This window comes from Talpa europaea (genome assembly GCF_964194135.1).
Source record: "Talpa europaea genome assembly, chromosome: 6".
In the NCBI taxonomy this organism is placed as follows: Eukaryota; Metazoa; Chordata; class Mammalia; order Eulipotyphla; family Talpidae; genus Talpa; species Talpa europaea.
Genome location: NC_140072.1, coordinates 3,523,084 through 3,785,587, shown reverse-complemented (window position 1 = coordinate 3,785,587; position 262,504 = coordinate 3,523,084). Strand labels below are relative to the sequence as shown.

Genomic DNA, 262,504 nt, shown 5'->3' with positions numbered 1-262,504 from the left:
CCTGGACTTCCTGCTCCAGGACTTCAAACCAAGAACTCAGGCCATAGAAAGATGCATTTTATTTTATTATTTTTTTTTTAATAGAGGCATGTTTTATTTATTTATTTGTTTGTTTGTTCTGTTCACACATGCACTGGGTACAGTCAGAAGCGCGGGAGGGTGAGAGAATTCACCACAGCCAGAGCGGGGAGCAGAACAGGCAGAAGGACCGAAGGACACTGCTGAGGGGAGCAGCGGGCGGCAGGAAGAGGTCTGCGCGCCATGCGGGACCCTCCTCCGGTGGCCGGGGAGCAGCCAGGGATCGAACCGGCGCCGCAGAGGCCGCGAGCAGCTTCGCAACCCAGCGCTCAACCGCTGCGCCACCGGGGAGGCCCAGAAAGATGCATTTTAAAAGATGGTTCATCCCTCAGCCCCATGGCACAAATATGTCACTGGCTATGATACATCCTCAGATCCCTGCCAGCTGAGCTGCGGCCACGCTAAGCACATGTATATGGTCACGGCCGCACCCCCACCTGTCCAAATACAGAGCCCGGCTCCTTCCCTTGACAACCCTCTTCAAGGTCCCCGCTCGCCCAACATTTTCTTCCGTAGTAACAGCTCCAACAGGATGCCTCTTCAATGAACATCAAAAATGAGACCACCTCTCTCGGAGTATGCAGGTCCAGGCTGTTACCTGTTACTGGTGTTCTGATGAGCCTGGCCCCCAGGTGAGTCCTCCCCAGGTGACTCCTCCCACAACTCCAGCTCAGCACTCTCTCATCCGTCAGTCCTGCCCTTGACTTCTTTGCTCTGAGGCCATCCCATGTTGCTGAGTCTTACTTTAAATGTGACTTCTAACTCAAATCCAAGTTGTCTTCATCATGTGACAGCAGCATTGAGACAAAAAGTTACTGACAGGCCAAGGAATGCCTCTCACATGCCCATGCCATAAAATGCAATCAAAATCACCCAATCTCTAGACTACATCCTGGAGATTGATCTAGTTAACCGTGGTTAACATAGTCAATTCTTGATCAAGAAGTAACTTTTTCTGGGCCTCCCCTGGTGACGCAGCGGTTGAGTGCTGCGCTGCGAAGCTGCCGCAGGCTCTGCAGCACCAGTTCGATCCCTGGCCACCGGCGAGGGTCCCACATGGCGCCAGACCTCTCCTGCCGCCTGCTGCTCCCCTCAGCAGTGTGTTTCCTCAGTCTGCCTGTTCTGTTCCCCGCTCTGGCTCTGGTGAATTCTCACCCTCCCGCGCTTCTGACCAGTGCTTGCATAAATAAATAAATAAATCTAAAAATAAAAAAAAAAAGAACTAACTTTTTCTTGGGCTCCAAGACAACCATTTATCAAGAGCTCTTGACTGATTTCCAGGAAAATTAGTTTAAGTCCAGTAATGGGTAATTCAGTTGGGAGGGGGCGGGAAGGAAATGCAGATGTAGTCTCCCAACTGCTGTGGCCTGTGAGTGCTCATGAGCCCAAGCTTACAAATTCAGGTCAGGAAGGTCACCTGCCAGGTGGGCGCTTTGCCTCCCTGCCAAGGGCAGGAGGCCATGAGTGGGTACGAATCTTCAGCGTTGGGATATGCTTAAATAAACTCTTTAACTATACACCAAAAATGAAGAGACACGCAATCAACCATAGATGCGTGTGTGCTACTGTCTGTTCATTTTTCCTAAACTGAGAACATTAGCATAGAGCAGTTCTTTTGTCCCCAGGAAGTTGCTATTAAGTCAACACCATGTTTTATAACCTCCAGCATCTTAGGGATGTTGGAAACTCCATGGTAGCTTGCCCTGGCCCCATGACCCAGGCCTCCGCCTGAGGCTCTCTCACTGTCCCTCACAGGTGAGAGGGAGCTCAGGCGCTGATGCGAAGGACACCAGCCCCCACGCTGCTCATCCCTGTGACGGGGGCTCTCTGGCCGCCCCCTGCTGTCTCCACCACCTGGTGCCCGTCCCATACCCATAGCACCCAATGGGCGCCAACCTTAACTAGGGGGCACCTCTCAAGAACTGATTTGGAGAAAGGGATCCACAGCTAAGTTGTTTTTTTAAGCACTGGACTAATTTATTTGTAATTTCACTTTGGTTCAAATGTTTTCTGATTCACTCTCTCCATGGTGATTTTCATCCAAATGGAAATAGTTGTTCTTTCCTTCACATGAAGGCTCTGGACTGGAGAGCAGGCAAAGGACTCAGGTGAGGTTAGAAGGAAACGAACTCTTGTCCAGCGGTTCTCAACTGAGGTTAAAGCCAGACATACAGACAGAGAAAGAGATTTTTGCTCCATCCCAGGTCAAGGCAGAATCTTTGCAGGAAATCTAAGAAAAAGGTATTGGGAAAAAAAAAAAAAAACATTTCCGGGTGATTCAAATGTGCAGCCTGGTCGAGGACCATCAATTTAGAGGGACAAACACTTTGGGACTTGGGACCCCTAGATTCTAGGCTCTGCCCTGACACTCAGGCAATTTACCTTGGACACAATTTCCATGTATGCAAAATAAGAGCTGTGGTGTGGAGGGTGACTTTATCCTTTCAGATCTGACACGCCGACGCCAGGGCCTGTGCCGGTGTGCACGTGGGCATCTCCATGTAACGCTGATTAGAACCGCACTTTGGGCTGAAACCACCAAAATAGACCACAATCCCCAACATGGTCTTTTAGTGCCCGGCGTACCAGCCTTCCCTGTCCTTGTTTTTTCCCCCGGCTTTGCACCTGCAATCTCATCTCGCGGGCCCTCCTCTCTAGGGCACCTGCGGCTTTGCATTCACTGGACGCCTGGACCATAGTCCTGGGAGAGGGCTGAAGAAACCCGGGCGGAGCTGAGGAACAGACGTGAAAGGGCAGACGAGCTATGGTAGGGGATCCTCTCTAGGGAACAACAGGAGTGGGAGGCCGGAGCAGGGTGGATCCCCAACGTATCCCCAACTTTCAGCAGTGTTGCTGGGTGTATGGTGAGCGTATGAAACGGACGTGGAAGGGGAGAAGCCATCTTGGCTGTGAATGTGATTTCTTTAGGATTTTTGATCCACAGGCTGGAGGCACTAAGGTTACATAACTATCCAAAGAGTATGACCTTGGTTCCTATCAGAGCTTCTTCCAGATCTTTCACTCACGCTAAAGGTATAGTTGTATGCAGATATTTGATGACCATGGGAAATTAGGTGTGCCCTTTGGGAGGGCCCATCTGGCGGACTGTCTTGTCGGTTCCTTCATTCACATCACACTCACTCATTCATTCTTCATTTATTTGCTCCCCTCTACTCTCAGTTCTCAAAGTGCTATCTGGGACATTTTCTTGGCACTTACTTTCTACGATGTATTTTGTCACCAAGGGATAGGAAATCAATGAACGGACTGACACGTGAAGAAGGCGGTGTGGGATAAGCACCCCAGCAGGAAGAGACCCAGCAGCAAGGAAGTCGCCAAATCCTCCTCCCTCAAAAAGAAAATATAAAAGCCTCAAAACAGACAGAGAACCCAAAGAATTCAGTGCCCTTACAATGAAGCAACTGTCTCGCGGTAGCTTGTGGGGAGCAATGATGACAACTGACTTTGGCTACATCTTTGATAATAGTAATGACCCAAACACATTCTCTCTGTCAGAGGCTACGAAAAGCTTCCTATATATTATGTTCATAAAAATTTCATTTAATGCACCCCACAACCCCAGGAGGTAGGGCTTACCAGCTCTATTTTCTGTATGAGGAAACTGAGTCTGGGAATTTAGGTCACTTCTGCAGAATAGCACAGCTGGCAGGTGGCACAGCTGGAACTATGAGCTGGGTCAGCTGGGCTTAAAAGCTCACACTGTCCACTCTGCTGTCTCAGCCCCACAGCATCACTGTGGTAGGGCTGCCCCCCACCCCCACCCCAGTGACCTGATCATCAGCTCATCTCCAGGTCTCAGAAGGTGCAAAGGTGGGCAACACCTTCAGGAAAGGATCCTCCCCGAGTGGCCCAAATTCAAATGGTTGCATTCTCATTTGGTTAATCTTCAGTTATCTGGAAAATTCATTTATATGAAGCTCTTATCCCCCGTCAGTGAAACAGACAAAGAATTACAGCCATTTTCTTGAGATCAAAGCACCAGAAAGATGCACAGGACGCCAGACACAGTCCTGATTGTGCACAAGACAAGGATAATACATTCTGGGTTGTTTCCAAAGCTCTAAAAACTCATCCCAATTGGTTTAGCCCTCCAAGTCATAAAGCCACAGTGCCCTGCTGGAGTCAGAGAGTAATCTATTATAATGACTCAATCCCAAATCCTTCTCCTGGGTCCCTATCAAAAAGTTGAGTCACTGAATTTTTTATACTTAGACATTGTATGATGTCTCCCTAAAAGGCTTTTCTTTCACTTGCCCGCCCTCCCACCCCCCAGAACACCTCTCAGACTGGAAACACACTGTCCTGAAGGCATCAGATTGATGTCCTGTTGCCTTATTCCTTCAAAACACTTTGCCATTAAATGTACTTGAAAACACACATTGTTAGTTCAGGGCTGGAGTTCAGGGTTTCCAATGCACGGCTCAGAGAAACGGTCTTTTTCTCTTAGCCGTCAGGATGACTCTTACCAAGAGTCAAGGTAATTCATTTGTCTTCCATTCGCTTTCATTTGTCCTTCTGCGTCAAGAAAGCGGCAAGAGAAAGGTTGAAAACAGAAGTGTGGAGCGGGCGTGTTCCTGCATCCAGGCCCTGTTCGGCGCCTGAACAAGCCCCTTTGCTGTTTTTGAGCCAAATCTGCTCCTTGGGGTTCAACAGTGTCCCTCCCAGACCCTCCTTCTTTCTTGTTATCCTCTTCACAGCTGCTCAAGGAGCGCAGGGCACCTTGTCCGAAGCCAAGGGGAGGAGCCTGGGCTTCCTGCGAGAGGAGCTGCTGGCGCAGCATTTGATGTGGTTAAGTCCTCAATACATTTGTGATCCTCATTATTCAGGGAGCACAGCTGGGGGCTCACGGGAGGACTGAGTCCAACAAGGCCCGCCCAGGCCCCAAAGGGTCATCAGGAGGCCGACTTGTGGTGTAAGTGGCATAAATGATAGCGCAAGACTTGACTTTGGGTTTTGGTCAGTGTCATGGATTAAAATGTCCCCCCCAAATTTCATGTCACTGGGACCCTGAGTATGTGACCTTTGCAGATGTAATTAAATTATAATTTAATTATCATTAAATTATTAATGCAGTTAAATTATCCTGGATTGGGGTGGGCTCCGAGCCTAATGACTGGGCACCTTGCAAAAGGAGCAGACACAGACAGGAGAGCAGATGGCGTGTGAAGATGGGGTCAAGCAGGCGCCCTGAGTCTGCTCTTTTTAACGGGTGCCTGTTTCCTTGGAAGGTAAAATCTTAAGTTGAGATATTGCAACGGGGAGCCTTGATGTTCTGCCACCACCAAGGTACACCTGGGGCTCCCAGAAGTTAAAAGAGGCAAGAAAGGTCCTTCCCCTGGAGACTTCTGAGGGAGGATAATAACGCCTGGATTTCAGGCTTCCAGCTGCCAGACTGTGAGAGAATTCAATTTGTGTTGTTTTAAGCCACCCAGTTTGTGGTAGTTTGTTATGACAGCCTGGGGAAATGAATACCGTTAATCTGCTTTTTCACTAGAACGTTCTGACTTTATCTTACATTTGCTATAAAGTTTGACCTACTTTCCTCCAACAGCAAATACTAATGCATTGAATGAACTGGTCCCTGCAAAGGATTTGAGGAAGCAGGGAATAGCCTCCCAGGAAACACAAACATCGCCTACAGAACGAAGACCAAATTCCTTAGCGTGTCCCCTGTGACAAGCCATGATTTGACCCAGCCCAATCTTTCCAGAGTAAGTGTAGTTGGAAGCAAAGTCAACCCACATCCGGAGTCATCAACTGTGCAGCCACCAGGAACATCCTCGTTCACTCCCGTCTCACTGATCTGCATTCTACTCATTCTTAAGTTTTAAGTTAGACGCCACCTCCTCCAGGAAGTATGCCCTAATTCATCCTCTATAAGTAAGGATTTTTTTGTTAGAAGCTAAAAAAAAAAAATGCCAACTCAAACTGACATTAACAGTAAGAGAAATTTATTATTTCTTGTGACTAAAAAAAAAATCAAGACTAAAAATGGTGTTAGGTAAGGAATGTTCTGGTGATTCAGGGACATTTATTTCTGTCTCTTAGTTTAGCTTCTGCAGTCAACTCATCTGATGGCTGACTCAACACATGGTAAGAAAATAGCTCTAGCAGCTCCCTGAGCATCTTCCTTCACCATCTAACATGCAGAGTCTTTGTTTCAGTCATGCCAGTAGGAGACTGGATCTTCACTCTGACTGGTCCAAGCTTTGGTCTTCACCCTGATTGGCCCAGATTAAAGAGCCTGGTCACTCCTGAGCCAGTCCCTGTGGGCAGGCAGAGGAAGTGCACGGATTGCTGAGAGTCCACTCTCCTGGAGCCACGAGTCCACCCAAGTAGAAACGTGGGTCATTGGGAGACAGGCAGGAGGAAAGGAAGCCGGAAGACAGTCACGTGCCCAGCACATCCTCTCCCTCTTCCACGTGCTGATGCACTTGTCAGCAGTTCCATTAAGTCATGGGTCACTCCGTGCATGTGTCCACTCCAGTGTCTGCACCTCTCCCGGCAACCACCGGGGGATCAGAGACTCGGATGTCCAAGTTAGGGTCCGCGTTAGCCAGTGGCAGGCTTGGTGCCCAATAAGGTTTGGTGGAAGTGAATCACATTTTTAAAAAGGAAATAAAGAAAAAGTTGTTTTCATACTTTTGAATTCCCAAAGGATCCCATTACGTTGTTTTCTGCACATTGATTAATCCCTTGTCCAGGAAGTTAGGCTAATCGTGGGCTGCATGAACGGTCTCAAGTGCTGTAACCCGATACATCGCCCACATTTTAGTCCTTTACAAACTAAGTCAAATGTCCACTGCATTTTTTGTGTGTGAATGTGTGGAGAGTTATAAATAGACGTGGAAAAACACTAGGACTGTGTGAACTCAGTTGGCAGGGGCTTGGGCTTGGACCCCCAAATATAGCCTGCTGACAGTTTGCCACAGCAGTTTTTTTTCCACACAGTTCATCATTTCGAACATTCTGAGCAACTATCCCGAATATTTGTTCAACAGTACATTTTTTCCACTTTGTCTTTTGGCCAAATGGGGGGCTTTTCTTCTTAAAAAAGATGAGAATTCAGGCACAGATAAATATATGCCCCGGCACTTGGCTGTGCTACAATTCTCTATAGGCAATTTTGTCTCATGTCCGTGGGAGTGGTTTAAGTCTGGAAGCCTCTGGAAGGCCTCAGTCTCAGACTGCTGCTCCCACAACTTGAGCCAAAGGCAGGAACGCAGAGAAGTCCCAGGGAGTGGGCCACAGACATTGTTTTGGTTAAACGGAACCAGACAGAAGGGCAGCTCCGGGAGCGGTGTCTCCACAGAGTGGGAGCTCTGAGAAGCCTCCTGTGGGGCTGCCTGGTGACCACCACAGAGTCTGGCCATCCTCTCCTCTCCCTCTCTCCAAACCCCACTGGCTTCAGGGTCCGGCCTGGCAGCCAGACCTGTCATCTCCAATTAGAAGTGAGTGGGCCTCTCCCAGCCGAGGCTTGGGCCGTGTCTGATTAGTCCATGGAGCTCAGAGTCTGAGATCAGAGCAGACGTCCCAAGGGCCCCATGGCAGGGATGGGCGTTTAGAGTCCCCAGCTCCATCACAGGAGTTCATGCAGCCTGGGTGTCCTGGTGACATCCTGGGGAGACCTCACGGTCAGCTTTTGAGAAGGAACGGAGCTGCCAGCATCTGCACGTGCCCCTTCAGCCCTGGCTCTTGTCTCTGCGTCCTGTCTCAGGTGCAGATGGGGTGCGTGCTGCGGGGGTGGGGGTGGGGGTGCCGCCTTCAGAACACCGAGAGCAGAAAGCCCGTCACCTTGAGTTGCTGCAGCAGTCCAGGCTGCCCAGCTCTGCATTTCTTCACAAGCAGAAAAAGAAGAAAGAAACCTCCCAATGCAGGTAGTTCCTGCTAAGGGCAGGAGGACACAGCCCTCAGCCGATTCAAGCATCAGTCCTGACTTCTGAGGTTACACAGCTTGGAGAGATCTCCTGAGCCCTCAGAGGCCACGGATGAGCCCTTGTGATCCTGGGTGCCCCTCTGTCAGCCCTGGTGGATGGGATGGGCCGGGACGAAGACTATGGGGTAAGAGGCTGGCAGGAAAGGCAGGAGAAGCCCCAGAAACATGAGCGGGGCACAGAAAACAAGTCTCCCCCAGTTCTGGGGTGATCGCAACCCCCCCCCCCCCCCCCGGCCATGCATACTCTGCTGACAACTCTTGTCCTGACAGGAGCTTGGGGCAACCTGTGCCACACCAGCTCTCACCAAGGCAGACCCCACCGCCCTCTGCTCCCCTGGGAGGGTCCCTGGTGCTCACGCGGCTCCAGCCAGGGCCGGCGGCCCCTCTCCTTGGGCCCACTGTGGTCATTTGCGAAGCTGCGGGTCAGCAGCTCTGGGAACTGTGTGCTGTGTCTGGTCCCAAAGCTTCCTGTCCCCGCAGCCCAGGCCGCGGCCCTGCACAATGCCCTCCGAGGATCACAGGCTGAGTCACGTCTGCGAGCTGGGGGCAGGAGCGGGGCCGGCGGAGGCCTGCGGGCAGGACGAACTACGGGCATTCTTACTGTAACAATTCTAGTGATGCAGGCTTTTGTTTCCCAGAGTGTTTCCACCTGTATTGACTCACTGACTTCACGTCCTCTCCCTCTGAAGTGGCAAAGGCAGGACGTTATATTCTCATGTCAGAGATGAAGCAACTAAGACTCACAAAGGGTTGCTGCCTCCATAGGATCACACAGGATATCAGCCATGAGCCTCAAACCACCAGTAATGCTAATAACAGCTGTGTCATCCAGCCCCCCCCCCCCGCCCCCGCAGGAAACAGATGGTACTCTGCAGAGAGGTGATTCATGGGGGTGCAAGGAAGCACTGTTTACAGAGGTGTGCTGGGGCTGGGGAGCCGCGCTGGGCTAGCGGGGCATCCCGGAGGCCGCAAGCGCAGGGAAGCGTCTGTCACCCATAGGCTGGGGACAAAGAGAGGGGTTCCAGTTCCAGCTTCTGGAACTGTGGTGAGAGCTGTGTGCTCAGGACAGAGCCACCGAGCAGGGGCTGCAAGAAATTACGGCCATTGCCAAACCCAAGCAAGCGTGAGGACCCAGAGCTCTTTCCTCCTACCCCTCCCATTTCCTGCCGGTGCCTCCCATTGGCCAAACTCAACTGGAAGCCAGAGGACAAACACACACCCATTGCACGCGCCCCCACCCCCCCCCCAGGGCCGCTTCCCTCAGCTAGCACCAGCGGCCAGAGCGGGGCGGATCTGGGCGATGGGAAACATTCAGCTGTATCTGGTGTGTGCTTATTTGGGGAACAGAAAATAGCCTTGGGGACTTCGATAATGGCCTCATGGAATCCTTGCTATTGTCCTGTGTGGGGATCACCGAGCCTCAGATTGCCCATTCAAGTGTGTAAAACTTGAAACTCTGTTTTTCTACAATTTAATGTTTAATAATAAGATGGAGACTTCGTCCCAATTTCCTCAGTCAATTCATGGTTTCTTTGGCCAGGTTTGGATCCTAGTCAACACTGTAACTCCTAAAACACTTGCTCCAGGGGTACAAGGGGCTTTGAGAATCACAGTCAACAGCTGCTTCTGTCAGCACTTCCACCTTGACATCACCCAAGGCATCCTTGTTCCCACCTGGATCAAAAATTCTTTTTTTAAAGATTTATTTATTTGTGCAAACAAGAACGGGGTACAGGCCAGAGTTGTGTGTGTGGGGGGGGGGGTGAGAGGATTCACCAGAGACAGAGTGGGGAACAGGCAGATCGACTGAAATACACTGCTGAGGGGAGCAGCGGGCAAACAGGAGAGGTCTGCTGCGCCGTGTGGGTATCTCCCTGGCTGGGGATCGAACTCACGCTGCAGTGGCTTCAGCCAGCTTCATAGCTTGCGTCTTAACCCCTGGCACCACCAGGGAGGCCCAGATTCAAATTTATTTTTTAAAAATTTCTTTAAACTAACAGACCAGGGCCTCCCTGGTGGCACCAGGGGTTAGGTCTCCGCACCATGAAGCTATCGGCAGCCATTGCAACATTTGTTCGATCCCTGGCCAAGGAGCTGACCCACATGGCTCAGCAGACCTCTCCTGTCTCCCCGCTGCTCCTCTCAGTAGTATATTTCAATACCTCTGCCTGTTCTGCTCCCCGCTCTGTCTCTGGTGAATCATCTCACCTCCCCGTACCTCTGGCCTACACGCCAATTCTTTTTTTTTAAAGATTGATTTATTTATGCATGCAAGAGCTGGGGTACAGGCCAGAGATACAGTGGGTGAGAGGATTCACCAGAGACAGAGTGGGGAGAACAGTCAGACTGACTGAAACACACTGCTGAGGGGAGCAGCGGGCGAGTCAGGAGAGGTCTGCTGCGCCATGTGGGTTCTCCTTGGCTGGCTGGGGATCAAACGTGTGCTGCAGAGACTTTGGATTGCTTCATAGTGTGGTGCTTAACCCCTTGCACCACCAGGGAGGCCCTACACCCCAATTCGTGTATGCATAAATAAATAAATCTTTTTTTAAAATTAACAGACCGAAGACACTCACCACCACCCATTACACACTCCCCCCACCCTGACTTACACCTGCCTTCCACCTCTTCACTTCCGGTAATCTCCGTTCTGTTGTTGATGTTCTCTGACTTGTATTTGTTTTGTTTTGTCCAATCATCTGTTCTGTTGCCTTATATTGCACATGTAGATCAAACCTTCCAATATTTGTTTTTCTCCTGTTGACTGATTTCGCTTTTCATACTCCCCTTGAGTTCCTTCCATTTGGCTGCCAATAGTACATTTTTATCTTTTTTTATGGCTGAATAGTATTTCATCATGTCTTTATACCACATCCTCCTTAACCAAACATCTGCCAGTGGACACTTAGGGTGTTTCCATGTCTTAGCTATTGCAAATAATGTTGTAATAAACATACATCACAGTTATACTGTAGTCACATGACTCTTTGAGGTAATGATTTTATATTCTTTGCATAGATACTCAGAAATGGAATCACTGGATCAGATGGTACTTCTGTTTTGTTTTGTTTTTTTTTTTAAAGCTTTATTTATTTATACAAGAACCAGAGTACAGGCCAGATGCCCGGGAAGGTGAGAGGATTCACCAGAGCCAGAGCGGGAAACAGAACAGGCAGACTGACAAAACACACTGCTGAGGGGCGCAGGGGGTGAGACAGGAGAGGTCTGCCTCGCTATGTGGGATTCTCACTGGCCAGCCGGGATCGAACCCATGCTGCAGAGGCTTGCAGAAGCCTCACAGCACTGCGCTCAACCGCCTGCACCACCAGGGAGGCCCCGTATGTCTGTTTTTTTGAGGAACTTTTTGAGGAAACATCAAAAGCTTCCTGTTTTCCAAAATGGCTGCACCAATTTATACTCCCACCAACAGTGTAAAGGGTTCCTTTTTCTCCACACCCTCACCAACACATGGTGTTTCCTCCTTATTACGTAAGCCATTCTCACAAGTGTGGGATTGTTTATCTTTAGAGACAAGATGAGTTTCCTGCAGGCAAAAAGTTGAATTTTTGTTTTTGATCCATCCAATTACTCTATACATTTTATTTTTTTAAAGATTTATTTATTTATGCATATAAGAACTGGGGTACAGGCTAGAGGTGTGGGGGGGTGAGAGGATCCACCATAGACAGAGTGGGGAATAGAACAGGCAGACTGACTGAAATCCACCACTGAGGGGAGCAGTGGGGAGACAGGAGAGGTCTGCTGCGCCATGTGGGTAGCTCCCTGGCCAGGGATCGAACTGCTACAGTGCTGCCATGTGCCCCACAGGTTGTGTCTTAACCCCTTGAGCCACCAGGGAGGCCCTACTCTATACCTTTGATTTGGTAAGCTCAAATAATTGATATTTAGGGTAATTACTGAAATACAGGTGTTCATTGCAATTTTATTATTTGGTTTCTGGGTGTTTTATAATTTGTCTTTGTTCTTTTTTTTTTCTTATTCGTCTGTGCTTTGACATGTTCCTTTTGTGTTATGTTCAATTCCCTTTCAAATTTCATATGTGTTTCTTCTGTGGATTTTTGTTTTGATGTTGTGGGGTTTATGCATAAGCTTCTGTGCTTACAACCATTTGGACAGATTACTCTCTCGAGCTCATTTTGATAACCCACATTTTTACTCTCCCACCATGCTGCTCTATTCTTTTTATTTTATGGTGGAGGTGATGGTGGTGATTGTGATGGTGATGGTGGTGGTGCTGGTGGTGGTGCTAGGGGTAGGGTGGTCCTCGTGGTGGTGGCAGTGATGGTGGCAGTGGTGGTGTTATTAGGGGCTGCCTCAATCCCGTCAGCATGTGGTTTCTCTATTCCAACCCTCTCATTTGCCCCTGTGGGAAGATTTACTAAGACTTACTTCTTCAGGGTTGTGCCCTGGAAGCAAGGCTAACGTTAATTTGAAGCCAAAACCCAGGATTTAGTTTCTGTTAGGCCCTACCCCCTAGTGACTTAAACCCAAGATCTTTTTGGGGGTGACATGGCAATAGCTATCCAACTCTTGTTTCTTCTTCTCTTCTCCTTTCTGCCTCCCCCACAATTCCCTGACTCCAGCCTGTGGAATACTTATAAAGTAGTTTAGGGCATTGGCTAAATGGCTCTGAGTAATCAGGTATGTTTCTGTTTCTAATCTACTGTTCTGGCATACGCTTTATCCCCTAAATCTTCCAAGGATTAGGATTTTGAAGCTCAAAAGTCTAAGTCTTTGCAATCCAAAGACTTTGCTCTTTAGAAAACATTTAAAAATTTCTGCCACGGTGATAATTAAAAACTCAGAACCAGGAACTGCCACGTTGGCTGCCTGTGGCACCTCCTCCCTGCAGTAGGAGGCCGCAGCTGCTACCTGAAAGAGAAGGGCCTCAGTTAGGAGACGTCCCCAGAGTGAACACGACAGTGTTCGTGGAGAGATCAAGTTTATTGAGCAAGTGAAGTTTAAATTTCAGGGTCCTTCATTCCCAAGTCCTCGGGGTGGGGGGCTCAAGCAATAGGTCATGACTTTAAAAAAAAGCAAAACAAAGATTTTTTAACCACAGTCAGTTAAGACCACGGTCTCCTTTCACTCCAGTGTCTTTTCCCCACACTGCTGCAGGCTCTGGGTGGTGCTGCAGTGGTCGTGGGGCTTGGGGACTTCTCTCAAAGGAAAGCTGAGCTGAGTCAATAAAGCTACATCTTTTATCTGGGCAAGAGCAGCATGCACCGTCCTCACACCTCAGAGCGTCAGGCTTAGGGTTGCGCTGGGTGACTGTACACAACAGACACTTATTTCTCACAGTCCTGGAAACAGGACGTCTGTGATCAGGGCACCAGTGTGGCCACATAAAGGCTGTCTTCCAGGCTGGATAAGGGAAAGATTGTCAACTTGGGAACACTCTCTTGGGACCCAGCTAAAAACTGAACATTTGGGCAAGAAACCCGAGGGGGGTGATGTCATTCCCTGCTAGGGTAACTTCTAGAAGCCTGCGGAAAGCATGGTCCGAGCTGAGCCGAACTGGAGTGACTGGACAGCCATAGGGGTTAGCAGAGAAAGTGATTCAAAGACTCAGGGACAGGGACCTGCTGGCGTGGCTGTGCTGTGTGAGGCCAGACGCGCGGCAGAGGACTATGTTCTACGGGAAGGCCCAGCTGACATCATTCCCCAAGGCCATCTGGTCTGTGATAGTGAGAGTGGGGCTGCCAGACCGAGCAAGTAAGAATAGAGAACGGCCAGTTACGTTTGGATCTCAGTTAAACAATGAGCACTTCCATGGTGTGAGCACACCCGAGGACTGATAGGCCAGTGCAGCCACCCAGCGCCTCTCATCTTTCCTGGCAGTGACTTGGGAAGACGCACCGGTCGTGGGAAAATCCCAGCAGGGGACAACTCGGGCTTTTGAAAAGCATTAGGGGATGCGGTGGTGGGTGCGGAGCGATGGATGGTGCGTACGATATAGACAAGGAAAAGTTATTAAGTATATGATGTATCTCTCACGCGCTGTTTGAGATATGCTTGAAAATTATTCACTGTTATCTGAAATTTGAACTTAACTGGGCATCCAGTTTTTACCTGGCAACCCCACGTGAAGCTGTAGTGTCAGAAAGAGGCTCAGTAACTGTCCTTCTCTGCAGGTCAGGCATGTTGGTGGAGTTGTCCAGGCGCGAGGCTGTCCCCACCCTGGGAGTGGCAGGGGTTTGACCTGTGAAGAGCACAGGAGAGGGGTGATAGCACACAGATCCTGGACACGGCTGTCCACTGGTGTACTTCTGCACACATGTGTGGACTTGTTAACATGGAAATAAAGATTCAATGGAGCAGGAAGCCCAGGGTTGTCATCGCAATAAACCATTTCGATCCTTTCTCTACTTCCTGAACGAGAGTCCCTGAATAAGCTTCGGGCCTGTAAAACCCAGGTCTGTTCCCGAATGATGTTACTTCCATCAGCCCGTGTTTTCTTTCCCCCAGCCGGAAGGGGCCAGGGCCCGGCCGGCAAGGGAGATACCCACATGGCGAGGCAGACCTCTCCTCACCCGCTGCTCCCCTCAGCAGTGTATTTCGGTTGATCTGCCTGTTTTATTCCCTGCTCTGTCTCTGACGAATCCTCTCACCCTCCTGTGCCTCTGACCTATACCCCAGCTCTTGTATAAATAAAATAAATCTTTTTAAAAAAATTAGGACCTGGAAGTCCAGTGGCCCATACCCTGAGTTTTGTCCTGGGGGCCCGAGCGCGGCTGAGCCAGTGGCACTGCGCATGCGTACGCACCACCCCTCCAGCCTCTGGAGAGTAGACGTGGTTTTCAAATTTTCTGTCCTTATCTTACAGAGGAAAAGTCTGGCTACCTAGATTAAAGCCTTGTGGTTTTGTTTTGTTTTGTTTTTTTCTTTTTTCTAATTTTTTTTTTTACTTTATGCTGTTTTTATATGTATTTTAAAATTAAGGTACAATTGACCTGAAACGTAACGATGCATTATTTGTGTAGGAGTGTCAAGGTCTCCTTGAGCTTGCACTGGTCTGCGAATCTGGAAGCCGAGGGCAGGGAGGTTGTTCTGGCCGTCCACTGCACAGCTGCGCCGTGACACCAGCAGGCTGGAAGCAAGATTAGACAAAGGGAAGACCTGGCCGGACAGATTTTCAGCCCCTTATAAGACTTGAAAATTGGGGGATTTCCTTTGAATGGACAAAGGCTGAGTAAAGGAAAGGCAGCCTCTAGAAGTACATTCAGAAAACAATTCTAACCTATGTCTCCCCAGGGACGTCCTGGCCTTGACTTTTGATTTCTGGGGGCTGCAGGAATGCCTCTGCAGTCCTCAAGGAAGTGGGGATCTCCAGCTCCATTCCCACTGAATGCTGCTCTTCAGGCAACAAAGGAGTGGACCGCCTCCCACTCAGGAGCTGCTTTCCAGTGAGCTGTCTCCATGGTGAAGGTGGGAGAAAGAGAGAAGATGGTTTCCATGGCAACACTCAGAGAGAGAGGTCGTTTCCTTGGTAATGAGAGGAAGGTAGAGGTGATGGGCCTCGAGCATCCGTCTCCCAGCCCCTGCATGCGTCTCACCTGGCCTTCTGGAATCAGGACTTTGCCTGGTGGTAACAACAGTCCCACAGGTGACGGACTGAGCCAGGCCCCTGATCTAGAAAGGGCTCTGTTTGGGCCCTGGGTTCAGGCAGACTTGGCCGGGGGCACGTTGTGGCCCTGTGGGCTCGCTATTGTTTTATCTGTAAAATGGGACTAATCATAGGTTCGACCTCTTAGGCTGGTGAGGGAAGTAAGTTAAGTGTCAGTAAATTTTAACCATGAGCATCACGAAACTATTATTATCACACAAAAATAACACTGTGGAGAGGCAGCCCAGTCAGATTTCATAACACTGCCCTGGGGAGGAGGAAGCCAGGCCGCGGGACTAGGCTCCGAGGCCCACACTCTTGGGTTGCAGGGTTTAGTGAGGGCCGGGAGACTCGGACTCACCGTCCGGTTCAGTTTCCCGGATCCCAGTCCTTTTGCTTAGGAGAGTCTCCCGCCGCAGGCCCACCCTCATTTCGACCCCATGCCCTCGGGGCCCCACTGTAAGCCTGTGCCAATCAGCACAAACAACTGGGTGATTATCAGTGCAATTAATAATCACGAGAAGGAAATAGTGAATTAATTTGGCGAAATCTTCCCACCCCATATGTCACGGGACTCAGTCTAGACGAGAGTCTGGCTGCCGATGATGGGCAGAGGGCTTGACTGTCTCAGACAACGGTGTTAGCATCACGCAGCCTCTGATGGCATTCCTGGATGACTCACTGGCTGAGTTATTATGCTTCTGCTTTCAGGACATTAGTTATTCCACAGGTGATAGGTAGTTCTGGGCAGACTGCTGCCTTTAAAATTAACCAGCAGTGGAATCAAACCCTAAAATCCACAACATGCTAGCAATGTGATTTTGGGTAAGTTAATATCCTCTTGACCATCTGTTTTCTGATCCGTAAAATGGGTGTGCATATAACATCTCCTGACAGATTTGTTGTGAAGTTTAGAGACAATGTATATTTAAAACACTTGGTACATGGAAAGCATTGAGCAATGGATATCTTTTCTTATTAAATACTGATGGTTTCATCACCTTTTACTTTGTTAGAGTCTCACTTCTCTTGTTAATCCTCTGCTGGGCTGTTTGCCTGTGACGACAGGGTTTTGCACCAAACTGATGCCAGCTAATACTCCCGGTTGCCTCCTGAGCAATGCAGGGGCCAGTAGGTCTCGGTGATTTCAGCTTGCAGCCGAAATGTCACTCTGTGGGTTGCATGGCAAAATGGGATGCTCGCCAAGCCCTGGCACTGTGTGACACCCCAGGCTGCTGCGATGCCTTATGGGCTGCCAATCACCTGTACAAGATTGGGTGGTGCCAGAAAGTTTGGATTACTCGCTCTCCCCCAGTATCCATGCTTGATTGCACTGGAAGTTAATATCTGACCCAAATCCACCAGTAAAATTCTATCCCCAATCTAGAAAACTTAAATAAGGGACCAGGAAAATGAATAACTATAAGAAAGTGAAAATCAAAATCAACAAAAAACTATGAACCAGAGACACTTTTTGGGGGTTGGGGGGCGGGAGGGGAGGGATTGGGGTCAGAATGGGGGGGTTGCAATTGTATGGGGAATATAAAAATAAAATTTATTATTTAAAAAAAAGATAAGGAAATAAAAACATAGCAGTTCATATAACATTCTAATCTTGTTAAGTTTCTGGTTATAATTCTATGTCTCATATAATAAAATTGACATTTTTTCATGTTTCTTTTAAAAAAAAAAATTCTATCCCCAAGGAATTTAGGATTAGGTCCAAGAAAGTGTTGTTAGTGTCTTGATGTGGTTCAAACACATATATATTAAAGCCTGAAATGGATCTGAGGAAAGACATACACACATGCACACACGAGCATGCACACAAATGCACATGCATGTACACACACACACACAAGTATGCAATACGCACACACACACTGACACAGAATTTAGGGACAGAAGCTCCAGGGCTTATATCTGACCCTCCCAGGTTTTGGTGGCATTTTTGACTGTAGATTTGGTGAAACATTAAAATAAATTTCCCTTTCTGGCCTCTGTTGTTGTTAAACTAGGTCAAGTTTATTTCTGTTACTTGCAACCAAAAAATCCTAAACGATATACTTCCTTTTCGTGGGAAGGTACAGGGCAGGGCAGGGTTAATGCTGTGATACCTTGAAGAAATTCAGTTCACCGAGGCTCTCTTCCTCAGACTTTCATTTCCATAATAAAGTCATTCCCACCCTTCAGCAAGAGTCTTGAGCTTTTGTCTTCCCAGATCCTCCTAGACATAAAGACCTTGCAAAGGTTGCCAGACACCAGTCTTTGTCTCCCCTGCTGCATTTTCTTATTGTCTTTCACAGATGCCTGATAAATTCCTTCTCTGGGTACAGAGAAGACTTGGAAAGCGAAGAACGAAATGCGGTGCTGGACTGCCCAGTGTGGTTAGGTTTCTGAATAAATCAGCTCTGTGGGGGAGTGAGCTGTGCTCCCTCTGTGCTGGAAGTCACCCAGTGACAGCCTCGCGGGCGGACTCTCCGGACCCTTGGGATTGCTCTGGGGAGCCAGCATCTCCGTCAACCCCCAGCTCGGAGTTTAGAATAGCCAAGATGGCAGTACGTCCAGAAGCCATGATTTGCCAAAGGTTGTGTGGTCTTGTAGCTCGGAGAAGGGCCACCATGCCTAGCGCTGAATGCCTGTCCTGTTCAGTGTCTGAATGCCTGTCCTGTGGTGCAGGCTGGGTTCCCCGGCAAGCCAGTTCTGAGAAGAGTTTTGGGGTGGGCTGACACTGGGACCATCCCCTGGGGAGCGGGGAGAAAGCGGGGTTAGATGGGAGAGAAAAGCTCCTTGGGCCCCACAGGGGGCACAAGCGCTAGGATGACCTTCACACGCATGCCCCGTGGAACAGACAGGCCTCTACGCCATCCCCACTGGATGCAGTCACCTTGGGAAGGGCACCACCTTGGACCAGCTCTGCAGCAGGCAAATGCCCAGGGCCGACGGCTCAGGTTGTCAGAGGACAGTGTTTCCAGAGCTGGGAAGCGAGTGTGCCAGTAAGGGGGCACTAGGGGGCACATCGCCGTGTCCACCAAAGGTAACCACCTCTCTGCAAAAGGCAAAGTAGAAACCCAGCACAGGAAGACCGAGGAAGGCGGACTTGAGCACAGGATACCATGTGTATACCAGTATACCACGCCCCGCCCCGCACGTCCTGAGACAACCCTTGCCCAGCACATAAAAATGCCATCCTATCCTCACACAGTGCGAAGTCTGGCAATCAAGGTGGAAATAACACCTTACTCACATCTACGTGAGAGGAGCTGGGCTGCAGAGACCCAGCAGCTCAGGGGGTCTGAAGTAAGCTTAGTTAATTGGACTGAGCAATAAAATTTTAACAAGTAGAAACATCACCAAAATTGGCTAAGCATTATTGAAAAAAGAAGGGAAAAGAATGCTGGTCTAGGAGTCAGAAAATCTGAATTGGAATCCAGGCTGTGTTGGCTGTGTGAGCTTGGTAAGGACTTAAAACCTCTCTGAACTGAATCTGACAATGGCAATCTTGACTCTTACTTTACAGGGCTGATGTGGAATGAAAAAGCTAGCACCACAGCTGGCACCACCTATGAAAAATAGCAAGAATGTAGAGGTCAGTCAGCTGGCTTCCTTCTCCAAGCAGCCACTATGGATATTGTAAAAGTTATGGCTCCAACCACAGGGCCATAAACCCTGCTTTTATGGCCTTATGAAGGCCAGATGTCAGGCAGGGAACCACGGAGCTGATGTGCAGTGCCGAAACCTTTGGAGCACACCAGTTATGTGGTGTCCGGTGACTTCCGTGCCCCTAAGTCTTGGGGTAGGGAAGATTTAAAATATTTGGGAATCCGGTTCAAATCAGGCCAAGATCTGTTGGGTGACACCAGCAGACAGCATCCCCAGGAGGTCTGTAAGCAGCCATCCTAAACACAGCCCTAACACTCAGGTGCACATGCACACGTACTCACACGTGCACACACGCACGCACACAGAGTCTTACAATAGATGGGTTTTCGCAGATTACCATCTGCAAAACCAGCAAAGGTTCAGCTAAAAAAAAAAGCTGGTGGTGAGGAGACACAGCCACTCCTGCACGGCTCGGGTAATTAGGAGAATTGAAATCATCTTTACCACCCAAGTGTGCAGAGAGTGGGAGGCAGCAGAATATTTTTATTCCTGGTGACCTAAAATGCTGTGTCATAAACAAAACAGTTAGCAGAGCCCAAGACTCACAGTCATTTCCCCCCATTTTTTATTGTGCTATTTTATGCATAACTTGAATGTTACCATCTTAACCATCTTGAAGGGTAGACAGAATTCAGTCACGTCGTGGCGCTCCCCTCGCATCCATCCACCTCCTGACGTCTTCATGTGGTAAAGCAAACTCCAGATCTATCAAGCAATCATTCTCCAGTCTCCCCTCCCCCAGGCCCTAGCAACCGCCCTTTCACAGCCTTGCTTTTCAGCCCAGCAAGGTCAAGTCCAGAGAGGGCCAGCAACCGGAAACACACATAGGCCATCTGTTGCTGGCTGAGGGCGGGACCCAGCTCCTGAGGTCCTGGTCCAGCGCCTTGCACTCGGCTCCTCCTTGGTCATGGGGCTTGGCGGGCACAGGGCGCTGGCGGTGCTGTTGGGGGACCAGTCCCGACCACACGCTTATCCCTGACCATCCCGTGTCAGCTCTGGCTTTGCAAGCAGTAAAGGGAGCTGCAGAAGGGGGCTCAGAGTCTCGCAGCTCAGAGGCAGAGGACACTGGCTCAGTGTCCTGGGGCTGCCATGAGGAAGCGCCACAGGCCCCTTAGCTGCGATGACAGAAACATTGTTTCCCCCTCCCTGGATGAGAAGTCCAAACACCAGGCATTAAGGGGCTGCTCCTTCTCAGAGCTGTGAGGGGGACTCGCTGCCGGCGGTTCCCCCCCACCTTCAGCTTCGCATACCATCCCCGCTGCGTGCATGTCTGTGTGCGAATGTACCCCGTCAGTGAATGTGTCAGCAGATTAGATTCAGGCCCACGCTCCCCAATGTGACCTCATCTTAAATTCTATCAGCACCAAGCCTATTCCAATAAGCTCCGTCCTCAGGCACAGGGTTGGCGGTAGCAGGGTGGCAGGGGGTGGGGGGCACGGCTGTTAGGACGTCAGCAAACAATTCAACTTGCACCAGTGACACTTTACGGGCTAGTCCAAAGAGACAAAAAGGCTCCCCAACTGGAGAACCAGACTTCGTTGAGTGTATATTGGCAGCTTGACACCTGGCATGGGGCTCCACAGACGAGGGTGGTCTAGCTGACACATCAGGCAGCCGTGCCACCTCCAGGCTGCGCTCTCCATGCCAGCTTGCGATCGTGGCACAGCTTTGTGTGAGAATATTCATTGCCGCGTTGTTTGTGACACCAGACACATCCCTCTGCCAGGGAGAGTATGTAGGTGGCAGGCTGGGGTCCACTTGTGTCCCCCAGAGAGTCTGTGTCCCCGAACTAACCTCCAGCACCCCCGAATGTGGCTGTATCTGGAGATGGACCTTCAGAGAGGTAACTGAGTCAAAATGAGGTCATGCGCATGGGCCCCGACCCATATAACTGGGGTCCTTATATGAGGACAGCAGGACACAGACAGGCCCAGAAGGAAGGCGATGACCCAGCGGATGTCCACGTGAGACGGGGCATGTCAGGAAACACCCAGATGCACAGAAAAGGAGGACTCAGGGCAAGGATGGCATCTCCAAGCCTGGAGAGTGGCCTCAGGAGAAAGCCACCCCGCAGACATCTACACCCCGAGTTCCAGCCTCCAGGACCTGGAGCCGATGAGTGTCTACCGCTGCAGCTGCTGGGCCTGGGGGCTGTTCCAGTGGCCGGAGTACCCATAGTAGAAACACACGCATGGGCTTGATGGACACCCGATTCTAGCTGGGCTTACCTCGGGGAGGGGCAGTGGAATGCCAGAAGACTTGGACTACAGCTGCGACCCATGTTTTCCAAGCTGTGCGGTGGGTACCTGCAAGTTTGTTGTGTTCTTCTCTCTGTTTTTTATTTAAAAACCCAGGAACGGGGGCCTCCCTGCTGGCGCAAGGGGTTAAGCACAGCACTGTGAAGCTGTCCGCAGCCACTGCAGCACGAGTTTGATCTCCAGCCAGCCAGGGAGCTGCACCCCTCATGGTATATTTCAGTGGATCTACCTGTTCTGCTCCCCACTCTGTCTCTGGTGACTCCTCTCACCCCCTGCACCTCTGGCCTGCACCCCAGTTCTTGCATGCATAAATAAAATAAATCTAAAAAAAAACAAAAACAAAAACAAAAAACCCACCCAGGAACAGTGAGTGTGTCTGCCAGCACAGACAGCCTTCATTTCCGGGCAACCTAGCCTGGAAGGGCTGTCCCAAGAGCTTGCTTTGACACCCAGCTGGTCACTTCTCTTTGGCCTAAGTATCTCTGACTGGTGACATCTGAAGAATGAACTCATTCAATTTTTTCCAACGTGTGTCCCATAGGACACTTGAGCCCAAAGCCGTTTTTGATACATAAGAATTGGCCCAGAATTAGCTGGTTAAATATTTTTAGGAAGTGCTGGATGGACATGATCAATCAGTTGCATTGTCTTACTGCAGAGATCCCCAAAGCTTTTAATCCCAAATGGGAACTGGGGTATGCAAACAACAGGAAACTGTTTTCAAAGAATAGCCACCAACTTCTTTTTCTGCTCACACAAGTAAGAGCAGATGTCTCTGATGAAGAAACATCAAGAATTTTCTGCATGGTCTACTTTGTGTAAATAATCACATTTTTAAAAGTTTAAATGACAGAAAGACAATCCCAATCGCTGCCTTGTAGGCCACAGACCTCCCAGACTGTGACAGGGGCCTCCTAACATGCACAAGGAAAGACTTTACTAAAAATATGTTTGTTGCAATAATTAGAAAATTCTATTATTTCATTTTTAAAACAAAGCCAAAAAATGAATCGAACAAAAATGAGACCATCATGAATTGACTGAATTAAAATAAACTGTACTTAAAAAAAATCCATTCTTGGTTTTCTTTTTAATTTTTTTTTGTTGTAAAATACAGTATTCATACAGACAAGGGCACAAAATAAATACATAATTTAGTCAATATCCATCATCCAGGTCAAGAATTAAATCATTGCCAGAAACAAAGATGTCCTCTATGCCTCTTCCCAATCACGACTTCCTTCTTCTCATGAGAAACTTATGAGTCTATCATTTATTTCTTCTTAGGTGTGCCTGTATTAAAAAACCCTTTAATAAATAGAATCTAAAGTATATATTCTTTTGTGTTTGCTTTCTTTTGCTGCACATTATCTTGTGATAATTCCTATGTTGCCGCATTAGCTGTAGTTGTTTTCATTTTCCTTGCTGCATAGTATTTCTTCCACTGAAGAAATGCACCAACATTTATATCTATTCTACTCTTGTTAGAATTTGGGGTTTCTTCCAGTTTGGAGGTATTTAGGAATTTCACTGCTATTAATATTCTGCATGAAGTACATTTCTGGTGGGTATAAACTTAGGAGTAAAATTGCTGGGTGTAGGTTATACCTATCTTTAGTTGATAAAGTTTAACTTTACTTGATAAAATCAAACTTTTCCAAAGCAATTGTAAGCTGTTCTTATTCCCATCAAGAGTGGATGAAATTCCTGTTGCTCTATACATTGTCAGAATTTAGTATTATCAGATTTTTAATTTTTTGTCATTGTGGTGAGTGTGACTTTCCTTTGCATGTTCCTAATAATACTGAGGTCTTTACCTTTTCATATGCAAATAACTAATTACATATCCTATTTTGAAGGGTCTGTTCTGGTTCCTCACCGATATTTCTGACGCCTTGTCTTTTTCACATTGATTTGTAGGAGTTCTATATATAATTTGGATACTCTAGTGTATCCATTTCCTATTGCTGTTGTTAACAAGTTACCACAAATTATGTGACTTTAAACAATGCAAATGTATTGTTTTATTGCCTGCAGGTGAGAAATCTAAAATCAGTCTCATTGGGCTAAAATCAAGGTGCTGGCAAGGATGTGTCCTTCTGAAGGTTTTCAGGGGGAGATTCTATTTTCTTGTCTTTTCCAACTTCTACAACTCACTTGCATTCCTTGGCTTGTGGCTCCTTCCTCAGATCACTCTACCCTATTGCTTCCATAATCTCATCTTCTGCTACTATCTCAGGCAGCCACCTTCCTACCTTCTTTCTGTAAGGACCCTTATGATTTCACGTAGAGTTCTCCCAAATAATTCAGTGTAGTCTTCCCATCTCAAGATCCTAAACTTAATCCCATTTGCAAAGCACCCTTTTCCATGCAATGTGATGGAATGCAACCCCGGGGGTTGGGGCAGCGACATCTGTTGAGAAGGATGGTCTTTATTCTGTCTCCCACATCTGGTGTTGTTCTTAAATAAAATGTCATCCAACCACAGGCCATCAATGGAGATGCTGGGTCTTGCAGTAAGACTTCCAGTAAGGCTTCTGGGATGTGGTGAAGCAAGGTTTGCTGGGTTCTCCGGGCTCATGTTCGGAGTGGCAGGGCCACCAGAGACCCGCTGTCTCCCTGAGTCACTTGTTCCTGGTGGCTCTGCCACTTAGGACGTGCCTGCAAGCATCATCTGCTTGAGCAGCTCCTGTGTGCCCTTGATAACATCTGGAGGGCCAGTCCTTCCGCAGCCTCGACTCGCTCACTGGGCCTCTTGGGAAGTTTTGGCAGGAGCCTCATTCTAGGCAGACAGGGCCCCCACAGATCAATTTGTATGATTCTTTTGTCAGGAAAGGACAACGATGTGACCCATTTTGTTCCCCTCTTTGTTTTAGCTGCCAGGACAAGCTCAAACTTGGGACCTCTTTGTAGTCCTGGTTTGTGGGATGGCTGGCCTCAGAGGCAGCAGAATGCACAGTCCCATCCCTGCACACGGCCACATTGGAAGTCCCCAGTGGGCCCCTGAAGCTTCCTCTCAGGGGACCCTGCATCCCAGACGCAGCTTATTCCTAAGTGTGTCTCTTGTGTCATGATACTGGAATGTTCATTTCAGCCCCACCGGAGGTCCGGGTTCTTGATCAGTAAGGGGTGTCTGCACAGGAAGGGGGTGCCCATCTTGCTCTGGCCTTCTTGAGTCACCATGTATTTAGCCCAGGGAGACAGCTGGACCAAGAAACAAGTTACCTGGGTCAACGAACTTGTGTCCCCCCCGAAAACTTGCAAGCCATTATCTGGACCTGTATCCTCGGTCCCCAAATGCAGCACCTGAGCTGGGGTCCGTGTAGAAATGGTTTTTTGGTCTGAAGTACAAAAAGAAAAAGATTGTCATAATAAAGAAAAAACCCTGAACTCATTGGCTTTTGGGTTTGTTTTTTTTTTTTAAATACTCTTTATTAGAAACAAAGCAAAGGAACAGCCGAAACCAATCCTAAACAAACTCTACTTGGCAGAAGCGATGTCCCCAAAGGGGGCGGGGCTGGAAGGAAGAGGGCGGGGCCTGTGGTGGGGAACTGTAGGTGCCTGGGGTGGATGTGGTGTGATAACTTGCATCTGAAGGGAACCCGTACCCCTCAAATGCATACAGTGCTGGAAAGGCTACCTCAGTAAAAAAGCACAAGTTGAAAAAATTACTGCATTGTAATGATGGCACCGGAAATGATTTTATCACTCTTTCAAGGCAAAATAAAATGTCAAACCCCTCCCCGTTTATTTTCTTAAAACGCTTTTTGGTGAGGTGTAAAATCCACACAGCTGTGAGCCTTTATGGTAAAGGCTCCTGACCGGTTCCACTGCCAGGCCCCACGTAGGAAGGAGCCGGTTGCCCACGGCCAGAGCTTGGCGCAAGGCCCTTCACCAGCTGTCCTTTCTCACCACACACCCTCTGCTACTCTTGTGACGGTGGCTTGCTGGCCGCTCCTCAGACGCTCATCGCTTTGGAGCCCACCTGTCTCGGAGGTGGATCTCTTGTGACCCAGGGTGTCTTCTCCTCCTCTGTCTCCCAGGTCCAGCCTCCTAAGAGCCCCTGGCAGGTTAAATGAGCTATAAATGTTGGCAACCTGGCTGTGAGTGAGGTAACACTCTGGTAATCAGCCTCTGGGCAGCTTGACAGCAAGGCTTTCTTCACATGAAGCCTTTCTAGAAGCTTCTCATGAATGACCGAGCTCTCTCGCTCCAGCCAATGGCATTTTGTGCTCACAGTGTGCCCAGATGTGCTGGGTCACCATGTCCTGTAGAGATTGCAAACTTGAGGGCGGGGCCACGTCTTATTTGTCTTCATAGTCCCTGAAGCCTCTTGGGCAAAGAGTGTGCCCATTCATGTTTCTGGGACAGGGGAGGGAGTGAGGGAGTGAGAGGCTCAGTGAGCCGCTCGGGAAGCGGGCTGTAGGGTAAGTGATTTTCAGGCTTTTCTGCCCTCCCGCCATTAGGATTAATAATGGATCCTTGCGGTCCTGAATGCAGGCCTGATGGCGGACACCTGGAGTCGGGTGTGGGCGTGCGGAAGTAGATACACCTGGACTGAGACTGGGCTTTTCAGGGCGGCGTCACGGGGATGCCAGAAGAAGCAGAGAGAACAAGAGCGAAAGAGAGAACACGAGAGAAGGCCGGAGAGGCCAGAAAGAGTGAAGACTTGCTGGGGGCTGGGAGGCCTGCCAGCCCCCCAGCACCCCTAAATGCCATGTACCTGGCAAATCCCAAGAAAAGCCTGAAAAGCCAGCAAGGGCTCCAGGACTCCTCCTTCACCCCGTCTGCTCGGGTCATAGAGAACCTGCCCTCTGGCCATTCCTGCCCATTACACAGGCACAGGTTGGACATGGGACGAGTGACCCACCTCTCCGGATTTTCCCGCAGAGCTCGGGCGTGAGGGAGGTGGGGGGTGAGGCGGGCTGGGTGAACTGGAGCGGTGGTGAGCGCAGGCACGACCCCAGCTTTCCCTGCCTGGGCCCAGAGGCAAATAGCAATGAATTATCGTTTATTAAATGTCTGTCCTGAACCAAGCACTTTTCATATCTCATTTATTCTCATCTCTACCAAATAAGGAAGGAACCTAGGATGCAGAGGGGTGAAATAACTTGCTAGAGTTGCATGGTTAGCAGAGGTAATGAGGCGCCCTGGCCTGGATATTCTCATTACCCCCAAACCCATCTGTTGAAAACCTAATTACCAAAGTGATGGCATTGGGGTGAGGCTTTGGGAGGAGACTAGGCGGTGAAGGTGGAGCCCTCCTGAGTGGAATTAGCACCATTTCAGAGGAGGCACCAGAGAGGCCCCTTCTGTCCCTCGAGGTCAGCGCAAGGGACGCTATGAGACCCAGGGAGCAGGTCCCCCCAGCGCCATGGCCCTGGACTGCAGCCTCCAGACCATAAGAATGGCTGTGTGAAAAGGGGGTGCTGCTTTAGCCCCAAGTCCCCGGTGTTCTGCCAGAGCAGGTGCTCTCTGGCCCTAAAACCTTCTTCTTCCCACTGGTGAGAAGCGCAGGTTGGGGCCAGGCCGTTGCTGTCCACAGACTCTCCCTCGTCCGAGCACTGACAGCGGAGTCCCCAGAGTGACCGTCGGGGTCGGGGCCACTGGACACAGACAGTAAACCATGTGCTGCCGCAGCACGGCTGTTTCAGACACCACGAAACTTGAAAAGAGGAGCTGAGTTTCCGCTGGGTTTATTTTTGTGACCAGGAGAGTGACAGCCGTAGGAATGTAACAGAGAGCGCAGAGCGTCTTTGAAAGGAAAATGCTTGTGCTTTATCACCCGACCCAGAAACTCCAGCTGAGCGTTAATCTTGGATGGATTTTGTCTGCTGATTTGGCAAACAAATAATAAAAACGGTGAGGTGGGGAGCATCTCAACGCGAGCCTCGGCAAAGGCCCCAGCCCCGAGATGACGCCCAGGGCCTGGCCCCTTCTGGGTGGTGCCGCCCCTGGAGCCTGGTTAAATGGCTCCTCTGTGTTCTGACCTGGCGAGAGGGGAGGGGACCCCAACCCCCTCTACCTCAGAAAGTGAGTTTGGCTTCCAACTGGCCAAGGTCTCATACTTCACCATGTTTTCTCATTTCCTTAACTCTTCTTTTTCTAATGATTCTAAATTTGGGCAACAATCTTGCAGTCAATAAATATTGCCAAGCAGGGGAGCCCGGGGCCAGAAGTCAACCTGGGGATTGAGAGGAGGTCCTGGCAGGGGTGACCCGGGATCTCAGAGGCCAGGAATTCCCCGGCAGACACGCCAGCTCTCTGGATTAGGGGCTCAGGAATAAGTCTTTCAATTTTACAAAGAGATTTTTTTTTTTTAAATATCCTTTAAAAACAAATGTCCTGGAACATCCAGCCAGCTGCAGTCGGCTCTGCAAGATTTATGTACTTCTTGCAAGTCACCCGGTGGTTCTGAGCGGGTTGTGGGAGGTCAGGGATAGGACAGGCCGGAGGGTGGGGAAGCAGGAGCCATTTGGGATGGCTGCGGCGCCCACTTTCCCTGCTTTATCTCACGTATTCCTTTGCACGTTGTTTCCAAACCCCTGTACGTCCCATCTGAGCTCTGGCACAGTTCGGTAGAGAGAAACTGAGCTACAGAATAAAGACAAACCTTCCTGGAGAGGGGTCAGAGGTTTCAAAGAAAAGTGGACATGATTTACCTGAGGTTTATTCTTTTTCTTTCTCAACTTCTGTACCATATGAAAAATAGCTTTATTGAGACATGATTCATCTACTATAAAATGTACCTTTCGATGTGGGCAATCCAATGGTTTTTTAATATAGTCAGAGTTGTAGAACCGTCACCACTGTCTAGTCCAGGATGTAGAATGTCCTCTGGAATGAATATTCATTCTATAGAATGAATCCAGAATACTCATGATCCCCTCACCCTGAGAAATCCCATACCTACTAGCAGCCACTATTTATCCCCCATCCCTGGACCATCTTTTTTTTTTTTTTAGATTTATTTATGCATACAAGAACTGGGGTACAGACCAGAGGTGTGGAGGGCAAGTGGACTCGCCAGAGACAGAGTGGGGAACAGAACAGGTGGATTGACTGAAGTGCACTGCTGAGGGGAGCAGCAGGGAGACAGGAGAGGTCTGCTGCACCATGTGGGTAGCTCCCTGCCCGGGGATTGAACTCGTGCTGCAGTGGCTGTGGATAGCTTCAGAGTGCTGTGTCTTAACCCCTTGTGCCACGAGAGAGGCTCCCCTGGACCATCTTTTTGAAGGAAACGGATCAGAATTATGACAACCCTTTGTTTTATAAAGGGAGTGAGTACTTGGTTGTGTGCTGTAGGAGCAGGTGGCAGAGGGGAGAGTATCCCTTGAGCTCCTGGCTCTGCACACAGGGAGCTGTGGGCTGTGAATCTGAAATGGGGCTTGTTGGAGGAACTAGGGAACTTGTAGAAATGAGATTCTGATTCAGCTGGTCTCGGGGGATGGATTCTCCATTTCTAGAAAGCTCCCAGGAGATGCCAATGCTGCCCACCCCAGCCAGTGAGTAACCAGGCGTGGGAGCCGCCTGGCCGCCCTGATGGGCTGTCTTACCGAAGGCAGCCGAGAGGTGGAGGCGTGCAGTGGGAAGGCCGCCAGGCTTCAAGCCACCCTGACGGGCCTGCGTCTTGGGCCAACCTCCACCTGGCCTCCTCCTTTTGCAACGTGTACAAAGTTCTTTGAGCACAGGGGCAAAGTCTTGCACGGACTATTTGAAGCCACAAAGGTGACATTATTGAAAGCATTTCATATCAGAGGTTGAAGGTAGGTCTCCATTGGCCATGTGGACTTGACAAAGGTCTATTGCTTCCTCTTCTGTAGACAGCCCTGTGTGCTGACCAGTGCGGGGAGGGAGGGCTGGCAGGCCTGGAGAACCCGGCTGGTGGCCTTGACAGAGAAGCTGACTGCCCTCTGGGTGTTCTTGGAAGTCAGCAGAGAACACCAGAAGTAGCTGGATCCTGTCTTTCTCACAGATGCCACAGCTCATAGCTACTTCACAGCCTTGCTGCTCTTTTCTGAGGCTGCTTTTGGCCCCAGGCTAGGTTACTTCAAAAGCCTTCCCTACCTCTGTTTAGTGGGAAGGAGGCTGAAGCAGGGGCACTTTCCCTTGCTAAAGTTCCTTGGGTCACTCTGCTAGGTGACCCTGCCCTTGCCAGCATCCTGCTGGGCACCTGGTGGGGCTGGCTTGGCCAAATCCACGCTTGACTGTTGTATACTGTGAGGCCACTCTGGACCTATCCCTCGGTGACCTTTTGTCTTTTCTCTCCAGATAGCAGCTGTTAGGTTTTTTCACTACAAATTTTTTTTTTTGATTCCAGTACCAGTAGGTCACTGTGTTACATAAATTTAAGTCTTAATAGAACATTCTGTTACAAACAGATCGAGGGATGTTTCAGGGAAACAAAGAACCTCAATAGTGACTGGACGCTGTCAGGGCTGTCTCTCTGGGGTGCTGGGGTTGCTGCCTAGCAATCTGTCCACTTCTCTATAGACAACGGCCACTGCGCCTGTTTGCAGGGGCAAGCGCGGCCTCCCAGGCCAGGGGTTACTGGGTCACTGATGCCTGCAGTGCTGAGAACATCAGTCATTGAAGACTCAAACCCTGCAGAGCGGATACCTGACCGGCCTGCAGCCAGCGGATTCAAACTTGTGCGAGTCAAGGTGGTGCCACCAGACCATGGCAGGAGGGCAGCGGTTAGCTGAAAGTAGAAGGCACACAGCGGAGAGGCAGACACCCCAAAGGCGGTGCAGGTCCTTTATCCTAACAAAATGGAGCTGTTGGAGCTACCGCTCCAGCTCTCTGTAGAAGGTAACACTGAGCTCTGAGTTTCTGCGAGGAGAAAGTAAACCGTTGCACACACTCCCGCCTGTGGCCAACTCCTGGGGGCCGTCTGGAGGCTGCCGGCTGTTCTCGGGAGAGCTCTGCAGCTCTGCAAAGGGGGAGGCACCCTGCCGGGGCTGTTCCTCATGCTCCTGCTGAACAGCAGTGCCCAGCTCCACGTCAAGTGCATGGCGGTGCCCGCCCTATGTCCACTCTTGGAGAGACGCCAGGCCCCTCACAGGTTGTCTCTGAAACAACCAAGTCTTCAGTACTCGGCTCTGAGCTGGGCCCCCAGTAGCCCAGACCAGCATAAATAGACCTCTTTATTTGCCTGCCTTCACGCTAAGGATAAAGAACAGCAGAGCTGAGGAAGAAGGACATTCCAGAAATGCCAAGAGAGACCTCAAAAGAGCGCTGCGCTGGGGCTGCCCAAGGACGCATTCAGGGGAGAGGGGAGAGCTGCCCACCAGGCCTGGCCCCAGACGACAGCGACTTGCCCCTGCCCACAGAGAGAGCTTCGAGCAGGGGTGCCTCTGACCCCCACATTTTGCTAATTTAACAGGGTGGACTTTGGCCATCGTGTGTCATGCTGCCTGGACACCCAAGAGATCAGGTTGCCCGAAGATCTGCAGGGGGTGCGGCCAGCAGGAGTGTTCAACAGAGTCAGCTCCAAACAAACAGCATTTCCATCCACGTCTAGCAAGGCGTGGACAAGGAGTCGAAGGAGGACTCTGTTACTCATTGGGAGAAAACCAGACCGTCCTCTGTGCTGCAGCTCCGGAGGTGTGAGCTGGGGACACCCGGTTACCCAAGAGAACAGAGAAGTCCTGCTTCTGGGGACGTGCCCTCTGGGGGGTGATGCTCAAGAACTCCCAGCGGCGGTCAGTCTGGGTGCTCTCTTGTGGTTCGAGACGAAACCACATGCATTTCCTCCCAATATGTGCAGACTAAAATTATACACACCCTCCTCTTACAGAGTCTTAGAGACTTGGGTATTTTCAACTTGTTTCTCACTTAATAATTGTCATGTTGATTTGTGCCCGCTGACATGATTTGGGTACGAGGTTTAGTCTGGGAACAGCTGTTCCTAATGCCACGGCTTTGCTTCTTTTCAGTCGCAGAAAGCGGATCGGAAGTTTGGGTTGTTGTGAGGTCGACGAAGGGGCCACGGCTTGTGTGGGCCTGCATCGCCTATTTCGGGAATGGGACTTCTGAGTCACCACCTAAATTAGACACAGGTGTTCTTAGCAGCGAGACAGCTGAGCGACGGCTCGGGGGCCCCTGTCCTGCTGGCTTTACTGGCTGAGGGTCCCAGGGAGGAAGTGACTCAAAAGGGTTGGGACGGGGAGAAAAAGCAGGATCTTAAGAGCAGATCCTCCCAGAGGCACCTAGGTGAGGATAAGTTGTGGTCCTTCCTTGGCAAGTCTGGTTTCATATCCCTATTCTAGAAACTTCTACTTTCTGATATTTGGGGCAGCTTACTCACCCCAGCTTCATAGCCGACAGAATGATTCCTACTTGCAGTTGCAAAGTCATCATAGGAACAGAGGCTGAGTTTAAATGTCTCAACATTGTAGGAGCTTCACCAACAGGACACGCTGTTACTGGTCCTATTTCTTTTTTCTTTTTTTTTAAAGATTTACTTTATTTATTTAAGCATACAAGAGCTGGGGTGTAGGCCAGAGGTGTGGGACTCACCAGAGACAGAGTGGGGAGCAGAGCAGGCAGATTTACTGAAACACACTGCTGAGGGGAGCAGCGGGGAGACAGGAGAGGTCTGCCGTGCCATGTGGGTCAGCTCCCTGGCGGGGAATTGAACTCGTGCCGCAGTGGCTGGTGATAGCTTTACAACGCTGAGAATTTAACCCCTGCACCACCAGGGAGGCCCTGGTCCTCATTCTTAGTGGCCCTTGCTGTCAGTTCTGTCTTCCTCTGTCAGCTGCCCAGGCTAAACCCTTGGAGGGCAAGGATTGTTTCATTCACCTTTGAGGTCCTCAAAGGACAGGGAGGTGTGGAGGAGACTATCAGCAAATTCCTGCAGGTTCACCCTCTGGCACTGGGGACCCTGGAGGCCCCTTACCCTGTCTTGACTTCCACACCTACAGCTTGTACTTCTGGTGCCACCTGCCTGGGATGACCAGCGCAGGAGGCAGGACACAAGCAGCACAGCACAGCACTTGCAACCTAGAGTGAGCATCGTCCATGGAGAGGGCTGTGTGGGGCCGTAGGATTTCCAGGGAGGGTCAGAGGCAAGATCCCCAGAGGCTTCATCCCCATCCAGCAGACCCTGAGGCAAGGCCAGCAGGGGTTGTGGGGTCTGGGTGCAGGTGTGGCTGCAGGTGTAGAAAGGCGGATCACTCTCTTTCACTTATTGAGCTCTATGAGGACCTACTGTGTGCCAGACAGTCGGTGAGGTGCTGCGATGGAGAATGAGACCTGGTACAATGGGAGTTTTTACAGAACTCTGTGAGGCACTGGGAGGCGGTGCCAGATACCCTTAGGGCACCACCCAGGAAGTTAGGGAACTCTGTGGGGAAACCAGGGCCCAGAGGGATCTGAAGGTCAAGTTGGAGGAAGCCTCATCCAAGGAGGAAGAACATTCCAAAGCAAGAGAACAGCACTGGAAAGGTCCAGAGACCCTTGACTTGACCCTGGACTGGAAACTTCCAGAAGACTGGATACAGGGCCTAGCGGGGGGAGGCGGGAGGGGGGATGGGCACCTGCCGGATCCAGCAGGGGAGACCCTGAAGGAGCCTCCGGGGGAGCGGGGCTTTGTAGAGAACATCTTTGCTGAGAGCTACAGACACAAGGCCCCGCCAGCAATGGCAGCGGTGAGGCAGTGGTGGCACCAGGGGAGAGCAGGGAGGCTAAGGGAGGCTTTACACAGGACAGGTCACCATCTGGAGACGGCCCAGAGTCTCCTCTTTGTTCTGGAAGTTCGGGTTAGTGAAGGAGGAAGTTGAGCTTTTCCTTTGACTGTCTCCTTGGCAGATGGAGGCCCAGCCACCACCAGACAGCAGCAGGTCAAATTACCTTCCAGGGGCATGACCACAGGCTGGCACTCGTGCAGATGCAGGCTCGGATTCAGGGTCAGCCTCCTGCAGCAGTTGGAAATCCCCAAATTCCTGCGGGACATCTCAGCCACCGCGGGCCTTAGACAGCCACCATCAAAGAAGGGGCCGCGCAGTGCCTGGCAGAGGACAGCACACCGGAGGGGGTTTGCGCTTGAAAGTGGAGCCCACCCCGCTTTCCGCCCCTCATGCTCTTCCCACCCTGTGCAGCTGTGGGCGGAGAACTGGGCTTGCGTCTGCAGACCCAGGCCTGGGCCCCCGTTATCTCTGTGTCCTTGGCACTTCCCACCCAGAGTCTCAGTTTCCTCTGTGAGGCTTGGGTCTGCTCTCCTGGCCCCCAGAGACCATGGGAGCTGACTCCCGGGACAGAGAGCATCACAAGGAAGTCCGGACCAGGGTTCCGGAAGACCTTGCTCCCAGCCCTTCCCCACCGGTGCAGGTAGTTGGAGACAGCGAGGGTGGGGCTCCCTGGGGTCAAAGTCAGAGAAAAACTGGGAACCAGAGGGCGGGGGGTTGGGAGGGACTTTGGCTCAGATTCAGCAAACATTTGTTCAGTGACTGCAGAATGCCCCAGGCATGCGGCCAGGTGACTACAGACATTAAATAATCTCCACGGCAACCGGGGGCTGAGGCATCCTTGTTATCTCTGTTTGGTGAGCTCAGATGAATGGCACGACCAGCCCGAGAACACATGTCTGGATCCCCTTGTTGCTGAGGTCTCATCTTCCATGTCACCTCCTCAGAGAAGCCCTCATGTCCTTTCTCTGGCGCAACACCTGGATATTTCACTTACCAAACGACTTTGCAACCACATACTGGTCCATGCCTTTTTTTGCTGAAGTCTAGTTCTTTAAATTAGAGGCAAGAACCAGGATCCCTCTTCTTCACACCACCTTCCTAGTCGCTGGGGAGAGGGGGCACTCCAGAACCCCCAAACCAGCCTGTCCTGCCATCCACCGCATCAAGACAAAACATATAAGAACTTTAATGGAAAGAAACTTTAATGCAATTAGTAAACAATACAGAAAAGACGAAGAATAGAGTTTCTAAATCAAGCACTCAAAGTTACCCATGCCCTTGTGGCTAAAAGTCCAGCCAAATAGGGTTGGCCCAGAGCAAGGCCCGGAAGCGGGGGCCCATAGACAAGGATCAGAAACAGCCAGACAAATCTAGGAGGAAAAGAAAGTGGCATTAAGTGTGATTCAGCTCTTCCTCCTCTCCATTCTGAATTAGGTTCTTGGCCCCATCTAGAACGCCCCTTCCCTCTTTCCAGGAGACAACCTGAGGCTGAGGGGCCCCAGTTTTAGGACTGGAGTTGGATCACAGGGGAACAGCTACAGCATAGAAGCAGAAGCTGGATGGGGGTGATGAGGGTCAGATCCAGAGAGCAGAATTCTGTCTAGGGGATCATGGTGGCGTGAGAAGCCAGCCAGGGTCTGGGGTCCAGCCCCCCACTGAGAGACAAGCAGAGAATGAGAGACAGGAGGCGCAGAGACCAAGGAGGAGACTGGGGGGCCTGATGCACCCTTTCACTGGTGTAGACCGGAGGTGGGGGACCCAGAACCTGGGGGTACCCACACTGGTCGCTGGTGTCCTTGGCTCGCTGGTGTCCAGACAAAATGGGAACAAACCATAGACAGAGCTTCCTGCTTCCCCTTTCATCCAAACTGTGTGTGTGCGTGTGTGTCTTTTCACTTCCAGAGTTGCTCTGACATTATGAGTCCAGGGCCTAGCCTCTGGCCCTCGGCCAAACGGCCAGATTCCTTTCCAGTCTGGAGCTTGAAATCTGTCGTGAATTGACATTTTTGGTCAAATGGTTTAGGAGCACCCACATCCAGAAACCCCTGGGCTCTGCATTGTGCACGCCTGTGCTCTCCTCACGAGGTGCAGCCTCTGTCTCCCTGGACAGCAGCTGCATAGAACAAGAAGAAGCTTCAAACTAGCAATGGCCCATTACCTTCCTGAGAGTTTCTGCCCTGGGAGGGCAGCGATGAGGCCACCAGACCAGGAATTCATCCATTAATCTTTTTCAAAAACTACCAGTTTCCCAACAGAAAAAATGTTTTAATGAGTCCTCATTTTGTTTTTCAAATCAGATATACAAATAAGCTGATAACGATTTAAAAATAATTCAAAACAAGAATCTCCAGTCATGGGAGCCAAAGCTTGGGCTTCTGAGTTCCTGCCTTACGGAGGAAATTAATTTGAAATGGCAGGAAGAAAGAGGAGGTAAACGTTCATGTCTATTTTCGTTTTCCAGTGAAGTCCTGTTTCCTTTTGACTTTGTGTAAACAAAGAAAGGACAGTTGTTCGTTTGCTTATTACAGATAACCCATATCTTTAAAGTAAATGTCATTTATCTAAATAGGGATCCAATAAATGACTAAACTTTTCCCAACTGGAACTCCTTAGCTAACAATGAATAATCACAGATATCATTTTGTGGGGGAATTACTATGCAAAAGTCAGAAGGGTAAGTTAGAATCTCATTAACAGGCATTATCTGTTTTGGCCGGAAATGCCATTCCTAAAAATCTAGCACAATGAAATAAAATTGTCTGCGGAACAAAGGTGTATGCGTGTGTGTATGCGTGCGCGCGCGTGCACGCTTCAATATTATTCATAGTGGCCAAAACCCGGAAAGAAGAAGTAAATATGGAAGCACATGAAGCCAGTATGTTATTTCCAAAGCATGAAATGTTATGCAGCCTTTAAAACCAGAGCTCTACCAGATGACGAGGTTGCATTCCCAAAATGCATTGTTGATGAGAAAAGCAGGTTCCATATAATAGGATCTCTTTTTACACATGATAAAAACCCCTCCTGTGATTCAGTCTATTCTAGTGTTTATATCTAAATGCTTTTATTTTTGTATTGTCATGGAGAAAATAAGGGAAGGTACATTCTAGGTGGTCAGTTAGGTTATGTGGGATGTGCTCTGGGCCTGGGTTTTGCAATGAGCTGGGATGGATTTCAATAGAACGGACTAGAAGGGTACTGAGAAGTCAAAGGAAAAAGGCAAAGTGAACCCCACTTAAGAAAATCCACTGGGAGATAGTGAAGGCAAAGATCAACAGCTGGGACTACATCAAATTAAAGAGCTTCTGCACAGCAAAAGAGACAATAACAAAAACAAAGAGAAACCCCACCAACTGGGAGAACATTTTTGCACACAATACTAATGATAAAGGACTGATCACAAAAATCTGCAAAGAGCTGATGAGACTCAACAACAGCAAAGAAAATAATCCAGTCAAAAAATGGGCAGAAGAGCTAAAAAGAAACTTCTCTGAAGAGGAAATGCAAATGGCCAACAGGCATATGAAAAAATGTTCAACATCACTTGCAATCAGGGAAATGCAAATCAAAACTACCATGAGATACCATCTCACACCAGTGAGAATGGCACATTTTAAAAAAACTAGCAACAACAAATGTTGGCGAGGGTGTGGAGAAAAAGGAACTCTCCTGCACTGCTGGTGGGAGTGCAAACTGGTCCAACCACTATGGAGAGCTGTGTGGAGATTTCTGGACCTCCTAAACATAGAGCTTCCATAGGATCCAGCAATTCCACTCCTAGGTATTTACCCAAAGGACACAGAAACATCCATTCCAAAGGCCACCTGCACCCCTATGTTTCTAGCAGCACTGTTTACAATAGCTAAGCTTTGGAAACAGCCCAAATGCCCAAAAATAGATGACTGGATCAAGAAGATGTGGTACATATATACCATGGAATATTACTCAGCATTCAAAAAAGATAAACACATGCAATTTGCAGCAACATGGATGGCGCTGGAAGGGATCATGCTCAGCGAAATAAGCCAGAAAGAAAAAGAAAATTACCGGATGGTCTCACTCATAGCAGGAATCTAGAAAACTTAAATAAGGGACCAGGAAAAAGAATAACTATAAGAAAGAAAATATCAAAATCAACAAACAACTGTGAGCCAGAGACACTCTATGGGGGGTAGGGGGTGGGGAGGGGAGGGATTGGGGTCAAAATAAGGGGATTGCAATTGTATGGGGAATATAAAAATAAAATTTATTTAAAAAAAAAAGAAAGAAAAAAAAGAAAATCCACTGGGAGATATAATATAGTCATATTTATATACTTGGTAAAATCATCTCTGTAGTTGTAAGTAATGAAAATATTAGAAAACTTAACTATAATATAAAAATAGTATTGAATTTTTCTCAAACAACGTTGTGAAATATTAATTTTCCCATTTTTATAGATGAGGAAATGGAGGGTGTGACTTGCCAAAGGCTCTCTGGCCCCCAAGCCTACCTTCTTTACCTGAAGCCATGATGCCCGTCACTGTGAGCATTCAAGCATCCCACGAAAGTACAACGGGGATGGTAGAAGCCAGAGGCCCAGAGAGACGGCTGTCAGAAGGTGGCACAGCAGCCCCAGGAAGCCTCGTGTCTTTCCACTCCAGGCCCCTGCAAACCTGCCAAGTGTGTCTGCCAAGACGACACAGGCAGCACCAAAATCACTGTGGGACAAGACCACGGCCGCTGTCACTCGTTCTGAAAAGTGGACAATCCTGGGCAGGAATAAAGCTGGCCCGGGGGTAGAATCGGGGACGACAGGCCGGGGATCAACCTTGAGACACTCAGCAAGCTTCCTGGGGGCGAGTGAGGACACGTGCCCCTCCTGTCTCTCATTCTCAAAGGGGCTGTTCCCTCTGGACATCAGTGAAAGGAACTGGGGATGACTGTTTGGACAGGAGGTGGCTGTCTCCACCCTGAGGTCAGAGAGGGGCCCGCTTCTGGGCAGAGCAGGAAGCTGACCCCGAGGATGCTCCCTCTCAACCCAGACCCCGCACACTGGCCGTGCCTCTTGCTAGAAGGCCATCTGCTTCTGGGCCTCTAAGAGGCCAACCCAGAGGGGCTGTTACAGTTAGGCCTCCTTGCTGTGGGGGTCTCTTCTGACTTGGCCTCGAGGCCCCCCTTTTCTCTGGAAGAAGTAATGAGCAGGCCTGCATCAGTCTTCAGGGAGGCCGCAAGCAGAGCACACAGAAGGGCAGGTATTGCCCCTTGCTGCCCACATGGTAACCCTCTGGGAAGACACCAGCCCTGCTTTCAGGGGTGCCCTGAGGCCACCCTGGAGCAGTGGCCTCAAAGGACACAATCAAGTTCTCTTTCTTTGGGTGGTGGCAACAGGACAGGCCTGTGGGGACTGGTTCACAGGCAGGTACAGAGACATTTGGGGAAGGGAATCTCATGGTCTTACTTCTAATCTGGTGGGTGGGGCCTCCAAGTACTAAGATTTGAAGGATGACTTTATCTTACACACCGATCCAGAGTGGGGAAGGTCAGTTATGTGGCCACAGGCATATCCCCCCAAAATGCAAGTCTGATCATGTATTGCTGATCTCCTGCTGAAAATGCCCCAGTGGCTTCCCCAGGGATGAAGCCCAAGATCTCCGCCAGGGACCTGGTGCCAGCCTCGCCCCTCCGGCTACCTTACCATGGCCACCTGGAGTCCTCCAGCTCCTTCCTCCAGTCCCCAGGCCTCTTGCACACTTCTGCTTCTGCTCGGAACACTTCCTGTTGCGGTCAACCAGAAAGCTTCTCTTCACCCTTAGAGATTCAGCTTAAAATGTCACATCCCTGGGAATCCTCCTTGGCCCAGCCCTCCTCCCAGCTTAGATTAAGTCCTCCCAGAGCTCCAGTAATCGTTGTGGTCACGACACCTTCGGGACACGTTTTGTTCAAATAGGGCTCCAGTCCTACTGGTTACTGCATCCCCGGGGTTTAGTTACGGGCTAGCCATTCTTCATATCTGCTGAGTCTGAATGGGGAAGGAACATGATTTCACACTAAGGGATAGTGTCCTGTCGTCTTCCTGTTTGTTGTCAACAATGCCACACATGTGTCCTGAGCATGGCCTTCGAGCCCTTTACAATCTATCCCTCATCTTCTTTCTCCTACTGCTTTCTAGACCTTGAGGATGCTTTCCTAACCTTGACAGTGCCGGACACACAGTAGGCCCACAGTCTGTGCTTACTAACAGGCCCAAGTGAAATGCTCCAGGGCCCTTCCACATTGTTTCCCTGCTTTATGCCATGCCTTTGTCCTGTCCCTGCCAGCTCACTCACTCTGTGCTCTAAGATGTCACTGAATGTGTCTCTCTGTCCCAGAATGAGTCAGGCTTCCCTTGGGAGATCTGCTCCCTGCTCCCAGCTCCTCATGACTCCTACTGTGCTCCCAGGGCAGTGTTTATAAAGCTGGCTCTCCCGCTCAGTTTGGGTCATTGATGGCACGGAGTCTTCTTCCATTTGTTGTCACCAGCCTCTAGCGCAGCCTCTGCTACATCATCCATGTTCAGTAAGTGTTTGTTGAAGGAGCGAATGAGTACAGGGATGAATGAATGATAATTGAATGAAGAAAGTGACCAGGTAAGGGTGCGAGTTGCCTGGAACCCATCCTGATCTAGGGCTACGGGGCCTGTCAGCGACCAGAGCCAGAGAGTCCTTCCTAGTAGGCAGAACTGGGTGGAATCCTTTTTTTAGTGCATGATAAACAGAGGCCCCAAATGTGAAGGTCACACTGCAGGTTATAGAAGAATGAAGTTGGCAAGATATCAAGGGTCATGAGTCATCAGGCTCTGGTGTCACCTATTTCTGATGACACAACACACTTTTTCCTTCTTAACAAAATAATGATGATTCCTTAATATCGTGCAGCACTTTTTAGTTGAAGTCCTGTTTGAAAACAATCCCTGAGCTGGGTTTTTGTGGTTGAGTAACTTGTAGAGATCACACAGCATTTAGATGAAGGCCGCAGGGCTGGTACCCAAGGTTCCTGGCCCCACGTCCAGTGCACTTTCCAGGATGTAACACCTCCGACATCACAATAAATCGTAGTTAAATATTGATTCTAGTCTCGCTCCTGGGAAATGCCAGCATTTCTAATCAATACCATCACTTCCTACTTCTAAGAATTAGCGGGACAGCTAGCCCAGACTTGTCAAACTTTACATAAGAGAGCTGGTAAAATCTATGGTAGGCTACAAGGAGGAACCAGAACATCACCTGTGTATGTCAGTGTAAGAGTGTGTGTGTGTGTGTGTGTGTGTGTGTATGTGTGTGTCCTGTCAATGGCTCCATATGGGAAATACTCGGTGTTTCAGGGCACTCAAAAGTGAAAAGGTGAACAAAACAAGCTGATCCCAATGCACAGTGCCTGCATAGAATAGGACCTTAATAAATATTTGCCAATGAATGAATGTGCCTTAAGTTTAAATATTCTTCTATAGTCTGCCTTTAGCTAGTATTGCCATTGAACAGCTTTTTGAAACTTAGATGTATATTCTAAATAACTACATCAATCTGTTTATGCTTTCATCCAATAAAATGACCACCTACTAAGTGCCAGATGCAGTTTTCCCACCACATAGCAGTGAACAAAATAGACACATGACCCCCTACCCTCCTGGTGTTGAATTCCTTTGCAGTGGGAAGGAAGGAAAATAACCAGTATTCACTCTATCTAGCAATTGGTAATAGGTATGAAGAAAAATGCAGTAAGGAGAAGGACCAAGGTGTGCTGGGGCAGGTGGAGCTACAGTATAAACGAGGGTGCTCAGGAGGATGACGTTTGAGCAAAGGCTGGAGGACAAGAGACAACTTGTGAGGGTGTCACAATTCTTATATGTACAAACACTTCCACTTTTAAAAAGAAATGCCTCCCAACTAGCTAGTGTGTGCTTTTCTGCCCTCTAAGAGAGGATTGGGCAGGAGGGTGCAGGTTTTCTTTGTGGCTGGGGTATCTCTGGTCTCTCACGTGGGACCAGTGTTGTGAGGATCACAGAGGCTGAGGCCACGAGGGTGGAGGCCCACTGTCTCTGCACACCGTGGCCCTGAGTCTGATTTTCTCTTGCCAATTCTAAGTTGCTCAACTCTTCTGTTTCATAGGAGGATCTAGAAGCCCAAAGTGAGAAAATGATTTGTCAGAGATCACACAATTAACAATGGAAAAATTGGAATTTTTAAAAGTTACAGGGCCTCTAGAGCTCAGGGGGAGTCGGCCTTTCTTGAGTGTGATGCCACTAGACTTTGGGGTGACAAGGGAGGCCTGCCGGTGCCCCCATGACCATCACAGAGGCCCAGCTGGACTGAGGCTGGCATTGCTCCTTTTCATCTCTGGCCAACATGAGACAAAGCCCCAGAGCCCGGCAGCTGCCCCAGTTCTCTGGCTCCTGCCCAAGAAGCCACACCGGGGACCAAGGTCAGGTCCAGGGGACAGGTCCTACATGCCCTCCCAGGAATGCCCTTGTCCACAGGAGGCGGAGAGCAGCAAATCAGGAGCTGAGGCCCTACCGGGGCGGGAGAGATGCTTCTGGCGTCCCTCTGGGGTCTGACTCCTCTCATTGACATAAGGGGAAACTGAGGTCAGAGAATGCCGAGACACCCAAAATTCACACAGAGTCCCATTCAACAAATAATTCCATGTAGCTTACATTAGTTTTAATTATCATCTTTACTGTTAATTTTGGTAATTTTTCAAAGTGCTTTCGACTGCTATGCTTGCTCAAGGCCCATGAATTTTATTTTTTTAAATGTCTATTTTTGCATTAGTCAAAAAAAAAATCACCTTCTTTTGATTATCTTGCCTTTGACTTTGTTACAAACTGATTTCAAAAGGCAAGGAAGCTGGTAATAGGAGCAAGTCCTTTGCCAAGAGTTGAGCTGTGTCCAAAGTAGCCCCTTGCAAGTGGCTTCCTCACCCAATATATTTTCCCTCTTTCCTTTGACAAGTGCCCTTCAGAGAATGGAATCATGAAGGGAGAAGGCAGCAGCCAGCAGTAGGTAAAGGCGGAGACTCTGCTGGCAATTCAGAGGGTTGAGAAGAGGAAACTAGAATCCCAGCTCTCCCCTGACTTCTGGGTCTTGAGAGTGTCAAAGATCTTCCTTTAACAGGGTTAGTTCCTCAGCCTGATGCTCAAGGGCCCCTAGATCCCCACAGCCAGTATCTGATCCAGCCAAAGCTTACTCTTGGCCACAGAACTGATGGATCATCCCTTCCCCGCTTCCCCTCAGGGTCTGCTGCTGGAAGGTGCTTCTGCAGCGGTCCTAGTTCTTGCCATTGTCCGAGTCCCTGTCTCTGCCCTGAGCTCCCCTAACTTCCCCAGAGCACACTGTATATTTCTCTTGAATGTTTCCTACTTGATAGGATGTCCCAGCTGGCTGGTCCTTTAGAGTTCACCAACGTCACCTCTTTCCGCTTATAGGCGAGGATCTAGAGGCCCAGAGGGAAAATAACTTGCCTGAGATCACACAATTAGCAAATGGAAAAACTGGGACTCAGCTTTCCGGTTTCTCGACCCATTGCATTCAGCATCTGAGTGGAGCCAGAACATATTTCCTTTTTGTTTTTTTCTGGAAAAGGGCGATTCTACCACAAAGGGCTCTTCAACTGCTTACTTCTGTCTTAGTTTTTAACTTGTCCATATTTACCTACCTGAAAATAAATATACAACATTTAGATGCAGTCATCGACCTGTGTCACCCAGCGAAACGTGGAGGTCATTTTTTAAATTTATTTTTTAAAGATTTTATTTATTTATACAAGAACTGGGGTACAGGTCAGAGGCGCAGTAGGGTGAGAGAATTCACCAGAGAAAGAGTGGGGAGCAGAACAGGCAGACGGACCGAAGACCCTGCTGAGGGGAGCAGCGGGTGAGACAGGAGAGGTCTGCTGTACCATGTGGGTATCTCCCTGGCTGGCTGGGAATCGAACCCGCACCGCAGAGGCTGCGGACAGCTTCACAGCGCTGCGCTCAACCCACTGTGCCACCAGGGAGGCCCCTGGAGGTCATTCTTGAGCCCTCTCTTCTCTTTTATGTCCAGAACACAAGCCAGGTCCACTGCAGCAGATGAGAGAACAGACTTCTGATGTCTTTTTTTCTCCCCAGTCTTACATTTGTATACCCCTTCGTGTAAGTTTTCTCATTTTAACCCTTGAATCGACTCTGCGGCCTGGCTTTTATAGAAGAGGCAGTGGAGCTCCACAGGTGAAGTGACTTTCCCACGGTCACCTCGCTCATCAGTAGTGCGACCAAAGCCTGAACCTAGGTCGCAACTTCTTTTTCCCCTGCTGGGCTCTAAGATAAAAATGGGCCCCCCCCCCTCTCCAGTGGGGATCAGAACAAGGATCTTTGACCAGGTGCTTCTAGATTAACCTGCTTCCAAGATTTACTGCGTAAGTACTTAGAAAAAATGGCCACAAAGAGCCCTGCAAATATTAAGTGTTGTGACCGGTAGGGTAAAACTCTTGAAACCTAATTAGGTCAAATTGCAGCGCTCTAGAGAACACGTGTGCCTCTCCACCAGCTGTGGGGACTCATTCTTGACCACCAGCCAGGTAAGCGTGAGGGAGCCTGAATGTTAGGAAATACCCCTTCTTCTCCTGGGCCCCCAGTTTTTCCTAGTTCTTTTTCATCCTTTCAGATTTCACCAGAATAATGACTCTCACAAGCTTTCCCTGATTCCCACCTGGACTCTTGTGGTCTTTCAATTCTCTTAGCCCGTGTAGTTCTCTTTTGTAGCACTTGCCATGTTGGGAATTATTTGTGTGACTATTTGAGTCATCTCTGTCCCCTCCAGCAGATGATAAGCCTAATTAATAAGTGCCCACAGGGATTATTTTTCTGCTGCTGGCTACTGCGTCACTAGCACATACACAGCTTTGCTGCATGAATGAATGAATGAATGAATGAGAGTACTTGGAATCTTGGCAGCTTTTGACAGGCGAGGTGAGCTGGAGCACCCCTTCAATATACCAGATGCCATATGAGCCTTCTCTTATTTAATTCTCACCGAAACCCAAGGGGAGAAATTTAAGTTCAGAGAGGCAAGTTTGTTTGCCCGAGGCCACACAGCTAGAAAGGGACAGAGCCAGGCCTGGAAGGAGATTTCTGTGCCTTGACTCCATGGACTCTAGTGGGCTGGCCTCTCTGTCCTCACACCATGACTTCATAAGAGTCATGGCAGCAAGTGGAATATCACAAGGGCCAGCTGAGCCATCAAAGTGCCACACAAAAGGCCAGGAGGTTCAAGTGCTTCCTTGTTTCACAACCAGGCAGGCATCAATGGAGGCCAAGTGTTACCCTGTGCTCTAGCGCCACTTTAATGACAGTTTTCTTTGTAGGCTTTGTAAGTTGTTAATTACTCATGATCTGAACCACCTAATTATAAATGGTGGCTTGTGAGTTGTGAAAACGTCCCGCAAACTGGTCTCCTCCTACTTTGCTGTGTCACACTCTGCTGAGTCCCAAGACTCCCTCACCCCGCATGCCCATGATTGCTGAGAGGTCCCCAAGTGCCTGTCTCACAGGCCGGAGGACCAGAAGCTGGTGCCCTGGGCCGGGATCTTCAGTGACTGGGGCCTGGGGGGCTTGTGTGACATCACACAGCATGACAGGGCAGACTCTAGGCCTCCCTGATCTGGCTTCCACTTATTCCCACTCCCTAAGCACTCATGCCCCTGTTCTTTAGTCATTACTTATTTTCCCTTTAATTTACCTATTATGTTCCCATGCTGTCCTGGAAGCCAGAGGACTGTTCTCTCTTTCCCTTTCCAAACCCAGCTGAGTCTAAATCTCCAGGTCCCTTGCTTCCTCCTTTTCCCAAACCCTTCACTAGAAGACACCTCTCATGCCAGGATCCTTAGCGGTCTCTTGGCATATTATCTGTCAATCTCTTCCAGCACTTACCTCTCTTGAATTATAATTATTAATGCTTTCTCTTGTATCCATTCATCAAACAAACGCTGAGTACCTCCCTGTTCGATGGACAATGTGTGACGCGAACTCTGTGTAGGCAGAACCCATGATCACTTCCTTCACGTATCTACCAAAGAACTAGCCACGGCTCCAGCTGAATTTAAAAGGAAAAGAGAACACAGGGAATGGCCTGGAAGGAGATTGCCTTCCAGAGTGGTCCATGCTGGGAGGGCAGGGAGAAAGGGGACAGGAAGAAAAGTGGCACCCACAAAGCCCAGAGTGGGGACAGGTGAGGACATGAACCTGTTCTTTTCCATGAGCAGGACATCCTATACCGTGTGCAGTTGTGCTGGAGCAAAGTATGGAGAGGGACTAGCGACTAACACTCCTCGTTCGGTAATGATGGTAAGCGATGGGGAAGCACTGATTTGCTCTGGACACACAGCAGATCCAATAAGGGGGATGTTAAAAACACTGATAGGGAAACAAACACAGTGCCTTGTTGTATATATTGTTAAAAGTTACAGGGCCTCCAGTGCTCGGGAGGAGTTAGCCTTTCATTAAAGGACATCAGATCTTGAGTGAAGGAAGCGTTCAAGTGTGAGCGGAGAAGGGAAGCATAGCACAGGGTGAAATTGGCTTAACCAGAGAGGGAGGAAGAGAAGAGCTGAGTTTGTCCAGCTTGAGAAGAAGTGGAGAAGCAGAAAGAGAAGTGTCTGGAAAGGGAAATCGTGGACACCGCACAGAAGGTCCCAGATTCCACTCTAAGGACTTCAAGTATAATCACGGAGCGTCCAAAAAAGATTTGTGGACCAATTTTATCGATGTTTCGCTTATGGGGAAAATGAAATGGTCAGATGCGACATCAGGTCTCCTGCCAAGCTGGCAGAACCAGAATCAAAGCTGAGCTTTCCAGGAGCCCAGGCATAACTGGGACCACTTTTCTCAAACATATCTAGATAAATCCCTGTGGTGCGACTTACATTTACTTCCAAGTATCCTTTAAACCTTGCCCAACCCTTTCTCTGAGAATCTTTCATAGTATATTGGTGAATAACTTGTCTTGGACACATACAGTATCTTTCATCTGGAGATCTTAAGGAGCCTTAATGACAACCAAGCTTCATTATTTCTGTTTTGTGTATGAGGAAATTGACTCACAGTGGGGTTCAGCAATTTTCTTATTCATGCTGGGAGTTATTACCAGAGGCACGAATGAAACTTAGGGTGAGTTTCTATTTCATAAACCATTAAACTCTGGACCCTTTATAGTCGCGGAGTTTACAAAAATAATGACACCTTAGTGTTGAGAGTTCAGTCTTTATTCTGTTATTAAACCTTGGCTTTTGTGGGACAGAAGCATCTCATTACGACACCTGCTTGAGTTATTCTGCAGTACACAAGATGGGAAGAGAGGTCGTGTGTTTTATTGGTGATGCCCAGGCCACTGTGGCTTCATTGTTTCCCTCTGTCCAGCCATTATCATGTATCTGAGTCCCCATTACATCATCTGTAAAATGGACAGAACAACATAACCATTAACAAAAGGCGTTTGGAGAAGGTATTTTCTATAAAGCACGTTGCCTCGTACATAGACGTCCTTATACCAAATCATAATCCTTTTCATTAAAATCAGTAAGTGCCACATGGGAAGACAGAAAAAAATGGCCTTTTGACAGCCCGATCTGGGGCTGGAGTTAGATTGCATCTGAAGTGAGCATCACTACCAATGTGTAATACGTTGATAGAACAAGAACTGTGTTGGTCAAAAAAAAAAAAAAAGATTTAGGTCATATAAACAAAGGAGTCTTCTTTTCTTCTTGTTGACAAAGGAGGACCTCATAAATTTTTTTTTATTCTGTGGCTTTTTACATGTGTATTACACAAATGCATGCATTCTTGTAAAGGTTCAAACAAACCAGACATAGAACGTAACTTGAAAAGTTACTATCCCAACCTTCCTACACACATTCTCTTATCATTCAAGGTCTTCAACCATTCTCATATACATACACAATCTATATAAATGACGGTCTTCAGGGGGTGCCCAGTAAATGTCTCTCAATTGCCACTTTTTCCTTTTTATGTAAGGTTTCAACGTCCAGCATTTGGGAAGAAGCATGGTTGGCCTACCAAGATCCATAAGAACACAGAACCAGTCATTGTGAAACTATCTGGACTCTTGTTCTTTTTGCTTTGCATTTTATACTGTCTTGCAAACCAGAATCCATAAGCATTGATTATTCTATTATTTTGCTCCAGTGCACATACAAAAGGGCCTGGCTCACTTGGTGAGGTCTGCGGTGGTGTGACTGAGTCGTTCAACATCTAGATGAAAGGACTTACCTTTGGCCCAGAAGCTACTGTTATTATTTGAGAGAAAAAGCTGTATTGGCTTCACCAGGGTTTATTCCTGGCTAAACCCAAGTGAAAGTGGCTCTAATACAAAAGATGGGGGTCTGAAAACACTGATTAAAATGCTACTTTGGCAAAGTCAAGGCTTTAGAGCTACGTTCCCTAACTGTGGCCTTATCTCTGACATGCCCGAGAAAGGTTAAGATACTACAGGGCCTCCCCCTCCCCCATGGCGCACCGGCTGAGCACAGGGTTGCGAAGCTGCCCAAGGCCTCCGCGGCGCCGGTTCGATCCCCGGCTGCTCCCCGGCCACCGGAGGAGGGTCCCCCATGGCGCGCAGACCTCTCCTGCCGCCCGCTGCTCCCCTCAGCAGTGTCCTTCGGTCCTTCTGCCTGCTCTGCTCCCCGCTCTGGCTCTGGTGAATTCTCTCACCCTCCCGTGCTTCTGACTGTCCCCGGTGCTTGCATAAATAATAAAATAAATCTTAAAAAAAAAAAAAAAGATTCCTACTACTCAGTGACTAACAGATTTTAGGAGCGGGTCATCCCCTCCTATTGCTAAAATATGTTCATCCGCTCCGGATTATTTTGGGGGCAAAAAGTAGGTTTCAAGTTTAAAAATTTTCCTGTTCTTCAGCCTCTTTACAGAGGGAAAAACTCCCGTCCACGCACGGTTGTGGGCTGTTCTCTCCTGCCCTCGCCGCTGGCTCGCAGAGCCCACCCGGCGTGCTCGAGCCACTCGCTGTTTCGATTAACTTTTCCCGGCACAACTTTCAACTTCGCCAAGATTTCAGGGGCTCGGCGCTGGGGGTACCTGCCGGCACCCCCCCCGCCACCGTGCCGGGCGAGTCTGGACGACCCCGGGCGCCCGACGACCGTCCCCGCCGGGTCGTGGCCCTGAGGCCCCTCGGGACGGCCCGGCCGCCAGCGTCCGCGAGGCCGCCCCGCTGCCCGGCCGTGCCCTGGGAGACGCGCTTCCCCGCGTGGGGTCACCGCGCCGAGCGCGGGCTCCCGGGCGCCGTCCCTGCCCCCGCACCCCCCCCGGCCCCCAGAGGCGCGGCCCCCGTCCCTGCCCCCCCAGTCCCTCCGAGGCGCGGGCCCCATCCCTGCCCCCCCGAACCCCCCGGCCCCCGGAGGCGCGGCCCCCCCGGCCCCCCCGGCCCCCCCGGCCCCCCCCGGCCCCCAGAGGCGCGGCCCCCATCCCTGCCCGCCCCGCCCCCCCCGGCCCCCAGAGGCGCGGCCCCCATCCCTGCCCGCCCCGCCCCCCCCCCCCCCCCCCCCCGGCCCCCGGAGGCGCGGCCCGTCAGCTCCGCGGACGGAAGCGTTTTCTGTCGCGCCTTGTTCCCCGGCCCCGCTGGGGCGCGCCCGGGACGTCCCGCCGGGCCTGGGGTCCGAGCGCGGGGCCCCCGCAGCCCCCCCGCGCGCCCCCCCGGAGAGTCGGGGGCTTCGAGGCCCCCAGGCCCCGGGCCCGGGCGGAGCCCCGCAGGCGCGGGCAGCGGCCGCCGGTCGCCGGGAGGCCCGAGGCCGCATAGCTGCGCCCTGAGTCAGGGCCCGCGGGGGGGCGGCCCCTCCCCCCCCTCCCCACTCCCCCCTCCCCCCACTCCCCTCTCCCCTCCCCTCACTCCCCCTCCCGGCGGGGGGCTTGGGGCGGGGGGCCCGGGGGCGGGGGGCGCGGGCGGGCCGCCTCCGAGTCCGCGGGTCGCCGCCCGGCCGGGTCTGGGGGGGCGCGGGGGCGCCCCCTTCCCTCCCCCCGCGGGGGCCGCGCACCCGAGGACTCCCGGGGCGGGGGCGGGCGCGAAGGAGGCTCAGAAAGGAGAAGGGCGCCGCGGAGCAGACAAGAGGAAACGCGAAAAATGTATAAATAAATACATAAATAAATTTAAAAAAAGGTGGAGAGGGGGAGGGGCCGGCCGGGGGCGCGGGGGCGGGGCGGGGCGTGGGGGCGGGGCGTGCGGCGGGGCGCGGGGCGGGGCTGGCGGCGGGGGCGGGGCCGGCGGCGGCGCGCTCGCGGCGGCGCGCGGAGGGGCTTGTGGGTAGCGGCGGCGCGCGGCCGGGCACGGGCGCCGCGCGGAGTGTGAGGGCGCGGGCGGCGGCGGGGCGCGGGCGGCGGCGGGCGAGCATGGGAGCCGGCCGGCGGCGGCCGTAGCGGCCCGGCCTGGGCTGCGGCCTCCCGGGGCCCCAGAGGGCGGGGCGGCCCTGCCCCGCGCCGGGGTGGCGGCGCCCCGTCCCGCTCCCGCCCGAGTCCTGAGGGAGCTCGCGGCGGTCGGCGCCCCCGGCGGCGCGGACCGGCCTGAGGGGCGGGGACCGGCGGCGCCTCGCCGCTCGCGGCCGGCCGGCGGCCCCGGACCGCCCCAGGCCCGGGGCCCGCGTGGAGCCCCGCGGCCGCCGCGGGAGGCGGGCGGTGGGCCCGGGCCGAGCCCCGCCCGGGCCGCGGCTCTGGGGCGGCGCTAGGCCTCGCGGCGGCCGGGCCGGAGCGCGCAGCGGAGCGCGGCCCGGGCGGCGGCATGAGCCGGCCCGCGCCGGCGGGGAAGATGCCCGGCGCCCCCGAGGCCGCGCCGGGGGACGGGGCGGGCGCGAGCCGCCAGAGGAAGCTGGAGGCGCTGATCCGCGACCCGCGCTCGCCCATCAACGTGGAGAGCCTGCTGGTAGGTGCCGCGCCCGCGCCCCCGGGACCTGCCCCGCCGGCCCGCCCGGCCGCGGCGCCCGCTCGCGGCTTCCGGCAGCCCCGCGCGCGGGGTCCGCGCGACCCGCCCTCCGCCGCCGGGCCCCGGGCCGGAGCCGATCCGGGCGCCCCTTCCCGGAGCGCCGGGAGGAGGCCCCCTCCCCGGCCCGCCTCCCCCGGCCCGGGAGGCGGGGGCCGCGCTCCGAGCCCCGGACGCGCCCCGCGCGTGTCCTGCCGGGGGACGCGGGGCCCGGGGAGGACCCCGAGCGGCCCCTCCCGGAGCCCCACCTGGGGCGCGTGACCAGGAGCCGCCCGCGCCCCGGGTCTGCGGTCCGGACGCGCGCGGAGTTTCCCGCTCGGGGTTGGGAGGGTCGGGGGCGCTCTCGTCTCTGCACGGGCGCCTCGGGGGGCTGCGGCGGGGGCGCCGGGGCCGTGGGCGGGGAGGGGGCGCCGCGCCCGTCGCGGCTCGGGCCTCCGCGACCTTTGCAACCCGCGCTAACCGCCGCGGAAGGGCTGCTCGTCGGCGGCCTTTTGGAAACGAGACCGTTTTGGAAACGAGACGGGTTCCCGAGCGCCGCGCGGGCTTGTTTTGTCGGGGCGGGCGCGTGCGCTGCGCGGACAGCGGCTGGATGAGGGTCGGGACGCCCCGTGGGAGCGGAGGGCGCGGGGCTCCGGCTGGGGGCGCGGAGGCGGCCCCGGGGGTGCCCCCCGCGGGCTGCGCCGGAGCGGGCGTCGCGGGCCCCGGACGGCCCCGCCGCGGTCGGCCCTGCTGCGCCCGCTGGAGGCGCCCGGCGGGTGCGCTGCGGGCGCGGCGTCTCCTCCCTCTCCGGGCCGCCCGGCTCTGCCGTGGGGCTGCTCTGAGGCTCGGGATCGCGGCGCGGTGACTCGGTTCGGCCAAAGGGCAGGAACTGACTGCGAGGCCGAGGCGCGGGCGCGTCCCGGAGGCGCGGGGGGCGGCGGCGGGGGCTGCTCGGGGCGGCGGGGGGGTGTCGGAGGCGGGACGCCCCGAGTCCCGGAGCCTGCCGCTGGGGTGGGGCGGCCGCGCGCGGGGCTGAGCTGCTGGGCTGGCGCGGAGACTGGCTTCCCTCCCGGCATTTTCACTTTGGTATTTTGCTAGCGAGACTCTGACCTACGGCCAGAGAGTTCAGTTAAAAATAGAGCAGCAGCTCTCGGGGCTTCGTCGGGTCCTGGTCGGGGTACGGGGACATGGTTCACACTTTCGTCTCGTGGGTCTCCAGTAAGGTCGGTCATGGCTATTGAGGGGCTTCTGAACTTGACCCTCAATGTGTATATACGTGCAGCGTGGCCACACCTTCTGTTTGATTAAAGTATTCCCGAAATTAAGAGGAAGGCTGGGTTTAAAAATGAAACTTGGCAGGTGCTCAGTAAACAATTTGATCCTTTCATTTATTGAGTGGCTAATACAGTGAAGACACTTTGTACTTTTCTTAGAGTGATGTGTTCCTGGTATGAGAGTTGATATCAGATGTTGCCAAGTGGACCGACTTTTGTGAAGATTTTAGTTGATTAAATAAAGCGGTTCTGAGTTGCAGTAAATATTACTAATTGCACCTTAAGTCTTTTCTTTAGAGCGAGATTGCAGGTGCTTCTACTGCAAATTGACGAGGTGAAACAAAGCCTTAACTAGTTTTAAAGTACATGTACTTATAATTTACTACATATATTAGAATGAACTATTTTTTGTTGTGGTACTATCCCTATAATATGAAATTCACTTTTGAAACCATTTTTAAGTGTCCAGTTCAATGGCATTAATTTTTGCGTTCTTGTGCAGCCATCACCAGAACTTTCCCATCTTTCCATGGATGGAAAATGGAAACGCTGTGAGTTAATCTTTCAGAGTGTTAGAAAAACATATTTCCTGAAATACTGATGAAATAATGACTGGCATCACTTTAAAGATTTGAAACCTTATCATTTAGCCTGCATGTCACAGTCGGTCATTGTCTTACTGCCGATGGCATTTTAATTTTAGCTTTACTGTAGAAAATATTCCTTTACAGAGAAAACTTAGTCTTATAAAAACAGTCTTGCATCTTACTGCTTCGTTGAGGCGCTCAGAAAGACCCATTTAAAGTTGGTCTACTGCCTAAGATGACAGAAGTAAGAAGATGGAATACACCAGGAATTACTGTTTAGTTATTTTCTAGAAGATTAGGTCTAGATGGCAAAAAATACATTTGTATAAAAAAATGTTTTATGAGACAACATGTACAGTGCTTCCTTAGCTCAGTGCTTGGTGCAGTGTAGTGCTCATTAAATTTAGCTTATTTCTATGGGCTAAGCATATTTTTAGTTAATTACTTTAAACTTTCTTTGAAAAGGAAAGTGGTTTTACTGGCCACTGTTTCTTGCCATATAATTTGAATGTGCAGCATTATCTTTTGAATTTGCTGTCAGAAAAATGGTAGAAATCTGGCACCGACAGCTGGATTCCAAGACTGTAACAGTATAGACTTTATTGTCTTTTTTCTCTGCAGAGGCTTCTTGCTTTAAGTAGATCCTTAAATTAGTCTGAAGATAATATATTTCTTTTGTGGTTGCAGATTGTGAGTGCTTTGGTATTATTTAAAAATAGAGTTTTGAGAGAGGTTTGCTTCTGTAATCCTTTGTTGGGGGTAGGGAGGGCCTTCCATGGTAAGTCTTTGCAGCGATTGAAGCTTTGGGTCAGCCCGAAGGCTTTGTCAAGATTCAACTTCTCCTGCTGAATATTATGGTCAAAAGAATTGTATTTTCGTATCTTTCTGAAGGTTTGTGCTTTAGGGTTTTTAGTCTTTGCTTTTTAAAGAGTAAATGCTTACAATAACCTGTGGGATTCAGGTTGATGGAGAAAGGTGATTAAAAATTTATGATGTAAAATGACTTAGAATGCGAAAGTGTTTTATTGATTGATTTTCTATACCTGTGAACTTTATGACAATAGTTTTTTTTTTTTAAACTGTGGTTTCTAGAATTTTTTTTTTTTTAAGATTTATTTATTTATTTATACAAGCACCGGGTACAGTCAGAAGCGCCGCAGGGTGAGGGAATTCACCAGAGCGGGGAGCAGAGCAGGCAGAAGGACCGAAATACACTGCTGAGGGGAGCAGCGGGTCTGCACGCCACATGGGACCCTCCTCTGGTGGCCGGGGAGCTGCTGGGGATCAAACGGGCGCTGCAGAGGCCGCGCGCAGCTTTGCAGCCCAGTGCGCAACCGCTGTGCCACCGGGGAGGCCCTTTATGACAATACTTAACCAGTGCTTTAGCCTCTTTCAGTTTGGTGCTGGTTACTTGCCTGATTAAAACAAAATAGTATATATGTTTTTCCCACTGTGTAATAAGTGTGAATATTATAAAGACATAAAAATGAAATAGAATAAATATTGAAAAAATAACATCACACATGCTTTTTCGGCGTGCTTGAATATTTATGGCATAAATAGGATTACTTTAAATAAAACCTGCATTTTTTTTTTTTAAAGATTATTTATGCATACAAGAACTGGGTACAGGCCAGAGGTGTGGGGGGTGAGAGGATTCACCAGAGACAGAGTGGGGAGCAGAACAGGCAGGCTGACTGAAATCCACTGCTGAGGGGAGCAGTGGGCGAGGCAGGAGAGGTCTGCTGTGCCATGTGGGTAGCTCCCTGGCCAGTGATCAAACTCTGTGCTGCACTGGCTGCGGATAGTGTCATAGGTTGTGTCTTAACCCCTTGTGCCACCTGGGAAGCCCTAAAACCTGCATTTTGGTCTGGAAATATTTAAAGAAAATGAGTTAGAGAGGGTTACACAATGTCAGGAACCTACTATTTAGATGAACTTGAACCTCATTGAAAATACAAATCCAGGGGCCTCCCCGGTGGTGCAGCGGTTGAGCGCTGGGTTGCGAAGCTGCCCGAAGCCTCTGCGGCACCGGTTCGATCCCCGGCTGCTCCCCGGCCACCAGAGAAGGGTCCCGCATGGCGCGCAGACCTCTCCTGCCGCCCGCTGCTCCCCTCAGCAGTGTCCTTCAGTCCTTCTGCCTGCTCTGCTCCCCGCTCTGGCTCTGGTGAATTCTCTCACCCTCCCTCGCTTCTGACTGTGCCCAGTGCATGTATAAACAACAACAACAAAAAAAAACGAACAAACAAACAAATAAATAAGTAAAAACATGCCTCCATAAAAAAAAAAAAAAAAAGAAAAAGAAAATACAAATCCACCACCCTTTAGCTACAATTCTGATACAGAAAGAACTCTGAAAACCAAGGTTTTGGTACAACTTTATTGATAAAGTTCAACATGATCTGATGTTAGAATCTAGTCAGTTTGACCCCTTTTGGTGTAGATAGTAATATTTTTCTGTGGAGAAATGTATTACTTTATTTGCTTTCAGGATGCTGCCTCAGATACCCAAGAGGGTTTTTATGACTTTACTATATATGGTATATGTACTTTATTACCCTTCTAAAATCCAAAACATTCTGCATTTGGAAACATTCTGTCTCAAGGTAAGACCAGTGTAGATTTAAGTAAGGAACTGTAGACTTACATATATCTCAAATAGTTGTAAATATTGTGTATAATTATCTTAGAGCCTAAGTTTTTTGAGTGTCCTGAGGAGACAGCCCTCTTCTCTCATTTTGAATTCCAGAATATACTAAACATTAAGAGATTATAGTATGCAAAAGTGAATTATAAGCATAGAAACATTCATGAAATCACTGCTTGAATTAATAACTAGAATACCAGTCTGTTGAAGTCACCTCTCTGCCACTGCTTAATTCAGTTTTCCCGCATTGTCCCTCTGTTATCCTGAAAACTTTTATTATTACTCCTTGTTTTATTTCGTAGTCTACCCATTTGTATTATCCCTAGTGTTTAGTTTTACTTGTTCTTTTAACTATATAAAGTGTTAACATTTATATATTTTGTGACTTACCTTTTTTAATTAATATTTAAACCACAATCTCTTGCTTCAGTCTACTTGATGGATTTTTCAATTGTTTTACTTTTTTTTTTTTTTTTTTTTCTCTATTATGGGAAGTGTTGCTGTGAACATTTCCGGAGCACAAGGAAAGTTTATCTAGGCTACAAGTAGAATTGTTGGGTTTTAAGATATACTTAAAATTATCCCAACAAGGAAATGGGTAACATTTAAATACCACCCCCCCAACATTTTTTTAATAGAGAATTTCAAAATATAGTGAGGTTAAAGAATTAACAGTTTTTGATTTATATAAAGTTGCAGATAATAGTATGCTTCTTTAAACACTACAGCATGCATTTAATTAACTGGAGTTCAGTATTTGCTTAGTTTTTTAAGACATAAATCTTGAGTATCTCGAATTTACTGAGCTTCGACAAATGCACACACCTATATAATGCAAATTCTTATCAAAATATAAAATACTGCTGTTAACCCAGAAATCTCCCTTGATTGCTTTTTCGGCTAATTCCACACATCATTCCTTTAGAGTCAATCACATGCCTGATTTTTTATTTTGGTGCTGAAAACTACTTTTGCCTCTCCTAGAAGATTTCATGTAAGTGGAATCTTACTATAGCAGGTACTCTTGTATCCAACTTCTTTGGCTCAGCATAGTTTTTTTTAAGGACTAATACTGCGTTGTATGTTTCAGTGTCAGCATAGTTTTTGAGGTTGATCCTTGCAATTGTGTGTATCAGTAGTTTTTTCCCTTTTTTTAATGCTGAGTAATATATTCTAGGCATGTATAAGCCACAGTTTGTTAGTCGTCTGTTGATGGATACCTGGGTTGTTTGCAGTTTTGGCTGCTATGTATTATATACTTTGGCTCTTAATAACGCTTGCTATGAACAATCTTGTATTGTATTCGTGAGGACATGTTTTCATTTCTCTTAGGTAAATATTTTGTAGTGGAAATTGCTAGGTCATAGGATGGATATGTATGTTTAGTTCTTAAGAAACTGCCAGATCTTTTCCCAAAGAGGTCATAGCATTTTTTTACTGCCACCAACAGTGTAAGTTTTAATTGCTTCCCAATATTTAGTTTTCAGATTTTAGCCATTCTGTGGGAGGGTAGTGGTATCTCACTGGGATTTTATTTGCACTTCCCTATGACAAATGATGTACTCTTTCTTGCACTTACTGGCCATTTGTGTACTTCTTTGTGAAGTATCTTCACATTTTTTGCTCATTTAAAAAAATTTGGTTTATTTTTTATTTGTTTATTTCTAATGTTGAATTGTACAGGTTCTTTATATTGTCTAGATAATCATTTCTTTGTCAAATATATTTGAAAATATTTTCTGCTAATCTGTTACTGTTTAAAAAAATTACTTGTTTATTTTTTAATCAATTTTTTTTATTTTTTGAGATTCTTTTTTTTTTTTAAAGATTGATTTATTTATTTATACAAGCACTGGGTACAGTCAGAAGCGCGGTAGGGTGAGAGAATTCACCAGAGTCAGAGCGGAGAACAGAACAGGCAGACTGATGAAATACACTGCTGAGGGGAGCAGCGGGCGGCAGGAGAGGTCTGTCGCGCCATGTGAGACCCTCGCTGGTGGCCGGGGATCGAACTGGCGCTGCAGAGGCTGCGGGCAGCTTCGCAGTCCAGCACTCAACTGCTGTGCCACCAGGGAAGGCCCTTTAATCAGTTTTTAGTTGCTTTTTCTGCCTAAGACACCTATTCCCATGTCAAAAAGCATATTCTCTCTCTCTCTCTCTCTCTCTCTCTCTCTCTCTCTCTTTTTTCCTAGAAGCTTTATAGTTTAACTTTTACATTTAGGTCAAGGGTACATGTTAAGCCAATTTTAGTGTGTGATGTGAATTAAGGGTCAAGGTTTTATTTTTGCCTACATTCCCCATATCCTGTAGCTGGCCTGGATGTGCAACATCAAATCATGCTCCCCTCCTCCCAGCTTTATTGAGGCTGATTGACATGGAACATACTCATTTAAGGAATATAATTGATAAATTGATACATGTATATATCGCCGAGTGTTTGCCACAATAAGGTTCACCTCACATTTAACTTTCAGTTATTATGGTAAGAACATTTGAGAATTTGCTTTTCTTAGCAACTCTCAGTGTCTCAGTCAGCATTGCTAACTGTAGTCACAAGCAGCAATTAAAAAAAGTTCTGTCCTTTCCTAATTGGATGATTGCTTGGTGCCTTTGTTGAAAATCAGTTTAGTGATAGATGGACTTTTATTGTATTTCTACCACCTTGGTGACTATATTAAATCTTTAGTTGTTTGAATGAATAAAGATTTGCCATTTTTTAATTTATAAAATTAATATGTTCTTAATGTGGAAAATTTAGGAAACAGAATAGTTTAAATGCAAGTGATTCTTAATCTATAATCTCTCTCCATAGAGATAACCACTTTAACATTTTGGTATAAAAATCAGAAAAAAAAAGACTAAAAAAGAAAATTATACTCTCCTCATGCTTTGTCATTTTTTTATGTTACATGAATAATAGAAGTTTTTATGCAGGTAGATTTATCACTCTTCTCACTGTAGAGTGATTTCTGGCTTGGATGTCGTAGGACATTCTTTATTACTGAGATTATAATGTTGTATGCCTGACTTTTAGTACTTTATTTTTTTTTTAAAGATTATTTATGCATAGAGGAACTGGGGTGTAGCCAGAGGTGCAGGGGGGTGGTGAGAGGATTCACCTGAGTGGGGAGCAGAACAGGCAGATCTACTGAAATCCATTGCTGCGGGGGAGCAGCGGGGAGACATGAGAGGTCTGCTGGTCCGTGTGGGTCACCTCCCTGGCTGGGGATGGATCTCAGGCATAGGGGTGATATTGTTGAAACTTAACTCCTAGGCCAGCAAGGAGGTTCTCTTTTAATACTCTCTGTAATGGTTTTACTTTTAGTGTTAACTTTTATTCCATTTAGAAATCTGATGGAAAGAATAGCATGGTGGGGGGGGGGCTCCCTGGTGGCACAGTGGTTGAGCGTTGGGCTGTGAAGCTGCCCACAGCCTCTGCAGCGCCGGTTCGATCTCTGGCCACCAGCAAGGGTCCCCCACATGGTGCGCAGACCTCTCCTGCCACGCCCACTGCTCCCCTCAGCAGTGTATTTCGTCAGTCTGCCTGTTCTGCTCTCCGCTCTGGCTCTGGTGAATTCTCTCACCCTCCCGTGCTTCTGACTGTACCCAGCGCTTGTATAAATAAATAAATCTTTCAAAAAAAAAAAAAAGAATAGCATGGGGGTTCAAAGATTTTCTTAAGATTTGTTTATATATTAAGAGTTTCCAAATTGTTTAATTGGGAACCTCTGTTTATATCTCTGTTCTTACCATTGCTTTCTATTTGGAGAGTGGCATTTGGGGGTGGGGGAGAGAGAGACTATTGATGATAGATTTGGTCTCCATTTGGGCCTCTTGAGTTTGTCTAAAAAAATATACTCTATTACTATATTTAAATCTTATTTTGTGCTGACATTCAAAAATTATATATGCTCAGTTAGTGATAAAGGGATACTGGTGGGGCCTCCCCTGGTGGCGCAGCAGTTGAGCGCTAGGTTGCGAAGCTGCCTGCAGCCTCTGCAGCACCATTTGTTCCCCGGCCACCAGCAAGGGTCCCACATGGCGCGACAGACCTCTCCTGCTGCCCCCTGCTCCCCTCAGCAGTGTATTTCGTCGTTCTGCCTGTTCTGTTCCCCGCTCTGGCTCTGGTTGATTCTCTCACCCACGCCTGTGCTTCTGACTGTACCCAGTGCTTGTATCAATCAATAAATAAATGTTTAAAAAAAAAAAAGGGATACTGGTGAAAAACATGTGGATGATTAAGAGCAACTTACAGCTTTTGGTAAAAAACACAAAATCTGCCATTTTTCATTGTCATACGGAGCTTAATACCTAAATTGATATGAAATCATGATGGCATTTGGGGTTCTACTAAAACAGCTTTTTCTCACTTTATTCTTGATTGGAATCATTCTCTTTTCCTCTCAGCTGTACTCACCCCAGCCACCTTTAATTATGATTAAATTATAGACATTCTCTTTGGGCAAATTCTACAGTTGAGTGTCCCAAACAACTCTTTCTCTCTTTGTCAAAAAGGAGATGCTGAGGTTTGGTTTTGGTTCATTGTTGATAATCTTTCTGGAAGTATTTCTAAGTCCAAGAATGACTTTATGATTTGTTGCTTCATTTTGGATTTTGATAGGGAAGGTGTTTTTTCAGATACCTAAAGTCTATACTTTTTTGTTATGGTGTTAAATGTTTAATGTCTTTTATTCTCTAAAAAATACTCTCTAAAAGAGTTTTAGGCTTTTTAGTTATAAAGCAGGTGATAGAAATTTTCTTTATTTTTAAGGGATTATATATAGACCTGGAACTAATTTCTAACTTCATTATTGCAGTGGTTTTTTATGCCATGGAAATGAATAGCAGAGTCTTGTCCAGCAGTACTGTACTGCATTAAGATGGAACAGACCAGAATAGTGTTGGTATTGTCTTTATTACCTGAATGATTGTGATAAGGAATTCATAATATACTAAGCATTGTTTTTTTTTTATATATACTTCTTGCTTTTAGAGTTTGTTTAACAGAATGTAAGCTCTTTTAGGACATGGTGTTTTTAGGGGTCTTATTGTTGTGCCTTGTAAATTGTACTTCTTTTCCTAATAAACCCAAATGCTAAAGAAATAAATCCAAATGCTTATATTTTTTGTTCCCTTTGTATTACTTAAAACAGAGAAAGAAGGTGATTTAGAGTTATGGGAGTTTTTCTTCTGTATCTGCTAGTGATGTTCATTTAACAAAGGAGAGCAATATGTAGTATCTTGCTTCTAGTAAGTCTTTGATAATTGTTGGTTGAATGAAGTGTTGCCTGTAGATGTAATGCAAGATAAGGTACGTTTCAGTCTCTTATTTGCTCTTAGAATTACTCCTGAAATAAAAGCCTGGCAGTTGATAGTTGTCAGAAGGTATTGAAAATAGTCAGTTATCATTGTTTAGTAGCTTTCTAAGTTCTTTTTAATTGATATATACATACTGTAAAGTTCACACATTGTAAATGTACCATATACTGATATTCAGTGAATTTATAGTACTGTGAAACCATCATCCGAAACCATTTTCATTTAAATCCTAAATTCCCTTGAGCATGCTTGAAGTCAGTCTTACTCCTGAGCCTGATCTCGTTTCTGTTTTTATAAATTTTTCTTCTTTGGAAATTCCATATAAGTAGCATCATATAATATGTAATTATTTGTTCTGGCTTCTTTCACCTGGCATGATGTTTTTAATGTTTTTCTATGTTGTAGCATATATATTTTGTCTTTTTTTCATTGTAACATTCCATTTTATAGCTTTACACATTTTTTATCATTCATTATATGTGTGGATATATTTTTGTTTTTTCTTGGCAGATTTCAATGACTGGGATTGTAAGGTCATATGGTTAATTGAGGCTTAGCTTTTAAGAAAACTGATAAACTATTTTCCAAAATGACTGCAGCATTTAGCATTCCCACCAGGAAGTTATGAGGGTTCCATTTTTTCCCTCATCTGTCTTTGTGACTGTAGCCATTGTAGTTCATTTTGCTCATAAGTGATGCTGAGTATTGTCTCATGCACTTGTTAATTTTGCTTGTTCTTTTTATTTTTATGATTCATGAGTGTGGTCTACCTTGAATCAATATGTTTAAATTGTTTTTTGTTTTTGTGTCAGGAGTTAGTGATTAAATGGTGAAGGGAGTTTGAGTTTGTACACCGCAAATCAATTCTAATGTTTAGAAATGGAATACAAATATAGACCAGAGCCTTTTGTAGATAGAATTACCCTACCAAGTAGTCTCCCCACTAAGCATATTTTTCCAACCTTGCTCTGGTGTACCTTTTGCTTCCAAGTACTGAATGTGCTTTGCCCTGTAACGGTAGTGACACTTCTCGTGGTTGTGTAGGCTATAGCTCAAGTGAGGTACTGCTTACTTACTAATTTATTGACTTACTGAATTTCAAGTTTCTCCAATTCTTCTCTGTGTTTATCTTTCCTTTTTTTTATTACGTTGAGCACGCTAAAAGTAAGCTTATAAACTTTTCTCATCTTGACCCAACATTTATCATCATACTTTCCTGTTCTAGTTATAAAGCAATTCTTAGTATTAATTTAGTAACTTGGTTTCTGTGAGGGTGTTTTAAGCACTGTATATTATATTTTGTGTATACTTTGAACACCCAGTTGAATTTAACAAATATAAATATTGTCTGTTGTTCACAGATGACATATGACATTGGATATTGACTTGTGGGATTACATTCTGCACAAAATTTTGGAATTTATCCAAAATACAAAGTTTTTTTTCCCCAGATGTAAAAGTAGCTGCCTTATTTAAGCACATCCTACTGTTTTGCCTTATATTTCAGGATGATTCCTCTAGAAGTCATACTGGAAATATGTTTATTGAGGCTGAAGTTTACGCTTTAGTTTAGATGATTGTATTTTTTTGATTTTATCAAAGATAACCACTTTCATCTTTTTTTTTCAAGAAAGTTGATTTTATTTTATTGTTTTGAAAGAAAGATTTATTTATTTTTGCATACAAGAGCTGGGGTACAGGCCAGAGATGCGGGGGGTGAGAGGATTCACCAGAGACAGAGTGGGGAACAGAACAGGCAGACTGACTGAAATACACTGCTGAGGGGAGCAGCGGGTGAGGCAGGAGAGGTCCGCTGCACCCTGTGGGTTGCTCCTTGGCCGGCTGTGGATCGAACTTGTGCTGCAGAGGTTGCGGATTGCCTCATTGTGTGGTGCTTAACCCCTTGCGCCACCAGGGAGGCCCTCACTTTCGTCTTTAATAAAAGATTAAAGACATTTTTTGAACACTCAAAAATCAAAGAAATTATTTCAAAAAACACTTAAGATGAATAAAACTTTTTGGTTATAGTGATATTAATTTTTATAAAAAGTGCACTGGCAGTTTTCATGTGGCTTGCAAGTTTTAGTGAAATGTGTTTTTGTATGTTGAAAGTTCTGCAAAAGTATTTAAAATATTAAGCTTCCAAGTACTTAATATAATTTTGAAAGGTGTTTCACCTTTTTGGGATAACATTATTATACAGTTTGTGGCACTTTTGGCTTTTATGTTACACATTGAAATACATGGCCATATTTTGCATTACTTAGTTCAGGTTGAAATCGAATGGTTCATAATGGTGTGTTGTGGTTGACTAGCTTATCTTAGTTGAAAGAATAAAGATTTAAAAATTTTTTCATTGTCAGCCTTTAGCTTTTATCAAGTGCTGCTAATAGACCGTACAATCAACGCCAATGGAATAAGTAAAGGTCAGTGATTTCATTTCAGGGAAATGAGATAGAAAATCAAATTAGGGAAAGAATGGCAAATGTAAGCGTAATGTTAAAAACTAACTTTAGAAAAAAATTGCTTGGAGTTAACAGAATATTTAAAATTGCTTTTAAATATGTAAAATTGACTTTTGTATTGCTGTTCCAATGTTTATATTTCTCAAGATGTAATCATCGAAATTAATATGCAAATGAAATAATGAACTTTTCTCTAAACTTATGACTATGATATGATTCAATATTTGTTGTATTCACTGTGAAACAATTTTTACAAGTCTTACATCCTTTCTAAAAAATAATTTTAAAAGAAGTGATAATTTAATCTGTTGAAAAAATTTCCGTAATGGGTTAAAATAAAAAGGAAATCATCTATCTGTCTGGGGGTTTAAAAGCTTAATTTAACATCAGTATAGTTACGGCCTCACTCCTACAGATCATTTTTAAGTTAAGATTTTTCTAATCTGTAGCTGCTAAAGACAAAAGCTAAGACAGTGGCTTCCAAACTCACCTGAAGAACTTAGAGATACAGATGCCTGATTTCCACCCCAGACTTTCTAATATAATTGGATGTGGTGTGACCTAGGAATTTGAAGTCTTAAAAATCCCAAAGTTTTGGACATTGTCTTTTTTTTTTTTTTTTTTATAGAGGCATGCTTTATTTATTTGTTTGCTGGTTTGTTTGTTTGTTTTTGTTTATACATGCACTGGGTACAGTCAGAAGCACGGGAGGGTGAGAGAATTCACCAGAGCCAGAGCGGGGAGCAGAGCAGGCAGAAGGACCTAAGTACACTGCTGAGGGGAGCAGCGGGCAGCAGGAGAGGTCTGCGTGCCATGTGGGACCCTCCTCCGGTGGCCGGGGAGCAGCCGGGGATCGAACCGGCGCCGCACAGGCCGCAGGCAGCTTCGCAACCCAGCGCTCAACCGCTGCGCCACCGGGGAAGCCCTGGACATTGTCTTTTTTGCACAACTTTTACTGAGTCTTTTGAGAGCGTTCCCTCTCCAGTGTATAATGGCAGCTCTTGAGGAAAACTGTGCAAGTTGTAGAAGAGGAGGCAGTGGTTCCAAACAACAAGATCACTATAGTGGGTGTTGGACAAGTTGGTATGACAGGTGCCATCAGCATTCTGGGAAAGTCTCTGGCAGATGAACTTGTCTTTGTGGATGTGTTGGAAGATAAATTGAAAGGAGAAATGACAGATCTGCAGCACAGGAGCTTATTTCTTTAGGTGCCTAAAATTGTGTCAGTGAGAGACTGATCACTCTGTGCCATGGATTCTAAGATAATGGTGGTAACTACAGGAGTCCTAAATAGAAGGAGAAAGTTCTCTGAATATGGTACAAAGGAAAGTCATTGCCTTCAAATTCATTATTCCTTAGGTTGTCAAGCACAGTCCTGATTACCTCATTGTGATCTCCAACCTGGAGACTTAATGCACTTCAACCAAGTACCACGCTGTTGAAAGTGGGTATAATCTGGATTCTGCTAGATTTTGCGCTCTTGTGGCTGAAAAATTTGGCATTCACCTCAGCAGCTGCACTCAGTGGATTTGGGAAGACTGTGGTGACTGTGTGGAGCCTAGGAACTGAAGCCAGAAATGGGAACAGACAATGATAGTGAAAATTGGAAGGAACTGCGTAAAATGGTGGTTCAGAGTGCCTCTGAAGTCATCAAGCTGAAAGGATACACCAACTGAGCTACTGGATTGAGTGTGATGACCTCACTTAATCCATGTTCAAAAATCTAACCAGGCAGGATTCATCCAGTGTCAACTATGGTGAAGGATGTATCTCATTGGGAGTGAAGTCTTCCTGAGCCTTCCATGTGTCATGAATGCTCCTGGGTTAATCAGTGTTTTCAACCAGAAGCTGGTTGCCCTGGTTGCTCCACTCAAGAAAAGTGCAGATGCCCTGTGGGACATCCAGAAGGACCTCAAAGCCCTGTGACTTTGGGTTCTAGACTGTGGAGACATTTTAAAACTATACTATGATGAGCCATGAGCGTTTAGGTTTCATCCATGCACATGGATCACAGCCTGCTTTTATCTTCTTACCAATAACTGTGAATTTGGACTCACAGAATCAAAACTCACACTTGGTTTAATGTTTGTATAGGAGACTTTGAACACGTAAAATTAACTATTGTTATGTGAAAAAAATTCTACAGGTAATCCTTAAATCAGGGAAGTATGGGAACCACTGTGCTCAGGGTGCAGCACAATTCAGAGGTTAGCAAAGTGGCCCGGGCTTCAGAGTTATCCAAAAAGGGGAGAAAACTTTTTTCTCACGAAGAGAGGCTCACGAAGGCTAAGGTGAATCCAGAAAGTCAGAATTAGCTCATGGGGGCCAGAATCACCCCTAGGGTGTCAGATCTTTTGATTCAGACATGGGTCCAGCAATTTGTATTTAAACAAGAGTTTGAGGTCTTTTTTAATTCTTTCTAAGGATTTATTTATTTATTTATTGTATCTAAGAATTGGGGTGTAGGTCAGAGGCGCGGGAGGCGAGAGGATTCACCAGAGACAGAATGGGGGAGCAGAACAGTGGATCCATTGAAATCCACTGCTGAGAAGGAGCAGTGGGGTGACAGGAGAGGCCTGCTGCGCCGTGTGGGTCAACTCCCTTGGTCTGGGATCAAACTGAGGCCATAGCGGTGATAGTGCTGACACTTAATCCTTCCACCACCAGGGAGTTCCCTCAGGTCATTTTGATGCAGGTAGTCTGCAGGTCAATATCTGAAAAACAGGACTGGAAAAATAAAAAAAAAAATCTTTTTGGCATGCAGAATTGGTTATGTGGAAAAGACTGACATGGAGAGATGCAAGATATTTCTAAAATATCAAGGGTCATCATATTTTAGAACTTTCAGAACTCAATAGGAGTCAGACTGAGATTTCTCTTTTTCTTACTTTAGAAGAAAATTTAATTTGCCAAGTAATTCTGAAGAGAGAATCAGAAGATACACCAAATAGAAATGAAAAAAAATTTATTATGGTAAAATATAAATATTTTAAATTTCAATATGAAAGTTATTACTTCTTAGCTTTCTGCGAGAAATATAGTCTACAGAAACTCAGTGGCCTAGAAATATATAATTTTGATGATTCACATTTAATAAATGGTAATGGGAGAACTAGTGATGGTCTTTTGAGTCACTGAGAGTTGACTTCATTTGGGGAGAAAATTTTCACTAGAAATGTATCCTTCAGAGCATGGCCCCAAAGCAGGATTGTGAATGTACATCTGTGATTGTGACTGTCTAAAAAATAAGTCATTCAAAAATTATTTTGTGGTTTCTTTTTCAAAGGTAAGCAAAAAAGGGAAAAAAACTCAAAATCCTTAAATGAATATTTTGAAATTTACAAAACAGCTTTTATGTTATTGATTGTGTTAGAGTCATTAACATATCACTGTTGCACACTTTGCGATTGTTTGTCTTTATATCATTAAAAATTTAAAAACCCAGCAATTCTTAGGCAGTGGATAAGAATGCTCATAGTCACTCTTTAAAGTACTTGCATATCAGATTTCTTACTGTTGTGCCATTTTAATTTTGGTGGTTGAGAGATATGTACATATTTCAGAAATCTGAAAATTAACATTTGCATTTCTTAGTTCTTGTGATAATAGTTCTAGCTCTTATAGGAATAGCAGTTGTGATTTTTGTCTTTCTTCAGTATCTAAAATATACAGCAACTTGCTGTTTTCGGATTTTATTTCATCTTGTGGTTAATGAAACTGCATACATCTGTGGCCAAGGCTCAATCAATCAGTTAGTCAAATTTGATTATAAGACTCTAGGGTGACTCACAGTGAGAAAATCTTTAATAGCCTAAAAATCTGTGACAGTTTATTTTTAAAGTATCCGTACTTTCCAAATTATGGCTGAATAGAAAGAAAATGACAAATGTGAAACAGTTTGACACTGGGCGGCCATTCTTCCATTGACTTAATTTACTTGTGCATTTATCTTGGAAGCTTGTTACTTGTGATTTATTAACACTTTCTGATTCAGAGACATTTACAATCTGTTGACTAGACTTCCTATTCAGTCAGACCTTAGTGTTGTGCAGGGTGCGCCAGCATTTCTAAATACTTTACAAAATGAAATTTGTTATGACATGTCCACATGAAACAATGCTGGGACATTTTTCTGATTATAGCGTAAGTGGGATATATAATTCATGATGGCAACATTTAAAGTTAGGGTATGTGTATATTTTAATTGTTATATTTAGGCTAAAGAAAAATTTAGTCACAAAAGCAAGATGTTACATTATGAAAGAATGAGAAAACTCATTGAAAGGATTTTGCTGGTAGTTCTAAAAAACAGTTTCTGCTACAAACATATATTTCTGTTAAAAAGGAGCAGCTGTAAAATTATAAATTTTGCAGGCATTACTGAAAACATTTGTTTTCCATTTTTAAGATATTTTCATAATAGAACAATGGATGATGTAAATAAAACTAAATTTGGAACTGATAAAAGGAAACTAGTACCAAATTGGCTTATGACATTTCCGTCAGAGGGAAATCATAAAGTAAAATGCCCAATAAACTGTTAAGAAGTTAATTACTAATATTTTGGGGGAAGTTGGGGAGAGGGGGTTGTTATAAATTTTAATAGAGGAAACTTTGTCTTTGAAGATATGGAGAATGTAAGTCTCTGACATGGGATTTGAGAGAGAGAGAGAGAGAGTGAGTGTGTGTGTGTATTTTAAATAAACAGAATTGTTCAGTTTGGTTCAAGTTCTAACAAACCTCTGAAATAAGTTTAAGATATGATCAATGACTTATTTCAAATTACTTTCTCTAAGTAAAATTCCTTTAAGTCTGTAAAATGCACCCATGTTTAGCCTATATTGATATATAAAAATACAACTGAGTTTCCTTAAGAATTTTTTAAGGAAGTAAAGAATGAAGGAAATGACTTGATTATTTTCAAGTATATTTTTAAATAAAGGGAAGCCGACTAGTATAATGGAAAGAATACTGGGTTTGGACTCAGAGGAGCTATTGCATATTATCTTTTTGACTGTGAGTGATAATTTAGGAGACTATATTTGTCAATCTCGAGGAGATAATGAAGATTAAATTCTGTGAGAAACTAGCCATATGTACTAGTGTTCTGTAAACTTTTTTTATTTTTTTTTTTTTAAAGATTTATTTATTTATTTATACAAGCACTGGGTACAGTCAGAAGCGCAGGAGGGTGAGAGAGAATTCACCAGAGCCAGAGCAGGGAGCAGAGCAGGCAGAGGGACCGAAGTACTGCTGAGGGGAGCAGCGGGCGGCAGGAGAGGTCTGCGCGCCATGTGGGACCCTCCTCCGGTGGCCGGGAATCGAACCGGCTCTGCAGAGGCTGCTTCACAACCCAGCGCTCAACCGCTGCGCCACCGGGGAGGCCCTCTGTAAACTTTTTTAATGACATTTGAACTGTCTGTAAATCAATCCATGTTGTGTCTGTGTCTTCAGAAGATAGGTGCATGCAGAATCAAGCTACTGATATTAGTTTGTTTTTCCCCAAAAGGTATATTACTTGGCTCATATTAAGTTCTCTAAAATATAAATCAATAAATGAAAATTAGTTACATTTTGATTTGTTCATTCTCTGAGAATAATTGCTTGTAGTGAGTGAATTTGTGCTTATATTTATTTTTTTAGAGTATCTTATTGCACACCAGTTATCACTTTTCCCCAGCTAAGATTTATTCATTTTGAGTAGGTATGATATTGAACCATCAAAACGGAATATGGTGTTCTTATGTAATATCAAATTTCAGAAATCCTTTTAGGTAAATATAAGAAAAAGTCGTGACAATTTTTACATCTTTATCCATTTGCAAAAATGTTAATCATATCTTATGTAAGATTTAAAAGAGCATTTAGGTTGCACCAGCAGTTCTTATCTGTGGCTTGAATTTAGCAGCTTTTGATCTGCTTTTAGTAACAAAGGCAAATTTAGCAACAACGATGAATAGCTTGGAAGAAGCAAAATACAGATGCTATGCTGTTTTCTCTTACACAGATTCTGGCATACAGGCATATCAGGGAAAATTAAATTTTGTCATGTAGAATATATACAAGTAACACACTAGTAATGTGGTGCGCTCATTTTCCATGGATGGCCTTTGTGATCAATAACTTTAATTTTCTTCAGCCATGTAATTTGAGAACTAATTTTGGGATTTAGGATCTGGTAACAGAACTGGGCTTATTGCTGAAGTCTGTTATTAACCATTTAACAACCTCATGGAATTAGAATTTGTATTTCTGTGGGCTAGGAAAAACTGGATTAGTATCTAGGTGTAATTAAAATGTGTATGAGGAGAAGCCTAATTGTTAGCCACTGTTATGGTGACACATTCTATACTTTCCCTATTCCTATGAATTAGGAAATGAAGTTTATGTACTGCTGTTTTATATTTCAGTGTTTTTTCTTAGAAAAACACTATTTTTTGACTTCTGATTGGTCTCTGCTTAGGTGCCTATCTCTGTCTTCTGAATTAGAAGTATAGGGAGGGGTTTTTTGGAAGAGTGTTCAAGAGAGAATAGCGGGACAGTCTTGATGGGCTTTCTAGCTCACAGATGATGAGCTTTGGGGCATAGAGACTTCAAGAGAGTGAACAGGGCCAGTGATGGAGGCGGTGATCCTTTCACTGATAACCAGGAGCTCCTCCAGTGATCATGTAAAATTTTTTTTTGCTTGTTTTTTTACTTTCATATTTCAGTATATTGGCATTATGGGGACTAAAACCACCATTTTTTAGGGTAGTGAGGCGTAAATGCTTTAAAAATAGTTTTCCTTTCAGTTTTATTGAGCTATAATTGACATACAGCAGTGTATATGTTTAAGGTGTACAGCATGATGACTTACGTATACACTGATACTGCTGGAGTGTTGGTGATATAGTGGTTAGCATAGCTGCTCTGCATAATATTGTGATGGCATTACCACACTAGGTTTAGTTAGTATCTGTCACCTCCCGTAGTTATGCGGCAGTCATTGTGTCTCTTCCCCGGGTCTAGCACAGAGCCTATGGCAAGTTTGGGAAGCTTAATCAAATGGTTAGTCTGATTCCCAACAGGCATCTACATGTAGGGTTTACTGCTGCTTCCTTTTGGGGTGTAGGGATGGGTTGCCTGTTTTAATAAATAATAATGGTTCTAATCCATTCCCTTCATTTTATGAACAGGTGACTAATTCTAAAGAAGGAATGTCTTATTTGGCTAAGTAGGTATTCTTATTTCTTTATCACACCGTACTAGGTGTTGTGAAACATAAGGAAGCTCCAGATGGCTGGTTACTTACAGATAAAGGACAACTGTTGATTTCTATAATGTGAGATAGATGTTGAGCTTTTCTCTGTTCCTACAAATCAGGTATAACCAATGGAACTTTTGCCTGCTGATTTTGGTGTGTGTCCATAACCCAGTACAATTCATCCAGATTTCACTTGGCTCCTTCCAGAGGTCTGAATCTTCTCACACTCTAGGAGCAGACTCTTCTAATTATAATTATTTCAAGAACTGGCTGACTTCTGAGAGACCTGTATATCTTTTCTTCCAGAGAGCCCTTGAAATCTGTCCTCTTAGCCAGCTTTCTGTGATGTGACTCCACTGAATCTTCTTTCATTGTTGTCTTTTTGCCCTTTATACATACCTCTTCTCACTCTCCCCTGCTTTTCCTTCCTGTTCTTTTCAAGCATTTTCATCCCTTGTTCTAAGGCTAATATCATTTGCATCTTCAAATTCTTTACCGAATGTTACTCTAATCTTTGTGTTAATAACACTGATATTTTTCCTGAGGAAAAGCCCTCTCTTGTACCTTCTTTTACTCTCTGCATATCTCAGCATAGGAAAGGCTAGGAAGGGGTTTCTGTTTCACAGCTGAGCCTCCAGTAATTGGAATGTACATCTCTTTTTTCATTGAAGACACAGGCTTCTGGTTCTTAACCTTCACTCTACTCAAGCCTGTATCACCATTCCAGATGAATTCAGTGTTTACATGAACAGAGTACCTGGCCTCACAGTTTCCTCATCTCTGGAGGTCTTTATCTTCACCTTATTCCCACGAATCTACTCTGAACCCCACCGTTACCTGAAATCAGTTTCACCTTTGAGATCATTAATTTAAATTTCCTTTTTCTAACACTAAGCTCTAACCCTTTTTTTAAAAAGATTCATTTATTTATGCATACAAGAGTTGGGTACAGGCCAGAGATGCGGGGGTGGGGGGTGAGGGGATCCATCAGAGACAGAGTGGGGAGCAGAACAGGCAGACTGACTGAAATACACTGCTGAGGGGAGCAGCGGGGAGACAGGAGAGGTCTGCTGTGCCCTATGGGTTGCTCCCTGGCCTGCCGGGGATCGAACTCATGCTGCAGAGGCTGCGGATTGCTCCATAGTGCGGTGCTTAACCCCTTGCGCCACCAGGGAGGCCAATCTCTTATTCTTTTACTGAACTTATTCATTGGCACTTTTGAGTTCTTCATTTCATTGATACCTTTCTCCAGCAGTTGCTTCCTTTGTAAGCAGACAAGACTGCATTATCTACTCACTTCAAACCCAAATCCACTGTCCATTACTTCAAATCTCTTTGAGAATTCTTTCTCATCTTACTTGCCCTGTTGAATTTCTATCATGTGCACCTCGCAAAACTTTGATTTTTGAATCAGGTTCTCTCTCACTTGTACAAAGGTGCTTATTGGGCACTGATGGAGAAAAACATAACAACTACTCAGATCACTGGTACAGTGAATCTATGGTCTCTACTGCAGGAACTGTCAGGTTTGTAGAGAGATTCTTTCATTCTCCAGAGGTGCTGTTGTAGCCTTTCCTTCCTTTAAACTTCAGAAACAAAGTAGTCTCCACAGATGGTCTTCTTCATGAGGAAATAGAAGCCATCAAAAGGAGATCCCTTAATTTGCTGTTACTTGACTCACCAGTTTTTCTCCTCTGTACCATTTGTTCTTCCTCTCCTTCTGTTTCAGGGGATGAGATGGCCATCATTCTGTCTCGGACTAATTCTCCAACTGTGCTGTAGATTTCATTCTTGCCTTATTGATTAGCTTTTGTTGTCCTTAATCTTTCTTAATTCTGAGTCTGGACTTGCTGCATATGTTCATATGTCTCACCTGAAAACAACCAAAATACCTCTAGAAAGAAATCTTACATTTTTCCACCTTCTGCCTCCTCCTCTCACCATCAAGACAAGATCTCACACTTCTGTTCACTCTTTTTTTTTTTTTTTTTTTAAGATTTATTTATTTATACAAGCACTGGGGTACAGTCAGAAGCGCGGGAGGGTGAGAGAATTCACCAGAGTCAGAGTGGGGAACAGAACAGGCAGACTGATAAAATACACTGCTGAGGGGAGCAGCGGGCGTGGCAGGAGAGGTCTGTGCCCCATATGGGACCCTCGCCTGTGGCCAGGGATCGAACCGGTGCTGCAGAGGCTGTGGGCAGCTTCTCAGCCCAGGGTTCAACCTCTGTGCCACCAGGGAGGCCCTTTTTTCTGTTCACTCTTCAGTAAACTATAATCTGTCCTCTCTTAGCTCTATTTGCTTCAGAGATCATGCTGACTTTCTTGCTCCTAAAACCATTGTCTTATTGAATATTTCAGAAGTACTTGACACCTCTGAAAATGTTTCTTCTTTTGACATCTGTCTCCGTACTAAACACATCTCCATTTCTCCTTAGCTGCCTGTTAAACAGGAAATCTTCCTAATTCTTCTTCCTTTTAAAAAACATATTCTTTACCTTCTTCCATTTTCCATCTGAAAACTTGCCATGATCTCATAATGTTATTTTCTGACTTAAAGCATTTGAATCATTAATTTCCCATCCATTGAGAGAAAAGTTCAAATGCTAATTATTTCTCCCCCCCCCATATTGATTTATTTATACAAGAACTGGGGTACAGGTCAGAGGCACAGGATGGCGAGAGAGCGAGTGGGGAGCAGAACAGGCAGACGGACCAAAGACACTGCTGAGGGGAGCAGCGGGCAAGGCAGGAGAGGTCTCCCACGTCATGTGGGTTTTTCCCTGGCTGGCCAGAATCAAACCCAAGCTGCAGAGGCTGCGGACAGCTTCACAGCATGGTGCTCAACCCGCTGTGCCACCGGGGATTATTTCTTACAAAATTGTTGATGATCCTGACTTATGCTGATTTTGCCAACCCCATCTCTTGTCTCTTACCCCACTACTTTCTCTGAGTTCTGTCCATATTAAATATCATTTGAAGCTGCCTCCTTTCCATTTCCATGTATTTTATTTTATTTATTTTTTTACATGCACATGTCTCTGTTTAGACTAAAACCACTAGGTCCCCATATATTTCCATATACTGATATTCATTGTATGGAAATACTTCTCATTGTATTTAGTTTGGTTTGAGGACAGATTCTGGGTGGAGAAGACAAAAATGTACTTGCAATGGTGTTTTCAGAAACTAATCTAGTTATGTATTTTACTATAATGGACAGCTGGTTTATAGAACTCAAAGAGAATTTCATTGGAGGAGTGTTCCCAGTCAAGGATGTTGGTGGGAACTCTTGTGAGCATTTCTGTTGTGAGAAGTGTGTATAAATGTGGCCAATGGAAAACAATAATGTAAATGATAAATGCTGGGCACAAAACCTCTTTGTAGAAAATAGATAATTGAAATGAGTTCTTAATGAGTTTTCAATGCTATTAGTAAAACATATAGTTCTTATTCTGTACCAGGTACTGTTCTGAAGTACTTCATTAATTTGTAAGATTTCTGTTTCGTTTCCCCAGTGGTATCAAAATGACATATTCTTTAAAATATTTTGCCTGAAAAAGTACTCATAAATTCAAATATGGTTTCAAACATTTCTAATAAAAAATTATGACACTTTTTAGGTAGTACATAGTTGCCCACTTTTTACAGACATAAAGGAAATCTGTTCCCTGTTTGTAGTAAAGTTGTGTAGTCAGAGTAGTGTATTTTTAATGGTATAATTTAGATTTAGTATCTTACTGAGTGTTTTATGTGGGGTCTCTTTTGATATTACAGTCTGAAATATGAAGGCCAGATGTCATGTTTTATATTTCCCTGAATGATAAGGAAACTGAAGTTCGGAGAGGCTAAGTAATTTGCTCAAAAGAAGTGTTGCTAATAAATGGCAGAACTGGATGGGAATCTGTCTTTAGAGTTTTTTTTTTTTTAAAGATTTATTTATTTATGCATATAAGAACTGGGGAACAGGCCAGAGGCGTGGGGGGTGGGATGATCCACCAGAGACAGAGTGGGGAACAGAACAGGCAGACTGACTGAAATACACCGCTGAGGGGAGCAGCAGGCGAGTAAGGAGAGGTCTGCTGCGCCATGTGGGTAGCTCCCTGGCCAGCTGGGGATCGAACTTGTGCTGCAGAGGCTGCAGACAGCTTCATGGGTTGCGTCTTAACTCCTTGCACCACCAGGGAGGACCTAGAGTTTTATTCTTATGGCAGTTTTCGAAAATAAAACATCAAATTCTATATAAAAACTTGGTTGCTTTTATTTTTGAACAAGCTGGACTTCTGTCTGCTTAGTTTGTCCTCGGCTCTGACCTTTTTTCACTGCTGGTGATGGGCAGCGTTATATGGTAAAGGAGAATTGCTGTTAATCTTTCTCTCAGGCTGGTTTGCTCTCAGATTACAGGGTAGCTAAGTGGTGTATTTAAATTGAGATAGCCTCAAATCTCCTTATAGGTCTGGCTGGGAAACAAATGAACATGAAAGTACTTTTTAAATTAAAAGTATCTTTTAGTTATGTTTTGACAGCAAGTTAGAGGCTGAGGTGATGATGGTTGAAAAATCATATTATCTTTAAAACCACCAGTGCTAGTAGAGATCCTGTTCACTGACCATTTGGCTAACCTAGGGAGGAAATGGAATGCCTGCAACAGGAACAGGACAGTTCTTCAAACTCTGGGATTCCAGAATGATACAATTGGCATTAAAAGAAAACTTTCCACCACGTAGAAGATAATGTTGAAACATGTCCAGGTGCCACTGAGAAACTATTTGGGAAGATAAAGCTTGCAGTCAAATTGAAGGTTAACGGATGACTTGAAGAGCAGTAAACACAGAAATATGAAACAGTGTCTTTCTATTGCAGCAGCAGTCAGTGAACACCAGGAATCTTTGAAGAAAGGGTGGCAGTCACTGGACTTTGGAAATAATAGGAAAGTATTCTGAAGGAAGAGGGACTTGATTTGCATGTTGAGATGATGATGATAATGATGACAGTGACAATAAAAATAATAGTGACATTTATTTAACTTCAATCTGAAGTTTTATGTTGGAAAGCACTTGGTCCTTCCCACAACCCTGTGAAAAACACACCATTGTTTTCTTGATCTTACTGAAGAGGGGGTTTTGTTTTGATAGGAGGGGTTTTGTCCAAGGTCACAGCAGTTGTAAGTGGTACAGTTCGAATTCTGTCATGAGAGTCTGGATTCTTTGGTCGGCTACACTTCGTTTCACGTAGTAGCATCGTAATAAACTGAGGAATGGGGAGGACAGTCTTCCTTTGCCTTAATTGGCAGTGTGGAACTTTGGAAGGGCCATATTTGTTATCTCTGAATGAAAAATAATCTGTTAGTAAGCCACCAACTTTGATTCTTTGACGTTTTGCTTACAATCTTTTATTCTTTTAAGATAAATTCTACTCTTAATGAGGAAGATTTAAAAAAGAACAAACACCCATATGAAGTGTGGTGTAGTAATAGCACCTGCAGGGGGATATCCTCTAAAATACAATGTTGTAAACCTGTGTTACCTCAGTAAACAATCAGGGGCCTCCCTGGTGGCGCAGGGGTTTAAGTTTCAGTGGCATGAAGCTATCACCAGCCACTGCTGCCTGAGTTCTATCCTGGCCAGGGAGCTGACCCACATGGCGCGGCAGAGCTCTCCTGTCTCCAGGCTGCTTCCCTCAGCAGTGTGTTTCAGTCGATCCACCTATTCTGCTCCCCACTCTGTCTCTGGTGAGTCCTCTCACATCCACACCTCTGGTCTACTCCCCAGTTCTTGTATGCATAAATTAAAAAATAAATCTTTGAAAACAAACAAAATCCATGTAGAAGTTAGAAGGCTGTTTTTTAAAGTAAAAAACATATTTTAGCTTTTCATATGGAAGTTTTTTTTAACCTGTGTCATTCTCATTGTGTTGTATTAGGACATTTAAGTAAATTGTTTGATTAAAAATGTGTTAACTGAAATTCCTGCATTTCAAAATAGTTGTTACTGTGTAATTATATAGAAAATTTGAAGGAAGGATTGTTAAAAATTGTTTAAAGCAATGACAGTGGATTGCAACAAATCAAAAGACCTGGTCACACCCTTGTGTGTGAATTAAATATGTTTAAAATTTTATAGACCACCAAAAGGAGTGCTCTTTATATAGATGGTTTTAAAATTGCGGTGGTATGTATTATAGAGGTGTTGGTGCATAATAGTCGACATACAATGAAATACTTAGAGTTGTTCTATTGTATCTAGACTCCTAAGATGAAAAGCATTATGCTGCATGGTCAGAACACACTGCTCAGACAGCATCCTTCCCCTCATTTATTATGAACATTGCTTTTGCTAACACTTCCCCCGTGAAAGTAACCGCCACTGAACAAATAAAACATAACAGTGTTTCAGGATTCAGGGTTTAGGGATTATTGTTTTTTGCCTTGTCATTTTGTGAGTTAAATGCTGAACCAATCAGTTTCTTTTAATAATATGAGGGTAAATGATACTTTATAAAGTTGCTAAGTTTAGGGGCCTCCCCTGGTGGCACAGCAGATGAGCACTGGGCTGCGAAGCTGCCCGCAGCCTCTGCAGCTCCAGTTTGATCCCCGGCCACCCACCGGCAAGGGTCCCACATGGCGACCTCTCCTGCCGCCCGCTGCTCCCCTCAGCAGTGTGCTTTGGTCCTTCTGCCTGTTCTGCTCCCCGCGCTGGCTCTGGTGAATCCTCTCACCCTCCCACGTTTCTGACTGTGCCCAGTGCTTGTATAAATAAATAAATTAAATAAATAAATAAGTCTTTAAAAAAAAAAAAGTTGTCAAGTTTAAATGAAGTACTCTAAAAGCACAGTGATAGACTTTAAACCCTCAATAAATATAGGTTTATTATTATGATAAAAAGGCATAATTTAAGAATTTTATCATCATAACCATTTCTAAGTGTATAGTCATGTTCGGTGCATTCACACTGCTTTGCAACCACGCTCCAGGACACTTATGCTTTATGTTGTCCCATGGCCTGCTAATGTCTCGTCCCTTCATTGAAAAAGTCTCTTTTGGTCTTTCCATTTCGCATTTCACTTTGGATCATTTGCTTTCATTGCTGTGTCTTCACGTTCCACTGTCTTCTGCAGTTTCTGGTCTTGTGGTAGTCCTGTCCAGTGGACTTTGCCTCTCACACATGGTATTTGCGCCTCAGATTTTTTATTTGTGTCCTTACATTATTGCAGTGTTTACAGAACGTTTGTATTGTGATAAGCTGTATCTGTAACATGAAGTTTACCATTCAAACCAATTTCCAGCAGCACTAAGTACATTCATAGTATTGTGCACCCAGCCCCACTGTTTGTTTCCAAACTCCCGGTGCTCCCTGAAAGAGAAGCTCTGTAACCATTAGGCAGCAGCTCCTCATCATCCTTTCTTCCAACCCCTGGTTCTCTCTATCACATCTTCTGTCCCAGGGATTTTACCCGTTATAGACACCTCGTGTAAGTGGAATCACGATATTTGTCTTTTTGTGTCTGGCTGATTTTACCTATAATATTTTTAAAGTTCATTCATGTTGTAGCATCTGTCAGTATTTTATTCCTTGTTAACCTAGTTTTTTTCCCTAACACAGCGAGTATAGTTGTCACAGCTGCTTCAGTGCTCTTGGTTGTCGACGTCAGCTCTGTCATTTCCTGATCAGTTGTAATTGGTTTTTCCTACTTATGTGTTGAATATTACTACTCTTTGGTTTATTTTATAGTTTTTTCATTGTCAGAGACTGCTAAATTTACTTGTGGGGTGCTAGATAATTATTACTATAAATGGTCTTAAACTTTGTTCTGAGAGATGACTGTATGTCTTGAAAATGTTTCCTTAGCTGTGTGTGATCGCCTGCATTGAGTTACGCGGTGGGCACAGAATGTGAGCCTAACAGATTTGTGACTAGTGTTGAGGAAGAGTCCTTGGAGGGAGCTTATATATTCTTCCTGTATCATTTCTTTGGTTGGTTGGTATTTGCTATCATGTATCATGGAAGCAGATGCTTGATATTCAAGGTAACAGTAACAAAGCCGAGGAACCTGGGCTGGGCCCCTGAAGATCGCTGGAGTGACTCTGTCTGCCCTTGACTGCTTTGAGGCCAACACATGGCACAGGACCATGCTTTCTGTCACATGCAGCTGGACTTAATTCACACTGATAAAATAAGTTAAAATTACTGTCATTTCTGTGTTTTACAGATACCTATTTCTTTCATGTCTTTTAATAGCAGTTCTGCAGTGTTGTATTATTATTATTATCTCTGTTTACTGATGTTTTGGAGGTTTAGAGAAGTTAGATAACTTGGTAGTAATGGTAGATTCATACTCCATGTCAAGTCTGTCTCACTTTTTTTTCCCTAAGCCATGCCTTTGTTTTAAATCTCTATTTCTGAGAAACCTTCTGGTTAGTAAATTAATCTGTTTACTTAGGGGGTATCCTGTATAAGTGACACATTAATTGTTTCAGGCCTCTTATTTTTTGTTGTTGATCAGTGAAGAATGTGAAGTTAAACTTTCCTAAACCTGCAAAGTAGAAAAGCTCTGCCAGCTTTAGATTAGTGGTGACTCAGCCTTACGGTTTCTTCTGTAGGTGATGGCTGTTCTGAAGGCCTGAACCTACTGGCTTTTGCTGAATTAAAGTGTTTTTAAACGATGTTGATAACCTTTATCAATTAAAGGTTTAGTATTAGGTGTGGTTAGTTTTAAATTACTGGGGAAAACAGCTTGACTCTTCTAGTCTAAGTCTCTTAATTCATTAGAAGTTTTGATGGATTTAGTTCTCATTTTAACCTACTCTTAACTATTGTTATGACATAATAGCAGTCACAGGACGAACACTTCCTATCCTAGAAACCTAACAGTGCAAGAATTACTTAAAATATATGATCCTATAAAACATTTACTTCTGAAAGGAATTTAATTTTTCAAATCTATTGCAAAATAGCTTTAAAAGCTGGATATTCCAGAACCTGTTTTACCTGTTGTCTCCTAAGTGAGATGAAGACTGATTGCATACCTGAAAGAGAAATTCACTGGTGGAAGAGACAGATGCCAGAACTGTTGAGAATAAGCCCTTGTTTGTGTGACCTTTTAGTTTGTTGACTCTTTACTATTTGGGGGTATAGGAAATTAAGTACTATGGAAGAATTTGCCATTTCTAGCTGCTTTCCTGTTCTTTATGCTATAGAATTTCTTAGTGCTATTTTTATTGTTTTATAAATCTGATATGGTTTTTTTTTTAGTAACTGACAAAGAGTGGATGTAAATTTAACAAGAAAAATTGTTAAGATTTTTAATATTGTATATGCAAATATTTAAATTCTAAATTTTCTTGGGCTCCAAGACATTTTGTTGCCAGCCCTTGCACCAACCTCTGACACTATATGTATATTACACATATGACTATATACACTATACTACTATATATATGTATACACTATACTACTATATATATGTAGCTATATATATAATATTTCCCCCCCCCCTTTTTTTCAAGTTTCAGTGCTACCAGTTGGGGGTAGTTGTATTGGGTAGTTTAAGAGAAAATCTTAGGATGTATCCAGTTACATGTCTGCTTAATAAATATTGTAGCCACTAACCATATATTAAACTAATTAAAATAAATTCAGTTCCTCATTTGCACAAACCTTATTTCAAGTGCTTGTTGGTCACATGTGGCTAGTGCTAGCCTTTTGGGCAGCATAGTTAGAATATCTACTGAGTATCTGAAATGCCTCTACTCAAGAGATGTGACCTGACTCTTCCTCAGGTTCCTGTTAACCTCAGTCATTAGAGGAACTCAAGAAACCTGTTGACTCACTAGATTGATGTATTACAAAGGATTTAACTCAGGAAAAGACAGATGGAAGAGATGTCTAAGTCTGGGAGCGCCCATGTCCTTCCAATATATACAGATATACACACGTTCACTGTCCTAGAAGCTCTCTGAAACGCCCTTTCTTGAGCTTTTATGGGGTAACTTCCACATGATTGATTAAATCATTGGCCACTGGCAGTTGAGCTTATGCAACCCCTCTTCGCCCTGGAGGTCTGGGGGTGGGACTGGAAGTTCCCACCCTTCATCACTGGGCTGGGTCTCCAGGCAACCAGCTTAATATTACGGTGCATTTCAAGTTTATGTCATTGTTTGCTTAACCGTTTCTCTGTTGTTGGACAGTGTTTTGTGTAATGGTGTTCATTTTGTTATGCTGCTTATAAGGGTACAAGAATATGTAATTTGAATAAAATCCTTTTAAGAAGACCTTCACCACTTATTGTAATTACGTGTTTTAAGTTTACTAGAATGTAAGTAAGCCACTTCAGTGTAAAGGATCATGCCTTGATTACATACATCTTTTGTGCAGTGAGACAGATTATGAATAGTCATTTTAGTTACACTTATATTCCCGATTCATAGCGCTGTGTTTGGTATGTAGTCAATCATTAATGCCCAACAAATGGAATTTAGATAATTGAATTATCCATTTTCATAGGTTTTGTCTGTGGGTGAAAATATGCATGAAATTTTAATAAAAGAATAATTTGATTTTGGGGATATAGTCCTTGCCTTGAAGAACTGTAGTCTCATTTGTAATATAGAAATGCTGAAATCAGAGGTAAATGACTCCCCCCCTTTTTTCCAGTCCTTTCAATGAGAGAAAGTTTTTGGATATACCATTTAAGGAGATGAATATTTTTTCAGGGACATCCATATTTTAAGCATCTTATTTGCCAGGCTTTATCACATGCCACAGTATGGGTTAGCTATTTGAGGAATGTCTTTAGTGGCAAACACATAATATGAATCATGGATGCTGGGATACTGGCCAAATTTAATTATGATAGTGCTTTGTGACTTTTGTAAGCTGATTTCAATAATGTTTTAGTACAAGCAACCTTGAAAAGCAAAATTAATGGTGTGCAGTTTCTCTTTTGTTTTCTACAGTAACTGGATTCGATGACATGTGAATTTTGGAGACTATAAGGCAGCATGTTATTCATGACATATAGCATGATATGTGTTGAAAATTATATTGGCACCAGCTAAGATACTGGTAAATGAAGTCCTAAGCCATTCACACAATATTTTAAATGTACTTAATGGTATAGTGCTTCAGTAAATAATAGCAAAAAAGCCAGTACATGCAAAGACTGAATCAGTTATTTTTTAGAACAAATATAGTCAAAGCGTAAAGAGAACAGCAAATGGAAAAGCTTTTGTTGTGATGTTTTAATTGTTACCTTGGACTGTGAGAACATTATTGTTACTGTGAAATGTAAATTACTGACTGAATAGTTTTTCCTCTCCATTTTTATATCATGTTTTATTCATTCAGTATCTCTCATTTCTATATTAATAAATTTAAATGTGCTTCATTCTTTTTTTAAGACTTTTTTTTTAAAGATTTATTTATTTATTTATACAAGCACTGGGTACAGTCAGAAGTGCAGGAGGGTGAGAGAATTCACCAGAGCGGGGAGCAGAACAGGCAGACTGACAAAGCACACTGCTGAGGGGAGCAGCAGGCGGCAGGGGAGGTCTGCCGTGCCACGTGGAAACCCCGCCTGGCGGCTGGGGATGGAACCGGTGCTGCGGAGGCTGTGGCCAGCTTTGCAACCCAGTGCTCAACTGCTGCACCACCGGGGAGGCCCTGCTTAATTCTTCTTAATAATTCTGTAGAATATTCCATTGACTGTATTATAAATTTTTTATTCATTGTCCCCACTCAAGAACTTTTGAGTCTTTTTAATTACTTACATCTAGGTATCCTAGGATATTCTTAAATACATACATATATATGTATACATATATGCGCAGGCTCAAGGCTCTAGAATTTATTTTCTGTTATTCCCACATTTGATTAGTGTTACATATTTTTTAAAGTAAGAACAAAGCACAAGTTTATGGGCCTCCCCGGTGGCACAGCAGTTGAGCGCTAGGTTGCGAGGCTGCCCGCAGCCTCTGCAGCTCCAGTTCGATCCCCGGCCACCGGGTGAGGGTGTGAGGGTCCCACGTGCAGACCTCTCCTGCCACCTGCTGCTCCCCTCAGCAGTGTGTTTCATCAGTCTGCCTGTTCTGTTCTCCACTCTGACTCTGGTAAATTCTCTCACCCTCCGGTGCTTCTGACTGTACCCAGTGCTTGTATGTATAAATAAATAAATAAATAAATAAATAAATAAATAAATCTTTTTTTTAAAAAAGCACAAGTTTATGATTATAATAAAAATTTGTCTTAAAAAGTCGGCTTAGTATTTGAAGGAAAAATGAAATTTTCTCACTTTATAACATGCTGCAAAATAAACTCAAAAGTCAGAGTGGTAAAGGCAAAATGAGAAACCATAAACAAAATGAAACTATGCAAATACCCATCTAATCTAAATATAATTTATATGAAAGCAATCAAAAAGTCATAGCTTTTATTTGCTGAAAGTAAACAAAACTAAGAGTTAAAAGAGCTATAATAAAATGAGAAAAACCATATGCCCCAAATGGCAGATAATGCACTAATATTCTTAATATAAAGTCCTTGTACACTAATAGCAACAGGAAAGTGTTTTATTTTTTTTTAAGAATTTAGACAGTTGACTAAAAGACATAGTCATTTCTAATCTATAAATTGCTAATTTGTTTTTTTAAGAATTTTCTTTTTATTGTTAAAATTTTTAATTCTTTGCCAAAATTCTCCATCTTGTTATCTTGAGCATATTAATCGTGGTGGTTTTGAAGTTGGTTAAATTTCTGGATATCCTATAGGTTTGATTTTTTAAAAAAAAATTTCTTTTGGTTTTATGATATTTTAGTTTTATCTCATGACTGCCAATGTTTGGTTTTTGTCATTGTGTATAAAAAACTGCTTAGAAAACTGGGTCATGTTATCTTAGGTTAGCCTAAATGTCACCTCCTGCCCCCCTTTGTCCCTCACCATTTTAGTTTCAGTGATAGGATTGGCTTGCGACAAGCTGGTTTATTATTGGTGGAGACAGAAATCTTGTTATGTTGTCCACAAATTATTTGTTTCTTTTTTTAAGATTCCCATTTCTGTATTTGAATATTTGAATACCAAGTATTTGAATATTAGGGGTTTGATTCATAAGTTATTCTTACGCTGAGTTCAGAGCCATGTGAGGGTTGGAAGAGTAAGTTAGATGGAGATCTAAATGAGTCTAGGATATAGGCTCAGATATGGGACAGAATGGGCCTGCTTGAGTAGATGTGGAGTGTTCTCACTGGTAGGTTTCCCTCACAGACTGCAGTCTTTCTTGCTGTGTTCAGGGATGATAGGTGAGAGGTAGTATTGTTAGGGGGAAAAGGCTGTCCTAAAGCTAATCCCATACAGGCTTTGTGGACACCACCCCCACGACAGGCCAAAGCCAAAGACACTGGGAACTCCAAATCCCATCACCACCCAAGGGAAGGTGGCTGGGACCTGAGGGTGGGGTTAAGCAGCCAGGTTGGTATAAAGCCAGACACGTGGACTTTGGAGGGGTTCCCCCATTTTGGCTCTCTGCCAGCTCTGAGAGTGCTTTTTGGGTTTCCAGATCGGCGGATCGGGTAGGACGCATTAAAGACTTGATTTCCCTATTTTCTCCCTGAGTTGTACATTTTCCTTATTTCCTTTTCCCTTGTCAATAAACCTTTTATGAACCTTTTGTGTGTGCCTGTAGTGGAGTATTATTAAGTCCCTTGTAAGCGTGCGGGTGAGGACCCACAGCCAGGCAACCTGTTCATTATCGGGGCTGCCCTATAACAGTATGTATCATTATATGGGTCATATTCTAGAAAATTAAATATTTAGTGTATAAGTTAAAATTTGTAAATATCAGTTACAACATTCTTTAACAGAACTTAGAAGGAATGTGCTCCACACCTCGCTTAATTATTTAAATAGTCATTTTTATAAGAGAGAACAGCTCACCAGAATGGTTTTATAGACCATTATATCTGGTTTACAAATGAGGGCACTAGAAATCAGAAGCCTCTCTAAATACATAGGGGCTTTAGAAAGGCTTAAGATCAGTGGGGACAGTTCAAGGCTGCCCTTCACCCACAAGTCAGAGTTCAGGTTTTAAACATGTTTTTGCTGTAATTAGCCCTTTAAGTGTTAGTACTAAATATGAATGTAACTCTGTTAGACATGTAGTACAGTATTAATGGACTTCCTTTACTATTTAGAGGCTGTAGGGAGGGGCACTTGAGCAAATTTTACTGTAAATTTAGGTAGCTAAAGATTTATATAGGTGTAGTGCCAGGATAGGCACAGAGCAGGTTGTGTATGATCTGGCAGACGGGTAAAGGAGAGTCCTGGCGCCCTCAGTGGCTTTCTCGGGATTTTATTGAGCTTTACATGTAGTGAGGCAAACAGGTACATGGCAGGCGGGGGGGTGGGGGTGGTGGGGGTGGTGCCAGGATGCTGGTAGGCCTCCAAGCCCTCCGCAAGTCTTCACTCTGGGCCTCTCTCTACTCTCTCTCCTGGCTTGCTTTCTCCCCTTCTCTTTCCTGCTTCTGCTTCTCCAGGTGACTCTCTCAGTACTCCCCTCAGGGCCCACAGAAGTAAATAAGACAGCTTACCACAATGTGACAACTACAGGTACCCCCTTCAGGCAGGGCGATCCTATTGGTGGGAGGGCAGAAAAGCCTGAAAACCATTTACCCTGCAATCCACTCCCTCAGGGTTTTCTTCCATACAATCTGCATATATACAATTTTCCCTTAACAAATACAAACACTGCAGCCATGGCCCACAAAAGAAAATACAACGAATAATGAAACAATACAACAGAACATAAGTAATTCCAGGTAGGGCACCAGCCTAGTGGTGAAAGACAATTAGCACCAGCACATGATCCACCACTTTTGCCAAGGCACTGCTCATGCGAAGGGGGAGCCACTCAGGAATCTGCCATCACACCCCAGGAGCGGTCAGGCTTCCTGGCCTTCTCTAGCTGTGGTCTTGGCCACAAGCCTCACACTGCTTCCACCCTCAGGATGCACTCTGGGATTGGCGATTCTGGGCTCTTTGGGGGTAATCGCCCAATCCTCAGGGTTTCTGTCTGCGGTCACTCCAACACTCGGCTTTCATAGCCACCATTGCGACACGCAGACCCCTGCACTCTGGCCAGCCCATTGCACAAGCACATGGGTCGGGGATCTGTGGATATAAGCTCCACATGCGGCCTCTGTTGGGGCCCTCTTTGGCTGTGGGCTCTACCACAAGCCATGTTCCCCACCCGTCCCCCAAGTACGGGTTCCTCAGCTCCTCACCCTCACTCGACAACAAGCAGGGCATCACCCACAGGTAATTTTAGGAGACTCATTGGCCTTCTTTAGCATATTCAGGCTGCTTAACAGCCGCTCAGGGCTTCCCATTTTGAGCACCAGCTTTTGCCTTTCTAAGTTGGCTTTTTTCCTCTGCCTAGCTCCAGGCAGTATACAGGCTGCTTTTCGCCATCAAGGCCCACTGGCCACCCCCAGATTCCCATCTCCTGGGGTGTACAAACCATACCATCCTCCCCCACGGGCCCCAAAACAGAACATTACCCTGCCAAAGTTCTTCCGCCCTCTGGCGGGATTGTCATGGGTCCAAGTCCATCAGTCTTCTGCATCAGCACTGGGCGATCTCCGTATCATGGTCTTTTCTTCCCCGACAGTTCTGCTGCCTCAGGGGTGGTGGGCTGGTCCTTCGCAGGACATCTCCACCTCCATTTGAGGTCTTGTCCCGCATTTCCCAGATCTTGTCCACCTCCTGTGCTCCTGCAGCATCATTACCTCTTCTTGCAGCCCCTGGACCTTGGTCACCTTCTGTGCTGCCATGGCACATCCAGCGTTGTCACAGGCAAACACAGTCTGCAACTCCTTAGTCCCTCCTGACATCTTCAGAGGACTCCATACCTGTCTGCTTTGAATTATCTTGCTGACTATGCCAATTGTAGGGGCAGGATGGACACTGAGCAGGTTATCTATGATCCGGCAGGCAGGTAAAGGAGAGTCCTGGAGCCCTCAGTGGCTTTCTCAGGCTTATATTGAGCTTTACATGTAGTGTGGCAAATAGGTACATGGCAGACAGGGGTTCCGGGGGGCAAGGAGGCTGGTAGGCCTCCAAGCCCCCGGCAAGTCTTCTTTCTGGGCCTCTCTCTCTCTTCTGGCTTTCTTTCTCCCCTTCTCTTTCCTGCTTCTCCTTCTCTCGGTGACTATTTACCCTACAATAGGCAAAAAGGAAAATTATTTTTACGCTTTATTAAATTAGCTACTCAAGATTATGGTGACAGATAACTCTGTTGCAAAACATGTGTAAGGCACTTTTACCTAATTTTCTTTTATTTATTATTTCTTATGTTACTTTTTTCCTCTTGTTACTTTTTCCTCTTAAGATTCTTTATTGGTAGGTGACAGGATCAATTTAGTTTGTCATTTAATTTGGTTGACAGATCTTAGACTAATATACTTATAAAACTATATTATAAATTAAGGATTTTGCTCCTCTTATATTGATAACTGATAGCAAATCAGTTACTGTGACTTAGATTTTTCTACATGAACTAGAAAGTATACTATAAAAATAATATAGAGGGCCTCCCCGGTGGCGCAGCGGTTGAGAGCTGGGCTGTGAAGCTGCCCGCAGCCTCTGCAGCGCCGGTTTGATCCCCGGCTGCTCCCCGGCCACCGGAGGAGGGTCCCACATGGTGCGCAGACCTCTCCTGCCGCCCCCTGCTCCCCTCAGCAGTGTCCTTCGGTCCTTCTGCCTGCTCTGCTCCCTGCTCTGGCTCTAGTGAATTCTCTCACCCTCCCGCGCTACCCAGTGCTTGAATGAATGAATGAATGAATGAATGAATAAATAAATAAAAATAAATCTTAAAAAAAATAATATAGAATATAAGTTTCAAAAGTTTATCAGTGTGAATATAGAATGGCTTAAAATTGATATTTTTTTTGCTAAAGATAAATTTGATCCTACTATTTTTAGCTTTGTTTATATTTGGAGCTTGTAGTAACAGAAGGAGGAAATGTGTTACAAATTCACTTGAATAACATTTCCTGGTGACTTATTTGTATAGCAGAGACACAGAATGTTTCCTATTACTTTGCTATCTGCTGCTTTAAAACCTGGATGCTGTTTTGTACTCTCTTAGAGGAATAACTTTATTAACTTTAAGTTCGGTAATGTTTAAATTATAAATGTATCATAAAGCTCTAATCCTGCCACTTATAACTGTTGACTTGGGCAAGAATTTTAACTTATGAAAGCTTCAGTTTCTGCACTACAGATTAATAATACCTAGCTTGCACATAGCTGAAGGGTTTAAAATATTGACTATGTGTAAAAATGCTTTGCACAGCACATGGCAGAAAGTACTCAGGAAAAATTCCTGTTATTAATAAATACTGTACTGACCTGTAGAATTAAGCTATGGTTTATGATAAAAAATAGGCTGTAAAGATCAAGAAATTATGTAATTTATCATCAAGTTGAAGGCTAGGTGTTATTTTGGATATTAATTTGAACTCAGAAACATCTTGAAAGAGGTCTTTGTTTTGTTTTTTAAATAAAAATGAAGCAATTACAATCAAACAAATACTAAGAAGATGGTGAGCAATTTGGATAAAACAAGCTTATAATCTAAACACACCCTGGAAAAGACACCTCTGTGTTTAAATTCTGTCTTGATACAGTTGACTTACTAACATTGACTGTGGAAATGATACAATACTTATTATCTACATATATTTTATGCATTCATGCCATAACTACTTCTTAATCTTCCCCCATATTTCTTAACTATGCAGTTTGTCAGCCAGTACTTTAAAAATGGTCACAAATTGTCAGAAAAACTTGCAGTGCAGTTATTGGGGGAAAAAAAAATCTGTGTATAAGTGGACCTGCACAATTCAAATTTGTGTTGTTAAAGACTTAATTTCCCTCCTACCTCAGATGCCCGAATGATCTTTTTTTGCTGTTTTTTTTTTTTTTTTTTTCCCTGCAGTCCTCCAACTTTCTTCTCTACCCTTTCACACTCCCATTGGTGTTAGCCTGACCTTGGGTGGGGGAGCATGTCAAGTTTATGGCTGCTAAGATTTAGGTAGTGTTCTGCTACATCATTTCTTAATAGCATAACCTCGAAAAAGTCAAATCTCTAAACCTTTGTTTCTTTAGTTTTTATTTATATTTTTAATTTTAAGTTAGTTTATTTTTAAATGAAGTACTTTTCTGACATCATTGTATTTCTTTATTTTTAAATGAGAATATTTTCTCTTGCCCTCCTCAGAGACCTCATTCTTAGAGATGAGACTCTGTATGTGTAGTGTTTTAAAAATACTATTTCCTTCACAAGCATTGAGTAATTCTTGTTTTGTTTCATTCTGATCAAGTTTATATGTATGTGCCTTTTCCTGTTTTGATCATAAATTTAATACATGCTGGTAGAAAGTTTGGAAAATACAGATAATATAAAAGAAGAAGATAGTAATCTGAATAAGGCTTCTTTCTGTTTTCATGTTTTTAGGAGAAATTTAATTTTGGACTGAGTTTCTTAAGAATAAGAATAATATTTATTTTTGGATTTTCTATTCTTTGTGTGCACTAGGCACAAAATTAATGCTCACTTGGATAAATGGGAACTCTTTAGTCTGGGTTTAATTCTTAAAGTCAAAATCTAGGTGAAATTTTACTGGGTATTTGCAGAGAAGGTACCTCACTGGCAAACCTAGTAGTGGATACATATTTTAAAATGGTGTTTTTCTGTTGCCTGAAAGAGTAAAGGAAAACATAGTAGGGTCAATGCTAACTTTTTGCGGGGGGGGGGGGGGGGGGGTTCGGGGGATGGGGGGATGGGGGGGTGGTGGTTAAGAGACTAGTTAAGGCCATTGAATACAGAGGCGCCTACTGGGTAATTTTGTATCAAACTGGATTGACATTTAGTCAGCAAGAACTACACTGTGGTAGAATTTAAAGACTTTTATTGAATACTTGAAAATTGTTAACAACTTTTTCCTCTTTCTGTATTTTGTTAAATAGGATGGCTTAAATTCATTGGTCCTTGATTTGGATTTTCCTGCTTTGAGGAAAAACAAGAATATAGATAATTTCTTAAATAGATGTAAGTATATTTAAACTTAATAACTATAGCAAGAGATTTGTTTGTTCCACTTATTTATTAAACTACTTTTCAGTTTGCCATTTGATTTATTTAAAAATGAATATTTGTTATTTCCAAAGCAAAATTGTAGAACCAGTTACAATATGTAATTACAGAAGTAGGTGAAGTTCAAGATTATATATAAATTAATAATACTATTTTGTGATTTCAGGACAGTTTATTGTAGTTGCAAGAGAATTTTCAAGTTGTTATTGGTAACTCCAGGCTTAGCTTAATGGGACCCAGTCTGGTTAATGAAAGATAACGTGATACTTGTTATTGTCATATGTATAGTAACTCTTAATATTTGGCAATATTGATGTTATTATAATGAAGGTATAAATGAAATTGAATTCTAAGAATAAGATGTTCTCAAAATGTACTCTATCAATACAGTAAGTATTTAAATTTGAAATTGTTGGAGTGGGCTATTTCCTAATTAACAATTTTATTGTAGTTATCACACTTAAAATTTGTGATTACCATTAAATGTAGACTACCAGCATTCATTGCTGAAATTATCCTTGCAAGTCCTTTGATCATGACTTTTTGCCATGACTCAGAATATGCGTCAGGGTTGCTTGGGTCATCACTGTTCCAGCTATCAGCTAACTTGCCAAACAGACATCAAAAACAAAATATTTTAACTGCTGCTTTTTGGTAGTCCTTACTGTTTGTTTATACATGTTAATAAACCATAGAGTTTTGGGTTTTTGGTCTAAAAGTTAGTACGTACCTTGGATTATTATATAGCAATCTTTAAAAACGGACAGGTTTTCTTGAAATAAAACTTTCTACAAATGTGATTATTTTAAGTCTTTGTAAATTTGATTGCTATTACATATCTAGTGATTTTTTTTATTATAGATGAGAAAATTGTGAAAAAAATCAGAGGTCTACAGATGAAGGCAGAAGACTATGATGTTGTAAAAGTTATTGGAAGAGGTGCTTTTGGTGAAGTTCAGTTGGTAAGAAGTACTTGCTTTAAAATTTTTATTATTTTTTTGATAACATAGTTTTGTGAAACATTGTCAGCAGCCCATGAGTAGATCCAATTTCTATGGCCTTACTATACTAGAATTAGTTTTTGGACAAAGTTATCTTGTCTCTGAGAGTCTCAGTGTCTTCATCTATAAGAAGAGGCACTTTTGCTGTATATAAATACCAGGTCTTTTCCAGCTCTGAAACACTAAGATTTATGAGATCAACTTCACTTCACACGTGATCTGCATAGCAGTTAATATTCCACCAGAATTACTGTGTTTTTATTTAGTATGTTCAGATTAATAATATCTCTGCTTCATTAATTAAGATTAATGTAGACTTATGAAAAACCCAACAAAGACGTTTTAATAACTGAAAGTAAACCTAAAAATATCTTCGCAGGCCAAAGTGCTATCACTTACTGGAAACAATATATTTACAAAACTATTTCATTGATATTATTCAGTGAAATGTTATAATAATGTTCCTATTTTTTGTCCTTATAGTTAAATTATGGAATCAAAATCTGTTTTCCACTCAATAGTGATTTACTCTTATTGATTGAGCAGTGAGAATAGCAGTAATCACCATGAGTGAGCCTTAATTTTCCTAGGAGCAAGTCATGACAGACTAAGAAAGTCAGTCTTTTCATTTCATTTTTCTTTGATAGGTTTATTGAATTTGTAGATAAGGGTAGTACAATCGATGATTTATATATTTTATTTAAAAAAATGTATATATGTATATAGGATACTTGGGAAAAAGCTTGCCATACTTGAGTATGATGCGGAGAAATGTCTGTGAATAAGCATGTGTGTAGTCAGCTGTATAATTTATAGTTGTATTCTAAGGAGGCTAATGAAAGCATGAATGGTATCAGGGTTCTCTTTTCTCCTCTTACTAATCATTTTATGAATGACTTGTATGGAGGTCATGATAGCATGTTAAATCATTTTGCAAATGAGTAAAAGCTGCATTATGGTGAGGATGATTTAAGACTGGGGGGAGAAGTCATTGGCCAGATAGAAGTGAAACTTAAGCAGAATACTGACATGTCCTTGTGGATGTGAATTTCTCAAGGAATAGGTTGCTTAACAGTAATTATGAATTAAAGAACAATTTTCCTTGAATGTAAACTAAGCAAGAGTCACTGGGATGTGTCTGTCCACATCATAAAGCAAGTTCGAACTGGTTTAATACAGTTTCTAAGATGATGGAGATAGGTTTTCTCTACTTTTAAATGATTGGGCCATGCCTGGAATATTTTCTTTCTAGATGCCCTATTGAAAGGTGTATTGATAGAAGACAGTCGAGGAATGGAGTGCTCAGGGGCTTGAATTGATGCCATTTGAGGTTTGGTTGAAGAAACCGAGAAGGTCATTTGGAGTGTATTTGAGAAGAGGGCTGCCTCGGAAAGGAATGAGGCATTGGCTTTGTTTTGTCCTGTTTTTTTCTTTTTTTGTTTTTAGTCAGTGAAAGTGGTGAAGTTTCAGTTAGTAGAATGCTCTAGTGAGGAGGATGGGAGATTATATTATATTATAGATGAGTTTCCTATAAAATAGGGAAAGTATAAAACAGTTGAATCTTATGTCTGACATAGTCTGACTCAAGGGTGACTAAAGGCAAGTTTCTCAGCTCTCTTGAGTGTCATCGTGTAGAAAACAGATCATAATACTTGTCATGGGTGTCGTTCTGGGGTACTAGGAGAATTACCAAAATAAATAAGCCGGGTTATTTTGTTCTGTAAGTGTTAACTGTTGTTTCTGTTGTCTGTCTGGTATGTAGAGTCCTGCTACTTGCACTTGTTGTTTCTTCCTGCTTACAGTTCAGGGTGGTTATGAAAGAGAGTCTAGAATTTGGAGTTGCTCTCCTTTTTGGAGGGAAAAATGACAGACCTTGACTTACCATATTTCTGTGCAAGTGGTCATTGTTCTGTTAGGCTAATTTGATGATTAAAATTCAGTGTAGTCAAGGAAAGGAAAATGTATAAACACAGAAGACTTATTTTTGTTAATTTTCCATCCTAAATTTCATTTGGCCATAAACATGCAGAAACAAAGTCATACTTTTTAAAAAATGAAAACTATTTTTGCATTCCATTAATCTGATGGCCTCACACCCAAGAGTCTGCAGCATGTTTGTTTTGGCTTTAGTTCTTGGTTCTGCTACTTTAGGCAGGGACTCTTTAAAAGAAGGATAATACAGGCAAGGGCAGTCCAAGTGCTTTTTCCATGACCTTTGAAAATTGACTTGCATATGGTAGATACATCAGTTTGGAGGATGTGGAGGTACGCTTCATGTTTGGCATATCTTTATGATTGTGTTTTTCTAGTTATCTGAGGAAAGTTTTATGATAGTAGGTGCAAATTTTTCTCTCCTGGTGAAATATCTTTAAAATAAAAAAAAAAAGCCACAGGGCCTCCCCGGTGGCGCACTGGTTGAGCACTGGGTTGCGAAGCTGCCCACAGCCTCTGCAGCGCCGGTTCAATCCCCGGCTGCTCCCCGGCCACCGGAGGAGGGTCCCGCATGGCGCGCAGACCTCTCCTGCCGCCCGCTGCTCCCCTCAGCAGTGTACTTCGGTCCTTCTGCCTGCTCTGCTCCGGCTCTGGTGAATTCGCTCACCCTCCCGCGCCTCTGACTGTACCCAGTGCTTGTAAAAATAAATAAATAAATCTTTAAAAAAAAAAAAAAAACCCACAGATATCCCACCAGTGGCTATCCCCCAGTGTTTTAGAAAGAGCATCGGACTACTTACAGTTGGATTGTGATTCTCTCATGAATTAGCTATGACTTCAGACAAGTTAATTTAATCTCTCTGTGCCTCATTTCTTACCTGTTAAATGAAGATAAGTATAGCATTAATATCTCATAGGATTTCTCTAAGAATTAAATGTGATAATACAGAAGGCATTTGGAACAGTACTTGGACTATAGTGAGTGCACAGTGAATGTTAACAATTTATTGTCAGATATAAAATGGTTCATTTGTCCATCCGCCAAAGAAATATTTATTTTGGGCTTATGGTCCAGAAGCCATGCTGATCTCCAAAGATACAATAACAGTCTTTCTTTCTGAAAATGGTAGTTTTATGGAGGAGATAAAGAATTTTACTTTAAACAAGTATTTTCAGATTATAATAAATACTATGAAGGAAAAAATATGAATGATATGAGAAAGAATAATGGATGGATGTTGTTAATTGAGACTGGAGAGTTAGAAAAGCCCTGGCTGTGAGAAAGCTACAGTTGACTTACACTGGACAGAACTTAGCCACAAGGTGAAATGGGGATGGGAGTCAGAACAGAAGGGACAGCGTATGAAAACTTCTCAGTCAGCAGAATGCCAAGTCATTTAATTTAGCTGGGTGTAGATTTCCTCATCTGACAACCCTATTTCTTATAGGCTGAAATGTCCTGTATCTATAGGAAGGCAACATTTGTTCAGCTTATTGTCCTTTTTTCCTATCTAAAGTGGAGATGCACATTTCTCTTTTTTATATCATGAGAGGTATGTCATGGCTGTTACTGCATTTTACTGTTTTGGGATCTTCTATCACGTCTCATTTTTATGGAAAATAATATTAAATATATTGTCCTGATTAAGAGCTCTGGGGCTAGACTTCTCAGTTTAATAAGGCCTGCTGTGCCCTATGGAGGTCAGCTGCCTGTCTGGGAATTGAATTCTGGTCATAGAGGTATAGATAGCGCTGAGATGTAACCTCTAGGCCCACCAGGGAGGCCCCGAGTAATGTTCAACTTTTAACAGACACTTGTGCATGAAGAACTCTGATATTATGGAGGAGGAGTGACAGTTGACTACTTTGCTTCCATTCTACTGTATATAGAGTTACTGTCATCAAAGATTTAGTAGTAGAACATATTTTATAAGATTTTTAGAAAAGATTTATTTATTTATATAGCACTGGGGTACAGGCCAGAGGCAAGGGAGGGTGAGAGGATTCACCAGAGACAGAGCAGGTAGCAGAACAGGCAGGACTGAAATACACTGCTGAGGGGAGCAGCAGGCGAGACAGGAGAGGTCTGCTGCGCCATGTGGGAATCTCCTTTAGCGGGCCGTGAAGCGCTGCGGACAGCTTCATAGTGCTGCGCTCAACCCACTGCGCCACCGGGGAGGCCCCCTTAAAAGATGTTTTTGTGTGCGCTAAATTAGGTTTCTGTGTATGTGGTACTTAGCATGGACCTGGCATGTTGTAGATACTAGGTAAAATTTGCTGTTGTCATTGTTGTCGGCTTATTTAGATTTCTGCATTTAAATGAGTTTAAATTTAAAAAAAAATCAGAAGTCCTTTCTAACTTTTGTATGTATTTATGTGTATTAATTTGTTAGGTCAGCCTCAACAAAATACCACAAACTGTGTGACTTAAACAACAGAAATTTATTTCTTCACACTTCTAAAAGTGCAAAGTCAGGGTTTCTGCAGTTTGGTTTCTCCTGGAGTCTCTCTCCTTGCCTTGCACCTTCTTGGTCTGTCCTCACATGGTCTTTCCTCCTGTGCTTGCACGTCCCCGGTGTGCTGCCCTCTGTCCTCTGCAAGTAGCCTCTTTTTATAAGGACCCTTGCCAGATGCGAGTAGCACCCACCCTAATGGGCTCATTTTAACGTAACCATCTATTTAAAGGTCTTACCTCCAAATACAGTCACAGTCTGAGGTCAGGGCTTCAAAATAAGAATTTTGGGTGAGGGTGTGTGTGTGTGTGTGTGTGTGTGTGTGTGTGTGTGTGTTGGAATGAACTTTTCAGTGAGGTATCTTTTCCACAATAGCATGCATGCTTTACTCTTTATGTTTGCTAATATCTTGGACTTAACCCTTTTCCTAACCCTTTTCTTTGAAGAAGAGAGTTACAAATTCTAACTTTGCAACTGTCTTCTTAAGGGAAATATGTAGTTTTCACCTCTATTAATAGAAAATGCATAATTCTTTAAATATTCTTATGGTTAAATGATTAGCAGGTGCTTATTGAATATCAAGTACCATTGTAAGTACTGGCAGTCATCATATAGATTACCCAGACCAGGCACCTGCTTCAGTGGAGTTGTTTTTTGTTTTTCTTTTCTTTTCTTTTCTTTTCTTTTCTTTTCTTTTCTTTTCTTTTCTTTTCTTTTCTTTTCTTTTCTTTTCTTTTCTTTTCTTTTCTTTTCTTTTCTTTTCTTTTCTTTTCTTTTCTTTTCTTTTCTTTTCAGCTGGCCACTTTCATTGTTAAAAGAAATTGTGGTCTAGTCTTTTTCTAAAATGTACTACCAAAAAAATATAAAAAAATAGTACTTATAAAATTTGCAGGTATATTACTAATCACTATTATTGGATTCCTTATTTGGAGAAGTTGTATACAAATACTTTAGCCCTTTTATTTTTGAAGTTCTATCTTATTTTGGAGTTTTGGAATTGTGCTTTTAAATGGTTTTACAGTGTTGCCTGCTTCACTTTTCTTAAGAGAAGTGTTAAGCAATGTTAATTTTTTTCCCTGGTGACTTTTATTTAAAACGACAGATATTAATATATGAATGCATGTAAGTTCTTAAAAGGTCTAAATTACTTAGGTAAGTGTGAAAATCTCCATGTTTTATGTCTTCTGTTTCCAATTTCTAACATTAACGTAACCAGCCCATTTCTATCTTTTTAATACCTTGATAATTGAAAACATTTGGGTACTTGTAAAACTAGTGCCAAATTATTTTCAGTGGGTATTTATATTTTATCCTGTCACCTAGAAAAATAGAAATTTATGTTGAAGTAGTTGTTTCTGTGCTAATTATTCTCCCTTGAAATTGAAACTTAACATAACAAATATGTTCATTGTAGAATAATAAGAAAATAGCTAACATTATACTTTTCAGAACCACCTGTAGTCCCATTTCTGAGAGAGAACATACTTGTATTACTTTGATATATAGAGCTTTCCAACATTTCTATTTATAAAGCTATAGATAATATATATGTGTCTTATTTATATGTATGTTAATCTCATTATATATGTACTTTTTTTGTTTGCAGTTTTTCCCCTTTGCTGTGGTAACCTTGGTTTTACAACACTGTGTGTGATTGAGGGGAATAGGTTCACACCTCAGAGGTCTGTTACCACACAATTCCCGCCATCCAAGCACCCAGAGTCCTACCCTCCTTCCTTTGTTCCCACTTCTCAAAGCCTCAATTCTGCAGTCATGTTTCTGGGGGTTTTTGGTTTAGTTTTGTCAGTTCCTTTTATATACATTTTGTAATTTGTGTTTTTTAATGCAATAATAAATAGCACCACACACTTTTATAGTAATTGCAATATACCAGGCAGGCTTTAAGCAATTTGTATGTAGTAATTGATCTTCTCAACAGTCCTTCTAGGAAGGTATTACTATTATACCCACTTTACAGGTGGGAAATTCAGGTAGACAGGATAAATAACCTGCCAGAGTTCATGTAGCTACTAAGTAGTTGAACTGAGAGATGAATCTAGGCAATCCTTTCTTTTTGTTGTATGGGCACAATCATTTTCTGTAGCAATAACTCAGGCTTTGTATATAATTTTTTAAAGATTAATTTATGCATTCAAGAACTAGGGTGTAGACTAGAGGTACGAGGAGATGAGAGGATTTACCAGAGACAGAGTGGGGGGCAGAACAGGCGGGTTAACTGAAATACACTGCTGAGGGGAGCAGTGCTGCGGAGGCTGTGGATAGCTTCATAGTGCTGAGACTTAACCCCTTGTGCCATTAGGGAGGCCCTGAATGTCATTTTATTCTCTATGTGGTGTTACACTATCATCTTAGTCAAACTCATACTAGTTATTCAGCTCTTTTTTGAATTACCCTTTTTCCTATGTTATTGGCTCACTCTTCTGTTTCCTTAGTGATTCATTTTCCACCTGACTCCCAAACATTGTAGTCCCCAGAGACTAGATTCTTTTTTCTTTGATCTGCATTTTCTCCCAGAGTGAGCTCATGCATTCTTGTGATTTCAAATACAATATAGGTTCATGTTTATAGCTGCTGCTCATGTTACTTGCTCTTCAAACTCATATACATGATGGCTTATTTGACATCTCCGTTAAGATTTGTCATAGATACCTAGAACATTTGACATGTTTTATTTATTCCCTCTGTAACTACACTTTACCTCCACAAACCTGTCCCTTCTCTGATCTTTGCCATCTTAATAAAGGACTCCATTATCAACCCAGCTGCTCAAGTTGAAACATCAGAAATCATCATTGATTTCTATTTCCTTCATTTCTATTATTTAATTTTTCAGTAAATCTTGTTCATAATACTTATCCAGTCTCTTTACTTTTTTAAAAAAAAGAAAAAGTATTCATTTCCATCACCTTTATCCAAGATATTTTCTATTCCCAGTCAAATATGAGCTTCTACTCTATGTTCTAGTCTGCTTTGCACTTCAGCTAGCAGACTTTTTACCATTGTTACTATTGATTTCGGATTGGGAAGTGCTGATGGACAAAATATCAAGGCCATGCTGATTAAACAAATTCATGTGCTCCAAGCTCAGCTGACCCACAGTTCTGTGTGGCAGCCTATTTTCCTCACACCACATATCCTTGTACTTTCCTGCACAGCCCGTCTACTACCCATCCCAGTGTGGCGCAGCAGGATCAGCAGTCACTAGCGTACATGCTCTTTTCCATTCTGTTTTCTTATTTCTCCTCCTCTGTATATTAAGGTCTGTAATGGCTGGCGCGGGTCTGACTTGTCTAATATAAACTGCTACCAAATCGATCCTCTACAAGACATTTGTTGTGTCTCTTACTTTGTATCTCAAGCCTACTAAATGCCTACTAAATGAGCCATGAAGCCATCCTGGTCCTTTACTCTCTCTTTTAAGACATTACCAATTTATCTTTCTAGCCCTTATTTTTCATTATGCTGTTCTTTCTGGGCAGGCTCAGAGAATGTCAGAGCATGCCCTTTGTTTTTCAGTTTATTCAATCAGTAGTCTCAGTCTCTGCTTCTCGGTGCTCATTTAAAACAAAAACTTTCCTGATTCCTTTTACACACCTTTGTACCTTTTATCTGATTGTGATCTCTTCTCTGTCTCTTTAGTTATTATTTCATTTACCATATTATGCCTGTGCCATACTCTACATGTATACTTTGAGTCCTTCTTTTATTTGGTAAATTTTTTGAGGTAGGAATTGTGTCTTTTGGATACTTTTTTTGGAATCCCATTATGGGTTCATAGCTGCTTGTCTGAAAATAGTTGACCTGTAATCTGGGAGCCCTCACTGTGTCACCATATGTCAGTACAACCCTGAACATTGGTAAGTGTGTGGGTGTGGATATAGCCAGGTGAAAACTGTGATTGCATTTTTCTTGCCTTTTTGTATTCTATACAGCATAGAACCTGAAATGTGTAAAATGTTTTCACTGAAGTGAATTGACTGTGATCCTTCCTCTTCCCTGGGCTTAGGTGCAGGATTCCTGGGGATCTTGGGTGCTGAAGGGAAACTGGCTCGCAATGATAGGACTCAGGCAGCTGTGATGTGAGGACCTTGTTCTTTTTTCCTCCCACTTGCTTGCTTTGAATTTAATTGGCTCTAAGCTTTTGAACTGGAATCCACCAGAAGGAGAAAGTGTAGGGGAAATGATTTTATGATACTTGTCATGTAAATTCAATTTTTTTATTCCTTTTGGAATAAAACAGACTCTTTGCTAGTTACAAGGTTATTTCTGAGTTGCAAAAACTATCTGTCCCTCCATGTTTCTGTATTTCCTGTGCCCGCCCTGACTCTTGCTCTCAGGGCGGGCACAGACAGAAAACATGAGGGTATTCTTTTCTTTCATCTTAAGTATTCCAGGTCGGTCAAATAGATGCATGAGTCTTCTTATAAGAATAGTCTTATCATTTTTATAGTAAAAATAAAATCAAAAGTCCCAAACGGGGAGTTTGTTTAGAATTATCTTCAAAAGTTTTCATTTACAAATGTTCCAGGAAATCTAGGTTCATTTAGGATTTTCCTAAATCCACTGTCTCATCTACTTAAATTTTTTTACATCAGCTGTAGAAAAGGCAAATGAACAAATGTAACAAAACAAATATTCCACTTGTAACTTTTAAAACCTAATTTTTTTCATCTTTTTTCCTGTATATAATCAGATAGTTCTTTGCATTCATCTGCCTTTAAAATTAGAAATGAGGAATACAACCATCTTTCTCTAATAGAAATACTGGAATAAGAGCAACATTTGTGTCCTTCATGTACTCATAGATCAGTGACAGGGGAAACCCATGGTGCAGTTAGCTAACATTTGCAGTGGGTATGTTTTATGTGCTAAGTATTTATATTTGTTCTCAGTTTACTTTTGCAACAATTCTGTGAGATTCTTACATAGATAGTCACTGAAATCTATTAGGATTAAGCAGAGTGACCAAATTGTCCATAAATAGCTAGAACTTTTGCCCAGGATTGTTGACATCTAAATCTATGCTTATAAGCAGTATTGTGAACAGGGTGATGATGAATAACTACTGTATCTGTTTATCCATCATATTGAATAGGGAAAATGAAACGAGAGAACAAAGAGGGATATACAGAAATGCTGAGGAAGATTGTATTATAATCATTCAGAAAGAGAGATCCTCTGAAGGAAGATAAATGTAAACCAGCTTTCCTAAAGAACTGCTTTACTGTAGTACTTTGTGGTATTAGTGCTAATGGATTTTAAAGGTATGAGGTAAATATTTGGCATGAAGACACCACTGCTTCTTAATGTTTGTTCTGTAGATTAAGTCAAATTAATGAAAAGTTTTATAAATCTCATTTAGTTATAGGTATAATTTTGTTGAATTTGTTAATTGACCAGTTCATCATGGTGCAACTTGTGCACTAGACATCCCTACAAATGAAGGTTTGTATTCTGTTCCTAAAGAAGCTTATGAAGTAAATATGTACACAACTAACTGTGATATTAGACGATTGTGTTGTTGAAGCACAAAGTGGGAAACAATTTTTCTTAAAGAATCTCAAAAGTCAATAAACATTTCCACATGCTCAGAAAATCCTCTAGGCCTTTCCCTTCCAGGTTTTTGTTTGTTAGTTTAGTTAATTCATATGTAAAGATTAAGCATATAACTAAATGTTTAACTATTATATTTTTAGTTACTAGTAATAGCTGTACTTTATATTGCAGAATTTTTAAAACTTGTGGCAGGAATGAAACATAGATACTATTACAGTTGTAAATTAACTGGCTGACTCTTCCTGTTGCATGGAGTGCTTTCTCTAATAAAGCTGGGAAGCATTCAGGGTCTGATTTGTTCTCGGCATAAGTGAAGGTGTGAAGACTGGCATAAATACAGAAGAGGGAATAAATACCTTGGCAACCTCTTTTTAGCAACTTTTTTTTTTAAGCAACATTTAAAGCATTGCTGGAATGAGCATTTGCTTTGAGATAATCCACTAATTCTTCACATATCAGTTACAAAATCTTGTCTATCTGCTGTGGAAGAAATTTCTAGTCTTAAGATTAGGCTCTTTCAACTACCCCCACCCCGTTTTCATCCATATTTTCTCATTGCTTTTTCTATGTATTATTTTCACCATTCTATGAATGTCATAAAACTATGTGCATAGAAGGAATTGTTATGCAAGTTTAGTAACTTAACATAGAAGATGGATATAATATGCGTTCCTCATCATAACTTACTTGATTCTTTGTGTATAGTAATCTTTACATGTAAAGATGTGGCATATTAATAACACATTTCAGAATATTTTAAAGTGAAAGTGGTGAAACATGGCTATAATAACCTTTGTAATTGTAATATTGATTAGGCAGTTTTTATGCTGGATTCTATTGTTTTATTTACTTTTATATCAAGTACTGAGAGGGCTCGAAGTTAAAATTTCCAACTGAAATTGTGGTTTTCTCTGTTTTTCTTTCTTTTGTTCTGTCAGTTTTGCTTCATGAATTTTTAAGACCATTTGTTAGATGCATACATACTTGGAATGTTTCCTGTTATGCCTTTCTGATGAATTATACTCCTTTCATCTGAATTACTTTCTTTTTTTCTTTGCCTTGAAGTCTGCTTTGCTATTAATATTGCTTTGTCAACTTTCTTGTTTGCATGTTGTATCTTTTTCCATCCTTTTAGTTTCAGCTTATTTTGTTTTATTTAAAATATATGAAGCTAGGATCATGCTCAGCGAAATAAGTCAGAAAGAAAAAGAAAAATACCGGATGGTCTCACTCATAGCAGGAATTTAGAAAACCTAAATAAGGGACCAGGAAAAAGACTAATTAATACAAAGTAAAAATAAAAATCAACAAGCAACTAAAACCAGAGACATATCACCTGGGGGGGGAGGGGAGGGGAGGGAAGTGGAGAGGAAGGTCTAGGGTCAAAATGGGGGGGTGGTGCAATTGTATGGGGAATATAACCAAAATGAAAATGCATACATTGTGCAAAAATGAAAAATGATGTAAGAATTATATAAAATAAAATATTAATAAAAATATACTGCCTGTTCTGTTCCCCATTCTGTCTCTGGTAAATTCTTTCACCCTCCTGTACCTCACCTGTACCCCAGTTCTTGTTTAAATAAATAAACCTTTAAAAATATATATATATATATATGTGTGAAGCTAGGGTTTGCTTTAATAAACTCTGATCATTTCTGCCTATGCATTGGAGTGTTTAGGCCATTTATATTTATACATCTTTTAGGCTGTTTAAGATTGTCTTGCAGCCCCTTGAGTCTCTTTCCAATTTCATTTATTCATTTTTTTTCTCTTTAGTTGTCAGATTGATTTGTATTCTGGTTAAGAGACTCCCATCCTATCTCTGTTCTCTGTTAAGCCCTCCAGTGAATTTTCCATTTCAGTGATTTTTCAGTTATACAATTTTCAATTGGTTCTTTTTTATATTTTCATTTATTTGTTAGTTTTTCCTTCTGTTCTCTTCAGACTCTTTTTCTTTTAACATATTTTCCTTTAGTTCTTTGAGCATATTTATGAGAGATATTTGTCAGCTAAGCTTTTGGGATTGTTTCCTGTTGACTCCTTATTTGTTGATAATGAGCCACATTTTCCTTTTGGCCTTTCTAGTAAGTTTTCAATTACTTAATGGTCCTTGTGAATATGCGATAGAGACTCTGAAATTTGTTAGTTTTCTTTGGTGAGTGTTGATTTTCATTCTAATAAGCTGACCAAGTACTTTGTAACCATCTTTAATTTGTGCAGGCTTAGTTTTATGCTTTGTAAATGTGGATGTGTGAAAAGAACAAGGTGTTTTCCCAAGTCCTCTTAATTGGCAGGACTGAACCTCCAAACTCTGTTTGCTTTTTCCAGGGAAATTTGTGGGATTTCTCCACTCTTGTTTTGCTGGAAAGCAAATGTCCCTCCAATGCTGTTAAATCCCTAGTATGTCTGTTCTAGCCACCCCATAGCAGTTGCTTTCTAGTAAACCTTGGGTACTTTGGATAGTACAGCCTTTCCCCAGGCACTCACATGATACATCAAGGGACCTCTGTATGTACAGCTCCTTGCTTTCCTATTTCCTGCTCAGCACAATCCAGGTGCTGCATCTGTCTTGAACTCTGGTCTCTGCCTCTTCAACTCAGCAGGACCACTGTGCTTTGCATAGTTGATCACATGATAAGTGGTGGTTGGGATATTGCCTTCCATAAGAGTATCTTGAGCAATTATGGGTTGACTTGGTGAACAACTCTTCTTTTGGGGATTGTATTATTTTATAAGATCTGAAGACAGTTGCTTCATATATTTTGCCAATGTAATGGTTGTTTGAAGTGGGAGTGCTAACTGGTACCAGTTACTCCATCATGGTCAGAAGTGGGTGATCCTGAGTAACATATGTCTGTATGTAATATTTAACTCTAAGTCTTGTCTGTCTTGATTTGTTCAAATCAATTCAACAAATAAAATTTTTTACCGGAGTTTTGAAAGGGCAGAAAACTCTGTAAAGAGGTACAGCATTGGATGGTTTAATACAACTTTATTGCATTTTAAACTTCATCTGAACTGCAAAGAATGATGATTCTTCCATATATTCCCTGGAGAAGATATGAGCATCCCTTTGGCTTATCTTATTTTTCTTTAGTATAATACTGATTTATTCTAACTGTGGATCTTTAATGAGCTAAAAGTGTTAGTTCTAAAGAGAACTAAAAATATTACTTGTTGACTTTTCCTGGAAATAGAAAATTAATGGTAAATAAAAAAAACTTTTTGGGCCTCCCTGGTGGCGCAGCGGTTGAGCACTGGGTTGCGAAGCTGCCCGCAGCCTCTGCAGCGCCGGTTCGATCCCCAGCTGCTCCCCGGCCACCGGAGGAGGGTCCCGAATGGCGCGCAGACCTCTCCTGCCGCCCGCTGCTCCCCTTAGCAGTGTACTTCGGTCCTCCTGCCTGCTCTGCTCCCCGCTCTGGCTCTGGTGAATTCTCTCACCCTCCCGTTCTTCTGACTGTACCCAGTGCTTGTATGTATAAATAAACAAACAAACAAACAAACAAATAAATAAATCTTTAAAAAATAATAAATAAAAATAAATCTTTTAAAAAAAAGTCTAAAAAAAAAAACCTTTTTGCAGACATTAATTCATTCATCAAGTAGTTTGTGTCTACTTTATTTCCCACGCTGACATTTTGCTTGGCACTGAGGGTATAGTAGAGAATATAACAGGCATGGGTAATCTTTTGTTCGGTTTATATTCTAAAATGGGAGACACATAATGGCATCTGGTAGGGAGAAAACAAATGAAGTCAAAGGTAGAGAACCGTGAATTCCTACTTTGGATAGTGTGTCTTTCCTTTGAAGAATTTATATTTCATTTGAGTCAAAAAGGAGCTAGTCGTCTTGGGGGACAGGAAACTAGTGACAAGAATTAAAAAGGTGTATGCAGGTTAGATCACTAAGCTCTGACTCTGTAGACTGCCTCCTTCCTCCAGCACTCAGTGGGGTGACCATGTAATTTCTTATACAAAAAACTGGCATACTTCTGAGTTGAAAGGAGGACCAACTGGGTGGGACACTATGTCCACAGAGATACGACCCTGTTCTAGGGGACGCAACCTAATTTGGGGTATACATGTATAGAAATGTCATGGATTTGGATGCAGACTGCCTTTGACTCTTGACTCTGCTCACTATCTGTATAGCCCTCTGGAAATTAATTTCTCTAGGTCTCAAATTTCTCATTTGTGACTTGAGGAAGCATTTCGTTAGGATTGTGATGAAAATTAAGTAAGATAATACATTTATCAAAACATACTATGACTTACATAGTAAGCACTTACTCAGTAAATTCGTATTTTTAGCAAATATTTATTGAAAGATTACTGTGTGCCAGGAATTATATTAGGCATTGTGGATTAAGCAAGCAGTGAACAAAACAAAAATCCTTGCCTTCATTGGGTTTACATTCTCGTGTGGAGAGAGAGTAAAATAAATAAGTAAAAAAGTAGGATGCAGAATGGTAAAATAAATACACTGAAGCAAAAACAAAGAAGAAATTTGGAATAGTGAATGGCAGCAGAGAGGGACGATGAATTGCAAGTTTTGTTTCACTTCATTGAGATAGATTATTTGAAGAAAGTGAGGAATTGCGGTGATTCCAGGCAGAGGAAGCAGCACGGGCAGCACATGTGGAGATGAGAATATGCAGAGAACAGCTGTTAGGAATTTTTAGGCAGAGCAGTGACAGGAAATAGTCTTTGTTTTAGAAAGAGTGAGAGTGACAACAGGGCAACTAGTTGCGGCTATTGCAGGTAAGTGAATTAAAAGCCATTAGACCAGGGCAGTATCAGTAGAGGCAGTTAGAAATGGTTGTGTTCTAAATGAGTCTGAGGTAAAACTGACATGACTTGCTGAGTTTGATTATCTGTATGAGAAAAAGAGAGTAGCCAAAGATTTTTAGCTGAGCACCTGGAAAGATAAAGATGCCATTTATTTCAGGAGCATCTTCAGGAATGAAGAGTTGCGATTCAGTTTTGGATATCTGCTAAACATCCAAATATAAATAATCAGTTATGAATTATTAAATCCCAGTAATGTTAAATCCCATGCATTAAATATTTATTGACTCTGTGGTAAAGAGTTTGTTACTTTCTATTCTAGGATTTAAATTGTGGTCAAAAATAAACATTGTCCTTTTATGGAATTTATCATATAATGAGGGAAGAAAGGAATTAATCAAATAATCATATTTTGGTAGTTTTTCCCTTTAAAAAAGCCTTGTAAGGGGCCTCCCCTGGTGGCGCAGCGGTTGAGCACTGGGCTTCAAGGCTGCCCGCAGCCTCTGCAGCGCCGGTTCGTTCCCCGGCCACTGGCAAGGGTCCCACAAAAAAAAAAAAAAAAAAGGCCTTGTAAGTAGGATACCCAAAAAGTGTTGACTTCACAAAATTACAAGTATCTCCTTATATTTAAATTTATTAGGTTCTTATATTCAGATAGTGAGGGATACATGTACATGTCTTGTAAGTTTCTCATTTAACAAATCTTATTCTTAAACTTGGCTAATCAGCATGAGGCAGTGAAGTTTCATGTATTCAGCTTTATGATCTAGGTGAAATGAGACAATCACATATAAAGGTATACTTTTTAAAAAAAAAAAAGATTTATTTATGCATACAAGAACTGGGGTACAGGCCAGAAGTGTGGAGGGTGAGAGGATTCAATTCACCAGAAATAGAGTGGGGGGCAGAACAGGCAGACTGACTGAAAACACTGCTTAGGGGAGCAGTGGGTGAGGCAGGAGAAGTCTGCTATGCCATGTGGGCTGCTCCCTGACTGGGGATCGAACTCGTGCGACAGTGGCTGTGGAGAGCTTCACAGGTTGTGTCTTAACCCCCCCCACGCCACCAGGGAGGCCCCAAAGGTATAATACATTCCATGAACTATTTAGATTGGAATTTTCTTCTTTAATTCATTCACAAGTGTTATGCTTTTACTTTTTGTTAATTAGCTAGGATCATTTTGTTTTATAGCTAAAGTCTTTAATACTAGCATTATTGCATGATCTATTCATCTTTCTTATAAAATTAAAGTATTATTAATTTTGTATTTTAAAAAACCTACAGGTTCGTCATAAGGCTTCACAGAAGGTTTATGCTATGAAGCTTCTTAGTAAGTTTGAAATGATAAAAAGATCAGATTCTGCTTTTTTCTGGGAAGAAAGAGATATTATGGCCTTTGCCAACAGTCCCTGGGTGGTTCAGGTAAGCATACTAATTTTTGTAAGTTTATTTCCTTCTTTAAAACAAGTGCTTACTATTCATAAGAATTGATTTTGTACCCTAAAGTCCTGTATCTAATTCATATAACGACATTGCAGTTATTTTTAATAAGATTTCCTCATTACACTTGTTTAGTGTTCCCAACTGGTGTGTCGCATAGATATGCAGTACTTACATTGGTGACTGGAAGCAACTACTGGTTATGACGTTCTCTTTTCTAAGTCTACTCCTTGGCCCCTCGTGATTTATGTGCTAAGGAAAAAAACTTCCTATGATACAACTTTTGAACATTCCTCTATAGTCCTTTGTTATCCATAATGTAAGACAGGATGGCGATTCCTGACGCAGTCTCTCTTTAGGCTGTGAAGTAAGAAATTGATGAATCTATGTTGCCTTCTTTTCATTTGTATTCCTCACTACCTTTGCTTCTCTCGGGATTATTTTTACACTAGTATCTAATCCTGCAGACTTTTTTGAGCCAGTTCCATGAGTAAGATTAGCTGTGTACTTGTGATGTCCAGAATGCTTGAAAGATGTAGGGGCTTGTGTGGATAGCCATTCTGAGAGAAAAAAATCTGCCACATTTTTCAATGTGTAATTCAGAAGTTTGTTACTGTTGGTTTTTAACTGATGTTGAGCCTCAGCATTTCTCCTCTCCACTTAATGTTTTTTTATTGTAGCCAGTGAAGAGGAGTTTTGATCTGTGCACCTGAAACTAAAATTTTTGTAGCAAATTATATAATATGATATTTTACTTGCTTGAAGAACGATGGTCCTAAGTTATTTCACGTTTAGCTTTGCAGGGCTCCTGGTGATAGACTCGTTGCCATTTCCTTAGTTGGTGTCTCTGACCTCTGATTCTGCTCAGTGGCCTTTGCCAGTGGTACCGATCCATAGAGTTCATGGAGCATGCCAGGCAAACCAACAGGGAAACAATGGACAATTGACGGTTGAAAAAGTGGTAGATTATAAATTCTGGCTTTCATATGTTTATCTCTGTGGTAAAGGATATTCCATGCACTATTACATGTATGAAATTGCTTAGGAAAATTTGTTAAAATGACTGATTTATTTCTATTTTATTATTCAGTGATGTTTAATATATTTGTAGAATGGTGCAGTCATCACGCTACCTAATTTTAGAATATTTTATCACTTCAGAAAACATCCCTAAACTAATTGGCACATTATTTTCCAGCCCTCCCTGACATCGTATTTACCGGTTTTCCAAATAAGGCATTTGTTTACTCTTACTCTCTGAAAGTGAGCAATGGGGAGGGGACAGTATGAGTTTGAACCCACAGACTTAAAACCTATTTGATGTGTTTCAGTCCTTTGAACATCTTATTGATGCTCAAATTCTGACATTTCTGGCCAGTAGGTTCTGAGGTAGAGTCCCTAGTTCTTTTGACATAGCCCCGGTAGTCTTTGATAGCTTGCTTGCTAGCTCCTGCGATAGGGTGTTTCAGACCTACCTTACGTATTTTCAGCCCTGGATATGAAATTAACCATGCTTGTAGGTCCATTTTTTGTATGTGTGAATATTTCTTAAGAAATAGGTGGCTGGCATTGTAATTGCTAGGTTGTATGGTATGCACCTTTGACATTTGGATTGATAATTCCCAGTTGCCTTGTTGCGGGGGAAAAAAAAAAAACTTTACAAGTTTACAATATTCTAATTGTGCAATAGATGTTTTATTTCACTACAGTTTTACAGATACTAAATATTGTAACTGTTTAAAAATTTTATTTTAAATGTCCTTGAGAAATAAGATGTGGAGTTAGGTTGCATGTCCTTGATTACTAATGATAATAATGCGTCCGTTTACACAATTCATATGTGTAGGGTAAGGAAAAAATGTCAGGCTTTTCTGCCCTCCTGCCATCAGGAAAAATGATGGATCCCTGCGGTCCTGAATGCATGCCTGAGGGCGGCACCTGGAGCAGGGTGTGGGCCTAGGTAGATGGGATTCACCTGGGCTGAGACTGGGCTTTTAAGGGTGGCGTCACCGGGACGCCAACAGCAGCCTAAAGAGAAGCCCAGAGAGCAGCAGCAGAAGCCGAAGAGATGCCGAGATCACCGGAGGGCCCAGATAGAGTGAGGATTTGCTGGGGGCTGGGAGGACTGCCAGCCTCCCGGCCCCCCAGCACCCCTGCCTGCTGTGTACTGGGTAAACCCCAATAAAAACCTGCAAAAGCCACTGAGGGCTCCAGGACTCCTCCTTTACCTGGTCTGCTGGATCAGAAAACCTGCACTGTGTCCATTCCTGCCTTACAAATATGCTGATTAGTAATTTGTATTCCAGCTCCATTGCTTGTCTCAGTTTTTTGATGTGTTTCGTTTTTTTAAAAATCGATTTGTTAGAAATGCCTAGCAGATCCTGGTTAATCCTTTATGTTGGAAATGTATTCTCTTGGACTGTTATCTTTTGTTCATTGATTTTTAAAATTTAGATGTAATCAAATCTGTAGATTTATTCTGGTCCATTTGTTACAGTGAATGAACCAATATAGATTCATTATTATTAACTAAACTCCATAATCTATTCTGATTTTCTTAGTTTTTACCCACTGTCCTTTTTTTGTTCTACATTACATTATCGTGTTTGCTTAGGCTCTTCCTCTGCTGTGACAATTTCTTCGACTTTCCTTATTTTTGATGGTCTGCTTTGAGCATTACTTGTCAGTTATATGGTGGAATGTATATGTTTTTCTGCTGGAATTTGTCTGATATTTTTCTCATTTATGGTTGTGGGCTTTTGAGAGAAAGAGAGGTAAAGTACCATATTCATCTATATTGATTGCAAAGTTTAAATAGATATTGAGAGATGGATATTTCCTTTGCCTTTACATTGGGGTACAAAAAAAACTTCTGGAATTGTGGAACTATGGTTTGAGCTCAGAAAATATATTCACTGCAGATTTGTATAGAAATGGAAATCTCACTTGTTTTAAGTTTTATAGTTTGGGAATTGCATAAAGCATCTTGTTAGTTGTCACCCAGATGATCTTAACACAGTTTCAGTTTTGCATTAAGTGCTATTTTGCCTGTAATTTTGGTTGTATTGATCAAGAAACATCATCAAGTCTGCAGCTACTGCCAACTTCCAGTGTTGTTCAGTGTTTGATAATAGTTGGTGAGGGTGGCTGTTTTGTTTTTTTAATTGAGGTAACATTAATTCACAACACTGCGTAAATTTTCAGGTGTACAACTTCTCATCTCAACAGCTGTACTGTGTATATCTCTCACACCAAGGGATGGTTCTTCTTGATGAGAAAAATTTCCATCTCCACTCGGAGTTCAAATAATTGCAGTAAAATTGAACTGTGGTGCGATAGAGTCAGGATATTCAGTTCCTATTTCTGACCAAAACGAAATCATGGAACTGATGTCTAAGTCCACAAGAGCAAATGATGTCATCAACATTACTTGTTTATTAACACGTGAGAGATTCAAATGTATTTTCCTCAGGGTGTCTGTTGATCTGTGTCATAAAGAATAACCATGGACTTTAAACATCTTACATTTTCACAAGGCTTTGTAAATGCTCCAGATACGATTTTACCACCATCTCTTACAGTACACCTTACCAGAGTCTACTTCAGGTTGTACTGAATTAGTACTTTCAAAACTTCTTTGAAAACATTTTGCCTGGAGTTCATCTTGCAGGCTGTTTGTAGAGGATAATTCTTAACTCACTTCAAACTTGCCACTGAGTCTTCCAATGAACAATAGTGAATGGTATTGGTAACATCTGTTGTCTCACGGAGAGCCAAGGACAACCACTCAGAATCCTTCGCCTTTTTTCAATTGACTATTGATATTATTCCCAGTGTTCTCAACTCGGAGCAGCTGTTGTTACTGAAGGGCTAATAGTCTTAAATTTATTTTCTCTAGACACATTTCTTTGACTGCAACAAAGACAGTTTAATTCACCACTGGTAAAATGGCTTTCTTTGCTTACCTAACAAGCCATCTGGAAAGTTTCTTTGATTTCAGTCCACACATACTTAGCACACCTTAACATTTTACTATAATTAATTTTAAACTGCTGAAACATCACAAGAACTTTTGAATTACTTCCTATTCTCCTACCATTCTATCCTCCCCCCCCCCCCCCATCTGAGAGAGAGCTCCTGGGGCTCAGGCCCTAGTGGCTGGCAATAGATGGAAAACGCTGAGATCTCACCCCGCGCCACCAGGGAGGCCCCATCCTACTGCTCTTCTCCAGTTCCTTCATCTGCTTGACTTATTGTCAGCCCTTATTTTCCCATTAAGTGTCTCTTTTTGAATATTGTAGTCTGACAAGATCAGGAGAGATGCTTATAAACACATTTGAAGTTATAAATTTCTCTTTGAGTTCTGTTTTATTTTTTTTTTATTTTTTTTTTAAATAGTGGCATGTTTTATTTATTTGTTTGATTGTTTGTTTTTGTTTATACATGCACTGGGTACAGTCAGAAGCGTGGGAGGGTGAGACAATTCACCAGAGCCAGAGCGGGGAGCAGAGCAGGCAGGAGGACCGAAGTACACTGCTGAGGGGAGCAGTGGGCGGCAGGAGAGGTCTGCGCCATGTGGGACCCTCCTCCGGTGGCCGGGGAGCAGCCGGGGATCGAACCGGCGCCGCGGAGGCTGCGGGCAGCTTCGCAACCCAGCGCTCAACCGCTGCGCCACCAGGGAGGCCCTTTGAGTTCTGTTTTAAAAAATGATTTTGTGACAATGCAAAAAAATACATAAAACAGTAAAATGATTTGTCACTACCCAGCTTGAAATATGAACATTGTACCACCCTCAAAATCCCTTGGCACTCTTTCCCAGTCATTGCCTCTGTGTACCCCAGCAAAGGAACCCCTCTTCTGACTCTATTAGTAATAATTTATTTGCTTACTTTTCTAGTTTACCACCTAAACAAGCTCGCAGAAACTACAATTTTCTTGTCTATTGAAGTTTATATTAGTGAAACAGTTGACTCCTTTGTAGCTTTTTTGTTCCACATGTTTATTATGAATTATCCAGATTGCTAGAATTTATTAATTTTGCTGCCTTATTTTCTCCCCTTGTATGTCTATACCACATTTTGTTCATATACTTAGCAAATTGTTTTGAGATTTATCTATAATGTAACATATTGTTCGTTCATTTTTATTACTGAGCAGCACTCCCTTGTATGGATATATGACAGTTTGTTCATTTATGGACATTCAGGTTGTTCCTAGTTTTTGTCTCTTATGAGTAAAATGCATGATTAAGTTATTTGCAAATCAGTTTGTACAATTCAGTGATTTGGGGGAAATTTAGAGAGTTGTGTCCCCACAACTATTACTGATTTTAGGATATTTCTGCTGTCCACAATGATCACTTTTACCCTTTACCATCATTTGCCATTCTCCTCACATCCCCAGGTAGCCACTAGTGTGTTTTCTGTCTCTAAAATTGCCTTATCTGACCACTTCAGATAAGTGGAATCATGCCTTATGTTGTCTAGTCTCTTTCCATTGATGTACTGTTTTTGAAGTTCATGCACATTATATATAGCATGTATTGTGCTTAAACTTTTATTTCTTTTTAGTGCTAACTAGCGTTCTATTTTATGATGTTGTATAATAAAGAATGTGTTTGGTCTGTGTCCCATTCCTAGCAGAATTTTGAAAGCTCTCACATTGTCAGACTGATGAGAATGTCTTTGTTATGCTAATGAGACTGCTCCTGGTGGCCCTTTGGTCACGTTGGGGTGGATGCTGATCACCAGAAGGAACAGCACATATTACAGGAGTCCAGCTGCTAGAAGAGGGCTGGAGATAAGAGTTTAATCACATGGTCAGTGGTTTAATTAATTGTACCTATGCCATGAGACCTAATACAAACCTTGGACACTGACACTCAGCTTCCTGTTGGTGAACACAGCAGTGTGTGCTGGTTGGTGATACGCCTCGGTTCCACAAGAAGGCACAGAAGCTCTGTGCTACCTCCCAAACCTGCTCTCCGTGTAGCCTTTATAATAATACTATAATCATAAGTGTAATGCTTTCCCGAATGCTCTGTGTTGTACTAGTGACATATCAAACCCAAAGGGGTTATGGTAACTTCAGATAAGGCAGGTACCTAGGGACTCCCTAAGTGTGCTTACCCTCTGAGAAGAGGGCAGCCTTGTGGAAGACTGATCTTGTAGGATCTGATACTAATTCTGCGGGTCTAGCAGTATAATTGCAATGCAGTGAGCCCAGTTAGGGGGAAAGCCAGATACATGGATACATACCCCATTGTGTTTGTCCATTTACCATTTACAGAGTTGTGCTGTGTATCACCAACTCTGGGTTAAATTTTTTCCACCTTGGATCTATAATAGTGGCTACTGCTGCTATGATCTATTGCATGGACATACTGCATGTCCCTTGGTAGACACCTAGGAATGGAAAGCTTGACTCTGTGGTAATTTCACATTTAATTTTTTAACTACTTAAGAAATCCACCTGTTTCCCAAAGCGGCAGTGCAGTTTTATGTTCTCATGAACATGTATGCAGTTCTGGTTTCTCCGCAATCTTGTCAACATTTTCTGTTTTCTTTAGTATTGCCACTCTGGTCAGTATGAGGTAGTAGCTCATTGTGGTTTTAATTTGCATTTTCTACTTACCAGTGATAGTGAACATATTTTCATGTGCTTATTGGCCACTCCTGTATCTTCTTTGGTGAAATGGCCATTCAGATTTTTTACCCTTCTTAAAAATCAGTTATTTCTTATTTATTGCCTTATAGGAATTCCTTATATGGTTTTTGATATGACATTATCATATCTATCATTTGTAAGTAATTCTTTCCAATCTGATTTATCATTCATTTTATCATCCTCAAAAGCCGGAAGTATTTATTTTGATCTAATCTTAGGGCTTAGTTTTTCAGTGTGTCATTTGTGTCTTGCTGCTAAAAGAAACCTTTGCCTAATCCAAGGTCAAGATTTTCTCCTTGTTTTGTTCCCTAAGATTTGTAGTTTTGACTCTTAAATTTAGTCCCATGATAATATCTAAGTATGCTGTGAAATAAGAGCCTAATGTATTCATTTTTAAAAAAGATTTATTTATTTATTTATTTATTTATACAAGATCCGGGGTACAGGCCAGATGTACGGGAGGGTGAGAGGATTCACCAGAGACAGAGCAGGGAACAGAACAGGCAGACTGATGAAATACACTGCTGAGGGGAGCAGCGGCCATGACAGGAGAGGTCTGCTGCGCCATGTGGGACCCTCGCCGGCCAACCGGGATCGAGCCTACACTACAGAGGCTACAGACAGTTTCACAGCGCGGCGCTCAACCACCTGCGCCACCAGGGGAGGCCCCTAATATATTCATCTTTTTGCCTGTGAATATCCAGTTGTTCAAGCACCTATTTGTTGAAAAGATTATTGTTTATCTTAAATTTATCTGTTACCTTTGTAAAAAAGAAAATCTGTTCACCCCAAAATATATAGGCTTATTTCTGAACTGTCCATTCTGTTCTATTTATGGGTGTCTGTCCTTATGCCCATAGTGACTTGATGACAGTAATTTTGGAGTGAATTTTGAAGTGGGGAAATATAAATTCTCTTCTATTTCAAAATTGTTTTGGCTATTCTGGGTCCTTTTTATTTCCATATAAATTTTATGATGAGTTTGTTGATTTCTGGGGGACAAAAACCTTCGGGGATTTAGAGTTTGTTTTGAATCTACTGATAGTTTGGGATGAATTGCCATCTTTTAATTTTTTTTTAATAATTCTTTTGAAGTGACATTGCATTATAAGTTTCAGGCATGCATCTTTATAAATGACGATCTGCATATACGACGTGAAGCTCACCCACTGAAAGTTTAAATTCCGTCATTCATACAATTGACCCCTTTTGCCCAACTTCCCATTCTCCTTTCCCCTTACCTATTACTGTCATTGTAATATAAAGTCTTTTGCTAGAGCATGCAGTAGTCTTCACTTTCTCTTTACTCATAGCATTTAGAGCTAACCAGTCTTACACACACACAAAGAACAGAGCAGCACATGATTGATTATAGGAATCCAACCTCAATTTGGTGATCAACCCTATAGCTTCTTTTATTTATTTATTTGTTTGTTTGTTTGTTTATACAAGCACTGGGTACAGTCAGAAGCGCGGGAGGGTGAGAGAATTCACCAGAGCCAGAGCGGGGAGCAGAGCAGGCAGAAGGACCGAAGTACACTGCTGAGGGGAGCAGCGGGCGGCAGGAGGGGTCTGCCCGCCATGTGGGACCCTCCTCCGGTGGCTGGGAAGCAGCCGGGGATCAAACTGGCGCTGCGGAGGCTGTGGGCAGCTTCGCAACCCAGTGCTCAACCACTGCGCCACCAGGGGAGGCCCCTATAGCTTAGATTTTAAGTCTCTTCATTTCTGTACATTTTTAGTGATCATTTCTCTCATTTTTTTTTCTTCTGACCTGTGTTACCTCTCCCACAGTGCAAGTTTCAGGGATTTTTTTCCATTTCAGACTATTGTTTAGTTGATGTGGCATGTTAATCCTTTTGAGGGTATTGATTCTTAGATATTTGAAGCTGTTCCTGATTTGTTTTATTAAACATTTTCTTAGCTATCAATTTTTTATTTCTTGAATTGCTTTGCCTCTATTTCATGATGTTGGTTTTTCTCAAAAGTTAATTCTCGGTTTTGTTCTATTTCTTTCCTACTAGCTTGGTGTATTCCTCTGGTCCCAGTGCTACTGCTTTAATCTGGATGCAGTGAACACTGCCACTTGTTGCTCATTATGAACACGATGACTGAACCGGGGAGGTGGCGGTGCAGGGGAGTGCAAAGGCCCTATTCCAAATCTCTATGTCAGTTACTGTTTCCCTCTGTATGGGGCTCGTCCCTCTGCTTGTAGCCATTGAATTTGATATCCTTTGGGCTTTCCTAAACTGCTCCTGACTTCTCAGCTCTATTCTGTGTGACCTATATGCAGTAATTTTCAGAAAGCTGTTTCTTAATTATGACTTCTGTCATTAACCGCTCAGGTTTCTCTTCCTTATTGTGTTTCTCTTTTTAAATGTTTCTGTTTAGGTAGAATCCTGTGTTCTCCCAGAGGGAAAAAAGATTAATTTATGTATGTTTTGAAGAAGATACCCATATAAAACTTCTGCTTGATAACTTTTTCCGTTAAAGGTGTTCACATGTAGAAGAGTTCATAAATTTCAGCTCCATTTGGTTATCATTTTTCTTTTTCAAAAGTAATAATAGCTTTTTATTTTTATTCGTTTATGATTTTGATTTTCTTTCATTTAAATTTTTTTTTCCTTACTGTTTGTTTTCCAGCTCTTTTGTGCCTTTCAAGATGATAAGTATCTGTACATGGTGATGGAGTACATGCCTGGTGGAGACCTGGTAAACCTTATGAGTAACTATGATGTGCCTGAAAAATGGGCCAAATTTTATACTGCTGAGGTGGTTCTTGCTCTGGATGCCATACACTCCATGGGTTTGATTCACAGAGATGTGAAGCCTGACAACATGCTTTTGGATAAACATGGACATCTAAAATTAGCAGATTTTGGCACATGTATGAAGATGGATGAAGTAAGTAATAAGCAGATAAAAAAATCACTACTTTTTGAAAAAATTTAAAGAAACTTCAAATCAGGGCTTCATAGTTTTATAAAGTTAGTTTTGCTGTGTAATGACTAAAGCAAAGTAATATGGCAAATAAAAACATTTCCTTTACTAATCATTCATCTTATTATAGAGAACTTTATTAGTACCTTTGGTGAATTGAAGAGAAATAAGAACTCAGGTAAACTTACATACTTACCTTCCTCATAGAATGTTGATAAACAGTTGCTCTCAATCAAGACTAGTTTTATGTGTACTGTTCTGTGTGAAGGCGTAGGGCACAATATAAATTAAGGAACATGTGTTTCCATCACCATGTTATTTCTGTATTTTTCCTTTAAAAAAGAAGTAAGGTAAAAGGTTTCTGTTACCACCTCGTATCCACCTCATCTGCACTAACCATGTAGTATAAATTTGCAAACAGCAATTCAAATTTAGATGAAGAGATGCAGTGCATTAACCTCTTAGTTATTGTCTTTGTTTTATTGTCTTTGTATTCCCCTTTTTGTCTGAGGAATGACTTATAGGTATCAGATTTTCTATGTATTAATGTATTTTGACAGCAAACTGGGTATCATCACCTCAATGTTTTTTTTTTTTAAGAACTTTTTTTTTTAAGATTTATTTTTATTTATTTATTTTATTTATACAAGCACTGGGTACAGTCAGAAGCATGGGAGGGTGAGAGAATTCACCAGAGCCAGAGTGGGGAGCAGAACAGGCAGAAGGACCGAAGTACACTGCTGAGGGGAGCAGCGGGCGGCAGGAGAGGTCTGCTCGCCATGTGGGACCCTCCTCAGGTGGCCGGGGAGCAGCCGGGGATCGAACTGGCGCGGGCAGCTTCGCAACCCAGCGCTCAACCGCTGCGCCACCGGGGAAGCCCACCTCTATGGTTTTTATAACCTAGTATGCCTGTGTGTTAATTTCTTGTTAGTTATCCTGTCAAAATATTTATCTTGAATTAAGCTGATTTTCTTTTCTCTTTACCTCATAACTTACTCATGGGTTCTTTGTGATAATCACCTTTGTTGATTGTCCTACTTTCATCAGTGATCCATTTCCTTCCATGCTCAGCTCATATTTTACCTCATCTAGAAAGTTCTACCTGATAATCCCCACCTGACTGCTCACTCTTCTCAAGATATAATGTTCATGATGTCCTCACTTGCTTAGAATTTGTGCTGTTCTTTATAGGCTGTTTTTATGTCTATCTAGATTTATGTGTTTTGTCTACCCAGTTAAAATTTAACATCCCTTTATGTCTCTGGCCTTCTTCGAGTCTGTTACTATATTCTACATATATTAATCAGTGTTTAGTAGATAAAATATTTATATGCAAAGCTTCCTCATGTGGTGTTTATTATATATTATAAAATAATTACTAGTGAAAATTACCTTTAATGAAAATGAAGCATGAAATGATGTTCTAATGGAATCCTAAACTTTTTGTATCTGTTAGACAAAAAGAATAATGCTTTTTGTCTATAGTTCCATGAGTACACGCTGATTTTTATTAAACCAAAAACCTTTGAGAAGGTACAGAGAAATAATCACACCACATTTTTAAGGAGGGTAAAATTAAGGAAGAAGTTAAGGGTAAAGTTAAGGAGGAGGGTAAAGTTAAGGAAAGAATAGTGTAGATTGTGAGAATATCAGGAACAGAACAGAATATGGTATTTAAAAATAATTTTACAGCAAGTAATTGAATACTAAATTCAGTATTCATGTATGTTTTTTTAAAAAGATTTATTTATTTATGCATATAAGAGTTGGGGTGTAGGTCAGAGGTGTTGGGGGCGGGGGCTGAGAGGATTCACCAGAGACAGAGTAGGGGCAGAACAGGCAGATCTGCTGAAATGCACTGGTGAGGGGAGCAGCAGGTGAGGCAGGGAGAGGTTTGCTGCACCATGTGGGTCAGCTCCCTGGCTGGGGATGGAACTTGTGCTGCAGTGGCTGCTGGTGGCTTCAAAGTGCTGAGACTTAACCCCTTGCGCCACCGGGGAGGCCCAGTATTCAGTATCTTACAAGGAAAATAAAATACGGCTTACGTAGTTTTATAATTACCTCCTAGTTTATCTCCTAGTTTCTTGTTCTTTCTTTCCCTGATAGCCAGCCACTGTAAATGTATTTACTATAAGCTCTTGCAGACTGTTAATGTAGTGCTCATACATGCAGATCATATGATGGTACAGCGTCATTTTATTTATTCACTCAACATTGTTTAGTAGCCATTCCTGAGATAAGTAAATTAGCTCATTGCTTCTGAGCATATTCCATAATATCTTTCTATTAAGTTGACTTGGATTCTTCAGTCACATCCAGCTCCCTCTTACCAGTAGTGCTATGTTGAACATCTTCACACATGTCTCAAAGTGTACCTTGATAGAGCTTCCTCTAAACATAAGCCTAGAAATGAGCCTCCTTGCTAGAGGATATTTGGAGTCTTAGCTGATCTCAGAATGCTTCTGAATGTTCATGACCTTTTACTGGCAGTGCACAAGAGACCTTCTCTTCCCATGTCCTCATCCACTCTCATTCACTCTCCAGGTGTTACCAATGGGAAGTATTACAACCGATGATGTAAATCATTTCAGATACTTGTCACTCATTTCTTTTGTGAATTAACTGTTGTCTATTTTTGATCCTTTTAAAATTGGATTCCTGTTGATGTGCAGGTCATCCTTGCACATCATATGTTGATTATATATATTTTTTTTTTTTTTGGTGTGGACAAGTGTGTTTATTATACTGTTTGCTTTGGCCTGTACGATTGCAACATTGCCTACTAGCCTATGAATTTATTTATTTTTTTTTTAAATAATAAATTTTATTTTTATATTCCCCCATACAATTGCAAACGCCCCATTCTGACCCCAATCCTTCCCCTCCCGCCCCCCACCCCCCAAAAAGTGTCTCTGGTTCATAGTTTTTTGTTGATTTTGATTTTCACTTTCTTATATTCATTTTCCTGGTCCCTTATTTAAGTTTTCTAGATTCCTGCTATGAGTGAGACCATCCGGTTTATATGTATATGTTGTATATAATCATATGTATATAATCATGTTGATTATATATTATATATATTACTAAATATAATCTATTTAGTGATTCCACAGGTACTGGTATTTTCTTCTACTTTACTACTCATCTGTTTCTTTGAACAAAAATCCTTAACTTGTTAGTCAAATATTTTTATGAAATACTGAGCTTTAAAAATAGTGTTGGTTTTAACCCAAACCTCCATTCCTTAATATTAATAATGAGAACAATTATATATTGTTGAAGAACAAAGGAGTTTTTATTGAAGACTACATCAAACCAAAATGTTTGTACATTCAAAGAAACTATAAAACAAAAAGATACACCCCACTGAATGGAAGAAAATATTTGCATAGTATATATCTGACAAGAGCTGATATTGAAGATCTACAAAGAACTCATACAACTCAATAAAAAGAAAACAATCCATTTAAAACATGAAATGAACTTCTCCAGAGAAGACATACAGATGCCAGAAAGACAAATGAAAAAATGGTCATCACCACTTATCACAGAAATGCAAATCATAACCACAATGAGATCCCCCTTCACCCCATATCAGAAAGACCAGACACACTAAGAACACTAAGAATGTGGTGGGAAAGGCCCCTTTCTGCATGGGGGTGGGAATGCAGACTGGCCCAGCCCCTACTGGAAAACAGTATGGAGGTTTCTCAAAAGATTACAAATGGATCGGCCATAAAATCCAGTAATTTGAGGGCCTCCCCAGTAATTCCAGGCTCAAGGGATTAAGACACAACCTATGGAGCTGTCTGCAGCTGCTGTAGCACGAGTTCAATCCCCAGCCAGGGAACTACCCACATGGCGCAGCAGACCTCTCCTGACTCGCCCGCTGCTCCCCTCAGCAGTGTGTTTCAGTCATCTGCCTGGCCTGCTCCCCACTCTGTCTCTGGTGAGTCCTCTCAGCCCCCTGCACCTCTGGCCTGTACCCCAGCTCTTGTATGCATAAATAAATCTTTAAAAAAAAAAAAAAACTAAAAGGGGGAAGTGTTTGGTTTAAAAAAAAAAAAAACAGTAATTCCACTCCTAAATATCTACCCAAAGATTATAGAAACACTGATTGAAGGGAAATTTGTGCTCCCAGGTTCATTATAATAGCCAAGATATGGAAACAGTTTACCTAAATGCGCAAAAACAGATGAGTGGATTAAGAAGATGTGGTATGTAAGCACAATGGACTACTACTCAACTATTAGAAAAGATAAATTCTTGCTATTTATGGCAACATGATGTAGCTGGGAGGAATCATGCTAAATGAAATAAATTAGGAGAAAGACAAATATGGTAATGGTATTTAGAAGGTAATGATTTGGGCACCAGACATGTTTAGTACTTCTGGAGTATCTTTAATTCTAGGTCCTGTCATGGACTTGTACATATTGTATGCACTGTATGTATTAACCTGCATGAACACTCGTCTGTGTTTAATCCTGTTCATATCTGTCTATAGATATATAGCCTGCAAAGGTTTGAGTTCATGCGGATACTTCTGATCCTGGTCATGTACCACAGGATTCATTGTAGTCATCTTCCCTTCTATTCTGTAATTTCTCTTTTGGACATTGAGAAACCTGGCTCTCTTATTTCAGTCCCAGTATACACGAAAATCCAGGATTGTCAATCCCTACCTCCGTGACAAACATTTTTCTAACTAGAATGCATTGTCTTTGTGCAGTTCTTTTTGTATTTAGCCTTATTCATGTAAGATACTACTTCCCAAAGTTACTTGGTCATTTCTTCCACGCCTCCTTCATTGTTACATTATTGATCTAGAAAACAAATTCATTTCTCACTATTGTATTCCATCTAGAGTTACTTCCACATCCAATTTGATTTCAGCTGTTTTTTATGTTTTTTATATATGACACATTCCTGTGGTTGGTTTCAAGAGTCAGAGCTGTGCAGAAAGCACGCTTAGAGAAGGATTGCTCCTGCTTTCCCCCAGCGCCCCTTCCCTGTGTTCCTTCCTTTTCACCTTTCCACCCACCCTTTGTAGGTAGGTCAGTGTCTTTTAGTTTCTGATTTATCCTCCCTGCATTTCTTTTTAATAGGATCAGAGCTGTCACAAATGTAGATTCTATATTCATAGGATTGAAGAATTTCCCCATAGGACAATTTTAAAATATGTTTTTTAAATGCTTACTTAAAAAAAAAAATCCAGTGTGCTGGCCAAAATTTGTAGTTAGAATGTTGATTTTCCAAAAACAGAATGCTAGTTCCGTAGTTTACTTACTAAAAATTCTTTAGTCCTACCCAAGTGTTTATTCTTCAGTGGTTATTCAAGCTGATCTCCACTGTACCCGTCTCACCTTCATCATTGTGAAATTTTGCATTTAGCTGATTTGGACATCACTGCACATCTTGAACATGCTTCATACAGTCCTTTTGTTCCTTTATTTTGGTTCTTTTTTCTTAGCTACCTTATTACCCTTTCTCCTTTAAAGGTATACTTTGCAGCCTAACTTTATGCTAGTTCTTTTTGTTTCTTGCCTTTTCCTCTCCTTCCTCTGAATCTTTAAATGCTAAATAATTTTTCTTGTAGTGTACTTTTTTGTCTTTGTGAGTATCTAGCAAGGTTTTATTACTTTTCAACCCTCACAGGATTTGTGTTTTAGAGCCTAATTTCTATAGATATATATAAAAAAAGAAGAGATTTTCTTTACCCTGCTAAGTCTCTTAGTTTTTCTTTCAAAAGAAGTCTAAAGTATAAGGTAGTTCATGATAAATATATTGTGTACTCTGCCTTTTGAAGTCAAACTATTTTCTTCAGCTTTTATCCTAAGTATCTACATAAAGTATTATCCTCATAATTTTCTCTGTTGTTTAAAAAATAATTAATGTTCAAACTAAAATGGCTTTCTGTATTTGCTATATGCTTGGGAAAAAACTGAGTTATTTCTGCTAACAGGAATAAGCAACTGCTTTTCAAATTAATGAGTCATGTTTAGCATGTTTCATTGTGTTTAAATAAAAAAATGTACTCGAATCATGTAATTTACATCATAAATTACATAAATCATGAAATACATTGAACTTCCTTTTTTCAGGTGGTCTAATACTAGATATTTTGGTAGTTTGTATAGCTTCCTTACAAGGAAGATAGGTAAAGGCAGTCATGGGTATTAACTTATCTGACAGGGTAAGATTAGTCTGTGAAATTAAATTAGTCTGTGAAATCTTTGCAAATTTGGACAACACTGAAACTGATCAAATATTTAGTGCTATACTACTATAGTGATTTAATTTTACGACATATACAGATTTACAACGTGCAGAAATAAGCTACGCAATGCTGCACATACATAGATCTGTAGTGATTCTTTTTCTTGTCAAAAAGACATCAAATAGGATTTATCTTTTTACCCACCAAAAGTAAAAAGAGAGAAGGATTTTTTTAATCATATCGCCAAATAATCTTGATGTCATAGCTTCTAAACATGCAACATGGAAGTGTGGCTTTCAAACTATTCAAAATTTTTAGTTTTTTTTTTTTTTTTTTTTTAAACTGAGGTAATAGTGGTTTACACCACTGTTTCTGTTTTGGAAAGAGTATTTTAATGTAAACATTTGATCTATTTCCCCCATGTTTTCTTGGTACAGTAAGAATCATTTCTTTATACAGCCTCTAAACTGGGTCTTTCATAATTTTAATTGTTCGGTGTTTTTTTTTATAAGATTTATTTTTTTAATAAGATTTATTTATTTATATAAGCACTGGGTACAGTCAGAAGCATGGGAGGGTGAGAGAATTCACCAGAACGGGGAACAGAACAGGTAGACTGACGAAATACACTGCTGAGGGGAGCAGCGGTCGTGGCAGGAGAGGTCTGCGCGCCATGTGGGACCCTCACCGGCGGCTGGCGATTGAACTGGTGCTGCAGAGGCTGCGGGCAGCTTCGCAGTCCAGCGCTCAACCACTGCACCACCAGGGGCGGCACAGCTGCAGTTCAGTGATCCTTTTCTTTTCCCCAGCAGTGGTCAAGTATATTAACAACCATTTGATACTTCTCTTGTAACTTCTTCATAGTGCAAGAAAAATACATAAAAGATGTTGATTTATATGGAATTCCCATGGAGTTTACCACCTTTTCCTTTTTCACTGATGAAGCCTTCTATATTTGAAAATTGGAATTTTATCCCAGCTCTCTCATAATCCAGGCATTTTAATGCGTATTTCATAATGCATTTATGCCCCATCCTTCCAAAGCCACATCAACAACGAAGTTCTGTCGATTACAGTTTGTAGCTAATATGTATTTAATAAAAAATTAATTAGCTGCATTTATGTGTGTCTTCTAAAACACATTAACACTCAGCTACTTTTCTTTATCTTTACTAATTTACCCAGACAGGCATGGTGCATTGTGATACAGCAGTTGGAACACCTGATTATATATCGCCTGAGGTTCTGAAATCACAAGGGGGTGATGGTTACTATGGGCGAGAATGTGATTGGTGGTCTGTAGGTGTTTTCCTTTTCGAGATGCTGGTGGGTAAGTAAATATTTTAACTTTTTTTAAAACCAACATTTCATGATACCTTAGTTCTAAGTTAAGAATTTGAGAATATAAAGAAATTAATTGCCTGGGCCATAGGGGAAAAATGTAATCTCTGAAAGGTTTGAATCAGCAGTGTCTGAAATAACAGACTATTAATTGGAAAATTATTACTGTTGTTATGATGTTTATAATTTATTTATTCTTTTAATCAAGAAAACATTAGGATCATTCCCATCGGGTATCACCACCACACACACTGGCACAGTGATTAAGTAGAACTTGAAAGGAACTGAGCATAGACTGTTTGGCAGTATTACTCCAGTGTTTTTGTATTAGGAAAATATTAGAAGAGGCAGGTTTATAGCTGCAATGGACCTCCATTCTGAGATGTTCTTGATCAATAGTATTTGTTGTAAATATTTCTTTTTGTTTGTTTGTTTGTACCTAGAAGAACTGGGAAGTAGGCCAAAGGTGTAGTAGTGAGAAGATTCACCACAGACAGAGTGGGGAGCAGAATACACTGCTGAAGGGAGCAGTGGGTGAGACAGGAGAGGTCCGCTTGCACCCTATGTGGGTTAACTCCCTTGTCTGAGTTCAAACTCAGGCCTCAGCGGTGATAGTGCTGAGACTTAACCCCTATACCACCATGGAGGCCCTATTGTAAATATTTCTAATTAAAGGCTCTCACTATGTTTCCACTAATAATAGACAACTAAAAGTACTCTATTTTGTATAGTTACGTAATTGATTTTTTATAAACTATATTTCTTATGCTTACTACTTATATGCTTGTAATTCCAGTAAAATTAATCATATAGTTATTAACCATTTAACTATGAAATGAAATATGTTTATAATAATAGTTCAGTCTCAGAAAATTCAGAGGCAGATGTAATAATTTCTTTTACTAATTTATAACATGGGTGGAACTGCAGGGGATGACGCTAAGTGAAATAAATCAGAAGGACAAAGAAATACTGGACCATTTCACTTTTTCTTAATACGTATTATATGATGGATAAGTAAATGGGTTTTTTTAATCATTTTTATTTGGCTTTTATTGAGGGAATGTTGGTTTACATCATTGTTTGTATTTGGGGGAGTATAAGATCTCCCCTACAGGTATTACTACTGCCGTGTACCCACAAAACAAAGGGACAGGCAGAGCAAAACCAAAAACAAACCCTCGAAGTCTGACTGTAGATTGAGGCTACCAGAGGGGAAGGGTGGGCGGTGGAGAGCAGGATATAGACGGCACTCTGTGGACTGTGTGGAGGACTGTAGTGCCTTGGTTGTAGGTGTGGTGTGGGAACTTTTATCTGAAGAGGAGTGAGTTCATACCTTCAAATCACATACAGCGCTGTAAACCACTGGACCTCAATTAAAAAAATAAAAATAATTTAAGAAAAAAGCCAAAATTTAAAATGCTCATATTTTGAAACCTTTCTTTACCTCATAGATTTTTTTTTCCTTAAGATTTTCCATTCCTAAGTACTAAGGTCACAAAAACATCTGACTTAAGGAAGCCAATAACTGAGACACCTGCTTGGGAATAAGGGAGATGTAGTGAAATCTATTTTCTGAGGCAAATGTGATAAGGCTTATAGGATAAGACGTTAGAGTGGAAAATATATTTTTAGAAAGTAGAGAATTTTTTCCTTGAATATGATCCCAGAACAATTGGTAGCAGAAAAATGTGTAAAATTTGTACAGTAATTGAGTATGGATATTGCTTAAAAAAATCTATATTTTGGTAAAACCCAAATTTAAATAATGATTAGTTATGGAACTTTTTTGTTGCATAACTTGCCCTCTCTTAATGGCCATCCTTGAATTTGCTATGCTTAGTCTCTTGTCATAGTGTGACCCTTGTTTAGGGCATTGGTCTTTGTAGGGGGTCTCTTTGTATTCGCTGTGCATTCCATGGCAGTTAGCTGTTTTCCTCACCTTTGGCCTGATGGATGATGCATTAGGTGTGTCTTACAGTCTTTTGAAAATAGAATATATTCTGTCACTTGTCTAAACTTTCTTAGGGATTTTAAAAAATAATATGCTTTGGATAAGTCACCTGGCTCATTTGAAAAGGTCGTTTAATTCCTGTTACTATTTCAAACTCTGCTGCTGTTTTCAACTCTGAATTTAATGAGTTTGAATGGCATGGATCTGCAGTGTGCTTAGTCTGTTTTGGTGCTTGCTCAAGTTGATTGGTTCTGGACTTCATAAAGAACTCTCTACTGCACTTAAAAATGGCATTAGAAAAATCTTGAATTCAAAGATCCTTTCTTGCTCCTTTGTGAAAAAAGACAAAAGCTAACTACCTGAATATCTGTTTGAAGTTTTGAATGGACTGATACAGGAAAGTTCATTTTTTTCCTAAGGTAACATGTAGTCGAAGCACACTGACTGGGCCTTTAGCCCTTGTTAGGAATTAACCTTGTAACTCTGAAGCTCAAAATAGTGCCTTCAACTTTTTCTCAGTTCCTCTCTTAGTCATCAGTCACCAGAAACTCTGCACTGGACACCATTTCTGCCTTTTTTGTCTGCCTCTGTCATCGCAGGCAACTCACATGTCAGCTACTTGGCCTGACCTTCTCATATGTAAAATAATAGGGCTGGTGATCAGTCTGCCATGATGGCAACAGGTTATTTCTACTCTGGTGAGCACTGGCCATGTTGAGTGCCTGAGAAGTGGTCACTGTGACTAGGGAACAGAAATTTTCATTTTAATTAATTTAACTTTGAATGGACAAACGGGATAGTGAGTGACCACTATATAACAGTGCTGTAAAGCATTACAGTTCAAGCATTAGGGGGCTCTGACCCAGCTGACTTGACCCCATTAGTAATTTTTTTCTTTATTCAGTAAATTGTTTCCTTTCCTATGTTAAAAAAGCCACAGATTCTAGAGTTAGCATTGCTCTTAAAGGTAATGGTTGATTGGTATGGTTAAATTTACAAATGTTATTGGTGTGGGTTTGTTACTTTTAACTGAGATTCCTGGCCCATAAACTGTTTATTTTTCAATGACAGTGACAAATTTCAACTTACCATATTTAAATATTAGATGACATGTGTTTGGTTTGCATTTTCTATTCACCTCTCTCTTTCTTGGAATTTTAGGGGATACTCCATTTTATGCAGATTCACTTGTGGGAACATACAGCAAAATTATGGATCATAAAAACTCACTATGCTTCCCTGAAGATGCAGAAATTTCTAAACAAGCAAAGAATCTCATCTGTGCCTTCTTAACAGATAGGTAATATATATTGAATTTCTTTGAACAGTTATCTGATTTTTAAATTTGTAGAAATGAAAGCTTAGCTAACTCTTATTTACATATGACATCAAGTCACCTTTTTTTTTTTTAAAGATTTATTTATTTATTTATACAAGCACTGGGTACAGTCAGAAGCGCGGGAGGGTGAGAGAATTCACCAGAGCGGGGAGCAGAGCAGGCAGAAGGACCGAAGGACACTGCTGAGGGGAGCAGCGGGCAGCAGGAGAGGTCTGTGCGCCATGTGGGACCCTCACCTGGTGGCCGGGGATCGAACTGGCGCTGCAGAGGCTGCGGGCAGCTTTGCAACCCAGCGCTCAACCACTGCGCCACCGGGGAGGCCCACCTTTAATTCTTGGTTATAGCCTTTTCCTGGTGGTGGGTTACCCTTATGCAGCCCCGCTGTCACTTAACTATACACTTAACCTTCCTGTCTAGAAACAAAAACAGAAGTTGGAAAAATAATGCATTTGAGGGAAATAAAACTTTGGTATTTTTACATTTTACCTCTTAAGGCCTTGATTGTATAACTTTTGAGGTGAAAGCATTCTGTTCAGATAAATAATAGGTTTTAATCTTAAAAATTATTTGTGTTTTATATGGTAGTGTCTTCTTCCCAACCCTTTCTTATTTGCATCTGAATATGAGCAAATCTTTCCTGGCGATTTGATATATTTTGAAACAAAATAGACGAGCAACCCTGTAAAAACTTGCCTCAAAAAGAAAAACTAGAAAACTATTTGGAGTTTCGTCCTTGACTTTTATTCAGTTCTTGTTCCCTTTTTATATTTGTGCTAAGAGTGATCCTCTCAAAGGTCCACACATGAGGGTGCTTGCTTTTCCTCACAACTTTATGATATCAAGGAAATTATTTTACTTTTTGGGAAATAATTTTATTAGTCCATAAAAATCATGGAATCAGATAAGACCTCTAAGTGCATTTCAAGCCCGCTAATGCTGTAATTCCCCAGCACACCTTACTGTTTGCTCATTGCTGTTAGAAGTAGTACTGCAGAGACTATCCTTCTTTGCATACTTTTTTTTGTAGGATAAAATCTTACAGGTAAAATTCTGAGAAACATTTTAAAATTGATGTTGTAAATTGGCACTCAGAGAAGGCACCTCAAGGTAGATTTCCTCTAGCAATAATTGTTTCCCTCATTCTTATCAAACTGAAGATTATAAGTGTTTTTCCATCTGTGGCAAGAAGAGTTAGTATTTTTCCACATTAGAAAGACTGTTTTTAGCAATCATTTCTAGAACAAAACTTTGCTAATCATATGATTAACAAACAATCCATGTAGGTAAACTCAAGGTAAATCCTGTATAATGTATGATTTGAGGACTGGAAGGTGCTGATGTAGTTGACCATAATTTGTTGCAAATGGTAAAATATAAAATAGGTTATAGCATGTGTTAATAAAAACAATACCATTCATGAAAGTTTTACCTAAGCAAACCCTTATTTGGGGTTTAGTGGGTTTGCCTAAGCAATTTATTTGGGGGGGTGGGGTGGGTGTTTGCAGTCTAAGACATGATTGTCAGTAGAGAAAACAGTTTTTGAAAATAATTTAACACCATCAGTGTGATTAGGAAAAATTTTAATAGAACTGTAGAGATATAATTTATTGGAGTAAATATGGATAGATTCTGCATAGTATTTTTTTTTAAAGATTTTTTTATTATGTATACAAGAACTGGGGTACAGGCCAGAGGTATGGGGGTTGAGAAGACTTGCCAGAGACAGAGTGGGGAACAGAACATGCAGAATGACTGAAATACACTGCTAAGGGGAGCAGCGGGTGAGTCAGGAGAGGTCTGCTGTGCCCTGGCCGGGGATCGAACTCGTGCTGCAGTGGCTGCGGATATCTTCTTAGGTTGTGTCTTAACCCCAGCACCACCAGGGAGACCCAGTATGAGTTATTTTTAATATTTATATTGATATATTGATATTTATATTAAATATTATTTGATCAGAGAAGCTTAACTTCTCTAATTAGAGAAAAATAACTTCTGTGCCAAAAGTTATTTTTTTGTCCATTTTACATCCTGAAGTTGGTCAAGTGTTTTTGGCACATGCAGATCATTTTTTTTTAATTTGAAAGTTTCATATGCATTTTCACCGGACATAGGTTACAAATAGAAATATATTTTATTTTCCATAGTGTCTTCTATATTTTGAAATTCTTTTAATTCATTCAGAGGGATCACATACTATGCAGTTGAGAAATAGTATAGCTGAAGCTTTTTTTTGTTTTTGGTGGGACCCTTGCGGGCGGCTGGGGAATGAACTGGCACTGCAGAGGCTGCGGGCAGCCTCGCAGCCCAGCGCTCAACTGCTGCGCCACCAGGGGAGGCCCGCTGAAGCTTTTAATACAGATATCTCAAACTCATTGGTGATTCTTAGTTTGATCCTTGTTTAAATAAGTTAATATTTTACATACTCTTCTCATAATACAACCTTTACATTGTTTAGGGAGGTGCGACTTGGGAGAAATGGGGTAGAAGAAATCAAACAACATCCTTTCTTTAAGAATGATCAGTGGAATTGGGAAAACATAAGAGAGAGTAAGTCATTAATTTTTTAATCTCATAAATTGATTCCTCTTGAATTAACATGCATGTTTGACACTCTGAATGCTAATTTTTAAATTGAGAGATTTCATTTTAAATTTGCTCCATGTCGGTATTTATAACTAAAGTAGTATTACCTCAGTACCTTAGCAAACTAATAAGTATTATTAACAGTATTTCATAATACTTTTTTATGTTGCATATTAATTTGTGAAGTTCAGTTTTATAGTTGTCAGTGATTTTCAGAATGGTGGAAATACAATCTTACTTTGAATGTGTTTGAATTAATAAATCAGTAATAATGTATAGAAACTACTTTGAATTACAGGGTGAGCATAGTAATTTGTTTTTACTTTATGTATATTTGATATTTCATTTTAAAAGTAAGGAATTTATATACGTAGAATATATATATGTAGAAAACTGAAGGCCAAAGAATGTATATTCTAATACCTAGAATAATAACATATTCCTTTTCTTGCTTAATTGTTCATATTTAAAATTGATCTAGTCTAAGAAATATTTATAAAATTGAATTCTTCGAAATGATAAAATGGAAATTGTGTTGCTAAAACTTTCCATAGTCAATCAATATTAATCATTAATGTATAATGTTAACTTACATATGACTTATTGTAATAATAATATATTACAAAACATGTATTTTTCATTTTGAATGAAATAATTTATTTTCTTTTAATAGCGGCAGCACCTGTAGTACCTGAACTCAGCAGTGACATAGACAGCAGCAATTTTGATGACATTGAAGATGATAAAGGAGATGTAGAAACCTTCCCAATTCCTAAAGCTTTTGTGGGAAATCAGCTGCCTTTTATAGGATTTACCTACTATAGAGAAAATCTGTATGTGATTTATTTGTTTTTAGTCTAGCTATAATGACATGACTTCATGATTGTAAATAATTATATACTATAGTGTTAATTGGTTGCAAACTTTGAATTTTTCAAAAGAACAATCCTAGAGTTTTTATTTAAGTTCATTATTTTATTTTTGAGTGGCTTATGATATTTATTCATAAATGCAAGGTAATGTTCTGTGTTCTTGTGGGGATATAGAATAAGACCAAGTACCTGCTTTTGAAGGAGCTTGTCAGTTATGAGGGTCTAAGAGAATTATATAGTTGTATTGAAGGATGGAATGTGATGTTTGCCTTAAGAAAAGCATCAGAAAAAATCTGTGGTGTCTCAGGAGAAAAATGAAAGACACATCTCTTTGGGTAGAGGGAGTGGAGAGTAAGGTAGGACCTCAGGGAAGAAAAAGTAGCATTTTAGCTGAGTTTAAAAATGAGAAAGGGTTTTGAGTGGCAAAGATGTGGGAAAGTTAGGCGAGAGAGTGGTGGGGAGGTGGGTGGTGGAAGCAAAAGTCTGGAATGCAAGCATATGTCTTGGGGAGAGAACATGCTGGTGCGGCAGGTTCGAGCATAGTGTATATAGTGCTGTCATCTGAGCACTTGGTCATTTTTGTGTGCTGTGCTTAGTGATTCTGGCCTTTGACAGGCAACGAGGACCCCTAAAAACTGTTAAATAGCTGAGTGAAGTATTAAAGACATTGAGAAATTTTTGTTATGTCCATGGATGGAATGACCAAATGACCAATTTCTACAGTTTTCTCAGGACTAGCAGTTTCCTCAGGTGTGGGACTTTGATCCTGAAACCAGGAAGCCCCAGGCAAACCCCATGGAGTGGGCATGCTGCAGGCGTGGTATTCTAAAAGCAATTGCGATGTTGAGGAAGATGAGACTATCAGTGCCGGGAGAAGCCCGGGCGTGCTTATAGGCAGTGAAGAAGGGCTCACCTAAGAGAGAGATTGACAGCGACATACACGTGATGATTTATGCGTTAAGATCTTTAAGAGATGTAATCTTTTAAAAAGAGGCAGTATGTCTTTCTAAAACATTTCTAGAAAGAAGAATAAAATAGTTACGGGAACTCAAAATGAGATGAAGGGGAGGGAACTAGACATCTGTTTAGTCACTCTGGTCTCAACAATGTGGAGGGTGAGAGTCAGGAACAGTTTATATTTTTAAATGATTGATAAAGGTATAAATGTTCAGAGGGGAAAATACTGCTTCATTTAAAATACATTACAAAGAAAGGAAAGAGAAATCTTCGTGGTTGCAGTTTAATTCTGTGAATAACATGGTATTAGAAAATGGGTTAAAATGACATGTAAGAGAATTTATTTCCTCCTTTTCTTCTAGGTTATTAAGTGACTTTCCATCTTGTAGAGAAAATGATTCCATACAATCAAGGAAAAATGAAGTATGTTGAAAATTTTACTACTCTATTTTAGTCAAATGTGTGAATTTTTTACTAATATTCATGTATTTAAAAAGTTTCTTTGATGCTACTGTTTGAATCATTAGATTGAATTCTTAGTTAAGCATGCCACTGGAATGACTCACTTATTTAACATCATGTGCATGATGCATTGAGTAGTAGGAAAATGATTTGCTCGTGACTTAGGGCTTAACTTTAGTGGCAAAAGTTATGGAATAGGTTTGTAAACATCTTTAACACCAGTTAGAAAATTTGTAATTTTAGTACTATAAATCTTAGTGTTTCTGTACACGAGTACAGAAATAGTTGAGAGATTAAAATTTTAATGATTAGGAATGAATTCAAATGAAGACTAAAGTTTACCAAACTGTTCACAGTATTTTGTGATCTCTATAATTTAGAACTACACATAAAGCTAAATCATACATATACATGTACACATAGGAGAGGATGCTGAACATTTTCTCTTTGAAAAACTAAAATCTGTTGATTAATTTTGGTTTGGGTTGAATAATTTAGCTTTTAGGAATTTTATAAAGCATAACAAATATTTTAATATGTTTTTTTGTTTTGTTTTAAATAGGAAAGTCAAGAGGTATGTTGATGTTGTCAAATATGTTGAAAAACACAACACTAGCAGTGTTTTTGTGCAGTCATATTCCATCTAACATTTGGAGTACTACATCTACCAAGAGAGAAGTTCCCAACTTTTGTTTCTATCAAGTATCTCTTTTATTATTGCGTCTCTGGATCTGTTTAAAATACATATTATGTAAATTTTCTTGTTTTTATTTTCAAGGATATATTATTGAAAGCAAGAACTTCTGGTTATCATGTGATAGATAACTAATATGATCAAATTAAGTTAAACAGCCAAGAGCACTTAAATCTGACTATTTTGTTGACCTTTTTGTGTTATTAGGGAAAAATACTATTTTGCTTTAGATGAATAACATACGCAAGAAACCACAAAGAATCTAATCCTAGAGAGAACAGTAGAAAGAGCATTGGCATTGAAACCTAATATACTTGGGTTGATTTTTGGCACTGCAACTTATTAGCTCTGCTAAATGGACCCACTTACTCACCTTATTTGGATTTTAGCTTCTTTATTAAGTAGATGTACTACTACCATCTTCTTAGGGTTTTTGTTAGGGTTAATGACAAATAAAGTGCCTGCCACTATATCTAATGCAGAAAAGTAACTCAAAAAGTTAAATCCCTAATAAAGATAATAATGGTCTGAATAAGTGTTATTTAGTAACTTCTATTATTTTAGTTTGTCTAGAGACTGACATAGCTAGGGAAAGTTATCAGGGAGATGACTTATAATTAATGAGCATTTACCCAAAAGAATTTTTTTTTAATTCTTTTTTTAAGATTTATTTATTTATTTATTTATACAAGCACTGGGTACAGTCAGAAGCGCGGGAGGGTGAGAGAATCCACCAGAGCCAGAGCGGGGAGCAGAGCAGGCAGAAGGACCGAAGTACACTGCTGAGGGGAGCAGCGGGTGGCAGGAGAGGTCTGCGCGCCATGCGGGACCCTCCTCCGGTGGCCGGGGAGCAGCCAGGGATCGAACCGGTGCTGTAGAGGCTGCGGGCAGCTTCGCAACCCAGTGCTCAACCGCTGCGCCACCAGGGAGGCCCCCAAAAGAATTATTGATTGCAGCTCTTCCTAGTACTGTGCCCAACATTGTGTAGGGAAATGTAAAGAAGAGCTTACATTGTCATTTGTTAAGAACAGTAATATATTTTGCAGCATGTGCAGTCAAATATTTTCAGTATTTGTTTCAGGTTGATTTTTTTGTTTTATAAGCACAGTGGTGGCAGTATTTTCAAATAAACTTCATAAGTACATTGTTAACATTGAATAGTTGAGGATATCCTTTATTTATTAACATAATGAATGTGAAACTTTTCATAGAAGAATTCTACCAAAACAGCCTTCTCATGCAGATGTTTACATAGTTGTTCATAGATACATCTGCCTTTGTGATAGAAAGCAAGATGTGGAGGATTTTTTCTCTCAATCAAGGAAAGTCTCATTAAGATGGTACAAATAATTGTTCCATTATAGAGATTTTGTTGAAAGAAAAAGAAGATAATAATTGTTTTCATTTAAGTCACCAAACTTTATAATAATAGATTTTTGTTTTTGACAGATTCAGAAAAAACTATATACATTAGAAGAACATCTTAGCACTGAGATGCAAGCCAGAGAGGAACTGGAGCAAAAGTGCAAGTACGTAACATCGATAAATAAACATTGTCATTTAAAATGTGTTAAAACATTTTACACAAAGGATAACTGCAAAGAAGTTACATGTTTTTTTTTTTTCCTTTAATTTATGGTGTTTTTATTATAAATTAGGAGTGAGCTATCTTATCTGTTGTTTCTTTTGAAATTTTTTAGATCTGTTAATGCACGTCTAGAAAAAGTAACTAAGGAACTAGAAGAAGAGGTAAAGTTGCCTTTTGCTTTTATTAGCTTTTTTGTTCATAAAAAGTTTTGATGCCCGACTTACCTACAGAGTCCTCTTAACGCCATGTGATCAATGTCTTGATATACAGTTAAACCTGCTACCTTGTGGCATTGATTGACAGGACAAAAATTATAACCAGGATAATAGACTTTATTTTGTTGTGTAGTTATTTCAAGTAAAAAATTGCATTTGTAGTAATAACATTGCTTAAAAACAGAAAGTAGTCATTGTTGTTTTGTCTTCTTTATAGTTGCTATTCATACATTTTAGAACCATTGTTTCTATTAAATAAGGATGGTCCAGTGATGATGGAAATTTATTAAAGAAAGTTTGACTTTCAATAGTAAACAAACACTTACGGTTTTGATGATTTAACAGTATGTGCTAATTTTAAAATATGGAAAACATTTTTAGGTCTTTTTTTATCTGCTTAAAATAACTGAAATATTTTTATTTGATTTTTATATATACTTACCTTTGACAGTAACTTTAAGCACTTTTTCAGATTACCTTAAGGAAAAATGTGGAATCAGCATTGAGACAATTAGAAAGAGAAAAGGCACTTCTTCAGCACAAAAATGCAGAATATCAGCGGAAAGCTGATCATGACGCAGACAAGAAACGAAATTTGGAAAATGATGGTTTGTAGTGTAGAATATTAAATATCAAGAAAAAAATTTAAGTGTTTGTGTCTATGTGTGCATGTTATGTCGCAGCTTGCCACTGAAATGCTTTTTATTATAGTTAACAGTTTAAAAGATCAACTTGAAGATTTGAAAAAAAGAAACCAGAGCTCTCAAATATCCACTGAGAAAGTGAATGAACTCCAGAGACAAGTAGGTTGATCCCAATTTGTAATAAGGGTGTTGAATTTTATTATGACTCCCTACTAAGGTTAGTTTTAATTGGCAGTGGTATTAATAGCCTTTGCCTTTTATTTTAGAGGGAAGTCCTAAGAAAAATATTTTATATTAATTAGGTAGGAATGGTTTTATAAGTCGAAGTATTTTCATTATGTACATCTGTTTGTTGTTGTCTGTTTGATTTTTGAATGGAATAACAGCTGGATGAAACCAATGCTTTGCTGAGGACAGAATCTGATACCGCAGCCCGGTTACGAAAAACCCAGGCAGAATGTTCAAAACAGATTCAACAGCTGGAATCTAACAATAGAGATCTACAAGATAAAAATTGCCTGCTAGAAACTGCCAAGTTAAAGCTTGAAAAGGAATTTATCAATCTTCAGTCAGTTCTAGAATCTGAAAGGAGGGACCGAACCCATGGATCAGAGATTATTAATGATTTACAAGGTATTAGTTTATACTTGAATTGATCTTGATGATTCATAATTTATAAATAACTTTAGACAGTGGATATGTACTGGAGAAGCATATTTATGAATGTACCACTCTGCTATGTAAAGTTAGCATATTAGAAATATGTTGATATAAATTTTAGGAACAAAAAATTTACTTTCCAATAGAATGAAATATTTTAAGCATCAACCTACCTCCCATGGTAGTAGACTAAGTTCCAGTTAACTGTATAGCTCTATACCAACAATTTTAAAACTCCTGCTCATAAATAACACTTCCAACGTATGAGGTAACTTTCAAATTTTTTAACTCCTAATATAATATATGTATTTTAAGATTTGTTATTTTTTCAAATGTTGCTACTTTAGGTAGACTTTCTGGCCTTGAAGAAGATTTAAAGAATGGCAAAATCTTACTAGCAAAAGTAGAGGTGGAGAAGAGACAACTGCAAGAGAGACTGACTGATTTGGAAAAGGTAAGACATATTAAGCTTTATGTTTATATGTAAGTTTTAGATTGGAAAACTTAGGCTAACAAGGAAAAGCCATGTTGAAGTATTTTTGCATACTCATGGACTCTTGTATATTTAGACTTGGTTGAATAAACTCCCAGGGATATATATTTTAAGCCTAATCGTGACAATACACGCCAGCCCTTAGTTTGTAAGATGCTTCTAAAGAAGGGATTTCCTAAAATATATATGAAGATGCATCTCTCTGGGTTTCAAATTTGACTTTTGCATGTCTCAAGAATGAAATGTTATCATGACTTTTAGTATTTGAAAGTTTTTCTTTAAAAATATCATGAGTGGGGCCTCCCTGGTGGCGCAAGGGGTTAAGACTTAGCACGAGTTCGATCCCCGGGCAGCCAGGGAGCTGATCCACTTGGCACAGCAGACCTCTCCTATATTGCCCACTGCTCCCCTCAGCAGTATATCTCAGTAGATCCTCCAGTTCTGCTCCCCACGCTGTCTCTGGTAAATCCTCTCACCCCACCCTGCACCTCTGGCTTACACCCCAGTTCTTGTATGCATAAATAAATTTAAAAAAAAAAAAAAAAAAAACCATGAGCCAGGAATAATTCCTAGTCTGTGTAATTAATGTTTTATTTTCATGCACTTATTTGTTGAAGTATTTACTATGTCATCTCTGTTAGAAATATGCAGGATGCCATTTAACAGTCTCATGGTCTCATGGGTAGTTTCTCAAGCCATAATAAGGCACACAGACAATGCTAATGCAGCATGGTAAACAAAATGATAGAGGTGTGAACACAGATGTGTGCTTAGAACCAGTCACTAATTTGACAGACCAGCATTGGTTGATGTGGTGTAAAGGTACATTCTGAGTTGGGGAGGACAGCATGAGCAACGGCAAAGGATGGAAAATTTAAAAGGTGTAGATGGCTTATTTAAATATAAACTGTTCAATCTTTCTGGAGTATAAAGTTAGGGGGTCTACAAATTTTATTCTTTAAAGAGAAAGATATTAAATAGTTTAAGCTTTAAAGGCCATATGGTTTGTGTTACCACACTCTGCTGTAATACATAAAGGAATGGATGTGACTGTGTTCCGGTGTACTGTCACAAAAATAGACACCAGGCCAAAATTGGCCTGATGACAACAATGTGGTCCTTATGTCACTGTGAGAAATTCAGGGCCAGAGAGAGACTGCAGTGCTAGGCATGAGCTAGATAATGAAAGATTTTGAATACTCTGTTAAGAAACTTAGTTTCTCTAAGTAATGGGCTAGCCACTGGATGTCTTTAAATTGGGTGATGTTATTTAGAAGTACATATAAGGTACATCATTATGCATGAGATGGACAGTAGATTTGAAGTGGGCAAGAGGCAGGGAGGTTAGTCAGACTTTTTGAGCAGTTCAGATAATGAAGACTAATAAAGTGGTTATGGGAAAAGGGAAAGAATCTGAGAATAGTTGAAGGAGGACTCTGGCAGCACTAGCTGGTGATATGTGGCTTAAACTCATCAAGAATGAGTTCCAGATACCTAGTTTGTGACAAGAGATACAGTAGTGCTGCCATTAATTAATAAAGGATAAAGGGAAAACAGCTCTTTTAGAGGAGACAATGCTAAATTCATTTTAGTCTTCTTAAGTTAGGGGTGCTTACAGGACAGCCAAATAAGGATGTCTACAAAGCAATAATCTGTGGTAGTAAAAACTTGAAATATTTGAGAGCCATTGGTGCCAAATTGACCCATGCAAGTATAAGAGCCCATCTGGGAAGGAGCTGTTTAGAGAAGTAGTTTTTCAGGGCAGAGTAGAGTACCCGCTTTTCATGCCTTGTATCGTTTGGGGAAAAAAATCATTTTCAGCATTAAAGGGTTTATTTGGGGGGGGGGACCTATATTTATGGCACAAGCTATAGGAAACAAAAATTAGAAATCTCTTGAGGATATATAGAAAATAGACTGACTTCTTTTCTTACATATTATAAACTTATTTTATCTTCTGGGTGGAAAATAAGAATGAATGACAGAGGATGCTGAGTTTGTTGTTGTTGTTGTTGTTTTTTAAGATTATAGCAAAGGGGGCCTCCCCGGTGGCGCAGCGATTGAGTGCTGGGCTGCGAGGCTGCCCACAGCCTCTGCAGCGCCGGTTCAAACCCCAGCCGCCGGCGAGGGTCCCACATGGCGCGCAGACCTCTCCTGCCGCCCGCTGCTCCCCTCAGCAGTGTACTTCGGTCCTTCTGCCGGCTCTGCTCCCCGCTCTGGCTCTGGTGAATCCTCTCACCCTCCGGCGCTTCTGACTGTACCCAGTGCTTGTATGAATAAATAAATAAATAAATCTTTAAAAAAAAAAGATTATAGCAAAGGGAAACATTAGGTATGTTTTTAAGTTTGAGAAATTAAGACATAGGAAGAGGAGAAATGTTACAGTGAAAACATACTAATTCCAGAGAATGCCAGCATTTACAGGGCAGCTGGGGGAGAACTCCACAAATGACAGAAAGATGAGCGCAGAATGTGGAGAACCAAGTGAGTTCTCTGTCAGGTATGTTAAGGAAATAGTTTCAGGGGCAATAGTAAATTTAAATGAAATAAAGATGAAAAAGTGATGAATTGGATATTGAGGCTGTCATTGACCAATCAAAATCATTTTAATGCAGATCTCAAAGCAGTAGAATGAAGTGGTGGGAGATGGACACTCCATCTCTTCTGTTTAAAAATTGTGTGATTGCACTCACATATAGCACACCCATAAAGAGATCACTTTTACAAGAAGTTTGAATGAAGAAAGGAGGGAAAGTATCCTAAGCTTGTATGAAATAATTTTGTAAGTTTTTGAAATTATGAGCCAATTTTTTTTTAAATAATTGCCATTTTTAATCTTTAATTTTTAGGAAAAGAACAATATGGAGATAGATATGACATATCAACTGAAAGTTATACAGCAGAGCTTAGAACAAGAAGAAGCTGAGCATAAGACTACAAAAGCACGGTTGGCAGATAAAAATAAGATTTATGAATCCATTGAAGAAGCTAAATCAGAAGCCATGAAAGGTAAGCATTCTGAAAGAGGTTTTTTTTTTTTTTCAGGTAAAATCTAAGTGCGGTAATGTGCAACCATTTTTCACATTTGTGATATACAAGTCTAACTGCCATAAACTTTGCTTGCTCTTTATTTTGATATCAAAAAAGACTTCTGGAAGGCTGCCTTTAATAAGGCAGAAATTAATGAAACAAAACATTGCAAATCATTTAGAAAATAAAGGAGACTATAAGGTAGAAAATAAAAATGAACCACAGTCCTAATCAGGATTTGTTTTGTATAGTCGCTCAGCGTTTTCTACAGTTTTGGTTTTTTTTTAAGCTTTTTTTCTTTTAAAAAAATTGTGAACGTTGTCTTAGTTCATTAAAATATAGGGGCCTCCCTGGTGGCGCAGACAGTTGAGCGCAGCACTGTGAAGCTGTCCGCAGCCTCTGCAGTGCCGGTTTGATCCCCGCTGGCCTCGGAGCAACCCACATGGCGAGCAGACCTCTTTTGTCTCACCCAGTGCTCCCCTCAGCAGTGTAATTTCAGTCAGTCTGCCTGTTCTGTTCCCCACTGTGTCTCTGGTGAATCCTCTCACCCTCCCACGCGTCTGGTCTGTACCCCGATTCTTGTATAAATTAATAAATCTTTTAAAAAAATAAAAAATAATGGCACTTATCAAATGCTTGCCATATACCAGGCAGCATTTAAAGAATGCACATATATTAACACAAAATCTTACTAACATCTCTGTTTAGATAAGTACTATTATTACTGTTCTAGAGATAAGGAACTAAGCCCCAGAGAGGTTGATTAACATTTGCAGTCAAATAATTGGTGATTGTTAGAGCCAAGGTTCAAATTCAGGAAGCTTGGCTCCAGGGTCTTGTCCTTCAGTCACCTCCCTAAAGCTTAATTTTCATCCTCTTCGTAGTGATAGGTTAACATGAAAAGAGCCATTGAGATCATAGAGGCTATTTGGAAAAAATTTTTTTTAAGATTGATTGATTGATTGATTGATTTATACAAGTACTGGTTACAGTCAGAAGTGTGGGAGGGTGAGAGAATTCACCAGAGCAGGGAACAGAACAGGCAGACTGACGAAGTACACTGCTGAGGGGAGCAGCGGGCGGCAGGAGAGGTCTGCGCGCCATGTGGGACCCTCGCCAGTGGCCAGAGATCGAACTGGTGCTGCAGAGGCTGCGGCAGCTTTGCAGACCAGCGTTCAACTGCTGTGCCACCGGGGAGGCCCTATTTGGAATTTTTTAAGATACGAAGAGTAACACTGAGAGGCATAGAGTAATGTGAAAATAAAACAAATCTTTATTTAAAAGATGTGTCTTAATAGAACCATAAGTGAAGGGAGAATTATTTTACTTCCATGGGAATGGATGTGATGTTACAGAGTGTGGTAGATTTTTATGCCCTGCAAATGAAATTCCTAATTTTCAAGGACTTGCTGACATTTCAAGTGCATTATGAGTAAAGATGAAAAATACTGAATTGAGAATTAGTGAAAGTATTTTTTTTCTTTTTTAAAGATTGATTTATTTATACAAGAGCCTGGGGTACAGGCCAGAGGCACGGGGCGGGTGAGAGAATCCACCAGAGACAGAGCAGGGAGGAGAACAGGCAGAAGGACTGAAATACACTGCTGAGGGGAGCAGCAGGCGAGACAGGAGAGGTCTGCCTCACCATGTGGGAATCTCCCTGGCTGGCCGGGAATTGAACCTGTGCCATGGAGGCTGCGGACAGCTTCACAGAGCTGCGTTCAACCCGCTGCGCCACCGGGGAGGCCCAGTGAAAGTATTTTTAAGGCAGCATTATTTACCATACTTTTTATTAACACTGTGTCATATATTTGATATGTTTCTTTTGTTTCATGATTTGTCCATTTTGTGGCTATAGAAATGGAGAAAAAGCTCCTGGAGGAAAGGACTTTAAAACAGAAAGTGGAGAACCTGTTGCTGGAAGCTGAGAAAAGATGCTCTATACTAGACTGCGACCTCAAGCAATCACAGCAGAAAATGAATGAGCTCCTTAAACAGAAGGATGCGCTAAATGAGGATGTAAGTGTGCAGCTCACTACCAAATAATAACGAACTATTTAATGAGTTGTAAATTAGATTTGTTTGTAAAGGTTCAATTAATGTTTCATAATTGAAACTTTTTTCTTATGAAATACAATTCTACAGCCTGTTGACTTTACTGAATTAGGATGACATACTAAATGAATCATAACCTTAAAAGTTTTAAATCATTTTTCTCTTAAAGACCATGTTTTATTTTTTAAAATGCAACATGAAAAATTCATGAAGTATTTGACTGTAAAATGAATTAACTGTGTATGGGCAAAAATCTGTTTACATCATCACATTTGCTTCATGGGTAAGAAAAATCAAAGTAATTATATACCAAGTATACTGTTTCTTTAGGTTAGAAATTTGACATTGAAGATAGAGCAGGAAACTCAGAAGCGCTGCCTCACCCAAAATGACTTGAAGATGCAAACTCAACAAGTTAACACACTAAAAGTGTCAGAAAAACAGTTGAAACAAGAGAATAATCATCTCATGGAAATGAAAATGAGCTTGGAAAAACAGAATGCTGAACTTCGAAAGTAAGTTAATTGTTTGAGACAAAGTTTTATCAGTGTACCCAGCTAGCCACATACCTTAATTTTGGCTTATTTCTGGGGATTTTCTTTTGGCCTTTTCTTTTCTTTTCCTTTTCTTTTAAAATTTATTTATTTATTTATACAAGCACTGGGTACAGTCAGAAGCGCAGGAGGGTGAGAGAATTCTCCAGAGACAGAGCGGGGAACAGAACAGGCAGATGAAGATTATATTTACTTCCTCCCAGGTTTCTCACTACTGCCACCTTATTGTCACACAATGATTGAGTGTGGTGCTAGAGCAGAGGAAAATGGAATTTTTACTCTATACTCTTTCAAGACTCCTCCTAAGGACTGTTATTCTCTGTGTACTTTTTGTTAATTCCTTAGGACTTGCAAATGTTTGACTACTAAACAAGTGCCATATAAATTTTATAATTTTTAAAAAAAAATTATGCATACTAGAACTGGGGTACAGGTCAGAGGTGTGGGGGGTGAGAGGATTCACCAGAGACAGAGTGGGGAACAGAACAGGTGGATCTACTGAAATATACTGCTGAGGAGAGCAGCGGGCAAGTCAGGAGAGGCCTGCCGCGCCATGTGAGTAGCTCCGTGGACGGGGATCGAACTCATGCTCAGAGACTGAGGATAACTTCATAGTGCTATGCTTAAATCCTTGCACTACCAGGGAGACCCTATAATGTTTTTTCGTTAGGATACACTTTTATGGTCTATTTAGCTTACTTAGGGGATAGAAAACATTTTAAAAGTACTTTTAAAAGTACTTTTAAAATGTTTTCTATTCAGTCATTAGCAGTATAATTCTTTGCAATCATAATCAAAGGTTATACTGGATCCCAGTTATTTTGGTGAGATACAGTGGTAGGGTAGAAAGAACGCAGACTTTGGAGACAGACATTTGAGGTCTTAGTAGCAGTTCCACTACTTGTAAGAAGCTCAACACTGGGGAGAATATTTAATCTCTCTGAGCTTTTTGTCATTCCAGTGAAAAGATGCAAACAGTAGCTTCCTTGTTAGGTCTCTTGTGAAGGACAGCAGTGATTCCTTCACAGCATCTAGCCCACTAGTCTGCAGCCATAATCCCCACTAGAAATGGATTAGAGTTAGAGGTTGGAGACCTTTCATCATAACTTCTGTGCTCTTCTGTACTTCTTTGTAAACACATGCATATTAGGTGATTGCTTATTGAAAAATACTTCTCTTAAATACCTAGTAAATGTCAGGTTTTTAAAGTCACATTGCTTTTCAAGATCATACTATTAAAACTAGGGCTTTGCTGAAAGTGGACTTACCTGGTGATAATTGAAAACTTGACCTTTCCTATGCTCTCAGTCACATAGGTTCTTATAACACCAGATAGAGTTTTGATAGGATATATTACACCATTCAACTCAAACAAAAAGAGCAATCGGACAAGAGACTAAGTGAACAGAAATTCATTATTGTTGCTAGAGAAATAGTTCTGAGTTCATACCCCATTCCCTCTGAAATTGATTAAAATCATTGCTTAAAAAAAGCAGGGGGAGGGGGCCTCCCCTGGTGGCACAGCGATTGAGCGCTGGGCTGTGAAGCTGCCCGCAGCCTCTGCAGCGCCGGTTCGATCTCTGACTGCTGGCGAGGGTCCCACAATGCATGACAGACCTCTCCTGCTGTGCCCACTGCTCCCCTCAGCAGTGTATTTCATCACTCTGCCTGTTCTGTTCCCCGTTCTGTCTCTGGTGAATTCTCTCACCCTCCCGCGCTTCTGACTATACTCAGTGCTTGTATAAATAAATAATCTTTAAAAAAAAAAAAGGATCGCTTATTGAGGAAGAATTTATTTCCATAATGAAATAAAATTGTCATTTCCACATTTGTACTTTTTTGAGATCAGTAAGATGCAAAAATTCACCTCTATTTCATTGAAACCAACAAAATTATCTTGTCTAAATTATTAATATTTTCCTTGCCTTTTTTGATTCAGAAATAAGAATCATCATTTCTTAATAATATACTCATTAATAATAAATTACAGAAATAATACAGATAAATGACTTCAAGTGATACTGCCTTTTCATCCAGAAATTTGAGAGCCAGTGAGTAAACGAAGCAGCCAAATTATGTTACATGGGAATAAGCATCAAAGTCCTAAGTAATAGAATTGGATAGTGTGATGAAATCATTTGCTCTCTTGAGTCTGTCTCAGAGATCAAATTTAAAAAATTTTAAATATTAGGCGATATTCAAATATTATCTCACTGTAAAATACTCAAAACTTTATTAAAGGTTCTTTAAGAGTTGCTGGCCTTAATATGTTTGTGACTTATTTAAGCCTTTGATTCACTGTCCCCACAGAGAACGTCAAGATGCAGATGGGCAAATGAAAGAGCTCCAAGATCAGCTTGAAGCAGAGCAGTACTTCTCAGTAAGTTCCATATACCTTAATTTGAAAATTATTGCAGATTTTTTTTTTCATTCTTGTTGCAGAACCAGGAGAATATCTCCTGTTTTTAGAATAAATTCTTACAACACCAGAGTTTTGATGGGATGTATTACACCATTCAACTCATACAAAAAGAACAACAGGGCAAGAGACTATATTTCACCTCTGTTTCATTGAATCCAACAAAATTTTCTTGTCTAAATTATTAATACTTTTCTTGCTTCTTTATTCATCCTATCCATCTGTGTCATTTAGTAAGAAATCTCATTATAATATTTAGTTGAAAATTACGCTTCTAAGTTATTAATGTTTATCAGTTGATTATAAGAAAACAAGCTCATCAATTTTCTCAGGGCTTCGCCATTACTTGGTGTTATGAATATATATGTATACAATTTGACTTACGTCTGGATAGGTTTTGGATTTAGAAATAATCTGGTGATAATAATGACAATGATAATATATGTTATATTTTGCTCCTAGACTCTCTATAAAACACAGGTTAAGGAACTTAAAGAAGAATGTGAAGAAAAAAACAAACTTTGTAAAGAATTACAGCAGAAGAAACAGGAATTACAGGATGAAAGGTATGGACCAGGGAAGATAGCCAGCTTCCCTGCTTCTAGGACAGTGTCTGCTAAGGGGGGGGAAAAAAAGTGGCTGAAGCAAATTAGACAAAATCTTTGGTTTCATAGGAAAAATTAGATATAAAAATAGTATATCTTTAACATGTAGGGATTCCTTGGCCGCTCAACTAGAGATCACCTTGACCAAAGCTGATTCTGAGCAGTTGGCTCGTTCAATTGCTGAAGAGCAATATTCCGACTTGGAAAAAGAGAAGATCATGAAAGAGCTGGAGATCAAGGAGATGATGGCCAGACACAAGCAGGAGCTCACAGAGAAGGATGCTACAATCGCATCTGTAAGTAGAATTCTTGGTTCCTTAATGATTGTGTTAAATTCTTCATTAGAAGCCCTAGCAAAGTGACATATATCTAAGTGGAAAATTGTATATCCTGCTTATAAGATTTTTTGATCCACCTAACTCAACTTTTTAAGTGTTTGACAGGAAGAGGCTCAAAAAAGGACTACTTCCAATGATGTCACCTCTTGGTAAATTCAGAGTTAAAGAACTAAAATGAAAGGGAAATACCAAAAGGTAGAAAACAGTCAAAGGCATTTTTTTCTAGTCAAACTAAGCTTAGTTCAAAAGAATTTTGAGGGACTCCCTGGTGGCCCAAGGGGTTGACGCAACCTATGAAGCTATTCGCAGCCACTGCAGCCCAAGTTTGATCCCTAGCCAGGGAGCTACCCACATGGTGCAGCAGACCTCTCCTGTCTTGCCTGCTGCTCCCCTCAGCAGTGGATTTCAGTCATTCCACCTGTTCTTTTCCCCATTCTGCCTCTGATGAATCCTCTCATCCCCCCCCCCCACTTCTGGCCTGTACCCCAGTTCTTGTATGCATAAATAAATAAATCTTAAAAAAAAAAAAGAATTTTGAAATTACCACTAAGATAGTCATGCAGGTTGAAAGAAAATTGCAGAAAGGATTTTATTTTTTAAATCTGGATAACAGATAGTTACCATGATTTGTTAAAATGCTTTAAGATATAACTTAGAAAGTGTGGTATTGCAATAGAGTTAGATAATCCTGTGCAGTGGAAATGATTCACGTACCTGCAGGAACTTGGCATTCAATAGAGGAAGCAATATACAAACCAGTGTGAAAGGGTACAGACACTGAGTGGATATATCATTTGGAATAACTATAATAACTAATAAAATTCTGTGTGAAATGAATATAATTTGGATTAACTTTTTATGTGAAAGAAATAAAATTAGGCCCTTATACCAAATGCAAAAATAAATTCTTAAGTAAGAAAAATAGAAATTTAAAATAATTAGAACAGATTCTGAAACTTAGGTATAACAAGAGATAACAAATAAATGACCGGGGAGATATTTATGTTTATTATAAACAAGGGATTAGTGTCCAGAATATATGTGGAACTCCTACAATTCAGTAAGAAAAAAAAAATTAAATAATTTAGAAGAAAATTGACCAAAAGAGAAAACCTAAAAATGTAACCAAATGCTTATCTTTACTGCTCGTTAAATACCGTTTCGTGCTGATCACATTGACAGAAATTCAGGGTCTTACAATCTGAAGTGTTTGAAGGATGTCTGGAAAATGACATTCTTGTTTACTACTATGGAAAATGTAGTTTTAGTATGGCATAATATGGTAAATAACAAGGCAAAAATTTCTAGTAAATTGAAAATATTCATATAATCCAAAGAAGGTCCATATTAAGATAAATATGCTAGAGAAATTAAGGCACTGTACTCATAGTGTAAATATTTTAATAGCAAAGATGTAAATGTTTTATCAACAGATGAATGAATAGATAAATATGGCAGAAGATGGAATTACTGTATCAATTAAAATGAATTACTTATTCATATATATATAAGCAGTTCTTTTATGTATGTGTATGGGATGTCAAGGGAAAGCACTTGCAGAAAGATACCGTATGATGCTGTTTATGGACAATTAAAATCACATAAAACCATGCTGTATTATTTCAGATATATGTAATAAAAGTATGTAATCATGGATGGATGAACACATAATTCATAATAAAATTTCCTTCAGGAAGGAAGAGTAGGAATAGGATTGGTGAGAATACAGTTTCTATTTTCTATATTTAATCAATATTCCAAAAGAAATACTATAGTTTTAAAATTTGTTTATTCTCCATGATGGAATGCAGACCTTTGTTATAGCGTTTCCTTTTACTGTTGTTTATTAAACATTTTTCTCATTTAAAACAAGATTTTGGGGAGAAGGGCAATGTTTTTGCTTTCTGGAGTGCATATGAAGTCTTAAGGTTAGCAAAATTTTCATCAAGAATCAAGTTTGGCGGTTAGCTCAAAGGCAAACGTTTAGAAATGTGTATACTTAGAAAACAGCAGTTTTATCAACATTCTAGAATATTTTTGTTTTAGTTAATTGCCTTATAACTTAAGTTTTATAAGTTGGGGATGTGATTTGTTTTTCCTCTTTTATTTGTTAGCTTGAAGAAACCAATAGAACACTAACTAGTGATGTTGCCAATCTTGCAAATGAAAAAGAAGAATTAAATAACAAATTAAAAGATGCCCAAGAACGTATGTATTAACGAATACAGCTTATTTTTAATATACTTAATATCGGTCAGTTGTAGTTATCAATATAATTTTTACATTTTCGGTATTTTAGAACTATCAAGGTTGAAAGATGAAGAGATAAGTGCAACAGCTATTAAAGCACAATTTGAGAAGCAACTGTTAACAGAGAGAACACTCAAAACTCAAGTATGTATAATGAACTCTAAATATGAATTTGAATTTTTTTAGTATATCTTTTTTACATTTTATTGCTAGCATGAGAGATGAATGGAAGTAGGTATTGAATGTCAATATTTGTGAATAGAACATGCCTGATTCTTAATTGAGAGAAGCTAGATTTGCTTGACATTGGCCATTTCAATGTTTTTCTTAATTTTCCCATATAGAAACACATCCCTACCTTTTTTTTTTTTTTTAATTGTAATCTGAAGTTTCTCTGCTTTTAAGAAACTGTAGCAAATGATCCTGTGCTGACAGCCTAAAAATCGGTCAGTGTGAAGAGGCACTTGTGACACTGGCCCGTCATTCTGCCATCGCTTGTGGCTGTACTCCCAGCAGAAGGCCTTGCTCTTCTCTCTTGTTGGAATGTTGTATTATATTAATGTGATTCCAAATGCAAAAGTCTTATTTTCCAGGATAAAAAAAGATCTGCCTAAAAATGTCTCTCGAAACTAAAAACACTGAGTGGTAGATTTAACCTGTGGACATTTTAAATTAGAGTTGTGAGAAAACTTGAGGGTAAAAAACTAATAGAATATAGGTCAAAGAATGATAATTAGTAATGAAGGAGGCATATTATTTAATACAGAAATTGTTTCTTTGTGGTCCTGTATATATGGAAGAAGATTAGTGTTTGTATATCTTGCCATTGGCAAGTTACTGAGAAACTGTCAACATACTTATTTTTATGTTTTTAAGGCTGTGAATAAGTTGGCTGAGATCATGAACCGCAAAGAGCCTGTCAAGCGTGGTAGTGACACAGATGTGCGGAGAAAAGAGAAGGAGAATAGAAAGCTACATATGGAGCTTAAATCTGAACGTGAAAAATTCACCCAGCAGATGATCAAGTATCAGAAGGAACTGAATGAAATGCAGGCTGTAAGAATATTTTTTGGATTCTAGATTGAAAATTTCTTTTTATGAAGTAGAATTATTTTTATTTGCATTTTATTGGTTATAGAACATTTCTATTAGTAATTATTATTGCACTAAGAATCAAAATTGTGAGATATATGACATCACATTAATTTACTGTAATTTAATTTCTTGTAGCAAATAGCTGAAGAGAGCCAGATTCGAATTGAACTGCAAATGACACTGGACAGTAAAGACAGTGACATTGAGCAGCTGCGGTCACAGCTCCAGGCCTTGCACATTGGTATGGACAGTTCCAGTATAGGCAGTGGGCCGGGGGATGCCGAGGCAGACGATGGCTTTCCAGGTAAGATTTCGTCTTTGCCCTTCTGTTTATTTTTATTAAAAGTCTTTTTAAAATATAAGTCAGTTGACAGTTTTAAGCCTTGTGATCAACTTTGCTATTGAGGAAAAATTGTTTGTCATCTTGAGAATCTGCTCCTTGGAGGGGGTTCAAACTACAAGTTAAATTTATAGATTTTTGACAAAATTTTTCATTAAAAATTTATTTAAATGAATTTTTTATGTATTACAGGTAGCTCTCTTTTATTTTCTCTTAACTTTCTACATTCTTACTTCCTTCTGTGTTGGGTGTTTAGTTCATATCACTCAGTCACACACTATGGAATCTATGTCATTCACCTACCAACGTTCCTCTACTTCTCTCAATATTGCCACTAAGCCTTCCAGTTCTCATATGCTTGACTCTGATTCTGACTCAGAAGAAGAATTCTTGCCCTACTTACCCATTTCATCGGAACCTAATGGTACAGGTGATATCCTGAAAATCTTTCAACTTTGGGGTTTTTCCCACTACCTTTAATTTAAGTCCTTTTGAAAAAGTTTTGTAATGTAAACTAATACTCACTAACTCTAATAAGTTGCTTTTGTCTTGGTTAAGAAGAAACTACTGCATGAACTATTTTTTAGGGTATTTATCCATGGCATTGCTAGTAAAATTGATAGATTTTGTCAACTTACAAGAAATGGAGCGGTACTTTCTGTTGTTTAAGAGCACATGTGATTTCATTGCCTGTTTCATCCATTTTCAACCAAGAAGACATTCTTCCTGAAGTTTCACACTAAGATTACTAGTGTGGTAAAAGCACTGAGACTGTTCTAGATGTTGTGTTTAGGTTTTCAGTGAGTACTTGCTTATCTGGTGAATGTTGTGCTAAGCATTAAAAGAGAGGACAATTCAACTTGACCTGCTTCTTGCCCTAAAAGAAACCAGTTAGAAAACATGTGAAATTATTGTGCTTATTAATAAATATCAAAAACACTTAAAAGTTGCAGGAAATTAGCATATGAGCAGTTGAATATAGGGTAAAATGTTCTTATTAGTTGAATTAAAAGTAAAATAGCTGTAGTTACATTTTTCTTTTAAGATTTATTTATTTATGCATATAAGAATTGGAGTACAGGCCAGAGGTGTGAGGGATAAGAGGATTCATCAGAGACAGAGTGGGGAGCAGAACAGGAAGATTGACTGAAATGCACTGCTGAGGGGAGCAGCAGGCGAGTCAGGAGCAGTCTGCAGTGCCATGTGGGTAGCTCCCTGGTTGGGGATTGAACTCATGGTGCAGTGGCTGTGGATAGCTTCATAGATTGTGTCTTAATCCCTTGCGCCACCAGGGAGGCCCTAGTTATTTTCTTTTGTTTTCACATTTCTCAGGTAATATAAATCATAAAGTAATATAATATAAATCATAAAGTAATTATATTGAAATTGTTTTAGATTTATTTTTAAAGATTTTTTTTTTTATTTATGCATACAAGAACTGGGGTGTAGGAGAGAGGTGTGGAGGGTGAGAGGATTCACCAGAGACAGAGTGGGGAGCAGAACAGGCGCATCTACTGAAATACACTGCTGAGGGGAGCAGCGGGGAAGACGGAAGAGGTTCCCTGTGCCATGTGGGTCAGCTCCCTGGCCCTGGATTGAACTCGGGCTGCTGTGGCTGGTGATAGATAGATTGATAACACTGAGACTTTAACCCCTGCGCCACCAGGGAGGCCCCTTGTTTTAGATCTTGGCAGTAAAATTACTCAATTTCATCTGTAATGTTAGAGGTCATGATTTTGTCTCTTAAATTGCTGTAAGAGCATGTACGACTATTGTCTGTGGGCTGTTGTTAATGGCAGCATTTCTGTTCATAATGCCAGGCAGAACATATGTCTCATAGAGTTTTTGTTGTCAACAACCTGTCATGGAAGGTTGTTGATATGAACGAGAATGTGGGCAACGAGTCAAAGACATGCCCCTGTGTGACTATTTTGTCGAGTTGTGAGATATTTATGTAAAGCATCTCTAACAGGTCAGACACATAGTAGATGTTAAATAAGTGATTATTTTTAAAAGATACTGATCAAATGCCATTAGAACAAATTCTAAATATTTAATCAGAGTCCTTTGCTGAAATAGTATGCTATAGGTAGTGATATTTTGGAGTTAAAATCTTTTTGTTTTATTGCTACTCATTGGCCAAATTTGATCTATAACAGGTAATTTTATTTCGTTTACATGTAGTCATTTTAAAAGCCAATTTTCTCTGAACACATTCATTTAAAATGTATTCTCTTTGAGATGTGCAGTAAATAGTTAAGGCTTTCTTCTTCTCCCAAGGGAAAAATAAAGGATTCTAATGCAGGTGTATCAGTAAGAATAGAGACTTACTACCTTTTTGGCAGCTTTTCTGCTGACCTTTGCAAGTGCATGAATTTAATCAGCAAAGTATTTGACTTTATGAAACTATTAAATATATGTCCAATATGATATAACCTAGATTTTGTTTTGTGTTGCATAATTTGCTTATACTGATCCTGCATTCTATTCTAGATAATGTATAATGATATATTCTGAAGGACATACTTGATTTGTGTCTTTTGTATTAAAATTTTATTAAGTTTCACATTTTCTTAGGAGAATTGTTATTTATCCTCATATCTCTTGTTTATTTATAGAATCAAGACTAGAAGGATGGCTTTCATTGCCTGTGCGAAACAACACTAAGAAATTTGGATGGGTTAAAAAGGTAATTGGTAATGCTTTTACTTTTGGTTTGCCTACAGGCATTTCACTTTTATGGTGGAAATAGATACAACTTTTAGACACACAAGACGATGTGACTTTATGTATTTATAGAAAACCCTTTTCGTTATTAACATGTTAATAAAGTATGTTTGGTGTTAGGAAAATAGTAGCCTGTTGACCTTGGTTCTTTACCTCTTTCATTGGGAAAACAACTCTGGATTTGACAGAAAGAAAGATCATTTATTTCTTTTCCTCTGTTATGCTGATTATTGATGTTACTATATTCATTTTGGATAGATATCTTAGTCTATTCTGACCGTCTAATAAAATAACACAGAATGGGTAGCTTGTGAACAGCAAATAATGTGTTGCTCACACTTCTGAGACTGAAAGTTCAATGTCAGCATGATTGGGTTCTGCTGCAGGCCCTCTTCTGCAGACTTCTCACTGCTCATTTGTCCTTGCTTGCTGAGGCTCTGTCTGGGACCTGTATTCTAAGGGCACCACTCCCTTTCAATGAGGATGCTACTCTCATGACCCAGTCACCTCCTCTAGGTGTTAGGAGGTAACATGAATTTTGGGGAAACACAAACCCTCAAGCCATAGCAATAAGATTTCCTACATAGGCTGTTGTGCCTTGAAACTAAATCAGTCCAAAAACACTAGACTTCACTTCCTCTCCAGTTTGCTTTTTTAAAAGACATACAAACAAAACTTCCTATTTTAAGGAAGACTTTTCTAAAGATACATTAAGAACATTTTAGCTGTTTACCTTGGGTGTTTTATATGACTTTTATTGCTAATACAGAATTTATTTTCAGAGAAAATAAGATATTAACTTCAATCTTTGTTCTCTCCCTCTTTTTAACAGTATGTGATTGTAAGCAGTAAGAAGATTCTTTTTTATGACAGCGAACAAGATAAAGAACAATCTAATCCTTACATGGTTTTAGATATAGAGTAAGTGTTTTTATTAGAATATTTAGAAACTTCAGTTTTATAAGACTATAGTGTGACCTTTTATGTTAATACAATTTATGAATTGTATATGTGTATACTTGTGTAGGTTAGCGCCTACTTATATTTTCTTATATTCAAGTTGTAAGTCTAGGATTGAAAGTCAGCTAAAACATCTATATTTCATGGGTCTTTAATATGTTGTTTTCTAAAACTAATTAGGAAATTTCTGACTTACATAAATTTCTCAAAATCTCAAGGGATAATTGATTTAATAAGTAAGATACTCTTCTGACAATAGGTCAAAGTAGTCAATTTTAACTTTCCACATAAACATTGAATAACTAATGTAATTTTTTTCCTTTGTTAATTTTTTATTCCTTTGTTAATAATTTATTCCTTTATTGAAAATATTTCACAGCAAGTTATTTCATGTCCGACCAGTTACACAGACAGATGTATATAGAGCAGATGTTAGAGAAATTCCCAGGATATTCCAGGTAATCATAGTTTTATTTTGTGGCTGGTTGGTTTGGTTTTGTTTTTTCACCATAAGTTTCTCAGTATTGGCACATCAAATTTTGTTATCTTGGGGCTTTCTTCAGATTACACTTTAATTTCTGTCTCATTTAAAGATGGTTCATTCTTTTGTGATTTTCATACATATATTCATTGAATATATCTTCATTCCTTTCTCTAGATTACTGCTTGTTAAAGTCTGTGTTATGTTTATAACACTTTTTTGGCCTTTTATTCAAGATTGGTTATACTTTTAAAGCATGAACTTTCTTGGGTTTTCTTTTGTTAACGCTTAGCTCTCAAGAGAGTTAAAAAGGTTGCTGGTGAAATTAACTTTTGCACCCAGTAGTCCTTCCAATACAAAGTGGTAACAAATTCTTCCCATTGCTACTTTCATTTAAAAATGAGTCAGACAACAATCAGTTACTGAGTTCCTTATGCATGAAATCCACTGTGCTTGGTGTCCTGTGGGATACTGGGCCCCTTGTGTTCTGTACTTGCAGTGCCCATCTGGTGTGCTGCTTTTCCTCTCTTCCTCAACTCTCCAAATACAGATCTCCTCAATTAGAGTGTGTTTACAGTTGTCACAGTTGTCACCCCGTTGTCTGCTTTCGAGAATCATAAAGTATTGGTTCTTTTCATTGCCATATCTCTTCAGGTGAGATGGGGATATGTGAACCAAAGTCTATCTAGAGGTTTATTTCACATAAACACCTAACTAGGTGGAACCTACTTAAGTTTAAATATCAAATACATTTCTCATTCAGTAATTTAGGTTAATTTCATTTTGTTTAAGAATTGTTACTACTTTAAAAAATCATGTGTTTGGAAATTATTCATTGTTCTTGGTATTCAAAGATTCTGTATGCCAATGAAGGAGAAAGTAAGAAGGAACAAGAATTTCCAGTGGAGCCAGTGGGAGAAAAATCAAATTATATATGCCACAAAGGACATGAATTTATTCCTACTCTCTATCATTTCCCAACCAACTGTGAGGCTTGTATGAAGCCATTGTGGCATATGTTTAAACCTCCTCCTGCTTTAGAGTGCCGCCGCTGCCACATCAAATGTCACAAAGATCACATGGATAAAAAGGAGGAGATTATAGCACCTTGCAAAGGTAAATAGTAAATTACTTGCTCCATCAGTGTTTATGTTCAGATAATTTTAAACACATTAATATTTTCCAAATATTTCTTTATAGTGTATTATGATATTTCAACGGCAAAGAATCTATTATTATTAGCAAATTCTACAGAAGAGCAGCAGAAATGGGTTAGTCGGTTGGTGAAAAAGATACCTAAGAAGCCTCCTGCTCCAGACCCTTTTGCACGGTCATCTCCTAGAACTTCAATGAAGATACAGCAAAACCAGTCTATGAGACGGCCAAGTCGACAACTTGCCCCTAACAAACCAAGGTAATTGAGAAACACCTGGTAAAAAGTGAGATTTAAAAAACTGTATGTATGTGTGTGTGTATCTTCATACTACAGATTTTCTTAATGACAGTTTTCTTTTGCTTGGTAGTTTAATGAACTGTGCAATAGCAAATGTTTGAAAATATTTTAGTGTACTTATTGTTTCAGGTGGCTGTAATGGAAATTTATTTTCTGAATCACATATACTAACTTACTTTAACCAGAAATGTATAAAGAGCCCATTTTTATCACATTAATGCATATAGTCATACTGTTTTGAGATTTTATAAGCACTTTTGACTAATTCGGTAATTTAGGTAGATGGGATGCACATAGACCTTTAGGTGCCAGCACACACATGGTGTTTAATAGTGCATCAGACAGCTTAGGAGATAGGAGAGACATTTTCTTAAGTCTTAATTCATATCTGTAAGTTTAAGAATAATAACATGTTTCTAATTTAAGGAGGATTATAGAATGCCTTTTAATATGCAGATATTAACAAAAGGGTAAAGTGAGTGTTCCTTGTAATTGAGGTAGAGCTGGGAATATGGATTCAGTTGAGAGATGATCATTATGTAATGAGTAAAAAGATATTTCAATGGAGCCATTTTCATAAAATTCAGAAAATTTTGATACAATTTTCATAGTAATTTTAAATATCTTGGCTTAGAATAACCTTTTCTTGGCTTACCAGATATTATAGAATTGATCAATATTGCTGTTCATTGAAATGAACATGAGATTTGGTGAGCTAAAGGAAAAGGTTTATACTTAGATTAGGTATGTGATTTCAGGTATTTTTTTTTTGTTGTTCCTTAACTTAGGCCCTTCAAGGATATGAATAATGATGTGCATTGGCTGTATTATCAGAAACATTGTCATTGTAACCACAAACATCTCAGATGAAACTTTTCTTGAAAGTGTATGTCAAGGAAATAATTTAGAATGACAAAAGTAGAATTGGTGTTTCTGCTGAATTTTTGTGTGAGGTATGATAAAACTAAATATTGTAAAATTAGTGATCTATATGATAGGCATTAAGCTGAAAAAAACTCAAAAGAGTTTCAGAAACATTGAGGTACGTTCTGTGTGTAAATCTCAAAAGTAGATTTCTATTAATAATAAGATAGCACTCACTATATAGAGAAATGCCATGCTGTTATAATACCTTACAGTAGAAAGTGTTTTTCAACTTTCAGGGTTTTTACATATATATTCTGTTTTCTTATTTAACTTCTTATATATTTGCTTAGTGTCTCCATTTAGCAGATGAGGAGATGAAGGCACAGAAACATTCTATGCCAAGGTAACATGGCTAGTGACCAGCAGGGCCGTGAGTTCAGACACAGATAGTCTGATTCCGGCCTGCATCTCCACTCTGACGCTCTGCTGCCTTACAGCAAGATGAGTAGGAATGTGCATAATCAACAATTTATGTCATATAATATGTAGAAATGCTACTCTAGAGAAATGTTTTCTTAGTAAATTTAATTACAATTAAAATACTATGGTGGAAAAGTAGAAAATTATGAATAATATTGTGATTTTGAAGAAGACAGTGTGGAGAGACCCTAACTTGTTCCACTGAAAGACATAAAATACTGATCTCTGCTGGGAGCACTGCACTTTGACTATTTTCCTTTTCAAGATTTTTTTTTTTTTTAAATGCAATATTTAAGTCCTACAGAAAGTATAAAGCCCTAAATGCTTATTTACCTAGTTTTAAGAAATAAAGCGTTGCCAATGCAGTCAAACTTAAGGGTGTGGAGAACTATTATGTTGTCATCTTATCTTTGTTCTTTTTCATTTGTAGGTGTTAGAAATATAACACATTATTTAAGAAAAAATAAGTTATGTGCACTTAAAATGTTAAAATATAAATCCACAAACGAAGTAAAAGAAAATAGGTGAATATGCAGACAACTGAAACATTAAAGCCTTCTGATTTTAAAAACTCCATATATTAGCAATATATATGAGAAAGATGGGCCAATATATTTGTATGTAGAGTTCTTATAAATCATTAAGAAACAGAAGTTTTCCTCTTCCCAGGATAAACATTTGTGAGGAACATGTAGGTATCACCACACATATTGTAAATATGGAGAGTGATCAACCTGATTATTAAGCAAAGAAATTAAAGCAGTAATAACCATTTTCACCTGCAAACTGATAAGGATTAAAAAACTCTTGGTATTAGTGAAGTGTAAAATGGGCACTTCCATATATACACTCCTGGAACTCAGTTTCTGAAGTGTTTCTGCCTGAAGGCATCAAGAAGTTTCCAAAAATGGAAGGTCAGTAGTTCTCCAGGCAAAAAAGTAAAGGAAAAGACAATTGAGGGCAGTGTTTGTAGAGGTACTGTTATCAGAACTATTTAGTTGTTTATAATGCTATGTTGGGGTAGGGTAAGGAAAGGGTTATGACAGGGCACAAGGTAGAGGTGACACTGGAGAAAAAGCTTTGAGCCAGATTGAAAAGGACCATGTACACTATGCCAAGGAGTTTGGCTTTGCTTCTACAAATAGATGTCCTTTAACAAGAGCTTGGTATGTTTCGATTTAATGAGATCCTGAACTAAAGTGCTGACAGTGAAAGTAGGTAAAGATGATTTCTTAGAATTCTTGAAGTGATAAGAATTAGGTGACTGATTGGAAGGAGCTAAGGGAGAGGTTTTAAGAGAAATAAGGTCATATATTGCTCTAATAGCTTAGTGATTAGACTTTTAAATTTGAAGATTGTGACACTGGCACACACTTCAAGGGTTTTGGTAGGCTATATAATGCAGATTTTTTTCATAAATCATGCAAATATTAGAGCCTAGATGGACACCCTAGAGGGCATACTGATTTCCGTCTCCCAAGCAGTAGAGCTGAAACCATAGCTAAAAGTTCCTTTATGTGAAAGCCTGGAAAAGTGAATGTACACTAGCTTGTGACATACATTAAGTAAATAATGGTATCTAAGTTTGTATGTTTTCTCAAGTCTTTTTCTACATTCAGTAAATTTTGAAATAGTGTAATTTTTATTGGTTTGTTTACCATTGTCAGTGATTCTCAAAGCCAACCACTTCTCCCCCAACTCCATTCCAATTATCTCAGAACCTCTTGTGTCAGGGTGTGGAAATACGCATTATAAATAGCATTGGGTATATCATACACTGAAGTTTTATAACCACTGACTTTATGATCATAGATAGGGCTTTGGGGATCAGATGAGTTCCTTGGCACAGTTTATTCATGAATGTCAGTAATGAACAATGAGAAGGTTACTGCTATTTTTTAAAATAGATGATTGCTATGATAGATGATTGGATTGGATTGGAAAAAAGATTACACATATACCTGTTCAAAGTCCAGTTTATTTAGTCTACTGCTAATGCTACTAACTTACCTGTGGCTTTCCTGTCCTTAATTTTTCATGGAGAGCGTAACTGTCAGTGACTCATTGAACTAGTAGCATCCTGCTGGAATGGAGGAACAAGTAGCATCCTGCTGTATTCTTGATATTACTCCCCTTTTCTACTAATGATTTGGCGTTATTGTTGGAAAAATGTAAACTGACAGTCTGGATACTTTTGTGAAGGAAATGTTGAACAATGTTGAATTTTCATAGTTCTCAAATCAAACTGGCCCTCAGAATGATTATATCTTCATCTGGACCAAGGGACTGGAGAGATTTTGGAGGGTGGGGGATAAGATTGTATCTTATTCGCAGACATTATCTGTCTTCATTCTCTGGTATTCTGAAAGGCATACGTGGCCAGCATGGTTTTATGCATTTATCTATAAACAGGTTTTCCTGCATGCTTCCTTCTTTATATAATGATGAAAGGATAGTTTAAATGCTTACAACACATTGAAAGTGTGATACCTGGATCATAGCATATTAAATTGCCATTTCTCAAAGGCGATAGAGTATAAATTTGCAAACCTCCTATTGCAGATTGCTTGATTTGGGATTTAAAGACTGGGATTGGTCATTTGATGATATTGATGGTGATGATGATGATGGCGATGTTTTTGATTTCTGAAGAAATAAATGGGGTAAATTGAAAAATGAAAAATGAGTTATTTTAGTATTTCAAGTAGTGCATGATGTTTGCAATTGGGTTTTCATTATTTTTGACTAGTTTTGAAGTTTAAAATTCTTAATAGTATGTATTTGAAAAGTTGTTTTCAGAAAAGTTTCTAACTTGAAATTTTCATGTTAAATAGAAAAGTAAAATGCCATGTTCAGATTCATTATTGATTACATATTTTTAATACAGTTGGAATTATAATTTTTATCTTGGGAATGAAACATACAAATGGCAAAAGAAGCTAATTCTGGCACTTTTTGTTTATTTCAAAGACGCCATATTCAGAGAAAAAGTAAATTTTACGATGTTTTCAATACAACTGTATTAATTCGTGAACATAGCATGAGATCCCTTCTCCCCTCCATTCTCTTTCCTTTTCTCCTCTCTCCTTTCTAACTTGCAAGAATTGAAATCATAAAAACTTTGTAAGTCTAATTAAGTGCTGTGAAACAGCTGTTTCTGATTTGACTTTTCTTTGTGATGCTATGGAATGTTTGCTTTTTGAAAATTTACTGTTACTCTTGCTGAAGAATGCCAGTGATGTGCTGTGAAAGTTCTTGTGCTTTTGGAGAATGTGTAATAGTTTGGTTAATACAGATCAGGGGAGATTTGAGTGAGAGTTGAGCTTCGTGGTTTAAACCTTTTACATGGAATACATTGAAAAGCAGTAATGGTCTATCTTAATTAACCTAAGCAAGCATGTTGTAAAACATATACTTAACTTTCGTAATACTGGGATCTGTTTATAACCAGGATTTACAAGACACTTTATGTATATTTAGTGCAACATGTTTTTGTGCAAAACATGTTTGCACATGTTAAAAAACAATGTGACTAAGGTTAAACTTCAAGTTTTCCAGCTGCATGAGGCCGGTAAGCAGTTGAACCTTGAGTCAGACTCATACGCACATGAGTTACTCAGTGACAAGTTGTCTAGCCCTACTAGCTAGTGAGCCATGTTAAAACTCGCATGTCATGTTTCTAGCCAATATAGGAAAATGTGAGAAAGGATATAATTGCATGTACCTAAAAAAAAGTAATATCATAAATATATTTACGCATGATATAGGTGTTAGAAATACAGTAGTTGGAAGACAACATACTTTAATGATATAAATGGAATGCCATTTCAAAGAATGTAACACTCTCTTAAATTACTTTACTCTATCAATTTTATTTGTTTTTTCTTTCCAGCTAACTGCCTTCTATGAATGCAGTCATTATTCACGGTGACCATATTCTTCCAGTAAAAAAGAAGATTGAAGTGTGATGGCCCAAGATTTATTGAAAAGCTATATTTTCATGAGAGACTTATACACACACACACACACACACATACATACATATATATGTATGTGTATGTGTATATATATATATATGTGTTCCCTTTTCCCCCATAATATAAATTATAAATCTTGGAGAGATTTTCTGGACTCCTTGGAAGCAACAAGTTGAACCAGCAGTGATGTTAGTAAGAGTAAGGATGCCACCTGCAACTTTTCCAAACTTACTCCATAAAGCTCTCTTGACACAGTCACTCACACTACATTGCTCAAATGGACTAAGAAGAGTTAAAATCAGCTTTTCAACTTCAACAGAGAGATTTCACCAGCACATTTACCAGAAGAATCTGGGAATGGATTCCACTACAGTGATACAAACTGCCTCTTTAAGAAGTGACCATTAAACTGTGTGTGTGTGTATATATGTGTATATAGATACACATGTGCACATACATATATCTATAGTACAAGAGGGTTTTTTAAATGTCCCACTTTATTTTTTTATACACATTAATCAGATACCATTACTTACTGCAGTTGCAGCTATGCACTTGTATAAAGCCATCACCTTGGGGTTTGTACGTCCATCCATGATGGACCCTGCATGTTCATGTTTAAGCAGTTACTGAAACAAGAATTAAATCAGTTTCCTAATGCTTCGTGATAGGCAACTTTAACCATTTTGAATGCCTTAATTTAATTTTTTTTTCCTATCTAATTCTCAACCCTTTTCTGTATTTAAGGGGAAAAAACACACACAGGTATTTACCAGCGCTTAGAATACAAATTTGCTTTGCGGAAGAAAAATAGTGCACTATTTTTACACATAAGACTTATCAATGTCAGCCTATTTTGATTTTTTTTTTAAGTGTTGGTGATAGAAACAATAATGGATAGTATTGGAACTAATATATCTTTTATGTATATCTATATTATTCCTCCAGCCCTTTTTACAGACCTCAGTATTAGTGTGTGACTTTGGAACATTTTCTTTGCTTCGAATTTGCTGGCTACCCTAGATGTGTTTTCATTTCTCATAAAGACATTGTGACTTTTTAAAACATTTTTCACATTCAAGATTTAAAAATTATCTCAACTCTAAAGAAAAGAAATACCGTAGATACATTTTAAATATTTAAATGGAATCCCATAAACACAACTGTGGTCTGGCAATATTTCATTATTGGGCTAAGAAAACTGGTGATTGGGAAGAATTGACTCAAAGGCACTTAACATGATGTTTTTAATTTGTGCTGAATTAATGGAGTGTGCAGCGTTATCAGTCAGCACCTGTACATGCTACATTATGGTCCCTACCAATTGTATTTTTAAAATGCTGTTAAATTTAGAAGCAGAACTGTTGTTGCTTATTTCTCATCATCCTGAGAAAGTTTGTTTTATACTGCCAGAGTGTGCATCAGTGATCAGCATCAAGTTAAAATTATGTAGTCTTTTATCAGTCTATATACACACACAGTTTGATGTGATACTGAAATGTCTGATATTTCAATGAAGGAAGTAGATGTTTTTCATTGATTCTATGGACTCATAGAGTAGAGATGTTTAAAGGGTAGATCCCCAATTAGAGAATCTATTGTGGAAATTGAGGAGAGGCCTTTGCTCAGCTGATGTACTGGAAAAGAATCCTGTCCTCTCGTGTGGTTGTCTGCGCCCTTCTTGCGGGCTGTGCTAAGCCAGGTGCCCAAGCCACTTCCCTCGTGGGTGTGTTTCACAGTTCTGGTTTGGGGGCGCAGCTTTTTTTTTTTTTAAAGAAGATGAAAAATATATAAATTTATATAGAATAAATATTTCCATTCATTAGAATTGTTAAAAGAAGACTGAATATTTTATATAAAGATTTTGTTACACTATGGGAGGGTCATTCTGAATTGGAGAGTATATATATATATATATATTTTTAATAAACTTTATTAAGATGAAATAATTTGAAGTTTACAAATGAGTAATTGAAATATTTGAGTAAAAAGGGCAAAAGTTTAAATTTTGAAAGCTGTATATAAGAGAATATGGAGAATCATGGTGTGATGCAACTATACAAAGAAAATTAACATGAAGTTTTTTGGGGGGGAAAGATATTCTAAGGGGTGAAAAAAATCTCTCCCATGGAGATTCTTCACATTATATGGTTTGACATAGGGATTTACAATAAGGTTATTTGTCCCACTAGTGGAAATGTGCTTAATAAAAAATTTTGACCGTGGGCAAGAATTTGCTTTTTACCCTATTGCTGGTTTCATGTACGTGAGTGCGTGCACCAGATGTTCTCCCCAACACTCATTAAATACAATATTGACTTGGTTTAACAGCCTGTTTTGTGCCAGCTTTCTCTTTCTTGAGGCTCCAAAGCTTCCAAGATAACTACTTAGACTGAAAGTCACTTACTTCCTCACACCTGACTTCTCCTAGCGCCATAAATACCTCCTATTGAAAACTAAGAGTGAGTTTTCTTAGTTGGATGTTTTACTTTAATTTTGTGGGGATAGTGAGACAGAAGTGGGATACTGGTGCCGGAATTACTGTTGAAAATTCATGAGTTTTATTTAAAAGTATTATTTTTTCAAGTGTTACCTAGAAGTAAGAGTTAAAATAAAAAAATCTATCTGAAAGTTTAAAATGCTGTAGCTAACTAAAGTATACCAATAAATCTAAAGGTCAGTCTTTAAAACTGGCCTCTGCTAGAGTTAGACAGATCTGGCTCTGAAGGATCACCCGTGCATTGGTTTATCCTCAGGAAGAGAAACTCTAGGTTGCCAAACCACAGCTGAAGAGGTCGTGCTGCTGTTGATAACCTGCTTACAGGATTCTGGTGGGAAACAGTACCTCGGACACTGTGTTACCATGTGGAAACGTGCTTTAAATGACACGTTTACACCCCGGGAGAGCCAGTCACTGCTGAGCTCTGGGCGGTGCTGACACTGCTGCTGACTCTCTGCTCCCTGGAACAAGGCTGCAGTCTGCCTGTGTTGTGAAGACACCATAGTTGATCTCTAAAGCACTTTGAAGATGAGCACTGTTTGCCGGTGCTGAATGTTATGTTGGGGGGCCTCGCCTTGATTTCCTTCCCCATCATGAGTTCTGTTTGGAATTGTGATAAGTTATGAACTTGCATGACTTAGATAATCATAAACATTGGATCAACTGTCCCCTTTGAACAAAAATCGTACCCCCTTGATTTTGTTGCATCTCGATAGTAATGTAATGTATTTTATGCCTGCTTTTTATTAAAAAAATAAAATCAAGACACAGCCTTTTAATATTTTCCTGTAAATAGTCCGGGAATGCTAAAACCTTCTAAACTTTGCCCCCCAAAATTTGCCTTCTGTGAAAAGTGCGTTTGGCAAACGTGTCATAATTAAGGTTACAGGCTTGTGAATCCTCGGCCCTGTCCATTATTGAGAAATGCAAGATTTCAACCAGGAGTCGGTCTGATTTGACCTAGACATTTTAAGGGGTATGTAAACCTAGCAATCTCATTTGAGGGTCAAGAGTAAGAAGACAGGGCCTCCCTGGTGGCACGGGGGGTTGAGACACAACCTATGAAGCTATTGGCAGCCACTGCAGCATGAGTTCGATCCAGGGAGCTAGCTACCCACGTGGCGCAGCAGACTTATGTCTCGGCCGCTGCTCCCCTCAGCAGTGTGTTTCAGTCAATCTGTCTGTTCTGCTCCCCACTCTTTTCTCTGGTGAATCCTCATCCCCTACACCTCTGGCCTGTACCCCAGTTCTGGAATGTATAAGTAAATCTTAAAAAAAAAAAAAAGTAAGGGTGCCCATTGTGACAGGAATAGTGTGCTGAAGGTGTTTTGTAGAAAGCATTTCATTAACCCTCTTGATCTGTGGCACATAATTCACCCCAGAGGCCGTGTTTTCATCTCTAAAGAGCAGATTATTTATAGGATTATTGTGGGATTAAGTATGATAATGTGTATAGAATATCTAGAATAGCTCATGTATTTGTTCCCCTCCCACCAAAATAAAAATGGAGGAGGAAAGTTCAACTAAGTATATTCTTAAGAGTTGCTTTAAGCAATGATAAAGTACTTAATAATTTAAAAAGTATTATCTAAAAATATTCGTCGGACTAAATCACATTAATTTGTATTCATGCTAATGGGCACACTGTAATTGTATATGAGAAAAGCTTGAGCTTTTTAAAAATAACTGATTTTTAAAACTACAAAACTTGCTTTTAGATAACATGTTTCTCTTCCAGCTAGTCCCAAGCAGTAGTTCTAACAGGATTAGGCCTAGATTGGCATTTAAAAGCTGTACTTTACATAACTTCAAACTACTCATAGACAACTGACAATGCTAAGACTCAGCAGAGTTCAAAATTTGAAAATTTATTTTGCATAGGAAACACTTTCTACAAGCATCATTTACTGCATATAATAATACCATTGATTAGAATGGAAAAAAGTTTGAGTTTATAAAAAGAAAGTTTTGTTGGGTTTATAAACAACAGGGGAAGACAGTATACAATAATCTTAACATGTTTAGAATAAGATACTATAGTAAAAATCTAAGTAGTTGGCAGAACCTAGCAATACCCCTTACTGCATATGTTTTTAGTAGTCAAGGTCAGCAGTATTTTGTTCCAGATTCCAACAATGGTTATTGTAGAGGGTGCTCCTTTTCAGAAGGGGGGCATCGTGCGTGCCTCAGGAAGTACCCCGGGATTGGCGATCCTAAGTCGAGATCACAGCTGAGAGTACCTTTCGTTAGGAACTCCTTAAAGACACAGTATAAAGGTAAAGGACTGGTGGTAGAAGGACGAGTCAATTTCATTTTTGCTTGCCCGGATGGTCTCGCCAGCCTGAGGAGGCTGCGTTCCATACAGTAAGGTTACCCCAAACATCCCAATGAGCAGTAGTAATTTATTAGATACTCTTGTGACTTGGAGCAAAATTTCACTCCATTTATGTTCATTTGTGCTGCACAGAGGACTTATTCCTTAAAAGATTCTGAATGCTGATGTAGTCAACTCTTGGGAGAGCATGTAGTCATGACCGTGAGAGTAATCTCAAAATGGGCTTCCCAGGTAACGCCCAGCAGCCGCCAGCCTGCTCAAAGCCGCAGATGCCTGGGCCCTGCCTTAAGCTCGCGAAGTGGGCGGAGGGGAGGGGTGGGGAGGGGACCCGTAGACAAGTGTTCAAATGGCTGAAGTTTAAAAGACTTCTGTTCAAAGCTTCTGGAACAACTGACTGGATTTATAAAACCTTGATTTAGCCACTAGCTTAGCCCCCCCGCCCCCTCCCCCCAGCCTTTGGTTGAGTTTATAGAAACCCGCTGTGCTTGCAGGAACAACGCATGGGTCAGCATGGGTCACTCGGCCTTTCCAGCGGCCTTCCGGTAGCGAAGGACTGTAGCTGTCACCCACATATTTAAAGCCAGCATGATCACAAAACGTATAAGAACTGAAATCAGTGAGAAAGAAAGAAAAATTATGCAGTTAAAAATGCCAGATAAAAAATACTGTTTTCACATAACACAAAATTATCTCTTGCTCTGAATAAAAACCTAAATAAAGTCCCCCCACCCCTCCCAAAAAAAAAAAAAAGAAAAATGAGACTTAGTAACTATGAAAGAAACTATGGGTTGTAAGAATTATTGACAACTTTGGTTCCAGATGTTTCTGGAAAGGTGATGTTCCCAATGTGATGGCCAGCCCTAGCCAGGTGGCCTCCCATCATGGACAAGGGCTTCTTACTGTGAATGCTGAGTGACCTCTGAGCCTTTCAAACCCCTTTACTCAGTTTTTGTCCTGAGGACAGTGATGTCTCAGAACATTCCATGTTGAACAAAGATGTATATCGTACATTATGTCCAGGTAATCCTGAAAAACTGGCCTTCCTATCAAAATGTATTTTATATTGAGGTAACCATGAAAAAGGTTTTTAAAAATGTGTTTAAAAGATGCAACTTTAACAGTGATTTGACTGATAGTCTCCTATTAAGTAAGGCATAGCAGAGGTAAGGATCTTTGTGATCATAAAACACTTGTGATAAACTGTTTTTAAAGTTTATCCAGATACACTGATCACCCCCAGGAATAGTTGTCACCTTGGAGACAAAAGAAACTTTTAAACTTAATTTGTAACATGTAGGCTTGTTCTGTTGTTTACTGTTTGCCTCTTCTCCAAGCAGAGGATCTGCTAACAAATGCATCTCACTGTTTTGTAGCAACATTTCTCAAATAATAATTAGCTGGTGTTAAGGGTCTACATGCCAGGGGCATATTCCTAATCCTCACTGAATAGGTGACACCGTCTGCCATAATCATTTTCCAAAACTTAATATGCTCGATTTGGCTGTTGAAAACTCAGCCTAAGGAATTATTAAATTTGTCCTAACCTATTTTTAAAAAAGACAAGGACTTGGAATCAAATAATTATGTCACTCACTCTCCTGCTTTAAAAAGCCTTCCTGGGCCTCCCCGGTGGTGCAAGGGGTTAAGTCTCAGCACTATGAAGCTATTGGCAGTCTCTGCAGCATGAGTTCGATCCCCAGCCAGGGAGCTACCCACACAGCGCAGCAGACCTCTCCTGACTCCCCACTGCTCCCCTCAGCAGTGGATTTCAGTAGATGCACCTGTTTCACTCCCCACTCTGTCTCTGGTGAATCCTCTCACCCCACACCTTTGGCCTGCACCCCAGCTCTTGTACGCATAAATAATCATTAAAAAATAAAATAAAAAGCCTTCTTGCTGCTTCTGGGGAATTGTCTGAGGCTCTGGGCCCCCTGGCCCTGTGCCCCTTCCCCCCCTCATTAGACTCACCACTCCAGCCCCCTGGTTAAGCCTTGTGACCTTCGTGTATGCTGCCCCTTGTGAAAATCTGGAAATTTCCTTTCTCCAGATCTTATTCTTCTGCCAAGTTAATCTTCCCTGTCCCTCCTGACAGGTCAGGTCCCCCGGGGTGCTGACCTGTCCTACTCTCCCAAAGCACATTTCACAGCACTTGCCAATAGTTACACGTGGGAGGACGCCACTGCCCGCTTCCACTGGAGTGGAGGCCCCTCGAAGCCAGGCACGCCATCTGCGGGGCGTCCCCCCAGGCACGCGGAGTAGATCTCAACGCTGTGATGGCGACTGGGGAAGACCCAGAATGCTGGTGCTGACCTCTGCAGTTACAGTCCACTGGAGGCAGCTGAGCTGAGAAACCCCAAGCTCACCTATGAAGGCGGCACAAGTGGCACAGCATTCACAAAGCAAATGGGAAGAAAGACGTTCTGCTTACTTGTAAGGTCATTGGTGGTCATTAAAGTCGTGACTATTCTTGCTGTAAAAGAAAACGTTCACCGTGAATGTCAGCTCACACATCCTGATGCTCAGCTAATGCATCTCCCTCGTCTAAATGCAGGGACGCAGTCTAACTTCTTGAAAAGCTGGATGAGGGCCGAGTCCTACACAGCCCCAAATTTCAGAAGACACGGAGGCCTGGCCACGCTCCCCTGCCCCGCGGCCACGAAGCCGCCTGCCCCGCAGAAGTCGGTCCCAGGAAGCAGGGCTGCCCGAGGGGGCCGGGCAAGGCTGACCTCTGCCCCCTGCGGCTGCCAGCTGGCAGCTCTCGCACCCCAAAGAGCAACTTCTGAAAATCTCACATACTCCAGGTAAGATTTCATTGAGTGAAAGCCCCGCGGTAACTAAAAACACTGTTGTAAAAGCTGGACTTTCCCCCCTTCTTTCACAAAGAAAACGGAGACCAGGAAAGGGTTAGATGTTCCTGCGGGTCTACCTGAACTGCCTGACTAGCTCACTTGGTTTCCGGGCAGCACTTCGCTTAGCAGCAGGGGGAGATGGAAGCGCTGCAGACAAAGGACGGGAGCCAGAGGGTGGGCTGGCCTGCAGCGCCTTCCACGGAGCCAGATCGCGTGCCCCCACAGCCTGAGGCCGCGCTCAGCGCTCAGCACAAGCCAGCCCAGCTCAGCCCTGTGATCTGATCTTGCAAGTAACCCGAGCCTCTGAAAGGCGGAGACCAAATCTGAGGGATCTACTTTGCCAATTTTGATAAGCCGAGGATGGACGCGTGGCTGGCGTGCAAACAGCTGCCGTCCAGTGGGAACGTGCATGGAAGAAACGGAACTTAACTAGCTGGAGATTCCGTTCAGCCAGGCAGGTGCCCTACCAAAGGGTTCTCAGGCTTGAAAAGGCCATCAGTGCTGGCAGCACCCACCCCAGCACGGAGACACCCACAGAAACCCGCCAAGTGAGGACGAGTGCTAAGTGCAGATTTCATTCATTTCTTAGAGGTGCTCAAACTGTTGCCCTCATGGTTCAAAAAAGGAAGGGAGGGCCTCCCTGGTGGCACAAGGGGTTAAGCACCGCACTATGAAGCAATCCGCAGCCTCTGCAGCACGAGTTCGATCCCCGGCCGGCCAGGGAGCTTACACATGGCGAGGCAGACCTCTCCTGTCTCCCTGCTGCTCCCCTCAGCAGTGTGTTTCAGTCAGTCTGCCTGTTCTGTTCCCCACTCTGTCTCTGGCGAGTCCTCTCACCGCCCCCCACATCTCTGGCCTGTACCCCAGCTCTTGTACGCATAAATAAATATTTAAAAAAAAAAAAGGAAGGGAGGCTGAGTTTCAGACCATTATTCAACAAATAATTAAGCACTTGTTACGCACAGAGTGCCATGCAAAATAGATTGAACCGTAATACATGGACTCAGCAGTCACACGTGCCCCAGATTTCTTAAAAGCAACATTTTAAAGATTAAAATACCTGAAGATAAAACACAGAATTATGGAGGTAATAGGTAATACAGCTAACCTGCGATTCTAGAAATCATAGTGTATACATATATTTATATATACAATAGAACTACATGTGAAATATATAATTTCATAATATCACTTCATTTTAAAGCTAAAATAGTCTTAATTTGAAATCACCTTGGACATAAAAACCCCTACCAGCAACCCTGGCTATAGAACTTGGTCCCTTAAATATAGAAGAAGCAAGAAGATGTAAACTTCAAACATCTAAAACTAGTACATCTCAAGCGACAGCTCTGGAGATGTTTCCACCTACGCGTATCTGAGGTGGCTGCTGCCGGCATCCAATGGGCAGTGCATGCCAAAGTTGCCACCAAGCAATGTCATTCCAGGAAAACCTTGTCGATGAAAATTACATTCACTCTCCAAAGCCAAGATGACTGTGGCTGCTGCAATCTGTTACATCACCTTCAAATTTTATTTTTTAGTTTTGTTTAGGAATTTTAAAACGAGTTAGCGGATTCGATATAACCAGGCTCTTGCTGCTGTCACACAAGCGGGACTATTAGCTTTTTGGAGGAGGGTGTGGCCTCCCTGTCTTTTAGCAACCGGACTACAGAAATGGGAGAGCAGTTTGGAATCCACCAGCCTGGTAAATACGGACGCCCTCGAGGTCCTATCTGAACAGCCCTTGGCAAGGCATCCACGCTCAAGGCGCTGTGACTAGGGACACCGAGTCAGCGCCATCTGGGGAGCCCCCCAAGCCCCCCAGCCCAGGCTCTCTTACCGGCGCAGGTGTAGGAGGCGAGGATCCACGTGAGGGCACTCACGGCGCCCGAGTCCCGGGTCCTCCACAGGCACTGGAGCTGGGCGAACTTACTGGCGGCGCTGATGACGGTGCAGAAGTTCTGAGGCAGAGAGAACGGACAGTGGGAGCCCTTTGGTTAAACCAGCGAGGGCGCCAGAGACCCGAAGGTTCTGAAGCCGAATGTTCGGGTCGAGTAAGAAGCGACGTGCGCAAGGCCAGAATCCAAGGGTGGAGAAAAAGGGAGCAAGAGAAGGCTCTGGCCCGAGGCCCCCGAGGCCCTAGCGGCGTCTCCCACGGCGGGGCGTGGGCCCAAGCCAGGCACGAGACAGCGGGGCCCTCGCCAAGGAGGACAAAACATGCCTGGGGACACGGGCAACCAGCCAGTGAGGGTGGCCAGGACGGCACTCGGGCCCAGTGAGAAGGCAGCGCGCTGTTCCGTGTCACTGTTTCCACCTCCCAAGCCGGCCTCCGCCCACCCCCATAAAGGAAGAAACTTTCAGCACATTTGAGGGAGTCGCCCCCACTGCCTCGGCACGGCCGAAACCCCCGCAGGTGACAGGCCTGTCCCCCGGTGGCTTCTTTTCAAGGGGCCGTACCCACCATGGCCAGGTCGAGGATCCACTTCTGCAGGGTGAGGAGGAACCAGGACGCGGCAAACCTGGCGGCGCTAAGGGACACAACCATGGAGGCCCGGCCCCCCGGGGGCACCGAGCCCAGAGGCCCGCGCGGGAGCGAGAGCGAGAGCGGAATGGGCAGCGGCTCTGCTGGAACTTGCCAGAGTTGGAAAAAGTTAAAACCAGCTCAAGGGGACACCTGCTAGGAGGCCACGGGGGAGAAGAGAGGCTGGGAGACGTGGCGAGGGCGAGCTTGGTCCCCACCCAGGCAGCGGCTCCAACTTACCGCCCAAGGCTCAGCCCTTAAAGGACCCCCCCCCCCCATGAAGCGGGAGGATGACAAAGTACAAAGCAGGCGGCTCGAGCTCTGGAGTCAGGTGGGGCCTGTCTGCTGATTTCCCGACCCCAGGAGAGCAAGGCCCGGGGCAGGAGGGCTGGAGGAAGGGCCTTGGTTTTCCAGCAAGCTCAGTGCCCCGTGGGAACAAAGGTGCAGGGGCTGTTCTGGAGCAGAGGGGCTGGGGGCAGGTTCCCCCCCGTGGAGCATCGCCTTTGGGGTTCTTTTTCAGTTTAAACAGTGGAACAGGCCTCTGGTCCAGGACCTGCTCTCTGCAAACCAGCAACACATCGGAGGCCCAGCCCCCCACTCCCAGATCCCAGATGCCGGAAGGATACAGGACGATGTAGGGTGCTGCCCCCTTCGCGTTCCCGTTGAAGTGGAAGATGCAGAGCAGGAGCACGATGTCTGCAAGGGAGAGCCCGGTGAGCGGGGGCAGGGGTGCCGGGGCGCGGGGGCGCCGAGAGGCGGCTTACCTTGTGCGATGAGGATGGGGTACTCCAGGTAGGTCAGCAGCGGGTACTCGTAGTAACACTGGTACCGGAGAAACACCAGGAACCTGGGGAGTGGGAGGGCACCCCTGAACACAGATGGACCAACAGCGTGAGGCCCCGGCAGAGCCCCAGGACTGGGGCAGGAGATCCCGAACAAAAAGGAGGGGCTGCTTGCTCCTCACGGGCAGGTCGGGGCGCCCAGGCCTGGTGGGCGCTGGCGTGATGCCTGGGGTCTGTCAAGGCCCCGAGGAAGGTCACCCACAAGCCGGCTCCCTAGAGGTCTACCCCTGGCCGGGAGCAGGAGAGCTGGAGCTTCCCAGGCCGGCCTGTATCCAAGCTGGGCTCCTGCGAGGGGCCCCGTCAGACGATCACCCACAAAGCACGCGGGCCAAGAAAGACACTGAAGCAGGCCAGCCGTCCCCGCCAGGGCTGGGCGTGCCTGGGCTCAGCGCTCACCCCGAGACCCTCCGGGAAGAGGATGGCGGAGCATGCAGCCTCCGCAGCGTGGCAGGAGCAGAGGGCAGAGGGGAAGGCTGAAGAACAAGCCTCGGATCCTTCGAGGAAGTTCTGGCTCTGCGGGGTCTGGGCATTGGGGGGCAGGTGAAGACCCTGGGAAGGCCTGAGCGTCCTTCCCCGCGCACACCCCAGCCAGCCAGCGCCCTCGGAGCCACTGTCCAGCTGTCCCCCAATGTCTCTGCTTTCACGCCGCAGTGAGGCTCGCACAGGCCAGCCAGAGGCCCCGCTTGACCGCTCTCCTCCGCGGGGAAGGCGCAGCAGCAGAGCAGGCAGTGGGCGGGGAGCACGGCCCCCCATCGCGGAGGCCTGCCCAAGGGATACACGGCAGAGGTGTGAGGGGAAAGGCTTGGGGATCCTCGCCGGGGCGCACAGCTAATGGAGGGCGTGTTGCCTCGCTCGGTGACTGCAGCGAGGGGTCACCGGAGTGGGCCGCCCCATTTCACAGGCCACATGGGGAAACTGAGCCCCCGGAGATAAGACAAGACGAAAGCTCGGGGAAGACAGGAGGGTCAGCTCCTGCATCTCCTGACCCCAGTCCTGGGCCACCTGCACCCCCCAGGCTATGTCTGCTCCCAGGGTGACCCGTGTGTATCTGCTTTTTCTAGGGGACCCGGACTCTCCGGGATGCCACCCCCGCGCCCTGCAGCCTGGGATCCAGAGGCAGGAAGCGTCTTTCTTGCCGGCTGCGGTGGCTCCAGGCCAGAATCTGGAGGTTTAAACGCAAACCTCGCGCGCCCACATGGGGCCAGGGGCGGCGGCAATGGCCGGGTCCACACCCAAGGGCTCCCCAAAGGAATCCTGCCTAGAACCCCTAAATTTCGGCGCGCCGGCCCGGGAAAGGAAAGCGGGGTCGCCCAGCACCCCTGCCCCGTCCAGGCCGCCAAGGCTGAGTCCGCGGACCTGAGCCGGGGGGTCAGGACGCCCCACGGGCGCGGGGCGCAGACGCGAGGCGCGAGCGGGGAGGGGGGCGCAGCAGGTGGCGTCCGGGTCGCGGGGGGGGGGGGGTGGGGGGGTGGGCAGCGCGCCCCCTGCAGTCGAGCCTGCGACGCGGTGGCCCCGCGCGCCGGCCGGGGAGGGGCGGGCCCGGGCTCGGCACGGGGCGGGGCTCGCGTCCCGGCGGGTTGGGGCGCGGGGAGCCGAGGAGGACCTGCCGACCTTCTGCGGCCATCAAGGTCGAGCCCCGGCCCGTCGTCTTCCGCGCCCCCTGCGGCGAGGGTTCGGGGCCGCCCGGGTCCTCGCGGGCCCCAAGCCCTCCGCGCGCCCCCCCAACCCCGGCCCTGCCTCCAGCGGCGCCCCCAGCCCCGCGCCCCCTCCGGGGCGCCCCAGCACTGCAGCGTCGCTCACAGCCGCTCCCTCGGGGGCGCCCTCGGGGGCGCGGCGGGGTGGGGGGCGCTGCCCGGCCCGCCCGGCCCTCGACGGAGCGCGGCTGCCCAGCGCCGCCCAGAGCCAGCGGGCACCCCGGGGCGGCGGGCTGCACGGGGGCGCCGGGGACCCCCCGGCCGGTGCCGCGTTTCCCGCCCTTCGAGGCCTCCCGACCCCGCGGTTGTCAGGCCGCTCCCCGCGCGGCCGTCGGGGCGGGGCCGGGCCCCCCTCGGGGTCCTGACGCCCGAACCCGCTCCCCCGCGCCCCGCCCTCCCGGGAGCTTGCGGCCTCGAACCCCCTCATCGTGGGCATCTTTAACGCCAGCCCCTGGCTTTACGGGCGAGGAAACGGAGGCCCGAGAAGGGGCGCGGGGGGCGCGCCTGGGAGCGGCGTCTGGGCGAGGGCCTCGGGCGGGGAAGCCGGCGACTTGTTACCACGGACGCCGGGTTTCGGGGTGTCCCCGTCTGTGAGCCGGGCGTGCGCGGCCCCGCCCGCCTCGCCCCAGCTCCCCGGCCCCGGCTCTGCGGGCGCGGACGGGGCGGGCGCGGTCCCGGGGCGCGGCCTTACCCCGCGAGCTCCAGCAGCAGGCCCGGGAGGCTGACGCCCCGCGCGCCGCGCGCCCCCAGCACGGCCGAGATCTGCGGCAGCTTGAGCGCCGCGCACGCGCCCAGCGTGGTCCAGTTGCAGGCGCCCAGCAGCAGCGCGCGCATGGCGGGGGGCGGGGGGCGCGGGGCGCGGGGCGCGGGGCGCGGGCGCGGGGCGGCGGGTCCGGGCGCTGCTGTGCGCGCCGCGCGGCTCCGGCTCCGTCGGGCCCTTCCGCTTCCCCGGCCCGGCCGGCCCCGCCCGCCCGCCGGGCCCGCCCCGTCGGGTCTCCGCCCGGCCCGCCCGGCGCCGCCTCCGCGGGACTCGCTTCAAAACATCCCGCCGGCGCCCCCCGTCCCAGCCCCCCGCCCCTTTCCGGACCGCACCCCGCGACCGCGGGCCCCGCCCCCAGGCCCGCTCCGTCCGGGCCCTGCCCTCGGGGCGCAAGGGACGGGCTCGCCCCTCGCCCCACTTCCTCCGGCCCCGGCCCCGCTCTGTCGGGGCTCCCCGCGGGCCGCTCCCGACACCCCATTGTCCGGGCCCGAGTCCGCCCCGCCCCGGAGGCGGGTCCGGCCGCGCTGCTGACTCACCGCGCCCCGGGCGAGGCCGCGCCCCGGGACCACGGGCGTCCTCACCCCGGAGTTTGTCTCCCCCTCAGCGCCCCGCCCCGCGCCCGGGGAGCAGCCACCTGCGGCCGCGGGGTCCCGCCTCCCCTGCGCGTGCGGCGGTGGGGGGGTGGCGCCCCGGAGCCCGGGAGGGGAACTAGGCTCTGCTGAGGAGACGGGGACCGGGACGTGGCCTCGGGGTGCGGGGCGGGGCGCAGCTTCCCGCCCTGGAGACCGCGGAGGGGGGGTCTGGGTCACAGAGCCCGGCTGCAGGGCTGGGTGTGGGGTGACCCTCGGCAGGGAGTCCGCCCGCTTCGGCCGCCCGTGCGCCCCGCACCTGCCCCCGCCCGGCCCCGGCGCCCTGGGCAGCCCGGGGCGCGGCTCGCGGGCAGCGGAGGGGGAGCAGGAGGCCCAGGGGGGCCCGCAGGAGGCCGAGGACGGCAGAGACGCGGCGTGTGTGATCCTCGCCCCTAGAGATACTGAAATATTCGCGGGTGAAGTAACGCTGTCGAATCTGCGTGGTGTATTGGAGGGGGGGCTGGCGGTGCAGCACGGGGAGCCCGAGTCCGTGATCCAGACCAGCCGGGGAGAGTCACCCCGCGTTCTGCTCGTGTGGACAGGCCGGCAGCTTTCGTACTGAGCAGCTCAAAGACAGAAGACGGGAGGGCGTGTCCGCGATGCTTCATTTTAAAGTAGGACTTTGAGCTCCAGGGGAGAGAGGCCAGACCCTGCAGAGAGGAAGGGGTGCTGCCCAGGGGCTCTCTGTCCAGGTCTCCCCCCTCCGCCCTTCCTGGCCCAGTGGGCCCGCCTTGCAGAAATACCCCCCCATCTCCCTGCCTTTTCCTCCAGGACAGCTGGTGGTCCCCTTCTGTAACAGGACTTCCTCCCGGAACCCCAAGTTGGAGAGAGGGTGTTGTCTCAGCTCCCGGAGAGAGTTGTACACTGGGTCTGAACTCCTGCAGGCTGCGAACCCCAGGGTGGGGGCCAGCAGGGGCAGGCGGGAGCAGGTGCCTGGTTCTGGAAGGACTTTTCTAGGTCTGGACAGGACCAGGTCTGGCCAGAACGTTTTATAGAAAACCATGTCTAGAGCTACTTATCCAACTGGTCAGGGCCTCTGCACTGGGGTTGGGGTTGTTACCCAGAAGATGTTTGCCCGTGACCTCCTGCTGTGGTCAAGAAACTTGCTTTCTTGCCCCGCAGAGGCTGGACTGGCCACAGGGGCTGTTTGGCTAAGCGGTTAGCAGGTGCACTGCACGCAGGGAAGCCGCCACTGCCTCGCGGCTCCCTGTGCCCCCACCCCGTGCCCAGGAGCTGTGGCTCCCACAGCCTTGTGGGCCAACTTGGACTGGACCTGAACCTTTGCGCCAACGCCAGCTGAGCTCAGATCAGCTGACCCCCGGCTCCGTGCAGACCTGTGAGCGAGAAATGGGGTGTCCTGTTACGCTGCATGAGTGCAGCCAGCTAAAGCCCTTGGTGGTGAAAGGGCCCCAACCCCGCAGGACTCAGCGAGCCATGAATGCTCTGGCCCTGGACCCCAGGCCGCTGTCCCCCCTCGCTCTTTTCGCAGCTGCGGAGACTGAGGCCTGGAGAGGCCCCTGGCCATGGGGTCCTGGCTCTTCACAAGCTGTGGGACCCTGAGCAGTTGGAATGAGTTTGGGGTGCCCGAGTGTCTCAGCGGAGACCGTGACACACAAGAGTCGCTCTGGGCTGTGGCCAGGCAGGAGTCCGCTCCGGGCCCAGCGTCTGCACGCGGCTGTGCTTCCAGCAAGTGGCGGGCTGAGCCCCCGGCCTCCCTCCAGGGCCGGCGGGAAGCTCACCCACAGCCTCTGGATTTAACCTCAAGTCCCCAGAACGCTCTTGCTTCCATCCTTTCCCTCAAATGGACATAACCGTTGCTTTCCTGGCCGAGTGTGCTTATGGCAAACCACAGGCCGGGACTCAGGAGCCATCAGCGGCTGCCTCTGCACCAGGCCGTCCCCGATGGGCCTGGCCTTCCCTCGAAGCTGCAGCTGCGTGGCCTTGGCCCCTGGGCTTGTCCTGCCTCTTCCCCGCTGGGCCCAAGCAGTGGTTTGTTCCGTGACCGGCCGCAGGGCCCAGGCCGGTCCGGGGCATGGGGAAGCGTGGCGTGGACCTGGCACGGTCTGCGGAACGTCCCTGCCACGGACACGCTGTTGGAGGGGCGGGGAGAGGTAGACACGGGGGAACCAGCTCCCCTTTCCCAAGGGCCCAGAGACTTCCTTTAAGCAGAAAAATCACAAAACGTGTTCAGCACTTGGGATTCAATTTTCGGAGCACTCCGGGTGTCCGAGCCGGAGTGTAACTGAGCGTAGTTTCAGGAATCATAACAGGTCTCTGGAAGGAGCTGTGTGGTGTCAGGCAAGGGACTGACCCCTCTGTGCCTCGGTTTCCTCATCTGTGGGCACAAAAGTCCCGTCTCTGAGGTCATGAGAGGCTTTACTGAGCTAACACAGGCAAACGGCACCGAGGCTTAGCACCAGCCGCTCAGCCCAGTGGAGCCAGTGTCGGGAGGAGCAGCTGGTGCAGCTCCATTCGGGGCCACGGCTCCTTCTCTGCGGGAGCCCGGGCTGGGTCCGGTGAGCTCTGCGGTGCTGGCCGTGTCCCGGCCTCGGGAACTTTGGGCCTCGGAACCCGAGTCTCAGCTTCTGCTGGTAGCTCAGGCCTCGTGATGTGAACACAGCCGCCCTCCGGCTGCCGAGGGCGTGGGTTGGAGGAGAAACTAGACGCTGAGCTTAAACTGCTCCTTTACACCAGAAATGTGGCGGCGGCTGTGATTGGGGCTGGGCTTGTGTCTTTGCTGGTTCCCAGCTCCTGTGGCTGGCTGGGGGGCGCGGGGCTCGGCTCTGCAGCGCCCTCACTCCGCATCTGCGGTCGGGCAGGCTCCCCCGATCCGGAGTCAGAGCCCAGCCTGGAAGCGCTTGTCTGTTTTTCTCCTTTTCCACTGGCCACCGCGGGTCCCACCGCTGCGCTTGAGGCCCCGGGAAGCCGGCCCAGCTGTGTGCCCAGGAAGGCAGGGCTAACCCCAGCCCCTGACCAGCCGAGAGCAAGCAAGCCCTTGTGCAATCTGTGCTTGGACACGCGGGGTCAGATCACCCACTTAGTTCACCTGGGCTGCCCACCATCCTGGGGAGGGGCGGTGACCACCGCTTAGCGAGCAGCCCCTACCTGCTGGGGCTGGGGCTGGGGCTGGGCCGCCTACGCGGGCCGCAGCTCGTCCTCCAGCCTCTTCTTGCGGACGCCGCCCACGAAGGAGAAGTCCATGCCCGCGAGGGCGCGGCCCAGGGGCGTGTCCACCCTGCTGCCCACCACCCGGCTCGCGGAGTTGGGGACCGTGTCGGAAAAGAAAGGCACGTAGTCGGGCAGCACCACCGGCTCCTTCTTGTTGCCCTGCGGAGAGAGGACGGTCCCATGTCCCTGGGAGCCGCGGCCCGGGCGGGAGCCCCAGCCCGCAGGCGCCTCTGGGCCGGGCAGTGACGGCGCAGCCCAGGTCACTTCCTCGCCCCCGACCCAGACCCCTTCCCTGATGACCAGGCCCGATGTCCAGTTCCCTCTCGTCAGAACTTCGTCCCAGGGGTGGCAGCTCGCGTCTAGCGCCTTCTCTCAACCCATCAGGAGGCCCGTCCCTGTGGGGGCGTGTCCCGTGTGCAGGTGTGACCTGTGTGGGTGTGAGGGAGTGTGTCTCTATGCAGGTGTGTCCTGTACAGGTGCCAACTGGGGGGTGTGTCCCTATGCAGGTGTGTCCTGTACAGGTGCAAACTGTAGGGGTGTGTCCCTATGCAGGTGTGACCTGTGCAGGTGTGCCCCGTGCAGGTGTGTCCCATATAGGTGTGCCCCGCGCAGGTGTGTCCCGTGCAGGTGTGTCCCGTGCAGGTGTGTCCTGTGCAGGTGTGACCTATGCGGGCGTGTCCTGTGCAGACATGCGCCATCTCAGTTCTGGCTGCCGCTTCCCATAGGAGGGCAGGAGTATTCCCCACCTTACTCTTCTGTCTGTGTGACCTTGGGGTCAGCTCCAGTTTGGGGGAGCTGTTTGGAGGACGGTGCTCAGAACACTCGTGGACAAGCTTCCTGGAGGCTTCCGGAGCAGGCTCGCGCGGGAGGAGGAAATGCATGGATTAAAAGGCATGGGGGCCCTTGGGGGGCACAGGATCGGATGCCTGAGATGCAGACACCTGACAGGGGAGACCCTGCACGCTAAAGCGCAAACAGTGACGTCAGCCAACGTGAGCTCCAGCACAAAGGGAAAGAAAGAAAGAAGGAAACCAAAGGAGACGAACCTTTCAGAGGCACCCACTGTTCGCAGGTGTCTAAGGGGAGGCTGCCTCATACAGAGCCCTCCCGTCTTACTAAGGAGGGGGGTCATGGGAGGGAGCAAGGAAACTAGATTTGCTGGGCAGAGGAAGAGTGGGGTGAGGGCAGGGCGACCCCCAGCCCAGCGGGAGAGTTCTGCACGGAGGCCGGGGAAGGAGCCCCAGGAACGGCGCCGCTCTCCCCCACAGGCCGCCCCGTGCCCACAGGCAGCAGGTGGGATGCCCACATGACCTTGGTTTAAAAAAGAGAAAAGGGCTCTGCTCAGTGGGGACACCCGCAGCCTCCCGGCCCTGCCGCAGGTGGCTTTGCGCCGCCCGAGAGCAACGGCAGGGCCGGGCCCGGCAGGTAAGCGGGTGCTGGCTCGCCCGGACAGGCCTGGGCGCGGGCGGCCTCTGCATGGGGGCAGGACGTCGGCGCTCCGGTTACCAGCGCAGGGCCCTGGCTGAGCGACGCGACTGGACGTCCGGACCAGGAGCCCCGTGTGGGATTTCTGGCCCCAGCAGCTGAGGCTTCCGTGCCAGGGTGGCTGCCCCGCGGCGCCAGCTGCACACGAGGCCTCCCCGAGCAGGCCGGCCCGGTCGGCGTGGCCTGGCTCCTCTGCTCGCTTTCCAGACTGAGTTGCTGACCCTCTTCTCACAGCCAGAGTCTCCCTCCCACTTGCTCACTCATCCACCGTGACCCGAGTGCTAAGGACTTTGTTGGGGGGAGGGCGCCTGCGGCGAGGCAGCCTCTTTGTCCTTTCTTGGAAGCAGCTCAGCACCAGGGAGGCTCAGCACCGCGCGGCATGTGGCGTCCAGAGGAGGGGCTGGGGGGTGCGGGACAATGTCCCAGTCACACCCGCTGGGGGGTCCTCTCAGGAGCAGTGGGGTCTTGGGGAAGGAGTAAGTCTACCAGGCGCACCAGATGGGGAGGGATTTCGGGCTGGAACAGCAGCACAAAGAGTAGGGTGAGAGAGAGCCTGTGGGGCAGTGTGGTGGGGAGGCTTAAGCCCCCCTAAAAAGTGCAGATTTCTTGAAGGATTTTAAGCAGGGGCGCTGGGTAGTCAGTTTTGTAATGGGGGGCACAGCACTGGTTGGAGGTGTGATGCTGACGGGGGGAGTTTACAAAGTATTTTCACCCAAAATTCTCCATTCTGGGCGCGCCGCCCCTCACGCCACACCGCTGACACCCTCGGGCCGGGGAACCAGTTGACACCCTCGGGCTGGGCAGGAGCTGCTCCCCCCCCCCCCCCCCGGGCTTGGGCTGTCTTCATAAAATCAGGAAGCACCGGGAAAGATTAATTTCTAAATGTCTCCCACAAGAGTTTTCCCTCCCACCAGATCCCAAGTTCCTTGAACCAAGAAAGACTTTCATCCATCCCCGTCCATCCGGCCTGGGGCCGACTAGACCCTGGATCCCCTTGGAGAGAGAGTGAGCACCGAGGTGCCCGCCCGAGCGGCTTACCAGGGGGTCGTAGTCCTTCAGGAAACTCCAGTTCTGCGCCCTGGAAGGGAAACGCAGGCGGTGGTTGGGAGGGGCCCGGGCTCCGAGACACGGCACGTCCGCCAGCCCAAGTCACAGAGGCCAGACGGCAACCAGGGACCTATGATGAGTCCTGAGAAGCGAGCGAGCGTTTCAGCAGCCGGCGCGGACGGGGCCGGTGCCCACGAGTCCCGCTGCAGCGCCAGGGCCACCGTGCCAGCCCGCAGGGATTTTGGGAAGAAAACCCAGTTTTCTTTGTAATGTGGACAGTAACATTCAGCAGGCCGTTTAGGGGGCGTCATGGACCCCACATGCCTGCGTCTGCCAGGGAGGTATGCTGTTTCCCTGGGGTGGGACAGAGGGGGTCCTCCTGGGGTTATTTGGGGGTGTTGCACTTGAATTTGGGGACATGCACACTTATTGTTGCACTACCTGACTGCTTTTGTTTGGGGTCAACAGTAACCTTCCAGGAAGTTCTGCAGAGAAAGGTTGGGACGGAGGAGCGGTGGGTGCATTACCTGCAGGGGAGGTTGAACTTTTATTTTAACCTGTTGTTGAAAAGTCAAACTAGGTTCACAATAAAAGTAGATTTCTGTGTCCAGCCCCCACAGTCCCTGCACCCGATGGCTGGGATCACTTTCTAGTTGTTGTTGTTTTTAAAGCTTTTATTTATTGTTGTGTAAAAGAGCTGGGGTGTAGGCCACAGGCGTGGGCCTGGGGGGGGGGGGTGAGAGGATTCACCAGAGCAGAACAGGTGGATCCACTGAAATCCACTGCTGAGGGGAGCAGCGGGGAGACAGGAGAGGTCTGCCGCGCCCTGTGGGTAGCTCCCTGGCCGGGGATGGAACTCAGGCCGTAGCAGGGATGGCGCTGAGACTCACCCCTAGGCCAGCAGGGAGGCCCCCAGCTTCTGGTCTTCAGCTGTGTCTTTAGTCCTTCCACACCCATATGCTGAAATAGCAAACCCAGCGACCCCCTGTGGGTGGAAGATTGTGGATGATATTCTGACCCTTTTCTCTTCCCCTCATTTCCTCCAAAATAATTTATTATAGGTTACAGTTAAATTGATATTTATGGTTCATATTTTATGATTATGTAATTTTGTTCCCTGGTGAACTAAGTGTAACTTGTACAACTTGGGTTTTTCTCTCCGTTTAATAATTACGTTTTCTTCCACTTTGCTTAGGTTTCTACGGGCATCATTGATTCCAAACTCTCCCACTGAACTGCACGGCCCCTCATTATGCTTTTCCCCATAAGCAGGAGCGTGAGCTCATCAGCAGTGTCTTGATTCCAGGGACTGTGGGGCCACAGGGGCCCTCCCTTCACCATCACCTGTTTCTGGAAAATTCTCAGGCATTTTCTATTCAATCCTTCTTCTCATTCTCTTTTGGGGGGGCTCCGTTTGTAGGTGTATTGCACTTTTTTGTTCTGGGGTTCTATTTCTTCACGCTTTGCACCTCCTTGTTTTCTCACTTCAGTTGTGTTTTGTATTCACTTTTATTTCTGGAAGTACTTTTTTTGAAGAACTAACTTTTTTTTTTATTAACAGTCACAGGTTTCTTTCCACTGCTAGTCTTTCTATCCAAGAACAAAATATGGCATATGCCGCCCTGTTTATGCATACCTAGAGGTTCTTTTTGGTGGTTGTTCAAGGCGCCTAAATGCTTTATGCATGAGCTTAGAGCCGAGCTGCCAGACTCCCCCTCTTTTTTGTTGATGGTGATATCATCACATATCCTAAGATTTACCCTTTAAGGGCCTCCCCGGTGGCGCAGGAGTCAAGTCTCAACGCTTTCAAGCTACCGCCAGCCACTGTGGCCTGAGTTTGATCCCTGGCCAGGGAGCCAACCCACAGGGCGCAGCAGACCTCCCCTGTCTCCCCGCTGCTCCCCCCAGCAGTGGATTTCTGCTCTGCTCCCCACTCTGTCTGCTGCACCTCCCCCTGCAGTGACCCTTAGGGCTAATGGCTTGCGCCACGGTCCCTAGGTCCGGCTGGGCAACCAGCGCGCAGGCGGAGAACAGCAAAACCCCCTGACTTGCTGCACCTCCTCCTGCAGTGACCTCTAGGAATCCCTAGGTCCGGCTGGGCAACCAGCGCGCAGGAGGAGAACAGCAAAAAACCGCCTGAAGACATAGATAAGACGGAAGCCTGTTGAAAGATAACGACCACCAGAAGCCACTACAGGAATGCTGTCCGCTCGGAAACTTATCTCACCTTCTTTAGACCCACAAACTTTATTCTAATACAACTGTCTCTCTAAAATCTTTTCTCTTTCTCTGTTTAAAAGGTCATTGGTTTGCCGATTAAAAAAGAACATACGAAATCTAATAACTAGGCTGATTCAAATGAAACGTTACTAAACTCTGTGTATTAATAGAACTGCTAGCTTAATAATTTCTCTGTTGTATACTTAGCCTAGTTTGTATTAATCTAAATGATAAAAATATTACATTGTGAAAAGTAAAATTCACCCGTGTTAATTAATAGTAATAGTGAGTAGTTAAAACAAAAAGTAATCATATAAAACAAAAAGAAAAATGAATAGCCTAACTACTTAGGAATGCGCCTGGGTCCAGATGTAAATCACTGCCCTGTCAATGATAAGCTAAACCTATAAGCAAGCCGATTTCTTCACTGACGTTCGCCATTCCTATGCTTTTAGAAAACATATAAATACTGGTCACCAACTCAAATAAAATTACACTCAGATTTTCACTCTTGAAGTGTGTCTGTTTGTCATTTCTTTAACCGAATCCCTGACCACCCTGCGCAGTCTCTCAACCCTGAGACGACCTCATCGTTCACTGCTGTGCTGGTCCGCGGCACTGTCTCTGGTGAATCCTCTCACCACCAAACCCTTGCACCTCTGGCCTAGACCCCAGTTCTTGTATGCATAAATAGATAAAATAAATCATTAAAAAAAAAAATTTACCCTTGAAGGCGCCCAGCTCAGTAATGATCAGCATATGCAGAGGTGTGTGGCCATCATCACTATCTGATTTTAGAATATTTTCTGCACCCCCAAAAGTAGTCCCCTGACAGTTAGCATCACCCCTTCCTCCTGCTCTCACTCCTGGTGACCTCGAACTCACTCTCTCTGCGGGTTTTCAGCCCCTGACTAGAGTCACTCGTCCCGCTGTCTCCCGGCAATGCCACCTGGGTATGGTGTGGGCATCTTCATGCAAGCAGAGCTCAGACTTTTCACGGGCATCTGCTCTCCCTGAGTTACCCACTTGGGTCCCTCAGTCACCCCAACTCCTTCCTCACCCTTCCTCCAGTGTCCGCTCAGTTTCAGTTGCTCTTACTATTGCTCCCTCATAAATTCCTCTGTTTTCCCTGCACCACACAACTCTTTGTAAATGTCCGTTACGCCTCAACACATGTCATACACACCACACACATGCACATACCATACTGCACACACCGCACATTACACACACCACACCATCCACACCACGGACATCCACACCACACACATACCCCACACCATACACATCACACGTACGAGGCACACTGTACACACACATCGCATATGTCATAGACCATACCCACCACACATAACATGCCACATAACATGCCACGCGCAATACACATGCCACACCCTCGCTCCGAGACATCAGTGCTTCTCATTATTCTGCCACCAAAGCAGTCCTTGCAGTCTTCCCCAGATCTCCGGCTCCGCTTCCACCAGAGTTGAGCTGCACAGACACACTCTTGCTCCGGCCACCGCCTGTCAACTTGTCCCCCCCTCCCCCCACCCCCTCCCCCACCGCACCCCCATCTCACTTTACTCTGAAGCAGCCAGACTCGTCATTTTAAAAAGTAAACTAGATCATGTCACGCTCCCACGTAAAACCCTTGATGGTGTCTCCTTACAAAAACCACCCAGGCCTCCACAGACCCACAGACGGTCTTTGTTTTGAAATAAGCCACATTCTTCCTTGGCCCCTTCTCACATTTCAGGCCTCGGCTTAACGCGCCTCCCCAGGAGGCCTCAGGGAACCGGGAGAGATGGTGCCTGGGCTCTGGGTTTGCTTCTGTCCTCACACAGGTGGCCTTGGCACCTGGTGGCCTCCGCCTGCTTTTGGTGCCCTTCCGTGCGTGAAGGATCTGCTGCCCCCCAGTACAGCGGGATGTCCAGGGCGGCCTTGCAGGCATTTTGGGGTTGAATGAGTGTGCCCAGGGATATCCTCTCCCCCGTCAGAGCCAGCGTCTCTCCTCAGATAGTGTCTGGGTTCTGGGCCCCACAGGGCCCGCCCCTGCATGCATGTAGCCTGCCAGCTCCAGCCGGGGAGGCTTGCACAGGGCTGCTGGCCCCAGAATGGAGGAAACCCGTCCCCTGGTCCCTCCTGACCTGGCCCTGACTGCCTCTCCCGCCCTCTGTGCCCAAGGCAGGTGTCAGAGGGCTCTCTCCTCGCCCTGGGCCACATGCCTCTGCCCCTCGATGCCCATCCCTGGCCTATTCCCTCTCCAGAAGCTTCCCAGACCCTGAGCCCGGGTGTGTCAGGGAGGAGGGAAGGGCAGGACACTCACCAGCGCCACTGGCTCCGCCTCTCAGCCTCCAGAAGCTCCCGCCACAGCTGGTCCTGCTGCACGCTGTCTGCTGCCAGGGCTGCCCGCTCAGCCTCCAGGCCCCGGGGGGCCCGGCCACCAGCGAGACCCCTGGCCGCTGCAGGGCCACCCTGGGAGGCTGGTGGCCTGGGGGAAGGCAGTCGGTACCCAGCTGATGTGGTTCTCTGGAGGCCAGGGGTGGGGCGGCTCCCCATGGGTGCAAGTGTGTGTGTGTGTGTGTGTGTGTGTGTGTGTGTGTGTGTGTGTATGAGAGAGAGATCTCGAGAGCTCACTGCCTGAGCAGCTCCTGCCTGAGCTGCTGCCTGAGACGTCTCCAGGATACCCGCCCTCCCAACCCAGGAGAGCCCCTCACTAAGCCCCCCGGACCTAAGTCGCACTGGCTGATGGGGACAGCACTGTCGCGTCCTGCTTGTTTAGAGCTCCCGCCTGTGTTGACTGTTGTCCTGGGAACGGGCAGCTTCCAAATGTGCTCAGGAAGGGGCGGGCCTCAGTGCATCTCCGGGTGTGGTGTGTCTGTGTGTGTGTTTGGTGTTTCTGTATATCGGTATGGTGTGTGAGTCTGGGGGGGGGGGTGTGTGTGGTGTGGGGCTTGGGCACCCCACTTCACTGGGCAGAGGTGCCAGAGTGCTTTCGAGGAGCCGAGTGAATAAAGCGCTAAGCAGGAGTCAGAAGGGAGCAGAGCTGAGGGTCGGTGGAAGGCAGGGATGGGGTGCAGGGAGGTGGGGGTCTTCCCCACATATACTTAGAAGCAATTTTTTTGCGTAGAAGAACTGGGGTGTAGGCCAGAGGTATGGGGGTGGGGTGAGGGGAACCACCAGAGACAGAATGGGGAGCAGAACAGGCAGATTCACTGAAATCCACTGCTGAGGGGAGCAGCGGGGAGACAGGAGAGGTCTGCTGCACCCCGTGGGTCAGCTCCCTGGCCGGGGATCGAACTCAGGCCATAGCAGTGACAGCGCTGACTTCACCAGGGAGGCCCAGCATTTTGTTTTTGTTGAGGGCATATCATGTAAGTCTAAAATGCTGCCTAGTCCTTGTATGCTTTGTTTTTCTTTGATTATAGTGGTTGCTTTCCTGGACGAATAGCTCCACGTGCTTGGCTCTCGGGTCGGTGGGTGTGTCCTGGGGAGGCCGTGGGTTCAGGGTCCTCTGAGGCAAGACTTAGTCCTTTCTCAGCAGCAAAGGGATGGACAGTGTGTAGGATTAAGTTCCAAAGCCTTTTGGAAGGGAGTGCCCTGATCCCGGTGACTCATTGGGAATGATGCCCACAGTGTCAGCATATGACTGAGGGGTATCCAGGCACCCTAAACTGTTAAGGGGCGCATGCTCTGAAAGGGATCTGGCCACTCACGAACACAAAGGCAGAAAGAGTTAGTCTACTAACAGCTCTCTTGGGTTCTATGGCGGTTTGCTACGGCTGCCATAAGAAAGTATCCCACACGGGGTGTCTTAACAGAGACTTGTTGTCTCTGTGTCTGGGGCTAGAAATTCCAGACCAAAGCGCAGCAGCGCTGTGGCGCCTGGGAGGAGAGCCTGCGCCTGCGCCTGCGCCTGCGTGTCCCCTGCTGTTTCTCTTGCATCCCCGGCACCTGTGGATAGTGGACGATGTCTCCCGCCTCCCATCACCATCTTCACAGGGCGCTCCCGCTGTGTGCAAATTCACCCCCTTTATGAGGACACAGTTATGGGGGGCTGGGGCCCACTCTATGCCAGTATCTAAACTAACAACTTCGGCAACATCCCCATTTCAAAACAGGGCCCGGGGTGAGAACTTCCCCATAAATTTTGGGCGCCCCCTATCAACCCATGACATACAACCCAGGTTCAGACTCCTGCCAGGATCCTCATGGAGACACCATCTTGTACTCAGCCAGCCCTGGGCCGGGTGTTTCCTGTGTGTGACCATCCCTCGTCACCCCACCCCGTTGGGTGATAGGATTCGCCCCAAGTTCTGGGAGAGAAAGGAGAGCTCTGGGGGCTGGGGGGCTCGTGCGAGACGCCGCGGTGAGGAGGGCCTGGGTGTCAGGCACGTGTGCCCCGTCGGGAGCCTGTGCTCCTGCTGACGGCTGCGCTGCGCTTGGCAGGAACACTCCATTCCTCCCGGCTCCCCCAGGTGCCTCCTTGATAATTTTCAGCAATTAGAGACTCCACATTTTCCATACCCATCTAGGCTCTGGGAGACAATTTAAATACTCCCTGATAGCTAATTACATTAAAATTAGCAGTGGCCTTGCTCTTCAGGGTAGAGACTGTGCTGGCTGGCATTTCGCCCTGAAGTGTGACGAGCACTTGAGAGGACTTGATGGGATCTGGATACAGGTGCAGAGCCGGGGGGTTCAGGGACACCCCCGTGGGCCCCCACCGGTCTTCTGCGCAGGACATGCAGTGCCAAGACCTGAGCCCCTGCTGGCTGCACTTTCTGATTTCCCCTGAGGTTACTTTTTGTAGGGAAAAATACCCTCCAGAAACGGTTCTGCTCTGGCTATCCCACCTCTAAACACAATGGCTTCTATTCTGAAGACGGTGCATTTTGGGGGCTGGGAGGCATTGTAAGCATTGGAGAAGATATTCTGGGGGTCGTCTTTATTTCTTTAGCCTGTAACTTACCACGAGCTGGGAGCCCAACTCTTGAGGAGGCAGAGGTGGAGCTGGGGCTGCGCGCCATGCGCACCCGGGACAGCAGGGGGCAGCCTGTAACCTTGCATGCGCCGTCGGTTCCGGCTCCTTCCACAGTCAGGCGACTCTAGCTAAGGTCTGAGCAGGGTTCCCCTGACCCTATCTGGGACTGAAAAGAATAAGGTGCTGAAAGGACCCAGCAGTGCGCCTGGGGATACGGGTGCGGTGCGGGAGCAGGGCCCTCCGTGAACAGGGACGCTGGGCAGGGCTGGTGTAAATACTCGCAGCAGGTAGGGCCCAGGGCCAGGCCAACAGAAAGGGCTGGGCGGCGGGGCTGGGCAGAGGGATGTCTGTATTTTAATTTCTGGCCCAGTCCTCACTGCTCTGTGGCCCTGGGGCGGGGGTCGCACACCCTCTGGGGGCCCCCTTTCGATACCTGGTCACAAAGGATGTGACCCCTGTATGGGTGACCTGGCTGATACTGCTAGGCTTAGGCAGGGGACCCCGGCTAGAGTGGCCCCAGCACATCCCCGCGGACCCCACCGCTGGGCCCCCCGCCTGCTGCAGCCGGGGGCAGAGGGGGTCCAGGTCAGCCATTTCTGCAACTACAGAGCAGCCCTGCCTCGGCCCCGTGTGCTCTGTTCTGTCTGCTCCATCCACGTCCGCGGGGCCTTGCTCAGCTCCGCCTGCGGCCAGCAGCGCCCACGGCGCTTCCTCAGCCCTGGCCCGGCTCTCGGCCAGCAAGGCCTTGGGATCACTGACGCCGGCAGGTGATGATTATTAGCAATGGGCACTGAGCCATCTTTCCCACCGCCTTGGGGCCTCCGCCCCGGCCCCGCCTGCTGGCCCTGGGTCCTGTCGCTGTGCTGGGCTCTTGTGTCCAGGGCCCTGCTGAAAACTCCCCCTTTCACAGCCTGCTCTTAACCAGCTCCCCGGCTCTCTGGCCCCCGCACATCACTCCATTTTCTCCTCAGCAGCCGCCACTCTCCACCGCTTTGACCTCTCGTCTGCCCCCTGCGAGAGGCCGTGCCCTGGGCCGTGTCCAGCAAGAGGGCGGCTGGTGTGTCGGGCCCGCGCAGTGCGCAGTAGGGAGGAAGGAGTATTCCCACGCGTGATGCTCTCAGCCTGGCTGCAGGATTCTACAGGGCCGAAGGGGGTTGCTGGGTCTGAGCCAAGGACCGTGGCGTGACTCTTAGTCTTCAACTCAGCAGCTTAGTTTATTTAACACTCTGTGGCACACTCCTTGGGGCCGTGGCGATGGGTTGCTTCATGCTTAGCAATATCCCAGTGGGTCCATTTCCTCCAAGACGAGGCCCTGGTATTTCTAGATAGTCCTCCTATGACATGGTTTCTAGCTGCCTGACCTTCAGATCTTCATATCAGGGGTGTCCTTCAGGGTATCTGCAAACCCCCTGGTATTATTTGAAACATTCTCTGTAGATATGCAGTTTTAGGGGAGGGAGAAGATTTGTAGGATTCATCAGCTTCTCAGAGGCACCTTGACCTTGGAGGGTCCAGAAGCTTCCAGAAACCCTGCTCTGTCTAGACTGTCTCTCAGGCCCACTCTGCACAGGGATTGGGGGGTGTGTTTCTCCCCGATAATGACAACCTACTCTAGGTAGCACTTGCCTTCTGAATGACTCATCTTCACAACCAGCGTTTTCCTGAGTCCTCAAACACTGTTCATTCAGCATGTCTGAGTCTCCTGTGAATGAGCATCCAGGGCCCTGGAAGTGTATGTTGATCTACTTTGAGGCGGTAGAGATGAGGTTGAATGGTTAAATCGATCTCAAACCCTAGAGCACAAAAGAAAAAAACACTTATCTAAACTTTTCTCTGCAGCGTCTGAGAGGCTTATTAGCAAAAGATCCAAACTGGGCAAGCCGAAGTGACTGACCTTGAGCTGAGGCCTCAGGTAGCTGGAGCTGGGGACAGAAATACGGAGGAGGGGGCTACTGACCTTGGAGGGTCCAGAAAGGTGGGGGCACAACAGAATTCAAAACTTCAGTTCTCTGAAAAAAGAAAAAAAAACCTCTTCCTCCTCCTCCGTGTATAAACTGGCCCCTGAGTAGACAATGCACTTCAGCCTAACCCTGGTCCCCCAAACCTAGAGAAGCTCATTCCCTTACGAACTGGGGACGCAGGTTTGAATTTAGCTCTTGCCTCCTTTCCAACGAATTTGTAATAAAACTTCCTTCTCTTCTCAGGATGAGTCGCGGTCACGTGCAGAGCCCATGGCTCAGCAGCCGCCTGTTGTTGGATGTGTCGGGCTCCAGGCTGCGGGCTCAAGGCTGCCGCACCCCTCGGTGTGCCTTTCTTGCAGGCGGTGAGTTGGTGGTCTTATCAAGCACACAGTCTTTTTAAAATCAGTTTTGTTTTCTCTTGGTAAATATTTGCCTATTGTTTCTTTCCCCATTTTTTATTTTAATCGTGAAGCCTTCTGTTTTGAGCGTGTCACTTATAAACAGCATACGGCCGTCCAACACGAAAAAAAACCCTAGTCTGACAACTTCTGTCTTTTTACTAGCAAGTTTAGCTCATTTAGATTTATTATAGCTTTTTTATGTTTTGATTTTTTTCTGCAACCTTATTTTGTGTTTTATATATGCCCTGCTTTTTCAATATTCCATTTCCTCTATTTCTCTTCCTTAGATCTTTGAAAATTACCTATTTTCTTAGTGTGATTTTAAATTCTTCAAATTCTAAACTATAGACTGAACTCAGTTTCTAAAGTTCTGCAATTTTTCTATTCCCCCAAATATTTTGCATAAAATAGAAACATTTCAGAATATTGTCACTATAACCACTCACCCAATTTTACAGTTTACTTTAAAAAGAATATTTATTTATGCTTACAAGAACTGGGGTACAGGCCAGAGGTGCGGGTGGTGGGATTCAGCAGAGACAGAGTGGAGAGCAGAACAGGCAGATCTACTGAAATGCACTGCTGAGGGGAGCAGCGGGGAGACAGGAGAGGTCTGCTGCACCATGTGAGTAGCTCCCTGCCTGGGGATTGAACTCATGCTGCAGTGGCTGCAGATAGCTTCATAGTGCTGAGACAAACCCCTTGTGCCTCCAGGGAGGCCCCTTTACAGGTTATTCTTGCCTGATATTTCAGTTTTACTCTGTTTTGGGTTGCTCTTTGGAGGGGGGGTGTCTCTTCCGTGATTGGCACACTCACAAACAGCAGACTCTGGACCTTATCTGCAAATGATCCAGTCAGGAATGACTCCTGTGAGCTGAGCGCCAGGGCCAGCCGGAGCTGGGAGACTGCAAATGCAGAGGAGGGGGCTACCCGGAGGCAAGGGCTCCCCAACGGAAATTCACACTTCCAGTTACCTAAAAGAGGCAGGTGATGCACACGTACCCATGTACGAGCCGCCCTGTAACAAGCCCGTGAACTTCAGCCACACCCACCTCTCTTCGCCCTTCGCCCACTCCTTAGCTCATAAAATTTAACTGCTTTGCTCTCCACCCCAGTCCCCGTAACCTACATCGCCACTTCCCCTTTCTTAACCAGGGAGGCAAATTTGAGTTCACCTCCTGCCTCCTTGCCAATTAATTTGAATAAAGCTCCTGTCCCTTCTCAAACCCTGTGAGGCTCTGGTCTCTGCGCACATTGGACACTGACTCCGTTGCTTGGTGACGTGCTCATGAGCTGAATCTGAAGGTGCCTACGCCAAGGCAGGATTCCTTGCCCAGCTGCCTACCTCTGGAATTTTCTGGGCAAAGGAATCATACTTGAACAATCTTGTCCTTTTACTGTGTGGGTGTGAGGGGGTACCCTCATTTGGCTGCTGTGTGTGCTGTACTGGGGAGCCATCTCTCTATGCAGGTTGCGTGTCTGGTGGGGGAAACTCTGGAAACTCCCTGGAAACTCCCATGGAGAAATAATAGGATTCAGGTGTTAAGGGGGCCTGTGCTCCAGGGCCTGTGGGAGGGGAAGGCAGCTGGTTATGTGGATGCAGAAGGGGGAGCAGGGGTGCTCTAACAGTGCGGTCTCAGCAGGTCCCGGGGAGGCTCGCTAGCTGCAGTGTCCTTCAGACCTGTACCAAGTTGGACAAGGGGCAGAACTTTCCATCTCTTTGGCCATCGCTGCTCCCATCCCAGAAGGGGTGTATTTGGGGTTCAGTTGTGATCCTCCAGAAAGCTTCATTGACGTCCGAACACCCTGTGCTGTGCCTGACAGAGGTTCTAGATCTTTGCATAACTGGCAACTCCTCTCAGGATCAGTGGGTTTTCTCTCACTGGAAAGACAAATTGTGGGTTTCTGCAAGTGTGTATTGTCTGAGCAAAAACATGCCATTCACACCCATTAGCACGCATCTGCCTGTTCCCAGTTCCTTCAAACCTTCCAGGTTGTGCTTAGAGCCATTTGCCAAATTAGAGAGTAGGCGGTTGGGGGATATAATAGGGGGCCTGCTGGAACTCCCATCCCAGGTCAAAGGCAGCGGATATGCCCAGAGTCTGAGATGCCCATTAGCTGGTCAAGCCTGGGATGGCCGGAGATGCTCCCCCCCCCCCCCCCCGCCTCCCAGGCTCACCTCTCACCTCGCCAGGGGCTGGGCCTCCTTGTATCACGACTCGTCCCCCTCAGGGGTTGTGGAACGTGCTGTGTCCCTTTCAAGACAGAGAACTTCACCCCTCAACCCCCTGCCAGAAATATCACCTGCTGGTGGTGGCAGCTGAGTCACCTTCCAGCAATCACACAGAGCTGCCTCACGCAATGTGCATGCTCCCCAGGTGTCCCCAGGGGTCAGCTGCACCTCTGATTGCTGTGACCGTTTGGCCACCTGGCCACTGTCTCCACTCGGGATGACTTACAGCCTCCCTAGCTCCCCAGGACGCCGACCGAAGCCTCCTGCTCAGTGGCACCCCCATCTGCCTTCCCTGCTCTTCCTACACCCCATGAGCCCCTGGGCTCTCCCGTGTCACCAAGCGCTGGGGTCACTGCACAGTGTGCGTGGAGGCGGGTACGATGGCCCCGGGCTTTGGGAAAAGAAAGTGTTTTGTTGCAAACCGGTTGGCGAGAGACAGTCGGTAAACTCAAGTCTGGTGAAGAAAGGGCATGAGGTCATTCGGGTTTTGAGGAGCAGGGTTGAGAACAAAGGAGTTAAATTTTATTAGCTGCAAAGAGGGGAGGAGGCGAAGGATGTGGACTTGGTTGAAGTTCACCGTCTAGTTACAGAGCGGCTCATGCATGGAGAGGACGGAGGACATTTTCTTCATATGATTAAAGTTTGGGTTTCCTGTTCCTGTTCCTGTTCCTCCCAGGTCCGGTTGGCCTGAGCTGAGTTCAAGGCCCGTCACTTCCGTGCACGCTCGGGGGGTGTCGTTGGCAGGCAGGTGTTTTCTGTGTCGTGAAATCAAGTCTCAGAAGAAGGTTAGATGAGTTCTGTGTCGCCGGAAACTGGGGTCTGGTTAGCCTAGGCAGCCAGGGTGCATCTGACCTTGGTTCCTCCTCACAGCGCTTGCTGGGCCAGCCCAGCCCTGGGGCCAGCAGGGTCCTTTCCACACACTGTGGGGAGCAGCCAGCGGGCAGGCTGGGGCGGTCCCACCTCCAACCCGAATCTCCCCTCAGCACAGTCTGCAGCCTGAAAGAGGGAACCCGAGTCCCCTCTCTGGGTGTCTGGCACTGTAAGCAGGACTGGGGGCCCGACTCTTGTAGCCTGGCACCTGTGCTTGTCTCTCGCAGTGGCCTCGGGGTGCAGCGGCCTCAGGGAGAACGATCTCTGGCCTTCCTGTCTCCCCTCTGCCGCTCCTCCCGGGCTCAGAGCGGCAAGCCGACTGTCTGATTCTTTTTTTTTTTTTAAGATTTATTTTTATTTATTTATGCATATGAGAACTGGGGTACAGGCCAGAGGTGCGGGGGGTGAGAGGAGTCACCAGAGACAGAGTGGGGAGCAGAACAGGCAGATCTACTGAAATCCACTGCTGAGGGGAGCAGCAGGAGACAGGAGAGGTCTGCTCCCTGGCCGGGGGCCACACTCCTGCTGAAGTGGCTGCTGATAGCTCCGTAGTGCTGAGACCCCCGCGTCACCAGGGAGGCCCCCTCGACTGTCTAATTCTAACCTGAGGTGGCATAATTAGTCTCTGGGGCTAGTTCCATGAATACTAACCCTGCTGGGCTGGCACCTGTAATGGAAGACAAAACAGCTGCCACCAGGGGACACGGTCCAATGAGAGCCGCTGTCCCTGGCTGAGCACCGTCCAGGAGGTGATGGACATTGGTGAGGAAGAAACCAGGGGTAAGGGCTGCTCAGTGTGATGGGAAGCAGCATGGACTGGGTGGACTGGGCATCTCCTGGATGGATAAAGAAGAGAGCGGCCCAGAGAATTCCTGAGTGCTGTACCAGTTGAGAATCTACTGACCCACCAGACTTTGCTTCCATCACCTCAGCTCTGCCAGGGACCTTGTGACATAAATGCTACTTCCATCCTTTGACAGGTGGGTGGACTAGGGCTTAGCGAGCAGTGGCTTGCCCGAGCTCAGGCAGCCAGGCCTGGGATGCAGCTGGATTTGGGCCTTGTGCCCCCCTAAGGGATATAATCGCTGTGGGGTAGTGGGAGACACCTGCTGTCAGACTGGATTCATCTGGAGCCCAGAGCTCTGCACGAAGAGGGTCAGCTCTTCTCACACTTCCTTCATTTCACAAAGGAGTGTTGAGCACCGGCTGCTTGCTCTCCCAGGAGGTCAGATAAAGGCTCACCAAGGAGGTGTGGGAGTCCCTCAGTCAGAAGCTAAATAGTTTCTCTGGGGTCACCAGTCATTAGGGTCCGACAAAGACTAGAAATGGGGGCTCCCAGATCCTGCCCTTTCATGCTTTCAGGGGCCACGTGCTGCCAGAGTTGAACCTGCTCCCCGCTCCCCTGGGGTCTCGACTGGCAGGTTCCTTCTCCGTGTGGTGCCCGGTCCTGGCCAGCCACGTTAAGTGTAAAGTGAGGGCATAATTATAGAAATGCGTAACACCCCAAGCTTCCTTACCCACCCTGCTCTAATCATACACAGCCCCAGAACACATTGTAATAATTTGTCACCCATTTTCCAAGGTAGAATGCACTAACTCTTAATTATAAGCCTAGGCTGGAGATGAGTAAATAAATATGCATGCCAGTCTGAATGCTATAATTAGAACCACCATTTGGCGAAAGAAAAGTAGCGACGTTTTAATTCCAGGCCTCTGCTTGAATGTTGAGTTGCTCTAGGGAACAATCCATGTGTGTTAACACATCAAGTTCTGTGCAAAACGGTAGCAGAGTTAAGAAGATAGATTTTTCTAAGTGGGGCTGGGGTGTTCTCTGTTGCCGCTAGATATTTCCGTTCTGTGTTTGTTTCCCAGAGCCAAGTTAACATGACGATTAGTAATTTTCAGACACTCCTGACAGCTGCTCTGAAGGATGATTTTGCACAGAACTTCTAACTTTATCTGTGCACAGGCTGGCGTTACCCAGGGGCGATGTCAGGTGGGGCGTGACAGAGGGACACGTGGACTTGCTGTCCACTCCCTGAGTGCCCGCTCTGGACCAGGCACTGTTCTGGACACATCGACTTGCTTTCAGGGAGCTTGCTCTTGAGTGGATGGAGACAGATAAGACAATCAACGGATATGCACTTAATATGTTAGGTGGTGAGAAGTGCAACAAAGAAATACAAGTCAGGACAAGGGGATGGAGTGGGACAAACTGAGCTCTATCCTCAGCAGAGTGACTGGGTGGATTCTGATGGGGTGACCCTGCAGCAGAGACTTGATTAAGATGAGGCTGCCAGGAGATATGTTGAGAGAATGTTCCAGCAGAGAGACTGGCAAGTGCAAAGGCCCTGGGGCAGGAGACTGTGGGACTATTCAGAGATCAACAAGGAGGCCACTGTGCCTGGAGAGGAGTCAGTCAGGGAGATGCAGAAGCAGCCAGAGCTGGGTCAGGAGGGTCCCTAAGGGTCAGGTAATGACGTAGGATTTACTCTGAGGAACGTGGGCGCCGTGGCTGGGTTTTGAGCAACATGGTTCTTTCTACCTGAGTGTAGACTCATTCTGGCCCTGTGTGGAGAATAGATTTAGGGGGGCCAGTGTGTAAGGAGACAGTCTGCCAAGAGAGGTTGTGGTACCTCTTCCCACTAGCCCCTCTGGTCGAGGTGGTGGGCGCGGCGGCCATCAGGCAGGCCCAGCAGGGCCGCTGGCTCCCCATCATGGCCGTGTGGTCTGGGACAAGTGGCCTAACTTCTCTGTGCCCTATTTACTCCCCACTAAAATGGGATCATTTCATTACCTTCCTCAGGTCAGAGGGTGGCCCTCAGGCCAGCAGTATCAGTGTCTCCGGGAACTTACTGGGAATGCGGTTCTCAAGCCCAATTCTAGACGAACCTTTAGCAACCCTGGGGGCAGGGCTGTGGGGATCACAGACCCCCAGGTGGATCTGGGTTTCAGATGGAGGAGGATTCAGGCGACACTTGGGCGTGCTGACAATATAGTAGGGTTTGTTGTTTATCTGAAATTCAGGTGGGCTGGGTCCCAGCTCTGGCAGCCATGTCAGGAGTGGGGCCCTGCAATCTGTTTCAAGAGGCCTCCCAAGTTCTGACACGCGGTGTCTAAGGCCTGAGTTCTCGGGTTTACACTTGGCATGGTGCCCAGCGGGGCTGGGGCTGGTGCACTGGCACGTGACCCCAGGCGCTGGCACATGCAGGGACTTTGGAGTCAGGAGATGGAGCGGCTTGGCTGAGGCGTCTTCTCCACGAGGGCTCCATGTGCTGGGCCTGGACGTGCCCCGAGATCCTCGCGCTTCCTCCCTCTGCCAGGCTGATGATGGGGCTGAAGGGGCGCACACCCTCCCCTCGGCTGAGGGATTTAGAATCGCATGGTTCTTATTCAGACTTAGTCTCTAATTCTTTACCCCAGAAGGTGTAGAAGCTCAAAGCCCTTGCTCGCGGCAGTGGGGCGGCCAGGCTGCTGTCTCTGGGTGGTTCTGGTCCGCTTTGCCGGCGCTGGACTGAGGACCGGCAGGCCGTGCCCTGGGGAATGTCAGCGTAGAAAGGAGGGCCGAGCTCGTTCACAGAGAGGAGAACACACGCGTGGTCTCACGAGCAGCAGACACGCATGTCCTCGTCTGCTCAGGAAGAGGACGGCCGTCGGGGCCTCCAAGGGCGGCAGACGATACTCGCGCCATGCGGCTTACAGGGAAGATCCCAGGGATGAGGGACAGTCGTGGTTGGCGTCCTTCAGGCTGTTCCTCACGCCTGGGGGTAGTGAGAACTCCCCGGGGCTGTGGGGAGTCGGGAAGGTGGCCTCAAAGCCCCTGCCCGGGCCTGCTCCTCGGCAAGTGCTGGCCGAGCGTCGGGTCTCCAGTCATCTGCCTCCGGACCCCTGTGGGAAGTGTCTCGGAGAGCTGCTTCTGTCTGTGGTGAGGCTCTCAGTCTGTGAAGGGTGTGTGTGTGGTCTGGGGGTGTGATGTAGGGGAGGGTGGTCGTGATGTGGGTGCGTGTGCATGGTTTGTGTGTGATGTGTGGTTGTGATGTGTGTGTGTGTGTGTGTGTGAGGGGCACTTTTTACCCAGAAGTGCATCTTGCGGTGACAGACAGGCCTTAGAATAAGCAGGAAATGAAGGCCGCTTTCACCCGCCGAGGTAAAGGTTCAGGCAGCGCCCTCCGCCCTCACTCCACTGGCGCCGCCGCGGATCCTGCTCAGTCTCGGGCTCTGGCCAGCAGGCCCCGGAGGGGCTACAAGGCTCCTTCCTAGCAAGTCCCAGGTGGAGGGGGAGCCTGCGGTGACCAGCACGCCGGGCCTGTGTGAAACCTGGGCGCCCAGGGTGGTGGAGAGGGGCTGAATGAATGAACTCAGCACCCGGGGAACAAGTGGGGTGACAAAAGCAGGAAGGGGGGGTAACCAAAAGCCTGTACTAGAAATGCAGCTTTATCCAACAGAAGGATCTGCTGCGCGCTAGCACGTCTGCTGCACTCCAGCATTCTCTTGAAGTCGCCAGCTCTTTTCAACACATCCCAAGCTGGATTTAACTGACTGATTTCTCCGATTCTGGAACCCAGTGCCAGCCACCTGCGGGCTCAGGACGTCACCGTGCCCCCCAGGCCTGGGCTCAGCTTCCCTGTGGCGCCTCCCAGGTCCCCGCCCCACTGTTAAATCGTCTGTCACGCGCCGTGTCCTCCCCAGGTGCTTGGACTGTCCCCCGGAGACACAGATTTGAGGGGAGCTCCTCTTGTCAGCCTGCAGCTGAGGCTCCTCACCTCCGGCTCCCCCTTCACTCGAATCCACTCCTCCATCCCGGGCAAGCCCCAGGGAGTCAGGGAGGCAGCAGTGCCGGCCTGTGAAGAACGTGCTCCCACACCATGTTCCCCTGTTCCACGCGCGCAGCTCGGTGGCTTTAAGTAGATTCACGAAGTCGGGCGACGGTCTGATTTCAGAACCTCCCATCCCGCCCCCCCAGAGCCCGGTGTGAGCGGCCAGTCTCCGCTCTTCCCTCCCCGAGGCGCCCCGCACCCCACAGTCTCATCCTTTGTAAAAGGACCCAGTGCGCCGCGTGTTTGCACCTGCCCGCGCCACGTGGCGCCCTCGGCTCATCCGCGCCGCGGGGTCTGCTGCGGGGTGTTCCAGGTCTGCTCCGGGTCTGCGGGGTCTGCAGGGTCTGCTGTGGGGTCTGCGGGGTCTGCTGCGGGGTCTGCTCCAGGTCTGCTCCGGGTCTGCGGGGTCTGCTGCGGGGTCTGCTGCGGGGTCTGCGGGGTCTGCGGGGTCTGCTGCGGGGTCTGCGGGGTCTGCTGCGGGGTCTGCGGGGTCTGCTGCGGGGTCTGCTCCGGGACCTGCGCACCCAGGTGGCCTGGTTCGTGGCACGGCCGAGCCCGCCGGGTTACTCCCAAGAGCTGAAAGGGGCGGCCACGCCGTGTGCAGGGATGGTGAACGGAGGGACACCTGAGGTGGAGACACAGGGGCTCTGGTGCAGCCTTAGAAGGGAGGGGACACCGGCCACCCAGGGCGGACTTGGGGCCACGACGCGGGGTCAGCCAGACGGGAGGGCCCCGCAGTGCGCGTCCTCGCCCCAGGAGAGGCAGGGCGGGCGCAGAGTTGGCAACTCCCAGGACAGCTTCGCTTGCCCAGGAGGAGGAGCCCGGGGCTGCAGGGGCTGGTGGGGGGAGGCCGGCTCCGCCTTGTGCACTTAACACCCGCCGGCTGCCCTTGAAATGGCCGGGAGGTGACGTGCATGTTACTGTGCTTGACCACAGTGAGAGCAGATGGAAAGAGAGGTCGAGGGGGTTTGTCGCGTTCCCCAGACAAGCAAGGGAAAGGCCTGGTTAGTGGAACTTGTTGGGATTTGCAGGATGACTTAACTCGCTTCATTCTGGCCCGACTACAGGCAACAGATGTTTTAGGGGCGGCGACAGGGAGTCTGGGTGAAATCTCATTTGCTGGGTAATTTCCGTTAGGAAAATAAAAATGTGTCTGCGGAGCGTAGCTGTTAGAAATGCACTTGTGCAAACGTTCTGAGGGGGAGACTGACACTCTTGTTATGGGTGGAGGGAAATGTGCTTTCTAGTTCATTATTACAACAGAAGTTGAAATTCCATCTTGCTCTCCCTGAAAGCCAACATTTTCTTTGCTCCACACGCCTGTGCCTTTGCGCAGGGATTCTGTGTCTTCAGCCCTCAGTTCTCGCTCTCCTGTACGCCCACTTCCAGGAATTCGGTGGTAAGCCGGGGTCGTGGTTTGCTGGTGCGTGACCAGTGCCCTGGGAGCGGAGAGTTGATGATGGTGCGGCTTTCCGCCTGTGTAGATCCGAAGGCCATTGCTGAAGAAAGACAAGCTTTCTCGTCCTTAGCTACCCACACGAGAGGCTCCTTGGTGTCTGGCTAGTTAAAAACATGGCTGCCCAGGTAGTGCCAGGTGAGCCGCTCAGGGGAGCTGCACAGAGCCCTGGCCTGCCAGGGACTGGACACGCGGCTCCAGGTCGTCACGGCAAAGGCAGGCGAGTTGGTGTGTCGAGTGCGCCCACACACTGACGAGGGGCTGTGTCTGAGGTGAGGAAGAGGCAGCGGAGCCCCGGCCCTCCCTGCCCGTCACCCCCAGGTTGCCTCGCTGCTGTGGCTCGGCTTTGCTCGCACACACCGGTCGGTTTGCTGTTTTCCACATTTATTGCCTAATGAAATGACAGGTTGCGGCGACACAGCTGTCTTGTCATGAGGCAGCGAAGTAATTAAGTGTTGAAATTCTATTGCCTCAACCCCCCAAGCTGCGCTGGCTTCATGCAGTGGAGGAGCACAAACCCTCCAGGGCTGGCTCGGGAGAGGGGCTGCCGCGCCCCCAGGAGGGGCTCCCCGGTCCACAGGACCTCCTGGACGGCTGACGTCACAGGTGACTCGAGGGTCCTCCTCGTCAGCTGTGGTGGTGGAGCAGCGGGCTGGGGCGCTTGCGGGCTGGGGCGCTGGTGGCCTCATCTGCTGGAGGAGAGCCAGGGCTGAGTGAGCTCCCCGCGGCAGGCGGTGCCGGGAGGCTAAGGGTGAGGTCAGCTTCAGGAAAGGAAGTCCCAGGGCACACGGCTTCAGGCTCCTCAAAACCCTGGCCTCTCAGTCCTAGTGCGCAGGAAGCCCCGACCTGCCTCCCCAGCACACGCCCTCCCTCCTCACCTCTTCCTCACTCCTGATGCCAAGACCTAGCACCCCTTCCTGACCCCCTCCGCTGGGTGTTTCAACCTGATGAAAGGTGCACAACACAATGTTTATCTTTTTAAACATTCACAGGCGTGTAAGTCGATGGTGGTGAATACGAACTCACAACATAAACACGTCTGTGTTGGACAAGAGCCCACCCCTCCCGGGCGCCAGCGCCGGCCCCCAGCCCCGGCCCTGGTTTCCCTCTTGCTCTTCTGTCCCCACCTGCTCCGGCCTCCCTCCACCCTGCTCCCCGGCCTCATCGTCCATGCTCGGCCCAGAGCTCCCTGCCTCTTCTCCTAGTGGCCTCCGACTGCATCTCTCACCAGCCCGCAGGCCCTTGCCCTCCAGCTGTGCTGCCCCCTCCAGCTCAGGCCCAGGGACAGGGGACACGGAGCCGGCACTCTCAGAGGCCAGACTCCAGCTCGGTCACCCTGGGCCCGCTGCGGGTCAGATGTCGCAGGTGAGAGGTCACAGAATCTGAGGCTCTGCAGTTGACCCCATATGCCCTCGGGCAGCTTGAGGCCCAGCCGGGACAACCTCTCCTCTGCAACTGGGTATCAAACTCTAGATTCTTCCACTGCTTTATTGCTGCCTTGGAAAACTCCCTTCTCGGGGCACAACCATCAGTTAGTGGTACAATTTTAAATTTAATACTGGGTGAGAGTGAGACAAAGGGCAGGAAAGCAGCTGGGCTATTTATTAGAAAAGAAGGTGCGTCAGCCCCAGACAGTAGCCAGGAGTGAAGTCTCGGCCTCTGAGCACATATGCATACGCATGCATGCACACACGCATGCACACACACGCATGCACATGCATCTCCTCTGCAGGAAGGGTGCAGAGGGGCCATGATCACGCCTGTGTGACTGTCACACCACGCTGGCTCATGCACAGCTCCCTCTTTGGTTCCCTTAGGAGAAGGTAGTGGCGGGAGGACTATCCAGCCCCAGCCACAGCCTCCCGCCAGGCCGGGCCCTCCCCAGCACCCACGTCGCTTCAGCCCTTCTAAATTATTCCTCTTATCAACGATCAAGTTCCCCAATTTTGGGTGATAGGATTCTCTTCAAGTTCACTCCCAAATTCATTGCTGCCAGGTCAGGATTCTTCGGGGACGCCCCGCACTATAAGGCGCAGGCTGTCCTACACTCTGCCCCCTGCCGCCAGTGATTTCTCCCAGGAAGGCCGGCTCTGAGGGGTGCATGGTACTTAGGACCACAGTGGGGTGCTGGGGGTGACTCCTCGTCCTATTATTCCCACCAGTCATTGTTGTCAGGTGCGGTCAGTGGCCCTGGCGAGAGACCTGCACACAGCCTGCTGCGCTTGCTGCTTTCACGTCTCTTCTTCCTTCTCCCGCTCCAGACTCCCCAGTTCCACCGACTCCAACATCATTGCTTATTTTCTTTATTCCACAGCACATGTGCAGTTGTTTCAGAATATATAATGCACTCAAACTATGACTGACACTGTGAATAGCAAAAAACAGCCTCAATCTTTTTGGTTTTTGTCAGTTCTTTTGTTTAGAGTTCTGTCCCCTTAGGTGGGTGAAATCAAATTACTGTGTGCATTAAAGTCACTTGGAATAGTGCCTCTTGATGGAGTAGTCTACACCCAGGGGACACGGAGAGGTCTATTCATTTTGCTTTGATTTTAGGGGATTGCTTTGCAAAGTTTAGAGCTTTAAAATATATAATATCTTTATATCAGAACTGTAAGACAGGTGCATTCTGGGGAGTCTGACGTCTACCCTATTTCTTCTTTCCTCCTAAAACAACAACTACATTTAATTATTTATCCTTTCATTAAAAAAAAACCTCCACACACATGTTTTTCCCCCCTTTCTTAGGTAAATAGTTGCACTTCTCTTTGCTCTTGAATTAACAGAACTCTTTTTTGTTGATGTTTAAGAGTCTTTCTGACTATTCTTGTTTGTTTCTTCCTCCAAATAAGCTTCATAATCAACTCGTTTGACTCCAGGAAAAAGAGAATCCTGATGATATTTTAATTTTTATCACTTTTCTGCCAATCACAATACTATTTACCACTGTTCAATAACTGATGCCCACTAGCGGGAAGAGAGAAGCAAGGTCCACAAGTTAGAAGGCGCGGGTGAAATTATCACATGGTCAGACATTACTGTTGTTTAGCTGGAAAACCAAAAAAACCCAGTAAGAAATCTCTATAACTGTTAGATAATACAGAAATATGATGGGAAAAAAATAGTATCCAGAATCAATATCCTTCAAATATTTATATGTATAAATAAATGTTAGATTTATATACGAATATAATTGTGTGTAATGTATTTATATATTATATAATAGACTTTATAGATAATATATGATATGTTTATAAATGTATAAATAACAGATATTTAAAGAGTATTGACTTCTATGTTCAAATTTTCTGTGTGTGTATGTAGACACACATGTAAGTAGAAGCACAGTCTAGTTCGATGGATTGCAAGCATTTGTGCATAAAGAGGGTGTGTCACCCAGATGTGCACTGGCCTTGGGGGAGAAAATTGGAGGGCCCAAAGATATCTTTACATTGAGCTGAAATTTTTAAATGGCGACCCCATTTTATTATACAGAACCATGGGGGTGAAAGTTAATCAGGGTAGCTGGGAAGGAAAGCAGGCCCAGAGAAAAGTTCCTTTGAAAAACAAATGGAGGCGCACAGGGGCTTGCAGGGGGCCCTGGGTGCGAGGAGAAGCAGGAGAAGGATCCAGGGAGGAGAAGGAAGCCGGCGGAGTTCCAGCTCTTTCTGCAAAGAGGCCATTTGGGGAGTGGCTGATAGAATCCCTAAAAGCAGCTCTCATTCCTCAAGCTGTCTTTGAGCATGCAGCGTTCATGCACCGGCTTCCTGGAAGGAACTGTGGGAAGTGAGCGGATGCATTGATGACTGCGGAATTAATGGCAAAAAATGTCACTTGGGGGCCATTCTAAGGGCAGAGCATTTGTTTGGGAATTTTTTTTGGAGAAAATTCCTGTGTTTGCTTTTGAAGCTTTAAAAGCTTTTTGTGCTGTTGCATTAAGCAGCGCTGTTAATGGAACGGGCGCGCTCTCCTTGAGTCATGCTCTATTATCGCTTCAGAAACCGACTTCTTTAGTCATGCCAGGGCTTCTCTTCGCCAGCCCTGATTCCATCTTAGATGGAGCCACCTTAATTTCTAAGTGCTATTGCCAGACTCTCTCTTGAACGTGGGAAATGCACAGGCACTTGGAATTATCCTTGCACTGACGTCTTAGAAGAGAAAGCCACGCCATCAGCCTCTGCTCGCTCTTTACGGGCTGAAGCAGCGCCTCAAGGCTGCCGGGCGCGGGGCCAGGAGCCCAATTAGGGCTGTCCACTGGCTCTGTGGACTCGAGCGAGTCCCCCAACCTTCCCGTGCTGTTTTCTGATCTGTGAGTGAGGAGGACAAGAATTCCTGTCTCACAGGATTGCTGGGAAAATGAAGACACAATCACATCCCCCTCTGCGTGCGGAGGCCCCTGCCCACGCCTGTCTGGGCCAGCGGCTTCATGCCAGTCCCTTGGAGTCACCTGGGAAACTGCAAACAAACCAGTTGACCAAAACAAGGCAAATCACAACCAATACAGACCCCTGTGCCTGGGCCAGGCTGGTTTCTCGGGGTTCTTGCAGGCAGCCAGAGCTCCAGCCTTGGGGATCCACTGGTCCAGTGTTGGGAGTTTCAAGGCTGTGTCCACCCGCCAGGGCTCCTGCTGGGCCCAGCCACCGCCCCTGTCCCTGCACCTGTCGCCCCGGAGGAAGCTCTTCCTTAGACTCGTCCCGAATGAATAGTTTGGGAACCAGAACAGCGGTATTTCCGGGGGGCATATTTCAAACAGCAGCAGAGTGTGTCGTGACCACCAGCCTGGTCGGAGCTCGTTCTGTGGTTTTGTGCTTTATCTACACTGGAAAAAGTTCTCAGGACTAGGCTCCCTAGGGGGTTGGCGTCCCCCAGGGGAGCGAGCCATAGTAGGGGATCGCTGCCTTGGCCAGTGCCGGGGAGTCTGGGGGGTCGCCCATCCCCACCACCCTCCCGGAGGCCAGTGATCCAAGCCTCGCGTGAGTGACCCGTCCCCAGACCTGGCCCTGCTGACGTCAGGGGCGAGACCACAAAAGAAAAAGTCCACGGCCCTTGTCGGTGTAAACCGTCCAGTAAAACGTGACCCTTTCTTCTGCCTGGACACGTGTGCCCGGAAGGCAAGGTTGGCTTTTAGAATTCCCGAGCAGTGCGGGGTTTCGTGAAGACGGTGGCGGCACGGTGACTGTGGACCCTGTGACCCCCCAACATCTAGGTCTGTCCTGTGGCCTGAGACCCCGGCCTTTGTGAGCAGCTCAGCCACCGCAGCCTCACCCACGGCCACCTCCCAGCCCCCCCGGCTTGGGGTGGGCCCGCCAGCCTGTGCGCCTTTCCGGGAGGGTGGCCTGAAGCAGATTTGCGGTAATTTGGGGAGCAGTTCACTGGAACGCGGACCGGAGCCGGGAGGGGCCTGAGCGGCAGGTGGGCACGTCGGGGCTGCCCCCAGGGAGGAAAGGGGACGAGGTTCGCAGGGTGAGCCTGCATCCTGACTGCCACGGCGGCGGTGAGGGAGGGGCTGGCCAGGGCAGGACCGGGTCTTCGCAGACCTGCAGGGTGGGTGGCGTCAGGGACTGTTCCTGGTGGGTAAGAAGCGCGACCTGAAAGGCCCTCACACATGAGCAGACGCCCCCCACCAGACAGTGGTGAGGGAGGGCATTTTCGACAGAAGAAACATCTTAAGCAAAGGGATGGAGGTGTGAAAAAATAATCAACGCTCAGAGGAGCCGCATCTGCCACAGGCTGACGCCCCGTGGGTGGAGGAGGGGCCTGCCGGGCAAGGGATGAGCCGGAGGCGGCCGCTCTCCTAGGCCCTGGCGGACATCACACAACGGGCTGCAGTGGTTGTACCGGCAGGTAAAGGCTGCATTTCACGAACTGGCAAAGAAATCGCTGTGTACTTGCATAACTCACACACGTGCACACTCACACATGCTCACACTCACACACACACTCGGCTTCTGTAGAACAAGTGGTTGACAGTGTTTGCAATTTCTGTGAAACAACATCTCAGGCCACAGCTCAGATGTTACCACCACCGGATGCTTTAAAGTGTAGGATGCCACGTGCATTTTTATTTGTTAGGGTTTTTTTCTTTTTAAACGACAGAACAATGATAAAACCCAGTTCCTGGAAGTACTTTGTTTCTAAGTGCTGCTCTTTTTAAATGCTTCTGCGGCACCAGAGCTTTCAGGGGTTTGTACCCCACAATATTGCTCCAAATAAATAAGCCAAGTCCTGCCGCAGGATATTAAGAACAAACAGCGCAGGAGTCTTTCCTGTTCTCATTTCCATTTAGATGATCCAACAGGCTTTCAGGGGTGCTTCCTGCTGGTGTGAATCTGAGCAGCGAGGTCCCGGGAGGGGAGGAAAATGTAAGTTTTGAATATGACTGTTCTTCCAAACCCAATGAAATGGAAGTTAAATCCATGATCATGAACTCCATGGGGCACAGCCATTCTCTAGTGCAGCAGAAGGCTCTGGTAATCACTGTGCTGCTGGCATCCACTCTCCTTGCTTACAGCGACTGAAAATGAAATGGGACAGGAGGCCAAAACGGCGCTTGGCACCAGTGAGGGAACGTGGGCAGCTGATGCCTAATTCAAAACCCATCTCTCCTTCATCTTGGCTCGTTATGTCCAGATGCCATAACCCAGTCATGGAGGTCTTGTTCTTTTTCCTTGACTGATTGAGGTATGAACTCTTTTAGCCCTTGTTAGGTTGGTTGTGATGGCTGGTCGCCTGCAGCCATCTTGCACCCACGAGGAGAGGTCACCTGAAGATGGGCCAAGCTGCTGCGTGTGTCAAGGGAGGAAGGTGGAAAAGGCTGGGATGTTATTATGTCACCGGGTTAACCAATCTTGGACCCATCTTACCTTGGAAAGAATTTTTAAGTAAAATACATTTTTCTTTCTGCAACTGACAGCATCCTCACCAACAGAGAGGGAAATGACCTTTTCTAAACCCACCACATCTCTCTGCTTCCTAGACCTTCATGCAGGCCAGTCAGAAGATGAGTTTGAGATTGCACCTGGGGTCTCTGGAGGTCGTTGACTGAGAGGGGAAGACTTGGAGAGGAAGAAGGGAAATCTTTAATTAGTCACAACACGCAAGGGCAAGAAAGCTCGGCTCAGGTGTCTTATACGTGAACCTGCTGTACTGCCTGTGTATACACACACACTCTTCACTCCAGGCGCTGGCGTGGTGGCGCAGAAGGCGACGCAGAAGGAGTGGACTGCACGTCCAAGGTCCAAATTCTAGACTCTGCTCCCACCGCCCCTGTGGGTGAGCTCGCGAGGGGCCGGTTACCTCCTCTGGGTGTTGGTCTTCTCTCCCATAGGCGCAGATGTCCCTTCCAGCCCTCACGGTCCTTGGCTCTAGAACTCTTTACCCCCCTGTGAAGTCCGGGCGTACACAGCATGGCCTGTAGGGACAGGGGATTCCTCCTTCCTGAATTTCTGGGTGACGGAGATGCGTGGTTGAGAGTATCTGGGCCTGGACTAGGTCCTAAGGGGATTCTCCCCTTGGCGTTTCATTGTTTATTTCTCGTCTGCGGTCAGGCTGATCTGACTCACTCAGTGGGGCTGAGGAGTGACATGGACTCCTGTCATTTGGTCGAGGAAGTCACCATACCCTGTGGCATGCACGGAGCTTACGCTGGCAGCCGCTGCCTGCACGGGCATCACGCCGCGTGCCTTCGCACGGCCACTTTCTGCGTGCGGGCGTTTGGAAGAGAGCTGCTTCCTGGGGCGGCACCATCCTGGAGGGCAGGCCTGGGTCATGGTGGTTTCTGCTAGTATCTGGCTCCAGTAGCCGAGAGTGAAATACGTGCCAGTGGAACTGATCAAAGTGATTGCCCCGGAAGCGGTTCTGGGAACGTGCAGAGTTTGGTGGCCCAGGGGCTTCCTCGCCACGGCGCCCCCGTCTGCTCGCGCTCCACCAACAGCCGCACTCGGCTTTCTACCTCAGGCCAACATGACACGGGCCCTGGGACGGGGTCAGCCCCAGCACTGGCTCTGAGTGTGCACGGTCAGGCCCGTGCAGCGGCCCCCACCTGCCTTTCCCTGTGAGGCCTGTGTGGGAGGACAGCCTGGCAGGGGTGACTCTTCTGAGGTGGGAGGGAGAAGGGTGGTTTTGACCCAGGGGAAAAAGGCCGAGGGCCCACAGCACCCTTGCCCCAGGGCACGGCTCCCCCTGTGCCTGCGGCAAAGTCACTGTCACTTCGTGGAGGGGAGGGTTGATGGCCCCAGGCAGGCCCCAGGCACACAAGAGCAGCCTGCTGTGAGGCCCCAGACAGGCAAGCGCCTGCTTCCCAGCCCCGCACCTCTGGGAGCCTCCCAGGAGGGGCCTTCGATGATCCCGCCACGTCCTTCTTGGAGGCAGAGCTGCTGGGGTGAGTGGGGGCTTCTGGTCCCTCTGAGGGGGTCCAGGGAGAAGGGGTGGCCAGAGGAAGCTGCCTGTCCTCTGAAGTGAGAGCCACAACAGACACGTGTGTCTCCCGGTTCTGGAGGATGGACGTCCACGGTCAGGGTGCTGGCAGGGGCCGTGTGGGGGAGAACCTGTTCCGGCTCACAGCCGGCGTCTCGCGTGTCCTCACAGGCAGGAAAGAGGGCGGGGGCCCTGCGGGGTCCCCTTGGTGAGGACACAGACCCCGTTCACAGGGAGCGAGCCCTCTCGGCGCCATCCCACGGGGGTCAGGACGCCCCACAGGGACAGGGCAGCGCACACAGTAGTCTTCTGCATTTCTGCGCCTACTGTGTGCAGGCCCGAGCTAAGGGAGTGTGCCGGGGCTGGTCTTTGCGTCGCTGGTTTCACGCCCTTTGCAAGGACGCGTTTGAGCGAGTCTCTGATGAGCGCCGAGGCTGTCGGCCTGGCCTGGGAGCGACACTGCCGTGCGCGTGGCTCTCGGCCCACGGCTCAGCACCTGGCATGTGATCACGACTCAGGGAACACTTTTGCTTTTGAATGAATGAATGAGTGAGTTATTGAGGGAATTTTGTTACTGCCTAGTCAACACCAGGACCTAAGGGACTTGCTTTTGCAGAACCTCTTTCAACAGAGACTTTATGGGTGCAGGAGTCCACCCCCTGCTTCAGACGCGTCTGAGAGCTGGAGGGTTCTCCGTGGCCCCAGACAGAGCTCGGGATCTGAAATATCAAGGATTTGTATATTTTAAATTCAAATTTCTTCCATCTTTACTCTGTACTTTGGCCTTAAGAAGAAGCACCTGCACAAATGCTAGGGATTTGCTTGTTGGAGGGATGGGGTGCTGGGGCTCAGAGGAGCCTGTGGATTTGCGGGGTGGGGGTGGGGGGCTGTGGCTGGCTTTGCTGTCAGTGGGAGGAGGCAGACAGGTCGGCCTCAGGGTACCTCACAGGAGAAGTGTCTCTGCAACATGGAGTCCCTGGAATTGTCCCCAGGAATCTTGCCGGTTTGCAAAGGATGAGTGAAATGAAATGTCCATTTTATCTGAGTGAACGGCAGCAGGCAGCGCCCGCTGGGTAAGGCAGTGAGCGATAAATTATAACTCACCCTCCAGATACAAACAACAATGAAGACCAACATCACCTCAATTAAAAAAAAATATACGTTTCCTTTTGGGGGGAACGTTAGGGGGCACCTTGCAGTCTCCCCGGCCAGATGCCCCGCCCGAGACTCCGTTCCTTCTCTCCCGGCTCAGCCAGCGCGTGTTTCTCTGTGCACCTCGTTCCCCCGGTCAGAGGGCGGGTCACCCCCCTACCTCCCCGGGACAGCCCCATGAGGGAGGGGGCCCTGGTTCCAGGCGAGGAGGAGGAGCTGGCAGACACCGTGTGGCTTGACTCTCGCATCCACTGGCCCTGCGCGCTGAGAATGGACGCCCGGGCCCAGCCGCTGCCTCCTCCCGCCGCCCCAAAGCCCAAGGAAGCTGGGGCAGCTGAAAGGAGAGAGGGCGGCTGCGGGACAGGACAGGGTGGGTGAGTCCAGGGGGTGTGACCTGAGTATTCCAAACTCTGCCGTCGAGGCCGGGAGGCTGGGGAGAGAGCTGCCTGCATGTGTAGACTCAGGGCTGCCGCGTCTCTGGGGCCTGGTGCTGTTTCCTCCCCAGCGGAATTGGGGAGGGGCGCCCCTGAGGTTGTTTAGGGGACCGTGAGGTTGGATTTGGGGACGTGTGTGAGGGGCTTGCCATGAACACAATCTGATCCGCCTGCTCCCCTGTGGCTTGTTCCCACGTGAACCTGTTGTTGCTGGAGAGCTGCTCTTTCGCGAGGGTGGGTCAGTGCGGACGGACAGCAGGGAGTGGGGCCCGCGGGGCAGCTGGGGAGCCCACCCTCGGGACGGTCTGCCCTCCCGGGAGGACAGCAGGTCTCATCTGAGCACAGTTTGCGGGAAAGCGGGGTACAAGTGAGGAATAAGGTGGTTGAAGCGCATCAGGCAAAGACCGCAGCCTTGCCCGGAACGCGCTTAGGACCGGAAAGTGTTTCCACCAACTCAGTAATGGCAACGATCCATCAACGACTTCCTCCTTCCAAAGGCTCTGCCTCCCGTCTGGGGGGTTGTAAGTGCATCATCCATTTTCCTCCATTCATCTGGCAAACTGGTTCCCTTTATATTCTAGATGCCCGGCAGGCCCTGCGGCCGCCTGTCTGTGGGGTCCTTGTGCCAAAGTGTCACTGAGAAACGATCGTGAGATCTTATGGCGTCAAATGTTCCCGACAGTACGTGTTATCAGTCATCCGAGGAGTTTGGGCGGGATGGATTTTTAATCTTATACTTAATTTGAGCTCACGTTGTCTTTGGATAGTTAGATAAAAATGCTCTGTTATTCCACCTCCTTCTCGAGCGCACACCGGAACCAGCAGTACCTCTGCCAGGTCACCAAGCAGCGCGCATCTGCGCCACCTTGTCTGCAGCTGTTGCTGTCCCCTTTGGCTCACTGTGTGGGGGAGAAATACCTGCTGGCACTTTTAATGCTCTCCCCCAAAGAAACCTCCAACCAAGCAGTGGCAGTCTGTGCCCCCTGCTGGAATGATATCAGTGGAATTAAATATTTTAAAATGGTGTCTTGGTAGTTGTTGAAATTCCTGGGGCTCTGCTGTGACTTGACAGCTTGGTAATTGCTAATTCGCTTTTATGCTAATTTAGCTCCATCCTGTTTGAAGGTTTTCAAGTTAAGCGCTGAGGCTTGTTGATGGAGTTGGGGCTCTCCCCCAGGCTGCCTGGCCCAGACAGAGTGGCGGGGGCAGGTGGGGCGAGCCTGTCCGGTCTCCCCCACAGCTGTGCCCTGACCTCTTCCCTGAGGAGGTTGCTCAGTGTGTCTCCCATGGCAAAGCCTTGAGCGGGCGTGTGATTCTCCAAAGGGAAGTTCTGCTTCTCCAGCCCTGCGGGGCACACTTCTCTGCCATCCCCCAGCGGTGAGCTTGGGGCCCTGACTACCTTCCCTGCTGTGACACCTCACCGTCCAGATGCAAACCGTGCTTCCAGCGTAGGGGTGTGTGTGTGTGTGTGTGTGTGTGTGTGTGAAAAGAACTCGGCCCCCTGACTCATGGAGCTCAAGAAACACTGGCCTCATTTTTCTTGAGTTTTTTAAGCAACTGTGATGCTGGTTTCTGCTGTTCTGTTTCATCCAGTCCTGCTCCCTAAACACAGACGCCAATACTTTGTGATGAAGTCTGGGCTCAGCTTCCACCCCAGGAGGCCGCAGACAGTGGAGTTGGGTGCCCTGGGGGCAGTGGGACGGGAGGGGGCAGTCAGAAGATGCCGGTGCTCCCACCCACCCTGTGGTGCTCCCACCCACCCTGTGGTGCTCCCACCCCACCCTGTGGTGCTCCCACCCCACCTTGCCCGTCCTCCTCTGTGACTCTTACTCTGGAAACAAATCTTCCCAACTCTTAATTCTGGGGCAGAAAACAGACCCACGATCCGGCATCTGCGCTGCCTCACTTCCTCCACAGTAGGAGCTCGGGACAAGCCTGTGTTCTGCGAAATGAAGGGCAGCGGCGACGGCACACGGGAAATCCAGCCTTCCTTGTCACCCCGTTACTCACTGTTCATGTGTGGACGTGTCCTGCTGAGGTGGCAGAAACCCAACTTTGGTGGCGTTGGGGTCTCCGCTTTCTCCCCGGGAGCCTCTAGGGCCGGCGGGAGAGCCCCAGGCCGGCCCAGACCCCTGCTGAGCTGGCTGGTCCTTTGGCTCCTGCTCACGGACCCCTGCAGCGGCCCAGGTGGCCACAGGGTTGCCACGGCGCCACGTGACACCGACGTGAGCGCGTCACTGTCCCCCCGCAGCCCTGACTCGGCTCTCGCCCGTTTTCCTTTTCATGTCCTGCTCTGTCCAGGACCCGACCAGGACACCGCGCTGAAGACACTGTCGCCTCTTCCCCACCTCTGGCCTCTGGCAGTTTTCCAGCCTCTCCTCCTCACCAGCCTGCTTTCCTTCTCATCGTTCACTCGCCACGCGAGCTGCTCAGCCTTGCTCTCCCGGCTCTCTCCATGTGTGCCCTGTGGCGGTGTCGAGTGTCCTTCAGGCCAGTGGGCCAGAGACCTGGGCCCCAGAGTCGCCTCCAGAGATCCAGGCTGTTGGTCATGTCCAGGCGGCCCCGGCGACAAGAAGTCGATGAACCCGGAGAGCCGGCTGGGCTGGAGGGCGGGCGGGCGGCGCCTGGGGGCCTCGCTGCAAGAGAAGCGGGCTCAGCCGGCCCGGGAGCCCGTGCCCGCCGCCCTCCTCGCGGCTCCTGGGGTGCGGGCGCAGGCCCCGGGCAGTGGTTGATGGTGGGCCGGAGCCCAGCAGGTTCTAGATCTCTAGAGTGACTCTAATTCCTCCCTGAGGAGCTGCCTCCCCCTTGAATCTAGAGCCTCTTTTGAATCTAGAGCCTGCCCTGTCTCCCCTGCCTGATGGTACAAAACGTTGAAAGCACGTACATCGCGGGCGGGAGGAGGAGCAGGTAACTATGGATAGCATCATTTGGTTGGCACGTAGCTAATGCTACACAATAATGAGAGCTGGATAGACATCGAGTATGCAAAAGTTGGCTTGCCGTTAGCCCTCGAAAATTTCTAGTGCAATTTTGATTTTATTTTTTTAAAGATGTATTTATTTATGCATGCAAGAGCTGGGGTACAGGCCAGAGGTGTGTGGGGGGAAGGGCGTGAGAGGATTCACCAGAGACAGAGCGGGGAACAGAACAGGCAGACTGACTGAAATCCACTGCTGAGGGGAGCAACAGGCAAGTCGGGAGGGGTCTGCTGCACCATGTGGGTAGCTCCCTGTCCGGGGATCGAACTTATGCTGCAGAGGCTGCGGATAGCTTCATGGGTTGCGTCTTAACCCCTTGCACCACCAGGGAGGCCCTCTAGTGCAATTTTTAAAGTTTCTCATTGTGTGCACATTACCTAGAATCATTGCCTTATTTTATAAGTCAGGAAGGAAAACACTTTGCTATTTGAAACACTTTCCCCTGGCCTGAAAAATAGCTTCCAGTGTTGGAAAGGGATGCAGCCTCCTTGGCGTGGCCCATGCCGGGCTACCGCATGGCTTCTGGAAGGAGCTGTCCGTTTTTCCTCAGCAGGACTAGCTGGAGCTAATGGAGTCTGCGTGATGGGATGGAGAGAAGAAAACGATTTTTCATAATCAAAAATATTCCCTGCTTGATTTTCAAATGAGGCAGAAGAGGGGTGGCTTAGTGTAATACATTCACAAGTATGTCCTTAACTTCGGGCTATCATGTTTGCATTTATTTGCTCTGTCGCTCGAGAAATATTACTTTTCAGAAGGCCATCTGTGCGGCCTCGCGGTGGCCTGGCCGGGGCTGGGAAGGAGAACTGGGTCCTGCCTTCACGGGCTGACAGCCCCACGGGCAGGTGCTAAACAGACATGGGAGGAGCGCGCAAAGAGGGCTGGAGCATGAGGCCAGGGGGACCCCGATTCTGTCTCTGGTGAGCTCCCTGGATGAATGGTAGGACTGGGTCTGGTTCACACCCCAATCTGAGCAGAAATATTTACCTCTCCTGTCTCTGGACTCTCCACGGCAATGATATTAAACCAGTAAACACTGAATCACTAAGGGAGGGGGGGTGGGGCTGACGGGCAGAAGGCCAGGGTTTTGTGGATTCATCTGGGGAAGAAGCATGGTGGCTGCTGCGGGGAGGAGCGGGTAGAGCTGCTGTCCTTTCCTCCACGCCAGGGGAGGGGTGCGGTGCAGGGCACATGCTGACCGGGTGCGGCAAGTGTGGCGTCCCCAGATTAAGGGGCGAGAAAGACGATGAAGAAGCTGCGCGATCCAGCAGGGAAGGCCTGGCTCTGGAGCGCGGGTCTCAGCACCAAGTTGGGCCGTTCTGATCTAGGGGTGAGGCTGGGGCTCTGCCACAGTCACCCCCTTCTCACCCCGTGCCCGGGACCCAGCAGAAGGCTGCCTGGGCGAGGAGTCACTTCCCGACCTGATTTACATGAATCAGCCATTGCCTTCTTTCATAAACACAAGCAGACAACCAAATCTAAGCATATATTTAGAAATTCAGAAAAACAAACAACATAAGAGAGGCACATCAACAGGCACAGATCCCAGAGGAGGAGAAATGAGCAAACTATAACTTCAAACATCACATAGAAAATAGAACTGGCATCTCAGAGTGATTTAACAAAATGCTGTTTCCGTAAACAAAGAACCAGCGCCCCCGAAAAAGAAGAGAAGAGGTGGGGACCTTCCAGGGAACCCAGGTCAAGGTCTTTTTTTTTTTCATTTTCCTCTGGGAGAAAATCTCAGAAGAAAGTGTGGATTATTTTAGAACTCACTCACAGAGTATACTGTAGGATAGTCGAACCTTGGCAACATAAGGATTGAAATCTAGAAATAGAGGTTTCAGATTTTTTTTAAAAGATTTATTTATTTATGCATACAAGAGCTGGGGTACAGGCCAGAGATGCAGGGGGTGAGAGGACTCACCAGAGACAGAGCGGGGAGCAGAACAGGCAGACTGATGAAATACACTGCTGAGGGGAGCAGCGGGCGAGTCAGGAGAGGTCTGCTGCACCATGTGGGTTTCTCCCTGACCAGCGGGGATCGAACTCATGCTACAGAGGCTGTGGATTGCTTCGAAGTGCTGTGATGAACCCCTTGCACCACCAGGGAGGCCCAGCTTCAGATTTTTTGATTGGGGTATAATTGACATACTTTAGATGTCACCTGCTGAAATACATGATTCAATAGTTTTCAGTAGGTTTTTAAACTGGGCAACTCACACCGCCTCTAAATATATCAGTTACCACTAAGAGAAACCCTGCAGTTACTAACACAGCCCTGACCCCCTAACAGTCACTCCCCACTCCCCTGCCCCCCAGCCCATGGCGTTCTATATATTTGCCTGTTCTGGACATTTCATATAAATGGACTCATGAAATATACAACCTTTTGTATCTGAATCTTTCATTTAATAAGTTTTTAAAGGCCTTTTAGAGGATAAGGTTCACTTATACATTTATCAGCATGTATTCCCTTTAATGGAAATAACACATTTTGCTTGTCCACTCATCAACTGATGGAATCTGCTTTCCATTTTTTTGGCTACTATGAATTAGCTGTTACGAATATTGATGTACATCTTTGCATGCAGACTTGTGTTTTTGGTTTTCTTGACTCTCTACCTTAGAATTACCAAGGTGATAAGGTAAATCTATTTTTACATTTTTGAGGCACTGCCAAACTCTTTTCCAAAAGTGGTTGTACCAATTTCTATTCCCACCCGCCAAGAATGAGCATTGCAATTTCTCTACACCTTTGCCGACACCGCGGGGATGACGCATGGATTCCATTTTCATCTCTATAGTAACTAATTCTGCTAACAAACTTTTATGCTTTCAACACTCAGCCAGGCAACTGGTAACTCTTAGTCTTCACTTTCTGTTTACACTGATCCCAGCATCAGCCAGCGGTGTGAACTTTGGGCTTTTTCAGTTCTTTCAAGGGCTTGCAAAGCATTCTAGGCTCCCGGGAGTAGGCAAGAGCTCCTCAAAGTCCCCAGGGGGACACCTCATTCTCAGTTTTTCTTTTGAAGTTGTTGGTCAGACAGCTTCTTGTTTGTCTTAATTGATATCACTGTTGCACTGTGCTGTTGAACAATTGCTGCAAATGTTTTTGGACAAAGACCTCCAGGAAAAGGGCTGTTCACAGGGAGTGAGTGACAAAAATTTAAGAGCCTCAGCTATTTTCCCCCAAGCAACATATGACAGAGGGCTGGGACATCTGAATTCCCTCTTGAAGTCACACTGGACATTTACACAATTTTTATTTCTTCACATGGAAGCTGTGGTATCAGGCACCGACAATCTTTTCCTATATTACGTGGCTATAGTATTTTGATATATTTGCCTTCTAGGTTAAAATTCAACCAGCCTGTGAAGTCTGATGTTAAGCAAAAGGTTTTGATTACAAGATACACCTTAATTTTTTTGTTAGATTATTATATTTTTAGATTATAAAGCCTGAATTATTATATTTTTAGATTATAAAGCTTGAATGCATTTTATATTGTTTGTTTTAATTGTATTGTTTCTATTGAGGTGGTGTTGGTTTACAACACTGTATATGATTAAGGGGCATGGGTTCATACGTCTTCAGATATATTTTACTGCACGACACCCACAACCAAGGCACCCATAGTCCTTGACCACAGTCCATCGGGCTTGCACACCTTTCACCCTAACTTTCTGGTAGCCTCAGTTCTGCAATTAGACTACTAGGACTTGTTTTGGTTTAGTTTTATCTGTTTCTTTGTTTTATTTCTTCATATCCGTGGATGAATATTAATTTTGGTATATGGTATGAGAGCATGGTCTAGTTTCATTCTTTTGCATGTGGTTATCAAATTCTCACAACACCATTTGTTGAACAGACTTTTCTTTTTCCATTGTACATGCTTGACTCCTTAATCATAAATTGACTATTCATATAATAGTGGGTTTACTTCAGGACTATCAATTCTATTCCATTGGTCTATGTGTCTATTTTTACTCTACTACCACACTGCTTTGATTACTATAGCTTTGTAGTGTAGTTTGAGGTCTGGGTGTGTGATTACTCCCTTCTTTTTTTGTTAGGATTTCTTTGGCTATTCAGGATCTTTTGTGTTTACATATAAATTTCAGTAATGTTTACTGTATTTCTTTGGAAATGCCATTGAAACTTTGATAGAGGTTACATTGAATTTGTATTGCTTTGGGTGAAATGGTCATTGTGACAATGTGAATTCTTTCATTTCTTTAAGCCTTTTTATTTCTTTGTGTCTTCTATATTCCTTTGTGTTTTTCTTATAGTTTGTTGTATAGGTCTTTCACCTTCATTGCTAAGATTATTACTAGGTATTTAATTATTTTTTGATATGGTTATTAATGTGATTTTTTTCTTGAGTTCTTTCTCTTTGAGTTTTTGTTTGTATGTTGGAACACAACCAATTTTTGTACCTTGACTTTGTAGCCTGTCATTTCACTATATACATTTATTGTTTCTAATAGGATTTTAGTGGACTCTTTACTCTAATTTAAAAAAAAAAAAACTTAATATCTCCTGCCCAAAGAGAAATTCTATTAATGTAACTCAGCACATTAACAGAGTAAGAGAATATAATGAACGCAATAGATGCTTTAAAAGCTTTGATATAATTTAAAATTCACTTAGGATTTTTGTAAAAAGGAAAACTCAGCATACAAGATTAAAAGAATATTGCTTTTACCTAATAAAGGATAACTATAAAACCCACAGACACCATCTTATTTAATGGAACAACATTAAGCTAATTCCTAATAAAACCCAGAGAAAAAGTCAACAGTACCCACCCCATAATGTAATTTAATGTGGTACAAGGAGTTCTAGCAAGAGTAGTGACAATAAGATATGGAAGTTTCAAGTACTGAAAAGAATAGATCAAATTGTCATTGTAACAGGGTGGTCCCTTGTAGGTGATATGATTGTTCCATAGAAAACCCTAGAGATTAGAAATAACGAGAGAGTTCAGCAAGATACTGGATTTTCTTAAATTAAAAAATTGCATTTTCATACACTATGATCAAACAGTCGTAAAATGCCATTTGAAATAAAATACCATTTTGGATAGTGACAAAACAAAGCATGAGAAAAGATAAATCAATTTACCTTGAAATAAAGTAACAAAGATATGCACAATTTTTGTTGAGAAAAGGGTAAAATTTACTGAGTGACAGTAAGGAGAACCTGGAGATACATTAAGATCATGGATAAAAAGATTCAATATCAAACAGATGTTAACTCTCCCCAAACTGATCCAGAGGCTGAATTTGAAAACTCAAGTGGGGTTTTTTGCTAAATGTAAGATGATTCTAAAATCTATATGGATGAGTAATAATAGACCTAAGACAGTCAAGAATTCTCTGATGGATAACAAGACAGGCTGGAGGAACTGACCTCTGGGACTCCCAGGGCATCCCACAGCAGAGGGAACGAAGCCAATTTTGTGTTGACAAGCAAAGCTTGGGCAGCAGAATGGAGAGGCTCCCGGAAGTCTCAGGAGTGTGAGACGGTGATAGCGACAGGCTGGCAGTGAAGCCAGGGGCGGAAGGACAGACTGTCTAATGGATTGTCCACAGAGCAAGTGATGAAACCAGACATTTACTTCATTCCTTCTAGAAAAAATCCATATTGAATGAAGACTTAATGTTAAAGTCAAAATTGAGAGAAAAAGATATAGGAGAATATTTTTATACTGTGAAGCATGGACAGATTTACTTAAATACATCTTAAAGGAGAAGATTGATACATTTTGTGGCATTAAAGGAACACTATAAAGAAATTAAACAGATAAGCCACAAACTGGCCCAAGATATTTTTAACACAGAACTGGGCAAAGATCTAGCATGCATAAATATTTTTAATAAGACAAAACCAAATTACTCAAAACCAAAAAAGGAAAATAGACAAGTATTTCCCCAAAGAAGAACAGATAGCCAATGAATATGTGATAGGAAGTTCAACCATATTTCAATAAATAAGGGAATATCTACCCAAACTATTGCAGGGTATCATTTAACATCTCCTGAACCCACAGTAACAAAAAATGTAAATCTGATAAGATAACACAGGTCAGCAGAAATGTGAAACAACTCTTCTCGATGGCTGGCAGATGACTAAAATTGACACTGTCTCTTTGAAGATATACAAACCCAAACATTTAGCATGTCTCCTCCTAGGTGCCTTCTACACGAGTGCCAGGAAGCGTGCAAGAATATCCACTGTGATGGGTACTAAAAAAAAAAAATCATTGCAGAAAATCCGAATGTCCATAGATAAGAGCATGAATACATACATTGTGGCATTTTTGTACAATGGAAACCCTCTGCGGTGAGAATGAGCAAACCATAGCCGCGGGGATGAATCTGGCCCAACTGGGGACAGAACACGTCACCCACGGGAGTGTGCACCAGCATGACGGCATTTGCATAAAGTTACAAACCACGAAACTCTAAAGCACCCTGCGAGCACGACACGGAGGAACCGTGGAGAATGGCAAAGGCAGAGGATCCAAGAGCCCGGCGGTGGGCGGCGCCCAGGCTGCAGGATCCGAACTCAGCTCTTACCCTGGGCATCAGGCCCTTTTCCTCCTTCTGTTATTCATTTAGATGCCGCCTGGTCCTCTCTCGCTCACCATCTGGAAAAGCCCCTGTGCAGACACATCTCTGTGAGAGCATCGGGACGCGCAGAAAAGGAAAGAGCTTGCAGGTGTCGGCAGAGAAACACGTGCTAAAGGAACAGGAGTCAAGGCTGGTGTCCGGCCTCTGTGGCCGCGCTGGGCGCCAAGGTCCCCGGCAGCCTGCAGGGCCTGGGAGCCCACGGAGCTGCCACGGCCAGAGCCGCCCCACCTCGCCTCCAGTTCACGCTGCAGGCCTGCTGCTTTGTTTCGTCTCTTTCTCGTCTCTGAGTGAAGTTCAGAGCAAGTTCCGCGGCTCCTCCTGTGTTTTTCGGGGATAGAGGGTCCCCCATTAGGAAGCTGGCGGTCTTCTTCGTGCCCTTCCTGGCTCAGGTCTGCATAGCCGGGCCCCTCATGGGAGAGGGAGGCCGCCCGGCTTCTCCCCCAATCTTCACTACGGGGGTGCCTTCCGTGCACTCACCCCCCGTCCTCCTTCCTGCAGAGGGCAGTTTCTTACCTGCCAGGCATGGAGTGGGGGAAGTCGAAGACCCAGAAAGTCAGGGAAGGTCTTACCTGCGGGGGCAAGTTTTAGTTTGGCTCCGCCGGTGTCTCTAGGGATCACTTTTGTCTCTAGGGAGCACTTTTGTCTGTTTCTACGACCTCAGCCTTGAGCCTGGGCCTCTGCGCCCCGAGCTGTTGGGTGAGCCGGGGCTCCCACAGTCCCCTCTGCGTACACTGGCAGCAGCGGCTTCTGCTTTCGGTGAGTGAGGCCTGGCACATGAGCAAGACCCTAACGAGACACGACCCCCAGTGACTGACAGCAGGAAGAGACAATCGCTTGGTCTGTGCTGGAATGTTCTGCGTGGCAGGTAAGTCACACGCGGGGATCCTCGCTCACAGGCATGAACTCCTCCACGCTTTGCAAATTCCAGCCTGTGTCCGTGACCCACACATTCTTTTATTGAAAGAGAAAATGGAGGTTTTGTGTTGACAGCCCAGGAATCTCCTTCCAGACATGACCTAAAGCCAGTATGGAACCATATTACCTGTGTCACCTGTGTCACCTGTGTCACCTGTGTCACCTGTATTGCCTGTGCCACCTGTATTACCTGTGTCACCTGTATTGCCTGTCCACCTGTATTACTTGTGTCACCTGTGTCACCTGTGTTGCCTATGGCCTTGCCTGGTGCGTGCACGTGATCTCACAGCCCCGGCACCAGGTGGGGCTTTGGGTCCAGGTCACTCCTGGACCCACAGGAGGGCCTGGGCATCAACAGATTAGAGTCAGCCGGCTACGTGCATCCTCCATTTCTTTCAGGAAACAGTGAACGTGGCCATACAAACATGGGTGACATGGGGCGGGGAGCACCCGAGACTGCAGGCCTCCCAGAGGTACCACCACGGTGTTGGGTGTGGCTCCTGAAACACAGAATTGTGTTTCATCAGAGGTCAAATCCTTGACTTTACAGGCAATAATATTTGTATAGTTATAATATTATAACTGACTTTAGTTCTTGAAATTAACCTGGAGGCAGTTAGGTGGTTAATTCAGCAGTTCTGCTCTGATGATACGGAGCAGATATTAAGATGATCGTGCCTGGTAAATTGAGTGTAACGGTGCTGCCGTCAGGAGCTGGGCGAGGAGGCAGGTGGTGTGGGAGAAACATTTCCTTCATCTCGAGTCACAGAAAGTGGAGAAAAGGTGCATGTAGTTGTGGGAACACGAGAGGTTTCTGCGCTCCTAAGAAGTATGATAATGAACCAAACAAGGACTGTTGCTATAATGAAGGAGTTCTGGGCAGAGGAGAAGAGAGGCAGAGGCAGCATGAACTGAAAGTTTCATCTATGGAGTGGGCAGTGTATTTCTACCCCTTCTGGTCTGCTCTGGAATCTTCTCTGAGACCAGCTCAGCAGCCCTAGCAGGTGCAGCAGCCCGTTTGCAGAGCTGCAGGGGGAGGTTCTCCCTGGTCCATCACTGTTATTTGCTTTGCTCCTTTTAACAGCAACAGGTGACAGGCTCTGGCCTGGCTATCTGTTGACCTTTCTGGTGGCCCCTAAGAAGTCACGGGGGCGGGAAGGTTGTGGGGGCAGAGGGGGTTGGGGGAGGTGGGAGAGGGAGAAGAGCCAGCTCCAGGGAATCTGCGCCGTCTCCCAGGCGCTGGAGGCTGGGGGTGGAGGGGAGACCACGGCAGCCAGCAGGTGAGGGGGGTCATGATGGGAGGCATGAGGACCTGATGGCCAGTTGCCAGAGACCCAAGGGGGAGTCACATTGCTCTTGGAGCCGTGAGAACAGACAAGGCCTCCGTGCCACACCCGGCCTGGCACCCCACGAATTCACGGTGTGATTCTTGGTCCTGAGTCGGGTGCGTGGAGCGATGTGGACCCTGGGAGCCTCTGACTTCTTGGCCAGGGTTCCTGCTCCTTTGGTTAAAGGTTTTTTCAGAAGTTAAAATCAAAGTTGCTGGTGGTTTTGAGTCACCTTTTTTCTTTTTCCTTTTTCAATAGCGACTCTTGAGTGAAAATTAGGCTGCTGTGTGGGCGGCTGTTAAGGGGCCTCGTTTCCACGTCGAGAGCTGCCCACACAGCAGATTTTAGTAGCGCTGGAAGTGGGACCTGATTTTGCCTCTCAGCTGCTATATTAAAATAAAAAGCCCTTAAGCTGATTATAAAGAGGCCGATGTCAATGTAGGGGAACCATCGCCATGGGAAGGGCTTCAGTCATTCTCAAAGACCTCATGTCCCCTCTGGAGTTGCATGTCACGTCCATCTTCTAGCACTTTCCAGCAGAGATTGGTCCAGGGCTGGAGGGGGTGACTGTGGAAAGAGTGCAGGATGGAGAGCCGGGGAGGGGCCAGCTCTGCACTGGTTCTCGGGGGTCGTGGCCTCCGTCCACCTGGGACAGGCCCGCCTGCTGTCCACCTGGACGTGCCGCCAAAGGACTGGCGCCGACAGATGGCCACGCTGTGTGTCCTCCCAGAGCCGTCCTCGTTTTATCACCTCCCTCATCCTCCGGGGCGGGCAGTGGGTGATCTTGCATCTGCCCCATCCTGAATTTTTGGGGGTTCTTGGAAGCATGCCGCACCTTCCCCTCCTCTTAGCTTTCTTGCTTCTCCTGGCTCCGCCTTCAGGGCACGGCCTAGGAGATCCTGCAGCTGGGCCAACGGAACACATGCGTCCCTGGCTTCCAACAGAAGTCTCCAGGGACCCTGTGCCTCCCGCCTGCCTGCGTGCTCCTTCTCAGCCCTCTGGGCTGGAGCCTTTGCAGCTTCCCCCAGGCAGGTGGCTGTGCTTGATTCCCCAGGGAGTGGAAGCCACCGTCATACTCCCATCCCACTGGCACCTCCATCAGCCCTTCCGTGCAGGCTGTGCGCTCCCGGGGTGGGGTGGGGGCAGGAGCCTTGCCAGCTGGTCCCAGAGCACCCCCCTGCAGCACGCACGGTGTCTGGTGCGTGGAGGAGTGGACGGATGACTCAAGGTCTCCCTTTTCTTGAGAATACCCTCCCTCTACCGGACCTTCTGAATGCAGCCACGGGCCACATGCTCTGGGGGGGGATCCCTGAGAACCTTCAGGCAGATGAGTTTGCTCCCAGTAGACTGAGCTCCCTTTGTGCCCCCCAATCTGCTTCACTTCCTGCTGCCCAGGAGGAGCCCCTGAAACTCCCCGGGGGCAAGTGTGAGGCTGAGTCTTTGGAACCTGAGGTCTCACCAGTGACAGGGGAGGTCCTGGCTGCAGCCTGTGCACCCCAAGCCACAGAGGGCTGGGGATGCTGGTTGGCAAGGGAGGGCTTCAGAGGGATGTGCCTTCCTGAGCTCACCTGCTCCCCGCCCACAGCCTGGACCAGCCGAGCTGGGTGGCAGGTTGGGAGCAGGCCTGGGCCTGGAGCGTCAGGGCTGAGCTGCTCCCTCCCCACCTGGGTGCATCTCCAGCTCCTCTCCCCACCCAGACGCCAGGCGTGGGCCCTGGTGGGGGGTTCTTGCCCGACAGGCGGTTCTCCATCTTGGTCCCCTGCTCCCCGGGAAGGGCAGTCGCTGTGCGCAGGTCACCGTGAAGCGGCCGCCTCGCTGGGCGTGTCTCATGGAGGCGTCGTCGAACCCCGTCGAACCCCGGGGGAGGGAACGCTGTGTCTCCTTTGGGTTCTGAGGTTGCTCTTTCTCCCCTGGGGAAATGACAGAGCAGGTGGATTTCCTCCCTGCTCCCGGGGAGAGGGCGCGTCCCTCGGGCCCCTGTTCCACGGAGCGGCCTTTCTCGCGCTGCAAGGGGGGCCGCTTGGCTGGTTTGTCCCTGGAGCCGGCGGCTCTGGTCCCGGGCTTGAAGGCCGGGCCTCACCTCCTGCTCATGAGATGCCCAGGCCCCGCGCCAGGCCAGGTCAGTGGGTGTTTGGGGAGCACGACGCTGGCGCAGGGGTCAGTGCTGGGAAGGAACAATAGGGCGGGCCTGCGCGCTGGCTTCCTTGCCAGCCTGGCGGAGACAGGGGAGGGCAGGTGGGCAGCACACTTCGAAGGCCAGGGCCCAGGTGCCCTTCTGCCCGGCGCCCCAGTCCTTCCTACTGCCCCTGGGCAGGTGGGCGGCTGTGGCTGCGGCGGAGGACAGTCCCCACGGGAGCTGAGAGCGGGACTGTGGGGCTCTGTGCTCCCTGCGTCCCTCTCCAGGGGTGAGAGCTGCTTCCTCCCCGCACTGAGCAGCGGTCACTGTGCCCAGAGTGACTGCTGTGTAGGGGGGGGGGGATCGCATTCCATGGGGTGCTGACCTGATCCTGTGCTGTGGCAGAAGACGGGGGACACAGGGAGAGGGTGGGGGGTCCCCACATTGGTGCTGGTGCTCTGCCCAGGACAGCTGCCTGCCAGGCTGGGGTCCCACAGCAAGAGGCTGGGGGTGGAGGGACGAGGGCCACAGTGGGTTGGGGTCAGGAGCAGACCAGCGGCGACATGGATGACATTGTTATTGCGTGGATGACATTGTTATTAGGGGGGCCCCTGCCTAGCAGGAAAAGGAGGGTCTGACTGAACACTTGTGGGAAATTACGGGAAAGAGTGAAACCTCCCCCCGTTTATTTCTCTCTCGACACGCGTGTTGATCCCTGCTCCGTGGAGTGCAGGGGCGCTGTGCCCCCGCAGGCAGGTGCTCGCTGGTTCCCCCTGACCCCGGGAGCCTCGGGAGCCGGGCGCTGTGGATCCTCTCCCCACAGTGCAAAGCGCTGAGGTCCAGAGACCCAGGACCTTGGGCAGGGGTGCCCAGCAGTGAGAAACCAAGCAGAGAATTAAGCTGAACTGTCAGACCCCGAGGGCCACCCCACAGACACCCATCTTTGCTGAGCAACAATTATGCACCTTTTGTTTTTTCTGGGTCTCTCTTCCAACTGGGAGGCCACGCTTGCATTATTTTACTAGGAAAGAGGCTGAACCCGGTAGGTCATCGCCCAAGTGCGCGGTGCTGGCCAGGATGAGGCTGGGTCGGCCTTCCAGTTAGTCTCACTCTAAACCAGCTCGCCCAGTATTCCCAGCTGCCCCATCCAGGGAGCTGCAGGATTCCTCGGCAGCAGGCAGCTGGGGGGCTGTTTTATCTGACCAAGCGTGACTGCTCGGCCATGGGGCTCCGCTAAACGCACTTCTCTGGCGGAGTTTTTCTCTGCTTTTGGAAATTGCTCTCAAAACCAGCCCTTGCTGTTTGGTCTGGAGCCACAGGGAGCCTTGGATGTCGACAGCCTGGACCCAATCACGCAGCCCCGGCAGGAGCCGTGTCTATGGCTTCCTGCCTTCTGAAGACGGGCGGGGGGGCGGCCTGGGGTAAAGGAAGACACACACAGTCCTGGGGGTCACTTTAACATCCGTTAAAAATAAACGCCGAGGATATTTGCTTTTGTCAATGTCCTCGGTGAAATCAGGGCTCTGCGGCTTTCGGACACAGAGCTTCAGAGGCACTGCCGCCACTTCTGGCACGAAATTTTGCTTTTAAACATATGAAGCCTGCCCGAAAATATCCATTTCCTGCTAAGGCTCGGATTCCCAGAATTAGCCTTCGGGTGTACCTCTGTGGGGTGCTGGAGAATCCTGGAGTCCAGGGTCCTCTGAGGCTCTACCCCCCAGGTCTGACTTCACCTTTCCTGCGCTCTCGAGCTGGAGCAAAGCACGTGTGCCGTGGTGGAAGCTGTCTGTGTGTGACCTCAGAGGCCTGGGTCCAGCCCCAGCTCCCCTGTTCACTGCCTGCGCAGCCTCAGGCGAGTTTGCTCTTCAGAGGCTGCTGCTCTCCCTGTGTCAGAGCGAGGGCAGCCCCAGGGTGGGGCAAAGCCTCCAGGCTCCACTGGCCGGGAAGGACCTGGGGTCCATCAAATGCTTGTTCATTCATACAAACTGATTTCCTTTGAATTCTCGTTTGAAGTTCATCTTCCTTGTTTCATTCAGAGTCTTTGTTGTCTGTTGGCTTCTGTTCATCGGGGCGTTATTTTTTTCTCTCTCAGATGGAAAAAAACCCATAGGCCCTCCCCGCTCTACCTGCAAGCTTCCCCTTCACCTGCTCTGCTCCGGGCCGGGCCCCAGTCGCCTCCCTGAGAAGGCTGCTCCCCCCGTCCGTGTGATGCACACGGGTCCATCCCTCCTCTGTAGCTGTAGGCCCGTCCCTCCTCTGGCGCATTTATCATGCGCCTCATTCTAACAGGCACATCTGAGCTGTTTTCTCATCTTGGTACCATCAAGTTTTTCTCCCTCCCACTTCCTTTCATCCAGAATATATTGGAATGTTCCAGAAAAGGAACTGAAATTGACTATATAGGAAAAGGTGGGCGGGGAGGGGGGCGTGGCTGCTGTTTTCCCAAAGGTCTTAGTAATTTCTATTTCCTCTCTTCCATCCTGGTATTTGGCTGAGAGTGGGTGGTGGGTGTAAGAACCAAAATGACTTAACTCGACACCACAAAACATGGAGGCCCGTGGGGGGAAGTCTTTTCACAGCACTGGGGAGACACAGGCTTTGAGATCAGGGGACCGCGTTTTGAACCCTTTGAACCCTGACTGTTTTTTCTTTTTAATAGATTATTAAATTTCCTTCCAGATTTAAAGACATATGTTAAGATATTTAATGCCCCCAGAATTTATGTAGGAGATGTGAGGGGGAAAGTCATCTTAATTTTGTGTTAAATGGATACATCACAACAATACCATGGCTTGATTGGTCTGTCTTTTTCCTGCATATTGGAAATATCCTCTTGATCATGTGCCAGAGAGGTAGGTAATGCTCCGGTGACTTTTGTATTCGCAAGCCACTGTCATATGTTTTAATTGCTGTTGGAAAGCTTGAATTTCTGGGCTAGAATATCCGGGGAGACTCATAATTCACTTTTTATGAGAAGAAAAGGGTAGTTGCAGAATCCGTTGTTCCCACAAACCATCTGGTATTCCCCAACACTTATAAAAACAATGTAAAACAATAATTTAGACTTCTATCTGATTATTTTAGAGATCATTTCCAACATCTCGTTAATGTGACATGCATTAAATCTTTAAACTGAAGCGAGGTAGAAATCCACAGGACTGGTGACGAGAGGTTTATTCCATGGAGACTGGTTCATTTTCAGCTCTGGGAGAACAAAACAAACTTGGGCAAAGGTTCCCTATGCGTTCAGCCGGGGCTGGGCTGAGTTTCAGGGGGGCACCCCATCCCCCACGCCTGGCCCAGGACTCTCCTCCGGATGTGCACCCAGGGCCTCCAGCCGTGGTCAGGGCGGTGGTCACTATGGACCAGTCACGGGCCATCCACTGTCGCCCGCACACTCAGCGCCGGTGGGGCGCTCTCGGGGGGCCATTCTCCTCCAGGGCGTCCGTTAGGCTTTGCGAAGTCTCTAGTCTTGAAGAGTAAATAGTTTCTGGAGATATTTCATAAGGAGGGGGACCGGGGTGCCTAACTCAAAGGGGTGCTCCCCAAGGTTAGCGTTGTTCAGCTTAACTTGATAACGGGTCTCTGTCCCGTGTCCTAAGGGCACGGAAATATGGACATTCAGCTTTCCTTCGGGCCATGGAAACAAGCATGTGGGTGCCTACAGGCCTGACAGGGGTCTGAGGCGAACTGGATTTCTGGTATGGAGAAAAGTGGGTTTCTCGAGAGTGAGCCCCTTATAGGAGGGGCCCTGAGGTGGCAGAGCCTGCCTGGGTTCAAATCCCGGCACCACCACCACCCAGAGTGTGACTTTGCAAATGGCCCCGGTTTCCCTCAGTTTTCGGTTCTGTAAAATGGGAGAATGTAGAACTGACTTTGTATATTAGCTGAAGTAATCCATAACTACTTACGTCCCACCCAAAGCGAGTCATAGGCGAGGGTGCTGCTCTGGAGGTCTGAGAACCCGGGACAGGAGTCAGAGATGGGGCATCCTAGGATCTGGTTGCCAGACCCCACCTTTCTGGGACTTTTTGGTTTGGGGTTTACAAAGTGGAGCAAGTAGCGCCCATTCCAGGGATCAGGCATGTTCCTGAGGACGGAATGTAGTTAGGAGGCTCATAAGCAGGGTCAGAAGTCTAACTACACCTCCACCCCACCTGGCCTCGGGTGAACCAGAAGAAGCTGACAGGCCACCCTGAGAGTCAGGGAGTCTGGGTACAAACGCACCCAGAGAAGCAGCCACATGCGCCTGGGCTCCGGAAGTGTGTCCGGATGTTGCAGGGCTCACACTAGTGACCCACAGAACAGGCAACAAAGAATTGAATTGCAGCTGCATTGGCATCTGGCAGGAGATGCTGGGGGAGGGCAGGTTTCTGCCAGGTGAGTTGCAGGGAAGGCAGGAGGAGGGAGGGAGAGAGAGATCAGAACCGGCTCCTTCACTAGCAGGGACACAGCCACCTGACCCAGTGGGGGGACCGGGTAGACCCACAGGGGCGCTAGCCAGAGTCTGTGCAGGGACAGAGGGGGCATCAGTCCCCCCACCTGCCCGCAGAGAGTGCCCAGCTCGCGGGAATCATCCTCGCGACAGGTACTCACCCAGGGCTCGGCTCTGAACATGCAGTCGCATGAAGGTTGCAATGGCACATCTTGTTAAGCCTCATGACGTGTTTCCCAAAAGGGCGTCAGCTGACAGCGGGCTGTGGCCTCCAGCTTGCCAGGCAGCTGGCACGGGGGCGGGGCGGGGCAGGACCGCAGGAAGAGGGGTTGGACCACAGAGAGGGCTGGAAAGTCGGGGTGGGGGGCGTGGATGTTGGTCCCCTTGGCTGTGTTGATGGTCCCAGGAGTGTGTCACATTATGGCAGCATGTGCCCGGAGCAGGGCAGTATTTCCCCCCACGACCCTCCAGGGAGCTGAGGAAGGCCTTTCAGGGGGAGGCAGGCTGGACCCTCCCTCCTGCTCCCCAATGTATCTTCCAACACTCTGTGACCCCAACATAAGCCTGAGAGTTCTAGGGCCTTGGAAATGCTACACATGAATTGAAAGAGATACCTGTACCCCATGCTCATCAGAGCGTTATTCCCAGTAGCCGTGGGCTGGAAGTAACCCAATTGCCCATCAACAGATGATTAAAGATGTGATATATATGTGTTATGTTATATATATCACATCATACATTATCACATCACATATATCACATCACACCACATACACCACATAACATATCTCGTGTCACCTCCCATATATCATATCACATAGGTATCGTATACAGATCACATCATCGCTACACGTATGTGTACATATAAAATGCTGGGCTGCTGCTCAGCTGTAAGGAGAGATGAAATCCTGCCATTTCCAACCACGTGGAAGGACCTGAGGGCGTGATCAGTCAGCTGGAGAGAGACAAGCGCCTGTGATTTCACGCCTACGGGCCCTTAAAGTAACAGAGCACAGCAGAGTGGCCCCTCGCTTCTCCCGCAGGGCAGGTCTCTGGAGCCTTCTGCTTCAGCACGTGGTGACCGTGGAGAAAGTGCAGCCTGCGTCCTGCTGGTGCGCTTCCCTCGGCGTGTCTGTCCTTCCCCGTGCTGCTCACACGCGCCACGTGGAGAGCTGCGCGTGCCCCACTGAGCTGACGCACCTGGCAAGGGGCTGCGCCCTGTTGCTCCAGGGAACACTGCCCACTGCCTCCGTATTTCCCACCGCAAGTCACGGGCAGCGCTGGGAGTGGCTGAGGGCGGGCCTGGGCTAGACCCTGAGCTGCCACAAACCAGCTGTCAGGCAGGCGGCTGACCGACCTCGCTGGGCCTGTTTCCTGGTTTATTCGGTAGAGATAATAACCCTTCTTGGAGCTTCCGGGGCCCTAGGACAGGGAGGCCTGGGCCCGGGGCGTTCCCCTTCAGGAGGTAACCCTTTGGGTGGCTCGGAAGGGGCGTCTGGGAGCGGGGAGTGCACTTGTTTTCTGTGGTTGCGAACACCCGCCGACTCAGCGGCCTGGAGCGCACCCGCTGCCTGCGTGCTGTGCTGTCCTCAGATGGGCTCGTGAGCTCCGCTGAAGGCGGTTTCCTGCCGGCCCCGGGACAGCTGCATCCCTGCCCTCGGCAGCCTCTTTGCCCATCGGGCCTTCCACCGCCTTCCGAGCCAGCGGCGTCCTCTCGGCCTCGGCCTCTCCCTGGCCTCCTCCGGGTCCCTGTTCCTCTTTTAAGAACGTTGGACTCACCCGGCTAGCCCCGGGCTCTCACCCCATTTCACAGGCAGAAGCCTTGAGCAGAAGCCTTCATTCCACCCGAACCTGAATTCCTCTTGGCCGCACCACTTAGAACATTCACAGGTGAATGTTCTAGTTTTCACGGGAACTGTCTGCTGCGTGTTTTCTGTCTCCTGATTGGCCTGTTGGGGTCATTTTCTTGTTTACTTGATAAACTCACTGCATGTCACCTTGGTTGCCCTTTGTCCTGCTCCCCCCGTTCTAGCCAGAGGGTCCAGGGCACAAGTCTGAGTGCTGAACCCTGGTGGGGGAACCCCCAGCCTCCCCTCTCACCTGCTGGTAAGCTGGGGCGACCGTACCTCTTCACCGAGGCCACAAAGGAGAAAAGGGGTGGCCTGTGCCGGCATTTTGACCCTTTGGAGTTCAAATCGTCTTAGAGCTTAAGTTTGTGGGCTTTTGCCGGACTAGGGATTGGACCAGGCAGTCAAATGCTCTTTGCCACTGAGATGTCTTCTATTGATTGCATTTTGAAGAAGCTAGACTCTCTCTGAAGTTGTGATAAATATTCAAATCTATTTTTAGCTTGTTCCCCTCTAATTTCACATATTTTAATTATTTAACTCTTCGAAGCATCTGGAGTCTATTTTGGGACTATGATGTTGGGTATAGGTCTAAATTAATTTCCACATCCCCAGGCAATTAGCCCAACATCATCTAATAAAAAGCTTTCGATTTCCCCGGTGTTTGGTGTTGCCTATTTTAGTGTTATAGCTTCTCCTGCATAACGGGGCCTGCGAAAGCCTGGGGTCCTCTGAGCATTCTGCAGGTCTGACGTGTTACTCTGCGCCCCGGATTTGAGCGACAACTTATTTGGGTACCAGTTCTCAGAGAACATCCCTTGCTGCTGAGCTGGAGCCTGTTGATTTATTTCTTTTGTCTTTGGGAAAAAAGATTCTTGGAAAAATCAAAGGCAGGTATGAGTCATACCTTTTCACTGTGCCCTGCCTTGTCTGCTGGGGCGATCGCTGAAGCCTCTCTTTGCTGTGGTCTACATTTCTTATGAGACACTGTCTTGCCCACTGCTTCTGACTGTCCACCTCATCCAGACTCTGAGCCTCCTGGACCCCAGCCCAGGTTCTGTGTTCCCAATGTGACCCCCCATACACCTCAACCCACACCATACACTGGAATCTTGACTTCATTTCTCTATGTTGACAGTTTTTTTAGTTTCTAATAGTGAATTTCATTGCTCTATTGTGATTTTCTTTCAAATAGCTATCAGCCTCATTAATTTGTGTTTTCTGTGATGTAAATAAGGTGTGAGCAATGAAAATGGAGCACCTGGGCCTCCCTGGTGGTGCAAGGGGTTAAGACACAACCTATGAAGCTATTAGCAGCCACTGCAGCACGAGTTCGATCCCTGGCCAGGGAGCAACCCACATGGTGCAGCAGACCTCTCCTGACTCCCGCTGTCCCCTCAGCAGTGTACTTCAGTCAGTCTGCCTGTTCTGTTCCCCACTTTGTCTCTGGTGAATCCTCTCACCGCCCCCGCACCTCTGGCCTGTACCCCAGCTCTTGTGTGCATAAATAAATAAATCTTTAAAATAAAAAAAAAAAAGGAAAGGAAATGGAGCACCTGGTGGAAGACAGGTGTTTCAAGTCCTTCAGGAGTTGCTGGGCAGCCTGGGGCCGGGGCCAGGGTGCTGCCCTCCGGCTTAGGGGCACCGGGGAGCACTGCCTGGGACTGTACACCTTCCCCACCCGGACAGCCTGGTGCTCTCAGGAAGCTCCAGGAGACACCCGTGCCCCTGTGACTTGTTCTAGCAAATTTCCATCACGGGTTTAAAACCAAGTGCTTCACTTCTTCAAAGGGTAGATCAGTGATTTGAAAACATTCATTGTGCAGAGCCACTATTTTCTAAGTTGCTTAGAGAGAGAACTGGGTCCTCCATAGCGCCGCCCGCTGGAAATCAGAGGGATGGACTGAGGGGCCTGCTCCCCAAGTCTGAAAAGAACTGGAGACCCCTGTGAAGACTGAAAGGGAGACTCCACAGACAGGTGAGGGCAGACAAGGAGCCAACGTTTGTGCCTCCATGAAAGAGCAAGGAAAGAAAGCTCCATGAGAGACTGCCCAGGGCCCAGAGCTCGGGGTCTGTGTAGGTTTGAGGACTGGGGCTTGAGAACAAAGAAATTAAGATTTGTTGGCTGAGAAAGTAAGGAGAGTAGACTTGGCCAAAGTCTGGTCACCGCGGCTCACTGTGGGCCCCGGTCCTCAGTCGGGTCTGCGGCCGTGACTGTCTCCAGGGGCGCACGAGGCCTAGCCCCGGCCGCAGTCTGAGCGTCTGGTCTCGAGGCCTGTGACTCCTCTCCGGCGTCTGCAACCCCTTTCCCGGGGCGGCCGGCGGGTAGCTGGGGGAGAGCTCAGGAATGCCCGTCGGCGGGGAAGGCAGTGCAGAGAAACAACAGGCAGAAGAAACTTACAGCCGCAGGTGTCCAGGCCCAGCGTTTTCACCTCCTATGTGCCAGCCCAAAGGAACAGGGACATCGGTCCTCGAGTCCCGTCCTTGCCCTGGGGCCCTGCCCGCCTCGCGAGCAATGTCTGCCCCAAACTCAAGACAGATTTCTGGGTTTCCTCTCCTCTTCCACCTGCCCCCACCGCCACGCGTGAGACCGGGCAGCGCGACCTCTGAAAGATGCCGCTTGCGTCTGGCCCCCGCGCTTTCCCTTAAGTAAGTAAGGCCATTCATGAAGGGCTGCCTCGGTTCCCCAGGCCGCCGCGGGAGTCGCTCGCTCTCTCCGGAGTGCCCTTCCACACTGCGGCACCGGGGTCTTTTCTGTGCCCCCCACCCCGTGCCTCCCCCTTGTTCATCCCTGGGAGGTCGAGACCCTTCTTTCCCTTCAGACTTGCCTCTTCCTCTCCCCCCCACCTGTCACCTCGGTCTTCCCTCTGTTCCCCAACGTACGAGCACAAGCTAACCCGGGAGCCTGCTCTCCCCTCCGTGCCCCGCTCCGGAGGCGCCCAGCAGGGCCGGGGGGTCGCTGGCTGGGAACAGCTCTGATGGTCTGCGTCATCGGGACGGTGCTGGTGCTTCTCCGCTCACATTTAGTCTTGAGATTAATGAACAAATGAATTGGGAACTGATTATTCCAAAAATAAAGGATAGATTCTGCTCCTTTCTTTGGTTTCAAGCTTTTGAAGTCCTGCGACGTTTCCCGATGAGAGGGAAATGAAAAGACATATTTGCAATTTTAATTTTTAGATCACTTTTATAGGCAACTACAAAAGAGAGAACAAGAAATATCAACAAGATCACAGGAAAATAGGAAAATTACAAAGAGGGGACGCAGACGCGTCTTGCCATTCCCCATTGCACTCACAGGCTGGAGGGACGTGACTAACACACCGCGATCCGAGCTGACTAACTCAGGGAAACAGAGAGTTGGGACCTAATTATTGTGAAGCAGAATGTAAGGGGGCCGGGAGCCCAGGGAGACGAGTCTCATCAATGGGAGAAGAGAGGGCCAGGGAGGCTGCTACTCCACTGTGAACCAGGAAGCCAAGCTGGCCGGGATTGTGCGGGACATAAAAATTAATCCTGAGGGTCTCCTCTGCTCTTGGGGAAAGCTTATCGCTTTCCTGACAGGCATTTCAGGTCCTCGGAGTCTTTTTAGCTTTTGCGTTTGTGATGGTATCCAGAGAATTGAGATCTCTAGACTCTGGTATAGATTCCCAGAATTTTGGCACAGTTTCCCATTCCATCTTTGTATACAGTGTTTCATCCTCAGACATCATTTCCCTCTTTGTTTCTACCTAGGGGAAGGAATGACCCACCCCTTTCACTAGAAATGAAATAGGGAAGTCCAAGATGAATGAACAGAGAGGTGTGGTGTAGCAAGGAGAATGCACTTAGGAGGGGAGAGAGCCTCTGGATAGAGGACCAGCTGGGCCTGGAGGCTGTCTCCAGAGAAGGGCTCTCTGTCCCATGTCGTATGCACAGCTCATGGCAGTAAACCCAGGAGGACAGCAGGTTCTTCTTTTTAAGGAGAGCTCGTTAGAGCCTATAGGATGATGTCAGAACTAAGGATGGATCAAGACCCCAGCAGAGGAGAAGACTAGCCCCACAGTCTACCATTCACTCACTCACCCATCCATCCATCTGTCCAACCACCTACCTACTCACCCATCTGCACATCCACCTATCCACACATCCATCCACCCATCCATCCACCCATCCACCCATCCATCATCCATCCATTTATCCATCCGTCTACCTTACAAATATACAAGCAAGATTTTGGGCAGAATCTGAGCAAGAAGAAAGATACAGGAAGGGTGAAATAACGAAGGAAAGGTTGGGTGAAGCCAGGAGTGAGACTGTCACACAAGCTCTGTGCCTGCCCCTGTGAGGAACCAGCCACATCCTGCCTCTGAGCTTTCTGGCAGCCAGCAGGAACAGGGAGACATGTTAACATGATCGTTCCCTTGACTCTCGGTGTCTGGAAGGTAAAAATAAACCCGTTGCCAAGGAAAAGTGTGGTGCTGACTGATTCTGCGACCAGTGAGAATTTTCCTGGGGCTTTTGTAGAAGAGGAGGGTTGAGGTTTATCTAGGAACGGGCTCCTTGGGATAGTGACCGATGCCAGCCCCTGTGCAGGGGAGAGAGTGGTGCTGATCAGTTACCCATGGAGGCTGCTGGGCTGGGGTCACAGGTGGGCGGGCCAACTCTGATCTGATGAGCCATCGCGGTGGTTCTGGTGCTCTGGAGGGGAGAATGGGGGTGTTGACTTGTCCCCGAGGCCGCCCTCCAGCACGCGGCTTCCTTTGGGCCATGCTCGTCCGTGGGAGGAGCTTTCATGTCTTTCTAACCCAAGAATGAGAGCAAAGCCTAAACCCGCATTGCCTCCATGTTGGGAAATGGCAACCGCAGAAGCATCGCAGTCAGCTGGGCCTTCCCAACAAGGCGCCCACGGAGGCAGAAACTTCCTTTACTTTTTCTTCTTCTCTGCAGAAGTTCCCCTGGCTCCTGTTGGTCGGGTGCTCCCAGCCACTTCCGCTTGGTGCTGCCCTGGTTGGAATCCATGTTTGCTCAAATAAACGCTCACCACTGTCCACAGGCCTCTGTTTACCTTTAGCAGGTTTCCTGGAAACTCGCTTGTGCCTTTGACTCCTCGGGGAGTCTGCCTGTTGGTTTAAGGCTTTGCAGAGGTGAAGCGTGTAATGAATTCATCTATCGGTGAGTCATTAATGAGCACCTGCCGTGTGCCAGCCGCCTCTCCAGGTGCCCGGACAGAGCCTGTGGGCACAGTGAACAGAGCACGCGAGACCTTGCTTTCCGGCGGGGAGAGAGAGACTGTGGACACGCAGCAGGTCACGAATACAGCAGAGGTGCTGCTCCCCCACAGTGACATGCACTGTCAAATGTTTTAGAGATGGAGGGGGTGGAGGGAAGAGCTGCAGTAAGGGGAGGGGAGGTCTGGGGACCTGGCAGCAGAATCTGGGCAGGTCTCGGCCACAGCGGTGTTTCCGGAGCGGGGCTGCGGGCTCCACCGTGCCAAGGAGCGTCTGTGAGAGCAGAGCTTCGAGGGGGACACAGAGCAGCAGATCTTGAGTAAATCTCTAAAAATTATTCTGATTGCATCATGCTCTGGAATCACCGAAAAACCTGCCCTGGGGGCCGCCAGGGGAGAGAGGATGTCAAACCCTGCGCACGCTGAGCCCCTTCGCCAGCTGCCTCCTCCAATGGCTGAGGTCGGAGCCCTGAGCTCTGGGCACCTTGGCAGTGGGGCCAAGGCAGACACGTGTTTGCCGTGGCCTGAATGTTCCTGTCCCAAAGCCAAGTGTGGGACCCGGCCCTCCTGTGGCGGTGTCAGGAGGTGGGATCTCCTAGAAGGCTCAAGTCGAGTGGGGTGGGGGTGGGGAGACCCCAGGAAGGGGATCAGTGCCCAGAGAGCCCCCTCGTACCCTCCTCCTCGTGAGGACGCGGCGAGAGCCCCAGCTAGGAGCAGGAGACCTCCCCTCACCGTGCAGAGGCTGCGGGCACCTTGAACTCGGCTTTGCAGCCTCCAGTGAGGAGTGGATGTCTGTTGTTCGTAGCCCCCCAGACGCTGACGTTTTGTTACAGCACCCGCATGGGCCAAGATGGAGCCGCTGGAGGGCACTCTCCGGGGCGCTGGGCCTGCCCACCAGGGCGGGGAGGGGACTCAGAACACCGCCTTTTGCAGCGTGATTCCCCAGGGGACTTCAGGAGCGAAGCCAGTTCTAAGTTTTCTTGTTGCCTCATGAGTCTCAGACTTGAAGCTGAAGAGGCCGGGAACGCCGAGGGCCATGGACAGACGTCCCAGCGGGAGCCTGTGCTCCGGGCCGAGGGCGAGGCAGGGCAGCCCAGCGAGACGCGACGCTGGGGAGAGTTGTTCTGCCGCAGCCGACACGCGGGGACACATGACCGCACTCCCGCCTTGGCCATGCCTTGGCCATGCCTTGGCGCAGCAGAACGACGTCACGCTCTTCCTCATTCCTCACCTGGCCTGGCCTGGGGTCGCCTCCCATGATGCAGATGGCCCTCAGGCATTTTCACCAACAGTGGAGCCGCCCACCTCCAGAAGGGAGACGGCCTCTCCCTGGAACACACACGTGGGGCGGGCACCACTCTCTTTTTATGGTTATCATCACTTTTCCTCTTGTATTCATGAAATAGATGTGCTGCCATGTGGACTGGTAACGTACCGTACAGCAAGAGGAAGTCTCCAGAATGTTCTAGAAAGAACTTGGGTCATGGATCTCAGGAACCAAAAGAGAAGGCAGGAACCCAGGTATTGTGGGGTTGGAGCGGAGGATGGGAGGCCTGCCCCTTCCAGAGAAGGGAGGCATCTGGGTGGACAGAGGGAGCCGGGGGCTTACACCAGCTGCCGCTGCCCAGGGGTAGCCTGTGAGCACAGAGGCAGGGCCTGAGTTAGAAAAGGCTCCCCTTGCTCTCTGGGAAAGGTGTTCTGGAAGCTGAGAGTCCTAAGACCAAGCCCCACTTTGGGCCAGACCTGCCTCGGCCTTTCCATCCCTTGACTGCAGCCTACCCCTCCTCCTCCCGAGGGGACCAGTTAGAGAAAACAGAAGTGGACGGGAGATTTGGTGAGGAAGCTGGTCTTCCAGAGAGGCAGTCAGCAGGGGAGCTGGCCCTTGGAGTGCTAAGTGGGTGCCGAGCACCCCAGTTTCATCGGTTGACCTTCCTGCTGCACAGTCTCCTCGACAGTGTGGGAGGAAAGGGCAGTGTGTAGACAGCGTGTGGGTTTGGAGACAATCCCAAAGGACGTCCACCAACAGGAGGCCTGGCCGGTCCTGTTTTCTTCTTCTTGTTTGCTTTCAAATAACAGAACAAATCAGCAGATGCACCGGGCAGATGATGCCTCCCTAGGATTTAGCAAAATATCAAGCAGCATGTGCAGGCCCAACAGACAACTTGGCTTTGCAGGCGGCCCAGAGACACACTCCTTGGGCCAGGGGAGGGGCCAGGGCTTTAGCATCTCTCCACCCAGGGCATGGGGGCGCCTGCCTCACCTCGGCCACCAAACCATTTTGGACTCATCCTAGTGACACCCCAGTTTCACATGTGGACATTTGGGACAGGGACAAATGTTTCTCCAGACATCTTCAACCTTACTGCTATCAGTGAAAATCTTTTGCATCTGTACCACCTATTTATATATGTATTTATACACATGCATGTGCACACACTCTCCATGTACATATATATCCCAGTACACATATACATACTCCAATATATAATCCCTGTGTATATCTATCTGTCTCTACACGTATGTATCTCTACACACACACACACACACACACACACACAAAGTACTACTTTTTATGTTAGACACAGGAATATAAATTAAAATAAAAAATTTACTAATGGGCAACAAACATGAGCATTTCACCAAGGAGGATATCCAAAAGGCCAAAAGATGAGAAAAAATGCTCATCGCTTCTGCAGATTAAAACTACAATGAGATGCCATCTCACAGCCATGTGAGTGGAACATATTAAAAAGTCTCCCAACAGCAAGCGTTGGAGAGGTCGCAGAGAACAAGGAGACATCCGACACTGCCCCAGCATCCCACTCTTGTGCAAATGTATACAGAGTATGACACCATCAACAAACCCCCCATATATTCCACAAAGCTCATAGCAGTGTTATTTACAACAGCTAGGACACGGGTTGGCCTCAATGTCCATCAACGTCCAGCCGGATCAAGAAGATGTGGTCTATATATACCGCAGAGTACTATATAGCCATGATAAGGGATGAAATTCACCCATTTTCAACAAAATGGTGGGAATTTGAGAGAATTATGTGCAGCAAAAGAAGTTAAACTGATTAGAACAAATACTGGGCATTTAAAAAGCAGAAATTTTGATAAAAGTTTTTTTTTTTTTGAAAACCAGGGAACCTCAATAAACATCCTGAGAGCTTTGCGGTTGAGAGGGAGGGGCGAAGGGGAGGGACAAGGGGACACAAAGGATGATGGAAGGGGAAATAATTTTTTTTTTTCTGAGTTTTCCAAATCATATCAGGATTGAAGGGGAGTAAGAAGCTGGTCCAAATCTAAAATAGTTACATTTTCTGAAAGTCATTGTGAAGTTTAATGTTTGTGTATAAACGAAAAACCAGGTGTGTCTGTATTAACTCCTGTTTCCTCTGGGTTCCTAATACTATTACCCCCAGCAAAGAAAAATGTAGAAGGTAGAGATGAAATTTCTTGGAAACCATCCCTCTGCCTATTCATTTGGGTGGCTCAATAAAGGAAGGTTCCCATGAACCCCCCCAAATTGTCTGCATTTTTTCTCTAGTCAACTGTGAGGATCTGAAATCATCTATAATCAAGCATGATATTCCTTGGATAATAAAAACAGTTTCAAACTTCTGGTTATTTGACATAAATAGTTCCTCACTGTTTCTTTTTTTTTATGGATCTCCTGTTTTTCACAGCTGAACTGATGCTGATGAAATGAATCAAAACTGAAAATTTGCATATCCTTTGAACCCAAAATGTAATTTCTATATCTTTATCCCAAAGAGATAATCAGACAGAGTCACAGAGATGTACCTACAACATACTATTTATAGTAGTGAAAAATTCCAAAACCACTTAAGTATGCTTCAAAAAGAAAATGGCTAAATACATGGGTAAATACTTTTACAAAGTCAATACAGCGATAATACAGATCTATAATACAGACCAAAAAGTGTGATTGGAGGCATTGTCAGGGGGAAATCAGGCAACTCAGCGGAGGGCAGGCAGGCCACTTGCTCATCCTCTCTGCTTTCTTAGGCATTTTCTAGAATTCCAAGGGACAGCTCATTATGCTGGCTGGCTACTGCCGAGCACAATACGGTGCTGCAGGTGAGTTGTTGGGAGGGGTGGATCGTGAAACTTCATCCCAAGAGAAAAAATTGTAACTGATGGGTGTTAACTAAAATTACTGTGATAATCATTTGCAATATATACAAATATCAAATACAACCTTACACTAATGCAATGCTATATGTCAATTAAGACTAATGAAACAGGGAAAATAGTTAAAGTGATAAGTTTTATGTTTGTTTTACCACAATAAAACTTATTTTCCAAAAGAAAAAGAAAAATCAGAAGTTTTGGCAAAATGGGCCCCTCTCTCAACCAGAGCACAGCAAGAGCGAAGTGGGGGCTGCCCTTAGACATGATTCTGAGTAGTGGACTCGCTGCCTGGACGCCTTGAGGCCAACAGCATGACACCAGATTTTGAGAAAAGGAAGAAGTTCTGGGCCTCCCTGGTGGTGTAGGGGTTAAGTCTCAGTGTTGTCAAGCTATCTCCAGCCATTGCAGCCTGAGTTCAGTCCCCAGCCAGGGAGCTACCCACATGGCGCAGCAGACCTCTCCTGCCTCCCTGCTTCTCCCCTCAGCGGTGTGTTCAGTAGATCTGCCTGTTCGGCTCCCCACTCTGTCTCTGGTGAATCCTCTCACCCCAGCACCTCTGGCCTGCACCCCAGCTCTTGTATGCATAAACAAATAAAATAAATCTTTAAAAAAAAAAGTTTTCTAGCATATTGATTGACAACGAGGAAGAAGGAAAACTCAAATCTTCTTGCCACTAAGAAAGGGAATTCAGTTGTATAGGTTTGGGGGGCTGGAATTTAGAACAAAGGGGTTTTTGTTGGACAAGGAGTGGGCAAAAGGCAAATAAATGTGGACTTGGCTGAAGTTCATGGTCTAGGTACAGGGCAGTTCGTACATGAAGTGTGAAGAGGCTTTTATTTCTGGGGTATGTCCCTCACCTCTGGGAGGCCACCCCCTCCACCGCCACAAGGGGAAGATTCTGCCCCTGGCTGGCTGGGTCCCAGATCAAGGTTAGTCACCTCTGTGCAGGCTCAAGGTATCAGTTACAGGTGCTTTTGTGTCTATGGAAGCAAGATCCAGAAAATTTTCAAAGAATTTCGCGTAGCCTAGGAAACTGGTGGCTCTAACTGCAGTTTCAGAAGCAGCTCCTGGCCTCTGCCCCACTCAGGCTCCTGGTTTGCAGACACAGGCCGGCTTTGACCGGCAGGTGACCCCAAGCACCCCTGTAGGCATTTGAGTTTGAGTTTGCTGACTCTGCTTTATGACCTTCAAGTACAACCAGCTGACGAGGCCGCTCAGCTGAAACGGTTCTTCATTTGCTGGGGTTCCGCTCTCGCCATGTTTATGTAGCGACTGACTTCATGTTGTCCCAAGAAATTTCATCCTTTAAAAGATTAGTCCGGTCCAGTGTTTCCCATCACATGGTGTGACCCATCAAGCGCCCATAAAATCTATTTCTGGATCAGAGCCATTTAAGAAAAAAAAGGTAAATCTCAGACAGCATTGCAAGAGGAAGCACTGCTTCGTGAAACATTTAATTTGGTTACTTACAGGCCTATGTACATGTGTGCTGGGTTGGGATGTAAATATTTTTTTTTCCTGTGGGCCTCTTGATCTTTCTTTCTGTATAATGCCCCTCCATTCCAAAAAAGATGGAGAGGGCAGGAGAGAGGGTTCAGGGGAGTCAGCAGGAGGTCAGCCTTGCTTGCTTGTCCGCTCTAGCCTGCACCTTCCACATGAGGGCCAGGGTGACCCTGTCCGGAATGACTGCTCCCCCTATTCTCAAGGTTTCATTCCAGTCCCCCTATTCTCAAGGTCTCATTTCTGTAGAAAACTGAGGCCTCTCCAGTCTGCGATGGCTCTTCACCAGCCTCTCCACTGGCACAGCCTGAGCCCCATGCACCCCATCACTTTGCTTTGGATGCCAGGGCAACTGCTTGGGGACAGTTGTGTTCTAGCAAGGCAGGCAGTGCTGGACTTAATATAAATAGTTTTCTTCAACAAGTATTGGAGAGAGTGTGCAGAGAAGGGAACCCTTACACGCCCTTGGTGGGATTGTAAATTGGCGTCCGAACAGTGTGGACAGAGTCCTCAAAAAATAAAAATAGAAATTCCATGTGATCCAGTTGTCCTATTTCTGAGTATTAATCTGAAAAAATACAAAAATACCAATTCAGAGAGATGCAGTTTCCCCCACGCTTATCGCAGCATTATGGACAGCAGCCAAGAGTGGAAAACAACATAAGTGCCCATCAAGGCTTGACTGAATAAAGGTGTGGCTGGTCTCCACCACAGGGCGCTCCCCAGTTACAAACCGATGAAGCTGGTCCATCTGCAATGATATGGGTGGGCCTGGAAGGTGTTATGCTCAGAGGGTGAGTGAGAGAAAGACAAATACTGCACACTTCCACTCACCTGTGGGATGAAACAGATGACCTGAATAAAGTAAAATAAATTTTTGGAAAGCAGAATAAATGGGCCTCTTGCGATGCATGGTTAGAGGTTAAACACCAAGTGAGGGTTTGTTTACCTGTAAGGCAAGTTAATTGGTCAGGTTCATAGACCACTGGCCTCTGTGGCTCTCACCTGCGCGGCCTTGACTGCAGGAGACGTTTGGGAGATGGGCGTGGGGCGCGCGTGCCTGATGGTGGCCGCCAGTGTGGTGTGGGCATGCGCGAGTGGGCACACCTGCGCCTGGGGCTGTGCCTATAAGGGCTGGCGGCACGCGGAGACAGCAGAACGCTTTGGGGGACGCCTACGAGGGCGGTGGGGGAAGTGGAAGGGGGCGGGTGGCTGGTTACGGATGAAGCAGGGCAATGAGAGACTCCAGAGAGCCCAAAGAGCCCAAAGAGGAAAGCTACAGATTCCCCCAGCCTCCCTGCCTTGCCAGCCTGCAGGCTTGCCCCAGACAATGGGTATAGAAGAGCATTAAAGCTAGAAAAAGCCCTTGAGGCCTCCAGGACAGTCCTTTAGAAAGAGAACCTGCCTGTGCTGCTGGCGCTACAGCTCCTGGAAGGCTCAAGTTTAGACTAGAATCTTGCGACACAGAACCTAGACTCTCCTCTGCGATGATGAATCTGCAAAGCCAATCAGGCCCGGGTTCTGGCCTCGGGGGGCTGGCATCTGCAAGGGCTTTGGGGCGAGGATGCGAGTGGCTGTAACACGCCTCTGCCCCAGCACGTGCAGGCGGGGGCCACCGTGCTGTGCTGGACGTGAATCCCCGGCTTGCGAGGGGTCCTGGGTGCTGCTCCCTTTTTATTGAGCTCCTAGGCAAGTGCCCTGACAGGCCAGAAAGCCCCGATCTAGCCTTGAGGGTTTCCAGCCACTTTCTGGGGTTCCCCTGCCCAAAACAGGAGAAACAGGCTGCTCCCCTCGTGAACGGAAGCGCCTTGGGGAGTGGTCGGGCTGCTGGGGCTTGCCCTGTGTGGGGAGAGGGCGCCCGTGTCCCTGCCCCCCAGGGGTCAGAGCAGCCTGGCCTTGGAGCTCAGCCTGATGGCAAGAGCCACATCCACAGCTGCCCCAGGTCCCCGCCGCTCCACCCTTCGCGGGGGCTTCACTGTGGGGTGCACAGGCTTCCGTGGCCCGTGAGCACCGAGCAGGAATGTCTGCGGCCCAGGCACCTGGCGGAGAGGTCTGCTGTGGGGGGGTCATCTCTTGGGAGAGCGGCCACCCTTGCTCCCCCCAATTCCTAGATGCCCAGCACTTGGAAGGCTCCCCCCGAGATCTCCAGTCTGGCTCCTTGTCTTGAAGGAGAAAACATCTAAACCACCAGCTGGCAGGGCGCGTCAGCCAAGTGGGAGGCAGATGGAGGAACTTGGGGAGGTGGGGACGTGGCGCCCCGTGGTTGGGGAGCAGGGAGCTGGCACCTGCCCCCGGCTGAGCCCCCAGCTGTGAGGAACAAGGGGGCAGGAGCGGGAGCTCTGGGACTGGTCACACTGGTTTTTTTAAGAGGAGCCCACTTGTAGGAAGCCCGTGGGCTTGAGATCAGGCTGGACCGCAGGTCTGGGATGTGCACCCCCAAGTCCTCAATCCCTGTCAGCAGAGCTTCTGAAAAACCCAGTGATGTTTTCTTCAGTCAGGAGACATATCACAAAGATAATATTCTGCAATTTAGTTAATTGGCAAGAGGATTATTTGGCTGTCAAGTCCCAAGGCCCATAATAACTGTGAAATCGCCTCGTACGTTTTGTGGCGAAGTCCCCTCACCCAGCCTCCGCTGAGAAAGGAAAACAAGATCTAAATTTGTTTCTCGTGTCCTTTCATCCCTGTTGGGTCCTGGCTGAGAAAAGCCCAGCTTCCAAATGGGAAGGGAGCACATTTTATCAGCTGGAAAAAAGTAGAAACTGAGGCTGCTGAGCCACAGAGGCCCGAGGGGGCTGGCCAGGCCTTCCCGCGAAGCACCCCCGCGGGGTAGAGGCAGGTTTCAGGGGGGGCCGGGACTACATGCAGGGCCAGGGTCTGGTGCCCCGACCGGACACCCACCAGGAGCCAGGCTGGAGCCCACATCCCGGTCCAGAAGGTGGGGGTTGTTGCTGATGATCTTCCAGGTCTGTCTGTCTGGGTTCCTGGGCGTCAAAGCCAGGGTGCCCTGCATATATCTCTGATCCAGAAATAGGACTCCGGCTGGGGGTTCTCTTTAAACTGGTTGGGGGAGGCGGACTGCCGACTTCAGCTCACTTTCGGGCTCCTGTCCAGGTTGTAACTCGGCCTGCCTGCACCGGGGTCCACGGGAGTGAGAGCCGAAACAGTGCATGCAGACCCCGAGAGCAGGTGCTGCATGGGCTGGCATATGGGGTGCATTCATGCTCTGCACCCCGAGCCAGGGGCACATCGCCCGGGCGGAGGGCGGGCTCTCCTTTGGGTCTGCCAGGTGCCCCGGGGGCCTCCTGTTACTCCTCGTGGGATTCCTGTGTCTAGTCCATGTAGAAAGTGTGACCCACAGACTCGTGAGGCCCCAATTAGGCACATCACGGGCTCCCCCGCCCCCGCCCCCGCCAAGTGTGCATCATTACTGGAATGGCTCCAGCTGTCAGAAAAGATGCCTGGAGCCTCTGATTTGGGCATGGGCTGGAGCGGGAAGCCCACACCTGGCATGTGTGTGACATGCAGGTGGGGCAGAAGCTAGGGGTAGATGGGTTGGTCAGAGGATGAAGTGCAAGTAGGGGTTCCCGAGCTTGGCTGCACAATGGGACACCTGGGAGCATCTAGAAGCTCTTGATGCTGGGGCTTCGTGCCCAGGGCTTCCACTCTGCTTGGCCCAAGTGTGGCCCTGGCAGCTGAGCCTAAACAGCTGAAGCCACAGCTGAGCCCGGTGCGGCAGCGAGCAGGGTGCCTGGGAGTAGCAGCATCGTCAGACACACAGATTCAGGACACCCAGATGTGCAGAAGACAAAACAGGACCAGCTTCCAGGCTGGGATACAGACCCCAGCCAGGGAGGGTTGATAAGGGCCCCCGTCCTGGGGTTTGGCCCAATTTCAAAGGGAGACTTGTTCTTTATCCTCTGGGGCCCCCCAAGACCCCTGTGGCACCCTGTCAAGAGCCCCTAAGCTCCCTGCATCTGTGGTTACCTGATACTACCAGTCTGCAGGGGGTTCTGGACGCTCCTGTTTCATCCAAGCACCCCAGGAGCAGCACCCATCAGGCCCTGGGGAGTATGGGGAGTGGGACAGGCACCGTCCTCCTAGACGGGCAGGATTGGCCCCAGGGCGGGGGCTACAAGGAGCCTGTACCAGGAATGGGGGGGGGGGTTTCAAAGAGGCGCCTGGGGCCTGGTTGGACCTGATACCCTCTCTATTTGCCTGGATGAAAGCTTTCTTTCATTAAGAAAATAAGATTTCTAGTTGCCACAAACTGGGTTTAAGGAGGACATTAAACCACTTAGATTTTTACTGAGCAGTTTCTTAGTATGGTTTATTTTTTGGCTTGTGCTCATGAGCCATTCACTGCTGTACAGAAAGCTAGGGCGGCGTGGCAGCCTTCCGCTAGGGAGGAGGTGAGGCGGAGAAGAGGAGCTGTGAGCTGCTTCTGAGTATGAGTTTCGTCTGTCAGCTCTGACCTTTCCTTCCAACTCAAAGCCTATTCACAAAACCCTGACATTTAAACAGGCAGCACATCCTGCCCACATCCCTGCTCCACAGGCCGACCACTTTCCAGATCCTTCTTCAGAGCGTCAGCCAAAAATGGAGTTTACCATTTCTGCTACTTCTGTTCCTGAGCTTCCTGAAAAATACAGGGGAGGCAGGAGGTGGAGGGATGCAAGCGCCGGCTGGCCAGTGGCCGGCCCCCCACGCGCGCCCCTGCAGGTGGGAGAAGCTCTGTGCGTGCCTTTATTTTGCTTTGAAAAGGCGAGGCCCGCAGGCGCCGCCGGGCCACACGGTGAGACAGGTGGAAACCCGCTCTATTTTCAGCTCAGATTCTATTTAAGTGCGAGTGATAACTTCAAGGTAACCGGCAAGAGAAAGGGAGTCTGCACAGTAATGGTTTTGCCCAAAAAAGGAACGATCCACCTTAAGGATTCCAAAGGCTGAGGGAAGGGAAAATCGAGAATTTTGTTTGAGATGATCCCCTTGAAGGAAATCAAGGAAGCCAGAAACAAATTCAGGGTGGAAGGAAACACGTGTTGGCCTCGGGGCGGCCCCTGGTGGGTGGGTGCACCAGGAGGGAAAGGCCCTCGGGAGGAGCCTGGTCCGTGGGGAGCTGTCCGCCCCGGGTCTAGACCGGCCTGGACACCTGACCCAGATGCCCTGTGATGGCCCTGAGCGCCCCTCACTGCAGGCCTGGGCCCCCTGTCTTCCCCTCGCTGTCCCCTCCCCTGCTGCTGGGATCCTGCTTCTTACTGGGACTCTCGACTCCCCCGCCCCTGGGTCAATCCGCCATCTTCCTGCTCCTGGAAGGGCAGGATAGACCCACCGGGCACCGCTCCTCCTAGGGCGAGGACAAGGAGCAGGGTCAGGCCCTGCCCACCTCGTGCGCCTTCCTCAGCCCAGTCCACCGCCAGGCACCAGGCAGGGTAAACGTCCTTCTGGCTCCGCCAGTGTTGCTGTGTGAGGGCGTCTCCCGCCTGGCATGTCAGTTTATAGACGCACATCCAGGAAGGAAACAGGCACGGCGGGGGGCGGGGGGGTGGCGATGGCCTCAGCCCTGGCACTGGGTGGCTCAGGCAGAAAAGCTGCCCGCTGGAGGCCGGCAGTCAGCCCTGAGGGTGGGGTGAGCGCCCGCGATGGGCAAAATGCTCTGTTGAGCTCTGAAGAGGGTAAAGCCCAACCCCCAGGGCTCACCAGACAGCCGGGAGGAGAGGGAGGGTGGCCTGGGCTGACGTGAGAAGACGTGGGGCAGGGAAGACACGCGCCCCCATGCTGGGCTCCAGCCAGTCCCCCCACAACTCTAGCGCTCGCTTCCCACACTTCGACTCCAGTTTTTCTCAAGGTGGTCGCTGTGGATCAGGGCCGAGCTCGCTGGCTCCCCACGCAGGGCTGGCGTGAGGTGGGGCCAGAACTTTCCCCTAGGAGCCGGACCCTGCTTGACCCACACAGCACCCCCAGCCCCGGAACTGCGGGACAGAGGCGCAGAGCAATGGACTTTGAGCTGCCGGTGACGACGCAGGAGGAGAAAATGGAAACCTGGAGCTTCGAGGCCGAGTAGGGCAAGAGGCAGCTGATCTACCCGTTGGGATCTTCGCCTGGCGGGAGCAGGTGCTTTCCCCAGCCCTCGTGTAGAAAGGGGGTTCATGACAGGCACGATGTGGAACCCTCCAAGCACGGGGCGCCGTGACCGGCCGCGTTGTCCTCGGCGCTGTCCTGGCTGCGACCAGCTCCCGCGTCCTCCTGCCGCTCAGCCCGTCACCACACCCTGCGGGTCTCCTCGGCTCCCAGCTCCCGCCTCTTCTTCTGGCTAAAGCCACTTAATCATTTCTACAATTTAATTCAATGTAATTAAAATGATGTCCTGTTCTTGCGACTGAATCTTTTCCTTTGAAAATCCAGGAAAGTCGGCGAAGGCTTTTGGTGGCCACGTCGGGGTTCGGGAAAATGAAACCGTGTTTGAAAACTATGGAAAACGGGCAGGTGACGGGCTTCGCTTTCAGAATAGGGGTCTGATCGGCAGGAGGGGCTGAGGGTGGGGGGGAGGCAGAGGGTGGCGGGGTGGAGCCCTGAGCGTGCCCCCCCTTTCTCATCCCCCGTTGGGATGGTGGTTAACCCCTTTCTTTCAGGGAAAAAATCCTTCTAAAGTCGTTTGCTTCCTTCACCGGAATAGCGGATTCTGTTCCCAAATGACCTGCCTTTTAATGCCAGGAGAACAAAAATCGAAACTCCAGATTTTCAAAAGATAAATGTTAACACCTGATGGCAACAGCATCGCCGGCTTCGGGGAGTAGCTGTCACTTGTGAAATATTGATAAAGAACAAAGCTTTTCTGCAAATCACAGGAAGGAAACGCTTAACCCACATTTAAGAGTCTAACGAATCTCCCGGGTCCTTCAGTCAGGATCCCATTTGCCCAAGTGGGTGGTTCGGTCCAGAGAAGATAAGGCCCGCTGGGGAACGGCCCCCCTGTCGTGACATTGGAAAGTGGGTTCTCCCTCCTTTTCCCCTTCCCCCAACTTCTCTGGTGGGAGAAAAGGCCCTGTTAGATTCTCCTCCTGTTTCACATTCAGTCTTATGTGTTGAAGTCAACCCTTCAAAGGCTGGTTATTCCCTCCCAGTCACCACGTCAACACCAGTCACCTGGGAACGAAGGAGAGAAGATGTGATTTCTTGCCCCAAACTGCCTTCCCCCAGGTCCCTAGCGCAGAGCACCCTCTACTACCAGTGATGCATTTTCTGCCAAAACTTCTCTTTACAATGAAGTGAGAAGTCAATAGGTACCATGTAGGGTAAGGAAAAATGTCAGGCTTTTCTGCCCTCCGCCATCAGGATAGATGATGGATCCTTGCGGTCCTGAATGCAGGCCTGATGGCGGGCACCTGGAGTAGGGTGTGGGCCTAGGTAGATGGGATTCACCTGGGCTGAGACTGGGCTTTTAAGGGCGGCGTCATGGGGAGGCCAGCAGCAGCAGCAGAAGTCAAAGGAGAAGCCGAAGCAGAAGCCGGAAGAGAAGCCGAGAAGCAGCAGAACGAACACCGGAGAGCCCAGATAGAGTGAAGACTTGCTGGGGGCTGGGAGGCCTCCCGCCCCCCCAGCACCCCTGCCTGCCATATGCCTGGTGAACCCCAATAAAAGACCTGCAAAAAACCACTGAGGACTCTGACCCCTCCTTTACCTGGTCTGCATGGGATCAGGAAACCTGCACCGTGTCTATTCCTGCCTCTACATACCATTTTTAGTTTGTCTTTAAATAACTTTTATTCCTTCCTTTGTTTGCTTTTTACTACAAAGATAATATAAATTTTTATGAAAGTTTATGGCAGCTAAATCTCACTAGTGGTTAGCACTGTTACTACTTGGTGGATACTATGTGTGTGATCATTGTCATTCAACAAATTTATTAGTGCTCATGTATCACATGCTTAGCCTATGAACAAAACTGGCATCATATGAACATGCTGTTTTGAAACCGTTTCCACTTACTGTCCTTCCCTAACAGTGAATCTTCTGTTAGAATCCTCTGGATTGGCCTCCCAGCACACCACTGGTGCAGGCACAGCTGTTGGTCTTGAAGCAGAATATTTGTTGAAACCAAAATGAACACAAGCGAATTTATTGCTTTAATATGGCTTCCTATCTAGGGTCCTTTCTCATTCGGGTTGGTATAGTATTAGCTGTAATAGTAGTATTAATAGTATTAAAATTATAATAGCAGTAAGGTCAATAATGAATATTTGTGTCAGATGCTGCATTTAATGCACAACAATCCTTTCTGCTGTTATTAACTCCCAGACATACCATTCACCCCACCTTTGCAGTTACTCTTACGCTGGGAAAGCTGCTCTTTTTGTCTACTTCAGAATCTTCATTTTGGTTTTCAAAAGCCAGAGAGACGACAGACCTATCATTTTGAGGAGTGGTAAATGGGTATGGAACTAAATTTTCAAGCTTCCCATAATAGTATGCATTGCAGAGGTGGGAAAAAAAAAAAAGCCTGTATGTGTTTTGTTTTGTCTTAATAACATGTTTAGGTCTCTATTAATTTAGATCAATATTTGATTCCCACCTGGTCAGCCTTGGATTGGTGCTGCAAGGCCTGATGCCCATGTCTGGCCGGTGGACACCGGACCCAGCGCCCCAAGGTCCGAGGCCTGAGGACTGAAGCCCAAGGACCAGTTCTGGATTCTAGTCTGAGTCAGAACCCTGGGCCTACTTTGGGTCCAGCCTGCTGGTCACCCTCCGATGTGGTGGTGCTGCAAAGCCAGAGGATGGGTGTTCTCATTTTTAAAGTCCTTGGTGGTTTTTCTACATGTTGAATGTTGTAGTCAAATAAACAATGTTTAAGATAAAATGAGTAAGTGTATTCAATGTAGAACCAGTTAATAGGAAAGGAAATAAAATTGATGCAACTAATTCTGTGATGTTAGGAAATATTGTTCTCGTGCCCTCTTCATTGCTCAGAATTATGTATTTATTGTTGCTCTTGCAGGGTGACTAGCAATGACCCTCATTTTCTGGTATTCATGCCCTTGCGTCCCCTCGTTCACTGAAGCTTGATGGACCTGTGACCATGAGGGCAAGGAAATCATCCTTTGTATCTGTTATTTCCATCCTGGCAAGCATCAGATAGACTGAGAAAAAATTATACCACTAGGCATAAACTAATACACCCATAATATGCTAATCATGATAAGATTTTAAAATCCTTCCTCTGAGTTTTCAGGATGCGCTTGTCCTACTTGGTGTTCTAGGGCTTCACGCGGGCGAATCCGGGCTTGGGTCTTCCGTGGCAGGGGATTTTCCTCTCCTTGGTGTTCTCTGAATCTCTTCTGTGTTTCTTAACAGCTCACGTCACGTGGGAATCCCCGCCCAGGCTTGTTTGCTTTGTTCTGGGAGCTCTTTCTTGATGTCAGCTCACTGCCTTTGTTTGTGTTTTGGCATAGCATTTTTAAAAATTACAACAAACTCCTTATGTTCTCTGCTTTCTTCCTTTTGGTAGCAGTTTGTTTTACTTTTATTGATAGAATACTTGTTTTCTGGAGATACTAATTAGTTATTTAAATTTTGTCTTCACCCCCTAAATTTGTTTCCTCTATGTTCCTTCGTTGCCCATCCTGGTCCTTCTCTGTGCTGTCTGCCACCGCTTGTCAGCTGTTTTGGGTTAATTCGTATTTTTCAGGCTCATGCAGGTTAACAACTGAGCTGTGGTGGTGGATTAGCAGCGCCCCCACCCCAGGAGAACACTCATTTGTATGTGTGTGGGGGACAGTGGGGAGGGGTTGGTCCAACTGGCAAGGGTTGCCGCTGTCCCCCAAAAATACCAGATCAGAGGGTCTCCCCTGGTGGCGCAGGCGGTTGAGCACCGCGCTGTGAAGCTGTCTGCAGCCTCTGCACCGCGGGTTCGATCCCGGCTGGCCAGCGAGGATCCCACATGGTGCGGCAGACCTCTCCTGTCTCGCCCGCTGCTCCCCTCAGCAGTGTATTTCATCAGTCTGCCTGTTCTGTTCCCCACTCTGTCTCTGTCTCTCACCCTCCTGAGCCTCTGGCCTGTACCCCAGTTCTTGTATAAAATCTTTATTAAAAAAAAAGATCAGAAGCTCTGCCTGGTGTCCGTGGGGTGGGGGAGGGGGCTTGTGTACCTGCTCCTGCTGTGGAATGGGGTGCATAGGTCTTCTCACTAGCCAGCGTTTCTCCCACCCCTGCTCTAGTCCCTGCATCTGCCCTTCCCTTTTCCTGGACCTCTCTCCCCGACCTGCGCCCCCGACCTTGTGCCTGGCTTCCTGACCCCTGGGGTCTTTACTCCAGCATCACCCCCGCAGCAAGACCTTCCCAGGTATAAACCTCACCCCTCTGACCCACAGGCCCTTCCCTCTTGATTTTCTTGTACCGTTTCCTCTCTCTCCCCGGTGGCGCAGCGGTTGAGCGCTGAGTTGAGAAGCTGCCCGCAGCCTCTGCAGCGCCTGTTCGATCCCCGGCTGCTCCCCGGCCACCGGAGGAGGGTCCCACATGGCGCGCAGACCTCTCCTGCCGCCCGCTGCTCCCCTCAGCAGTGTCCTTCGGTCCTTCTGCCTGCTCTGCTCCCTGCTCTGGCTCTGGTGAATTCTCTCACCCTCCCGCTTCTGACCGTACCCAGTGCTTGTATGAATAAATAAATAAATCTTTAAAAAAAAAAAAGTTGCTCTTTACTTTCTGAACTATCAAGTGATGTGGGGGGTGTGGGAGGAAATAGCCAAACTTTCCCAGCTGTTTTTTTATTTGTGTATGGAATTTTATTATGTAAACAGAAATTTGTTTTATAATTTTATAAACGCATAAATTATTTTCCTATATTTTTTCTATAGATAATTTATATTATAAAAATACAAATAAAATTTTAATTTTCTATGCTTTGCATAATTACATAATTTTGATTTAATTTTAAGCACTTTCGTGGAGCTGTTGGAAGGCGGCGTGTGAGTGGGCATTGGGACCTGATGTTCTGTGTAGGGTGAACGAGCTAATCAGACTTTTTATGCCACTGGCCTCTGTGCCCATCACTTGTGGCCTGGATCTTGATGCATAAGGTCCTTGGGTGTGGGGCACTCGTGCCTGATTTTGGACACCTGGTAGGTGCACGTGTGCGAGTGTGCACGCCTGAGCTAGAGGCTGGGATAGAAGGATGATTACAAGAGGGCAGGTGGTGTGACTACAGACTATGCAAGAGAATGCCAGAGAGCTCAGGAGATTCGTGGGGGGCTGGGAGGCTGTTGGCTGCCTGCTTCCCAGCAGCCCCCCATCTCCTTGCATGCCAGCCTCCCTCTTGGCGTGCCTGTGTGCTGGTTCCTGCGGGCATTAAAGCCTGAAATAGCCACTGAGGGCTCCAGGACTCTTATCTGTCTGAGTCCACGTGAACCTGCCCTATGCCTGTTGGTGCCACACACTGCTCTTCCAAGGGGTGTCGGCTGGTGTCCTGGCCCAGCCGGGATTAGCTACGGGACCCTGAGTCTCGGTTTCTGCATACAGAAAACGGGCAGATCTGGAGCTGCCAGGTGACACGCAGCCATCTTGGGCCAGGTGGGCTCATTGTTGATTCAGGCAAGTGGGAAAAAATCTTGGAACCCTGGTAGGTTTGCCAGGCCTTAGTGCTGAAGGCAGGGAACCAGGTACACAGGCACCCCAGCAGACAGGGGTTGGGGAGGCAGCCACTGAGCCTCCCAGCCCTAGCCCATTGATCCCTGCCTTCTGCCTTGGGTTGGCCCTCGCCTTATCTTCCTCTTCAGTCCCGCAACCATCTTGGCTCTCCTGGCCCAGGAGTTGGTACCCACAGGTTCTTGCGCCGTGCTCTCCACCCTTGTGGCCTCTGGGTCGATAATCACAGGTACACGTGACCCACACTCATGCCTCCTGGCCCCAGGTACGAGCCCCGTGCTTGCACTCCCAAGCACTTTTTGCACAACACGATATCATGGGTGGGCACTGAAACCTGGGAGGCAAGCAAGGCCGCAGGTGCAGTAGTAGAGGCTCGTGGCAGGAGGTGAAAAAGACCCTGAGCCCCTTCCTTTCCCTACACCAGGACTACCAAGATGGCTGCCCTGCTGGGTCTCAGTAGAGGGAGGAAGCCCAGGCCTCTCCGGGCAAGGCAGGTCTCCAGACACCCAACCTTTGCCCATATTCCTCTCCCGACAAACTTCCTGTCCCAGGAGGCCCGAAGGAGGCAAGTGATCCTCCAGGCCCGTCTTTCTGATATGCTGACTCAATTTAAATGGACTTAGTGTAGGGCAGGGCCAGCCGGGAAGCTACTGAGGCCAGAACAGAAAGCGTCCTGGTGAGGCGCCTCGGAGGCTCGTGGGCCAGGCTGTCCATTCCTGCTTCCAGACACTGCACCTCCATCTCTGAGACCCGCTCCACTCCTCCATTCATGCCTGAGGGTCCCCTGAAGCTGGGGCGTGAGGGCCGCCCAGAATGGATGCGCCAGGGCGCTCAGGCAGGACTCCTCGTGAGCCCGGGCCGGGCTGGCCGCCCCTTCCCGTCGCCAGGCCATTTCTAATCTACCAACCGCGACCCCCAGAAGTGTGGGTCTGCCCGTGTCCCCTGCCCTGCTCCACCCAGGTGACGGCGGCTGAGTCTCACTTCTGCCCCCTGGGCCCGGCACCCACCGCAGTGCGGGCCGCGGGCGTCACCGCTCCCTCCTGGCCGGCAGAAAGTGGGGTCCAGAAGGCCCTTTGCTGCCCACAGTCATGACGCTGCTCCCTCTTTCGAGTCCCACTTTGTCAGCCAGGCCCTGCCTGCGCCTCGGCTGTCAGCGCTGGCCGAGGCTCGCCTGGCAGGGCGGGGAGGGAGAGAAGCCTTCTAGGAGCGCCAAGTGCCTGCAGCAGCCGCGCGCACCAGCCTCAGCCGCGCTGCTCTCTGTCTCCCGAGATGCTGGTTAGCGCGGCCGCTCTTCCTCCAGCACCCCATCTCACTGCCTCAGCGTCCCCACCCGCGGCACCCCAGCTCGCCTCTCCGCTCGCGAGCCCACGGTCTGGGAGCTCTATTTAGCCCTGGCCGCCATCTGGCTGGGCTGCGGTTATTTCTGCATGAAGCCGACTCCTTCAGACTGAGCTTCTGGAAGCTGGACCCAGGCTGCCCCCCACGCCCCCACCTGAGCCAAGGTTCAGTGCACGTGAGTCACTAGAGAAGTGACCGCAGGAACTAGGAGAGGCAGGATTGTGAGGGGATGGCACCAAGCACGGCCCTGCTGCGGCACCCAAGTCTCCGCCTGCCTGGGCACACCGTGCCCAGCTCTCCCTCCCAGTCGAGGGGGCGGCAGCTTATACCCCTCTCAGACAGGAGTGCCTCTCCCCCCACTTCCCGATCTCACTGCACGGGCCGGGACCAGCTGAGGACCCGCCCTGGCAAGGCAGGGCACTGCCATGGGGGTCCCCCCGGTGCAGTGCCCGCCATAGGGGTCCCCAGCTATCCCTGGAAGCTGCCAATCCCACGTGAACCAGCAGCTGAGCCCATAGGGCTGCTGTGAGGAAGTGAGCTACACCTGTCCCAGCCAGCGCATGAAGGTCTGCCCCTTGGGGCGACTTCCAGCACCCCCAGCCCGAGTCCGCACTTTGCTGGCCAACTGGAAGGTGGACCCGCCTTCCTGCCTCAGCATTTCTGCCCACCTCTCCTCCTTGTCTCCCTCTCCTGATTGCCTTCTTGCTCATCTTTCACTTTAGACACGCCACTCCTTAGTCCTTTCTGGAGACAGTGAGGTGAACATGAATAAAACAGGAGTCGGGCACGGGCCGTCCTGTGAGGGAGGCACTAAAATGTTTGCTGTGCAGGCGCGGGAGGCTCAGTGACTTGTCCAGGGTCAACGGCGCTGCCCAGCTGGGCCCTGTGCGTTAGCCATCTCTGAGCCAAGCGTTCAGAACAGACAACCCACCGGGGCCCTGGCTTCCCCTCGTCTGTGCCCCCCTGAGGGCCCAGGGGCAGAAGGAAGCAGGGGCTCAGCCCTACCGGTACCCAAGGCCCAGCAAGTCCCACTGGGGCTTTGGCACTTAGCTCTGATCTGAGCTGCAGAACAAGTTCTCCTTTTCCAGAATCCACTGCAGGTGGGAGACACACTCATCCCCACGGCAGCAAGAATGAGCTAACAAGCAGTATGGCACAGCCACATGCCTGGAGCAGCTGCCTGCCCCACCAGAGGGAGAGAGGGCAGTCTTTTTCTCGGCCCCCGGAGATCTTGAGGGCACCACTTGTAACATGGGAGGAACAAAAGACAATACCCACATTGTGCTCAGGTGCCATCTCGGGTAGCTAAGACAAGGGAGGTGCTGAGATAGCTAAGACAAGGGGGTAGGGGGGTGGATAAGGGGGCTAAGAGGTTAGGAAGCTTACCAAGGAAGGCACAGGGAGCAAGGTATGCAGATCTCAGTTCTGCCTTTTTACTGAGAAACGAGGAGGTTAGGGCTTCCTGACAGGCGGGGAGAAGTTCCCTGAAAATGTGTTTTTCAAAATTAACCTCCACCCAGTCCTCAGAGCCACGCGCATGAAGCAATCTTCTGCTAAACAGACATTTTGGGGAGGCAGATTTTGCTCCCCTACATTCTCTGTTTACCAGAAACAATGTTGTCTAGACCATAACCCAAATGTGTTGTTCCTTTTGGGATATGCTGGAAATGGTTGAAACACAAAACTCATTGTGTTAGGCTGGGGGAGAGGCGTTCCATCCCAGCGCCTGGGGACTTGGCCGCAAATGGAAAGTATCCCCTGATGTGCTGTTGAATGGATCCACTGTGGAGCGAGGAGAGTGACTCCTCCCAGGTGGAGAGGAAGTCTCAGAATTATGCTAATTGTCTAAGGTTTAATGTCCAAGTTTTAATTTACAAATAGCCCCAAATACCAAGTGAGTCAAAGGGAAGTATTTGAAGGAGGTAATGATCTAAACTAGACGCCCAGGGGAGAAACCAGCACCTTTGGAGGGGATTAGAAAAAAGGAGGTGTGAATGGCATAAAGTTTAATATTGTATTCTCTTTCAGATAAATGAAGTCTTGCTTATGCTCGCTGAAGTAAAGGGCTGACTATTGTGAAAATGGGGGTGGGAATTGGGGAGATGGAACCTCATGGAAATCCAGAATTAGGGGACCTATAACCCCATCAACAGATGGGCCAAGAATCTGATCGTCTTTTCCAGAGATCTGTAAATGGCCAATAAGCACACGAAAAGAGGCGCAACATCATTAGTCATCAGGGAAATGCAAATCAAAGCCTTGATGAGATATCACTTCACACCCACTAGGATGGCTACAATCAAAACAACGGAAAATAAGTGTTGATGAAGATGTGGCGAAATCAAAACCCTCATGCATGCTGGTGGGAATGTAAAATGATACAGCTGCTATGGAAAACAATTTGGCAGTTCCTCAAGAAGTTAAGCTTGGAGTTTCCATGTGACCCAGCAATTCCACTCTTAGGCATGGACCCAAGACAAATGACAACGTATCTCCAAATGAAAATGTGTGCATAATTGTTCTCAGCAATAGTATTTGTAATAGCCAATAAGTAAAAACAAAACAAATGGATGTCAATGGCTGATACATGGATTAACAAATGTGTAGCCACACAATGGAATAGTATTCAGCTGTAAAAAGGAATCAAGTTCTGATACATGCTACAGTGTGGATGAATCTTGAAAACATAAGCTATTGTCTCTCTGGGGAACCCACTAGGACTGAGGGAGCAGTGGGGATGGGAAGAAAGTCAACTCCCCCCAGCTCCTCAGGAAGTTCTAACTAGGACCACCATTCCACCTTCCTTTTTCCCACCAACGCCACCTCCTACTAGCTCCTACTGATTCTCCAAACTGCCCACAGCCCCTACACACTTTCATTCTATTATTGTCCATCTGAGCCTTGACCACAGCCAATAGCCACAAGTGGTGGGAGAAGGCAGAGAACCAAGGTTTATGTCCAGATGGGATTTTGCAGGCCATCTGGCCCTTCGCTTCACTCATTTTGCCAAGAGTAGAGACTTTGCTACTAGATGCTCTGCTTTCGCACCTTCTGTGGGATGTATTTGCATCCACGAGCTGGCATTGACTTTGCATCTATCACCTTTATGAGTCTACATTTCAAAGATAACTTTAAGACAATCTCATCAGCAGCTGCCAAACTGGATCATTCTTTACTTCAATGAAAATTTCTTATGATGAAAACAAGACTTTTGTCTTGTTGCAAAGTAGTAAATATTCATTGCTGAGAAAAATAGAAAATGCTAAGAGGCAAAGAGTAGAAAATAAGAATTATTCCCTTTATTACCGCTGTGGACATACAGTATTTCTTGCAATGTGTATATGTGCTCCAAAAAACAAAACTTATGATCAATACAATAATTTGTAATCTGCTTTGTCTCCCAGCTAACACCATACACACTGATTCCCATTTTATATCACTGAGTATTCTCATGCATAACATGGATTCTCCTATATGTTCTCCATGATAACAATCACATAATAGGATAATATTAAATCAAACTCTATTGTGTTTGCTCCTTCGCTCTGTTGACAATGCAGCTATGAAAATCCTTTATAGCTAAGTCTTTACTCATATTCATGATTATTTCCTTGGGATAGTTCCTGAAGGTGGAATTTTTGAGTCAGAGGATGCAAAAGTTAAGATTTGGAGCATATCACCAAAAATACCTCCATAAAAGTTAACAATATATTATCCATTTATAAACCCAAGAGCTGTCTATGAGAATGCCAATTTATTGGCATCCTTGCCCAGCAATTGACGACTGAAGAGTGGGACAAAATACTACTTCGGTTGGCATTTATTTGATTAATATGCAGTTGGACATTCATATATCAACCAATATTTTTTTTTTTTGGTGATTTGTGTGCCTTTGACCATTTTTCTTGCTGGAGTTTTTCTCTGAACTCTATTGCTTTTTACCTGCTATTTATATGTTATGGTTGATATTCCCCTTACGAAGTTGTTATAAATGTGTTTTTCCATGGTGGTCATTTGCCTCTGGCTATATCTTTGGCTATTTTAGGATGAAGAGTTGTTCTTTCTATGGTCAGATCTATCAATTTTATCTTTGAAAGTCATTTTTCATCTCAAGGATATATAGAAATTAACCAATATTTTCTCCTAGTACTTTTATAGATTATTTTCCATGTGATGTTTAATCCAACTAATATTCATTTAGTCCTATGGCCTGAGTTTATTTTGTTGATTTTTATTCCACCATTAATTTGAAATGAGAATAACATTTTTGGGGTGGGAGGGAGGGAGATAAAGCGAGAGACTCCCCCGCCCCCCACCCAGCCCCATCTAACAGGTGTCTTCTGTTCTGGTTGCACATTCAGTTTTCTGCTATTGTCTGGAAATCAGCCTTGCTTTGTGCCACTGACGCACCTTCCTCCGCAGCTCCCTGGCCCCTGGCCCACCCTTCTGTGGGCGCCGCAGCTCTGGCATGACAGGGAGGAGACCACGCCGGGAGAGAACGGGATGGAGGAAGAGAAGCAAGCTCCTTGTGCTCGCACTCTGGGCCCCCTGAGTGCCTGGGTGGTGTGTGGGGCTCAATCCTTGAACAACTCTGCTAAGTGCCAATGTTCCCAGTTCACGAAGGGGAAACATCAGCCTCTGCAGATCTCGGAACTCACTATGGCACCTCCTCAAGTAACCGGCAGAGCTGAAATTCAATCCAGTCCTCCTCACTCTAAAACTCACAACTTCTCAGCCACCCAGAGTCCTAGAGGGGAGGGGAGCAGACAAATCCCCCACTTCCTGAGTAAACCCGGGGGATGCACCCCCCCCATCATAGGAAGAGCCTGGGGGCTCCGCCTGTCTGGTCCCAGAAACTGACATGAGCTCATGGGCCCTGTGAGATGCCGGGAACTTTGGAAGAAGGACATGTCACCTCAAGGGCTCGGTTTGTTTTCCCAGGCCGCGTCTCCTCTGCAGGCAAGGAAGTTGTCTATCGCAGGGCGGCAGGGAGATGGGATTCCAGCAGGGATGCCAGGAAGGGGAGACCGTCTGCTTGCTGGTTTTTTATCTGTTCGTTGCCCTGGAGTCTGCATCCATTTTGCAATCTTCTTGGCAAATTGAGCCGAGGACTCTTCCTGATGTGAAATGTTCCAGTGTCCTCCTGGGCCGGATGACTAGCTGCCACTGTGACCTCTGCCTTCACAGTCATTGGGACCAAAGGGCAAGTGCAGTCTTTGCAAATTCCTCAGGTGGAGCGGATCACCTTGGACTGGGGTTGGGGAGCACTGCAGGGTCCTGGGGGATCACCGCGAGAGCCTGTCTCAAGGGCAGCTGTCCAGTTCCATGTTTCTAGAACCCAGAGAACTCAGAATTCCTGAAACTCAAGAAATGCCTTCTCTCCTCCAAAGAGACTTGTAGATTTCAATTAGGTGGGATGCAGCACTTTTCAGTCAGTCAATAAACACGACGATGGTTACTATGCAGAGGCCGGGCCTCTGGAGCTCTCAGGCTGCTCACTGCACTGAAAAACTCCAGAGGCCAAGGGACAGGGGAGAAATGCAGAGCCGGCACCAGCAGCCAGGAGAGGCTTTCCCAAGGGGTGACAAATATCAGGTCCCCAATAAATGTGCAAGAGGCCTGGCTGAGGAGCTGCTGGAGAGGAAGGGGGGAAGCCACGCAGGTTGTATGTGGAGCCCGGGGGCCGGCAGGGGAGGGCGTGGTGAGCTGTGGGACTGCACCCCTTCTGATCTGATGGTCTAGGAGAGGGAGAAGCGAGAGTTGAGGCCTGTCTGACACCACCCCCCCCCCCCCCCCCCCCCGCACCTGCGGCCTGAGACCGGCCAGAAGGGTCAGCCCCGGGAGGAGGGGAAGGAATGTGAGAAGCAGATCATGGGCTTCTGAAGGCCGGGGGCCGCGGGGAACCTAGTCACTGCGGCTGGTGGCCCACCCCTCCTGCCTTTCCCCTAATGTCCCCCTAATCCCCTCACGCCTCCAGCCCCAGGCAGTGGGCAGGCCTGCCAGGGCTTCCACAGGGGGGCTCCGATTCTCAGGGGGACCCTGGCCTGAACTCCTGTTCACCAGCCTTTTCCTGGAAGCCCTGTCTGCTCCCTCCCTGCTGCCCCATGTCGGGAGAGCCCCTTGTCCGCCTTCCCCGGAGCTTTGCGGGTACAGGGGTGGCGAGCAGCCTTTCCAGTTTTATTATGTATTTGGAAAGATCATAAATAGTGAGGAAAGTACAACCACCCCCCAGACCCCCCACATTCACCACGTCACTTAATCCACCGCAGCTGATTAACACCACTGAGCTGCTCCAGGCGCAGTGGCAGACACGCAAGGTGCACCTGGGAAGCCTGTGGCCTGAGTGAGGACACGGAGCAGCCGGCATGACTGCAGAGGAGACAGGCAGGCACCGGACGGTGGAGGAGCCGGGCCCTGGTGGGGGCTGGGGCAGGTCAGGAATGGATCACAGCAGACATCCTGCCAAGGCACGACGTGTCGGGCTGGGCCCCCTGGAGATAGTGAACGAAGAAGCAGGTGCACAGACCCAGATGCCCCCGGGGGCTCTTGGAGCATCCTGTGAACCCAAGGTCAGGGGTGAGGGTTGTCAGTGGGGCCTTGGCCATCCTGATGGCGATGGCTGCATACCTGACATGACAGGTGAGGATCCTACCTGGCCGAGCACGGCTAGTTAATCACGAGGAGTTTGTCCTGACTAGCTGGTTGTGATCAGTTGGTTATGACTAGCTAGATGTGACTAGTGACTGAGCTTTGTTTCCTCTGAGATCCCAGCCCCTGGGCCCCGGACACTGCTGGGGTCATTTCCTGCTGGGCGGCTTCCACCGCAGCCCCCTAGGAGGCAGGTCAGGGCAGCGCTCATTGCTGCCAGGCTGGTGGCACATGGCGCCCCAGGAGAGGTGCTACGGGCTCGGAGCAGGAGACCACTTCCTGCACGGGCTGAGCTTTAGCATTTTAAGCAGCTGGTGGACAGCTGAAGACGCCACCTCGCCCGCTGCTGTCATCAGGCTCTTGAATGGCCCCACTGGGTGAGGGTGTGGTGCTCCGCACTCCCAGGTAGGGGGAGGGCCTGGTCAGCCGGGGCTCCCCGTTTCTACCAGCCCCGACTTCTGCTGACCGCGATTACGCAAGCCCACCCTGGCCCCTGTGTGCGCGCAGCCGCGTCCGGGACTCACCCCTGCAGCGTCCCCAGTGGTGTTTCCAGAGGACTTTTTATGACCCAAGAAAATGCAGAATCCCAAACGTTGTCGCTAATGTGTGTGATCACGCACGTCCTGGCCCCCACAGGGGTGTGTAGTGGAGGAACATGTTTGCGGCTAGAAAGCCCCGTGCCAGAGCAGCTGTCTGGCTGCTGCTACGTTTTCCTTATCTTTCCATGTTTTATTAACCGCAAGTTATTTTTATAATCAGCTACTCTCATAATGTTTTTTAAAAATATTTTCTGGATGGTTCACCCGATGGCACAGGGGCAGCGTGGACAGTAGGGAGAGCACCAGGTGGGGTGCAGGAGCCCGGGGCCCAAGGTGCTTGTGACTCCCCCTGCTGGGTGGGGGGATAGGGGTCGTGACCCCCAGCACTGGGGTGCCTGCTGTCCAGATCATACCTCCAGGAGTATCTGGTCAAGACTGAGCAATGGGAAGTGACCTGGATGTATCCCCAACACTCAAGCACACGCCCTGGTGGCCTTGACAGCACAGCTGCCTGCAGCTGGCAGGCGGCCCTGCAGAGGACAGCGCTGCCACTCCTAGGAGTGTGAACCCACCTGCATACCCCACTTTCTGGAAGTGTACCCCCACCCTGATGATGCCTCCTCCTCCTTCCACTCCACCTAGCTCTGTCCTGGAAACCAGATTCTGCCATTGGAGGGTGGGGACCGAGGACTGTGTCCTTCCCTCCCAACAAGCTTGTTGGGTTGCTGGTGCTGCCAAGGGATGGGTGTTGATGGAGTTTGGCTGCGAGTCCCAGGCCGCTGTGGGCATGCAGCCTCTGTTGCCATGGCGACTGGAAGACACCCAGGTGGGGAATCAGGAGCTCGGTTCAAATCACTGGCCCCAATGCTTAAGGCCCAACTGTTGACCTTTTCCCCTTAACTGCGGGTCTGATCCAGGTGTGTCCACATGAGCCAAGCCCTACAGCAGCAGCAGATGTAACAGAAAACCTTACAAAAAGAGGGGCCTCCCTGGTGGTGCAAGAGGTTAAGACGCAACCTATGAAGCTATCCGTAGCCTCTGCAGCACGAGTTCAATCCCCGGCTGGCCAGGAAGCAACCCACACCCACAGCTGTCTCTGGTGAATTTTCTCACCCCCCACATCTCCAGCCTGCACCCCAGCTCTCGTATAAATAAGTAAATCCTTTTAAAAAAGAAAAACTTCCAGAGTTTTTTCTCTCCCACAATCTCAGGAATGACAAGGGATCCCACAGTTTCCTTACGGAGGAGTTGGGTGATTGAGGCATAAATGCAGGGAGCGGCGGCAACAGCCAAATTGCTACCCAGGGGAGGCTGATGAGTCTGCAGTGAGACCAGGCTCATCAGGGGAATTTCTGGACTCTGAAGCTCTTCTAACACAGTGAATGGCAGCCAGCGACCTGAGAAGCGGCTCAGGGGGCTTCACCTGGGGACACGAGCCTGTGTCTCCCCTCCCAAGCAGAGCCCAGCCCAGGCGGGGCAGGTGTACAGGCACCTGGGCTCAGGAGGGGAGGCCCCGCACCCGCCCTCTGGACCTGCCTCCTCTTGGTCTACAGGAGCCTGTGGCCCCAGAGGGAAGCGGGTGTCAGCTGGTATGTGACGGGCACCTCTGCTGGTGAGAACTCAGAATAGAATCTAGTGGTCAGTATGGGTGCCCTGGACAGTCGTGTTGGAGCCCCTGTCAGGCTCAAGACAGGGGCTCCAGCAAGACCAGGCAGCCAGAGGGAACAAGGGACTCACCCATGCCCACCTGCAGCTGCTGGCTCAGGGGACATTTTGCTCACGCCCCGGGAGGCCCTGCTCTCCTTCACTGCTGCGGTCTCCCGCCGGTGAGGCCTTCTGTGGTGTCCACGCGTCACACCTCACTTACCTGCAGCCATTGCACTGGCCTGCCCAGAGCTGCCAGGGACAAAGAAACACACACACACCCAAATCTGCAGGAGCCCACAGTCTAGTGTGAAAAACAAGACTCCAACTGTGCTGGGGTTTTTAACAAGCAGTGACCGGACTGCTCTAGGAAGGGGAAGGTATAGATAATAGTTGGGAGTGGCCTCCTGGAAGAGGATGTCTCTGAGGATCAGGCTGGATTTAGATGACGGAAAGAGAGGCGGGCAGCTCATGAATCCATCTGTCCATACATCCGTCTACACATCCATTCATCCACCTGCCTGCTTCCCACTCACCTTGCACTCACCCATCTATCCAGCCAGCTACCCAGGCCCCCCCCACCCTTCTATGCCCCCCTTTGCCGATGGTCCCTGTCCCAGCCAGGCTTCTGCATGGAGGAAAGAGCCTGGACTGGGGCCGGGCAGGTCTGAGCTGCCTCCTGCCACTGCCTCTTACTACCAGGTAACCTTGGGCATGTCTCACCTGAGCCCCACTTACTTGCTAATAAAACTCAGACAGTTAGACCTCCCGAGAGCAGCCGTGTCCAGGGCCAAGAGAGGGCCTGCCCAGCAGACCCCTCTGCCCAGATCCTCTGTGCTAGGAAGCCATGCCACCGAGGGGGTTACGGAGTCAGGGGTGTCGGCTCTGGCAGCGGAGCCCGAGAGCTAACAGTGAGGTGGTGTCAGGAGCAGGCCGGCTGAGGCCCCATGCCAGCCCCATGTGTCTCCCCACCTCTGCCTCCCTTGCAGGTTCATGAGACAAAGCCTATCACCTCAAAGTCTTGGGGGCCTGGTGTGCTCTTCACACTTGATACTGCCTGTGACCTTGAGCTCTCCTGGGCTGGCAGGCACAGCCGTGACTACTCTCCCTGGCCAGTGCCTCTCTCCTCGGCATCCCGAGGGCCCCTGGGCACAGTCTTGTCATCTCCCGGTCCACCCACTGTGAGGCTCCTGCTGCCATCTCTGCCCACCACGTGATGGGCTGACTTATGGGTGGTGGGGGTGGGAGACAGGGATCCCAGATTGTCCAAAATCATCTGGGGGGGACCCCCACTCTTCTGACTGCCATAATCAGGTCATGGAGGTCTGTGACTTGTCTACCCCCCAGCAGTTCTGATGCCCCCCAAGTCATACCTGGGGCCTCCACACTGGTCCCCCTTCCTTTATTTCTGCCCCCTCTGGGTCATTGTC

General features: G+C 46.4%; 3 protein-coding genes and 1 pseudogene across 5 annotated transcripts; 2 read left to right on the top strand and 2 right to left on the bottom strand.

Annotated features, from left to right (window-relative positions):
- Window positions 1-50,069: 50,069 nt before the first annotated feature.
- On the top strand, window positions 50,070-158,049 carry ROCK2 (Rho associated coiled-coil containing protein kinase 2; the record flags this gene model as incomplete). Its single annotated transcript, XM_084234661.1, has 33 exons — window positions 50,070-50,210; window positions 88,801-88,882; window positions 89,789-89,889; window positions 105,965-106,102; window positions 115,427-115,687; window positions 123,129-123,273; window positions 126,400-126,538; window positions 129,033-129,124; window positions 129,834-129,993; window positions 131,352-131,412; window positions 132,014-132,025; window positions 133,595-133,674; window positions 133,846-133,894; window positions 134,421-134,556; window positions 134,660-134,751; window positions 134,979-135,225; window positions 135,600-135,706; window positions 138,595-138,754; window positions 140,634-140,794; window positions 141,161-141,345; window positions 143,695-143,764; window positions 144,266-144,369; window positions 144,518-144,704; window positions 146,861-146,954; window positions 147,046-147,140; window positions 147,873-148,052; window positions 148,227-148,395; window positions 151,050-151,120; window positions 151,991-152,079; window positions 152,498-152,576; window positions 153,454-153,715; window positions 153,800-154,013; window positions 157,962-158,049. The coding sequence occupies 33 exons, from the start codon at window positions 50,070-50,072 to the stop codon at window positions 158,047-158,049; spliced, it is 4,251 nt and encodes a 1,416-aa protein (XP_084090787.1).
- On the top strand, window positions 51,434-64,464 carry LOC311172195 (L-lactate dehydrogenase B chain-like; annotated as a pseudogene). The gene is made up of 2 exons: window positions 51,434-51,469; window positions 63,537-64,464. The product of its transcript is annotated as an L-lactate dehydrogenase B chain-like (transcript).
- Window positions 158,050-164,726: 6,677 nt separating the features above from the next.
- SLC66A3 (solute carrier family 66 member 3) lies at window positions 164,727-172,951 on the bottom strand (the record flags this gene model as incomplete). Of its 2 annotated transcripts, XM_084234933.1 has the most annotated exons (7): window positions 164,727-164,818; window positions 166,640-166,681; window positions 168,901-169,021; window positions 169,522-169,579; window positions 170,208-170,277; window positions 170,346-170,428; window positions 172,809-172,951. In XM_084234933.1, 7 exons carry the CDS (start codon window positions 172,949-172,951, stop codon window positions 164,727-164,729), a joined length of 609 nt encoding a protein of 202 aa, XP_084091059.1. The 2 variants fall into 2 exon arrangements, with proteins under 2 accessions (XP_084091059.1, XP_084091060.1); XM_084234934.1 differs by lacking the exon at window positions 166,640-166,681.
- Window positions 172,952-176,641: 3,690 nt separating this feature from the next.
- Window positions 176,642-183,985, bottom strand: CIMIP5 (ciliary microtubule inner protein 5; the record flags this gene model as incomplete). Its single annotated transcript, XM_084234511.1, has 3 exons — window positions 176,642-176,833; window positions 179,198-179,237; window positions 183,753-183,985. 3 exons carry the CDS (start codon window positions 183,983-183,985, stop codon window positions 176,642-176,644), a joined length of 465 nt encoding a protein of 154 aa, XP_084090637.1.
- Window positions 183,986-262,504: the final 78,519 nt, after the last annotated feature.